This window comes from Oryctolagus cuniculus, chromosome 7 (genome assembly GCF_964237555.1).
Source record: "Oryctolagus cuniculus chromosome 7, mOryCun1.1, whole genome shotgun sequence".
Lineage (NCBI taxonomy): Eukaryota > Metazoa > Chordata > Mammalia > Lagomorpha > Leporidae > Oryctolagus > Oryctolagus cuniculus.
In genome coordinates this window covers 37,669,903-37,951,299 of record NC_091438.1, presented here as the reverse complement: position 1 = coordinate 37,951,299, position 281,397 = coordinate 37,669,903, and the positions used below count along the sequence as shown (strand labels likewise).

Here is a 281,397-nt window from a genome sequence, read left to right as displayed (position 1 = left end):
TGCCAGCACACAGCGCATTGGCTGCTCTCTCATTGTTAAACACCCTGAACTGGACAAATCCGGCAACAAATTCCTCTGAAAAAGAAGAGGTAAAGAAACAGTCAAATGTTCAAAGAAAGGGCTAGAAACAGTTTTGATCTGCTCATCAATTCTTTAAGCCCTAAGTCCAGCATGCCCTCCAACCCAGCACCACTGTCTGTGGCCAGTGACAGGTGCACTGAACCCTGAACTAGTCCTTGTGGGAACTTCCCTCTGTGTGGAAAGACAGAGCTAACCCTAGGACTTTACAAAAGGATGCTCTTCTGCTTAGGACATGGAGGAGAAAGGAAACTCAGCACGGAGATCAGCAACAAGACCTTACAAGGTCCAGCAAGGATCAGCCATGATCAGGTGTCACCACCTGCTTCTCTGCACACTTCTCCAATTGCCAGGTGTGGATCCTCCCATCATCACCTGCCCTCATCCACACAGAAAAGTATAACCAAAATGCCTTTGCCAATCTATGACTTGCAATTTTATTATACCAGAAGAAGTTTGTCTTATGATCACTAACAGCTATCCTTCATTACAAAAATTAATTTCTCTCACCACATTGCCAGTTTTTCTTTCCTGGGAATGGTATCCTGTGCCTTTCCTTAACTCTTACAAGAGGCAACTTCCTTCTTTTGATCTTTTCATATCCAGAGCGACTGAAGTTGGTGTGACTATACCCTATTCAAGCATATTATATCTCTTCTGCATTTATTTTCTCAGAAATAGGATTATTTTGTCAAACTGTATGAATATTTCTATGACAGGGTTATTACCGTATATAATTTACAAATCCCTTCTTCTCTGCTTTGATTCTTGACAACGAAAAAGAGGGGAGAGATACAAAAAATACAAACAGCATTTGAAAATGAAAAAGAATCTAATTTACAAGAGGCAAGTTAAGGAAGTGGATTTAAAAAAAAAAAAACCTAGGTTTACATCCTTTGAAAATTCTAACTACCTCATTGTCTCTTGATAAATAAATGACATGACTATGTCGAGTTCCTAGAGAACAGTCAGGCAAGTTGTAAGTGCTCAATGAATACCAAAAATAATGAACTGTCATTGGTAATTTCCTGTGAAGGCACCTAAAGGTTAATGATGGCACTCACTCTGACCCACAGGAGAGTAATAAGATGCAGTTTTCTCAGCATCACCAAAGTCATAGAGCACAGGAATCGCTGGGCCGTTGTCAGACATACACTTCCCCGAGCCGTACTTCACTGGGTATTCCTGCAAAGTGTAAAAGAGGAGTTGAGTGAGGAGAGTGGAGCAGCTGCCAATTGTGAAAAGTTAGGAAGTCCCTACAAGCCAATTCATTATTCAAAAACCACTTTCAATAACCCTGATTCCTTTCTCCCCAGAGCTATGTCTCTCCAATAGTCCCAAGCTCCTAGTCCCTGCCTCTCTCCCCAGCCTCCACAGTTCTCCGCCCTTGCTTGGCTCAGACTTCTGGGAGAGGCAGGACATGGGTTCACAGTGAACCACAAGTAGGAGAAACAGGCAAGCACAGGTGCTCAGAGGTTATGTGGGACCAACAGAGCTGACTTGCACCACCCCTAACACACGCTCCCTGTTCCCCAAAGTGCCCACATCCAGAGCCCTGTGTACCTGGTAGAGGCCAAACAGATTGTCTCCCAAGTTCTGGAAGAAGCCAGTGTTGGTGCGGTACCTCAGCAGGGAGCTGTTCCTCCAGTGCTGCAGGGGCGTCTTGTTGGGCACGTGCCAGATTTCCAGGTCCTGGGCCTGGATGTCGTAGTAGCCGGGGTTCTGGGGAGCAGCACATACTGAGACAACCAGCCCAGGAGGTCCCATCTGGCAGAAGACCCCCATGGGCAGCCTTGACTGAACCGGCGGCTTGGAGCTCAGGTGGGATATGGCCACCAGCCTCAGTCAACCACATGTTCAGCACACGATGACTCCCCACCACTACCCCAGTCCATCATGGTCTTGTAGAGGGGAAGATGTGGTCAAGACATCTAAGCACTTCTTATCCAACCCTCCTTTGGTGGGGAAATGTCCTCACCTTTCAACCCTCCTTCTTGCCTGCGTGTGGCCCTGCAAACTCAACTCCTCACCTTGCCCAAGTGGTGGGAAAGAGGCATGGTACCTACCTTGTAGTCATCACCTGTGGCTGCCTCCGCAGACCCGAAGGTGTTGTAATTGGCCCAGTTGCCATCCCCCTCTGGGTAGTCTGCTCTGTTGCCCTGCTGACTGGACCAGCGATCACCCAATGTGCACTTCCCAGCCATGTAGTTCTCGTGCACACTGGCCACCAGGGTCCAGCCACCACCATCTGTGGTCATGTCGCAGAAGGTCTGGTAGATGACCCCATACTTGGTGCGGAGAAAATACAGGCCATCTGTAGAGAGGACCAGACAGAGCATTGCAGTCTGTAAGCTCATGATGGGCTCAGCCCACACCCAGAAAAAAGTCCTGGGAACTGGCTCTCCCACTTTGCATCATTTACCAAGTGTGCCTAAGGCTGCTGCAAGATCCCCCAGGTTCAAGAGTTCATTTTCCTGTGCCTGGAGCAGAGCCTAGAATCATCAATCCTTAGCAATATTCCACAGAAGTTCAACATGGAACCATCATATGACTCAGCAATACCACGCCGAGTTGCACCCACAGCAGCTCACACAGATATCTGTACAGGTATCACATAGATATCTGTGCTGTTCATCACAGCATTAGTATAGGAACAGAATGTAGGAACAACCCAAACACAAATTAACAGACAAATGGATACACAAAGTATTCTCTCTGTGTGTATGTGTGTATGTGTGTGTCTGTGTGTGTGTGTGTATGCACAGAAAGTATAAAAAGCATTGAGTTACACATGGTAAACCACAGTCAAGCCTCTAGAACATGATGCTAAGTAAAATATCCAGGCATAAAGGGCTAAGGGCTAATGGTTCTCCTTCTCTGAGGTGATGAGAAGAGACAAATTCACAGTGAGCGAAAGTAGGGCAGCAGTGACCACAGCTGGAGGACAAGGAGAACATGGAGTTAGTGCTTAGTGGGCACTGAGTGTCTGCAACCACTCTGTGAAATGAAAATATTGTAGAGACCCAGCGTTTTGATGGCTGAACACCAGTGGGAAGGTGGTTACAGACAGTGAGTTAGCCACTAAAATTTTCTAAACTGGAAAATGTGATCCAACATGTTGTCTGTGTGTGTGTGTGTGTGTGTGTGTTGTGTGTAGAGTATTTTTCGGAAAGCAGTAGCTACATAAGTTTGAAAAAAAAGAATATACACATATATTTATTATACATATGATATATTTGTATATATATTTTGCTGCAGTTGTTCAAAAATTCTGAAGGAATCTACACTATCGAAGGGCAGATCTTGACCACGCTGCCTGATTTTGCCTAGATGTCTCAGCACTCACCACATGATTTAGGGCACCCTTGTTTGATTTCCTTGCAGCTTCTGGGCAGATTTGGAGAATACGAACAGGTCCATTCTGAGGGTTCTGTATAGGCCACAGCTACAGAACAAGCAGAGTTTGATTCTCATTCCTGCTTTGACACAAAACCCAGCGTCTTGTTGTCCCCAACTCCAAAATCCATTGTACCTGCAGTGCAGGGCACTGCTGCCCAGGTTCTATAGCCCTGTGATATCCAGATCAGCTCCATTCAACCAAGCTGACCCTGCACTCTGCAGGCTTCTTACACATCCCTTCCACACGACCCCAACTGTGACCTTCCTTGTGCTAAACTCTGGGCATTCCAACACACTCAACATCACCAAGAATTGCCTCCCCAGGGCACGAATGGATACTCAACAAAATTATATGGAGAAGAATAAATGATAAGAGCTAGACATGCCAGCAAACCAAAGTGTGTGATATGAGAGGGGATAGGCCGGAACGGAGGCAGGAGTCCTCAGGATGGGATGTATGAGACCCAGGAGGACTCTGAGTCCAGGCAACACCCAAGTGTGTTCTGAGGAAATATACAAGATTTTGTGCTCGCTTTGGCAGCACATATACTAAAATATACAAGATTTCTCTGTAGGATGAAAGAGAAGAGAATTAAATCAGGGGAAACACGATATCTAAGACCTTGTAAAAACAAAGCAAATCAGAATCCAGCCTACTGAAGAAATTAAGTAGTTTAACATGGCTGAATCTAGGGTGTGAGGTAAGGAAGAGGGAGACAGTGGCTAGGAGACTAATAGAAACACAGAATGAAGACCGTTGTATGTAACTCCATCTCTGTAAACTACTCTAAATGTCTGTAGGAATGGAAACAACCATGATCTGAGAGGGCAGGGGTGTTCAAGTGTAAGGGACACAAACCTCACCACTGTGTCCTAGGAGTTCTGCTTTGCATAATTAAACCTCAGTTTCCTAGAACCTCAAAAAATAAGCTACCAAACAGAGCTTTGTGATAATTAAGGAAGAAGATATCTAAAAACATTGTTTTTCTCTAAAAACATGAACAAGAAAAATACAGATCTTAAGATACCATCACTTTGAATTTTATAGGAAAACCATCAAGACAACATTTCTGAGCATAAAGCTGACTATGCCCTTCCCATGGAAACTCAAGGTTAAGACCACAGGATGAGGAATAGCACAGGACAGACTGTTTCACTGGAGCCTCCACAGGATCACACAGAGGCACAGAACCTGGCCCCAGCCAGTACTATGGGAAACACCCTCCCAGTTTGGCTCTTTACCCTTGGTGGCCAGATCAGCAATCAGCCCACGTGCCTGTCAATCTGTGAATCTCAAAAACACCCTCTCTAGCCTGGATCCAGCCTAGTTCTGCTGTTGAGCTCCAAAGCTGAGCTGGGAACCTGCCGCTCCCAGTGTGAGACCCACCTGCACTTCGCCATCCTGTGGCCACAAGGAGGAGCAGCAGGAAGCCCCGCTGGGTCATGGCAACCTAAAGAGAAGAAAGATGAAGGTCACAGCCTTGACATATTGGGTGTCTAAGTCCTTGCTCCAGTGGACACTGCTATAAAGACTCTAGGATCCCTTGCCTTTGGCTAAACTCACACATCCCTGGGACCAACACCATGGCCGCCTCCCTGAGTTGAAGATGGGGCTCCTGCACTCACAGAGCTTGTTTCTGTCCCAGTTGCACCTTCTCCAACACGGATCACACCGTCCTCCCCTCCAAGCCAGCACAACAGCTAAGTGGAGACAGGGAACAGTCTCTGTGGAGGCTCCTGGTGAAGGGTGAGAAGCTGAGCCCTTTATGGTGAAAGCCCCGTGGGGCCCCACACCCACGTGTCCACCTCACCTCACTGGGCTCAATGCCCAGTGGAGGGACAGCCCTAGTTTTCTCAAGGAGGGTCCTTAATGCCAAATTAATATGTTTAATTTCAAGTTCTGAAAAACAAATCCTAAAGGTCATATACAGGCATGCATAAAAAATTTCAGGAACTCATAGACCATCTCCTTATCCAAAAAGAAAACTCAAGTAGGTGAGTTAACCACCCAGAGTTGGTATTATTTTGTTTTTTTTGTTTGTTTGTTTGTTTGTGTGTTTCTTTCCTTCTGGTAAAAACTTTTTAAAATTAACGATGTACCATCTTCACAGATAAAGAAAATTTTAACACAAACCAGAAAATGGTCATTTCAGAATCAACAAAAACATTCAGGCTGATAAATGCACGGTTCCACAAAGACTCACTTCTTTCTTATTTTTTTCATTTTCCATTAACAGGTGAAACTTTACTACAAATGCATTAGGGAATAAAGCAGCACAAGTTCTCTGGGATGCTTCACCCCTCCTGTATCATTCCAGTTCTGATGTCATTCCTCAGTTCTCAAAAGTCCGTTCAGCTATAATAGAATTGGTCAGTGCCTCCTAAATAAAACCACATGCCTAACATAAGGTTACTACAGCCTCGGTGATACCAGTTTTCAGGAAAACATCACAAATCATTTTTAAGCCAATATTTTCTGGGTTTATAAGTTCAAAGTACTGCTTTAAATGCAATCCTCAAAAACACTGATTTAAAAAAGAGCACCAAGAAGAAAAGCTCAGTGGAGCATTTGTAGCTCTTTCATACTTTTCTCATTGATTTTTGAAATGCTTTGGATTTTTACATATTCAGCATCATTAGCATCTCATCCTCAGGGAAACATGAATCATGGACTAATTTGCAATGGACAGCATCTAAGAACTAGGGAAAATGAAAATCTGTGGTAGGGAGGTCACCCCTTCGACCACCATCGACCAGTGGTCACCCCTTCGACCAGTGACTGTGTCCATTGGCTGAATTGTCCTCCCAGTTCAGGTCTGCATCTGTGATGAAGCTTTCCTCTGAAACTGAGCAAGCCCATCAGCAGGTGGGTGCAACAAAAACTGCACACATCACCTCATGAAACAGGACATGAGGGAGCAGGCAGGCTGGGGTGTGTGTGACACTAGCGCTCCTGGATCGATGTCTTCAAGGCCCTTGGCTCCTAAGTTCTCTCTTCTCTGACTTAAGCCTGTGTCTGTGGCCAAGGCACAGAGGGGTGTGCCAGACATCAACTACAAGACACTGAGTGGGGGAGGTCGCTGCTTCTTCTGGGTCTATTCCTCTCTTTCTTTATTTACTTTATTAGTAGAGAACAGATCATCAGAAATTTCCAGTTTCCTTGTTCACAATTCAGAGGCCTACAAAAGCTGGAGCTGAGCCAGGCTGATGCAGGAGCCAGGAACTAAGGGTGGGTGATAAGGACACAACTGATTGCAGCATCACCTGTCCCTCCTGGGTACACATTACCCAGAACCTGGGATTGGGAGCTGAGCCAAAACCCTAAGACAGGCACTCCAAAGTAGGAGGCAGGCATTTCCCGGAAACATATTAACTACTAGCCAAACAACCACTCTTTTTGGATCTATTTTAGGAGGTGGCCTGCCTTCCCCAGAACCTCAGTCCATTTTTCCTCTTGTCAGGCTGCCCAGAGATAGGTCGCATGCTGAACTAGGTCAGGATGGCTGCCATAACAGAATGCCACACATGTGGCTGAAACATTGCAAATTGTCTGGGCCTCAGTTCTGGTGGCTGCAAGCCCAAGAGTGACATGTGGCCAGCTCTGCACTCTTCTCAGGCCTCCAGCCTCAGCTTGCAGGGGGCCACATTCTAGGCAGTAGTGTGGTCATTGTGCATTCTTCCCTGATTTTCATCTGTGTCTCTCTACTTTCTTCTCTTATAAAGTCACCAGTCATACTGTTTTAGAGCCCACCTAACAACCTCCTTTTCACACAGTCACGTCTTTAAAGACCCTCCTTAAAAAACTGTCACAGGGACTGGCCCTGTGGCTTAGCAGGTAAAGCAGCCATCTGCAGTGCCAGCATCCCATATGGGCAATGGTTTTAATCCCAGTCGCTCCTCTTCTGATCCAAGTCTCTGCTATGGCCTGGGAAAGCAGTGGAAGATGACCAAAGTTCTTGGACTCCTGCACCAACATGGGAGACCCAGAAGAAGATCCTGGCTCCTGGCTTCAGATCCACTCAGCTCCAGCCATTGTGGCTATTTGAGGAGTGAACCAGAGTATGGAAGACTGCCTCTGACTCTCTGTAACTCTGCCTGAAACATAAATAAATGAATCTTTAAAAAAAAAAAAAAAAGTCACATGCTGAGGGCTGGGTATTAGGACTTTAGCATAACAATTTTTGAATGAACATAATTAAGCACACATGATGCACTCACTCATGATGCATTCTCTGGCCAGGAGGATGACACAATCCCAAAGGCTTCAAACTCAGCATCTCAGCTGGGATTAATACTGAAGCATCTGATAGCAAGGCCCTTCCCTGGTCACATTCAGAGATAGGGACCAGTGCTGGAACAAGTTTCAGCTCCATTTGGGACTCTCACATCCTTTGATGCTATTTCCAGTGCTGCTTTATTAATTTACTTTTTTAATTGCTAATTCTAGTTGTTTATATAGAAGGATATATGTTGACTTTGCATTAAAAAAATTCCTTTTTTTTATATTGAACAATGACCAATGGATTTTTTGGAATTCTACATAACAATTACATTATCTGAAAAATAGTATCTGTTATCCTTTCTTATCAGTTGACACAACTTTTAGTTCTTTCTCATGCCTTAGGGCACTGTTGTTCCTATCTGTATCATGTTAAATACCAGAGAAGAAAGTGGGCATAAATCTTCTAATTACAAAAATAAAGAGTGCATTGCTGCACAGTTAGGTAGGAATTTGCTGTGAATTTTGTATAAATAAACTTTATCTGACTATGAAATTCAATTATTTACCTTACTTGAGAGACAGAAAGAGCTCCCATCTACTGCTTCAATCCTGAAACCAGGTCCGGTTACTTAAGGCATCATCACAATTTCCCAAGGCCTAAATTAGCAAAGGTCTAGAGTTGTGAGCTGGAATTAGATAACAAACCCAGGCACTGAAGGCTGGGCTATTCTTCCCTTCTCCACTGTCTTCTATCACTAGGCTAAATGCTCAACCCAGAAATTCCCTTCTTATCTTGGAGGCTTTTTCTTTAGTCAGGTGGGGACAGGATGATAGAAAGAGACAATTCCCCTCTATTTTTTCACTCTCCAAATGCCCACAATAGCCAGTACAGTGCCCAGACAAACATGGAGCTAGAAACTCATCTAAGTCTTCCATATGGGTAGCAGGAGCCAGTTAAAACTAACTGAGTCATTGCTGCTGCCTATAATGGCCTGCATTATCAGGAAACTGAAGTCAGTAGCCAAAGCAGAGTGTTTACATATCTCTCAATGCCATTATCAGGAAAAAGTTTATGAGACACTGTGTTTGCTAAGCTAATATTTTATATCTTACAGATGCATGAACAAGAGAAAACAGAATTGTATCCAGGACAAAGACTGCATTCAAATATAATTTAACTTCCCTAAAGAGTACACTTGACACTTTAATAGCCTGGATTTGGGGTATACCTTAATTCAATAGCATATCTAAGTTTGTATTTCATTTTAAGAAGTATATAAAACAGCAGGCATTTTATCGCTAACATCACAGAATCTGCAGAAAGGCTTACTCCAACATTAACAATGAAGTGCTACTCTGAAATGAGAACTTCCTACAATCCCCAACATGAGATATCAAACCCAGGATCCAGAACTAATTAGATATGTGACACTGGGCAAACCACTGCATCCCTCTCAACCTCAGGCTTCACATCTGTAAATTCGGGGTTATATGCTCCTCCTCACTGGAGTGTTAAGAGGGTAAAATGACAAGAGCAAATGAGAATGTGTGCAAACATATGAAAGGCATGATTATCAACAAGATGACCTCAGAGACCTTGACTTCTCTTTCCACCACTGTTGGCAGCTCCCTTCAGCTGGGATGCACAGCTCAGTCCAGAGAGGACAACATTTCACATAATAATTCAATAGCACTTCAGCCAGACCCAGTCTAGACTCACTTCTACTTCCAGAGATCCCTTCTTTGGGAAACATATGTAGTTTATAATTTGAGCTGCAATAAACATTAAGGTGCAGACAAGGAGCATGGAATTTCATAAGGTCTCCCTTGTGGGTGGCAGGGGCCTAGTTACATAAGCCAAAATCTGCTGATTTCCTAAGTGAAATGGCAGGGAGCTGGATTGGAAGCACTGCAGCCTGGATTCCAACTGGTCGCATAAAGATGCCCATGTCACAGGCCACAGCATAATACACTGGTGCCAGGATGCTGGCCAATAAACCTTGATTTGACTTTAAGATGAATTTATTATTCATTTTAAACAGAGTTACATAGAGAGAGGGAGACAAACACACACAGAGAGAGAGAGAGAGAGAGAGAGAGAGAAAGAAAGAAACTTTCCATCGAGTAGCCAATTTCACAAATGACCACAACAGCCACAGGTTGGCCAGGTCAAAGAAGCCAGGAACATAGGAACATGGAACTACTTCTGGGTGTCCCATGTACAAACCCCAAGTTCAGAGAAAGAAGAAATCTAAAAAAACCTATGGATACACAAATAACCACTGATCATACTCAGGATCATACTGCTGAGGGTGATCCTTCTCTGCTACTGACACTGCTGAAACCCCATCAGGCACTGCACACCAGATAAAAGTCATGGCCCCACCCCAGTGCTGACCCAGAAATTCCTGGCTTAGCCTGACCGAGCCCCAGCTATTGTGGCCATTTGGGGAGTGTACCTGTGGGTGCAAGATATCTCTTTCAAACTCTCTCTCTCTTGCTCTCTCTAACTCTTCCTTTCAAATAAATAAAAATATATTTATAAAGATTTATTTATTTATTGGAAAGTCAGAGTTACACAGAGGGAGAAGGAAGGCATAGAGAGAAAGTGAGCAAGACTTTCCATCCACTGGTTCACTCCCCATATGGCTGAAATGGCCAAAGCTGTGCCAATCTGAAGCCAGGGTCCAGGAGCCTCCTCCTGGTCTTCCATGCGGGTACAGGGGCCCAAGGATTTGGGCCATCTTCCACTGCTTTCCCAGACCATATCAAAGAGCTGTAACAGAAGTGGAGCAACCAGGACTAAAATCAGTGCCCATATGGGATGCTAGTGTTACCAGGCATGGCCTCACCCACTATGCCATAGCACCAGTCCCAAATAAAAATTTTGAAAAGTAATCAAGAATGTGAAATGCAATTGCTGCCCCCACTCCTGATGATCACCACACCTTTCCTGCTTGAGCAGGCAGTCATCCAACTCCCAATACAGGTAAAGTGCCACGTCACAGTGACCATTGGTGGTACAAAAGCTGACACTGTTTGTCCTATAGAAGCCTTGTGAAGGACAAAATAACAACTAAGAATTCTTGCCCTGGAGTTGGAGCCTGGGAGGTTTCCAAGGTGGCTGAATGGGAATCCTGTAACAGAAAGGAAATAGCCAGAAAACCAAACTGAGGAACAGTGTGCAAATAATAGACCTCCTAGACTCTTAGATGTAACCATATCATTAAAGACCAAAAAAAATCTGTTACTATTTTAGATTCAAAGGGCCAAAATATGTAGCAAATAAAGTAGCCATCTTTAATGCCTGCCAATTGGTAGCAGGTGCATCCACTAACAAGGCTGTCTCTCAGTCTTGTTCAGCTGGTTCTGGTTGACTGTCAGTTGCAGGCTTGATGTTTCTGGCTGGTACCCAAATAGGCTATCCGCATTCTCTGGAAAGAAAAAAAAAAGAAAGCATATCCTTGGCCCTTGGTTAGCATAAGCCTTTTTAAGGGCATTGGAAATCATGATCTGAATTTTGCATCCACTCTGACATTAACGGCAAACATGCGGGTAGGATGGGGTTTAACGGATGGGGTTGTCTAATTTTTCCCACAGATATTTGAGAGGTGGCTGACTAGACATTGCTGCGTTGCTGCTGTCATGTCATTTTCACTGTCGGAGCTCTCTCTCCCCAAGTCTTCAACTGTTACCTGTGAATTTGCCGGGTGAACAGAAAGTGAAAGGAGGAGCTGAGAAGCGGCATTATGCTCTGGGTGGTGTGTGCCTAACCTGGGGTCACTTCAACCAACGACAAGGACAAGGAAACAGGTGTAGGAGGGGATTCTGTGCTCACCCTCACAGAACCGAACAGCACACAAAACAGAGGGGCCTACTTGCCGAAATCAAGGGGGGACATTGCCAAGTCTGTCCACTGTCTCTCTCCTACCCACGTTGGGCACCAGATGTTGAGGTTGATTCATTCTGAGAGGAGTAGCATGGTGGGAATAAGAGGCGCAGAGTCATGACAAAGACACCAGGAGTGGGTGAAAGTGGGCCAGAGTCACGCAGCCCACAGACTCATTTATTTCAGTTTTTGCAGCAGCTTATATAGTCGTGGCAGCCAATCTGGTCAAGGAGCAGTTTATGCCCTAACCTGTTGCCAGGGAGGCTCCTTTGAAAGGTGGATGCAAAGCACATTAGCTCCTGCTCGGGCTCCTAGTACAGGCTTCAGAAGCATCTGAAATTCAGGCTCTGCTTCCTGCAGGAACAGCAGAGAAGCCAGCATCACCCTCTGACCACCGTGCTGCACACATTGGCATCCCCACACTCCTTGTTTCAGATTCCAGGGCCTTCAGTTTCTTTTCACGGGCAGGGAGGGTCTGGGACTGGGCAGGGGATGAGGGTGCGGCACTGTCTCCCTATCAGCTGGGTGGGACTCTGACCACTCCACCAGTGCCAGGTGTTGGTCGCCAGCAGCAATATGCCTGATCAGCGGAAGCAGGCCAGAGAGGGAGCGGTGGTAAACACAAGGTGTGCATCAGGCCAAGTACCTGTGAGGAAGTGGAACTTTTCCGAGTACTCCACGGTGCCCACTAAGTACTACATGTCTGCACTTTCTCCTGCCTGCCGTCTTGTCTGTAGGAGCAGGTGTCCAGGAACTGAACAAAGAGCTCCTAGAGCTCTGTGTCTGAAACCGTATGAAGGTTATGAATTTCCACAAATTTAAAATGACATTAAGACTTCAGATGCCCCAAATTAAAAGGCAGGAAATCACCACGGAAAGGAGAAGCAGGTGGGAAAGCCGGGCCTTACGGATGCCAGCGGGAAGCAAGTGTTTTTCAGGCTCATTTCAGATGTCTCCCTCATGAAAAGCACATACAAACTGGAGGAGCAAGGAATCAAGACACTGAGCGCACAGTCCAGGGAGCAGAATGCTGATCCCTGTAGGCCAGGGACATCTTTCCTTGTGGTGAAATGAGACGGCCCTGCCAAGATGGCCGCTGGCAAGCAAGCATCAGTTATTCAGGAATGGCTTCAGAACCCACCTTTCAAAGGAGCCTCCCTGGAGGGGATTGGGCATGTGCATTGGATTGCCCCCCTCCTTCTTCTTAGGCAGGAGAGGACGATTCATGATCAGCACCAGCTAAAACCCAAACCTTATCGGTCAACGTAGAGCCTGGGGGAGCCAGGCTGCAAGCATGGTACCCCTGGGAGGCTAAGGACCGCAAGGAACTCTGCAAGGCTGTTGCTGAGGACGGCCCCAATTCACCATGGGTGCTTACTCTCCTTCAGGACATAGCATATCACCCCTGCGTGCCTAAGGATTGGCTTGACTGTGCAAAGGCTACCCTCAGTGGCCCACAATTCATTAAATGGGTGGCATATTACAAGGAAGAATGCAGGGTTTGGCCCGAAGATAATAGGCAGGCACAACCGCCAATCTCTATTACCTACCCCATGCTTGCAGGAACCGGGGAAGGTTTCACTACTGGCATTCAGCAGGCTGCAGTGCCCGCCCCCTACCGGGACCAGGTTAGGCAAGTGGGATTGTCAGCCTGGCAAAAGTTGCACGAGGGGTCAACAGAGTCACTCCTGGCAGGAGTTAGACAAAAACTTGGCGAACCCCTCGTGGACTTTATCAATAGGGTGGAACAGAATGTTAAATGTAAGCTCCCTGCAGGAGACCTTAGGGAACAGTTATTAAAACAAAAAGGGGGAGTGGCTACCCCCCCATCTACAGTTACATAAGGCCTTGTTTATCATCAATATTTTAAATTTTTTGAAAGGATCAAGGGAATGAAGTTTTCAAAAACACTGGGGACATTTAACCCCTAAACCACAGATGCTCATTAGATGGAGAGACCCTCTCACCCGACTCTGGAAAGGGCCTGACCTGCTGATTCAGCTGGGAAGGGGATTTGGCTGTGTGTTCCCCATAAGAGAATTGACACCAATTTGGATACCTGCCAGAAATATCAGGCCTATGCCCGATACAAGTAACAACCCACCCAGGGAGCAGTACACCCCTGAGGGAGATCCCCTTGCCTTCCCTCTTCCAGAAACGGATGGAAATCCAGAGGCAGGTGATGATGCGGATGCTACTCTTCACTGTGATCCTGACAATAAGTGCCCAGCCCAGTGATGGGGGATTCGATGACCCAAACATGATCATCAAAACACTCCAGGAGGACCTGGAAAAAAGACGAAGAGAACTCCAAGAAAGCCCCTTTTGGACAGGCCTTAATGGACTCCTGCCCTACCTCCTCCCTCTTCTTGGACCACTGCTTGCCCTGCTTTAATCCTTGCTATTGGCCCCATGCATAACGAATAGGCTTATACAGTTTATACAACAGTGCATAGAGGCAATAAGGGTGAGACAGATTGAGGTTCACTACCAGAGGCTGGTAGCCACAGAGGAATATGATCCCCTGAACTGGGGAAGTACCCCCAGTGCTCTCCACATTGCCAATGATGGGTAAGACTCTGGAAGAACTTGAACAACCTAAGACAGGTGGTGGGGAAGGCTAAGCATGCTCCCATAATTACAAGTCATGTGACACCCCAAGACGGGTAAAGCACTCAGCATCCTGTACCAACCTAAGACAGGGCTCATGGCCAAGCTGACTGGGTTACAAATGACGGGTAAGGGCAAGGATGGCTGAGGGCAACCTAAGACAAGGACTGCGTGTTAAAACAAAAAGGGGGAGCTGTGGGGGAGGCTGAATCTGGAGAGGCCTAGAAGAACTTCCTAAGCCTGCCTTGAGTTTGAAGACCTGTCTTTAAGTTTCAAATCCCTGGCAGTAAACAACCCAGCTCCAGGGCACTTTTGCCTAACGATCATTGAGGTATTATAATAGGATTGGCTAAAACCCTTTTGCATCACATCACCCTACCCCTTGCTCACATCCACTCTGTACCGCAGCTATATAAACACCGCCCTTTTACAATAAAGTGAGATCCTGCTTCAACTAGACTCCCCACTGCATCTGATTGTCCCCTAGGTTCAGGGAGGCTGAGTGGCAGGTGGCGCACTTCCACTCCTCAGACAAGACAGGCTGCAGGCAGCTTGCCTAATTCTCTGGCAGTGAAAAGGAAGAGTCACCGCAGACATGCATGCCAACAGAAAATAAAAGAGTTGGTGGAGCCATCTTAATATCAGACAAAATAGACTTTAACACAAAAAGTGTTAAAAGAGACAAAGAAGGGCACTATGTAATGATTAAGGGATCAATTCAACAGGAAGATGTAACTATTATAAACGTATATGACCTAACTAGAGGGCACCTGGCTATAAAAAAAAGAAATACTAAGGGATTTAAAGTGAGACTTATTCTCCAGTACAATAGTAAGGTGGGACTTCAATACTTCACTTTCAGCACTGGACATATCAATCAGACAGAAAATCAACAAGGAAACAGCAGATTTAATGGACACTATAGACCAAATGGACCTAACAGATATCTACAGAACTTTTCATCCTACAGTTGCAGAATACACATTCTTCTCAGCAGTGCATGGAACTTTCTCTAAGATTGACCACATATTAAGCCATAAAGCTAGTACCAGCAAATTTTTAAAAAATGGAAATCATACCACGCATCATCTCAGACCACAGTGGAATGAAGCTGGAAATCAGCAACTCAAGAATCTCTAGAGCATATACAAACACATGGAGACTGAACAATATGCACCTAAATAAACAGTGGTTCATAGAAGAAATCAAAAGAGAAATCAAAAACTTTCTGGAAACAAATGAAGATGACAACACAACATATCAAAACTTATAGGAGAGCCGGCGCTGTGGCTCAATAGGCTAATCCTCCACCTTGCGGCGCCGGCACACCGGGTTCTAGTCCCGGTTGGGGCGCCGGATTCTGTCCCGGTTGCCCCTCTTCCAGGCCAGCTCTCTGCTATGGCCAGGGAGTGCAGTGGAGGATGGCCCAGGTGCTTGGGCCCTGCACCCCATGGGAGACCAGGAAAAGCACCTGGATCCTGGCTCCTGCCATCGGATCAGTGCGGTGCGCCGGCTGCAGCGGTGGCCATTGGAGGGTGAACCAACGGCAAAGGAAGACCTTTCTCTCTGTCTCTCTCTCTCACTGTCCACTCTGCCTGTCAAAAAAAAAAAAAACACTTATAGGATACAGCAAAAGCAGTGTTAAGAGGAAAGTTTATAGCAATAGGTGCTTACATCAAAAAATTGGAAAGGCACCAAATAAATGAGCTCTCCATACATCTCAAGGATATAGAAAAACAATAGCAAACCAAACCCAAAGCTAGTAGGAGAAATGAAATAATTAAAATTAGAGAAGAAATCAACAAAATTGAATCAAAAAAATACAAAAGATTAGCAAAATGAAGAGCTGGTTTTTTGAAAAAATAAACAACATTGACAAAACAAGGCCCAACTAACCAAAAAAAGGAGGGAAAAGATCCAAATCAATAAAATTAGAGATGAAAAAGGAAATGTAACAACGGACACCACAGAAACAAAAAGAGTCATCAGAAATTAGTACAAAGAGTTGCATGCCAACGTACTGGGAAACCTAGCAGATATGGATAGATTCCTGGACACATACAACCTAACTAAATTGAGCCATGAAGACATAGAAAACCTAAACAGACCCCTAACCAAGATGGAAATTTAATCTCCCAACAAAGAAAAGCCCAGGACCGGATGGATTCACTACTGAATTCTACCAGACATTTAAGGAAGAATGAACTCCAAATCTTACCAAGCTACTCAAAACAATGGAAAGAGAGGGAATGTTGCTGTGGATTCATTCTGAGAGGAGAAGCACGGTGGAGGCAAGAGGTGCAGAGTCACAATACAGACACCGGGAGTCGAGTGAAAGCAGGCCAGAGGTGAGCAGCTTGCAGACTCATTTATTTCAGTTGGAGAAGCAGCTTATATAGCCGAGGCAGCCAATCCAGTCAAGGGACGGTTAATACCATAACCAATCACTGCCTGTTGCCAGGCAGGCTCCTTTGCCAGGTGGGTTCTGAAGCTATTTCCTGAGTAACTGATGCTCGCTCACCATTGTCAACTAAGCATGGCCTTCTCATTCCATCACATTTCCCCTTTTTTGTTCATTTTTGAGCAACTGGAGGCATGATCATTGGCCATACCATTGTTGTCCCCATTTGCATGCAGTGTCTTCATGCAGCTGTGCCTGTCTTGGGTTGTTCCCCAGGGGATCTTACCTGTCATTGACTAACCAGCCCTCAAAACGGGAGACCACAGGAGTGCTTGCTCAGATGAGGGAAGGAATGAGGAACAATGGTAATCAGGAATGGCATGACCACACACAGGCTGCAGGCCATTCGAGTTGCTGACTGGAGCTAGTAGGGCATTAAGCAGTAGCAGATGTGGCTGTAGGCAGTTCCTCAGGCCAGGATGATAGGGCAGGTGCATCCTCTAACAAGGCACTCTCTCAGTCTTGTTCAGCTGGTTCTGGTTGACTGTCTGTTGCAGGCTTGATGTTTCTGGCTAGTACCAAAGTGGGCTGTCCTGCATTCTCTTGAAAGACACAGCACATCCTCAGCCCTTGGTTAGCAGAAGCCTTTTTATGGGCATTGGAATCCATGGCCTGAATTTTGCTTCCATCCTGACATTAACAGCAAACATGCAGGTGGGATGTGATCTAGTGGCTGCCCTGAGAACCTGGGGTGCCCAGGACTGCCACAAATGTGGGGATCCTCATTGGGTGTGGATAGGATAACCTCACATGGGTTATTGCCTTGAGGTCATCTAAGTTCATCCCACAGATATTGGGGGTGACTGACTAGACATTGCTGCATTGCCTGTTGTCATGTGAATTTCACTACTGGAGCTCTCTCTCCCCAAATCATCAACTGTTACCTGTGAAGCAGAGGCCTGGAGTATCTTTCCCATGTTTGAGTGCTTAACAGCGGCATGCCACCAACTAAAGCCAAAGGAATTACACCATAGCACTGCTGCCATAACAAAACAAATTCCTAAAACCTAAGTGGCTGAGGGAACTATGAAGGGACTTCCCTTTGTTAGATGAACAGACAGTGGTGTGTCAGATCGTAAGTATGTCCTGTGCTTAGAGAAGGACTTCCTTGATTCATTAGGTCAAGGCCGTATTCCCACACAGTGTCTCCAGAGCATCACCTCTCTCTTAAGTGAGGGAAGATGACTTGGATCTGAATTCTGGGATGATCAGTTCCTTATGCAAATTTGCCAGGCAAACAAAAGTAAAAGGAGGAGCTGAGAAGTGGCATTGTGCTTCTGGTGGTGTGTGCCTAACCTTGGGTCACTTTGACCGAGGATAAGGAAAGGAAAGGGTGTAGGAGGGGGTTCTGTGCTCACGCTCACAGAACTGTGCACAAAACACATAGGGGCCTACTTGCTTAAATCAAGGGGGACCTCGCCAAGTCCAACATGCTGTCTTTCAGCCACACTGGGTGACAGATTTTGAAGTTGATTTGTTCTGAGATGAGAAGCATGGTGAGGGCAAGAGGCACGAAATAATGACACAGACACCGGGAGTCAGGTGAAAGCAGGCTAGAGGCAAGCAGCTTGCAGACCCATTTATTTCACTTGGTGTAGCAGCTTATATAGCCAAGGAAGCCAATCTGGTCAAGGGGTAGTTTATGATGTAACCAATCATTGCCTGTTGCCAGGCAGGCTCCTTTGCCAGGTGGGTTCTGAAGCCATTTCCTGAGTAACTTACACTCACTCGCCAGTGCCATCTTGGCATGGCCGTTTCATTCCACCACAAGGGAATCCTCTCAATTTCTTTCTATGAACCCTGCATCACCTTAATTCCTAGACCTCAAAAAGATACAAAAGAGAGAGTTACAGATCAATTTCTCTGATGAACATAGATGCAAAAATCCTCAACAAAATTCTGCCCAATCGAACCCAACAACACATCATAAAGATCATCCACCCCAGACCAAGTGGGATTTATCCCTGGTATGCAGGCATGGTTCAATGTCCACAAATCAATCAATGTGCTACACCACATTACCAAACTGCTGAAGAAAAGCCATATGATTATCTCAATAGATGCAAGAAAGCATTAGACAAAATGTGATCAGAGTCGGTGAACTCAAAAGGTCTCCATAGCCTTGGCAACTCATGACAAGAGCCTCAGATGATTACTGACGTCATAAACAAGAGTGTCAATTTGTTAATTCAACAACAGGAGTCACTGTGCACTTACTCCTCATGTAGGATCTCTGTCCTAAATGTGTTGTACATTGTGATTTAATGCTATAATTAGTACTGTTCCTGTGTGGGTGCAAACTATTGAAATCTATACTGAATATATGCTAAATTGATCTTCTGTATATAAAGAGAATTGAAAATGAATCTTGATATGAATGTAAAGGGAGAAGAAGCAGGAGAGGGGAGGGTTGCAGGTGGAGAGAAGTTATTGGGGGGGGGGCTATTGTAATCCATAAGCTGCAGTTTGGAAATTTATATTCATTAAATAAAAGCTAAAAAAAAGAAAGCATTAGACAAAATACGACAGCCTTTCATGATGAAAACTCTAAGCAAATTGGGTATAGAAGGAACATTCCTCAACACAATCAAGGCAATTTATGAAAAACCCATAGCCAGTATCCTATTGAATGGGGATAATCATTGGAAGCATTCCCACTGAGATCCAGCACCAGATAGGAATACCCACTATCACCATTTTTATTCAATATAGTCCTGGAAGTTTTAGCCAGAGCCATTAGGCAAGAAAAGGAAGTCTAAGGGATACAAATTGGAAGGAAAAAAGTCAAACTATTCCTATTTGCAGACGACATGATCCCCTATATAGGGGATCCAAAGAACTCCACTAAGACACTTGCAACTCAGAAGAGTTTGGCAAAGTAGCAGGATATAAAAGCAATACACAAAAATCAATAGCCTTTGTATACACAGACAATGCCATACCTGAGAAAGAACTTCTAAGATTAATCCCACTCACAATAGCTACCAAAAAATCAAATACTTTGGAATAAATTTAACCAAGGATGTCAAAGAATTACAAAATATCAAAGAAAGAAATAGAAGAAGATACGAAAAATGGAAAAATCTTCCATGCTCATGGTTTGGAAGAATCAATAACATCAAAATGTCCATTCTTATAAAAGCAATTTACATATTCAATTAATACCAATCAATATACCAAAGTCATTCTCCTCAGATCTAGAAAAAATATTAAAATACATATGGAGGCACAGGAGACCTCAAATAGCTAAAGCAATCTGATACGACAAAAGCAAAGCTGGAGGCATCACAATACCAGATTTCGATCGTTTTCAGTGGCAAGATGGTGGATTAGGAAGGGAGCACACTGATAGTCCAGGGAGAGACAGTTTAATAAAAGTGGAGATACCGCAGGTTCAAGGAAGAGTAGGGGAAGAAACAGCAGAGGGAACTCTTCCAGAACTAGTGATTCACAGTGGACCTGCGTGGAGAGCGTGGGAGCCCACAGTTCAGGACACCAGCGGCAGACTCAACACACCAGCGCTGGAACGCGAGGTGAGCCGAACCTAAATAGCCCGAGACACCGGCAGGCAAGAAGAAAGAGGAGACTAGAGGGAACAAGGCCTGAAACCCCATGGGGAAAAGTTCACCAGGCTAACTAGAAGAGAGAGAGAGAAAAAAGAAGTGACTGATACGGACATGAGTTTCTCTCTGCTCACCTCTCAAAGGCGAGCAAGCAAAGACCAGGCGCCATCTTGGACATACGTCATAAGCAGGGCGACCTCAGGTCTGCACCAGCCCTGAGCATAGCAGAAAAACCTGACTCTGGGGGGGGGGTGAAATAACAGGAGATTAGGACCTAGTGAATGTGTGGTGCTACTGAACTGAGACTGTGAAAAAAGAGACGGTGGGGGAGAGAACTCACGGAATTCACGTGAGTACTCTCCAGAGACGCTACAATTCGGTAACATTGGCAACCCAGTGGGAGACTGCAGGAGAATTTGAGCCCACACTGAGGGCAGGACAGATTCCCTGTGTGGGCCTTGGGAAAGAGCTTCTGATCTCTGGCTCCTGTGGGTATATCATTCGCCTGCTAACTACCTCCAATTCCATTCAGCTGTGCGGAATTACTTCCCTTTTGAATCAAAGGAAGGAAGGAAGGAAGGAAGGAAGGAAGGAAGGAAGGAAGGAAAGAAAGAAAGAAAGAAAGAAAGAAAGAAAGAAAGAAAGAAAGAAAGAAAGAAAGAAAGAAAGAAAGAAAGAAAGAAAGAAAGAGAAATTTACCACACCTAACCTGGGAGTGTCACCTTTGGCACACCCTTAACCCTGAGGAACCAAACAGAGCTCTCAGGCCACACCCATCTCAAGCCTCTAAGGCTCCATCAAAAGCAGACAGTCCACTTAATCTGGAGTCATATATAACTAGAAAAAACACCACATTGAAGAAACCAAAGAATATCTACAATATGCCAAACAACAAACGCAAAAACAGAGGTAATAAGAACAAGGAAGACACTATGACGCCCCCAAATGAAAAAGACACCCAAATTCAAGATTATGAAGATGATGAGATAGAAGAAATGCAAGAAGCAGATCTCAAAAAATTGATAAGAACATTAAGAAGTTCTCAAAAACAAATTCTTGAACTACAGAAATCCTTAATGGGCAAGATAGAAAATCTTTCTCATGAAAATGAAATATTAAGGAGGAATCAAAATGAAATGAAACAACTAGTAGAACATGAAACTGCGATAGTGATGAGAAATCATAATGAAATGAAGAATTCAATAGATCAAATGACAAACACATTAGAGAGCCTTAAAAACAGAATGGGTGAAGCAGAAGAGAGAATATCTGACTAAGAAGACAGAGAACAGGAAAGGATACAGTCAGACCAAAGAAAAGAAGAGGAAATTAGAAATCTAAAAAATATTGTCAAGAATCTACAGGATACTATTCAAAAACCCAACATTCGGGTTCTAGGAGTTCCTGAATGCATGGAGAGGGAGAAGGGATTAGAATGCCTTTTTAGTGAGATAATAGAAGAAAATTTCCCAGGTTGGGAAAAGGACAGAGACATCCTAGTACAGGAAGCTCATAGAACCCCTAGTAAACATGACCAAAAGAGATCCTCACCAAGACACGTGGTAATCAAACTCACCACAGTGAAACAAACATAAAGAAAAGATCCTAAAATGTGCAAGAGAGAAACAGCAGATTACTCTCAGAGGATCTCCAATTAGACTCACAGCTGACTTCTAATCAGAAACCCTACAAGCTAGAAGGGAATGGCGAGACATACCCGAGGTGCTAAGAGAGAAAAACTGCCAGCTCAGAATATTATATCCTGGAAAGCTCTCATTTGTGAATGAAGGTGAAATAAAGACCTTTCAGAGCAAACAGAAATTGAAAGAATTTGTCACCACTCGTCCAGCCCTGCAAAAGATGCTTAAAGATGTGTTGCACACAGAAACACAGAAACACGGTCATCAATATGAAAGAAGGTAAAGGAAGGAACCCTCACAGCAAAAGATCACAGGGAATTCAAAGCATATATTAGAAAATATCTTTGGCAAATGGCAGGGCAAAGTTACTACTTATCAATAGTCACATTGAACGTTAATGGCCTGAACTGTCCAGTTAAAAGACACAGATTGGCTGATTGGGTTAAGGAACAAAACCCATCTATTTGCTGCTTACAAGAAACACATCTTTCCAACAAAGATGCATACAGACTGAAAGTGGGAGGCTGGAAAAAGATATACCATGCCAATAGAAATGAAAAAAGAGCGGGCGTAGCCATCTTAATATCGGACAACATAAACTTTAACACAAAAACTGTTAGGAGAGCCAAAGAGGGGCACTATATAATGATTAAGGGATCAATTCAACAGGAAGATATAACGATTATCAATGTATTTGCACCTACTTATAGGGCACCGGTTTATTTAAAAGATTTGTTAAGGGACTTTAAGGGAGACTTAGACCCCAATACAATAGTACTGGGGGACTTCAATACTCCACTCTCAGAAACAGACACATCAACAGGAAATAAGATCAACAAGGAGACAGTAGATTTAAATGAAACTATAGCCTAAATGGATCTAGCAGATATCTACAGAACTTTTCATCCTACACATAATGCATTTACATTCTTCTCAGCAGTACATAGAACCTTCTCTAGGATTGACCACATGCTGGGCCATAAAGCAAGTCTCAGCAAAGTCAAAAGAATTAGAATCATACCATGCAGCTTCTCAGACCATAATGGAATGAAGTTGGAAATTAGCAACTCAGGAATCCCTAGAGCATACACAAACACATGGAGATTGAACAAAATGTTCCTGAATGAACAATGGGTCATAGAAGAAATTAAAAGAGAAATCAAAAATTTTCTGGAAGTAAATGAGGATAACAGCACAACATACCAAAACTTATGGGATACAGCAAAAGCAGTGTTAAGAGGAAAGTTTATATCAATAGGTGCCTACATCAAGAAATTGGAAAGGCACCAAATAAATGAGCTTTCAACGCATCTCAAGGATGTAGAAAAACTGCAGCAAACCAGACCCAAATCTAGTAGGAGAAGAGAAATAATTATAATCAGAGAAGAAATCAACAGGATTGAATCCAAAAAAATATTACAAAAAATCAGCCAAACGAGGAGCTGGTTTGTTTAAAAAATAAACAAAATTGACACCCCATTGGCCCAACTAACTAAAAAAAGAAGAGAAAAGACCCAAATCAATATAATCAGAGATGAAAAAGGAAACGTAACAACAGACACCACAGAAATAAAAAGAATCATCAGAAATTACTACAAAGACTTGTATGCCAGCAAACAGAGAAACCTGTCAGAAATGGATATATTCAAGGACACATGTAACCTACCTAAATTGAACCAGGAAGACATCGAAAACCTAAATAGACCCATAACTGAGACAGAAATTGAAACAGTAATAAAGGCCCTCCCAACAAAGAAAAGCCCAGGACCAGATGGATTCACTGCTGAATTCTACCAGACATTTAAAGAAGAACTAACTCCAATTCTTCTCAAGCTATTCAGAATAATTGAAAAAGAGGGAATCCTCCCAAATTCATTTTATGAAGTCAGCATACCCTTAATCCCTAAGCCAGAAAAAAATGCAGCATTGAAAGAGAGTTACAGACCCATATACCTGATGAACATAGATGCAAAAATCCTCAATAAAATTCTGGCCAATATTATGCAACAACACATCAGAAAGATCATCCACCCAGACCAAGTGGGATTCATCACTGGCATGCAGGCATGGTTCAATGTTCACAAAACAATCAACGTGATACACCACATTAACAAACTCCAGAAGAAAAACCATATGATTATCTTAATAGATGCAGAGAAAGCATTTGTAAAATACAACACCCTTTCATGATGAAAACTCTAAGCAAACTGGGTATGGTAGGAACATTCCTCAATACAATCAAAGCAATTTATGAAAAACCCACGGCCAACATCCTATTGAATGGGGAAAAGTTGGAAGCATTTCCACTGAGATCGTGTAGCAGACAGGGATGCCCACTCTCACCACTGCTATTCAATATAGTTCTGGAAGTTTTAGCCAGAGCTATTAGGCAAGAAAAAGAAATTAAAGGGATTCAAATTGGGAAGGAAGAACTCAAACTATCCCACTTTGCAGATGATACAATTCTTTATTTACGGGATCCAAAGAACTCTACTAAGAGACTATTGGAACTCATAGAGGAGTTTGGCAAAGTGGCAGGATATAAAATCAATGTACAAAAATCAACAGCCTTTGTATACACAGGCAATGCCACAGCTGAGAAAGAACTGCTAAGATCAATCCCATTCAAAATAGCTACAAAAACAATCAAATACCTTGGAATAAATTTAACCAAGGATGTTAAGTATCTCTATGATGAAAATTGCAAAACCTTAAAGAAAGAAATAGAAGAGGATACCAAGAAATGGAAAAATCTTCCATGCTCATGGATTGGAAGAATCAACATCATCAAAATGTCCATTCTCCCAAAAGCAATTTATAGATCAAATGCGATACCAATCAAGATACTGAAGACTTTCTCAGATCTGGAAAAAATGATGCTGAAATTCATATGGAGAACAGGAGACCTCTAATAGCTAAAGCAATCCTGTACAACAAAAACAAAGCTGGAGTCATCACAATACCAGATTTCAGGATATACTACAGGGCAGTTGTTTTAAAACAGCATGGTACTTGTACAGAAACATATGGACAGACCAATGGAACAGAACTGAAACACCAAAAATCAATCCAAACATCTACAGCCAACTTATATTTGATCAAGGATCTAAAACCAATTCCTGAAGCAAGGACAGTCTATTCAATAAATGGTGCTGGGGAAATTGGATTTCTACGTGCAGAATCATGAAGCAAGACCCCTACCTTTTACCTTACACAAAAATTTACTCAACATGGATTAAAGACTTAAATCTACAACACCACACCATCAATTTTTAGAGAGCATTGGAGAAACCCTGCAAGATATAGGTACCGGCAAAGACTTCCTACAAAAGACCCTGGAGGTGCAGGCAGTCAAAGCCAAAATTAACTATTGGGATTGCATCAAAATGAGAAGTTTCTGTACTGCAAAAGAAACAATCAGGAGAGTGAAGAGGCAACCAACTGAATGGGAAAAAATATTTGTAAACTATGCAACAGATAAAGGGTTGATAACCAGAATCTACAAAGAAATCAAGAAACTCCACAACATCAAAATAAACAACCCACTTAACAGACGGGCCAAGGACCTCAATAGACATTTTTCAAAAAGGAAATCCAAAGGGCCAACAGACACATGAAAAAATGTTCAAGATCACTAGCAATCAGAGAATTGCAAATCAAAACTACAATGAGGTTTCACCTCACCCCGGTTAGAATGGCTCACATACAGAAATCTACCAACAATAGATGCTGAAGAGGATATGGGGAAAAAGGGACATGAACCCACTGTTGGTGGGAATGCAAACTGGTTAAGCCACTATCGAAGTCAGTCTGGAGATTCCTCAGAAACCTGAATATAATCCTACCATACAACCCAGCTATACCACTCCTTGGAATTTACCCAAAGGAAATTAAATTGGCAAACAAACTAGCTGTCTGAACATTAATGTTTATTGCAGCTCAATTCACAATAGCTAAGACATGGAACCAACCCAAATGCCCATCAACAGTAGACTGGATAAAGAAATTGTGGGACATGTACTCTATAGAATACTATACAGCAGTCAAAAACAACGAAACCCGGTCATTTGCAACAAGATGGAGGAATCTGGAAAATATTGTGCTGAGTGAATTAAGCCAGTCCCAAAGGGATAAATATCTTATGTTCTCCCTGATCGGTGACAACTAACTGAGCACCAAAGGGGAAACCTGTTGAAGTGAAATGGACACTATGAGAAACAGTGACTTGATCAGCTCTTGTCCTGACTATTGATGTACAATGTAATACTTTATCCATTTTAGTATTTTTTATTTGTTTTGTTCTAGTACTATTGGTTGAACTCTGTGATTAACACACAATTATTCTTAGGTGTTTAAATTTTAACTGAAAAGTGATCCCTGTTAAATATAAGAGTGGGAATAAGAGAGGGAGAAGATGTACAATTTGGGACATGCTCAATTGGACTTGCCCCAAATGGTGGAGTTAGAATCGTGCCAGGGGATCTCAATACAATCCCATAAAGGTGGCATGTACCAATGCCATCTCACTAGTCCAAGTGATCAATTTCTGTTCACAATTGATCACACTGATAGGTCTAAGAGTCGAAGGGATCACACAAACAAGACTAGTGTCTGCTAATACTAACTGATAGAATCAAAAAGGGAGAGAATGATCCATCATGGGAAGTGGGAAACACAGTAGACTCATAGAATGGCAGATGTCCTAAATAGCACTCTGGCCTCAGAATCAGCCCTTAAGGCATGTGGATCCAGCTGAAAAGCCCATGAGAGTATTTCAGGCATGGAAAGCCAAGACACCCTGGAAAAAAAAAAGTGACCTAAATGAAAGATCTCTGCAAGTGAGATCCAAGTGGATAGAATGGGGCCATCAAAGAAGGAGGTACCTTTCTCTGAAGGGAGGAGAGAACTTCCACTTTGACTATGACCCTGTCAGAATAAGAAAAGACTTCCATAGCCTTGGCAACTCATGACTAGAGCCTAGGGAGATTACTGATGCCAGAAACAAGAGTGTCAAATTGTTAAGTCAACAACAGGAGTCACTGTGTACTTACTCCTCTTGTGGGATCTCTGTCCTTAATGTGTTGTCCAATGTGAAGTAATGCTATAACTAGTACTGAAACAGTATTTTACACTTTGTGTTTCTGTGTGGGTGCAAACTGATGAAATCTTTACTTAATATATACTAAATCAATCTTCTGTATATAAAGACAATTGAAAAATGAATCTTGATGTGAATGGAATGGGAGAGGGAGCGGGAAATGGGAGGGGTGTGAGTGGGAGGGAAATTATGGGGGGGAAGCCATCATAATCCATTAATTGTACTTTAGAAATTTATATCTACCAAATAAAAAATAAAAAATACCGGATTTCAAGATATAACACAGGGCAGTTATAATCAAAACAGCCTGGTACTGGTACAAAAACAGATGGATAGACCAATAGAACAGAATATAAACACTAGAAATCAATCCAAACATCTACAACCAACTGATATTTGATTGAAGAGCTAAAACCAATTCCTGAAGCAAGGACAGTCTATTCAACAAATGGTGCTGGGGAAACTGGATTTCCACATGCAGAAGTATGAAGCAAGCCTCCTATGTTAAATTTTTCACAAAAATCCAATCAACATGAATTAAAGATCTAAACCTATGACCCGACACCATCAAATTATTAGAAAACATCGGAGAAACCATGCAAGATATAGGCAGAGGCAAAGACTTCTTGGAGAAGACCCCAGAGGCACAAGCAGTCAAAGCCAAAATTAACAATTGGGATTGCATCAAACTGAGAAGTTTATGTACCACAAAAAAAAAGCCAGGAAAGTGAAGAGGCAACTGACAGAATGGGAAAAATTATTTACAAACTATGCAGCTGATAAAGGATTAAAAACCAGATTATACAAAGAGATTAATAAACTCCACAACACCAAACAAACAACCCCCTTAAGAAAAGGGCCAAGGACTGAAACAGACATTTTTCAAAAGAGGAAATCCAAATGGTCAACAGACACAGGAAAAAATGTTCAGGATCACCAGCCATCAGGGAAATGCATATCAAAACCACAATGAGGTTTCACCTCACCCTGGTTAGAATGATATCATACAGAAATCAACAAACAACAAATGTTGGTGAGGATGTGTGGGAAAAGGTACACTAAAGCATTGTTGATAGGGATGCAAACTGGTAAAGACACTATGGAGGACAGTTTGAAGATACCTCAGAAATCTGAATATAGACCTGCCATATAATGCAGCCATCCCACTCCTTGTAATTTACCAAAAAGAAATTAAATCTGTAAATAAAAGAGCTATCTGCACTTCCATGTTTATTGCAGCTCAGTTCACAATAGCTAAAACATGGAATCAACCTAAATGCCAGACAACAGAATTCTGGATAAAGAAATTATGGGATATGCACTCTATGGTCTATTACACCATGGTTAAAAAATGAAATCCAGTCATTCGTAACAAAATGGAGCAATCTGGAAAACATAATGCTGAGTGAAATAAGCCAGCCCCAAGAGATAAATATCATACATTCTACCTGATTTGTGACAACTAACTGAGCACCTCAAAAAAAACCTGTAGAAGTGAAACTGACACTATGAGAAGCAATGACTTGATCAGCCCAACTTGTCCTGATTGTTGAGTAACAGCTTACTATTTAATTCTTTTTAGTATTTTCTTTTTCTACTTAATACCATTGATTGAACTCTTTACTTAACAAAGAATTATTCATGGGTGTTTAAATCCAATTGAAAATTGATCCTTGTGAAAAATAAGAGTGGGAATAAGAGTGGGAGGAGACGTACAGTTCAGCACACATTCCCACGAACTTACACTTAAGGGTAAAGATAAAAATTTCCATAGGACTCCAAATATTTTTAGTTGGTAGGTACTAATGCCATCTTACATGTTAAAGTGATCATATTAAGTGTATTACTGATAATATAGATATAATTAAGTGTCAAAGGGATCACATAAATAAGACCAAGTGTCTGCTGATAACATTAGATAGAATTAAAAAGGAGAGAATGATCCAACATGAGAAGCAGGCCACACAGCAGACTCATAGAATGGCAAATACCCCAAAAAGCACTCTGGCCTCAGAATCAGTCCGTAAGGCATTAAGATCTGCTGAAAAGCCCATGAGAGCATTTCAGGCATGGAAAACCAAGATAATGCGGCAAAAAATGATCTACAAGAAGGATCTTTGTGAGTGAGATCCCAGTGGAAAGAAGGAGCCATCAAAGAAGGAGGACATTTCTATGAAGGGAGGAAAGAACTTCCACTTTGTTTATGGCCTTGTCTAAATAAGGTCAGAGTTTGTGGACTCGGAAGTCTTCCATAGCCTTGGCAACTCATGACAAGAGCCTTGGGTGATCACTGACGTCATAAATAAGAGTGTCACTCGTTAAATCAACAACAGGAGTTACTGTGAAGTTGCTCCACATGTAGGACCTCCGTTCTTAATGAGTTGTACTATGAGAATTAACAGTAAAACTTGTCTTCAAACAGTACTTTATACTTTGTGTGTCTGTGTGGATGCAAACCATTGAAATTTTTACTTAGGATAGAGTTGATGTTCTGTATATAAAAAAAATTAAAAATGAATCTTAATGAAGAATGGGATGGAAGAGGAAGGAGGAGGTGGGACAATCTGGGGGTAGGAGAGCAGGTATGGAGTGAAGAACTGCTGTAATTCCAAAAGTTCTACTTATGAAATTTATATTTATTAAAGTTTTCTACTATAAAAATTTTCCATCATGAAATGATGTTGTATTTTATCAGATGCTTGCTCTGCATCAATTGAGAACATCATGTGGTTTTTTTTGTTCTTCTGTTTGTTAATGTGCCATATTACATTTATTGATTTGCAAATGTGGTACCAACCTTGCACACCAGGGATAAATCCTACTTGGTCCCAGTGAAATTCTGTCTGATGTATTGTTGGAATCAATTAGTTAGTATTTTATTGAGAATTTTTGGTCTAATTCATGAGGGAAATTGGCTATAGTATTTTTCTCTGTTGTATCTTTTTCTGACTTAGGAATTAAGGTGATGCTGGCTTCATGAAAGGAGTTTTGGAGGACTCCCTCCCTTTCAATTGCTTTATATAGCTTGAGAAGAATTGAAGTTAGTTATCTAAATGTTTCATAGAATTCAGCAGTGAAACCGTCTAGTCCTGGGCTTTTTTTTGTTGAGAGGGTCTTTATTCCTGATTCAATCTCTGTCTTGGTTTTTGGTCTATTTAGGTTTTCTGTGTCTTCATGGCTCAATTTTGGGAGGTTGTATGTGTCCAGGAATCTATCCATTACTTCTAGGTTTCCTGATTTGTTGGCATATAGCTCTTTGTAGTAATTCCTGTTGATCCTCTTTGTTTCTGTAATATCTGTTGTTACATTTCCTTTATCATCTCTGATTTTATTAATTTGGGTCTTCTCCCTTTATTTTTTTTTTTTTTGGTTTGTTGTGCCAGTGATATATCAATTTTGCTTTCTTTCAAAAACTCAGCTCTTCATTTTTTTATCTTTTGTATTTTATTTCCTTTTTTAAGATTTCATTTATTGATTTATTCAAGAAGCAGGTTACAGACAGTGAGAGGATGAGAGAGAGAGAGAGAGAGAGATCTTCCATCTTCTCATTCATTCCCAAAATGGCCACAATGGCCAGAACTGAGCCGATCTGAAGCCAGGAGCCAGGAGCTTCTTCCAGGTCTCCCATGTGAGTACAGGGGTGAATTATTTGGGCCATCTTCTACTGCTTTGCCAGGCAATAGCAGAGAGCTGGTTTGGAAGAGGAGCACCCGGGACTAGAACCAGTGCCCATATGAGATACTGGCACTGCAGGTGGAGGACCAACCCATGGCACCACAGCACCAGCCCTTTATTTAATTTCAATTTTGTTTATTTCTTCTCTAATTTTATTTATTTATTTTCTCCTACTAAATTTGGGTTTGGTTTGTTTTTCTAGGTCCTTGAGATGCACTGGTAGTTCATTTATTTGGTGCCTTTCCAATTTCTTAATGTAGGCACCAATTGCTATAAACTTCCCTTTTTTTTTTTTTTTTTTTTTTTTTTGACAGGCAGAGTGGACAGTGAGAGAGAGAGAGACAGAGAGAAAGAGCTTCCTTTGCCGTTGGTTCACCCTCCAATGGCTGCTGCGGCCGGCGCACCGCGCTGATCCGATGGCAGGAGCCAGGTACTTATCCTGGTCTCCCATGGGGTGCAGGGCCCAAGCACTTGGGCCATCCTCCACTGCACTCCCTGGCCACAGCAGAGAGCTGGCCTGGAAGAGGGGCAACCGGGACAGAATCCGGTGCCCCGACCGGGACTAGAACCCGGTGTGCCAGCGCCGCAAGGCGGAGGATTTGCCTAGTGAGCCGCGGCGCCGGCCAACTTCCCTCTTAAAACTGCTTCTGCTCTATCCCATAATTTTTAATAAGATTTATTTATTTATTTGAATGTCAAAGTTACACAGAGAGGAGAGGCAAAGGGGGGGTGTCTTCCATCTGATGGTTCACTCCCCATTGTCTACAATGGCCAGAGCTGTGCCAATCCAAAACCAGGAGCCAGGAGCTTCTTCTGGGTCTCCCACGTGGGTACAACAAGAACTTGGGCCATCTTCCACTGCTTTCCCAGGCCACAGCAGAGAGCTGGATTGAAAGTGGAGCAGCCAGATCTCAAACAAGCACCCATATGGGATGCTGGCTATTCAGGCCAGGACATTAACCTACTGTGTCACAGGACCGGCCCCTATCCCATAAGTTTTTATATGTTGTATTGTTGTTGTCATTTGTTTCCAAAAATTTTTTTGATTTCTATTTGGATTTCTCCTGTGATGCACTGTTCATTCAGTAGCATGTTCAGTCTCCATGTACACACAGGTTTTAAAGAGCATCTAGGTATCAGCTGTGTGAACTCATATTTGTGTATTTCCAAATTACTTCTTTTAAACAACTAGAATCAGTTCTAGCTATTTATGGAGTTTACAGGTAGTATGCTACTTATATTTTTGTATTTAAAACATTTTGTTTGACTCTTTGTCCAAGTACTATTTTTTTAATGTAAAGAAATATATATTTTGCAGCCAGATCTGGATCTTAGTGAGTAAAGCCGCTGCCTAGAGTGCCAGCATCCCATATAGGTGCCAGTTCAATCTAGCTCTCTCCCAGTATGCCTAGGAAAGCAGCAGAAGATAGTTCAAGAGCTTGGGCCCTTCACCTACGTGGAAGACCCAAATGAAACTCCTGGCTCCTAGCTTTGGCCTGGCCAAGCCCTGGCCATTGTGGCCATTTGGGGAGTGAACCAATGGGTGGAAGATCTCTCTCTCTCAAATCTCCTTCTGCAAATCTGTAACTCTAGCTTTGAAATAAATAAAGTAAATCTTTTAAAAAAACTAACATTCCACTTACTTGATTTGTGTATTTTACAATACTAGAAACATACACAAAAAAAATTAGGAGAAAGGCAGACAATTTTGCCAGTTTCCTTGATACACCCCAGCATCTAGAATTTAGTAACTGCTACACTCCCCATTAATGCTTGTCAAAAGAATAAACACATTAACAAATCAATAGGAAAAAATCATGAAGCAGGTGGTTCATGCTACATAGTGACATAAAGAATGAAAGCAAAGTGCATAATTTTATAACTAGTAGAGAGAAAAAAGCATGGAAACTGAAACACAATTGTGTTTATTTCCAGGGCTGCTAAAGAAATGCCACAAATTAGTGCCTTAGAAAGGAGAAATGTATTCTCTCACAGTCCTGGAGGTTAGCATTTAAAATTAAGGGGTCCACATGGCCAAGTTTTTTCCAATGACCTATGGGAGGCTCTGTTTTGCCTCTTCCTCGTTTGTGGTGGTTGACAGTACTCTTGGAATTTCTTGATTTGCGGCAACATAACTCATCTCTACTTCCATCTTCGTGTGGCCGTCTTCCTACTCTGTGTGTGTGTGTGTGTGTGCATCACTCCTCCTCTCCTTTTAGTGATACCAGTCACACTTGATTAGAGCCCTCCTTGAGTCTGTACACCCCTATCCAAATGAAAAACATCTGGAAAATCTCCATTACCAAATAATGACACATTACACGTTCTAGAATTAGAACTTCAACCAAACTTTTTAGTCAAAACAATTTAACCCACAACAGCAATCTTTGTCATAGCTGTTATGTCTATAATTTCCCATTAGCAGTGTCTAGCACCCTTGTAATCTGAATGCTAGTGACAGAGCCCCAATCCCCCAGTGTATTTGCTGAAACATGACACCAATATGGCAGCATTTGGGTGTAATTAGATCATAAGGGCAGTGCCCTTAAGAATTCGATTAGAGGTGGTCAGCACTGTGGCATAGTGTGTAAAGCAGTGCCTGTGGTGCCAGCATCCCATTGGGCACTGGTTTGAGTTCCAGCTGCTCCACTTCCTATCCAGCTCTCTGGTGTGGCCTGGGAAATCAGTGTAGGAGGGCCCAAGACCTTGGGCCCATGCATACGTGTGGGAGACCTGGAAGAAGCTCTTGGTTCCGGGCTTCGTATTGGCCCAGCTCCAGCTATTGTGGCCATTTGGAGAGTGAACCAGATGGAAGACCTCTCTCTCTCTCTCTCTCTCTCTCTCTCTCTCTGCATTTGAATGGGAATCGAGCCCTTGTAGAAGAGATTTCTCACACCTACGAGGGGGCAATGACAGTGGGAAGTCAGCCCTCTGTGTGGCTCAGACTCTCACCACACACTGAACTTGCCAGTGCCTGACTATTGCACATCTGGGCCTCTGGGACTGTGAAAAATAAATTCCTGTGGTTTATAAACCACCCAGTCTATGATATTTGGTTATAGGAGCCAGATTGAGACAATCATCCAATTACAAACAATGTAGCCTAGGTACAGAAAAGACTTATCCTGTGATTGATCACTCTGTATCAACAGGTACATGGTAAAGATTCTATTTGGAGTCACTGGCAAGGCACAATAGGGGAACCACACCATATACCACAAAGGTTTCTTAGGTTGTCCATCCTTCCTCTGCCAGGTATTCGCATCTGACAGCTCCTGGCTTGCTATTCAATGCTGGATGGAAAAAATGCACAAGGAAGGAACATCAAGAAACTACTGGGGCCAGCATTATGGTGCCACTGATTAATTGCCACTTACAATGCCAGCATCCCTTATCAGACTGTAGGTTAAGGGCCAGATCCTCTTCTAATCCAGTTTAGATTCAGCTCTCTGCTAATGCTCCTGAGAAAGCAGCACAAAATGTCACAAGTACCTGAGGCTCTGTGACCCAAGTGGAAGACAAGGAAAAAGTTGCTGACTCCTGGCTCTGAAATGGCCCAGCTTGGCTGTTGGTGCCATTTGAGAAGTGAATCAGTAACAGAAGACCTCTCTTCCTTTCTCTCTCTCCCCCATCTCTCTCTCTCTCTCTCTCTCTCTCTCTCTCTCTCTCTCTTCTCTCAGGGCCCATCCTCTTCACTTTCCCTTACAAATAAACCTTTTAAAATGGGAGACAGAGAGCCGGCGCCGTGGCTCAATAGGCTAATCCTCCACCTTGCGGCGCCGGCACACCGGGTTCTAGTCCCGGTCGGGGCGCCGGATTCTGTCCCGGTTGCCCCTCTTCCAGGCCAGCTCTCTGCTATGGCCAGGGAGTGCAGTGGAGGATGGCCCAGGTGCTTGGGCCCTGCACCCCATGGGAGACCAGGAAAAAGCACCTGGATCCTGGCTCCTGCCATCGGATCAGCGCGGTGCGCCGGCTGCAGCGGCGGCCATTGGAGGGTGAACCAACGGCAAGGGAAGACCTTTCTCTCTGTCTCTCTCTCTCTCACTGTCCACTCTGCCTATCAAAAAAAAAATAAAAAAATAAAATAAAAAATAAAAAAAAAATGGGAGACAGAAAAACCCAAGGAACCTAAACTTTTTGTTATACTCTGGATATTCCCTCCAACATCAAATCATATGTTATAAAATGGAAAGGATATACTTAAGATCAAGTCAAGGCTAGTTAAGGAGACAGAACTAAATCAAATGTCAGATTTCCACGTGATATGCATCTTCTTTTTTGCTTCTTTTTCTTTATTAACATCTATGACCCAATATTAAGTAACCTGTGATCAGTTAATAGAGAAAGAAAGTGTGATTGACACATGGATCTGACTATATTGACACTGGCTATAAGTAGAAACCCACTGTATCATAGCCCTACATAAGTTTAGCCTGAAATGTACCAATAGAGGAAAATTCTCCTTGAGAATAATTTCAACTGTTTGATCTGGCTGCTCACTTTTTAAGGAAGAAGACCATGACCCACAGTATAAATTTACACTCACTTTTACACAGTGGCTTGCAGATTTTCCGTTTAGTGAAGGGACTTGGATAAACCAAGAGTAAAGATTTTAAAAATCACAACCTTTTTGACTAGCAAATAAGATTCTTACATGCCATATCAGAGAACGCTAGATTCCCAGCTCTGGTTTCTGAATCTACCTTCCTGCTAATGAAGACGTGGAGTGCAATGGTCTTGACTCAAGTAAACCTGGTCCCTGCCACCAAGGTGAGAAACTCTGTGTAAGATCCTGATTCCTGGTCAGTGTTTTAAACTGCCTCATGGGTGCCCACATCCCATATGGAAGTGCCCGGGATCAAGTCCATCCCCTGCTTCCATCCCAGCATCCTGCTCATGTGTGCCAAGTGCAGGTCATGGCCCAAGTGTTTGGATCTTTGCCACCATTGTCAGAGACCATGGAGATCCTGGCTTCTGGCTTTGTTCTGGTCTGATCTGACTCTTTTTCGGTCTTGGGGGAGTGAACCAGCAAATGGAAGAAGTGTGTGTGTGTGTGTGTCCCTCTCACCCTGTGACATGTCTTTACTATAGATAAATAATAGATGTAGGGATAGAATGATAGATGGTTAGAGAGATAGGCTTCAGTCCTGGACTCCTGAGGCATTTGGGAGTTAGGCAGTCACCCAACGGATGTGAATTCTCATTTTCTTTTCTCTGTATTTGACCCTCTCAAATAAAATTTTCAAAATAGAGAGAAGGGCTGCCGCTGTGGTATAGCAGGTAAAGCCACAGACTGCAGTACCGGCATCCCGTATGGGTGCTGGTTCAAGTCCTGGCTGCTCCACTTCCAACCCAGTTCTCTGCTATGGCCTGGGAAAGCAGTAGCAGATGGCCCAATGGCAGCATGGCTCACTTGGTTAATCCTCAGCCTGCTGCGCCAGCATCCTATGTGGGCTCCAGGTTTTAGTTCCCACTGCCCCTCTTCCAGTCCAGCTCTCTGCTGTGGCCTGGGATGGCAGCAGTACCCTGCACCCGCATGGGAGACCAGGAATGAAGCACCTGGCTCCTGGCTTCGGATTGGCACAGCGCCGACCATGGCGGACATTTCGGGAGTGAACCAACGGAAGGAAGACCTTTCTCTCTGTCTCTCTCTCTCACACTGTCTATAACTGTCAAATAAAAAAAGAAGAAGAAGGCCCAAGCCCTTGGGCCTCTGGGCGCCTGCACCCACGTGGGAGACCTGGAAGAAGCTCCTGGCTCCTGGCTATGGATTGGCTCAGCTTCAGCTGTTGTGGCCATTTGGAGAGTGAACCAGCAGATGGAAGACCTCTCTCTCTCTCTCTCTCTCTCTCTCTCTCTGTGTGTGTGTGTGTGTGTGTGTCTTCTTCTCTCTCTGTGAAACTCTGACTTTCCAATTAGTAAATAAATCTTTTTAAAAATGAAGAGAAAAATGATCTCTTCTTTTCTGAGTGAATCACAATATTTTTTAAGTATTATCAAGTGACTGATAAATATTTTTTCCAAGGAACACTATTATTTAAGGGACACAACTTCATGCACTTCACAAGTAAAACTTTAGGAATATAGTGATTCTTCCCACCATGCCTGCCCTCCCACCCACACTTCCACCCCTCCTCTCCCTCTCTTTCCCATTCCCAGTCCCATTCTCCACTAAGATCCAGTTTCAATTTCCTTTATACACAGAAGAACAACTCTATACTAAGTAAAGAATTCAACAATTTGCACCAAAAAAGAAAAAAAAACTGTCTTCAACAGTTGAGACAAGGGCTGTTCAGTCATTTTCGGTCATTACATCTTGAATTTAATTTCATTCTTTTTGTTTTAAAGAAAATTAATTAACTTTAAAGAAATGCCCAAGACGACTCATGACAAGAGCCTAGGGTGATTACTGATGCCATAAACAAAAGTGTTAATTTGTTAAGTCAACCACAGGAGTCACTGTGCACTTGCTCTTCATGTAGGATCTCTGTCCTTAATGTGCTGTACAGTGTGATTTAATGTTATAACTAGTAGTCAAACAGTATTTTTCACTTTGTGTTTCTATCTGGGTGCAAACTGTTGAAATCTTTACTTAATATAGGCTAAACTGATCTTCTGTATATAAAGAGAATTGAAAATGAATCTTGATGTGAATGGAAAGGGGGATAGAGAGGGAAAGGGGAGGGTTGCGGGTGGGAGGGAAGTTATGGGGGGAAGCCATTGTAATCCATAAGCTGTACTTTGGAAATTTATATTCATTAAATAAAAATTTAAAAAAAAAGAAACGCCCAAGAACGATACATCTTTTGTGGGCACTTAGACATAATTATAATACAGCTCTTTGAATACAGAGAGGTCCTGCATTGGAAGTTAGTGCACAGCGACTCTTGTTGTTAACAATTAACATCTTACAGTTTGGGTCATGCTCAAGCTGACTTGCCCCAAACGGCAGAGTTAGAAACATGCCAGGGGATTCCAGTTCAATCCCATCAAGGAGGCATGTACCAATGCCATCTCACTAGTCCTAGTGATCAGTTTCAGTTCACAACTGATCATAATGATAGGCCTAAGAATCAAAGGGATCACATAAACAAGACTAGTGTCTGCTAGTACTAACTGATAGAATAAAAAAGGGAGAGAACGATCCAACATGGGAAGCGAGATACACAGCAGACTCATAGAATGGCAGATGTCCTGAACAGCACTCTGGCCTCAGAATCAGCCCTGAAGGCATGTGGATCTGGCTCTAGAGCCCATGAGAGTATTTTAGGCATGGAAAGCCAAGACACTCTGGCCAAAAAAAAAAATGACCTAAATGAAAGATCTCCGCGAGTGAGATCCCAGTGGAAAGAACAGGCCATCAAAGAAGGAGGTACCTTTCTCTGAAGGGAGGAGAGAACTTCCACTTTGACTATGACCTTGTCTAAACATCATAAGAGTCGGTGAACTCAAAAGGCTTCCATAGCCTTGGCAACTCATGACTGGAGCCTAGGGAGATTACTGAGGACATAAACAAGAGTGTCAATTTGTTAAGTCAACAACAGGAGTCACTGTGCACTTACTCCTCATGTAGGATCTCTGTCCTTAATGTGCTGTACATTGTGATTTAATGCTATAACTAGTACTTAAACAGTATATTTCACTTTGTGTTTCTATGTGGGTGCAAACTGTTTAAATCTTTACTTAATATATACTAAACTGATCTTCTGTATATAAGAGAAATGAAAATAAATCTCGATGTTAATGGAAGGGGAGAAGGAACGAGAAAGGGGAGGGTTGCGGGTGGGAGGGAAGTTATGGGGAGGAAGCCATTGTAATCCATAAGCTGTACTTTGGAAATTTATATTCATTAAATAAAAGTTAAAAATACTTAATATGACTGGTTTAATTCTGTAATTAATACACAGTTATTCTTAAGTGTTAAAAATTAACTGAAATGTGATCCCTGTTAAACATAAGAGTGGGAATAAGAGAGGGAAGAGATGTATAATTTGGGACAGGCTCAAGCTGACTTGCCCCAAATGGTAGAGTTAAAAACATACCAGGGGATTCCAATTCAATCCCATCAAGGTGGCATGTACCAATGCCATCTCACTAGTCCAAGTGATCAATTTCAGTTCACAATTGATCATAATGAAAGGACTAAGAGTCAAAGGGAGCACATAAACAAGTCTAGTATCTGCTAACACTAACCGATAGAATAAATAAAGGGGAGAGTGATCCAACATGGGAAGTGAGATACTCAGCAGACTCATAGAATGGCAGATGTCCTAAATAGCACTCTGGCCTCAGAATCAGCCCTAAAGGCATTCGGATCTGGCTGAAAAGCCCATGAGAGTATTTCAGGCATGGAAAGCCAAGACACTCTGGCAAAAGATCTCTGCGAGTGAGATCCCAGTGGAAAGAACAGGTCTTCAAAGAAGGAGGTACCTTTCTCTGAAGGGAGGAGAGAACCTCCACTTTGACTATGACCTTGTCTAAACAAGATAAGAATCGGAGAACTCAGAGGGCTTCCATAGCCTTGGAAACTCATGGCCGGAGCATAGGGAGACTACTGATGCCATAGACAGGAGTGTCAATTGGTAAAGTCAACAACAGGAGTCACTGTGCACTTACTCCTCATGTAGGATCTCTGTCCTTGATGTGCTGTGTATTGAGATTTAATACTATAACGAGTACTCAAACAATATATTTCACTTTGTGTTTCTATGGGGGTGCAAACTGTTGAAATCTTTACTTAATGCATACTAAACTGATCCTCTGGAAAAAAAAAAAAAGAAAGAAAGAAATTATCAACTCCCAATTTGACTCTCACTGGGGTTAAACATGACAATAGGTCTGATCTGATTTCATCATCATTTAAAAAAATCATCTATTATTTCTCACTTTATGTTTCTGTGTGAGAGCAAACTGTTGAAATCCTTACTTAATGTATACTAAGCTGATCTTCTGTATATTAAGATAATCGAAAATGAATCTTGATGTGAATGAAAGGGGAGAGGGAGTGGGAAAGGGGAGGGTAGTGGGTGGGAGGGACGGTATGTGGGGGAAGCCATTGTAATCCATAAATCGTACTTTGGAAATTTATATTCATCAAATAAAAGTTAAAAAAAAAAACAATCTTATATATGAAGTCAGTGATCACCTGAGGCTCCTGACATGAGCTGCCTAGGTATGGAAGCCTTTTGAATTCACAGAATTTTTTTCAGTATTTAGACAATGCCATAGCAAAGTGGAAGTTCTCTCCTCTCTTCCTTATTTGATAAAAAAAAAAAAAATCTTTAAAAGATTAGATCAGGGGCGGGTGCTGTGTCCCAGTGGGTTAACGCCCTGGCCTGAAGCGCTGGCATCCCATATGGGTGCCGGTTCGAATCCAAGCTGCTCCACTTCTGATCCAGCTCTTCTATGGCCTGGGAAAGCAGTAGAAGATGGCCCAAATATTTGGGCCCCTGCACCCACATGGTACACCTGGAAGAAGCTCCTAACTCCTGGCTTCTGATTGGTGCAGCTCCAACCATTGCAGCCAACTGGGGAGTGAACCATCAGATGGAAGACTTCTCTCTCTCTCTCTCTGCCTCTCCTCTCTGTGTAACTCAGACTTTCAAATAAAAATTAATAAATCTTAAAAAAAGATTAGATTGCTGGCCAAAAACATGGAAAACAATAGGAGTCGACATTTAGGAACAAGCACAAAATCTTCAGAGCATTATTCCAGGTAGTGTGCACCAGAGAGCATCTCCTATCAAGGAGGAACTCAATGACCAGAATGATAAGATGACCCATCTGATGGAAGTCAGCCACCATCTTTCCCTAGCAACTGCAGTGTTTTTTAGTACATTTATGTAAGATGCAGCCATGGCACCTGGGATGAGGATTGCACAGACAAAATAGCAAGTCCTTCTATTCACCAACACCAATCTGACCAGAGCCACTTGAAAGTTTCCCATCATCAATATCAGTGGTCAATACTGAACCTCAATGTAACATAACTTCTTGTTAGAAGACAGATTTCCTACTACCTAATATTAGGTTGGATTACACTAGACTATTTCTATAATAGAGGAATGACAGTCTTCACAAGGAAAGACATTTTTCTGGTTATAGACTGCCTCCCTGGCCATAATTCTTAGGCAGAACCAATATTCACACACTTAAAGAATACCTCTTCTATCACCGTGATATCTAAGACAACATCACCTAAAACTAGATGTCACATTTTATGGAATTTATCATCTCACCACAAGTCCTATTTCTGAGAAGAAATGACTGCATTGAATGATGAAATGAGCTGCTAACTTCCTCATCTGCACCCCTTCATGGTAAAGGCACTTTGCTACAAGACTCAAACTAAATAAGGAGCTAATGTATCTTTGTCTCCATTCCCTGCTCTGGTGTAGCCTGAATGCACATGTCTGGAGAGTGAGGAGGCAGAACTGAAAGACTCCTATCAATATTACACCAAAAATAAAAACTTAAGGAATGTTTATTTCCCATATCCACAACATTGACTTCAATAGTATGAATGACCCTGTGAGTGACAGGAGAGCTGATGGGATGACTTTGAGTCCTCTGGGGTGGAATCATGAATTCCATCAACTGGACTAAAGAAAATTGGACACTTATGGGCAAAAGGACTTGACCATGACTTGAGAACATCATTTTTCCTTCCAGGTCCATTCTCTATGTGACTCTGTTTCCCATGAGAGTGACCTTGAGGATCTCTCATGACCGACCACCAACCACAGGCCCCACCTCTTATCCCCCAACATTGATGATTAGGGTCAACATGTGAATTTGGGGGGACACATTCGCAGCACTGCAAGGGGAACAAAGGAATAGGAAGAAAAGCAGGAATGCAGTAGTAAAGTGAAATCAGATGTACACAAAGTAGCTGACCAAGTACCATCCAAATCAGGCTCAACCAAGAACAACCATTGACGTTAACTTGCCTCTCCCTGCAGGAGACACAGCATAACTCAAAGGAGCTCAGCCAAAACAGCAAACAGAGTGACAGTTACAGCATCAGGACCCCTCAAAGAGCACCAAACACCTCCTCCCATGACCTTGGCATAATCCCACAGACAGAGCTGCACACAGCTGATGTGTTTGCCTCCATCTAGAACTCTACATGGCAAAGCTCATAGAGATATTTTATGAACAGATTTTGTTTATGCTTGGTAATGCAAAATCAAAGCCATGCAATGGTGTGTAATTCTCAACATGTTGTTCAATTACTGATTGGATAAATAGTATTGTTAGTGGAACCTTGGAGGTAAAAAACCAATGGTGTGAGTCTGGTTTGACTTTCACTGAAGATGGAACTGTGGTAAGAGTCTGTAAATAGATTTAAATCACATGGAAGACAAGGGCCCTCAAGAAACAGGCACAGACATTAGATACTCTGTTCCAACCAACTCAAGAAATAAAAATGGTAAAATGATATTTTTCCGGGGGGGAGGGGGGGCATTTATAAGTCTTGGGTGTGATGCTGACTTTGGTTTTGCTGGAACTGAAAACACTGATCCCATTGTCTATGGTCATGAATGCTGAATTGCAGAATGCCAGGTGACCTTATATCCAATCATTGCATTCTCTAGAATTTAAACAATACTCTCTATGCATTTCCACACACTGCTGTTGACATCTCAGATCACATCATTCTTGGTTTTACACAGAAGATGTCCTGTGCAGTATATGATGCTTCTTGGAACTCGTGGCCTCTAGTCAGTGCATATCAATCACATTCCACCTCAGCCCCTACCCCACCCTTACACACCCACAGTGGTGATGATACCAACACATGGCCAAATGTTCCTGGGAGAATGGATAGTTGTCACATGACATATTGCATAGGATTCACTTACAGAAAATACATGGTTTATTGTTTGAAATTCAAACAAAAGTTGTCCAAACCTATATTTAATTGCTAAATTTGTTAATCCAATCTGAGAGACAATTTCACATCTATCTCTCACAACTCATGTCCCATTTGAGGACAAATGCTCTTGCCCCTGATGAGTAGTGGACAAAAATTGCAATGTTGAGGTTTAGAGAATGTAATTACTAGACTTTCATTTTGAGGAAAACAGTATAACACACCTGAGCTCTGCTCCCAAGTCAGTACTGCTCTGGTCAGCATTCCATTTGCACAGATGAGTTATTCACACCCCAGTGAAACATATGGATCCTATTTGATTAAGCAACTCAAATTGGGATTTCAGATGTCCCAACCACATCCAACCCTGGGAAGACTTTCCTGACAGCCAAAGTAGCAAAATAAATGCAGTGGTTGGTTGTACCCTCTGTTTCCTGGGTTTCTGCCAAATCTAATCAGTGTTCTCTTTAAGGTATTTTGTATTGAAGACTTTACTCAGTCACTAAGAATACATTAGGGAATCACTATACTCCTAAGTTGTACTTATGAAATGCATGAAGCTGGTATTCCTTAAATAAAAAGTTTCTTTGGGAAAAAGAAAATACATTAGGGAGAAATTAACTTGAAATACTTGCCCCTGTGCCTCATTCAGGACTTCCTAGAAAGAGGGGATACTTGTGTTCCAAGCACAGAATATTCGTGTTGGAACTCACTAGAACAACTACATGTTCTTTTATATATCTCCCAGGTTGTTAGCTGACTTATAGAAAGAATCAAAGACACCTAGAGCTACAAATTGATGTACTTTATTCTTCCCCCTCCTTATTACAATTCCAGTTCCTCTGTCTCTGACAGTCTGGGATTTGGAGATGGCTTCCTGGTCCCACACCACAGAGCTCTCATCTGTAGAACATCAGCACAGCTGCCTCGGTGATCTCCCGGCTGCTGCTATAACCCTGATGAGTTCCATATCCACTCCAGTCAAAGGCGGAGAAATCCCCACACTGCCTGGGATTGCCCTCCGGGAAGAATCCTCCTCCACCGATGCAGTGCTGGGAACACAAAGAAGGGACACAAGAAGAGCTGAGATTCACTGCTGACACCAGTGGGTAATTAATGGCCAAGTTCTCTGGAGTCCTTGGCCAGAAACTCTAAGACCTTGACCACTCCCTCCCCCAAAACCCTGTCCTCCAAAGGATTTAATGGTATTTATCTTTTTTCTTAATTTTTCTGTGCTTTTCTTTTTTGAAGAGACAGAAAATCTTTATTTATTAGAAAGAAAGAGTAACAGAAAGAGTTAGGGAGACAGAGAGACAGATCTTACACTGGCTGATTCAATCCCAAAATGACTATGAGTGAGGCTGGGTCATGCAAAATCAGAAGTGAGGAACTTCATCTTTGTCTCCACATGAGTGCAAGGACTCTAGTACTTGAACCACCATCTGCTGCCTCCCAACAGCATTTAAGGGGGAAGGGTACCTGGGCCAGCACTATGTGCAGTAAGTTAATCCTCTACCTGTAACGCCAGCATCCCATGTGGGCGCTGGTTCTAGTCCCAGCTGTTTTGCATCTGATCCAGCTCTGCTATGGCCAGGGAAAGCAGTAGAAGATGGCCCAAGTCCTTGGGCTCCTAAGCTCATGTGGGAGCCCCGGAAGAAACTCCAGACTCCTGGCTTCAGATTGGTTCAGCTGAGCCATTGCGGCCATTTGGGGAGTGAACCAGTGGATGGAAGACCTTTCTGGCTCTCCCTCTCATTGTCTGTAACTCTACCTCTCAAACAAATAAATAAAATTCTTAACAAAAAAGGAAGCAGTTTACAAAGCACAGTGGACAAGACTCAAACAAGGCACTCAAATATGGGATGCAGTTGTCCCAAGCAGCAGCTTAGCCCATTGCACCAAAACACAGGACATTCATTCAGGGCATTCATTCTCAGACCCACCAACTGAGCATTCATCTGCACATTTCCTAAGTACTTAAGGCTCAGTCTACACCTCAGTTTCCCTGTTATGCTGGCTCAACTTCTCATGACTTTAAAGCATCATCCAACAGCACTGAGTCCCAAATCTCTCATTCCTGCCCAGATATTGCTTACACTTGAGACTTCCATATACAACCAACTCAAAGGTGTGTCTACTCAGATATCTCACAGGTATCTGAATGCCACCTGAGAGAAAGGAAAAACTCTGTTCACTTCCCTTGAATTGTTCTGCAACCTGTCTTAGGTAACTGAAAACACACAGTTACCAAAACACCTGGTAATCAAAACATGTTCAGTCTATCACCTGTGCGTCTCTGGAGCTCATCCACCCTTATCAAGAACACACTGACTGGGTCAGCATTGTGGCATAGTGGGTAAAGCTGCCACCTACAATGCAGGCATACTCTATGGGCACTGATTGAGACCAGCTGCTCCACTTCTGATCTAGCTCCCTGCTAAGGCACCTGGGAAAGCAGCAGAAAATGATCCAAGTGCTTGGGTCCCTACACCCACATTAGAGACCTGATAGAATCTCCCTTCTGATACAGCCAGAACAAGCCCGAACAAGCCCTGGCCTTTGCAGCCATTTAGAGAGTGAATCAGCACACAGAAGATTCTCTACTCTCTCTCTCTCTCTCTCTCTCTCTCTCTCTCTCTCTAGTTCTCTCCATTCCTCCCTCCTTCCCTCTCTTTTTGTAACTCTGACTTTTAAAAAAGTAAATAAATCTTTAAAAAAAATTAAGGAGACATGACTCAGATACACCCTCTTCTACAATACGACTTGAACCTAATTCAAATTCCCCTTGCCACTAATTTATCTGCCCTTGAATCCACATCTTCCACACACACATTGGAATCATCTTAGTAAAACCAAAGCTGATCAGGGCAGTTCTCTTTAAAATTCCCCAATGATTTCATCTCCCAAAATATATACTCCCATGCTCTGGTTCCTGTAGGTATTTCCATCATCAGCCCCTTGCTCTATCTCATGCTACAAAATTACACAACACCTTGCTGCTCATTCAACACACCAGGATTTCTCACACACCAATGATTCTGAACATGTTATGCATACATATATCTTGGTGAACCCCATTAAAGTAAGTTCTGTTCATATGACACATTATAATAGTAAAGGATATGAGAATAAGACAATAGATACACACAGGCACACCAATATACAGTCACACAGAGACAAACACACCTATACACACACCCACATGGAAATGGTCTCCAGAAAAACTCACTAATTCAGTGTTACAGCCAGTAACTCTCATCCCAGCACACAGCGCGTTGGCTGCTCTCTCATTGTTAAATACCCTGAACTGGACAAATCCGGCAACAAATTCCTCTGAAAAAGAAGAGGTAAAGAAACAGTCAAATATTCAAACAAAGGGCTAGAAACAGTTTTGATCTGCTCATCAATACCTTAAGCCCAAATTCCAGCATACAGTCCAACCCAGCACCTCTGTCTGTGGCCAGTGACAGATGCACTGAACCCTGAACTAATCCTTGTGGGAACTTCCTTCCATGAGGAAAGACAGAGCTAACCCTAGGACTTTACAAAAGAATGCTCTTCTGCCTAGGACATAGGGGAGAAATGAAACTCAGTACGGAGATCATCAACAAGACCTTACAAGGTCCAGCAAGGATCAGCCATGGTCAGGTGTCACCACCTGCTTCTCTGCACACTTCAATTGCCAGGTGTGGATCCTCCCATCATCACCAGCACTTATCCACACAGAAAAGTATAACCTTTTGCCAATCTATGACTTAACACTTGCAATTTTATTATACCAGAAGGAGTTTGTCTTATGATCATTAACAGCTATCCTTCAGTACAGAAATTAATTTCTCTGCCACATTGACAGTTTTTCTTCCCTGGGAACAGTATCCCGTGCCTTGCCTTACCGCTTGCAAGCGGCAACTTCCTTCTTTTGTTCTTTTCATATCCAGAGTAACATAAGTTGGTGTGAGTATACCCTATTCAAGCATGTTATATAACTTCTGCATTTATTTTCTTAGAAATAGGATTATTTTACAAAGTGTATGAGTATTTCTGTGACAGTGTTATTGTCTGTATATAATTTACAAATTCCTTCTTCTCTACTTTGATTCTTGACAAACAAAAAGGGAAAGATACAAAAATATAAAACAGCATTTGGAAAAGAAAAAAGAAAGTAATTTACAGGTGGCAAGTTAAGGCAGTGGATTTAAAAAAAAGAAACCTAGGTTTAACTCCTCTGAAAATACGAACTCCATCATTGTCTCATGATAAATACATGACAAAAGACCTTGTCGAGATTCTAGAGAAGACTCAGGCCCGTTGTAAGTGCTCGGTGAATACCAGCAATAATGAACTCTCATTGGTAATTTCCTGTGAAGGCACCTAAAGGTTAATGATGGCACTCACTCCGACCCAGAGGTGAGTAATAAGATGCAGTTTTCTCAGCATCACCAAAGTCATAGAGCACAGGAATCGCTGGGCCGTTGTCAGTCCAACACTTCCCTGTGCCATATTTCACTGGGTATTTCTGCAAAGTGTAAAAGAGGAGTTGAGTGAGGAGAGTGGAGCAACTGCCAAATTGTGAAAAAGTAGGAGTCCCTACAAGCCAATTCATTATTCAGAAACCACTTTCAATAACCCTGATTCCTTTCTCCCCAGAGCTATGTCTCTCCAATAGTCCCAAGCTCCTAGTCCCTGCCTCTCTCCCCAGACTCCACAGTTCTCCGCCCTTCCTTTGCTCAGACTTCTGGGAGAGGCAGGACATGGGTTCACAGTGAACCACAAGTAGGAGAAACAGGCAAGCACAGGTGCTCAGAGGTTATGTGGGACCAACAGAGCTGACTTGCTCCACCCCTAACACACGCTCCCTGTTCCCCAAAGTGCCCACATCCAGAGCCCTGTGTACCTGGTAGAGGCCAAACAGATTGTGTCCCAGATGCTGGAAGAAGCCAGTGTTGGTGCGGTACCTCAGCAGGGAGCTGTTCCTCCAGTGCTGCAGGGGCGTCTTGTTGGGCACGTGCCAGATTTCCAGGTCCTGGGCCTGGATGTCGTAGTAGCCGGGGTTCTGGGGGGCAGCACATACTGAGACAACCAGCCCAGGAGGTCCCATCTGGCAGAAGACCCCCATGGGCAGCCCTGGTTGAGCTGGTGGCTCGGGGCTCAGATGGGACATGGCCAGCAGCCTCAGACAACCCCACGTTCAGCAAACAATGACTCCCCACCACTACCCCAGTCCGTCATGGTCTTTCTTGTTGGGGGAAGATGTGGTCAAGACATCTAAGCCTTCTTCTCCAACCCTACTCCATGTCCCTACCCGAGAGCCCTCCCTCCTGCCCACGTGTGGCCCTGCAAACTCAACGCCTCACCTTGCCCAAGTGGTGGGAAAGAGGCATGGTACCTACCTTGTAGTCATCATTTGTGGCTGCCTCCGCAGACCCAAAGGTGTTGTAATTGGCCCAGTTGCCTTCCCCCTCTGGGTAGTCTGCTCTGCTGCCCTGCTGACTGGACCAGCGATCACCCAATGTGCACTTCCCAGCCATGAGGTTCTCGTGCACACTGGCCACCAGGGTCCAGCCACCACCCCCTGAGGTCATGTCGCAGAAGGTCTGGTAGATGACCCCATTCTCAGTGCGGAGGAAATACAGGCCATCTGTAGAGGGGACCAGATATGCAAGCTCATGGTGGGGCTCAGTCCACACACAGTAAGGCCCTGGGCACCAGGAACACAGCGTAATGTCTCCCCCACCCTGCATCCTTTACCAAGTGTGCCCAGGGCTGCTGCAAGATCCCCCAGGTTCAAGAGTTCATTTTCCTGTGCCTGGGGCAGAGCCTAGAATCACCGAAATCTTTAGCAACATTCCTCAGAAGTTCAACATGGAACCATCATGACTCAGCAATTCCATCCCAAGTTGCACCCACAGCAACTCACACAGATATCTGTACAGGTATCACACAGATATCTGTGATGTTCATCACAGCATTAGTGCAAGAGGCAAAATGTAGGAATAACGTGAACACACATCAACAAATGGATGCACAAAGTATTCTCTCTCTCTCTCTCTCTCTCTCTGTGTGTGTGTGTGTGTGTGTGTGTGTAAACATATGAAAAGCATAAAAAGCATTGAGTTACCCAATGGTAAACCACAGACTAGCCTCATAACATGATGAAAGTAAAATATCCAGGCATAAAGGGCTAAGGGCTAATGGTTCTCCTTCGGAGAGGTGATGAGAAGAGGCAAATTCATAGTGAGGGAAAGTAGAGCAGCAGTGACCACAGCTGGAGGACAAGGAGAATATGGAGTTAGTGCTTAGTGGGCACTGAGTGTCTGCAACCACTCTGTGAAATTAAAATGTTGTAGAGATGCAGCCTGTGATAGCTGCACACCAGTGGGAAGGTGGTTAATGACAGTGAGTTAACCACTAAAATTATCTAAACTGGAAAATGTTACCCAGTATGTTATATATGGGTGTGTGTATTTGTGTGTATATACATATATATATATATTCCTATGTATATACTTATATATGTATTCAGAAAAGTAGTAGCTACATACATTTAAAGAAAAAGAATATTGATATATATTTATTATACAACTGATATATATGAATATATATTTTGCCACAAGTTTTTCAAAACTTCTAAAGGAAACTACACTCTCAGAGGACAGACCCTAACCACACTGCCTGGTTCTGCCTAGATGTCTCAGCACTCACCGCGTGATTTAGGGCACTCCTGTTTGATTTCCTTGCAGCTTCTGGGCAGATTTGGAGAATACGAACAGTTCCATTCCGAGGGATCTGTATAGGCCACAGCTACAGAACAAGAAGAGTTCGAATCTCATTCCTGCTTTGACAAAAAACCCAGTGTCCTTTTGTCCCAGATCCCAAAACCATTGTACCCCTACTGCAGTGCCCAGCTGCCCGCGATCCACAGCCCTGGGAGACCCAGATCAGCTCCATAAAGCTCTGCTGACCCTGCACTCAGCAGGCTGCATGCACAACCCCTCCACTTTACACCAACTGTGACCCTCCTTGCCCTAGACACTGGGCATTCCAACACACTCAACATCCCCACGAATTGCCTCCCCGGGGACGAATGGATACTCAACAAAATTATATGGAGAAGAATAAATGAAAAGAGATAGACACGCCAGCAAACCAAACCAAAGTGTGTGATATGAGAGGGGATAGGCCAGAATGGAGGCAGGAGTCGTCAGGATGGGATGTGTGAGGCCCAGGAGGATTCTGAGTCCAGGCGACCCCCAAGTGTGTTCTTAGGAAATATACAAGATTTCTCTGTAGGATGAAAGAGAAGTGAATTAAAGACAGGGCGAACACTACATCCAAGACTCTGTAAAAACAAAGGAAATCATAATCCTACCTACTGAAGAAATTAAGTAGCTTAACATGGCTGAACCTGAGGTGTGATGTAGGGAAGAGGGAGACAGTAGCCAGGAGACTAACAGAGGCACAGAATGAAGACCATTGTATTGTTCGGCGCCGCGGCTCACCAAGCTAATCCTCTGCCTTGAGGCGCCGGCACACCGGGTTCTAGTCCCAGTCGGGGCGCTGGATTCTGTCCCGGTTGCCCCTCTTCCAGGCCAGCTCTCTGCTGTGGCCCGGGAGTGCAGTGGAGGATGGCCCAAGAGCTTGGGCCCTGCACCCCATGGGAGACCAGGATAAGTACCTGGTGCCTGGCTTCGAATCAGCGCGGTGTGCTGGCCACGGCGGCCATTGGAGGGTGAAACAACAGCAAAGGAAGACCTTTCTCTCTGTCTCTCTCTCTCACTGTCCACTCTGCCTGTCAAAAAAAAAAGACTATTGTATGTAACTCCAGCTCTGTAAACTGCTCTAAACTTCCGGAGGATTGGAACAACCATGATCTGCAAGGGCAGGGGTGTTCAAGTGCAAGGGCCCCAACCCTCACCACTGCATCCTTGGATTTAACTTCACATAATGAAGCCTCATCATCCTCATTCCTCAAATAAGCTAAGAACTAAGTTTTCTGAAGATTAAGAAAGAAGATATCTGAAAACATTGTTTTTCATAAAAAAAAAAAACTGAAGAAAGAGAAATACAGATGTTCAGATGTCATCACTCTGAATTTTATAGGAAAACCATCAAGACAACATTTCTGAGCATAAAGATGACTATGCTCTTCCCATGGAAACTCAAGGTTAAGACCACAGGATGAGGAATAGCACAGGACAGACAGTTTCACTGGAGCCTCCACAGGATCACACAGAGGCATAGAACCTGGCCCCAGCCAGTGCCACGGGGAAACACCCTATCAGCTATGGCTCTGTACCCCTGGTGGCCAGAAATCAACAATCAGCTCACGTGCCTGTCGATCTGTGAATCTCAAAAATACCCTCTCTAGCCTGGATCCAGCCTAGTTCTGCTGTTGAGCTCCAAAGTTGAGCTGGGAAGATGCTGCTCCCAGTGTGAGACCCACCTGCACTTCGCCATCCTGTGGCCACAAGGAGGAGCAGCAGGAAGCCCCCCTGGGTCATGGCAACCTAAAGAAAAGGAAGATGAAGGTCACAGCCTTGACATATTGAGTCTCTAAGTCCTTGCTCCATTAGACACTGCTATAAAGACTCTAGGATCCCTTGCCTTTGGTTAAACTCACACATCCCTGGGACCCACATCACGGCCGCCTCCCTGAGTTGAAGATGGGGCTCTTGCACTCACAGAGCTTGTTTCTGTCCCAGTTGCACCTTCTCCAACACGGATCACACCGTCCTCCCCTCCAAGCCAGCACAACAGCTAAGTGGAGACAGGGAACAGTCTCTGTGGAGGCTCCTGGTGAAGGGTGAGAAGCTGAGCCCTTTATGGTGAAAGCCCCGTGGGGCCCCACACCCAGGTGTCCACCTCACCTCACTGGGCTCAATGCCCAGTGGAGGGACAGCCCTAGTTTTCTCAAGGAGGGTCCTTAAATCAATATTAATTTGTGTAATTTCAAGTTCTGAAAAAAAATTCCTAAGGTCATTTACAGGCATGCATCCAAAATTTGGGGAACTCATAGACCATCGCCTTCTCCAAAAGAAAACACAAGTAGGTGAGTAAACCACCCAGAGTTGGTATTATTCAGTGTGTGTGTGTGTGTGTGTGTGTGTGTGTATCTTTCCTTCTGGTAGAAACTTTTTAAAATTAACCATGTACCATCTTCACAGGAAAAGAAAATTTTAACACAAAGCAGAAAAGGGTCATTTCAGAATCAACATAAACATTCAGGCTGATAAATGCATGGTTACAGAGACTCGCCTCTGTTTTGTTTTGTTTTGTTTTTTCATTTTCCATCGACTGGTGAAACTTTGCTACAAATGCATTTGGGAATAAATCAGAACAAATTCTCTGCAATGCCTCACCCCTCCTGTATCATTCCTGTCCTGATGTCATTCTTTAGGACCTAAAAGTCATGTTCAGTTACAATAGAATTGGTCAGATCCTCCTCAATAAAACTATATACCTAACATAAGTTTACTGCAGCCTCGGTGATAAGCAGTCTTCAGGAAAAATCACAAATCATTTTTAAGTCAATATTTTCTGGGTTTATATGTTCAAAGTACTGCTTTAAACGAAATCCTCAAAAATGCTGAGTTAAAAAACAGCACCAAGAAGAAAAGCTCAGTAGAACATTTATAGCTCTTTCATACTTTTCTCATTGATTTTTGAAATGCTTTGGATTTTCAGCAACATTAGCATCTCATTCTCAGGGATACATGAATCATGGACTAATTTGCAATGGACAGCATCTAAGAATCTAGGGAAAATGAAAATCTGTAGTAGGGAGGTCACCCCTTCGACCACCATCGTCCGACAGTGACTGTGTCCATTGCCTGACTCGTCCTCCCGGTTCACATCTGCATCTGTGATGCAGCTTTCAGCTCTCAGGGGGGTGATGAGAACTCAGCTGATTCCAGCATCACCTGTCCCTCCTGGGTACACATAACCCAGAACCTGGACTTGAAGCTGAGCCAAAACTCTAAGACAGGCACTCCAAGGTGGGAGGAGGCATTTCTCAGTACCGGCTTAGCTACTAGCCAAACACCACTCCTTTTGGATCTGTCTTAGGAGGCAGCCTGCATTTCCCAGAACCCTAGTCCATTTTTCCCCTTGTCTGGCTGCCCAGAGAGGAATCACATGCTCACTAGGTCAGGATGGCTGCCATAACAGAATGCCACACTTGTGGCCAAAGCACTGCAAATTGTCTGGGCCTCAGTTCTGGTGGCTGCAAGCCCATGAGTGACATGTGGCCAGCTCTGCGCTCTTCTCAGGCCTCCAGCCTTAGCTTGCAGGGGGCCACATTCTAGGCGCTACTGTGGTCACTGTGCATTCTTCCCTGGTTTCCTCTGTGTGACTGTGTTTCCTCCTCTTATAAAGAAGCCAGTCATACTATCAGAGCCCACCTAACAACGTCTTCCTCACAAAGTCACATCTTTAAAGACCCTCCTTAAAAAACTGTCACAGGGGCCGGCCCTGTGGCATAGTGGGTAAAGCCAAGTCTGCATACCAGCATCCCATAAGGGCACTGGTTTTAGTCCCGGTTGCTCCACTTCTGATCCAGGTCTCTGCTATGGCCTGGGAAAGCAGTGGAAGATGCCCTAAGTCCTTGGGCTCCTGCATCCACATGGGAGACCCAGAAGAAGCTCCTGGCTCCTGGCTTCGGATCCACTCAGCTCCAGTCATTGTGGCCATTTGAGGAGTGAACCAGAATATGGAAGACCCCTGACTCTCTGTAACTCTACCTTAAACATAAATAAATAAATCTTATAGCCGGCGCCGTGGCTCAATAGGCTAATCCTCCACCTTGCGGCGCCGGCACACCGGGTTCTAGTCCCGGTTGGGGCGCCGGATTCTGTCCCGGTTGCCCCTCTTCCAGGCCAGCTCTCTGCTATGGCCAGGGAGTGCAGTGGAGGATGGCCCAGGTGCTTGGGCCCTGCACCCCATGGGAGACCAGGAAAAGCACCTGGCTCCTGGCTCCTGCCAGGATCAGCGCGGTGCGCCGGCTGCAGCGGCGGCCATTGGAGGGTGAACCAACGGCAAAGGAAGACCTTTCTCTCTCTGTCTCTCTCTCTCACTGTCCACTCTGCCTGTCAAAAAAAAAAAAAATAAATCTTAAAAAAAAATAAATAAAGTTGGGGCTGGTGCTGTGGGACAGTAGGTTAACGCCCTGGTCTATAGTGCCAGCATCCCATGCGGGCAGCAGTTGAGACCCAGCTGCTCTACTTCCAGTCCAGCACTCTGCTAAGGCCTGGAAAAGCAGTGGAGGATGGTCCAGGTCCTTGGGCCCCTGCTCCTGTGTGGGAGACCCAGAGGAGGCTCCTGGCTCCTAGCTTTGGATTGGCACAGCTCCAGCCATTGCGGACATCTGGGGAGTAAACCAACAGTTGGAAGATCTCTCTCTCTCTCTCTCTCTCTCTCCCTCCCTCCCTCTCCATCTCCCTCTCCTTCTCTCTTTGTATAACTCCTAATTTCAAGTAAAATAAATAAAATCTTTAAAAACAAAAAATCATATGCTGAGGCCTGGGTATTAGGACTTCAGCATAACAATTTTGGGTGGACACAACTCAGCCCACAGCACATGCTCGCTCGTGATGCAGTCTCTGGCAAGGGGAATGACATAATCCCAATGGCCTCAAACTCAGCATCTCAGCTGGGATTGATTCTGAAGCATCTGACATCAAGTTCCTTCCCTGGTCACATTACAGAGATAGGGATCAGGGTTTGAGCAACAGTTTCAGCTGCCATTTGGGACTCTCACATCCATTGAATGCCTGCCACCTGCTTCTGTCCAGCTGACCGTTAATATGCCTGGCAAGACACCAGAGGATAGCCAAGTACTAGGGCCCCTGATACCCATGGGGGAGATCCTCATGGGGTTGCTGTCCACTAGCATTGGCCTGACACAAGCTTTGTTATTGCTGCAATTTGGGGAGTGAAACAACTGAGCCAGTGCTGTTGCATAGTGGGGGAAGCCAGTACCTGCAGCACTGGCATTCCATACAGGCATTGATTCAAGTCCCGGCTCTCCACGTCCCATCCAGCTCCCTGCCAATTTGCCTGGGAAAGCAGCAGAAGATGGCCCGAGTCCCTGGGCCCCTGCATCCACGTAGGAGATCTGGATGAAGCTCCGGACTCCTGGGTCAGCCTGGTCATCCCTGGCTATTGTGGCCATCTGGGGAGTGAACCAGTGGATGGAAGATCTCAGTCTCTGTGCCTCTGCCTTGCCCCCTCTGTAACTCTGACTCTCAAATAAATAAAGAATCTTAAAAAAAAAAAAAAAACAGATGTAAGATCTCTGTCTCTTTCTCTTCCCCATTTCTGTCACTATGGAAAAATAAGCAAATATTTTAAAAGGAAATGATTCTCACCATTTCTAGCTAAATTTCATCTCCATTATTTTTTTCTCATTATTTTTTGTCATATGGGTTTTTTTTTTGTCCTGTGTACTGAGGTTTTTTGAAAGTTTATTTATTGGGTCCGGCACTGTGGCTTGGTGGGTTAAACCTCTGCCTGAGGCACCAGAATCTCACATGGGCACCAGTTCCTGTACCTGCTGCTCCTCTTCCTCTCCAGCTCTCAGCTATGGCCTCAGAAAGCAGAGGAAGATGGCCCAAGCGTTTGGGCACCTGCACCCATGTGGGAGATCAAGAAGGAACTCCTGTCTCCTGGTTTCAGATCAACCCTGCTGTTGTGTTTATTTGGAGAGTGAACCAGTGAATGCAAGACCTTCCTCTCTGTTTCTCCCTCTCTGTAATTCTACCTCTCAAATAAAAAAAAATTAAAAAGTCTTTATAAAACATTTATTTATTTATTTGAGAGGCACAATTAAAAGAGTGAGAGATAGAGAGGTCTTCCATCCTCTGGTTCACTCCCCAAATGGCTTTGGATAGAGTTGCTTCTAGTGGGTTTAAATGTCTCACAAGAGTCAACCCCTGTCAAAATAACTCAAAATGTAACTAAGTCAATAATTGTGTCCTGAGAGAGAACAGTGTGAAGAAAAATCCCTCCCCAACCACCTCCTCCAGGTGCCTTGGCTACACTTTCCTTGTTTTAAAACAGTAAGTAAATGAAGTTTTACTGTAAAAACTAACACACAAACAAAAAGGATATAAAATATTGACTGTTTAATGAATTACAGAAAGACAAACTCTATGTAATAAAACGTGTGACAATCCAGGAACACGGGGCATCCATTCTTATTCCACTGAAGAACTCTTGTTTATTCTTGGTGTTTTCCATGACATAAAATTTTTTTTGTCATTTAGATTTTACATACACACACACACACACACACACACACAATCCAGCAGACTTTATGTGAAATACATTGAACTGATGTCTCTTCAATACTGAATGTGAACTGTTTGCAAATAGTTTGGATTTTCATTGGATTCTTATAGTATCTCACATCTATTGTAGAGATTTTCCTTTATTACATTTTCTATTTTTTTTAATTTATTCATTTGAGATACAGAGAAAGACTGGCATATAGACAAACACTGACAGCCTGAATCCCCTGGTTCACTCTCCAATTGCCCCAAACATGTAAGACTGGGACAGGCTCAAGCTAGGAGCCTGGTACTCAAGCCAGTTCCCCAACCAGGGTGCCAGGATCCCAGTCACTAGAACCATCACTGCTGCCTCAAGGCAACACACTTTGATGCTATTGCCTATGCTACTTTTTTTTAACTTTTATTTAGTAGATATAAATTTCCAAAGTACACTTTATGGATTACAATGGCTTTTCCCCTCTATAACTTCCCTCCCACCCACAACCCTCCCATCTCCCGCCCCCTCTCCCATTCCATTCAAACCAAGACTCATTTTCTATTATCTTTATATACAGAAGATCAATTTAGTATATATTAAGTAAAGAGTTCATCAGTTTGTCCCTACCAGAACACAAAGTGCCAAATACTGTTTGAGCACTAGTCATATCATTAATTCACATTAAACTACACATTAAGAACAGAGATCCTACATGGGGAGCAAGTGCACAGTGACTCCTGTTGTTGACTTAACAAATTGACACTCTTGTTTAAGGCGTCAGCAATCTCCCCAGGCTCTAGTCATGAGTTGCCAAGGCCATGGAAGCCCCCTGAGCTCGCCAACTTTGATCCTATTTCGACAAGGCCATAGTCAAAGTGGAAGCTCTCTCTTCCCCTCAGAGAAAGGCACCTCCCTCCTTGATGGCCCGTTCTCTCCAGTAGGATCTCACTCGCAGAGATCTTACATCTAGGTCTTTTTTTTTTCCAGAGTGTCTTGGCCTTCCATGCCTAAAACACTCTCATGGGCTCCTCAGCCAGACCCAAATGCCCCAAGGGCTGATTCTGAGGCCAGAGTGCTGTCCAGGACAACTGCCATTCCATGAGTCTGCTGTGTATCCTGCTTCCCATGTTGGATCATTCTCTCCCTTTTTTATTCTATCAGTTAGCATTAGCAGACACCAGTCCTGCCTATGTGATCCCTTTGACTCTTAGACCTATAATTATGATCTATTGTGACCTGAAATTGATCACTTGGACTAGTGAGGTGGCATTGGTACATGCCACCTTGATGGGATTGTACTGGAATCCCCTGGCACATTCCCAACTCCACCACTTGGGGCAAGTCAGCTTGAGCATGTCCCAAATTGCACATTCCCTACCTCTCTTATTCCCACTCTTATATTTAAGAAAGATCACTTTTCAGTTAATTTAAACACCTAAAAATAATTTTGTGTTAATTACATAGCTCAACCAATGGTGTTAAGTAGAACAAACAAAAATACTAAAAGGGATATAGTATTAAATTGTACATCAACGGTGATGATAAGGGTTGATCAAGTCACTGTTTCTCATGGTGTCCATTTCACTTCAACAGGTTTCCTTTGTTGTGGTTGGTTAGTTGTCACCGATCAGGGAGAACATATGGTATTTGTCCCTTTGGGGACAAGATGAGATTCCAGATGTCCCAACCACATCCATCCCTGGGAAGACTGTCCTGACTGCCAAGGTAGCAGAATAAGAGAGGGAGGAGATATATAGGTTGGCACATGCTCACTCGGACTTACCTCCAATGGTGGAACTAGAAATGTGCCAGGGGATTTCAACCCAATCTTACCAAGGAGGCAGGTACCAATGCCAGCGCACTTGGTAAAGTGATAAGTATAAATACACAACCGATCAAAAAGATAGGGTATGTGTCAATGAGATTTCACAAATAAGGCCAGTGTAAGCAAATAATGAAGGATAGAATTAAAAGGGAGAGAATGATCCTGCGGGGGAAACAGGACACACAGCAGACTCATAGAATGGCAGCACTCCTGCCTCAGAATCAACCCTTGGGACATTCGGATCTGGCTAAAAGGTCCATGAGAGTCTCACAGGCATGGAAAGCCATGACACCATGGCAAAAAAAAAAAAAAAAAAACTAAATGAAAGATCCTGGTGAACAAGACCCCAGCAGAAGGAACAGGCCATCAAGGAGGGAGGCGCCTTTCTCCAAAGGGAGGAAGGAACCTCCACTGTGATACAGCCTTGACTAAACAAGTTCAGAGTTGGTGAACTAAAGGGGCTTCCATAGCCTAGACTAGCAAGAGTCTCAGGTGGTTGCTGACGTCATAAATAAGAGTGCCAATTGTTAAATCAACAACGGGAGTCACTGGGTACATGCTCCCCACATAGGATCTCTGTCCTTAATGTATTTTACTATGAAACTTAAAAACAACACTACTAGTCGAATAATACCCTATACCTTGTGTGGTTGTGTGAGTGCAGCCTGTTGAAATCCTTGCTTAGTGTATACTAAGTTGATCTTCAGTATATGAAGGTAATTGAAAATGAAAATCAGTGAAGGGCCGGATGGGAGAGGGAGTGGGGGAGGGGTGGGCCACGGGAGGGAGGGAGGTGGGGGGGGGGGAGCCACAACAACACAAAAGTTGCACTTTGTAAATTCACATTTATTAAATAAAAAAAACTATATAACAAACAAACAAAAAAAGAACTTAATACTTTACCCTTTTAGTATATTTTTATGTTCTACTTAAAACTATTGGTTGAACTCTGTAATTAATACACAATTACTCTTAGGTGTTTAATTAATGCTATAACTAGTGCTCAAATAGTATTTTACACTTTATGTTTCTGTGTGGGTGCAAACTGTGGAAATCTTCACTTAATAGATGCTAAATTGATCTTCTGTATATAAAGATAATTGAAAATTAATCTTGATGTGAGTGGAAGGGGAGAGGGCACGGGAGAGGGGAGCGTTGTGGGTGGGAGGGAAGTTATGGGGGGCGGAGCTATTGTAATCCATAAGCTGTACTTTGGAAATTTATGTTCATTAAATAAAATTTAAAAAAAAAAACAGAAAAAAAATGCAGTGGGTAATTATGCCCTCTGTTTCCTGTGTTTCTGCCAAATCTAATCAGTGTTCTTTTATAAGGTATTTTGTATTGAAGACTTTACTCAGTCACTAAGAATACATTAGGGAATCACTATATTCCTAAGTTGTACTTATGAAATGCATGAAGCTGGTATTCCTTAAATAAAAAGTTTCTTTGGGAAAAAGAAAATACATTAGGGAGAAATTAACTTGAAATACTTGCCCCTGTGCCTCATTCAGGACTTCCTAGAAAGAGGGGTTACTTGTGTTCCAAGCACAGAATATTCGTGTTGGAACTCACTAGAACAACTACGTGCTCTTTTATATATCTCCCAGGTTGTTAGCTGACTTATAGAAAGAATCAAAGACACGTAGAGCTGCAAATTGATGTACTTTATTCTTCCCCCTCCTTATTACAATTCCAGTTCCTCTGTCTCTGACAGTCTGGGATTTGGAGATGGCTTCCTGGTCCCACACCACAGAGCTCTCATCTGTAGAACATCAGCATAGTTGCCTCGGTGATCTCCCTGCTGCTGCTATAACCCTGATGAGTTCCATATCCACTCCAGTCAAAGGCGGAGAAATCCCCACACTGCCTGGGATTGCCCTCCGGGAAGAATCCTCCTCCACCAATGCAGTGCTGGGAACACAAAGAAGGGATACAAGAAGTCTGAGATTCACTGCTGACACCAGTGGGTGATTAATGGCCAAGTTCTCTGGAGTCCTTGGCCAGAAACTATGAGATTTTGACCACTCCCTCCCCCAAAACCCTGTCCTCCACAGGATTCAACAGTACTGACCTTCTTAATTCTTTTGTACTTTTCTTTTTTTTAAGAGACAAAATGTCTTTATTTATTAGGAAGAAAGAGTAACAGAGATAGATCTTACACTGGCAAATTCAATCCAAAAATGACTATAATAAGTGCAGCTGGGTTGTGCAGAAATCAGGAGGTAGGAACTCCACTTGACTGGCAGGGACTCAAGTACTTGAGCCAACATCTGCTGCCTCCCAACAGCATTTAAGGGAGCAGGGTACATGGTCCAGTGCTATGGCCCAGTAAGTTAATCCTCCACCTGTGGCACCAGCATCCCATGTGGGCGCTGGTTCTAGTACCAGCTGCTTCGCATCTGCTCCAGCTCTCTGCTATGGCCTGGGAAAGCAGAAAATGGCCCAAGTCCTTGAGCTCCTGCACTCATGTGGGAGACCTGGAAGAAGCTCCAGGCTCCTGGCTTCAGATTGGTTCAGCTGAGCCATTGTGGCCATTTGGGGAGTGAACCAGTGGATGGAAGACCTTTCTCTCTGTCTCTCCCTCTCACCGTCTGTAACTCTACCTTTCAAACAAATAAAATCCTTTAAAAAAATAAATCCTTTAAAAAAAAAAAAAAAGGAAACAGGATACCAAGCACAGTAGTCAAACTCAAACAAGGCACTCAAATATGGGATGCAGTTGTCCCAAGCAGCAGCTTAGCCCATTGCATCAAAACACTGGCCCTTCTATCTATCCTTCAAAGCATTTATTCTCAGACCCACCGAGCATTCATCTGCACATGTCCTAAACACTTAAGGCTCAGTATACACTTCAGTTTCCTGTTATGCTGGCTCAACGTCTCATAACTTTAAAGCATCATCCAACAGCACTAAGTCCCAAATCTCTCATTCCTGTCCAGATATTGCTTACACTTGAGACCTCCATATACAATCAACTCAAAGGTGTGTCTACTCAGATATCTCACAGGTATTTCATCTCCACTGAGAAAAAAAAAAGACTCTGTCCACTTACCTTGAAAAGTTCTGCACCCTATCTTTAGTAACTGAAAACACCAAAACAAACACCTAATGTCTTCATTTCCTTTGCCCACAAAATCACCTGATAATCAAAACATGTTCAGTCTATCATCTGTGTGTCTCTGGAATCCATCCATGCTCATCCAACCTTATCAAGAACACACTGACTGGGCCAACATTGTGGCATAGTAGGTAAAGCTGATGCCTACAATGCAGGCATCCTAAATGGGCACTGGTTGAGACAAGTTGCCCCACTTCTAATCCAGCTCCCTGCAATGCACCTGGGAAATGAGCAGAAAATGGTCCAAGTGCTTGGGTTCCTACACTGACGTGGGAAACCCAGAAAAATCTCCTAGCTCCTGGTTTCAGCCTGGCCAAACCCCGGCCTTTGCAGCCATTTGGGGAGTGAACCAGCAGATGGAAGACATCTCTCTCTCTCTCTCTCTCTTTCTCTCTCTCTCTTGCTCTCGCTCTCTTTCTCTCACTCTTAGCTCTCTCCCTCCCTCTCTCTTTCTCTTCCCTTCCTCCCTCCCTCCCTCTCTCTTTGTAACTCTAACTTTAAAAAGTGAATAAATTCTTTAAAAATTTATAAAAGACATGACTCGGATCCACCCTCTTCTACAATAATATTTGCACCTAATTCAAACTGTCCTTGCCACTAATTTTCTCCCCTTGAATCCACATCTTCTACACACATACACACACACTGGCATCATCTTAGTAACAACAAAGTTGATCAGGACAGTCCTCTTTAAAATTCTCCAATGATTTCCATCTTCCAAAATATATATTCCAAATCGTTAACATTAGACAAAGTCCCTCCATGTTCTGGTTCCTGTAAGTATTTCCATCATCAGCCCCTGGCTCTACCTCATGCTACAAAATTACACAACACCTTGCTGCTCACTCAACACAACAGGATTTCTCACACACCAATGATTCTGAACATGTTATTCATCCATACATCTTGGTGAACCCCATTAAAGTAAGTTCTGTTCATACGACAGAATTATGATAGTAAAGTATATGAGAGCAAGAGAGTAAAGATACACACAGGTATAACAAGATACATTCACAAAGAGACACCTATACACACATACAAACAATCCTATACACACACACATAGACCTATACACATGCACACACATACATCTATACAAGCACACATAAACATATGCACCTATACACACACCCACATGGAACTGGTCTCCAAGAAAACTCACGAATTCAGTGTTACAGCCACTAACTCTCATTCCAGCACACAGTGCATTGGCTGCTCCCTCATTCTTAAACACCCTGAACTGGACAAATCTGGCAACAAATTCAACTGAAAAAGAAAAGGAAAAGAAAGTGAAATATTAAAAAGAAGGGGCTAGAAACAGCTTGACCTGATAAGTGATTCCTTAAGGCCAGAGTCCAGCCTACAGTCCAACCCAGCACCTCTGTCTGTGGCCAGTGACAGGTGCAGCTGAATCCTGAACTAGCCCCTGTGGGAAATTCCCTCTGTGTAGAAAGACAGAACTAACCCTGGGACTTTACACAGGGATGCTCCTCTGTCTAGGACTTGGAGGAGAAATGAGACTCAACAGGGAGATCACCAAGAAGACCTTACAAGATCCAGCAAGGATCAGCCATGATCAGGTGTCACCACCTGCTTCTCTTCACACTTCTCCAATCGCCAGATATGGATCCTCATCATCATCACTCCCCTCATCCACACAGAAAAACATAACCCAAATGACTTTGCCCAACTGAGATTTAACACTTGCAATATTACTATGCTAAAATATTTGTTGTGGAGCCGGCATTTTGCCATAGCAAGTAAAACCACCACCTGCAGTGCTAGCATCACATATGGGTGCCAATTCAAGTCCCAGCTGCTCCACTCGGTTCTGCTATGGCCTAAGAAAGCAGTAGAAGACGGCCCAAGTCCTTGGGCCCCTGCACCCACACTAGGAGACCTGCAGTAAGCTCCAGGCTCCTGGCTTCGCATCAGCACAGCTCCAGCTATTGCAGCCATCTAGGGAGTAAACCAGCAGATGGAAGATCTTTCTCTCTCTGCCTCTCCTTCTCTCTGTGTGTAACTATGACTTTTAAACAAATAAATAAGTCTTTAAAAAAAAGTTTGTCTTATGATCATTAATAGCTTATTCTTCAGTACAGAAATTACTTTCTCTCATCACATTGCCAGTTTTTCTTTCCTGGGAACAGTATCTTGTGCCTTTCCTTAACTCTTACAAGAGGTAAATTCCCACTTTTGATCATATCAGGAGCAACTTAAGCAACTTACGTTAGTGAAGCTATACCCTAGTCAAGCATATTGGATCTCTTCTGTACTAATTTTCTCAGAAATGGGATTATCATGTCATCATTGTCTCATGATAAATAAATGACAGAAGACCATGTTGAGTTCCTAGAGAACAGTCAGGCATGTTGTAAGTGCTCAGTGAATACCAGCAATAATGAACTGTCAGTGATAATTTCCCGTGAAGGCACCAAAAGGTTAATGGTGGCACTCACTCCAACCCAGAGGTGAGTAATAAGATGCAGTTTTCTCAGCATCACCAAAGTCATAGAGCACAGGAATCGCTGGGCCGTTGTCAGTCCAACACTTCCCCGAGCTGTACTTCACTGGGTATTTCTGCAAAGTGTAAAAGAGGAGTTGAGTGAGGAGAGTGGAGCAGCTGCCAAACTGTGACAAGGTAGGTATTCCTACAAGCCAATTCATAATTCAGAAACCACTTTCAATAACTCTGATTCCTTTCTCCCCAGAGCTATGTCTCTCCAATAGTCCCAAGCTCCTAGTCCCTGCCTCTCTCCCCAGACTCCACAGTTCTCCGCCCTTCCTTTGCTCAGACTTCTGGGAGAGGCAGGACATGGATTCACAGTGAACCACAAGCAGGAGAAACAGGCAAGCACAGGTGCTCAGAGGTTATGTGGGACCAACAGAGCTGACTTGCACCACCCCTAACACATGCTCCCTGTTCACCAAAGTGCCCACATCCAGAGCCCTGTGTACCTGGTAGAGGCCAAACAGATTGTGTCCCAGATGCTGGAAGAAGCCAGTGTTGGTGCGGTACCTCAGCAGGGAGCTGTTCCTCCAGTGCTGCAGGGGCGTCTTGTTGGGCACGTGCCAGATTTCCAGGTCCTGGGCCTGGATGTCGTAGTAGCCGGGGTTCTGGGGAGCAGCACATACTGAGACAACCAGCCCAGGAGGTCCCATCTGGCAGAAGACCCCCATGGGCAGCCCTGGTTGAGCTGGTGGCTCGGGGCTCAGGTGGGACATGGACAGCAGCCTCAGACAACCCCACGTTCAGCAAACAATGACTCCCCACCACTACTCCAGTCGATCATGTAGACATCTAAGCCTTCTTCTCCAACCCTACTCCATGTCCCTACCCGAGAGCTCTCCCTCCTGCCTGCATGTGGCCCTGCAAACTCAACTCCTCACCTTGCCCAAGTGGTGGGAAAGAGGCATGGTACCTACCTTGTAGTCATCACTTGTGGCTGCCTCCACAGACCCAAAGGTGTTGTAATTGGCCCAGTTGCCTTCCCCCTCGGGGTAATCTGCTCCGCTGCCCTGCTGACTGGACCATCTATCACCCAACATGCACTCCCAAGCCATGAGGTCTCGTGCACACTGGCCACCAGAGTCCAGCCACCACCCCCTGAGGCCATATCGCAGAGGTCTAGTAGATGACCCCATTCTCAGTACAGAGGAAATACAGGCTGTAGAGAGGACCAGATATGCAAGCTCTTGGTGGGGCTCATCATAACCCAGAAAGGCCCTGGGAACCAGGAACACAGCGTAATGTCTCCCCGACCCTGCATCCTTTACCACACGTGCCTAAGGCTGCTGCAAGCACCCCAGGTTCAAGAGTTCTTGGCCCTGTGCCTAGGGCAGACCTACAATGTGCAAAAAGAATATTTATAAATATATTTATTATAGAACTTATATATTTATATGTATATTTTGCCACAAGTTTTTCAAAACTTCTAAAGGAAACTACACTCTCAGAGGACAGACCCTGACCACACTGCCTGGTTTTGCCTAGATGTCTCAGCACTCACCGCGTGATTTAGGGCACTCCTGTTTGATTTCCTTGCAGCTTCTGGGCAGATTTGGAGAATACGAACAGTTCCATTCCGAGGGATCTGTATAGGCCACAGCTACAGAACAAGAAGAGTTCGAATCTCATTCCTGCTTTGACAAAAAACCCAGTGTCCTTTTGTCCCAGATCCCAAAACCATTGTACCCCTACTGCAGTGCCCAGCTGCCCGCGATCCACAGCCCTGGGAGACCCAGATCAGCTCCATAAAGCTCTGCTGACCCTGCACTCAGCAGGCTGCATGCACAACCCCTCCACTTTACACCAACTGTGACCCTCCTTGCCCTAGACACTGGGCATTCCAACACACTCAACATCCCCACGAATTGCCTCCCCAGGGACGAATGGATACTCAACAAAATTATATGGAGAAGAATAAATGAAAAGAGCTAGACATGCCAGCAAACCAAAGTGTGTGATATGAGAGGGGATAGGCCAGAATGGAGGCAGGAGTCGTCAGGATGGGATGTGTGAGACCCAAGAGGATTCTGAGTCCAGGCGACCCCCAAGTGTGTTCTTAGGAAATATACAAGATTTCTCTGTAGGATGAAAGGGAAGTGAATTAAAGACAGGGGGAACACCATATCCAAGACCATGTAAAAAAAAGAAATCATAATTCAACCTACTCAAAAAATTAAATAGCTTAACATGGCTGAACCTGAGGTGTGATGTAGGGAAGAGGGAGACAGTGGCCAGGAGACTAACAGAGGCACAGAATGAAGACCATTGTATGTAACTCCAGCTCTGTAAACTGCTCTAAATGTCTGTAGGAATGGGAACAACTATGATCTGCAAGGGCAGGGGTGTTCAAGTGCAAGGGACCCAACCCTCACCACTGTATCCTTAGATTTAACTTCACATAATGAAGCCTCATCATCCTTGTTCCTCAAATAAGCTACCAAACAGAGCTTTGTGAAGATTAATGAAAAAGATATCTAAAAACATTTTTTCATGGAAAAAAAAAGGAAACAAGAAATAAAATACAGATGTTAAGATGACATCACTCTGATTTTTTAGGAAAATCATCAAGACAACATTTCTGAGCATAAAGCTGACTATGCCCTTCCCATGGAAACTCAAGGTCAAGACCACAGAATGAGGAATAGCACAGGACAGACAGTTTCACTGGAGCCTCCACAGGATCACACAGAGGCACAGAACCTGGCCCCAGCCAGTGCCACGGGAAACACCCTCCCAGCTATGGCTCTGTACCCCGAGTCTCCAGAAATGAGCAATCAGCCCACATACTTGTCGATCTGTGAATGCAGTCTGTTGAAATCTTTACTTAGTATATACTAAGTTGACCTTCTGTATATAAAGATAATTGAAAATGAATTTTGATGAAGAATGGGATGGGAGAGGGAGTGGGAGATGGGATGGTTGCAGATGGGAAGGAGGTTATGAGGGGGAAAGCCTCTATAATTCAAAAGTTGTACTTTGGAAATTTATATTTATTAAATAAAAGTTAAAAAAAAAAAAAAAGAAACACCCTCTCTAGCCTGGATCCAGCCTCGTTCTGCTGTTAAGCTCCAAAGCTGAGCTGGGAACCTGCTGCTCCCAGTGTGAGGACTCACCTGCACTTTGCCATCCTGTGGCCACAAGGAGGAGCAGCAGGAAGCCCCGCTGGGTCATGGCAACCTAAAGAGAAGGAAGATGAAGGTCACAGCCTTGACATATTGGGTCTGTAAGTCTGTGCTCCATTGGACACTCTTATAAAGACTCTAGGATCCCTTGCCTTTGGTTAAACTCACACATCCCTGGGACCAGCACCACGGCAGCCTCCCTGAGTTGAAGACGGGGCTCTTGTACTAACAGAGCTTGTTTCTGTCTGTGACAGCAAATTGTTTTTTCAGCTGTCTGCTGTGCACAGACTTAATTACTTTCAGTTTGATCTGCAAGAAATACGCATCAAGCCTTGTAATATTAAGAAACAAGCAGTTTATTTAAGTAGCAAATTTTAAGAAGTAGGAGAGAGAGAGAGAGAGAGAGAGAGAGAGAGAGAGAAAGAAAGAACAGGGAGGGAGGGGGAGTCCCTAAGAGTAGGGGACTCAACCCGGGAATTTACCACTAGGCAATCTTCACACAGCACTGGAAAAGGATCCATACTGAAACCCAAATATCATCAGTAATCATCACCAGCACATTCAACGTTCAGTTTGACTGCGTGTTCCCCCAGGATGAAACAGCAGCAGCAGAGGCTTGCTCTGGCTCCCTCTTAAAGCCCCCAAGACAAAGGTGGCTCATTGCCAAGATTTTAGGCAAGCAGTGCATCCTGTCTCGGATCTTGGCCAGAGAGCCAAGACGAATCATGCCCACCTGTTTATCAAAAACATTCCTTTATCCTCCCCAGGAACTGGCCAGGCTCCCAAGGAGCAGGAGAAGGTCATCCGGCAGACAAGTTACTTGTTTACCAGAGCCGAACCTAGATACAAGCCTCTCCATCCTAAAAATTTGTCCTTACACTGTCCCAGCTGCACCTTCTCCAGCATGGATCACACTGTCCTCCCCTCCAAGCCTGCACAGCAGCTAAGTGGAGACAGGGAGCTCTCTCTGCAGAGGTTCCTGGTGCGGAGTGAGAAGCTGAGCCCTTTATGGTGAAAGCCCAGTGGAGCCCCACACCCAGGTGTCCACCTCACCTCACCCAGTGGAGGGACAGTCCTAGTTGTCTAAAGGAGGGTCCTTTATGCAGTGTTAATTTGTGTAATTTCAACAATTTTAAAGGTTATATACAGGCACGCATCCAAAATCTCGGAAACTCATAGACCATCGCCTTCTCCAAAAGAAAACGCAAGTAGGTGAGTAAACCACACAAAGTCGGTATTATTTGTTTTTTTGTTTGTGTCTTTCCTTAAAATAAAAACTTTTTAAAATTGACCATGTACCCTCTTCACAGAAAAAGGAAATTTTAACATAAACCAGAAAAGGGTCAGTTCAGAATCAACATAAACATTCAGCTTGAATCAATGCACTGCTCCACAGACTTTTTATTTCCACAAACAGGTGAAACGGTACTACAAATGCATTTTCTAATAAATCAGCACAAATTCCCTGGGATGACTCACCCCTCCTGTATCGTTCCTGTCTTGATGTCATTCTTCAGTTCTCAAGAGCCCTGTTCAGCTATAATAGAATTGACCAGTTCCTCCTCAGTAATACCACATGCCTAATATAAGTTTACTATGACCTTGGTGATATGCAATCTTCAGAAAAACATCACCAATCATTTCTTTGAAGCCAATATTTTCTGGGTTTATACGTTCAAAGTACTGCTTTACACAAAACTCTCAGACATGTTGATTGAAAAAAAGCATGAAGAAGAAAAGCTCAGTAGAACATTTATAGTTCTGTCACTGGAGAAAAGACCATGGAAGCCATGGGGTTCTTGTCTTCATGCAAGAAAGAATTCAGGTGTGAGACAGAGAGCAAAGTGATAAGGTTTTATTGGGGATAAGGCATCTGTCAGAATGGAAGAGATAGGGAGAGAGGGCCCAGTAACTTGGACTGAAGGAGAGTGAGTTTCCATGGTTGAATGGGGAGAATACACTGGCAGGCCAGGTAGGGTGCTCAGCAGAGAGCTGAGCAGTCTTTGTTTGGACTCCCTAGGTTTCTAAGGGAGTCTGTTTACCCACCTCCCCCTCTCCTCCAGGAAAAAAGGATGGGGAGTCCTAGCAGAAGGATTTGTTGGGTAAAAATTAGCACATTCCTCCCAAGATTTGCTGGACAAGGCAGAGTAGAGGGGCTTCCCTTAGGGTGTCTGAGAAGGTTTCGTTTCCCCATGTTATCAGGTCAGGTAACCCATTTGGTCCTGAGGAGAGAATTTCCCTGGGAGCTTTCCTTGGAGGAAGGGCTGGGAACACCTGGAAGGTGATCAGGGTCTGAGCCAGACTTTGAAGTGCAAAATGCTGGACTTCAGGAGCTTCCACAGTAGGTGCTGGTCTTCAGGCCCTTCTCATACACCCATAGGCTAATTCCTGATTTCCTACCTAACACTTCTTATATACTTTTCTCATTGGTTTCTGAAATGCTTTGGATTTTTACATCTTCAGCATCATTAGCATCTCATCCTCAGAGACACATGAATCATAGACTAATTTGCAATTGACAGCATCTAAGAATCTAGGGAAAATGACAATCTTTGGTAGGGAGGTCACCCTCTTTGAACCATCATCATCTGACAGTGACTGTGTCCCATTGGCTGACTCGTCCTCCCAGTTCGGGTCTACATCTATGATGAAGCTTTCCACTGGGAATATGAGCAAGCCCATCATCAGGTGGGCACAATAAAAACTACAAACATCACCTCATGAAACAGGACATGAGGGAGCAGCCAGGCTTGGGCGTGTGTGACACAGGTACTCCTGGATCGACAACTTCAAGGCCCTTGGCTGTGGGCTCTTCCTGTCAGGATGGTGGGGCAATGGTGTTCTTTGCCAAAAAGCACCGGGGAAAGTTTCAGTTAACATGTCCATTCATTAGCAGTTAGGCACAAGCTTTTATAGAGCAGGCAAAAGGGAGTAGCAAGTTCAGGGTAGCAACACTAATTGTATAGGATAAAGCCAATAGTGGTGCCACTATGCTTCTCCAATCAGCTTGAAGGTCACGTAGCCCACGTAGCCTTCCAGGCGGTCTTATGGGTTTAGGCCACATCTGGGAGCTGTTTACCTAGCTAGCAGTTACAAGGCCCCTCAACAGGAAGGAGGAGTGGAAGAAATGTGTCTGGGCCACTGCCACCTGCCAGCAGTCAGGTCATATGTGGGTCTCAGTGTGCTGAGTCCACAACTAGGGTTTTTCCAGGGAGGCATGGTGTGCCACACCCTCTTGACTTCCTGCTTAGGCTAGGCAGGCAGTCTTCCAGCCAGGCACAGGATCACCCACACTTGGCTCCTAAGTTCTCTCTTCTCTGACTTAAGCCTGTGTCTGTGGCCAAGACACAGAGGGGTGTGCCAGACATCACCTACAAGACACAGAGAGGGGGGAGGTCGCTGCTTCTTCTGGGTCTATTCCTCTCTTTCTTTGTTTACTTTATTAGTAGAGAACAGATCATCAGAAATTTCCAGTTTGCTAGTTCACAATTCAGAGGCCTACAAAAGCTGGAGCTGAGCCAGGCTGATGCAGGAGCCAGGAACTAAGGGTGAGTGATAAGGACACAACTGATTGCAGCATCACCTGTCCCTCCTGGGTACACATTACCCAGAACCTGGGATTGGGAGCCGAGCCAAAACCCTAAGACAGGCACTCCAAAGTGGGAGGCATGAATTTCCCAGTAACATATTAACTACTAGCCAAACAACCACTCCTTTTGGATCTATTTTAGGAAGTGGCCCACCTTCCCCAGAACCTCAGAACCTCAGTCCATTTTTCCTCTTGGAAGGCTGCCCAGAGATGGGTCTCATGCTCACTGGGTCAGGATGGCTACCATAACAGAATACCACACCTGTGGCCAAAACACTGCAAATTGTCTTGGCCTCAGTTCTGGCAGCTGCAAGCCCAAGAGTGACACGTGGCCAGCTCTGTGCTCTTCACAGGCTCCAGCCTCAGCTTGAGGGGGCCACAACCTAGGAGCTGGTGTGGTCATTGTGGATTCTTCCCTGGTTTCCTATATGTGTCTGTATTTCCTCCTCTTATAAAGTCACCAGTCATACTGTGTTAGAGCCCACCTAACAACCTCCTTCTCACAAAGTCACATCTTTAAAGACCCTGCTTAAAAAACTGTCACAGGGGCCGGCATTGTGGCATAGCAGGTAAAGTTGTTGCTCAACTTCTGATCCAGCTCTCTGCTATGGCCTGGGAAAGCATTGAAAGATTGCCCAAGTGCTTGGGCCCCTGTACTCGCATGGGGACCCAGAAGAAACTCCTAATTCCTGGCTTTGGAACAGCTCAGATCTGGATGTTGTGGCCATTTGGGGAGTAACCAGAGTATGGAAGACTCTCTCTCCCTCTCTCTGCCTCTGACTCTCTGTAACTCTGCCATACAAGTAAATAAATAAATCTTTTTCTAAAAAAAAAAAGTCACAATCTGAGGGCTGGGTATTAGGACTTCAGCATAACAATTTTGGGTGGACACCACTCAGACCACAGCACATGCTCACTCGTGATGCAGTCTCTGGCCAGGGGGATGACACAATCCCAATGGCCTCAAACTCAGCATCTCAGCTAGGATTGATACTGAAGCATCTGACATCAAGGCCCTTCCCTGGCCACATTACAGAGATAGGGACCAGGGTTGGAGCAACAGTTTCAGCTGCCATTTGGGACTCTCACATCCATTGAATGCCTGCCACTCTGCTTCTGTCCAGCTGACCGTTAATATGCCTGGCAAGACACCAGAGGATAGCCAAGTACTAGGGTCCCTGATACCCATGGGGGAGATCCTCATGGGGTTGCTGTCCACTGGCATTGGCCTGACACAAGCAAGGTTATTGCTGCCATTTGGGGAGTGAAACAACTGACGGAGCCAGCGCTGTTGCATAGCGGGGGAAGCCAGTACCTGCAGCACCAGCATTTCATACAGGCACTGATTCAAGTCCCAGCTGCTCCACGTCCCATCCAGCTCCCTGCCAATTGCCTAGGAAAGCAGCAGAAGATGGCCCAAGTCCCTGGGCCCTACAACCACGTAGGCGATATTGGTGAAGCTCCAGGCTCCTGGCTTCAGCCTGGTTCAGCCCTGGCTTTTGTGGCCATTTGGGGAGTGAACCAGTGGACAGAAGATCTCAATCTCTCTCTGTGCCTCTGCCTCACCCTCTCTGCACTCTTTCAAAATAATAAAGAATCTTTAAAAAAAAAAGATATAAGATCTCTCTTTCTCTTCCCCATCTCTGTCACTATAAAAAAAGGCAAATATTTTTAAAAGTAAATGATTCTCATCATTCCTAACTAAATTCCGTCTCTAGTATATTTTTTCTAAAATACTTGTCATGTAGTTTTCTGTCCTGTGTGCTGAGTTTTTTTTTTTTTTTTAAGATTTATTTATTGGATCTGGTGCTGTGGCATAGTGGGCTAAGCCTCCTCCTGAGGAACCAGCATCCCATATGGGCACTGGTTCGTGTACCTGCTGCTCCTCTTCCAATCCACCTCTCTGCTATGGCCTGGGGAAGCAGAGGAAGATGGCCCAAGTGTTTGGACCCCTAAACTCATTTGAGAGACCCAGAAGAAGCTCCTGTCTCCTAGCTTCGGATCTGCTCAGCTCGAGGCATTGCAGTCATTTGGGGAGTGAACCAGAGGAAGAAGACCTTTCTCTCAGTCTCTCCTTCTCTGTAACTCTACCTCTCAAATAAATTTTGAAAAGTTTTTAAAACTTTTTAGAAAAAGATTTTTTATTCATTTGATATTTGAGAAGCACAGCTAAAAGAGGAAGAGATGGAAAAGTCTTCCATCCTCTGGTTCACTCCCCAAATGGCTTTGGATAGAGTTGCTTCTTGTGGGTTTAAATGTCTCACAAGAGTCAACCCCTGTCAAAATAACTCAAAATGTATCTGAGTCAAAAATTGTGCCCTGAGAGAGAACAGTGTGAAGAAAAATCTCTCCCCCACCACCTCCTCCAGGTGTCTTGGCTATACTTCCTTGTTTTAGAACAGTAAGTAAATGAAGTTTTACTGTAAAAACTAACACACAAACAGAAAAGGATATAAAATATTGACTGTTTAATGAGTTGCAGAAAGACAAACTCCATGTAATAAAATGTGTGACTACCCAGGAACACACGGCCTCCTTCCTTATTCTTCTGAAGAACTCTCGTTTATTCTTAGTGCTTTCCCCTACATAAATTTTTTTTTGTCATTTAGATTTTACACACACAGGCACACACACACACACACACACACACACCCTGCAGGCTTTATGTGAATTATATTGAATTAATGTCTTTATAATACTGAATGTTATCTCTATAATTTCTTTGAATTTTTTTTCATTTTGTTTTTAAAGATTTATTTATTTATTGAAAGTCAGAGTTACACAGAGAGAGGAGAGGTAGAGAGAGAGAGAGAGAGAGAGAGAGAGAGAGGTGTCTTCCATCTGATGGTTCACTCCCCAACTGGCCACAATGGCCGGAGCTGAGCCAATACTAAGCCAGGAGCCAGGATCTTCTTCCAGGTCTCCCATGTAGGTACAGGGGCCCAAGGACTTTGGCCATCTTCTACTGCTTTCCCAGGCCATAGCAGAGAGCTAGATCAGAAGTGGAGCAGCCAGGTCTCGAACCGGTGCCCATATGGGATGCCGGTGCTTCAGGCCAGGGCATTAACCCACTGCACCACAGCGCTGGCCCCATTTGTTTGAATTTTCATTCCACTTTCATAATATCTTACAACTTTCTGTAGAGATTTTTCTTGTATAAGTTTTTTTTTTAACTTATTCATTTGAGACATGGAGAGATGCTGGGATATGGACAAATTTTGAGAACTCCCAGTCCTTGGTTTACTCTCCAAATGTCCCAACCACCTAGGGCTGGGACAGGCTCAAGCTAGGAGCCTGGTACTCAAGCCAGGTTTACCACCTGGGTGCCAGGAACCCAGTCACTAGAGCCATCACCACTGCCTTAAGGCAACACACTTTGATGCTATTGCATGTGCTGTCTTTATGAATTTACTTCAATTGCTAATTCTAATTATTTATATGGAAAGATACATGTTGACTTCGTATCTGGCAAAAATGTTCCTTTCTTTTGTTCATAATGATCATTGTGGATTATATGGGATTCTACATAACAATTACATTATCTGAAAAATAGTACCTGTTAACTTTTCTTACCAATTGTCACAGCTTTTAGTTCTTTCTCATGTATTACTACACTGCTATTCCCACCTGTATCACGTTAAATAGCGGAGAAGAAAATGGGCATCAACCTCCCCATTACACTGCTACACAGTTAAGTAGGAAGTTGCTGTAAATTTTTGTAAATAACCTTTACCTGATTGAGAATCTCCATTATTTTAACTTACTTAAGAGATAGAGCTCTAATGCTACTTCAATCCTGAAACCAGGCCCAACAATATAGACAACAGGGACCCAACTACTTGCAGCATCATTACAGTCTCTCAGAGCGTATATTAGCAGGAGGTTAGAGTCATGAGTTTCAGCTAGGTAGCAAACTCAGGCACTGATGGGCGGAATGCTATGCCTTAACCAGAATCTTATATCACTAGCATAAATACTCAACCCAGAAATTCTTTCTTATCCTTGGACATTTTTTTGAGAGGCAGAAAGATAGAGACAGCTCCCCTTTGCTGATCCACTCCCTCAAATACCCACAACAGCCAGGACTGTGCCAGGCCAAAACTGGGAGTTGGAAACTCAATCTAAGACTCTCACATGGGCAGCAGGAGCTCAATTACTTGAGCCAGCATTGCTGCCTACGATGCTCTGTGCTGGCAGGAAACTGGAGTCAGTAGTCAAAGCAGGTACTATGGTACAGAACATGCATCTTTTTTTTTTTTTTAAGGGAAAGAGTTTATTCGGGGAAACCCAACAGACTGGAGGGAAGGGGCAAAGAAGGAAAAGAGAGAGGAGACTGTAAGAGAAACAGAGACAGAGACAGAGGTCAGGAGATGGAGAGGAAGAGAGAGAGAGACAGAGATCAGGAGATGGGGTGGGGGGAGTGTGAGAGAGAGAGCCATGTGTTCAGGAGCAGATCCTTTTAAAACTTCGCTGTGGGTGGGGGACGGGCAGGGAAGTAGGAGCAGTTAATCCCATTAGGATGAAGGTGGGACTAACACCAGTGGTTGGGCCATGTGGCTACCTGGCTTCCAGCAATGGTGGCAGGGGCTATGGCCTAGGATGGTGTCAGGGTGTAGATCGTTCCATAGATAAGACTGCACCATTTACTAACATTCTCCCCTTTTGTTTTTTATAAAGTAGGAGTTGTATGGGATTACATTAGTCCCAAAAGTTGAGGAGGGGTAGAGGGACAAGGTAGAGTACCTTGTTACATCCCTGTGACAAGGTACACTCTGCTGGCATGGGGCTATGTCTCAAGCTGCTGTCTCCTGGGTGGGGAGCCAAGTATATCCCTGTAGCAGCATTTGGTTGACCACCTGGTTGCTGAAGGCCTTGGTTTCTTCCATTATCACCTCCTGTAAACACTTAAGCAGACACAGTAGTATAAAAGGGTGAAAAATAGCAACCAATGATCATTAACCAGGTAATGAGAGGATTTCATGAGTAGAGAAAATGAGGTGGGGGGGGAGGGAGTCTCTGGACCCTTGTGAGGACTGTTTGATGGACGTGGTTTAAAGCTGATCCCAGGGGCCAGCGCCGTGGTGCAGTAGGTTGATCCTCCGCCTGCAGTGCCAGCATCCCATATGGGTGCCGGTTCTAATCCCAGCTGCTCCTCTTCCAATCCAGCTCTCTGCTGTGGCCTGGGAAATGAGTGGAAGATGGCCCAAGTCCTTGGGCCCCTGCACCCACATGGGAGACCGGGAAGAAGCACCTGGCTCTTGGCTTCGGATCAGTGCAGCTCTGGCCGATGTGGCCATTGGGGGAGTGAACCAACGGAGGGAGGCCCTTTCTCTCTGTTTCTCACTCTCACTGTCTGTAACTCTACCTCTCAAATAAATAAATAAAATCTTTAAAAAGAAAAAAAGCTGATCCAAACCAAGACCGGGAGAAAGGCCCCTCAATTTTTGCAAGTAGAGGGGTTTGTCCATGGAGAAAATCCTGAACAATAATACAACATTAAGTGGGGGAGAGGACCATCAATACATACAGCTTGGGAGTAGAGCCATTGAAGTTAGAGTAGAGGCTATGATTACAAAGGAATGAGGCCCCAAATGGGCTAGACATGGTCTAGAACAAAGGACAGAGTTATTACTAAAGGACCTAAGAAAGGTGCTATCTCAGCCAAATAGAAACAGACAGAAGGGGCCTGATAACAATCTGGTGGGCATTAAGACCTTGCCAGTTATGAGGCCCAGATCTATCTATCTCTTCACATGGGGTACATCCTAAAGGAGGTGTGACCCTCTTTGGGGAAGGGATTCTGTTGACTTCCATTATCTAGCTGGCTTGGGAGGAGAACTGGCCAGGTAAAGGCAGGTGGCAACTCTAATAGGAAATTTACAGTTCTGCCTGCAATGTTACTGACCCTACTTGGCCGTCCCCCCAGCAGCAGTGGTCACCTTGGAAGCTGGGCCAAGTGAAGAGCTTTTCAGCTTGGAGCCAGCAAGATCTGTGGCTCTGACCTGGGCATCCTTTGACTCCAGGGCAGTTCCATTTCCAGTGATCCAACTCTTGGCTGGCAGAGATGCCAGGGCTCTTCATAAGCTGACTTCTGCTGAACCCCTAGATTTTCACATCGAAAACCAATGCAGTGGACTGGCCTGTTGGGTCTCCTTGATGGCAGATCACTGTACAGAGTTGCCTTTAATAGGCCTGCCACCTATATTTACATTTCTTCTGATGCCTAGCTTTCTTTTCCTCCTGTTTTTTGTTAAAGAAGACCAAAGGATGCAAGTCAATGGGGTGCTCAAGTCTTATCTCTAATCTTTGGTGGCCTAAACCAGAAGTCTATAGTCACAGGCATGTCCTGCTAGTGGTTTTTTCTGATGTAGACAATGCCCATGAGGAAATCCATGTCCTCACTTTAAAACTTTCTCTCCCTTTGTTTGGTCTGAAAGGGAGGTTTTGCCTGTTTACTGTGCCAATGGTGAAGTACGTCTAGCTGTGAAATTATAATTTAAGCTTTCATTTTGGCTATACTATTACAGAAAATGTTAGCTACCCCTTTTATAAGATTTGAAGATTAAATGTTGCATCTTGGAGAGTCCTTCGGAATAGAATTAGTTTCCTACCTCAAAGAGGACAGAGAAATGAAAGAACAAGTTGGGCTTAGAATAGAAAAATGAGGGAGCAAGTGCCAGATTGCTTACTGACAATAGCAATATCAAATGAAAACTTAGCAAGTGATTTCAACCATTAGATAACAATTTAGGAAAACATTTACCAGGAGGTCCAATGCTTTCTATAAATTTTAAGAATACACGTATTTAGAAACATCTCTTAAATATCTAACATGGTGTAGCTTGTTTAACCAGCAAATTCAAGCACAAGAATATAAAACATTTTTAGTTTCTTTCTGCCAACAGATTTAAAACATCTGATAAAGAGATTCAGGTCACATGAATCAAAATATATCTTTGATTAATTTTAGCAGTTTAAATCGATGAGCAATCTTTTATCTATAGGCCAATTAAAATAAAACTCTTAATAAATTTTCCCATGTATACATACAATATGTATACCCATATAACATAACATACAAGATAGAACAATAAAGCAGTTTCAGTAATAGCTTTTTTAAAATTTTAACTCCTTTTTGTAAATTACCAATTGATTTGAATTACTTTCTGCTCTTAGTAATGTCATACCATACTTTCTCTCAGTTGGTACCTGTAATACATTATTGGCTTCATCTGTTTACAGAGCCATCCCAAAGTACTGAATACAATAGATGTGGCTGGAAAAAGTCTATCAGAACCTATACAAAACTGTGGATGACAAAAGACTTTAAATAGCCATATTTAAAATGATAAATTCATTAACCAACAAGAGGCATTTGCTTACTTCACAGTATTTTTAAAAGCACCTGTAGAATTTACAAATAATTTAACCCTTTTAGGCCTTTAGGGCTTTCTCATTAAGGTAACCATCATGTGTAGTAATACAAGATCATTAGACTTTTTAACTTTCAGTAAGTTCTGTCAGTAGCATTTTATATTATAAAAACTTAAAATTTAGCACCATTTCACATCTTCACAGTACTTCTAACATAATCCAAATAGCCTGATTAGTTGGTATCTCTACAAGATGAGAGACATATATCCTTTGATTTTTCCAGTTGGGCCCAAACTGGAAAAATCAAAGTCCAAATTTACTGGAAATTTCAGAGTCCAACTTGTTTGGAATTTTGATTTTTTTCGGTCAAGGATGCCAAGAAAGCTTAAAGTGTCTGGTTGAAATATGATCCCTTAACGTCATAACATAATAAGGACCAAATTTGATCATTGTTACAAGGTGATTATTCAAATGTTTTAGAATAAGCATATATTTAAATGACCCTAACTCTTAATAAAAAACTCAACTGTTTTTAAACAATCAGAATTTAACATAGACATCAAGAGAACATAATAAATTACTTTAACTTATTGCTTTAACAGAGAATCAGATTCTAATTCTATGTCATAGGGAAATAGATTAATAACTTTTGTATCCAAGATTTCTTTCTTTCATAACTTTCTGTGACTTCCACACACCCTCTTCAACTTACTTAAAACATTCCATCATTTCCATCCCAGTCTAGAATAAACTAGCCATCAGGATGAAGTCATTCTTTCAAACCATGTCCTTTCTTTATTCAAAAAAACTCATTCCTTTTTAACCTTCCTTACCAAGAACACTTTCCTTCTTAACCTTTCTTACCAAGCACACATTTCTATACTTGTGATGTTTTCCATTTGCCAATTTTCTTGATTTACATTTTGAAATAACCTGTTAAAAAATCTCCAAATTAAGACAACATTTTTAAATAAGGTAACACATCAAATTTCAGCCTGAGTTACTTTAGGCAGTGTTGAACTATTTTTATGGACAGTTATTTGTTAAACCAACCCAAATAGTTTTTCTATAGAATATAACATACTGAGAGTAGCAAAGTTTACATTTAGACACATTTATTTCATTTGCCTTTACCCAATTTAAATTAGCAGCTACATCTAAATGACTTAAGATGCTGATATTATGGGCTGGCACCGTGGCTTAATAGGCTAATCCTCCGCCTTGCGGTACTGGCACACCGGGTTTTAGTCCTGGTCGGGGTGCCGGATTCTGTCCCGGTTGCCCCTCTTCCAGGCCAGCTCTCTGCTGTAGCCAGGGAGTGCAGTGGAGGATGGCCCAAGTCCTTGGGCCCTACACCCCATGGGAGACCAGGAGAAGCACCTGGCTCCTGCCTTCGGATCAGCACGGTGTGCTGGCCGCAGCACACCAGCCGCGGCGGCCATTGGAGGGTGAACCAACGGCAAAGGAAGACCTTTCTCTCTGTTTCTCTCTCTCACTGTCCACTCTGCCTGTCAAAAAAAAAAAAAAAAGATGCTGATATTATATCTCTATCTAAATTCAATTAAAATTAAAATTTCATTCATCTAAAACAAGTACTAATTACCCATTGCTGTTTCATTGAGTACTGATTCCTCTGAAACCTGTTAAATTGCAAAATAAATTTAACAAGTTACAAAACACCAAGTACAAAAAGTGAAGGTCAAAAGACCTGATTTTCCTGTTTGCCTTGCTCATGATAAAGCAAAAGAGCCATCAGAGGGGTGGGATACCTAATTTGTCTCTCAATAAGCAGGAGCTCAAAAGGATGGGATTACCACTCCCTTGCTATTCTTATGGTAAAACTGGAACAAGAGAGGGAGGGGCAAAAGACCATTTGGAGGACAAGGGCTGGAGAGTGAAAGCATGGAGACAGCCATTCCCAAACTTGCAGAAATCACTGATAAAGACAGGGAGAGTAGACTTTGGACAAGGCCTGGCTCTAAGATAAAGTCAGAATTTCTGGGTGGGAGGGGGAGGTATAGTGAGCTGAGATAGTGAAAAGTTGGGGCCACAAACATGGAAGGCAGAGGTTTCAGCTCAGGCGTTTGACCTCTAGTGGAAACTTTGGAGGCCAATAGCACCTGGGCCAGAGAGTAGTGCACATAGAAGGTTTAGATCAAAGATAGAAAACTTGAACATGTGGGATCTCCTTCCATTTTCCCGAACACTCACAGAAGTGATAAAGATCTTGAATGATATCAGGGTCAAACCACTCTGACTTTGGGCCAATCCTTCAGGGCCAAATGTGCCACCATGGAGGGGCCACTTTGGTTGACTGTTAAGGTCATACATGGGCCATGCTCGATTACAGAGAAAGATGAGGCATCGATGTTTGAGGGCTAGAGCCAATTTGAGAGGGACTTAGGAGGCTACCAAGAGGAAAATTGGTTGGAACACGGTTAGAGAAATTTCCCATGGCAACTTGATAGATCAGATTGGTGGATGTCAAGCATCCTTGAAATCCCGGTCATCTGACTAATGAGAGGATATGGGAGCAGAGGGCAGGGTCATCACCCAAGCACCCACTAGAGCCCAGGGCTTAGCCTGTAGAAAGGAAACACCCACCATTGCCCAGACACAGCATCTGTAGAGACTAAAAGCCTTTAGGAATTGTGGTTGGCACCCAATGCTAGGACTTTCAGATGAGCAGATGAGAGTAAAACCACAACTCAAAGTAGAAGTCACCATGAGAATTTCCTATTCCGCGTCTTACCTCAGAATTTGGAAGATTGGTGTGTGGATGGAGGTCACGGAGCATTCAGTGGTGTGGAAGGAGTTCCGGGGATGTGTTCTTTGACTGGCAGAAACCCAGAACCCCAGAGCAGCTCAGGGATCCCCGAAGGGAGAGCAAAGTCACTGGGGGGCCTGGGTCCAAGTCACGGCACCAATGTAAGGCCACCACAAAACACACCAAACACCAGAGTAAGGGAAAGAGTTTATTGGGGGAAAGCCAACAGACTGAAGGGAAGGGGCAAAGAAGGAAAAGAAGGAGGAGAGCATAAGAGAAAGGGAGAGACAGAGACAGAAGTCAGGAGATGGAGAGGAAGAGAGAGAGAGCTGGAACATGCATCTTAACCACTAGGTGAAAGCCCATGCCTTATCCTGGTTTTGACTATAAGTGAATGTTCAAAATACCACAAACAGATGTCCTACTATAAATATATATATATAAACTTTTTTTCACATCTACCTAGATGATCATATTGTTTTATCCTTGTCTTTCTACAAAGCATTAAAAACAGTCTAGATCAACACTGGTACCCAGACTGCATTTTGGAGCCACTGATCCAATACAAACCTGCTCTGATATCTCAGGATATGCTCTAACATTCCTGTCCCAGTATCAATCCTCAATTCCCTCAGCATGACTGGTACTTACAGCTCTCCTCCCTCAGAAATGGAAGGATCACTTCCTCCTGGGTATTACCACACTGTTTGTGAACAAGATTATCTTCATGCCTAAATGATAATGTTCCTGTTGACATGTCTCTCATTGCAATTCTTAGAAAGAAGTTTATGAGACACAATGTTTGCTAAGCAAATACTTCCTATCTTTGTAGATTTCCACATCACCAGACACATGAATATGAGGAAATATTATTGTATACAGGACAAAGAAAATATGCAAATAAAAGTCATACTTCTTAATTATTGCACTTTTCTGTGTATAAGGTTATTTGAAAATGGATCATAGTGGAGAATGGGACTGGCAAGGGGAGAGGAAGAAGGAGTTGTGGAGTGTGGTTGGGAAGGCAGATATGGTGGGAAGAATCACTATATTCCTAAATTCGTACTTATGAAATGCATGAAGTTTGTATTCCTTAAATAAAAGGTTTCTTTGGGAAAAACAAATAAATGAATAGTTATGCTTCCTACAATAGTTTATTTTGCACTTTACTTTCCCAGATTTGGGGCACACCTTAATTCAGTGGCATACCATAGTTTGTATTTCATATTGAGAATAATAGTGCATTTTATCACTAGCATTATAGCTTCCATGAAAAATGCCAGTTCTGAAATTAGCAAAGAAATGCTACATTTGAATAGGAACTTCACACAATCATAAACATGTGAGATCAACATGTGCAATCCCCAACATCAGGGACATTGAGCAAACCACTTCATCCCTCTGAACTTCACATTTCACATCTGTAAATTGTATGTACCAAGCTCCACCTCACTAGAAAGTTGTAAGGGTAAAATGGCAACAGCAAACAAGGATTTATGCAAACATGTGCAAGGCAGGATGATCAACATGAAAACCTCAGAAACTTTGACTTCTCTTTCCAATACTGTCAGCAGCTTCCCTCAGCGGAGAAACCCAGCTCAGACAACACATAGGATCATGGTCCATATTTCTCATAAGGCCAACTGCTATGTACTGAGGGATACTAGCACACTGCATGGCATGAAAATTCGGGAGATAGTTGTTAAGGAAGGAAAGACTGTTGAAGCATCTACTATTGCAAGAATAGAATTTAAGTAGCTCTAAAACCAGAGTCCAGGGGGCTGGTGTTATGGTGTAGCAGGTAAAGACACCGCCTGGGACACCAGTGTCCCAAAAGAGCACCAGGTCATGTCCCAGCTGCTGTATCTCCAGTCCAGCTCCCTGCTAATGGCCTAAGAGAGCAGTCGAAGATGGCCCAAGTGCTTGGGCCCCGCCACCCACGTGGGAGACCCAGATGAAGCTCCTGGCTGTTAGCTTCAGCCTAGCCCGGCCCTGGCCATTATAGCCATCTGTAGAGTATACCAGCAGAAGGAAAAGGAAGATCTCTCTCTCTCTCTCTCTCTCTCTCTCTCTCTCTCTCTTCCTCTCTTTCTGAAACTGTGACTTTGAAATGAATAAATAAATATTTTTTAGTAAACAAAACCAGGGGCTGCTAGGGATATAGTGACTGAAATGCAACTGTTGATATTCTAGGAGATTCTGCAATGTTTCAGAGCTAAATTCCAGCGATCGGTATTTGTATGTTTTGAACTTCTCCTCTCTCTTTGGTATAGATATTCAAAGCAAGATACAAACCACGTTAAAGGTACACTTGGGATCAAGGACAGCTCCTTTGGAGAGCAAGCTTCTGACCACATCACTCCCTTTTCCAAACCCTCTCAGGGAACGTTCTTTCCTTTAAATACTCATGCACCAGCAGACCAGTGAGAGGGAGAATGTTTTCTATTGACAACTCATTGGCAGTTCACCCAGACCCAGTCTAGACTCTCGTCTACTTCCAGAGATCCCTTCTTTGGGAGATGTGGGTTAATTTGAAAAATCACGTGCTCTTGGTAAAGCCTGCAAAGCCTGTACCTTTCTCTTTTGTGGCCTTTGTTCCTGTTCTGGCCGCCCCACATCAGGACACCTTTCCTCTTTTGGAGAGATCTTTCCTACACCCCACATGATGGAAGACCTGGAGGGAGGCAGAGCCCGGCCTAGAGGAAGCTGAAGGGACCTGGTTCTCCCTCACATCCCCTCTAGCTGCCCGTAGTACAGAGAGATAGCCTGGATTTGGACAATCTGATGTTGCAGCCTGTATGCTGAACCATGAGCTGGAGAAGGCAGGTCAGAGAGTTCAGCCATTGCAACAGTAGAGGCAGCGTCAGCAGTCCATCAGCAACCTCAGAGTCTGATGGTCATGGTGGCCACAGCATCCTCCTGGCTAGGCGGGTCCTGTGGCCCATCCATGGTGACACCCCTGCTCCTCATCCTCCTGTGAGCTCCAGTCCCTTCACCAAGCCTAGGACCCCAACCTTCTCATTGGTTACAGAATACCTGGAGTTTGTTTAATAGATTCCTGTCTGCTTCAGTGGACTGTGAAGGAGGGTGGGTGCCTGCACACAGGCGCTAGAGAATGAGACACACAGAGGCAGTCAGGGAGAGATAGAAGATAGCTAAATGAGAGGGTAAAAAGTTAAGATCTCCCCATTGGACAATATTTCCAGTCAAAATTCTATGGAAAATTGGACCAAAAAAGTGAGTCTTCTGCCCAACCTGAACATCTTCATTACATAGTCATTTTCCAACATATAAACCCTGATTTTAGAGAAAGATTTTATTTTTTTGTTTTATTTTTTTCCTTCTTTTTTTTAAGATTCATTTTTATGTATTTGAAAGTGAGAGTTAGCAAGAGAGAGGTTATTTTCTATCCCCAGTCCACCCCCAAAATGGCCACAATGAAGCCAGGAACTTCATGTGGGTCTCCCACAAGGGTACAGGGGCCCAAGTGCTTGGGCCAACTTCTGCTGCTTTCCAAGGCAAATTAGCAGGGAGTTGAATTGAAAGTGGAGCAGCCGGGACTCAAACCAGGGCCCTTATGGGATGCTGGCGTTGCAGACAGCAGCTTAACCCATTATGCCATAGCGCCGGGCCTGAAAGAAGGAATCTAACAAACCTGTGGATGCCCAAAGAGCCACAGCTGGGCTTAAAATGACACAGCAAAGGGAGGTCTTCCTGTGCTGCTGACAGCTGCGGACACAGCGGCTGAGAAGAAAATCAACCAAGGATGTGTGATGCAAGTCACTACCCCATGCTTTGTTTCCTGAAGAACACACTTTTCCTGCTTGAGTCACGCCCGGTACACACCATCACTGGGCCCACATCACGGTGCCCAGTGGTGGCACAAAAGCTGACACTGTTTGCCCCCTAGATGAACTGGCAAGGACAAAATAGCAACTACATAGGATTCCCACCTTAAAAGTTTATGTTTATCGGCCGGTGCCTTGGCTCACTAGGCTAATCCTCCGCCTTGCGGCGCCGGAACACTGGGTTCTAGTCCTGGTTGGGGCGCCGGATTCTGTCCTGGTTGCCCCTCTTCCAGGCCAGCTCTCTGCTGTGGCCTGGAAGTGCAGTGGAGGATGGCCCAAGTCCTTGGGTCCTGCACCCCATGGGAAACCAGGATAAGCACCTTAATCCTGCCATCGGATCAGCGCAGCGCGCCAGCCGCGGCGGCCATTGGAGAGTGAACCAACGGCAAAGGAAGACCTTTCTGTCTCTCTCTCTCACTGTCCACTCTGCCTGTTAAAAAAAATTTTTTTTAATTTAAAAAATGAATAAAAGTTTATGTTTATCCTGTAACCTTAATGCAAAGCCCAGAAAATGCTAACTGAGAATCCTTCTGCCAAGCAACAGTCTTTCCAGACTCTTCAGCCTTGACAACAACACTGAAGACCCAAACACCTGATTTACTTTTCTAGATTAAAAGAGCTATAGGCATGTGACAAATGACTGAAAGTGTGATTCTTTATTGAATCAAAGAAAAGGCTATAAAGGGGCCGGCGCCGTGGCTCACTAGGCTAATCCTCTGTCTACAGTGCTGGCACACCAGGTTCTGCTCCTGGTTGGGGTGCCGGATTCTGTCCCGGTTGCTCCTCTTCTAGGTCAGCTCTCTGCTGTGGCCCAGGAAGGCAGTGGAGGATGGCCCAAGTGCTTGGGCCCTGCACCTGCATGGGAGACCAGGAGAAGCACCTGGCTCCTGGCTTCGGATTGGCATGGTGCGCTGGCCGCAGCACGCCGGCTGTAGCAGCCATTTGGGAGGTGAACCAACGGAAGGAAGACCTTTCTCTCTGTCTCTCTCTCTCTCTCTCTCACTAACTCTGTCAAAAAAAAAAAAGGCTATAAAGGATATCAGTGGGCTGACTCGTGGAATTTAACATGAGAAATGTATTGGAAAACAGTATTAATGTAAGGATTCCTGTGTAGTGTCTGTAGGGTACAGGAGATGCAGGTTGAAATAATTCACTGTGGGGCTGGCACTGTGGCGTAGTAGGTTAAGCCTCCACGTGCAGTGCTGGGATCCTATATGGGTTCCAGTTCATGTTCTGGCTGCTCCACTTCCTATCCAGATCTCTGCTTATGGCCTGGAAAAGCAGTGGAAGATGTCCCAAGAACTTGGTGCCCTGCACCTGTGTGGGAGACGTGGAAGAAGCTCCTGGCTTCAGATCAGCGCAACTCCAGCCATTGTGGTCAATTTGTGGAGTGAACCAGCTGATGGAAGACCTCTCCCTCTGTCTCTCCCTCTCTCTCTGACTCTACCTCTCAAATAAATAAATAAATAAATTTTTTAAATCCTCATTCCTTCAGAATTTAAAGAAAAAGAAATAATTCGAGGTAAAGTGTCACATCTGCAACTTATTCAATGAGCTAAAAATTGTGTGTGTGTGTGTGTGAGAGAGAGAGAGAGAGAGAAGGAGGGAGGAAGAGAGAGAAAAATCTGTGACAACACATCTAAGTGAAGGTACTCCTGGTCTGGTTTTTTTTTACAGGCAGAGTGGACAGTGAGAGAGAGAGAGACAGAGAGAAAGGTCTTTCTTTGCCATTGGTTCACCCTCCAATGGCCACCACGGCCAGCACGCTGCGGCCAGCGCACCGCGCTGATCCGATGGCAGGAGCCAGGAGCCAGGTGCTTTTCCTGGTCTCCCATGGGGTGCAGGGCCCAAGCTCTTGGGCCATCCTCCACTGCACTCCCTGGCCACAGCAGAGAGCTGGCCTGGAAGAGGGGCGCCGGGACAGAACCGGCGCCCCGACCAGGACTAGAACCCGGTGTGCCGGCGCCGCAAGGCGGAGGATTAGCCTGTTGAGCCACGGCGCCGGCCCCATCCTGGTCTGTTTTTTACACTTTGTTTCCTGTCCCTGATGTTAACAAACAAACCTAGGAGCTTAAAGGTAAATACAATGTCTTGCAGTTTTGCAGGGCAGAAATTCAAAATCAATCCAAAGGGCCTAAAGGGTATGTGCAGAGCTGTGCTTCTCCTTGGTACTCCAGGAAAGATGCTCCTTGCCTTTCCCAGTTTTTACTGGCTGCCCAGGTATGTTGGCTCAGGGTGTAATTCCATCTTAACTAATGACATCTACAAAAGCCCTATTTCCAAATAAGATCACGTGTATACAACCCTAGGATTAGAACTGCAACAAAGCTTCGGTGGTGCTGGGGATAAGGGGGTGTTATGGTGCAGCAGGTTGAGTCACTACTTGGGATGCCAACATCTCATATCAGAGGGACACAGCTTCCAACTAATATGCCAGGAAAGGCAGTGAAAGCCCAAGAACTTGAGCCCCTGCCACCCAAGTGGGAGACCAGGCAGAGTTCTCAGCCGGTTTCAGCCTTTCTCTCTCTCTTTCTCTCTCTCTCTCTCTCTCTCTCTCTCTCTTTTTCTCTGTCACTCTGCCTTCCATATAAGGGACCAACATTGTGGCAAAGTGGGTAAAGCCACTGCCTAAAACACTGGCATTCCATATGGATGCTGCTTTGTATCCCGGCTGCTCCACTTCTGATCCAGTTCCCTGCTAATGGCCTGGAAAAAGCAGAAGATGATGACCCAAGTACTTAGCCCCTACACCCACATGGGAAACCCACATGAAGATCCTGGCTCCTGGCTTCAGCCTAGTTCAGGTTCAGCCATTATGGCCATCTGGTGAGTGAACCAGCTGACGGAAGATCTCTCTTTCTCTTCCCCTCTGGTTCTCCCTCTCTCTCTCTGTAACTCAGGACTTTCAAATAAGTAAGCAAATAAATATTTAAATATATATATCCTCAACAAAATCCTAGCCAATCAAATCCAACAACACATCAGAAAGATCATTCACCCAAACCAAGTGGGATTTATTCCTGGTATGCAGGGATAGTTCAACATTCACAAATCAATCAATGTGATACATCACATTGACTAACTGAAGAACAAAAACCATATGATTATTTCAAGATGCAGAGAAAGCATTTGATAAAATACACCTTTCATGATGAAAACTCGAAGCAAATTGGATATGGAAGGATCCTTCCTTAACACAATCATGGCAATTTATGACAAATCCATGGCCAGTGTCCTATTGAATGGAGAAAAGTTGAAAGCATTCCCACTGAGATCTGGTACCAGACAAGGATGCCCACTTTCACCATTGCTATTCAATATAGTCCTGGAAGTTCTAGCCAGAGCCATTAGGCAAGAAAAAGAAATCAAAGATACACAAATTGGGAATTAGGAAGTCAAACTATCCCTATTTGCAGATGATATGATTTGACATACAGGGAATCCAAAAGACTCCACCAAGGGACTATTGGAACTCATAGAAGAGTTTGGAGCAGAGACTAGATCTCTTTAAAATTGAATCTTTCTATACAACTGAAAGTGTTTGGTAACCACTATTCCACTTTGAACTTCTATGAGTTTTAACTGAGATGTTTTCAGTTTGAGAAATGAAAATTTTTAGATGCTTCACTACATGGCATTTGCATATCAATTGAAATAATTGTACTTATCATTCTTGTGGACTTCATTCTTCAATTGTGCTGCTTCTATACTCTTCCGGTATTGACTCTGTGGACAAGAGGATAACAGTCATCTGCAGTGGTTCCATCCTTAGCATCACCAAAATGCTAACCTTAGTTCTCCTTTTTGGGATCTTACTTTATCTTTATATCCCAAGGGGCACAACTTTTATAGAAGTATGCCCAAGAATAAAAGTGAACTGCTTTTTGGCAAGTAATTACCTATGTTACTATGTTACTAACCTAAATATAACTATTACTCTGTGCTCAATGTATTCTGTGCTTCCATCTGTAGTTGTGTATTACCTCATTATATTTCTTACTCATATTTTGCTCTACTAATGGAAGTGAGATTTGAATGCAGTGGATGTAATTAATGGAAACCTGTGGACACCTTACTCATATCCAGATGATAGCCAGGCTTTCTGTCAAGCTGAGTGCCTCCCATGTAGCACTTTTGAATGTATTTGTAAAATACTTCCTTCCTCATTTAAATCAGACAGGTCCCAAAAATATCATCTGTGTTACCTGAATTAAACATTTATAGTTTATCTTTTGTTGAGCTCAAAAAATAATAATAAAATAAAATAAAAGAAGAGTTTGGTAAAATAGCAGGATATAAAAACAATACACAAAAATTCAACAGCCTTTGTATACACAGATAATGCCAAGGCTGAGACTGAGCTTCTAAGATCAATCTCACTCACAATAAAAATTGTAAAATTTATTACAATGAGAATTATAAAACATTACAAAAATACATAGACAATATTGAAAAATCTTCCATGCTCATGGATTGGAAGAATCAATATCATCAAAATGTCCATTCTCCCAAAAGCAATTTACATATTTAATGCAATACCAATCAAAATACCAAAGACATTCTTCTCAGATCTGGAAAAAATGATGCTGAAATTCATATGGAGACACAGGAGACCTCGAATAGCTAAAGCAATCTTATACAACAAAAACAGAGCCTGAGGCATCACAATACCAGATTTCAAGACATGCTACAGATCAGTTACAATCAAAACAGCCTGGTACTTGTACAAAAACAGATGAATAGGGCCGGCGCCGCAGCTCAACAGGCTAATCCTCCACCTAGCGGCACTGGCACACTGGGTTCTAGTCCCAGTCGGGGCGCCGGATTCTGTCCCGGTTGCCCCTCTTCCAGGCCAGCTCTCTGCTGTGGCCCAGGAAGGCAGTGGAGGATGGCCCAAGTGCTTGGGCCCTGCACCCCATGGGAGACCAGGAGAAGCACCTGGCTCCTGCCTTCGGATCAGCGCGGTGCACCGGCCGTAGCGCGCCGGCCGTGGTGGCCATTGGAGGGTGATCCAATGGCAAAGAAAGACCTTTCTCTCTGTCTCTCTCTCTCAATGTCCACTCTGCCTGGAAAAAAAAAAAAAAAAGATGGATAGACCAATGGAACAGAATAGAAACACCAGAAATCAATCCAAACATCTACAACCAACTTGTATTTGACCAAGGAACTAAAATCAATCTCTGAAGCAAGGACAGTCTCTTCAACAAATAGTGCTGGGAAAACTGGATTTCCACATGCAGAAGCATGAAGCAACACCCCTACCTTATATCTTATACTCAACATGGATTAAAAATCTAAATCTATAACCCAACACCATCAAATTATTAGAGGACTTTGGAGAAACCTGGAAGACATTTGCACAGGCAAAGACTTCTTGAGAAAGACCCCAGAGGCACAGGCAGTCAAAGCCAAAATTAACAAATGGGATTACATCAAATTGGGAAGTTTCTGTACAGAAAAAGAAGCACTCAGCAAAGTGAAGAGGCAACTGACAGAATGAGAGAAATTATTTGCAAACTATGCAACTGATAAAGGATTAATAATCAGAATATATAAAGAGATCAAGAAACTTCACCACATCAAAACAAACAACCCACTTAAGAGATGGGCAAAGGACTTAGACATTTTTCAAAAGAGGAAATCCAAATGGCCAACAGACACATAAAAAAATTGTTCAGGATAACTAGCTATCGGGAAAATGCAAATCAAAACCACAATAAGTTTCACCTCACCCCAGTTAGAATGGCTGTCATACAGAAAACAAAAAACAACAAATGGGGGGCCGGCACTGTGGTACAGCAGATTAACGCCCTGGCCTGAAACGCCAGCATCTCATGTGGCTGACGGTTTGAGACCTGGCTGCTCCACTTCTGATACAGCTCTCTGCTGTGGCCTGGGAAAGCAGTAGAAGATGGCCCACGTCCTTCATTCCCTGCATCCATGTGGGAGACCCAGAAGAAGCTCCTGGCTCCTGGCTTCAGATCAGCACAGCTCCGGCCATTGCGGCCAATTGGGGAGCGAACCATCGGATGGAAGAACTTTCTTTCTCACTCTCTCTGCCTCTCCTCTGTGTAATTCTGACTTTCAAATAAATAAATAAATCTTTTAAAAAAAAAGAGCAAAGGTTGGAGATATATTTGAGTCCCTGCGAATGCTGGCAAGGATATGGGGAACTAGGTACCCAAATCCACTGTTGGTAGGAATGTTAAACTGGTAAAACCACTAGGGAAGACAGTATGGAGATAACTCAGAAATCTGAATATAGACCTACCACATGACCCAGCCATCCCACTCCTGGGAATTTACCCACAGGAAATGAAATCAGTAAATAAAAGAGTTATCTGTACCCCCATGTTTATTGCAGCTCAATTCACAATAGCTAAGAGATGGAATCAACATAAATGCCCATCAACTGAAGACCAAATAAAGAAATGAGATATGAGATGTGTACATTATGGAATACCACACAGCAATTTAAAAAAATGAAATCTGGTCATTTGCAACACAGTGGATGAATCTAGAAAACATCATACTTAGTGAAATAATCCAGACCCATAGGGACAAATACTATGTTTTCCCTGATCTGTGAGAACTAATAGAGCACCTAAAACGAAATCTGTAGGAGCGAAATTGACACTTCAAGAAGGGATGACTTGAGTTGCCCTTGTCTTGACTGTTGAGGAACAGGTTTTTTGTCTCTTTGTTATTTTAATTTTTTTCTGCATACTATTTGTTGAACCCTTTACTTAACAGAATTATTCATATGTGTAAAGTCAATTGAGGACACATCTCTTTAAAAAATAAGAGTTGGAATAAGAGAGAGAGGAGAAAGTTTGTAACTGCAAAGCTGTATAGTTCTGCATAAATTTCTACATACTTACTTCTAAGGGTACACAATAAAACTTGCCATGGGACCCCAATCCACAACGCTTGGTGGTAAAAATGCCATCTTAAGTGTTAAAGTGATCATATTAAGTATTAAAGTGATACTAGAGATAAGATTAAGCATTAAAGGGATCATATAATTAGGGTCAAATGTCTGGTAATAATAATAGAATTAAAAAGAAGAGAATGTTCCAACATGGAAAGCAGTCCACACAGCAGACTCATAGAATGACAATTGCTTTAAGTAACACTCTGACCTCAAAATCATCACTTAAGGCTTCCTGGTCTGGCTTAAAAGCCCATGAGAGCATTTTAGGCAGGGAAAGCCAAGACTCTGTGGCAAAAAATGCTCTACATGAAGAATCTCTGTGAGTGAGATCCCAGCAGAAATAAGTGGCCATCAAAGAATGATGTACTTTTCTCTAAAGGGAGGAGAGAACTTCCACTTTGATTATGGCCTTGTCTAAATACTGATTCAGTTTGTGGATTCAAAAAGCTTCCGTAGCCTAGACAGATCATGTCAAGAGCCTTGAATGGTCACTCACATCATACATAAGAGTGTTAATTGTTAAACTAACAGCAGGGGTCACTGTGCACTAACTCCCTATGCAGGACCTCTGTCTTCAATGAGTTGTATTATGAGAATTAATTGCAAAAAAAAAAAGAAGTAGTGAAGCAGAAAGAAGAACTGACACTGTGCCCTGAATTCCTGACTCAGAATGTGTGGGTATAACAAACTGGTAGCTTTTTACCTTAGTGCTATGGATAATTTGCTTTTTATTAAAGGATAATCAGAATGATACCTTTGAATAATCAAGGAATAGTAACAAAAGACAAATATTTCTTATAAAGTGATTTAAATGACCTGAGATACATAGTACAATCAATTAGAAACTGTAAACTGTATAAAGTTGTAATAAGTAATAATAAAACCATGTCACATATAATCAAAAAAAAGAATTAATTGCAAAACTAGTTCTCAAACATTGTGTGTGTGTGTGTGTGTGTGTGTGTGTGAAAATTGTAGAAATATTTACTTAGTATAGAGTTGGTCTTCTGTGTACAGAGTTAATTGAAAATTTATCTTAATGGAGAATGGTACTGGGAAGGAGAGAGGGAGAAAGTGGAGGAGTGAGAGTGTGGGTAGAGGGCATGTATAGTGGGAAGAATAACTATATTCCTAAAACTGTACTTATGAAATAATAATTCCTTAAAAAATTAATTTAAAAAGTGGAGAGAGTGCAATCTCAGAGAAGAGTTTGGGAGAAAACTGCAGAGGGAAATCAAAGCAGGGGGCTGGCTCCATGGTGCAGTAGGTTAATCCTCTGCCTGCTTCACTGGCATCCTATACGGGTGACAGTTCTAGTTATGCCTGCTCCTCTTCTGATCCAGCTCTCTGCTGTGGCCTAGGAAAGCAGTAGAAGATGGTCCAAGTCCTTGGGCACCTGCATCCACATGGGAGACCAGGAAGAAGGTCCTGGCTCCTGGCTTCAGATCAGCACAGTTCCAGCCGTTGTGGCCATTTGGGGAGTGAACCAACAGATGGAAGACCTTTCTCTCTGTTTCTCACTCTCACTGTCTGTAACTCTACCTCTCAAATAAATAAATAAAATCTTTAAAAAAAAGAAAAATCAGCCGGCGCCGCGGCTCACTAGGCTAATCCTCCGCCTAGCGGCGCCGGCACACCGGGTTCTAGTCCCGGTCGGGGCGCCGGATTCTGTCCCGGTTGCCCCTCTTCCAGGCCAGCCCTCTGCTGTGGCCAGGGAGTGCAGTGGAGGATGGCCCAGGTGCTTGGGCCCTGCACCCCATGGGAGACCAGGAAAAGCACCTGGCTCCTGGCTCCTGCCATCGGATCAGCGCGGTGCGCCGGCCGCAGCGCGCCGGCCGCGGCGGCCATTGGAGGGTAAACCAACGGCAAAGGAAGACCTTTCTCTCTGTCTCTCTCTCTCACTGTCCACTCTGCCTGTCAAAAAAAAAAAAATCAAATCAAATCAAAGCAAATTAGAGAGACATTGTGTATCCACGTGGATGGTGTGGGTGTGCACAACTCAGAACCCCAGCAGCTAAGAGCCTCAGCCCCAGCTTTGGAGAGTGAGGTGAGATCAGACTGTCGCAGCCCAAGCCACTGGTGATAGAGCTGCAGGAAGAGGCTGGCAAGAGTCCAACTTGGAGCCCAGTAGGGGACAGCGTACCTGCCAACCTAGGGGGAACAAAAGAGGGTCACATTTCTCTCTCCCTGACAACCTGGCACCATCATCCTGTAACTAGCCAAGAGTGGGCAGGCACAATTTTGAACATACATAACAGCTGTGCCAGCTTGTGTCCATGCACACAGCAACCGAGAGATGCATGAATCTGGCCAGGAGAATTGACAGGGAGTTGGGCACTCATAACTGTGGAAGCCTTGTGTGCTGGAACAGACTGTGAAAACACTGTGGCTGCACAGGAGGGCACAGGAAAAGGCTGGGTCTCTGAGCAATCATTGTGGGCTGCTCCACATGCTCAGGGCTCCCTGATCCCCTGGTCATTGCTGAGGGATCCGTGCTCACACTGGGGACTGCACAGACCCTTTGTGTGGTTCTTGTGGCAGTGCAGATGAATATTGCACACACTGGGGCTAGCACCTGGGCATTGGTCTCCTTGGAGGAGAGGAGATGAGGGTGAGACTATGCCAACAGAGCCTATCAAACACTTCCCTCTGATAAAAAAAAAAAGAGAGAGAGATAGTGGAAAGAGACTTACCATGCCCAGCCTGGGTGCCATTTTGAACACTTCCCTCACCCTGGGGCACAGAACAGAGCTCCCTGGCCAAACCAGGAAGTGGTTCTGGGTACTCACTGAAAGAGCAGACACTCCAGTAAGCCACAGAGGCATAGTCCAAAGACAAAAGCCATCACAGGGTAAAAAAAAAAGTCTCTAGGGCCGGTGCCATGGCTCAACAGGCCAATCCTCCACCTAGCGGCGCCAGCACACCGGGTTCTAGTCCCGGTCAGGGCACCGGATTCTGTCCCAGTTGCCCCTCTTCCAGGCCAGCTCTCTGCTGTGGCCCTGGAGTACAGTGTAGGATGACCCAAGTGCTTGGGCCCTGCACCCCATGGGAGACCAGGAGAAGCACCTGGCTCCTGGCTTCAGATCAGCGTGATGCGCCAGCCGCAGTGCGCCAGCTGCAGCGGCCATTGGAGAGTGAACCAATGGCAAAAAGGAAGACCTTTCTCCCTGTCTCTCTCTCTCTCACTGTCCACTCTGCTGTCAAAAAAAAAGTCTCTATACAAATGCCTAAAAATAAATACAGAAATTTAAGAAACAAGAATAAGGAAGACAACATGACACCCCCAAAGGAACACAACAACACTTCAATAGTAGAATGTGAGGATGAAGATATTGATGAAATGCCATAAATGGAATTTAAAAGGTGATTGTAGGATTACTTAGAAGTAATTAGAAGCAAATTCTCAAATTAAAGAAATCTATACACAACATAAAAGAAAATTTTTTCCATGAAATAGAGATTTTAAAGAAATATCAAAATGAAATCTTAGAAATGAAGAATTCAATAGATTAAATAATAAATTCAGTGGAAAACCTTAAACAGACTCAGTGAGGCAGAAGAAAGAATATCAGGAATATCTAAGTAATAATACAAATCTCTAGAAATTTTAATGTCAGACCAAAAAAAAAGAAGAAGAGGAAATCAGAAAACTAAAACAGGGTGCTGGAGATTTATGGGATATTATAAAATGACCCAAATGGGTCTAAGGAGTTCCTGAAGTGATGGAAAAAGATAATGGATTAGAAGGCCTTTACAGAAAACTTCCCTAATTTGGAGAAAGAAAGAGATGTCCAAGTACAAGAAGCACATAGAACAACTAATATGCATGACCAGAAAAGATCTTCACCATGACACGTTATAGTCAAGCTCTCCACTACATAAAGAAAAGATTCTAAAATGTGCACAGAGAAATTCTAGATTACTTTCAGAGGATTTTCTATTAGACTCATGACTGACGTTTCATCAGAAACCCTACAGGCTAGGAGAGAATGGCAAGATATACTCCAAGTGTTAAGAGAAAAAACTATCAACCCAGAATATTGTACCCTGAAAAGCTCTTATTTATGAATGAAAGGGAAATAAAGGCCTTTCATAACAAACAGAAATTCAAAAAATTTGTCACCACTCATTCAGTCTTATAAAAAGATGCTTAAGAATGTGCAATACACAGAAACACAGAAACGCTCATCACTATAAAAGAAGGTGAAGGCAGAAAATTTTCCAGTGAAAGTACAAAGGAAATCCAAAGTAAACAATAGGAATATTTACGGGAAAATGGCAGGGCCTAGTCGTTACTTATCAATAGTCACCTTGAATGTAAATGGCCTCAACTCTCCAGTTAAAAGGCACAGACTTGGTGAATGGATTAAAAAACAAGACCCATCTTTTTGCTTCCCACAAAAAATATATCTCACCAACAAAGATACACGCAGACTGAAAGTGAAAGGATGGAAAAAGATAGTCCATGCTAACAGAAACAAAAAAAAGAGAGAGAGAGAGAGAGCTGGTTTAGCCATCTTAGTATCAGATAAAATAGACTTTGACACAAAAACTGGTAAAAGAAAGAAACACACTATGTAATGATTAAGGGATCAATTCAACAAGAAGATATGACTATAATGAATATATTTGTACCTAATTATAGGGCACCTGGGTATTGAGTGTTCAAAACATCCACAAAGACATGGTTTATCATGAATGGATATTGAATTGCATGTATTATCTTTTTACATCTATTAAGTTAACCAAACTGTTCTTACTTAGCACTGATTCCCAGACTGCATTTTGGAGTCCCTGATCCAGCAAAAACTTCCTCTGAGGTTTCAGGACTGCTGTAGCCTTCCTGTCCTAGTGTCAGTCCTCAATCCCAGTTACATAGTCTCCTCCTGCCTCACTGAAAGAAAGAGGTATTACATTGCCCCTTAGAAGTGTGACCTGGATGCAACAGCAGGATCATTTAACCAGTTACACCTCTCCCAGAGCATCTCTTCTGAAAAAAGTTGATGAGATATGGCTGGCGCCGTGGCTCAACAGGCTAATCCTCCACCTAGCGGCGCCAGCACACCAGGTTCTAGTCCTGGTTGGGGTGCCGGATTCTGTCCCGGTTGGCCCTCTTCCAGGCAAGCTCTCTGCTGTGGCCCGGGAGTGCGGTGGAGGATGGCCCAAGTGCTTGGGCCCTGCACCCCATGGGAGACCAGGATAAGTACCTGGCTCCTGCCTTCGGATCAGCGTGGTGCGCCAGCCGCAGCACTCCAGCTGTGGCAGCCATTGGAGGGTGAACCAACGGCAAAGGAAGACCTTTCCTCTCTGTCTCTCTCTCTCACTGTCCTCTCTGCCTGTCAAAAAAAAAAAAAAAGTTTATGAGATACTATATTTGTAAAGCCAATTCTTTCTTTTGTATATTTACATATACATATCTCTGGATCCATTAACAAACAGAAATGGAACTGTGTCCAAGGCCAAGAAAATATTCAAATAAAATTATTACTTCCTTTAATATCTTATTTGATCCCTAATATCTCTGATACTGGATGCATCTTCATTCAGTGGCACATCAGTTTGTATTTCATCCTGGGTGGTACACAAAATAATGGTGCATTATATCAGTAGTATTTATATTTGATGAAAAATGCCTGTTCTGATACTACTCTTGTTGCAAACTCAAAGACTTGAGCTCAAATCCAGAATCATGGACTAATTAGATATGTGACCCTGAGCAAACCACTTCTTCCATCTGGATCTAAAATTTTTTTTTTTTTTTGGACAGGCAGAGTGGACAGTGAGATAGAGAGACAGAGAAAAAGGTCTTCCTTTTGCCATTGGTTCACCCTCCAATGGCCGCTGGGGCCAGCGCACTGCACTGATCCGAAGGCAGGAGCCAGGTGCTTCTCCTGGTCTCCCATGGGGTGCAGGGCCCAAGCACTTGGGCCATCCTCCACTGCACTCCTTGGCCACAGCAGAGAGCTGGCCTGGAAGAGGGGCAACTGGGACAGAATCCGGCACTCCGACTGGGACTAGAACCCAGTGTGCCGGCACCACTAGGTGGAGGATTAGCCTATTGAGCTGTGGCGCTGACCCAGGATCTAAATTTTCTTACTGAAATATGAATACGAAGCTCCACCTCACAGGATTGCTGTGAGGCATGAAATAAGAAGACCAAAATGAAAAATGCATGTAAATATATGAAAAGTATGATTATTACGAAAGATGGGTTAAAAAAGAAGATGGTGGAATAGAGAGGGAGGGAGCACAGCGAAGCTCCACTAAGGGAAGGTTCAAAGAGGGATGAAAATTTGTAGTTTTTAAGCCCTTCCTCAAACTGGGGTGTTAGGGTGGACACGCGAGGAGGACGCAGACGCCTGAGACTCAGGACACCAGCAGGAGCGTGTACGCACCAGCGCTGGAAGCCGAGGTGAGACGGGGCACTCGCCCAGCACCGCGGCACAGCTGCCGCCGCCCCTCCCCCAACACATCCTGGGAGGGACACTGAGACATGCACGACTGAGTGGGGGAGGAAATAGAAAACGGAACAGAGTGAGTGGCGCCAGCGGAGAGAGTGCACGATTCAGGGACACTAACTGAGAGACTGAGTAAGCCAGTATCTCTTGGCGCCTCCCCAGAGCTCCAGCGGGCGGGAAGCAGCCATTTTGTTTGTTTACATTCAGGCTTAAAGGAGAACTATCTTTGCCTCCACACTAACCTTCGGAGGCGGAGCCCAAAGGTGGAGCTGAGGGTGCTCGAGGGAGGGCAGCCTGAAGCCCTGAGACCCGACTACTCAAGTTACTGCATAGCGCCTCCTGGTGGGGAAAAAGCACAGGATCCAGAGCTGCAGTGGGCAGAGAGCAGCCATCCTGTCTGTTTACCTGCGGGCTGTGTAGAGCAACCTGGTTACACAGGATATTGGTAGAGACTCACAGCAGCCTATAGTAGAGGGAAATCAACCCGAAAAATCACCCAGACGGAATGCCAAAAAACAAAACCAAAAACCAAAAAAACATAGAAGATAATATAAATTTGCCAATGGAGCAGGCTAAACCAACCATAACAGAGGCAGAAGAAGAAGAAGTTGAAAACATGCCAGAAAAAGAATTCAGAAAATTAATAATCAGAATACTTAGAAATAATGAGAAACAGTGTCAAGAGCTGAATGAAAAACAAGCCCAAGGATTAGAGATCTTAAAGAGAAGCCAGAATGAGATACTAGAACTGAAAAACTCAATTGACCATATAAAAAACACCGTGGAATCCCTCGGAAATCGAACAGATGAAATAGAAGACCGAATATCAGAATTCGAAGACAAACTTCCAGAAATAATACAGTCAGTTCAATCGCAGGAAGAAGAAATTAAAAAATTAAAAAACACGGTCGGAGACCTACAAGATTCAATCAAACGGTGTAATGTTCGAATAATAGGAGTCCCTGAGGGGGTGGAAAGAGAGAATGGATTAGACGGTGTCTTCAACGAAATAATATCAGAAAACTTTAAACAAAGGCAGCTGGATAACAACACACAAATACAACAGATAACCAGGACCCCAAACAGAGTAGACCAGAAGAGAAATTCACCACGACACATTGTGGCAACACTCAGTTCAGTGACACACAAAGAACAAATCCTAAAATGTGCCAGAGAAAAGCGACAAATCACATTCAGGGGTAAGTCAATCAGACTCACCCCAGGCTTCTCATCGCAAACACTACAGGCAAGGAGACAATGGCATGATATATTCCAAGTTTTAAAAGACAAACAATGCCAACCTAGAATACTATATCCTGCAAAGCTATCATTTGTGAATGAAGGGGAAATAAAGATCTTCCACGACAAACAGAAACTGAAAGAATTTGTATCCACGCGTCCAACCCTACAACACTTGCTCAAAGACGTGCTGCACACAGAAATACAAAAACAAGAACTTCACTGCAAAAAAAAGCGAATGTAGAGTAACCCACAAACAAAGTTCAAAATACATAAACAGCTCATTTCAGGAAACATGAAGGGAAAAAGACAGTACTTAACAGTAATCACATTGAATGTGAATGGTCTTAATTCCACGACAAAGAGGCACATACTAGCGGATTGGATAAAACAAGAGGATCCAACTATATGCTGCCTTCAGGAGACACACCTCATCAGCAAAGATGCACGCAGACTGAAAGTGAAAGGATGGAAAAAGATACTCCAAGCTAATGGAAATCAAAAAAGAGCTGGTGTGGCCATCCTAATATCAGACAAAATAGACTTTAACATAAAAACTATTAAAAGAGACAGAGAAGGGCACTATATAATGATTAAAGGATCTATCCAACAGGAAGACATTACTATTATAAATGTATACGCACCTAATTACAGGGCGCCTGACTACCTGAAAGAATTACTAAAGGATTTAAAGGGAGATATAGACTCAAATACAATAGTAACAGGGGACTTCAACACCCTACTCTCACCAATGGACAGATCAACCAGACAGAAATTCAACAAGGAAACAACTGAGCTAATTGACGCCATAGACCAAATAGACCTAATAGATATCTTCAGAACCCTCCACCCCACAGACACAGAGTTCACGTATTTCTCCCCAGTACATGGAACATTCTCTAGGATTGACCATATACTAGGCCATAAAGGGAGCCTCAACAAGTTCAAAAAAATTGAAACTATACCATGCAGCTTCTCAGACCATAGTGCAGTGAAACTTGAAATCAACAACCCAAGAATCTCTACACCATATGCAAATATATGGAGAATGGACAACATGATCCTAAATGAACAGTGGGTCATCGAAGAAATTAAAAGAGAAATCAAAAGATTTCTAGAAACAAATGAAAATGATAACACAACCTATCAAAACCTGTGGGACACAGCAAAAGCAGTGCTAAGAGGAAAGTTTATAGCAATTAGTGCCTACATCAAGAAGCTGGAAAGGAACCAAACAAATGAACTCTCCATGCACCTCAAGGAACTAGAAAAACAGCAGCAAATCAAGCCCAAATCCAAAAGGAGGAAAGAAATACTAAAGATCAGAGAAGAAATAAACAGAATTGAAACCAAAAAAAAACAATACAAAAGATCAACAAAACCAGGAGCTGGTTCTTTGAAAAAATAAACAAAATTGACACACCATTGGCCCAACTAACCAAAAAAAGGAGAGAGAAGACCCAAATCTGTAAAATCAAAGATAGTAATGGAAATGTAACAACTGACACAATAGAAATAAAAAGAATCATCAGAAACTACTACAAAGAAATGTATGCTAACAAATTGGGGAACCTGGAAGAAATGGATAGATTCCTGGACAAATGCAACCTTCCTAAACTGAGCCGTGAAGATATAGAAAATCTAAACAGACCCATAACCATGGAAGAAATTGAATCAGTAATAAACGCACTACCGAAAAAGAAGAGCCCAGGACTGGATGGCTTCACTGCCGAATTTTACCAGGCATTTAGAGAACAACTAACCCCAGTTCTTCTCAAATTATTCCAAACGATTGAAAGAGAGGGAATCCTCCCAAATTCCTTCTACAAAGCCAATATCACCTTAATTCCTAAGCCCGGAAAAGACACAGCAGAGAAAGAAAACTACAGACCTAACTCCCTGATGAACATAGATCCAAAAATACTCAATAAAATTCTGGCAAACCGAATCCAACTACACATCAGAAAGATCATTCACCCGGACCAAGTGGGATTTATCCCTGGTATGCAGGGATGGTTCAATATTCGAAAGTCAATCAACGTAATCCAGCACATTAACAAATTGAGAAACAAAAATCATATGGTTATCTCAATAGATGCAGAGAAAGCATTTGACAAAATACAACACCCCTTCATGATGAAAACCCTAAGCAAATTGGGGTTAGAAGGAACATTCCTCAACACAATTAAGGCAATCTATGATAAACCAAAGGCCAGCATCATATTGAATGGGGAAAAGTTGGAGGCATTTCCATTGAGAACTGGCACCAGACAGGGATGCCCACTCTCACCATTGCTATTCAATATAGTCCTAGAAGTCTTAGCCAGAGCCATCAGGCAAGAAAAAGAAATTAAAGGGATACAAATGGGAAAGGAGGAAGTCAAACTATTCCTGTTTGCAGATGACATGATACTGTATATAGAGGACCCAATAAACTCCTATAAGAGGCTACTGGAACTCATAGAAGAGTTTGGTAAAGTAGCAGGATACAAAGTCAACGCTCAGAAATCAACAGCCTTTGTATACACAGACAATGCCAGGGCCGAGGAAGAACTACTAAGATCAATCCCATTCACAATAGCCACAAAAACAATAAAGTACCTTGGAATAAATTTAACCAAGGAGGTCAAAGACCTCTATGATGAAAATTACAAAACACTAAAGAAAGAAATAGAAGATGACACAAAAAAATGGAAAAACCTGCCATGCTCATGGATTGGAAGAATCAATATCATCAAAATGTCCATTCTCCCAAAAGCAATTTACAGGTTCAATGCAATACCAATCAAAATACCAAAGTCATTCTTCAAAGACCTAGAAAAAACGATGCTGAAATTCATATGGAGAAACAGGAGACCCAGAATAGCTAAAGCAATCCTTTACAATAAAAACAAGGCCGGAGGCATCACAATTCCAGACTTCAAAGCATACTACAGGGCAGTTATAATCAAAACAGCCTGGTACTGGTACAAAAACAGATGGATAGACCAATGGAACAGAATAGAAACACCGGAGATCAATCCAAACATCTATAACCAACTCATATTTGACAAAGGACCTAAAACCAACCCCTGGAACAAGGACAGCCTCTTCAACAAATGGTGCTGGGAAAACTGGATGTCCACATGCCGCAGTATGAAGCAAGACCCCTACCTTACACCTTATACAAAAATCCACTCAACATGGATCAAAGAACTAGAGTTGCGCCACGACACCATGAAACTAATTGAGAGCATAGGGGAAACCCTTCAAGATATCGGAATAGGCGAAGAATTCCTGGAGAAGACCCCACAGGCACGGGTAATCAAAGATAAAATAAACAAATGGGATTACCTAAAATTGAAGAGTTTCTTAACAGCAAAGGAAACAGTCAGGAAAGCGAAGAGGCAACCAACAGAATGGGAGACGTTATTCGCAAACTACACAACAGATAAAGGATTAACAACTAGAATCTACACAATGATCAAAAAACACCACAGAATCAAAACAAACAACCCAATAAAAAAATGGGCTAAGGACCTTAACAGGCATTTTTCAAAAGAGGAAATCCAAATGGCCAACAGACACATGAAAAAATGCTCAGGATCCCTAGCCATCAGGGAAATGCAGATCAAAACCACAATGAGATACCACCTCACTCCGGTTAGATTGGCTTACATACAGAAATCAACCAACAACAGATGCTGGTGAGGATGTGGGGAAAAAGGGACACTAACCCACTGGTGGTGGGAATGCAAACTGGTAAAGCCACTATGGAAGACAGTCTGGAGAGTCCTCAGAAACCTGAACATAGCACTACCACAGGACCCAGCCATCCCACTCCTTGGAATATACCCAAATGGAACTAAAGGGGTGAAAAAAGCCATTTGCACCTCAATATTTGTTGCAGCTCAATTCACAATAGCTAAGACATGGAATCAACCTAAATGTCCATCAACGGATGACTGGATAAAGAAACTATGGGATATGTACTCTATGGAACACTATACAGCAGTAAAAAACAACGAAATCCGGGCATTCACAACAAAATGGAGGAAGCTGGAAAACATCATGCTGAGTGAAATAAGCCAGTCCAAAAGGGATAAATATCACATGTTCTCCCTGATTGATGGCAACTAAACGAGCACCTAAAATGATACCCATTGAAGTGAAATGGACACTATGAGAGACAATGACATGAGCAGCCCTTGTCTAGACTGTTGAGGAAAAACTTACTATTTTGTTCCTTTAGTATTTTTGTTGTTGTTGTTGTTGCTCGGTATGCTCTACACAAGACCACTGGTTGAACTCTGCAATCAATGCACAACCATTCTTAAGCGTTTAAAAATTAATAGGAAATTGATCTCTGTGGAACATGGGAGTGGGAATAAGAGAGGGAGGAGATATATAGGACGGCACATACTCAATCAGACCTACCTCCAATGGTGGAACTGGAAATGTGCCAGGGGATTTCAACTCAATCTTACCAAGGAGGCAGGTACCAATGCCAGCACACTTGGTAAAGAGACAAATATAAATACACAACTGATCCAAAAGATAGGGTAAGTGTCGAAGAGATTACACAAATAAGACCAGTGTAAGCAAATAATGAAAGATAGAATCAAAAGGGTTGAGAATGATCCTGTGGGGGAAGCAGGTCACACAGCAGACTCATAGAATGGCAAATGCCCAAAACAGCACTCCTGCCTCAGAATCAACCCTTGGGACATTCGGATCTGACTAAAAGGTCCATGAGAGTCTCGCAGGCATGGAAAGCCATGACACGGTGGCAAAAAAACAATCTAAATGAAGGATCCTGGTGAACAACACTCCAGCAGAAGGATCAGGCCATCAAGGAGAGAGGCGCCTTTCTCTGAAGGGAGGAAGGAACCTCCACTGTGATATGGCCTTGACTAAACAAATTCAGAGTTGGTGAACTCAAGGGGCTTCCATAGCCTAGACAGCTCATAGCAAGAGTCTCGGGTGATTGCTGACGTCATAAATAAGAGTGCCAATTGTTAAATCAACAACGGGAATCACTGGGTTCATGCTCCCCTAGCAGGATCTCTGTCCTTAATATGTTTATCTATGAAACTCAAAAACAACACTACTAGTCGAACAATACCCTATACCTGGTTCGGTTGTGTGAGTGCAACCTGTTGAAATCCCTGCTTAGAATATACTAAATTGATCTTCGGTATATGAAGGTAACCGAAAATGAAACGTGATGAAGGGGGGAGAGGGGAGAGGAAGTGGGTGAGGGGAAGGCCACGGGAGGGAGGGAGGTTGGGGGGAAGCCACAACAATGCAAAAGATGCATTTTATATTCTACTTAAAACTATTGGTTGAGCTCTGTAATTAATACACAATTACTCTTAGGTGTTTAATTAATGCTATAACTAGTACTCAAATAGTATTTTACACTTTATGTTTCTGTGTGGGAGCAAAATGTGGTAATCTTTACTTAACATATGCTAAATTGATCTTCTGTATATAAAGATAATTGAAAATTAATTGTGATGTGAAGGGGAAGGGGAGAGGGAGTGGGAGAGGGGAGCGTTGTGGATGGGAGGGAAGACACAGGGGGGGGAGGGGATTGTGGTCCATAAGCTGTACTTTGGAAATTTATGCTCATTAAATAAATTAAAAAAAAAAGAAAGATGGTATCAGAAACCTTGGTTTCTCTTTCCAACACTGCCATCTTCAGCCCACCTCAACTGGGAAACCCAAAACCCAGTCAGCAGATGGGTTCCTCCTTTCCCCCTCCAGCTAACAAGCTGCAGTCCAACCCCAAGTGAAAAGAAAGTTATCAGCAATGAGGAGCCCTCTGAGTATTGTGAGAATAAGTATCCTAATTTTATTCCAAATTGTTGCCCCCAGAGAGATAAGAATTCAAATCTGGTACACAAGTGAGAGCAGGATTTATTTAAAAGAGACGGAGAGAATACACATTCACCCAAGAGTCTGAGCCACCCCACACCAAGAGATACCTTTTGTGGGAGTGGCCTATGAGGGCAGAGTGGGGAGGTAGCCAGAAAAGGAGCCAGAAAGAAGATCCAGAAGCTACAAAGCAAACGTGTATCAATCCCTTTTATGAGGTGGGGGTGGTGCCTAACTGAATATATACATGGAGTGGAGCTTGGGTGCAGCTTATTGTAGATGAGGTTTTCTGGGAGTTTCATCTTAGCTCCATGTGGACCTGAACATCCACATGACCATCATGGTCTATCCTCCTTCCTGGTCCAGGATGAGATGCAGTGCATCATGGGAAAGTGGTGACAGGGGAGGGTTGGCAGAAACTGTGACTCCAGATTACTTCTGCCTAATCTTCCTACCTAGTTTCCCCCATCAAGGGGACCACCGGATCATTTCTTCCAGTAGCCAGTTATGCACAACCAGTGAGCCTTCCTCCAGCATTGGCTGACCTCGATAAGCTGTCAGAGGTATTTTCAACAGGAAGTCTGTTTAGGCTTGGTGATGTGGCAATAAAGCCATGCAGTTGCATGGAATTCTCAGCATCTGGTTCAGTGACCAGTAAATAACCAGCAAAGTCAGTGAGGCCTTGGGACCAAATACAAATAATGTGACTATAATCTGACTTTTGCTGAAAGATGGAACTCCAGGAACACTCTGGGAACAGACCTGGGTGGCAACTGGAGACCAAAGTACTCAAGGTGTGCCATAGACATTTGATCCTCTGTTCTCACCAAACACAAGAAAGAAAAGTGGAACACGATCTTGTAAAGAGGGCCTCTATCAACCTTGGTTGTGCTGGGCCTTTGATTTTGCTGGACCTGCAGTCCAGGGTTCAGTTGTTTGTGGACAAGAGGGCTGGCTTACAGGGTAGATACCAGATGACCTTTGACAGTGTCAATTGATTCCATTCTACAGAATTGAAACAATGCTCGCTATGCTTTCTCAGCACTCAGCTATTGACATTTCAGATCACATCATTCTCAGTCGTGGGGAGGGGATGCCCTGTGCAGTGTCAGGTGTTTCTCAGCTCTTCTGACCTCTCTTCACTGCTAGCCAATAACATTCCTGCCAGGACAAGACATACATACTACATTGGTGACAATGTCATCAGACAATGCCAAATGTTCCCTAAAGTAAGCAGAGTTACCAGAGAAAATATTGCATGAAACACATATATGCCAAAACCACAGTTCATTGTTTGTTTGCAACTCAGCTGGACGTTGGCCTTCTACAACTTTACTTCCTTACTCTGGGAACCCTACCTGAGAGACAAACTCACCTCTCCCTCTCACACTGCCTATCTCATTTGAGATCCAGTGCTCTTGTCCCTGGGGTGCAGTGGAGAAAATTGTACTGATGGGGCTTGGAGAACGTTATGATCAGATTTGTGTTTTGAGCAAAACAGTGTAACTTGCATCTGAGTTGTATTCCCAAGTCAGTGCAGCTGTGGTCAGCATCTGATTAGCACCGATGCAGCATTTACACCTGATTGAAACCCTCGCTCTCTTGCTGAGTAAGCAAATTAAGATGGGGCTCCAGATGAAGCCAACCACATCCACCCCCGGGGAGACTGCAGGCTGCTAAAACTGGAGGAATAAACGCAGAGGGTGCTTTGCCCTGTGCTTCCCATTTCCCCACTGAATCTAAGTATTTTCCTTTTCTTCCTTAAGATGTTTAAGAGTTTAATTAGCCAACAAGGATGTGTTAGGAAGAACTAAGATGAAATGTTTTCACCTGCTCCCAAATCTAATTCAGGGTCTCCTAGAAACAGGGCATGCTCCTGTTCTGGCATCACTGGGACTTGAAATTCCAAACCCAGGATGTCTGTGCTGGAATTCACCAGAACAGCGTGTGTTCTTTCACATATCTCTCAAGTTATTAGCCGACTTACACAAAGAACTCAAAGAAGCAGATAGCCACAAATTGATGTCATTTATTCTCTCCTTATTCCATTCCAGATCCCCTGTCTCTGACGGTCTGGGGTTTGGAGATGGCTTCCTGGTCCCACACCACAGAGCTCTCATCTGTAGAACAACAGCACAGCTGCCTCGGTGATCTCCCGGCTGCTGCTAGAACCCTGATGAGTTCCGTATCCACTCCAGTCAAAGGAGGAGAAATCCCCACACTGCTTGGGATTGCTCTCCGGGAAGAATCCTCCTCCACCGATGCAGTGCTGGGAACACAAAGAAGGGACACAGGGAGGGCTCGGATTGGCTGCTGACACCAGCGGGCTCTTAGTGGCCCACTCCCCCAGAATCGTCCACCACTCCCTCCCATGAAGCTCTTTTCTCCACTGGACTCCATGATGGGTTCCTGCCACCCACATGGGAGACTCAGATGGAGTTTCTGGTACCTGGCTTCAGCTCGATACAGCCCCAGCTATTGCAAGCATTTGTGGAGTGAGCCAGCAAATGAAAAATCAAGCTCACTTGCTTGCTCGCTCACTCTCTCTCTCTCTTTCTCTGACTCTTCCTCTTTCTTTGTTACTCTGCCTTTCAAATAAATAAATATTATGAAATATATTTACAAAGGAAATGAAATCAGCCTTTGAAAGAGTTATCTGTACCCCCATGTTTATTGCAGCTCAATTCACAATAGCTATAGATATGGAATCAACCCAGATGTCCATCAAGTGAAGACTGGGTAAAGAAATTATGGGATACATACACCATGGGATACTACACAGCAGCAAAAATAAAAATTAAATCCTGTCATTTACAACAAAATGGATGAAACTGGAAAACATTATACTTAGAGAAATAAGTCAATCCCAAAAAGACAAATACAATATGTTCTCCCTGATCTGTGGTAACTAATGGAGTATCTAAAAGGTAATCTATAGAAGTGAAACTGACACTTTGAGATGTGACTTTGAACAGCCCTTGTTTAGACTTGTGCAACATTTTTTTTTAAACTATTTGTTGAACTCTTTACTTAGTGTAGGGTTAATCCTATGTGTATAAAGTTCATTGAAATTAGATCATAGTAAAATATAGAATGGGAATAGGAGAGGGAGGAGGAAGAAGGGTGGGAGAGCAGGAAGAGCACAGAGTGGGAAGAATCACTATATTCCTAAATTTGCATTTATGAAATCCATGAAGTTTGTATGCCTTAAATTAAAAAAAATTTAAATATATTGATAAGGGCAAGTGCTGCTGCACAGTGGGTTAAAGCTACTACTTGTGGTGCCAGCATCCTATATCAGGGTGCTGACTTGAATTCTCATTACTCGGCTTCCTATCCAGCTTCCTGCTAATGCACCTGGGAATGCAAAATTAAATGACCCAAGTACCTGGGCCCCTGCCACACATGTGGGAGATCAGGACAGAGTTCCTGGCTCTTGGCTTCAGACTGGCCCAGACCTGGCTACTGTGGCCATTTGGGGAATGAACCAGTGGATAGAAGACATCTCTTTTTTAAAAAAGATTTATTCCTTTATTTGAAAGGCAGAGTTAGAGAGAGGCATTTGGTTCACTCGCCAAATGACGACAACAACCAGAGCCAGACTGATCCAAAACCAAGAGCCAGGAGCTTCTTATAGATCTCCACACGGGTGCAGGGGCCTAAGCACTTGAGCCATCTTCTGCTGCTTTCCCAGACCATAGCAGGGAGCTGGATCAGTGGTTTTACCCACTACAACATAGCACCAGCCCCAGACGATGTCTCTTTCTCTCTGTCTCTTCCTCTCTCCCTGTCACTCTACCTTCCAATAAATCATTCTTTTAAAAAAAATGCAGAGGGCCAACATTGTGGTACAGTGGGTTAATCCATTGCCTGTGACACCTTCATCGCATATGAATGCAGGTTTGAGTCCCAGCTGCTCCACTTCCAATCCAGCTCCCAGCTAATATGTCTGGGAAAGGAGTAAAAGATGATCCAAGTACCTAAACCAGTGCCACTCACATGGAAGATCTTGATGGAGTTCCTGGCTCCTGGCTCCTGGCTCCTGCCTCCTGGCTTTGGCCTTGCCCAGCCCCAGCCATTGTGGCCATTGTAGCTAGTTGGAGAGTGAACCAATGGATGGATGGTATCGCTCTCCTTCTCTCTATATAACTCTGCTTTTCAAATAAATAATCTTTAAATAAATACATGAGTAAATAAGATATATTGATAAGCAAGATTCTAACAAAATGAATTATGTTCCTGTGACATCATCAACAGTCAATAGAGTGAGAGCAAGTGAGCATCCACAGAGACACACACTGATGGAGCCACTCAAGCACAGACACACACACAAACTCACACAGGCATTCACAGATACACAGACACATGTCCGGGCATACACAGGCACATATATACATATAATCACATACACATACACATACACATATATACACACATAGACACACTCACACAGAGACACACACCCACAGGGCACTGAACTCCTAAAATACTCACATGCTCAGTGTTACAGCCAGTAACTCTTATCCCAGCACACAGTGCGTTGGCTGCTCTCTCATTGTTAAACACCCTGAACTGGACAAATCCGGCAACAAATTCCACTGAAAAAGAAGAAAGTAAAGTCAAGTATTCAAACAGAGGGCTGCAAATAGCTTCTCTCTGACCTGCCCGGGGAGACTCTAAGCCCAGAGCCCAGGCTATAGCCATACCCCATGCCATTGGGGGTGTAGCCCACTGCCTCTATTTGTTGCCCGTGGCTTGTGCATCCCTAGCCTGAATTTGTCCTGGTGAGAACTTCTGTCTATCTGGGAGGAGACAGATAACACCAGGGTTTACAAAAGGATGTTCCTCTGCCTAGGACTTGGAAGAGAAATTAGACTCAACAGAAAGACCACTAAGAAAACCTCCAAAGATCTGGGAGGAGCAGCAGTGAGCAGATGTGGCCCCTGCTGCTCTTCCCATGGCTCTATTTGCCAGGTGTGGGTTCTCCCAATCATTGCCTGCCCCCCCTCCACACAGAAAATGCCAACAGTAATGGCTTTGACTTTGCCATATAAGACTTACTCCTGCCATTTTATTATACTGAAAAATATCTGTTTAAGATAATTAACAGGGGCTGGCACTGTGGCATAGTGGGCTAAGACTGCCTGCAGCACTGACATCCCATATGGCCACCAATTCATGTCCTGGCTGCTCCTCTTCTGATCCAGCTCTCTGCTGTGGCCTGGGAAAGCAGTAGAAGGCGGCCCAAGTCCTTGGACCCCTGCAGCCGTGCAGGAGACCTGGAAGAAGCTCCTGACTCCTGGCTTCAGATCAGCCCAGCTCCAGCTGTTGCAGCTGTTTGGGGAGTTAACCAGAAAATAGAAGACCTCTCTCTCCCTCGGTCTGTAACTCTACCTCTCAAATAAATAAATAAATTCTTTTTTTAAAAAAGATGATTAATAGTTATCCTTCACAACAAAAATGAATCTTTCCCACCACTTTGCTAGCTGTTCTTCCTGAGAACATGAGCCTGACTGAGCCTTTCCTTAACTATTGTAAGAAGTCAGGGTAAGTGGGTGAGAAACCTGGGCTTGTGTCCTCTAAAATGGAAATAACAGGAATCCTGAATTCATCATTTTCTCATGATGAGTAAAGGACTCAGGTTATGTCAAGAGCCCTGTCAAGAAAACAGACTGGCATGCTGTAAATGCTTAGTAAATACCAGCGATTATGAATAGTTGTTAGCAATTTCCCCAAAGGTATGCAGGAGGCCAATGATGGGACTCACACTGGCTGTCAGGTGAGTAATAAGATGCAGTTTTCTGGGCATTGCCAAAGTCATAGAGCACAGGAATCGCCGGGCCGTTGTTAGTCCAACACTTCCCTGATCCGTATTTCACTGGGTATTTCTGCAGGGGCCGGGAAGAGAGGTTATGTGAGGAGACTAGACAGGCTGGCAAACCATGGAGACAGAAATTCCTTTTAGTTTGCTCATTATGCAGACACCAGTCTCAGTAACAGTGATTCCTTTCTCCCCAGTGGTCCCAAGTCCCTTGTCCCTCTCCATCTGCCTTTGCCTGGCTCAGACCTTCTGGGAGAGAGGCAGGACATGGGTTCACAGTGAACTAGAAGTAAGAGAAACAACCAAGCACAGGTTCTCAGGAGTGATGTCAGAACCACAGAGCAGATCTGCTCCACCCCAAACATGTGAATCTCTATTCACCAAAGAAAGTACCCACAACTGGACCCAGCATTGTGGCACAGTGGATTAAACCACCATCTGAGAGGCCAGCATCTCATATGAGTACCAGTTCAAGTCCTGGTTTCTCCACTCCCAGTCCAGCTCCCTGATCCCTTTTAATGTGCCTGGGAAAGCAGTCAAAGATGACCCAAGTACTTGGGTTCTGCCACCCACATGGGAGACCCAGATGGAGTTCCAAGTTCTTGGTTTCGGTCTGCCCCAACCCTGGCTGTTGTGGTCATGCTGCTCTTCCCATGTCTCTATTTGCCAGGTGTGGGTTCTCCCGATCATCGCCTGCCCTCCTAACACAGTCAATGCAAACAGTGAACCAGGAAAAGTGCCCACATCCAGTAGCCCTGTGTACCTGGTAGAGGCCAAACAGATTGTGTCCCAAGTTCTGGAAGAAGCCAGTGTTGGTGCGGTACCTCAGCAGGGACCTCTTCCTCCAGTGCTGCAGGGGCGTCTTGTTGGGCACGTGCCAGATTTCCAGGTCCTGGGCCTGGATGTCGTAGTAGCCGGGGTTCTGGGGGGCAGCACATACTGAGACAACCAGCCCAGGAGGTCCCATCTGGCAGAAGACCCCCATGGGCAGCCCTGGTTGAGCTGGTGGCTCGGGGCTCAGGTGGGACATGGACAGCAGCCTCAGACAACCCCACGTTCAGCAAACAATGACTCCCCACCACTACTCCAGTCCATCATGGTCTTTCTTGTAGGGGGAAGATGTGGTCAAGACATCTAAGCCTTCTTCTCCAACCCTACTCCATGTCCCTACCCGAGAACCCTCCCTCCTGCCTGCATGTGGCCCTGCAAACTCAACTCCTCACCTTGCCCAAGGTGGGAAAGAGGCATGGTACCAACCTTGTAGTCATCACTTGTGGCTGCCTCCGCAGACCCAAATGTGTTGTAATTGGCCCAGTTGCCGTCCCCCTCGGGGTAGTCTGCTCTGTTGCCCTGCTGACTGGACCAGCGATCACCCGACGTGCACTTTCCAGCCATGTAGTTCTCGTGCACACTGGCCACCAGGGTCCAGCCACCACCCCCTGAGGTCATGTCACAGAAGGTCTGGTAGATGACCCCATTCTCAGTGCGGAGGAAATACAGGCCATCTGTAGAGAGTACCAGACAGAACTTTCTGTCTGCAAGCTCATGGTACAGCTCAGCCCCATTCCCAGAACAGCCCTGGGAAGTCCACAGTGTACTCTGAAGACTCCCACACAAAATCACTTGTTAGAAGATAATTCTCTCTTGATGTGAATGGAAGGGGAGAGGGAGTGGGAAAGGAGAGGTTTGCGGGTGGGAGGGACAGTATGGGGGGGGGGGAAGCCATTGTAATCCATAAGCCGTACTTTGGAAATTTATATTCATTAAATAAAAGTTAAAAAAAAAAAAAAAGAAGATAATTCTCGGGCTGGCGCTGTGGAGTAGTAGTTTAAGTTTCTGCCTGCGGTGCGGGCATCCCATATTGGGCGCCTGTTCAAGTCCTAGATATTCCAGTTTCAATCCAGCTCTCTGTTAACAGCCTGGTAAAACAGTGAAAGATGGCCCAAATTCTTGGGCTCCTGCACCCACGTGGGAGACCCAGAAAAAGCTCCTGGCTCCTGGCTTCAGATCAGACCGGCTCTGGCCATTGTGGCCATTTGGGGAGTGAACCAGTAGATGGAAGAACTGTCTCTCTCTCTCTCTTTCTCTCTCTCTCTCTCTGTCTTTTCCTCTCTCTGTCTATAATTGTGCCTCTCAAGTAAATAAATAAATCGTCGGAAAAATATGAGACAATTCTCTGTGGGTGACACGGCTGTGCACACCTATAAGCAGAGGTACTGTCTGTCTTCATTCCACACGATCTTCAGTGTGTAGAAAGCAAGTAGTCTTGAGAGAGAGAGAGAGTCTCTCCTTCTGCACAGTGCTCTTTTTGGCCAGGAGAGGCCAGATATGAGCAGCCACAACGGCATCTACACCAGAAGATGGCCTCTGTGCGTCTCAGAAGTGATTGGTCCCTGCCCACCAAATAAGATTTTTTTTTAAGATTTATTTATTTGAAAGTCAGAGTTACACAGAGAGAGGAGAGGCAGAGAGAGAGAGAGGTGTTCTGTCTGATGGTTCACTCCCCAGATGGCCACAACAGCCAGAGCTGCGCCAATCCAAAGCCAGGAGCCAGGAACTTCTTCCGAGTCTCCCACGTGGACGCAGGGGCCCAAGGACTTGGGCCCTCTTTTACTGCTTTCCCAGGCCAACCATATACGATTTAGTTCTCTAAGCTCAGAGTTCCTCTCCTGTCCATAACCCTACAGAAGGCTAGCCCCGCTGTGGCACCCTGGTGACCTTTCCCATTTCCACATGAGCTACGCAACTATCAGAAGCCTCAGCAGAAAGCCTGTGATTCTCCTGAAGCAAGGAAACACGGCAAACTTGGGAGGAGCTGTTCCAAGGTCATTTCTCACCTCCTCCCCACCCCCACCACCATCTTTCACAGACACTCTCCCAAGGCTGTCATCATGACGTTTCTCATCACCTCCCAGGTTCTGATGAGGAATGAGATTTCTTGCCTTGCCCAACCCCCACCCCTTAGGGGACTGCTTAGCTGCAGCCTAGGCTAGCTCCTCATCCACAGAGCACCCTACTACCCATGCTGCCTGATCAGCTGGACTCTTCCATTCCTGCTCCGTCCGGTGGAACAAGGAATAGGAGATCATGCTGATCTTCATGTTTCTGTCCATGTGAGTAGTAAACTAATGCTAAAACAGACTTGTTGTTTCTTAACACGCGTTTTTGTCAACCTGCTTGACAAACCCACTGCATGTGTTGGCATCATCGGGCCAGCACAAGAAAATGCTGGTACTCTCGCTCCTGCTGCTACTGCTGCTGAAGTCTCTGGCTCAAGAGTCCCACATTTTCTACCAGCATCATGAGACAGTGGCAGGCTAAGCCACAAGCTTACAAGTAGGGGGAAATCATAGACTCTCCACAGTTCTCGCCGCCAGCATGAGCGTCACCAGGATCACTGCATTCTCCCTGTGTTCAGAAGATGGTGTGACTGGAGCAAGATGCAAAACCTCAAAATTCCCCCTGGAGAGCTCCTTGGGCAGAGCTGGAGCCAGACAGAACATTCCCCCTGGTTTCCAGCTGTTACCAGGCTTCCAGGAGACAATGCTAGACTGGTTCATTACTTACCATCTGCTCTCTGGCAACTTTGTTTGATTTCCTTGCAGCTTCTAGGCAGGGAAGAAAAGGAAGATGCACAGAGTTTGTCCTGCCAGAACATCTCAAGAGAATGGTTCACAGCTGGAGGATGTGAGAATAATTCTCATTAATGTCTGGCACCATGGAAGTTAGCTTTCCTGGCCATTAGTTCTCAGTCCCTGCCCACTGCGTTAGTTCATCACCATGTTCTGAAGTCCCAAGAGGTCAAGGGTTCTCTTCACTAATACCATCTAATCTCACAACTAATACAAGCTGAACACACAGAAACTACCCCTCAACTAATTTCAATTATATCCCAGCAATGGGAGCTTCCTAAACACTGGGCATTCAAAGACGCTGTGATGCACTCTTTCGAGAGATCACATGGGGAAGAGTCATAGAGAGGAACACAGCCGAGAATGGATAGAGAGTCCCACCTATAGGGGCAGGGATGTGAACCTGATGGGGAAGGAACCAGAGGTAATTTAGAGCAGGTTGATTGTGATCGTATGAATAGGAGTTGGACATGAGACAGGAGGGAGAGAGAACACTCCGGGGGGGGGGGGGGGTGGTTGTGAGGAGAAAGCATGCAAGATGAGCTGAAGAGACAATGGAGTACAGTCCAGTCTGCTGAATCCCACAGGTCGGTCACTTACTACAGCTGGAACACAGCTGATATGGGGAAGAGTAAAAGCTAAAGGCAAGAAATGACCAGAAGGCAGCAGATGAAGAGCCTAGTATATTAGTCTAAAAGGCTGCAAATCATCCTGGAAGCCTGGCAGAGTGAGGGGGAGTGGGGTGGGAAGAGGAGTGCATTTTGAAAGAAAGACCCCCAAGTTAAAGTCTACGGTCATACCACCCTGAACGTGCTTGATCTCATCTGATCTTGGAAGCTAAGTAGGGTTGAGCTGGGTTAGTACTTGGATGGGAGAACTCAGGTTAAAACCCCAGACAAGGGCCAGTGCTGTGGCGTAGCAGGTAAAGCCACCGCCTGCAGTGCCAGCATCCCATATGGGTGCCAGTTCAAGACCCGGCTGCTTGAGGGTGGCTCAAGTCCTTGGGCCCCTGCACCTCTGTGGGAGACCTGGAGGAAGCTCCTGGCTCCTGGCTTCAGATCAGCACAGCTCTGGCCCTTGCAGCCAATTGGGGAGTGAAGCAGTGGATAGAAGACCTCTCTCTCCCCCCCTCTCTCTAAATCTCCTCTCTCTGTGTAACTGTGACTTTCAAGTAAAATAAATAAATCTTTAAAAAGAAAAATGCCAGACCAGCTCTGATTGCAGAGGTTTCTGGGGTAGACCCTTAATATCACTGATCCTCCTTTTCTTCAGCTTTAAGACGTCATTCCTAAGTTCTTACTCATGGAGATCAAGTGAGATGACTGCAAATGTGCTTGTTAATTGATGAATTGAAATAAATAACAGAACCCAGGAAGAATGGAAAACACCACTGGATGCCCATTATGAGAAGTGGAATAGTAAGAATGCTGAGTAGAGAAAGACTGGATGTGGTGGACACTGACCGCCCAGCTCCCACTTCAGACCCTGGGAGAGGATGCAGTCCTCACTCACCCTGGAGCCCCCTTGCAGCCTCAAAGGCACAGGAACAGGGCCTCAGAACCTGCCATAGCTACTGTCCAAACTGCTCCCAGACCCCAGGACAGGACAGAAATCGGCACTGAGTCTACTCTGCAAGTTGGCCTCCAACTGTGGGTTCTGGTCATCTCCACGACTTCCCTTCTTGCCCTGGACTTCAGAACTCAGCCCAGCTCTGTGTCCCCCACTGCCCTCTATACCCCAGAGTGATTTACCTGCACTGCATTCTTTGGTGGCCACAGAGAGGAACAGCAGGAGGCAGAGTCTGGTCATTGTTCTCTAAGGGGAAACAAGATGCACAAGGTCATTGCCTGGGCCATCCCTTGTCTTCCTCCATTCTTACTCCCTGACCTTTCAGAGTCAGGAACCCTCCAAAGGTAAGGGATGGGCTTCTGAGCATTCTGGAACCTCCTGGAATAGCCCTCACCCCTACCCAGCCCTACAAATATCCCAGGGGTATGACCCTTTTTCCTGAACTCTGAATCCCTGGGACTGAGACTGAGACCTGGGCTGGCGTCATTGTTCCACATACACACAGGTCTTATCTCAAATTCAAAAACACCTTCTCACCAGCACAGACAGCTCCCTCCTTCCTTCCTTACAGGTGCCAGAAGCCGTTAGTTCCCTGCTGGGTGGAGACTCAGAGCTCCCTCCACAGAAGGTCCTGATGTGGAGTGAAGGGCTGAGCCTTTTATGGGAAAAGCCAAACCAGTAAGGCCCGCCCAGCCCAGCCCTCCCCTCCCTCTGAGCCCCTCCCTTTGAGGGTACCTGAGCCTGGGCCCTGGGAATGAGGCGGGCCTTGGCACTGCTGGAGGGAACAGGGTGCTGGGCTCTTGTTCACCCATGTGAGGAGGGGCACCTGCTTCATCAGCGCACACCTCACAGTGTCATCAGACTGAGGATCCATCAGACCCTGCAGAACCTCCCTGCCTCCTACCCATCCCATCCCGATCAGATGCTCCTGCACCCTGTACACCTCTCTGTCAACAAATCACCTTCCAGTCTCTCCTCACACCCCTCTGTGAGCCCTTCTCTGACACCTCCACCCCAGCCAAGGTGATGGCTTCGTCCTTTGTCCTATGGCTGTACACTGCCCGAACACTAATGGTCACATATGTCACACTATAATTTCATTGTTTTAGCTTTTTTTCAGAAATAATTTAAAATTTACAAATTGCTGCAAAAATAAAATAGTGCCAAAACACACATATACCCTTTATCTATTTATTGTTGTAAATATTTTAAGCCATTTACTTTATTATTGATGCTCTCTATATACTTGTATACACGCACAAATTTTCATACTCACACTTTCTGAACTCTTTGAGGGGAAGTTACAGGTACCATGGCCTCTGCCCCTAAATAGGTATGTGTTTTCTAACATTGAGCATAGTCTCACATATAACCATGTACAACTATCAACTTCATGTCATTAACTGTTTTTAAATAACAGATACTTCCCTAGGGTATACAAGCTTGGGGGTCATGCTGAGTTGGCATCAATGGCACTGAAATTTCTCTGGTTTCCAGCTCCTTCCATTGTAAAAAGATTTCCAAGGGTCAGTGCTCTGGAATCGCAGGCAAAGTCATTGCCTGCAATGCTGACATCCCATATGGGTGCAGTGCTGGCTGCTGCACTTCCTGTCCAGCTCTCTGCTATGGCCTGGGAAAGTCGTGGAAGATGGCCCAAGTGCTTGGGCCCCTGCACCCATGTGGGAGACCCGGAAGAAGCTCCTGGCTCCTGGTTTCAGATCAGCCCAGCTCCAGCCATTTAGCCACTTGGGAAGTGAAACAGCAGAGGGAAGACCTCTCTCTCTCTCTCTCTCTCTCTCTCTGCCTCTCAAATAAATAAATCTTTAAAAAATAAAAATAAAAGATTTCCAATCTCCTTGAGGTCTATAAGCCCCAGGGGAAGTACTGTGTGTGTGGCAACCAAGACTTTTCCATTTCACACCTACTCCCAGCACCCCTGATTCCTCTCAACACTGCCACCGCTGCAGCCTTGCTCGCCCCTTTGATTTGGCATTCCTGATGGCTCCTATGCTGAGCCTGGTGTCTGGAGCAAGTTGCTGATGTTCAGGGCACTGTTTGCCCTTTCTCCCAGGCCTCCAGGGCACCTCGCTGGCAGAGGACCCATCCACCTTGTTCAGTGATGAAGATGGGAAACACCTCACTGCCCTTCCGCTGGGCACCTAAGCCAGATTTTTCTCTGGGTGTGTCAGTGACCGCCATAAACCTTCTCTCTTGGTGCTCCCTGCAGCTCGCTCGCTCGCTCTCTCCCTCACTCAGACCCAGGGGATGAGGCTAGAGGAAAAGTCTGAAGGACAACAGGCTATATTTGATTGACTTTTGTTTTGGGAGGATTATATAGGTTCCTTATCAAAAAACTTCTGAATCCCCTTATTCAACAATGACTATGTGTGTGGCCATCCACCATATCTCCAGGGTTGCACAAAATACCTGGTACAACTAAGGTCCTCAGTAGGCATTTGGGGAACAAAAGCAATTGACCCCAGGGGTTACAAAAAGGCATACTGCTACCCGCAGGCTCAATAAATTTCTCAGAACATTAATGTCCAATGCAAAATTTAGAAGTTTTCTTATCTATGCTACCATTCCAACCATCAGATACCCAATGAAAGTCCTAACACACACAACAGCCTGGTGTTTATTGCTGCTTTGGGAGAACAAAGGAAGACATGTGATGTCCTATTTGGCCAAGCCAGAGAAAACCGCGGGCAGCCACCATCAGACAGATAGGAACACAGACAGATGTTGAAAGCCAAGGAACCAGCTGGAAAGCAGATTCACATGGGAGAGAGGTTTCCCTGGGACTGCTCAGTCGACGGGGAAAGTGCAGGTCGATGCTCCTTAGGACCAGCACTCCTGTCCTACAGGCAATTCAAGGAACATGTGGCTCCAAGAGAGTGGATGAAAGAGACCTGGTGCTAACATTACATATTTCCAGATGTCTCTTATCCACTTGGTGTATTTATTTGCAATGCCTGAAATGTTTAAATCTCAATTTTTAATCTCTGGAGTTAATCTTCATGCATGATGGCAGTGAAGTTCTAAATTGACTTTTCAATCTGCAAATTTGTTTTTCCAAAATTATTTCTGAATTTCCTTCAGTCACAATTAATGCCTGCACTAGGAACTACATGCATTCTTTTTTGTTTAATTATTTTATTTATTTGAAAGACACAGTTACAGAGAGAGGTAGAACCAGAAGGAGGTCTTCTGTTCCACCGGTTCAATCCCCAGATGACTGCAACGGCCAAAGCTGAGCTGATCTGAAACCAGGAGCCAGGAGCTTCTTTCAGGTCTCCCACATGGGTGCAGGAGCCCAAGGAGCCCATGGAGCTGGCATTGTAGCATAGCAGGTTAAGCAGCTGCCTATGATCACTGCCTTTGATGCCAGTATCCTATATAGGTGCTGGTTCCAGTTCCCACTGCTCCACTTCCCATCCAGCTCCCTGTTAATGGACCTGGAAGAAGTGGAGGATGGCCCAAGTAGTTGGACCCCTTCTGCCCATGTAGGAGACCCTGATGAAGCTCCTAGTGCCTAGCTTTGGTCTGGCCCAGCCATGACCATTGTGGCCATGTGGGGAGTGAACCAGCCGATGGAAAGTCTCTCTCTTTCTGTCTCTTCTTCTCTCTGTAATTCTGCCTTCCAAATAAATAAATATTATAAATAATAATAAAATATAATATTATTTAAAAACAAGACTTTAATGTTTATTTATTTATTTGTGTGTTTGAAAGGCAGAGACAGGGGCCAGCGTTGTGGCATAGCAGGTAAAGCCGCAGCCTGCAGAACTGATATCCAATATGGGCGCTGGTTCAAGTCCCTGCTAATGAAAAAGCAGTGAAAGATGGCCCAAGTGCTTGGGCCCCTGCACCAGCATGGGAGACCCAGAAGAAGCTCCTGGCTCCTGGCTTCAGACCCACCCAGCTCTGGCTGTTGCAGTCATTTGGTGAATGAACCAGCAGACAGAAGGCCTCTCTCTCCCTCTCTTTTTCTGTCTCTCCCCCTCTCTCTCTGTAACTCTGCCTTTCAAACTGATAAATAAATCTTAAAAAAAAAAAAAAAAAAAGGCAGTGACAGATAGAGGGAAGGATTTAGAGAGAATCCATACAACTGGTTTACTCCCCAAATAGCTACAACACCTGGGGTTGGAATAGACTGAAGGAGCCAGAAACTCCATTTGGGTCTCCCACATGGAGTCAAGAACCCAACTAATTGAGCCATCATCTGGTGCCTCACGGGACACATTAGCAGGAAGTGACTCAGAAGCAGAGGCAGGACTCAATCCCAGGTATTCTGATTTGAGCTGCAGGCATCCCAAATTGTAGCTTAATCAACTGTACCTCGATGCCCACCCCATTAACAAGATTTCTAATCACCAAATATTCAGTTACATAATTTTTTTTTTTTTGCATGGCAATCCAAATTTATTGAACTACTGATGCTAAGTTATACAAAATTGCACCACTTTAATTAAGGCTTTTAGTTTACATTTGGCCACCTCAAAGTAGTTGTAACATTAGGTTGGTCAATTTAAATACTGTGGCTCCCTGTTGGATAGACACACAATCTTTACACCCAAACGTTAATGCATACAAAGCAACAAGGCATTGTTAAATAAAACAGCAATAATTACTGCAAATTAGGCCTTGTGACCAATTACACATGATTAAAATTACTTCCCACATTCACATCCACAGTACTCGTCCACCATTTAACATCTCAACCAAAACGTTACACATGTGAAACAATCACTAACAGGCAAAAGTACTAAACCTGTATATTTGGTATTGCAAATACACTTATGCATGAGCAAGCAAGGGATTCACAGTGAGAATCTACAGCTGCAGAAGCCTGAAAATGATTTACAAAAACTGTTAAATCATTAAAAAACTGTTTGAAAATATACACTTCTTGTTGTAGACCCCCACTGTACACACAACTATAAACATTGTTCCCTATGTAAACAAAAAAGGAAACATATAATAAGGAGATTTGAAAAGTCTGGACATTTCCTTCCCAACAGATATTAAAGGCAACGTCTTTAATCTAAGACATTATACTGAAAGGACTATCATATTTTAAAGACAAGATCACTGTCTCCACAGGTTTTTTAAAAATTAAAAAAACTATATAGCTGTGTTAATCAAAGCGCTTATTTTGTACAATACAATGATAATGACCTTGAATTTCTTAAAAAAAATTACAATAAGCTACAAGTATCAAAGAAGCGAAGTTATCTGGAGTAGTCTATATAGGAGCTCTTTGGACTTTCTTTTATTATGCTAAAATAGTGGTGCTTTTAGGATTTACATTATTGTACTCTCCAATACAAAGTATGGGGCGTGTTAAAGTATACAGTACACCATTTTCATACATGTACAACATTGGTGGATGAAGAATGTCTCTTAGAAGTAATACTGGATGTAGCCTCTGGTTTTACCAGCTGCATACTCTAGGGCTATTATATAAGTAAAAATCTCTCTTGTGATACTGGAAAGTGATTAGAATGTGCAAACTGATAGAGTAGCTTTCATCCGCCTTTTAAAGGGTACCACCACAGGAAAGTCCATTTAAGATGTTGGTAGGTTTTAACAAAGTTGGAATGCTGGCACTGTTGAATTGGGCAACAGTTCTTCAGACCTGGCTCAGAGCTACAGCACATTTAGTATATTAAAGCAGCTGACATGATGACTTTTTGCGGGCCTTCCCAGGCACTGGGGTTTTTCTGTTAATTTGCCGCACTAGGTCATAAAAGATCTCATTAACATTTATTTTTGATTTTGCAGAAGATTCTAAGAATGCACAGTTGTTCCATTGTCTTGCTAGATTTTGACCTTGTTCCTTTCCTACAACTCTTTCATCTTCCAAGTCACACTTATTACCAACCAGAATCATTGGAACATCATCAGTGTCTTTAACTCGAAGAATCTGTTCTCTCAGATCTTGTAAATCATTAAATGTGGACTGTGCTGTGATGGAATAAACTAATGCAAATCCTTGTCCATTTTTCATGTACAAATCCCTCATTGCTGTAAATTGTTCCGTTCCTGCAGTATCCAAGATTTCAAGCATACATTGCTGTGCATCTACTTCAACTTGCTTTCTGTAAGAATCTTCTATCGTAGGATCATATTTTTCAACAAAAATTCCTTGAACAAACTGTACAGTCAGAGCAGACTTTCCAACACCTCCTGAACCAAGAACGACTAGTTTATATTCACGCATGATGCAACCTTTCTAAAATTTAGTACCCTCTCACGCTGTCACCGGGTCCTCGCAGCCGGCGTCGCCCTGCGCTCCCTCCGGGTCACTGCTCCAGGCGCCACGGCGGTACTGCCGCTGCTGCCAGTTACATAATTTTTTTAAAAATTATCTACTTCTTGTTGGACACTTAAGCTATTTTCAAATTTCCATAACAATAAACACTGCAAGCATCCTAATACATATGTCTTTATTTATATCTATAATTATTTCCTAGAGGTGAAATTTCTGAACACTTCTGAAATAGTGTGAACACTTCTGAAGTTATCTATATTGTCCTCCTGATAACTTGTGCCAATTTTTATTAGTAGTGAAGACATGAGTCCATTTCTTTCCCCTTTTTTAAGATTTTATTTATTTATTTATTTGACAGGTAAGGTCTTCCATCTGCCGTTTCACTCCTCAAATGTCCCCAGTGGTCAGAGCTGAGCTGATCCAAAGCCAGGAACCAGGAGCTTCTTCTGGGTTTCCCACATGGGTGCAGCCAGGACATGCCCATATGGGATGCCAGTACTACAGGCAGAGGCTTAGTCTACTACACCACAGTGCCAAACCCCAATTTGATTTTTTTAAATAAACTTATAATCTTCATTTCCTTCATGATTAATGAAGTTGACATTGATGATGGGGGTGTGGATTTTGATCTGAGTTGCATTAAATCTGGAAAATAATTAAGGAATAATAGTCATTTTCAAATGTTTAACCTAACAAGAAATTTGGTTTGTCTATTTCTCCAATTGCTATATAAAATTTTTCTTTGTATACTTTAGATCTGATTATGTGTTTATGTGTCTAATTTTCTCATTAGATAAATCATCTTGAACAGTGGCAACACTTCTCTTCCAAGAAGCCCTATAGGATGGAGCCTGCTCCTTTGAGGTTCTTCAGTTTCCTCGTGGGTCAGATAGAGGTAGCAACTCAAACCCATAGTTCCTCGTCCCAGATAGCACCGGACGAGTTTGACTTCAAAAATGCGAAGATCCTCAAAAGAAATAGGTTGGATATTCTATATTTAGACTAATTTATTTCCAGCAGAATCAAAGGCAACCCTCATAATCAAACATGGTATTGCATTTCTTTGGAATTGTGGCCTTAACCAACCTCGTCCAATTACCATCAGGTCAAATGGAGATAATTCATGGCCATTCCCTTTGTATATTCTAAAACACTGAGAAAACATTAGGTCATATTCAATTACTTTATAATTGCTGAGCTCACCATCTGCTCCCTAATGGCTGCTCTCCAGGTAGTGTGGTATCACAGGGAAGTCAACATAAGCCTTCCTAAATGTGCCTTTTGTGTCAAATGGTCTGTGGGCCTAAACAAAGGGAGCAGGGCTGGCATTGTGGCATAACGGATTAAGCTGCCATCTGCAATGCCAGCATCCCATATGGGCACTGGTTCAAGTCCTGGCTGCTCCACTTCCAAGCCAGCTCCCTGTTAATGCACCTGAGAGAGAAGCAGAAGATGGCCCAAGTACATGGGCCCCTAAACCCATATGGGAGACCTGGATGAAGCTCCCAGCTCCTGGCTTCAGCCTGGCCTGAGTGAACCAGCAGATGGAAGATATATCTCTCTTTCTCTCCCTCTCTCTCTGTAACTCTGCCTTTCAAATACATAAAAGAAATCTTAAAAATATAAATAAATAAAATAGATGAAAGGAAAAAGGTAAAATAGCAACAGAGTCTGAGGGAAGCCACTGTTGGCCCAAGATCCATCCTGTTCCCAGGAATCACCAATTGGTCCCTAAAGTGCATGAAGTCAATGCCTCACATCACTGTAAATTATCATGGTGATACCAGTTCAAATTTCTAGATATTTATATAACATTTAAACAAAAATTTTAACAGGACCCAAAATTCCACAGAGTTGTACTGAAATACAAAATATTCTTAAAAATTAAAGTGATAATAACTGCATGATAAATAACTCAAAGTGATTAAAGCACGCAAATAATTTTTTTTTTTTTTTTGGACAGGCAGAGTGGACAGTGAGAGAGAGAGACAGAGAGAGGGGTCTTCCTTTTGCCGTTGGTTCACCCTCCAATGGCCGCTGCGGCCGGCGCACCGCACTGATCCGATGGCAGGAGCCAGGTACTTATCCTGGTCTCCCATGGGGTGCAGGGCCCAAGCACTTGGGCCATCCTCCACTGCACTCCCTGGCCACAGCAGAGAGCTGGCCTGGAAGAGAGGCAACCGGGACAGAATCCGGTGCCCCGACCGAGACTAGAACCCCGTGTGCCGGCACCGCAAGGCAGAGGATTAGCCTAGTGAGCCGCGGCGCCGGCCAATAAATTTTAATTAAATGTATTCATTAGTATGTTCTAATATCACCCTAGTACTATTTACTTGTTTACCTGTGACAAAAACTGGGAAATCGTGCTAAGTTACAAAATGTGCCTGAAAGATGTAGAAAAAAGAACCCAATCCATTTCCCTTAGAATAGAATCCCAGGAGATTTCATTCTGCCTCTAATGTTTGATTTGACTAGAAACAGAAGCCTTGAGAAAAATATTCATACCCCCCTCTAGCTAATTGTATGAAATCAGATTGGCCATTGGGGCCACCGCCATGACTCATTTGGTTAATCCTTCACTTGTGGCGCCAGCATCCCACATGGGCACCAGGTTCTAGTCCTGGTTGCTCCTCTTCCTCTACTGTGGCCCAGGAAGGCAGTGGAGGATGGCCCAAGTGCTTGGGCCCCTGCACTCGCATGGGAGACCAGGAGAAACACTTGGCTCCTGGCTTCGGATCAGCATAGCTCCACCCATAGCGGCCATTTGGGGGGTGAACCAATGAAAGAAAGACCTTTCTCTCTGTCTCTGTCTCTCTCTCTTTCTCTCTCTCTCACCATCTAACTCTAGCTGTCAGATAAAAAGAAAGAAAGAAAGAAAGAAAGAAAGAAAGAAAGAAAGAAAGAAAGAAAGAAAGAAAGGAAGGAAGGAAGGAAGGAAGGAAGGAAGGAAGGAAGGAAGGAAGGAAGGAAGGAAGGAAGGAAGGAAGGAAGGAAGGAAGGAAGGAAGGAAGGAAGGAGGGAAGGAAAGAAAGAAAGAAAGAAAGAAAGAAAGAAAGAAAGAAAGAAAGAAAGAAAGAAAGAAAGAAAGAAAGAAAGAAAGAAAGAAAGAAAGAAAGAAAGAAATAGAGAGAGAGAAAATCAGACTGGTCACCTTACTTCTCTAGGTATCACTATTCTCACCTGTAAAGGAGGCCCTGATCCAGCAGCAGGGGCTGGAATGACAGCTGAAGCGCCCAGATTCCTAGGCTAACAAGCAAAGGAAGACAGATACAGGAGGGTCCTCTCAGCAAACACCCAGGGGAAAATAAAGAACAGGAATAAGGATTCAGAAGCAAGAAGTGGAAGGAGACAGTACAGCAGCCCAGCTGGGAGAGCAAACCCTTACCATTCCCTTGGGGAAGCTCCATTTCCTCAATTGGGGAGTGAGGCGATTATCACCTCTCACGGGCATTATCATGAGAATCAAAAGGGATGGTTTATGTGTAACACTTTGTAAACTGCAAAACACTGCACAAGCACTAGATAACATGAACTTCTTTGGAACTGTGGTGCCTACCATCTGCTCCCTAGTGCCTAGTCCCCGGATAAGGTGGCATCAAAGGGAATTCGAACTTGCCTGAATGAGCCTGTTGTGTCAATCGGTCCTCAGATTCTGGAGGAAGGAAAGGGAGGGCACAGGTGAGAAGCTGGAGCCAGGGCCTGGGATCTCCTTTGCAGTTCAGAAAAGTCCCTGCCTCCAGAAACCACTTATTGAACTCTGCGTTTGGTAATTAACGTCAGACCCTCACCAAACTGAGGCTGAAATAAAATATTTCAGTAAATCATTTTTACAGAGATTGATTGATTGCTCTAAAAAGCGGGGTGGCAGAGAACACAAGATCTTATATCCACTGGTTCATTTCCCAAATGCCCACAAAGCCAGGGATGGAAGCCAAGAACTCCATTGGGGTCTCGCATGGGGGTGACAGGAAGCCACGCACTTGAGCCATCATCTGCTGCCTCCCAGGTCCATCAGCAGAAAGCTGGATCAGAAGTGCTGAACAGCCAGGACTCAAACCAGGCACCCGAAAATGAGATGCAGGCATTCCAAGTGCACCACAACACTGACAGCAATAACAACTACTTTATGTAAAATTTGGCTTCAAAATCATTTGCAAGGGCAGGCATTTGGACTAGTAGTTAAGATGCCAGTTGGTGTGCCCATGAGCTATATCAGACTATCTGGGTTCAATTCCCACTTCCAGCCCCTGGCTCCTGCTAATGATGACCCTGAGAGACAAAGGTGATAGCTGTAATATTTAGGTTCTTGCCACCCACATAGGAGATCTGGATTGAGTTCCTGGCTCCCACCTTTGACCTCGGCCTAGCACAGTCATTGTGGGAGTTTGGGAGTGAGCCAGTAAAGGATAGGAGTTATTTATCTGTTTCTTTCTCTTTGTCTCTCAAAAAAATTTTTTAAATAAATTACAATGTATGATTATGACCATGTATGTTTTTGACACCCCAACATTTTATTTCTTCTTAGGTAAAAACCTTGCAATCCTAATCAATATTCTGATTTATACAGACCACTCAGGTAATTCAGAACAAGAAAATAGGACCCATCCATTATCCTTGGACCAAGAATCCCCCTGAAACATCTAATTGGTGCCACTCCATGAAGTGGTGGGTACAGTAGGGAAAGAACCAGTTCTATACATGCACTGTTTTGCTGGGACAAGGTAGACCTCTCTGAATCCGAGAGTTTTACCTGCTAAACAGATAATGAGGTTTGCTTTGTACAAGTTTTGTGTGTTTATGAAATTGCAACTCTCCACAACCAGGCGCACTTTGAATAGCAAACATCCCATTTGCAATTGTCCAGAAGGGCTCATTGGTGTAACTGATAAGCACTTTGGTGCACATGTGAAATCTATTTCACATTTATTCTCGTCAAAAGATCCTTAAAATATTTCACTGGAGAACCAGCACAATCAGTGATTCCTACAATCAGAGAGACTTAGAAGGCCCAGAACTTTAGAATAAAAAGCCAGAATGAGGGCACCACACAGCCTCGCCTACTGGGTAAGGAGCAGAGAAACTCAAAATCCTGAATGAAGGCTGAACAAATGCTCAGTGCAGACAAAGACTCGGTCGCCAGGGCCTGAAGCCAGGGGTCGTCACTTCAGCCTGCCAGGCAGGAGTGCCACCTCTGGAGCCAGAACCTCAGGCTCTCACCCCTTGCCGCCTGAGTGACCTTGGGTAAATTTTTTACAGAATATGTGTTATTGTTATTTATTTGAAAGACAGAGACCTCCCATCCACTGGTTCATTCTCCAAATGCCTTCAACAACAGAGCTAGGCCAGGCCAAAGCTAGGAGCCAGAAACTCCATCTGGGTCTCCCACGTGGGTAGCAGGTGCACATGTACTCAAGCCTTGCTGCCTCCCAGGGTGCACCTTAACAGGAAGCTGGAATGGAGAGCAGGACCAAGACTTGAACCAGGCACTCTGATATGGGCTGTGGGTGACCAAGTGGCATTTTAACCCCTGCATCAGACACCCAAACATTGGGTAATTTAATTATTCTCTTTGTACTCCAAGTGTAAAAAAAGATAATGAAATTATTTACCTTATAGAAAAATCTGTGTAAACATGTCACATTCTCAGACTCACAAGGCTGTATATAGTCAAACAAGTGATTAATTTTTTCTGTAACATAAAAAGACTTAATGATGAACATTTTTTTAATTAAAAATATTTCCTGTGGCTGTAGTTATGTGAGAGTTGCATAATCAGTTATAGTGCTTTTGGTGGAATTTTTATTATTTATCATTTTAGGAGACTGCTATCAGCTGGTTTCAATCTACAATATTATGTTTTCCATTGTACTTTCATCTCAAGAATAAGACTGGTTTAACGGACATAATGTCAGATACAAATATACAAGAATCAAACTGTCATTTAAAAAGAAAACCAAATAGCATTTCCCAATTTTTCGCCTTTAAGAAAAAAGTTCCCAATAAAAAAATTTAAAAGTTTTTAAAAATTACTGACCTTATAGAATGCTGTGAGCACCGGATATGAAGAACAAACACACAAAGCAGTAAAAACAGTGCCGGGCACAGAACAAGTGCTGACCCTCGTCATTCCCAGTCAATTTAGTTACCAAGCACACATCAAAGTTCTAATAAAATTTACATGCAGGAATATGTCCTAGGTAGCCAATTCAAAGATTCCTTTTCTGTAGGAAGATTTGGTAGAAAATGAGAATTCTGGGGCTGGCGCTATGGTGTAGCAGGTAAAGTCACTGCCAGCATCCCATATGGGTGCCAGTTTGAGTCCCGGCTGCTCCACTTCTGATCCAGCTCTCTGCTATAGCCTGGGAAAGCAGTAGAAGATGGCCCAAGTCCTTGTGCCCCTGTACCCTCATGGAAAACCCAGAAGAAGTTTCTGGCTCCTGGCTTTGCTGGCTCCTGGCTTTGGATCTGCCCAGCTCCAAGGTTGCAGCCATCTGGGGAGTGAACCAGCAGATGAAAGACCTCTCTCTCTCTCTCTCTCCTTTCAAATAAATAAATAAATATTTTTCAAAAAATGTCACTAGATTCTTGACCGACAGTTGCCAGGTCATCTGGGGACAAGGAAGACACTTTCCCAAAATAAACCTTAATCCCATTGAAGTTTATCAGAAGCTCATTTAAACATGTTATAAGGAATGCTGACTTTTTCCCAAAAGGAAGTTGTGAATTATGTCGCACAAAAAGGTTCTATTCCAGAACAGGTTTGCAGCAGTTTTAGTCTTACTCAGCACAGAATAGACTGCCAAGGGCCAGAGCAACAGGTGGCATCCCACTGCCATCATATGGAGAGTGGTCACCAGCACCCACTGCCCGTCCCATCTGTAATTCTCTTTCCTTTTATTGAGTGACAGGGAGGGCTTCCCTCTCCTGGTTCACTCTTCAAATGCTCATGACAGCCTGGGACGGGCTGAGTAGAAGCCAGGAGCCAGGAACTCAATCCAGGTCTATCACATGGTGTCAAGAACCCAATTCCTTGCACCACCACCATTGCCTCCCAGGGTCTGCACTGACAGGAAGCTGGAGGAAGGAGCTGGGAATCGAATCCAGGTACTTCCATGTGGAATGAGGGCATCTTTACTACGAGGCTAAACACCTCTCACTCCTGTAATTCACTTTAATATACTTCAGCTTAGACAGCGTGAGGTATGTCAGCTTCAGTCTACATTCTAGGGATGGTTGGTCAATGCTGGAAATGCCCTAATCCAGGATGGTGGGTCAGTATTTGAAAGACCCTACCCCGGGGTCTACACTCTGGATGTGCACAAGGGCATCGCCACAAGTTTCAATTGGCCTTCTCTACATCAGCTCAGGAGGAGTTTTTAGTTGGCATATGACACAACACATGCAATGCTTTCTTCAGTGAAGTGAGTGGAGTTCCAACGGGGGGAAGGGCTAGGTGCTGTACAGGCCTTGTCCCAGGTATGACGATCTGATAAACGGAAGGCCCAGTGCTTGATGGTACGCCCTCAGTAGGGAACTCTGAATTCCGCCACTTAAAGGAGGGCTCTGGGGGCTGGCGCTGTGGCTCAGAGGGTTAAAGCCCTGGCAGAGACCCAGCTGCTCCACTTCTGAACCAGCTCTCTGCCAGTGTGCCTAGGAGGGCAGCAGAAGATGGTTCCTGCATCCATGCGGGAGACCCAAAGGAAATTCCTGGCTTCTGGCATTAGCCTCTCTCTCTCTCTCTCTTTCTCTCTCATTCTGTAACTCTGCCTTCCAAATAAATAAATAAAGGAGGGCTCTGATTCTGATCCAGCCAAAAGTAAAGCTTAGTCCTGCAATAGAATGCTGTCACCTTCAAGGCTTCGGATGGAGGACCTGAATGCAGAATATTCCCACTTTACTGAACTTCAAAAGACACGCTGCATGATTGGTTTGCAGCTGCTCACTAATAAATATGCAAGCTAGGTTTCAAAGATGTGCTTGCTTTTTTTTTTTTTTTTTTTTTTTTTTTTTTTGTGACAGAGTGGACAGTGAGAGAGAGAGACAGAGAGAGGGGTCTTCCTTTTGCCGTTGGTTCACCCTCCAATGGCCGCCGCGGCCGGCGCACCGCGCTGATCCGATGGCAGGAGCCAGGTACTTATCCTGGTCTCCCATGGGGTGCAGGGCCCAAGCACTTGGGCCATCCTCCACTGCACTCCCTGGCCACAGCAGAGAGCTGGCCTGGAAGAGGGGCAACCGGGACAGAATCCGGCGCCCCGACCGGGACTAGAACCTGGTGTGCCAGTGCCGCAAGGTAGAGGATTAGCCTAGTGAGCCACGGCGCCGGCCAGATGTGCTTTCATTGTAATGCAGTTGACCCTCTAGATCTGCGGGTTCCACATCTATGGGTTGAACAATCTTAGAACTAAACTATTCACATGTACAAATTGAACCATAGCTTCTGAGAGGAGAGGCATGTCACACCAAGGTCAGTGGGGAAAACTTAGGCTAGAGTCTTTATTGTGGCTTCTACAGGAAGGAACAGGAGTGCAGCATAAGCAGACTTAGGATAGCTGGTTTGAATACTTTCAGTTGGGTACAGGGTGTAGGGGCTGTCTCTAGTGATCTGATAACTGGTCATAGGTGATGAAGGCAGGTGGATAGTGGCCCAGAGTTTCAGCCTAATAGAGGAGGTGGCAGGGCACTGGACTGATTGGTTTGTATATGAAAGGCATGAGCGCAGACAAGTTACTTGCTCTCGGTAAGAATTGGCTAACCCAGGGACAGCCAGTCTGTCTACGATCAGCAAAGCCCTAAGATGTCAAGATATCAGAAAAGAAAAGGAAAGGTTAATGATGCCACAGACTTGGTTAGGTAAACCCTAAATATACTTCTACCACCAGATTTATTAAACTCCATTGCGATAATTGCTTTTGCTGGTCTTTCACCTGTTTGATTTAATTCTGGTAGAGAGGGGTCTGTTCATCCCTGTACTCTCAGCTCACAGTACAACGCCGGGCCCAGAGTTTCCAAACTCATGTAGCATACCACCCTGCTAAGGCTAAACAGTTTACAAGATTCCCAGGAGATGCTGATAATTATAAATACTTTATAGTGGAACAAAACCCAAAGCTCTGGGGGCCGGCACTGTGACACAGCGGGTTAAGCCCACTTCTCATGTCGGAGGCCTGAATCACGTCCAAGCTGCTCCAATTCCTGCTAATGTGCTTTAGAAGCAGCAGATGAGGACTTAAGCACCTGAGTCCCCACCACCCATGTGGAGGTCCAGATGGAGCTCCTGTCTCCTGGCTTCAGCCTGGCCCAGTCTTGACTGTTGCAGCCATCTGGGGAGTGAACCAGCAGATAGAAGATTATCTCTTTCTCCCCACTCCCTTCTCTCTGTCTCACCACCTTTCAGACAAGTAATTTAAAAAAAAAAAACTGTTTTCACAACCATTTACATTTTTACTTCAGTTAAAATTATGTTTGAACCCCCATTTGTATCCTCCCTCTATACACGTCCTAGAGCTGGTTCTTATTACCTTGGCAAAAGACTAGGCATAGCCACCACCAGCAGTGAGTGGTGCCACACCAGGGATCACCTCCCCCAGAAGCATCAAAGATTACCCTTCTATGTATGTTCCGTGAAGCGAAGGTTTGGCAGCACTAGTCTATCAGACTTCAGGAAAGGACCATAAATTAAACAAGATCGCATGGGTAAATTGATGAATGAGATCAAAGCACTTGCTTTGTCTCTTAGTAACTGTAAATCATCAGCCTCCCCAAGCCTTGATTTTCAAGCTACAGAGAACAATGCTTACTTGGAAGATTAATAAGGAATGCTATAAATGAAATTTCAGCTATAAAGTATTACACAAATGCAACTATCACCACCTTTGGCACGAACAGGCACACTACCATCTCCCTAACTAATCATTCTTCCTCCAACCCCGCCCTCTGCCACTTATCCTACTCTCATCAGCAAATTATTCTTCAAACACCTTTTTGTTTTTCCAGATCCCTCCCTGAATTAAAAGCGTTTGGCAGCTTCCCTTTGCCTACTCAGCCACAAGAACCTATAATCACCTGGCTGCAACTTCCCTCTGTTCTCTCTGACAGCTCTGGGGACAGTCCAAGGCCTACTTGGCAGGCACACCAGCCACTAGGGATATAAGGTTCCAGGGCCAAGTTATATTAAGGAAAAGTTTACATGGGGAAGTCAGAAGCAACAGCATAAAGGGGCAAGTTTCACTGATGAGGCAGGAACCCAGAAGTCAGAGCTGCAGAAGCAGATCAGTGTCCAGTTTAAGGACAAGGTGAGCATAGAAGCTATGTGTTTTAGCCACAGGATGGGCTTCAAAACTCCACTGGCTTAACACAACAAAGGTTTGCTTCTTGCAAAGTCTGCTGCAGGTGACCCTAGAGGGTAACTTCTCTTTAGAGAAGCTGAACAGGGAGTGATACATTCTACAGATCATGCACCTTCTTAGCCTCAGCAGAGAAGTGAAATACGTCATTTTTCCATTCTCCATTGTCCAAATGATGCTGCCTCATTGCACGAAGTCTGGTAAATCTGTGTACAGTAGACAGAATCCAAAGATGTTCCCCACACCTCTTCCCTCCTTATCTACACCTGCCGCCATTCTCAGTAAGAAGTGGAACCTGTTTCCCCTTCCCTAAAGCTGGGTTTGGCACTATGATTTCCTCTGACCAGCAGAGTGTAGTGGAAATGATGTAGGTGCCACCTAGCCCTAAATAAGTGGTACTCTTGGGCCCAGCATTGTGGCATAGCAAGTAAACCCACAGCCTGTGATGCCAGCATCCCATATAGGCACTGGTTCGTGTTCCTGTTGCTCCACTTCTGATCCAGCTCCCTGCTAATAGCCTGGGAAAATAGTGGAAGATGGCCCAACTGTTTGGGCCCCTGCCATCCACTTGGGAGACATGGATAAAGCTCCTTGCTCCTGACTTCAGCCTGGCCTAGTGCTGGCTATTGTGGCCATCTGGCGAGTGAACCAGAGGATGGAAGATCTCTCCCTTCCCTCTCTCTCTGCCTCTGCCTCTCTGTAACTCTGCATTTCAAATAAATACATAAATCTTTTTAAAATAAATAAATCGGCCAGCACCATGGCTCACTTGGCTAATCCTCCGCCTGCAGCGCTGGCACCCCAGGTTCTAGTCCCGGTTGGTGCGCTGGGTACTAGTCCCGGTTGCTCCTCTTCCAGTCCAGCTCTCTGCTGTGTCCCAGAAGAGCCCAAGTGCTTGGGTCCCTGCACCCGCATGGGAGACCAGGAGGAGGCACCTGGCTCCTGGCTTCGGATCGGCTCAGCGCCGACTGTGGTGGCCATTAGAGGAGTGAACCAACAGAAGGAAGACCTTTCTCTCTGTCTCTCTCTCATTTGTTTAATTAAAAATAAAATAAAATAAATCTTTTTTAAAATAAATAAATAAATCTTTTAAAAAATACCTTAAAAGCAGAAAAGAAGTGGTACTCCCGGGTAGCCATATTGCAAGTTCTTCCCTCCATCAGTGAAAGAATTCAGAGGTAAAGGCGTGAAATTGTACAGCCAAAACAAAAGTACACACCAAAGAATCAAGCCATGTATGAACAAATCGCCAAAAATGCAAATAGTCCCCAAAGAAAATCCCTCACTGCGGGGAAACTTCCAACAGTGAGAAAGCCCCAACAAAGAAAAAGCCCCATCGACAAGGTTAGGGCTTCCCTTTAAACCCTCCAGAGGGGATGCTGGTGATGTCTGGGGTGGAGCTCAGTTGAATATTCAGAAGGGAGCAGGGTAAGGAGAAACAACATCCACTTCCTGCCCTCTTCGGGAAATATCGCGAGTGTCATGGAGTCCACCTGATGGCATGGTCTGTGCCCACATTGACCTGAAGATCATCAGAGTGGACACATCTAGAAGCCATATTTGCAGCACTGTGGAACCTGTAGTTTCTGCTACCCGAAAAGCGGTAGGGGTTTGTTGGTGCTTGGGGTTGGCTTACACAGTGCACAGAAAGGGAGGCTTGGGTAGTGCACAGATAGGGAGGGGAGTTTTGATGACCCACGGAAGGGGAGCAGTCGCGTGGGCAGGGCAGGCTGTCCTGTGGCTATCAGCCATGACTGTGGAAATGTGAATCACTGGAGCTGTTGATCACTGCCCCCGTACATCAGTGAGGAGCTGGCAACAGCAGTTTGACTGAAGCTGCAACAGTACCTTCTGCCTTGCTGTCTTGGAACCCAGCTTCCGCGCTATAAGGAAATGCACGCTATTCTGCAGAGAGAGGGGCCTGTGTGACACAGTGCTGGGAGCTGAGAGAGGGAGGCAGGTGGAAGAGATCTACGGAGCCTCACTGTGGGCAGCTGACTGCAGGCGCATCATTGGCCTGACCACAGCTAACAATATTTGTTGCTCAGTTAACACAGAATCCAGAGAAATAACCTTGGCAACTAAGCATGGATACATACAACTAAATGGAGGAGCCATGAACACGAAATATCCAGAGTGGATAATTCTATAGTGAAAGAAACATTAATGGTTGCCTAAGGCTGAAGTGGGGAGAAGAAATGGGATTTGACAGCTAATGAGTATGGCATCTCTGTTTAGAATAAGAAATATTCTAAAATTGATTGTGCGATGATTATATAACTCAGAATATACTACAAAACATTTTGTTGTTAGTCTCCCTTCATCTGTGGTCACACTCCTCATGGTCTCAGTTACCACGGTCCAAAAATATTACATGGAGAACTGCAGAAATGAAGGAACAAATCCTAAGTTGTAAACGGCATGTCGCTCTGAGTAGAGTGATGAGATCTGTGCTGTCCATTCCTGCCTGCCCGGGAAGTGAACCAGGCACAGAGTATCCACTGTGGGACACTGCTTGCCATGTTACTCACTTAGTGGTCGTCTTGGTTATCAGATCAACTGCAATATCACAGTGCTGGTCTTAACCAGCTCTTGTTTTACTAAAAAGGCCCTAAAGCACAAAAATAGAGATGGTGGCGATTGGGATACACTCAAGACAAACACTTCCTTTCGAGTGAGAAGCGGAAAGTACAATGATTTATATTGAGAGAGAGAAACCAAAGTCACAAAGCCTTTATGGTAATGTAGTGTTGGGGCTGACACTGCAGTGTAGCAGGTAAAGCCACCACCTGCAGTGCCAGCATCCCATATGGGCACTGGTTCAAGTTCTGGCTGCTCCACTTCCAATCTAGCTCTCTGCTGTGGCCTGGGAAAGCAGTAGAAAATGGCCCAAGTCCTTGGGCCCCTGCACCCATGTGGGAGAACCGGATCTGCTCCTGGCTTCAGATCAGCCCAGCTCCAGCAGTTGCGGCCAACTGGGGAGTGAACCAGCAGATGGAAGACCTCTCTCTCTCTCTCTCTCTCTCTCTCTCTCTCTCTGCCTCTCCTCTCTGTGTAACTCTGACTTTCAAATAAATAAGTAAATCTTTAAAAAATTCTTTAAAAATGGTAATGTAGTATTATAATTATGCTATTTTATTATTAAGTGTCACTGTCAATCTCTTACTGTGCCTAATTTTTTGAAAGATTGATTGACAGATTGATTTAAAAGGCATAGTTATAGACAGAAAGGGGACAGAGATAAAGAGATATCTTCCATCCACTGGTTCAACCCCTCTCCCCAAATAGTTGCAAATGCCTGGAACTCCATCTGAGTCTCCCACATGGGTGGCAGAGGCGCAAGCACTTGAACCATTCTCCACTGCTTTCTCGGGCATATTAGCAGGGAGATGGATTGGAAGTGGAGCAGCTGGGACTGGAACCAGAGCCCACAGGAGATGCCAGTATTGCTGGCAGGAGTTTAACTTGCTGTGCCACAACACTGGCGCCCTAATTTATGAATTGAACTTTATTATTGGAAAATGTTGTAACTATACATGGTTTTAAGTATCCACTAGGTGTCTTGGAAGTTTTGCCCCTACGATGGGGGCCAGGAGGGCTGCTATTCTGTGTGTTAATAAACTTCCATTTATTTTTCTCTTGCTCTTCTGTCTTTAGTTACAGGGACCCCACGGAGCACTGTGCAGGTGCTGTGGTTTGACACAGGTGCATGTGTTGAGAGCTTGGTCCCCGGCATGGTGGTGCTGGGGTGTGGCCTGACACACGGTGGGACCTTTCAGAGTGAGACCTATTGGGAGGTCCTTAGGTCACTGGTGGAGCTGCCCTTTGAAGGGATCAAGGTCCCTCTCAGGAGAGCAAGTTTTGAGAGCAAGCCCCGCCCCTGAGTCAGTCTCTGGCTTCGGCTTTGGCAGTGTGATCTCTGTCTCACACCTGCTCCCACTGTGATACTGCTAGGCCCTCAATAGCGGCCAAACCAATAAGGCCACCGATCTCAGACTTCCAGCTTCCAAAACTGTGAGCTCAATAAACCTCTTGTCTTTGTAGAGTTAGCCTGCTGCTATTTCATCCCAGCAACAGAAAACTAACGCTAAAGGGGACAGAGAAAATTCTTTGTCTTCTCTAAACTCAAATGTTTATGAAGTCAGCTTTTCTATCTGCCAGTTCCCTCATTAATGAGTTAAATAAACCTGTGCTCACCTCACAGATGTATGGGAGTTGTGTCTTTAACCTTTTTAAAATTGACAGAGCCCACCAGAATGGTCCCACATAGTCTGGTCATTTCTGTTAATATCATAATTACAATATAATACATTCTTCAAATGAAATAGGTTTTAAATATTTATTATTTATTTGAAAGGCAGAGAAAGAGACGGGGTGGAGGGTTTTTCCATTTGCTGGTTTACTACCCAAATGGCTGCAACAGCCACGTCTAGGCCAGGTCAAAGCCAGGAGCCAAGAATTCCATCTGGGTCTTCCACATGGGCAGCAGGGGCTCAGGTACTTGGCCATCAACTACTGTCTTCCCAGGCACATTAGCAGGCAGATGGATAAGAAACAGAGCAGGGGCTGGCACTACGGCATAGCAGGTAAAAGCCTCTGCCTGCAGTGCCAGCATCCCATATGGGAGCTGGTTCAAGTCCTGGCTGCTCCACTTCCAATCCAGCTCCCTGCAATGGCCTGGGGGAAGCAGTGGAAGATGGCCCAAATCCTTGGGCCCCTGCACCCACATGGAAGACCTGGAAGAAGCTCCTGGCTCGTGGCTTGGGATCGTTACAGCTCTGACCGTTGAGGCCATTTAGGGAGTGAACCAGCAGATGGAAGATTTCTCTCTCTCTCTCTCTCTCTCTCTCTCTCTCTCTGCCTCTCCTTCTCTCTCTGTGTAACTCTGACTTCCAAATAAATAAATGTCTTTAAGAAAGAAAGAAAGAGAGAGAGGGAGGGAGGGAGGGAGGGAGGGAGGGAGAAACAGAGCAACCTGGACTCTAACCAGCACTCGGATAAGGGATGCTGGCATTGCAAGCAGTAGCTTAACCCACTGCTCCATAATGCTGGCTCTTTAAATTAACTTTCTACAAACATAATTTATAGGGGCGGATCCAGCTTCCTTCTAATGTGTCTGGGAAGGCAGCATATGATGACCCAAGTACTTGAGTTCCTGCCACCCACATAGGAGATCCAGGTGGAGTTCCTGGCTCCTGGCTTCAGGCTGGTCCAGCCCCAATGATTGTGATTATATGGGGAGTGAATCACCAGACAGAAGATATCTCTCTCTCTCTCTCTCTTTCTGCCTCTGTCTCTGTCTCTCTCTCTCTCTGCCCCAACCCTGTCATTCTGCCTTTCAAATAAATGAATAGATCTTTTCAAAAATAATAAATAAAACATAATTTCACATTGTTCTTTTTATCCCCTATCCACTTTGGCCTATATATTTTTTCACATAGATGTAATCATAAAATGGATATGATTATGCATTCTCCTTTTTCTTAATAGGTATATGCCCAAAATTTATAAGCATTTTTCATGTTTCTACATGTTCATCATAATTACTGTTTTAATAGCTATATAATATTCCATTGGCCTACATGCTGTAACGCAACAATTTGTTTATTGTTGAGAATTTGGTTTCTTTCCAGTGTTTTACTCTTATAACTTGTGCTACAAAGAACATCTTTCACCTGTATATGTATCTGACCCTTGGCTTCTGTTTAATTTTCTCCTTAGGGCTTATTCCCATGTGAGGGACTACTGAAGTTCAGGGTGTGAACAATTTTATGACCATTAAAATATGCTGCTGTAATGTGCTCCAAAAATGATTGTGGTAGTTAGTACCACCACCAGCAATCCGTCCATCTACCAGTTTTGCAAAAGCTTCCTGCCTCAGTGATAGTTTTTATGTTTGGGTTTGATTTTGAATTTTTGCTATAAATTAACAAATGGACTTGCCATTTAAATATTGCTTATAATTTCCTCCTTTGGCTTTTGTCAAAAGAAAAGCAGGCACTCTGGAGCGCCCAACATAAGAACAACTCCCAACAGAGAGCTGCCACGTCGCCCTCAACTGCGCCGAGACCAAGCTAGTGAAATACGCTGCAGGGGCTGGCGTTGTGGCGACTGGCCGAGCCACAAGCTTGTGGATTAAACCCGCTCCGACGACCGGCCTAAACACCGCTAGGGGTCTCCGTTTGCCTCACCCAGAGTACTGTGGCGCTTGGCCAGACGCCAACGTGTTGGTGTTCATTCAGTTTTCGCTGGGGCTCCGGGATTGTGCAACAGGCTTAACCCAGCAGAGGCAAATTAGGGGAGCTCGTCTCCAGCCAGAGGCCTGCGCGAGGTCCGTGAGCTGGGCCCCAGCCGGGGCAGAAAAACGCACTTTGAATGCACTTGCCGCAGCCTCCACTGTGGTCGTGTCTTCTGGGAAAGAAGTCTCCCCCGGGCTCCCAAGAACACACACACATGCAGACAAAGCGGGTAGTCTCAAGATAGTGTAGAAAAGAACTTCTATTCCCATGCATTTTCTACATCCTTCCAGGTCATCAGACGATAGCTTTTCCTCCTTTGAATAACTTCGTAAAAAATTTATTTATTTAAAAGCCAGAGTTACAGAGAGAAAGAGGGAGAGATAGAGAGAAAGAGGTCTTCCATCTGCTGATTCACTCTCTAGATGACTACAGCAACCAGAGCCAGGCTGATCCAAAGCCAGGAGCCAGGAGCTTCTTCCAGAGTCCCCAGGTGGGAGGCAGGGGCCCAAATACTAGGGCCATCTTCTACTGCTTTCCCAGGCATATCAGCAGAGAGCTGGATCGGAAGTGGAGCAGCAGGGACTTGAACCAGTGCCCGTATGGGATGCTGGTGTTTCAGATGCTGCAGATGGAGGCTTCACCAACTATACAACAATGCCAGTCCAAAGTAATTTCTTTATTTATTTTAAGATTTATTTATTTACTTAAGAGACAGAATTACAGACAGAGAAAGGAAGAGACAGAGAGAAAGGTCTTCCATCCACTGGTTCACTCCCCAAAAGGCCACAATGCCAGAGCTGGGTCAATCTGAAGCCAGGAAGCAGGAGCTTCTTCCAGGTCTCCCATGCAAGTGCAGGGGCCCAAGCACTTGGGCTATCTTCTACTGCTTTCCCAGGCCATCAGCAGGGAGCTGGATCGAAAGTGGAGCAGCCGGGACTCAAACCGGCGCCAATATGGGATGCAGGATCCACAGGCAGATGCTTAACCTACTATGCCACAGTGCAGAGCAACAGAATGTGTGTATGAGAGAGAGAAACAGAGATAGAGATTCTCCATCTGCTGATTCACACTCCAAATGCCCCCAACAGCAGGGGTTGGGCCAGGCTGAAGCCAGGAGCCAAGAACTCCAACTGGGTTAGCAGAGGCCCAAGTACCTGAGCCATTATCCACTGCCTCACAGGTGCATCAGCAGGAAGCTGTACCCTAAGTGGAGATTCGGGGACCCAATACGGGATGCAGGTGTCCCAAGCCGGGGCTCAACCAGCTATGCCACAATGCTAGCCCTGGAGTAAGTTTAACTTGCAAGTGGCTGATGACACCTAAATTTTTCTACTAATGTAAATCCCATCACTTCCTACTATGCTTCCACTGAAAAACCAAGTCTTGCCTCCATTGGAAACAGTTCATTTCACTATCAGTTTACCCTCCATATAATTTTTTTTTTGACAGGCAGAGTGGACAGTGAGAGAGAGAAAGAGAGAAAGGTCTTCCTTTGCCATTGGTTCACCCTCCAATGGCCGCCGCGGCTGGCACACTGCAGCCGGCGCACCGCGCTGTTCCGAAGGCAGAAGCCAGGTGCTTCTCCTGGTCTCCCATGGGGTACAGGGCCCAAGCACTTGGGCCATCCTCCACTGCACTCCCTGGCCACAGCAGAGAGCTGGCCTGGAAGAGGGGCAACCGGGACAGAATCCGGCGCCCCGACCGGGACTAGAACCCAGTGTGCCGGCGCCGCAAGGTAGAGGATTAGCCTATTGAGCCGCAGCGCCGGCCACCCTCCATATAAATTAATGTTTCTTTCTATTCTCATTCAAACTGACTATAACATTTACTTAGTTCTCTCAGGAGTAAGATAAAGTCTTTGACTACGGTCATTTTTATGTAAGTTTCATCATTTTAGTTTTTTCTCAAAATTGTCTTTTTTTTAAAGAATGCCTCTTTTGGTGGTGGGAGGAGTGTTTTGTGGGTTTTTGTTTGATTTGTTTTGCTTTATTCTGTTTGAAATCCAGAGAGACGGACAAAGAACGACCTTCCATGCATTGGTTCACTCCTCAAATGCCCTCAACAACCAGGGCTGGCGGGAACTCAGTCTGGGTCTCCCTCCTGGGTGGCAGACACCCAACTGATGGATGTGTCAGTTAGCTGTTCTGATCACCCCACAGTGTGCTCATGTATCAAAACATTATACATCAAAAATATATACAATTAGTATCAACGGCAGATAAAAAAACATTTGAAAGGGTAAAATCATGACTCCCATACAAATATAAGATGAATGCAATCTGTGTTAATAATTAATTAGCTCATTAACTATAGAGCAAAAGTTTAATTTCTGGAAGCACCTTACTTTCCAGAGAAAAGCAAGTGTATCTCTACCTGGCAAAATTCATTCATGTTTCTATAAACCTGGGTCAACTGCATCCTTAGCAGGCTTCCAGGAGCTAATTTCTCTACAGTTGCAAAATAGAGACAAAGACGGACACAGATCCCCTAGAAAATCGGGAAATCCTCTAGACTAAGAAAATCCTAGTCCTCCAATTAAAGGGTGCTGTATTTGTCTATTTCAAAATTTTGAAAGAATCCTCACAATTCCTTCTTCACTAACAGCAGGAATTTGGGTAGCAAAAAAGTCACACATTATTTATTGTTTCCCACGGAGCCTCCTTCCCTCAATCCCAGTGGCCAGCAAGCTGTGAAAATTCTTCCCAAGGCATGTAAAAGCAACTCTCGCTGTTGTGAGTCATGGATTGGGCACACGAGTCATCATCGCTGTCCACCCCACCACTCACCTCTTTGAAGGCTCGGCTCACCTGCTGAGCTGAGCCAGCACCGCCCTGAAGGGCCAGGTGTAAGGAGAAGAGTGCCGGCTGGTGCTTCCTCACATGGGGCACCAAATGTAAGCAAAGGGGCACAGAACAGAGGAAACAAAACACAAACTGGCAGCCAGACCATAGAAGATGGCCCAAGTCTTTGGGCCCCTGCACCTACATGGGAGACCGGGAAGAAGCTACTGGCTCCTGGCTTCAGATAGGCGCAGCTCCGGCCATTGTGGCCATCTTGGGAGTGAACAGCAGATGGAAGACTTCTCTCTCTGCCTCTCCCCCTCTCAGAAGAGGAGCAGCCAGGGATGGAACCGATTGATCCTAGGATGTGACTGTGACTTTCAAGTAAAATAAATTTTAAAAAAAAAGAAGAAAGAAAAGAAAGGAGAGGAGAGGAGAGGAGAGGAGAGGAGAGGAGAGGAGAGGAGAGGAGAGGAGAGGAGAGGAGAGGAGAGGAAAAGAAAGAAAGAAAGAAGGAAAGAAAGAAAGAAAGAAAGAAAGAAAGAAAGAAAGAAAGAAAGAAAGAAAGAAAGAAAGAAAGAAAGAAAGAAAGAAAGAAAGAGTAACAAGAACCTAAAATGGCTGAGGCGTATGTCCTTGTTCCATCACCAGGAAGCAGACTCTCTCCTTGATCAAACTCCAGGATGGCTTCTAGCAACTTATGCTTACACTCCTAGGATGACCCCCACCCCCTTCAAACGCCTGCCTGAATCAGTGCTGCCAGGAATATTTACTGTTTTCTCCAGCCAATACGTAGTAATGAACATAGACTCCTAAGCCCCTCTTACAATTACTTTAGAAAGTTTACAAGTGGGGCCAACGCTATGGCATAACGGGTACAGTCACCACCTGCAATGCCAGCATTCCATATGGGTTCGATCCCTGGCTGCTCCTCTTCCAATCCCGCTCTCTGCTATGGCCTGGGAAAGCAGTGGAAGATAGCCCAAGTACTTGGGACCCTGCACCAACGTGGGAGAACTAGAAGAAGCTCCTGCTTCCTGGCTCCAGATCCACCCAGCTCTGGCCATTGTGGCCATTTGGGGAATGAACCAGCCGATGGAAGACATCTTCTCTCTGTCTCTAGCTTTGCTTCTCTGTGACTTGGCCTTCCAAATAAATACATCTTTAAAAAAAAAAAAGTTTGCAATTAAAAATCCTTTATTTGCCTCTGAGATGTAGATCTTCTACCATCCAGAGCTGCCACTCAGAGCTGGGGGCGGGGAAAGCCACCTTTGACATCCACACGCTTCCGGAAATAACTCTCACTCTAGCCTCAACTCTTACTCTAACCCCTGAACCACTGCCTCGGGGCATCAGAGTAAGAGATGTTTATTTCTCATCTACGGAAGCACCAATTCACAAACCTAGATGGCCCGGTCACGTGGGCCGGCCTGCCTACCACACCTCCTACCTTTCCCTTAGTCTTCTAAGTGTCACGGCTCAATCATGACCAACCCCCATTTCTTCGTTGGCGTTTTTAACGTGCAAAGCTCTAACACGACTCCAAAAGTCGGAAACTAGACAAAATGATACATCCTCCCGCTGCCCCGCCTGCCGCAATGCCTTCACGCATCCCGCATCCCGGCTGGTCGCGTAAGCACCTGGCGGCCCAGCAGCGATCCGCGCTGGCACTGCACCTGGGCCGGCTAGGGCTTCGGCAGCACCTTCGGCCTGAAGAAGCCCCGCCTGGTGCTCACAGCCTCGGGCCTCGGGCGCCTGGGGCAGGGGAGGGTACCTTGCCCGGGCGGGATGCCACACCAATCGGATGCCCCTTACCGGGCTGCCGGGGCTGCTGTCCACCCTAGCCTTCAGAACTGTAGACACACCAGCCGCTTCAGGCCCTGGGCTCTACAAACTCAAAAGGGAAGCATCCTCATCCCCTCATCACTGCCTGATGCTCGGTCAGCCATCCCCTGGGCCGCCGGCATTCCGCCCCCGGTAAGCTTTGGCCGGCATGGGGTGCACTGCCCGCCCCTTTCCTTTGCACTCTGGGGGACGGTGGGATCTGAGCACACTGGGGAGAGCACAGGGAGGCTGGGTGCTCTTTGGGGTTGCGCGGTGGGGGCGGGGTGCAGAAGAGGTGTGTACAGAGTGGAGAATAATAAATCTTATCGACAAAAAAACTGTAAAAATAGTACATTCAGAGAAATAGGAATCATTGTGTATCTCTTTCACCCAACACCTTCCTACTTCTTGTAAATAATTATTTCATCGCTTATTTATTTATGTATTCTTTCTGATTTTTGTCTTTTTTAAATTTTTTTCAACTTTTATTTAATGAATATAAATTTCCAAAGTACAGCTTATGGATTACAATGGCTTCCCCCTCCCCATAACTTCCCTCCCACCCACAACTCTACCCTCTCCCGCTCCCTGTCTTTTTTTTTTTTCTAAAAACAAATTAGCCTCTTTTTTTCCCATTTAACAAAGTATCCTAGAAAATCCTTGTTTGTAGAAATCTTCCTCATTATTTTTGCTGTTGCATAGTCTGTGGATTTGCTTTATTGAACCAATGTCTCATATTTGAACACTTTTAATTTCTAACCTGGTATAGTAATAATACTGCAGTCAAATACTTTGTGGCTTTGTGGTTTTACACTGTTAGAGGTATATCTTCAAGGAGAACTTCAAGACGTGGGCGGGGGGGGGGGGGGGTGCTAGGTCAAATACTGAATGCCTGCGTAGTTTTGTTAAAATATTGCCAAACTGCCTCCTCTCGGCGTTACACCTTTTTTATTCCCACAAATAATTTATGAGCGTGTTGGTCTCCACCACAGCCAGCCCTGCCAAGAGACCGCATGGGCAAGCTGTTGAATTTTTACCAATCGATAACTATTTTTAACCACTCTCTCCAGCAAATCAAGTCCATGAGCTAGTCACTGATAGGAAGAAATGCCCATGCCACGTGCGTCTAGCTCCACCTGGTGGTAGCATGTCTAGTTGCAAGAAAGGTTCCTTCACTTCATTGTTCCTCGCACTTCTAATTACCTAAAAAATGTCCCGTCCCTTCTTCCATAATGATCAAAGCTTGCATCCTAAACCCTTCCCTTGGGGCTGCAGCACATGCCACACTCCCAGCATCCTTAATTAGGTGAGGACTAAAGCAATCCCTACCCACACCATCTACTATCAATGGTGAGGCAGGGAGGCCTGCATTGACAAGCTTTTTCATCCTAAGAAACTCCAGCAAATAACTAGACAGCCCTACAAAGTCGGCATCACTAGAGGAAAATGGCTCATTGAACAAGAGTAGCTTCACAACCCTGCCTTCACTGTTTTCTGCTAGTTCTAAAATACTTTGCAACAAATCATCCCCAATGACGCACCCTCTGCGTCTCCCCACAACATTGAAAGATAAATGAATTCCCAAAAGCTCATAAATATCCTGCCTTCTCCCTCCTCTTCTCCAAAATGCTACTAAGACTTTGCGAAGGCATTTCTCTCCCTTACGACAGAAAACAGCAAACTCAGCCTCACTAATGAGTTAGTTCCGTGGTATTTTGGGGAAATGAGAATTCAACACAGGGCAGAGGGCAGAGGACACTTGTCAGTAAGTTCCACACAGGGAAAGGTAAGTGTACCGGCCTTTGTGGTGCTGCTGTGGGTAACCAGGTAGCTACCAGGCCTGCACCCAGACAGTGGGCATCATCTTTCACCAATTCCACTTCACAGTATCACCTACAAATGACTTTAAAATATCAGAGGACAACCTATAGTCCACCAGGAACATGACCCCATTCTTTTAAAGATTTATTTATTTATTTACTTGAAAGGCAGAGTTACAGAGAGACAGAGGCAGAGAGAGAGAGAGGTCTTCCATCCGCTGGTTCACTCCCCAATTGGCCACAATGGCCAGAGCTAAGCTGATCCAAAGCTAGGAGCCAGGAGCTTCTTCCTTGTCTCCCAAGTGGGTACAGGGACCCAAGGACTTGGACCATCTTCCACTGCCTCCCCAGGCCATAGCAGAGAGCTGGATCAGGAGTGGAGCAGCCAGGATTCGAACCCACACCCATATGGGATGCCGGCACTGCACGTAGTGGCTTTACCCGCTACACCACAGTGCCACCGATAGGTTCTCAGCAGCTGCTGCTATCTCTACCCAGCCTCTTCTCCTTCATCCTGCTCAGTCTGATTTTGTTTGTTTGCTTGTTTCTGGAGGGCGGGGGATGGCAGGGAATTCACAATTATTGAAAAATCAACATGATCCCTCAAAGAACAAAAATGACAACTACTTAAACATCTTAATTGACGTCATTTTCTATCCTAGAACCTGGCAACACTTTATTCCATAACAGGGCATTAATGTTCCAATAGGCTGAGCAGAGACGTTGGTTTTATAGACAGAGACAGGCTGAAGAAGGCAGAAACAAAACAGCAAAAAGCAGGTGGGTCACTTCCAGATTGTTCTACTTGTATGGCCAGAAGGGGACAGAAGAGTAGGAAGATAACTGACCAGTTAACATGCATCTTTTTCAGGTACTTCCTCGGTGTAAGGCTTAACCCCATTATCATGCCAATTGAACCGGCCTCTTTGGGAAATTTGGCGGTTGTCTCTCTAATTCTGATTTCTCAAAGGCTCGGATGAACTGTTCCATTTCAGTTTGGTCATCTGAAATCAGCTCTAGCGACTCTGTTTTGATTTTAACTTGGTTTGTTGGGGCCCAGTGCGGAAGCTTAGTCCAAAATTATGGCCTCCAGTAACTTTTTTTTTTTAAAGATTTCTTTGTTTATTTGAAAGTCAGAGTTACAGAGAGACAGAGGTTTTCCATCCGCTGGTTCACTCCACAATTGGCCACAACGGCCAGAGATGCACCAATCCGAAGCCAGGAGCCAGGAGCTTCTTCCAGGTCTCCCATGTGGATGCAGGGGCCCAAGGACTTGGGCCATCTTCTGCTGCTTTCCCAGGCATAGCAGAGAGCTGGATTGGAAGTGGAGCAGCCACGACTCGACCCGGCACCCATATGAGATGTCGGCACTGCAGGTGGTAGCTTTACCCTCTACACACACCACCGGCCTCCAGTAACTTTTATTTATTAGATACAACCTGGAATTTGAGTTCCAAATAAATTTCACTCTGAATATTCCATCTTTACATTCTCCCAACAGGCCTGATAAGAGCTTCCACATCACTCTCTTCTGCAGCCTGCTCCACTGACTCCAAGACCCACACACCAACAGCACAGAGTTTGTGGTGCCAACATTTAAAAATTCAGGACCGGGGATCCTCTGTCTCCCATCTCCCTCCTGCTGTCATTTGGAGTGCATGTAACAGGAGGTGACAGTGACAGTCGGCAGCCAGCATAGAGGCTCCTCGGCTTTCGCAACTTCTCAGTCTGCATTTGGGACTTGATACTTCTTCATTCATCTTTTACTGATTGGCGAAATGCACCAGGCACTGGGCATATACAATGAACACAAGCTCCCTGCCCTTAAGGAAGTTGTTGACAGCCGTTAAGGAGCTATAAATAACAATTGATGGATTACTGGAAGCTCCAGCGTTGTTATCGGCACCGGATGTATTCTAAGAATCAACTAGAAACAGAAACTGGATTTAAATGTTATTCTAAAATGACTGGACAGCATGGGTCTCCCTACCAACCTCTCCCAACACTTCTCACTGCTTTCCCATCCACGCCTTTCCTGGCCAGCCACCCCTGATGTTTTAGCACTTGTTCTTTTCTGGTTGCTCCTGAGGGATGCCACAGACTGAAGCCAAAGGAATCTTAAACATTTGCATTGGAAAGCAAAGTGGGGCCAGTGCTGTGTAGCAGGTAAAGACATTGCCTGCAACCCAGCATCTTACATGAGTACTAGTTCGAGTCCCAGCTGCTCCACTTCCAATCCAGCTCCCTGCTAATGTGCCTGAGAAAGCAGTAGAAGATGGCCCAAGTCCTTGGGTCCCTGCACCCAAGTGGGAGACCAGGAAGAAGCTCCTGGCTTCTGGCTGTGGATCGGCCCAGCTCCACCTGTTGTGGCCAACTGGAGAGGAACCAGCAGATGGAAGACTTCTCTCTCTCTCTCTCCTTCTCTAACTCTGCCTTTCAAATAAGTAAAATAAATTCAAAAAAATAAAAAGAAAGAAAAATGATAAAACAAAGGGGCTTAGCTAATTTTGTTAATTTACTTTCAATTATGACTAAACCTCAGATGTCAGCCCATTGTTTTGGGTCAGACTGGGCTCCAAAAACAGTTTTTGGCATTTTTTTAGTGATTAAAAAAAGTTGGGGCTGGCGCTGTGGCACAGTGGGTTAACGCCCTGGCCTGAAGTGCCAGCATCCCATATGGATGCCAGTTTGAGACCCGGCTGCTCCACTTCCTGTCCAGCTCTCTGCTATGGCCTGGGAAAGCAGTAGAAGATGGCCTAAGTCCTTGGGCCCCTGCACCCATGTGGGAGACCGGTAAGAAGCTCTTGGCTCCTGGCTTCGGATCGGCACAGCTCTGGCTGTTGTGGCCATCTTGGGAGTGAACCATTGGATGGAAGACCTCTCTTTCTGCCTCTGCCTCTGCCTCTGCCTCTGCGTTTAACTCTGACTTTCAAATAAATAAATAAATCTTTAAAAAAATAAAAGTCAAGCAGTATTGAGACTCAGTCACTTATTGTCTACGGATGCTTTCCCAATACAACCACAGAGCTGTATGGCCATAGAGGCCACATGGCCTGCAGTCCTCACAGAGGCCTAGCATCTCCTGTTCAGAATCAAACGTGGACAGCTCTTCCATACAGCACTGCAAAGTGACTTACAGACCCTGCCTCCTCCACATCTCAAAACTTCATACAACACATGTTACCACTGTTTTTGAAATTTTCATTTTACTGGACAGGCAGAGAGAAACAGAGATCTTTCATCCACTGGTTCACTCTCCAAATGCCCCCATCAGCCAAGGCTGGGATAGGCCAAAACCAGAAGCCGGGAGCCCAGTCCACATCTTGCACATGGATGGCCGAGACCCAGCACTTGAGCCATCACCTGCTATCTCCCGAGGTACACATTGGCAGGAAACTGAGGAGCCAGCACTCAAATAAGGCACTCCAAGGCAGGATGCAGGCATTCCCAGCAGTGTCTTTTTTTTTTTTTTTTTTTAAGATTTATTTATTTGTTTGAAAAGCAGAGTTACAGAGGGCAGGAGGCAGAGAGAGAAAGAGAGGTCTTCCATCCACTGGTTCACTCCCCCAGATGGCTGCAACGGCTGGAGCTGCATCCATCTAAAGCCAGGAGCTTCTTCCCAGTCTCCCACATGGGTGCAGGGGCCCAAGGACTTGGGCCATCTTCTACTGCTTTCCCAGGAGCCATAGCAGAGAGCTGGACCAGAAGTGGGGCAGCCGAGACTAGAACCGTCACCCATAAGGGATGCCAGCACTGCTGGCAGTGGTTTACCACAATGCTGGCCCCATCAGTGGCTTAACACAGGCCTGTCCTCTTACTACCATTTTTTTTGAAGAGAAAGCTAAGGCTGAGAAAAAAAACTCTGCCAAGGTCACAGGAATGTCTAGACTCAAGCAAGATTTGCTTGACACCAAAATGGGCGTTCCTCCCACTGCACCACACCACACCCGTTCCTCAAGCCTCTAGAAACACCAGGTTCTGAACTCTAATTGGTCCCTATTGGTCCTAATTTTTTCCCGTGGGGCTAGCTAACCAGTAACCTTCAGACATCTAGACTACATTTTATCTCCTATTCATTAATTCCTCCGACACGTCTAGACGGCATAGTCAATCCCTTCACTACCCAACTCACTGCTCTACAGAGCTTGCTGCTGGGGTGCAGTGTGCCCAGCAGTGTCTCCATAGCTGTAGATTCTACATCGCTGCTGTTGGATGCAGGAGTTGACTTTTTGAACTCCAAGGCAGAATCTCAGACCTGGTAGTGCTTGAATTTCACTTGACAGGGTGGAGTTTACCGTCCATGCCTTTGAGACCTTTTTGATTTCTTCCTCATTCCGCAAGCCCATGAAGTTGTTCCTGGTTAACTCCTTGCCGCCCACAACTGCAGTATCCTGCCGGGCTTCTCTTCTGGCCTCCCGCAAAAACACAAGTTTGTACTTTCCTCCAGAAGGTGGCGCTCGTGAGTCTTTTTTTTTTTTTTTTTTTTTTTACTTCATTAGGTATTTCTTTTTATTTGTATGAAGGCAATAATATATATTATATATAGTCATACATAGTTTTTTTTTTTTTTTGACAGGCAGAGTGGACAGTGAGAGAGAGAGACAGAGAGAAAGGTCTTCCTTTGCCGTTGGTTCACCCTCCAATGGCCGCCGCGGCCGGCACACCGCGCTGATCCGATGGCAGGAGCCAGGTACTTCTCCTGGTCTCCCATGGGGTGCAGGGCCCAAGCACTTGGGCCATCCTCCACTGCACTGCCTGGTCACAGCAGAGAGCTGGCCTGGAAGAGGGGCAACCGGGACAGAATCCGGCGCCCCGACCGGGACTAGAACCCAGTGTGCCGGCGCCGCAAGGCGGAGGATTAGCCTAGTGAGCTGCGGCGCCGGCAATCATATATAGTTTTAAGAGCATAATGATACTTCAGAACATAATACTTCCCGCCCTCCCTCTCCCCTCCTTCCTTGAGTCCTGTTTTGTCAAGATCTTTACACTCCTACCTATGGATCCTGTTAGCACGGCAGACTCAAGTGACATGAGTTCACAGGAAACCCCAGATGAACACCATTATTTTTAAAATCCTCACTCTTTAACACCTATGTGCACACCAGCCACAGAAAAGATTTACTCATTTCCAGTTCCTCTTCCTTCTGCATTTCTTCCCAATTCAAGGTCACTGAGTGAGGTAGGTTACCCAACCTCCCCAATCCCAGCTGTCTTAATCCGAGACCCACCACTTGCCATACTCATGGGAATCTGGACAAGTTCCTTAGCATTTCTGTGCCTCTTTTCCCAATCCGTGAAACAGGGATAGTAATAGTAGCTAGTAAGTAAGTTAAAAGACATTAATTAATAATAGTGGGCATTGTGGTATAGTAGGTTAGGCTGCCACTGGGGACATCTGTGTTTTATATCAGAGGGCCTGGGACCCATGTCCTGCCTCCACTTCTGATCCAGTTTCCTGCTCATGTGCCTGAGGCAGCAGATGAGGCCCAGATACTGGTGTCCCTGACACCTGTGGGAGACCTGAATGGAGTCCCCAGCTCCTGGCTTCAGCCTAACCCAGTCCCAGCTCTTGCAGGCATGTGGGAAGTGACCCAGCAGATGGAAAATGTGTGTATGTGTCTCCCTTTGTGTCACTCTGCCTTTCAAATAAATCTTAGGGGAAAAAAGTTCAATTTCATATCAGATTTGGCCAGAACCAAAAAGAAAGGGGTGAAAAACTAGAAAAGCTAAAGAATTAAAAAGGGGCAGATGTTGGGGGCCAACACTAGGGTAAGCCATCACTTGCGGCAATGGCATCTCATAAGGGCACCAGTTTTTGTCCTGGTTGCTCCTCTTCCAATCCAGCCCTCTGCTGTGGTCTGTGAAAGCACTGGAAGATGGCCCAAGTGCTTGGACCCCTGCACCCACGTGGGAGACCTGGAAGAAGCTTCAGGCTCCTGGCTTCAGACCAGCCAAGCTCTGGCTGCTGTGGTCACTGGAAGAGTGAACCAGCGGATGGAAGGCCTCTCCCTGTCTGTAATGTAACTCTTTAATTTTGTACCCTTTGACCAACACTGCTGTCCCTTTAAAAAAAAAAAAATTTTATTTGAAAGGCAAGAGTGGTGTTGAACGTGTTAATTTGTGGCAATCATTACACAATGAATATGTATAAAAAGTCACTGGATTTCACATCTTGAAGGAAAAAAAAGGACATCCTTAAAATCCCATCTGATCTTGTTGGGTTCAGATCCTGTTGAAACACGAATATCCATGAGCCTGTCCCATTCTTATCCCTCAAGTCTCCCTTTAACGTAGGGAATGGCAATTTGGGGATCATTCCCATTCTAGCACAGACTGATGGAAAAGCTAAATTAAAAAGTAACTATCGGGGCCAGCACTGTGGTGTAGGTTAAGCTGTAGTCTTGGTGCCAGCATCCCCTATGGGTGCCTGTTTGGGTCCTGGCTGTTCCACTTCCATCCAGCTCCCTGCTAATGTGCTTGGGAAAGCAGTGGAAGATGGCCCAAGAACTTGGGTCCCTGCACCCCTATGGGAGACCTGGAAAAAGCTCCTGGCTCCTGGCTTTGGCCTGGCCTAGCCCCAGCAGTTGAGCCATTCGGGGAGTGAACCAGCAGATGGACGGTCTCTCTCCCTCCCTCTTAAAAAAAAAAAAAAAAAGTAACTATCAGAAGCATGCGAGGAAGCATATCTCTAATCTCTTAATAATATGATTACCAGGAAAAGTTTGGACATCCAAGTCTCTCTGGGAGTCCCAGTTCTCTTTATACAGAACTTCAGGATTTAAACGAACTCAATGTGAAAAATAAACATTTATTAAAAAAGTAGTTTTGACATTCTAAAATGAAGCAGACAGGGTGTTTTCCAACTCAAAAGGGCTCTCGTAAGATGGAGAGGTAAATTCCAAGGCTGGCCGTAACTGACTCATACTCTTGACAAGTGGCTCTGAGAGAGGAACCATAGCTTACCAGAGCCATGAATCACCTGCTCCTCCCCACCCCATCTTCCAACCACAATACGCAACTGAAGCATACTTTAAAAATCTCATCCTTACTGAACCATACCACGATCTCTACTTAGTGAATTGGATCTTATTTCCTCTGGAAATATTTTTTGTTACTGGGACACACATGACCCTTAACCCTCTTTTTTTTTTTTTTTTTTTTTTTTTTAAATCCATAATAGAAAACTCAACTTTGAGTTAGGGATTTTCAGATATGGGGCTAGAACATGACAAAGTGGCATTCACGTGCCACAGAAAGAAATAAAAGATAGTCAACAGGACCCTTTCTTTGCTCTCTTGCTACATAATAAATAGATTGAGGGATTGTAGAAGATGGGGAAACAGAAATTTAGGGGCAGAGAAGGTTCTAGATGGGAAGAAGAAAGCAATGATGGCCAGGCTTGCCTTGCTTAGGAGGCTTCAGTCTCTCCTGAACCCCATCCCAGTAGACAAAGCATCAGTTACTACTTCACACTAAAGTTCTCCAAAGGATCTGAGGAACTCCCTGCCTCGGCCCCAAAGCAGCTCTGCCGGCAGCCCTAGAGAAGTCCATTAATGCACCTGGCTGGGCGGGAAGAGGGAGGGGGCACCCTCTCCTCTCACCTGGCTGAGCAGGCCGAGCAGAAGGCCTGGTCACAGAGGGTTCTGGAACGCGTGCTCCAGGAAGCAGCTCTGCCTTGAGATAGGAAACAGGAAGCGAGGCAGGACAGGGTCCTGGGAACCAGCCCCCGGCTGCAGGGAAGGCATTTTCCTGTTTGAACAAAGGAGCTCAGGGACCCTCAAAGATCTCCTTTCTCCAGCTTCCCACAAAAAGAACCTTCGACAAGTCAACTTTTTATTTCCAACATCCAGCTAAGACAAACGCACAGAAACGCAATCTCACCAAAGAGCTAAGATACCTCCCAACATCCATCCAATTTCAGCATTTGGCTAAGACCACACACACACACACACACACACACACGCACACACGGGCTCAGCTGCCACACACGGCCCCACAGACACACACAGTCTCAGAGGGCTCTGTCCAGTTGTTCCAGCCAAGGGAAGGGTGACGGTCTGGGCTACCAGCTCCAGCTTTTCTTCAGAGCTGTGGTTTTAAATCTTTTCCACTCCGTGTCCCCTGAAGGTTTACTGTGCTTCGGCTTTCCTACGGACACAGCGCCAGTCTGCTTTTGTTCAGACGGAGGACAGGACCCCGTGGCACTTCCGGTGAGGAGACAGAACAGTGGGCTCCAGAGATGGAGGAGATTTAACGTCATCACCAAACAACGGTTCCAGCCGCTCCAGTCTCCGACCCCCACTCCAGAATGGCTGGCACTGGCTCTCCATGGGGAGGGAAACCGATTCAGAAGCCACTGCGGCCCAGCTGGGTAGCGATGGCGGGTTTCAGGAAGCCCCACCCCTCTGGCTGTCTACGTAGAAGGGAGTTAATAGGCACAGCCGGGATTCCTGTCTGACCCCTCATAGGCTGAGGAATACGAATTTTCTACAATCCCAGGCCACTCGGCAGCAGCAGGATTGAGAGAGAGTGTGTACAGGGAGAAGGGGCACATAGCTGACATCATTAAAAAACACATCCTAACTGAGATGCTAGTAGAGGGCCTGTGAAAACTACAGACACCAGGGGCTAGAGTCTAGTAGCACCGGAGTAAGGCAAGCACAGGACCAGGCGGGAGCCAGACCAGGGTCACACCAGGAATGACGAGGTCTGTTTGAATTCGCCCTGGGGAGAGAAAACATCCAGTCAACTCTCTCTAGTTTTCTTTAGCCTACAATCCCCCAAACACAGGCACACACAGGCTGGGAACCCCCTCACTCCCTGGGAGTGTGTGGGGGTGTGCGTGTGTGTGCAGAGGTCCCCTTCCCCAGGGCAGTGTACTCACGTCACTTCTAGCAGTGGGCTGGCTGTAGATCACCTTCTTGCTGGAGGTCCTGCAGATGAAGATGGAAGATGGAGACACTCAGGTCCCCAGGTGCAGAGCCACCCCCTCCCCTCCAACTTCAGAGGGCAGAACCAAGAACTTTACAGAAGTGCTCAGCAGAGAGGTGTGCACAGAGGGAGACAGGACAAGGCCAGGGTCACAGCAAGCAGGGGTAGAAATCCCAAGGTCTTCCCCCGAGGCTGGCTGTCTCCTTCTCCAGCCCATCCCCCTGGGCCCATGCTGCAAACCACATGCATCCACGTTTTCACCTCCGACAATCCCAGGACAACATGTCACTCACCCTTTCTTTGTTCCTAGAAGAGAAAAAAAAAAAAATGGGATCTTGAGTGTCAGCAGGGTACAAGACAGCATGGCACACACAATGAGGGGACTAGCACGGGGCATCTGATACATGCTAGATCAGGTGACCCATGCTCCTGGGGAGGGGGGGAGACACCCATATCCAGGGACAAAGTGTCAGGGTCAGGGCTCGGAGAGCACCCATGAACCCATGCCTGGGATGGAGACAACACAAAGGAGAGCCAAACTCACTGTCAAAGTAGCCTCGGCTATAGGCAAACCAGATGCCTGCGATCAAGACTCCAAGGAGAATCAGCGTGACCAGGACAGCAGCCACAATGCCCCCTACATTCAGCTCCACTGTGAGACACAACACGAGGTCAGGTGCCTGGGTGCTTACCTGTGGTACCAATAACATAGCCACTCAAGGACTGAATGCAAGCACCAACCACACTCTCACTCACCAGCTTCCATGCGCACAGCATTTGACATCACCGGTGTCCCGAATCCATTCTGTGCCTGACAGCTGTATTCTCCAGTATCAAAGGCTGACAAGGGATCAAAGACCTAGAAACAAATTGGCTTTCTGCTTGAAAAAGCCAAGAACCTCTCCCAAGTATCCCCTGATCCTGACTCCAAGTCCACTTTGTTGCTTGTTCAGGGGTTCTGCAACTGTGCCTCTCATACATCTTCCACCCCCACCCCATCCATACCAGCTCCCCTGACTTTTGGTTCAGAGTATAGGAAGAGTTGATGAAGGCACGGTTGTTCTTGGGATCTGTAGGCATCAGCATCCCATCCTTGAACCAGGTGTATTCAGAGGGCGGGGAACCATCTTGTTCTGAGCAGGTCAGTACCACCCGGTTCCCAATGGTGGCGGAGGAGGGAATGTTGACTGTAGGCTTGGATGGAGGCACTGGGAGGGAGAGAAGGAAAGAGGTGCTGAACACAATGGAGGGGTTGGGGGTGTTGCCCGAGTCCAAGTAGCTGCCTAGGATGACACCCCGATCCAAACCCTGTGGCCGCCCTCCCTTGGCAGGCCCCTAATCTGCATCCAGCCAAGGGCTCATCTCCTCTTCGTCATCAACGAGTTCCAGAGCTCAGCAGGGTCTGACGCGGGCTTAGGGAAACAGTCGAAAACACTGTGCACATACCAAGCACAGTGAGCTGGATGGTGACCTCCCCATAGTTGTTGCCGTCGTCCTCAGAGACCATGCATGTGTACGTCCCAGTGTCTTTCCGAGTCACGGAACGGAAGGTGATGCCGCTCGGTGAGAAGGTGACTCGATCCTCATAGGAAGCTGCCAGGAGCAAGGAAGCAAAGGCAGAGCAGAGTGAACAGAGAACAGGAGAACCAAGGAAGGTGGGACCCAAGGTGTACGTAGGTCCTCTTCTTCCTCCAGGAGGCAGAAGGGGAAGGCCAGGGAGACCCAGGCATGGATCAATGATTCCCCAACCTTGGCAATGAGGAAGGAAGCGGGACAACTCACCTGTGATCTTGCTGTTATAGCAGACAAGGCTGGTGGTTGTACCTTGGACAAACTTCCACTCCACACGGGGATTGGAGAAGCCAGAGTAAGTGCAGGGCAACTTTGCCGCTGCAGAGGGTCGAAAGGAGAAGACGGAGAATGATCCCAACCCCTGGCCCTGGAACCCGCTCACCTCACACCCACCCTGCCCCTGCTCCACAGCCCCTCCCAACTCACGATTATTCTCTGCAACTCTGACTTCAGGTTCCGAAGTGTAGACTGTCCCCTTGCCCAGCGCCAGTGAACCTGAGAAGGAAAGAGGTGGGCCCCATCAGCACACAGAACAGGGCTTCTCAGCCGAGATCCTCAGGGGAAAGGAGTCAAGAGATTCGAGCTGAGGCTGGTGCTGTGGAGCAGCAGGTAAAGCCGCCACCTGTAGCGCCGGCATCCATATGGGCGCCGGTTCAAGACCCAGCTGCTCCACTTCCAATCCAGCTCTCTGCTATGGCCTGGAAAAGCAGTAGAAGATGGGCCCCGTGCTGGGACCCCTGCACTTGTCAAAGCAATCCTGGGAGGAAGCTGCGATGCTGCAGGCAAGGCAAGGAGGGTGGGCAAAGGAGGAGCAGAAGGAATGAGGATGATACTCAGCATTTGGGGCCCGCTGGGTGCTTCCCAGAGGGTTTTCACATGTCAGCAGGACAAGTATTATTATCCCAATTTTACACAAGGAACTGAAACTAATAGCAGTTTAAAAAAAAAAAAAAAGGTCGGCACCGCGGCTCAGTAGGCTAATCCTCCACCTTGCGGCGCCGGCACACCGGGTTCTAGTCCCGGTCGGGGCGCCGGATTCTGTCCCGGTTGCCCCTCTTCCAGGCCAGCTCTCTGCTGTGGCCCGGGAGTGCAGTGGACGATGGCCCAAGTGCTTGGGCCCTGCACCCCATGGGAGACCGGGAGAAGCACCTGGCTCCTGGCTTCAGATCAGCACAGTGCGCCGGCCGCAAGTGCACTGGCCGCGGCGGCCATTGGAGGGTGAACCAACGGCAAAAAGGAAGACCTTTCTCTCTGTCTCTCTCTCTCACTGTCCACTCTGCCTGTCAAAAAAAAAAAAAAAAAAAGTGCTAGTCCGAGGTGGAGCCAGGACTGGAAGTGGGCTCCAGCAGCTCGTGAGAACCTCCCACCTGCCAAACAGAGAAAGAAGAGAAAAGGTGCTGGGCGGCGTCGTGGCATAGCAGGCAAATCCCACATGGGCGCTGGCTCAGGTCCCACCTTTCCCACTGCCTTCCAGCTCTCTGCTGTGGCCTGGGAAAGCAGCAAAAGATGGCCCAAGTGCTTGGGCCCCTGCACCCATGTGGGAGACCTGGAAGAAGCTTCTGGCTTTTGGCTTTGGCCTGGTCCAGCACTGGCCATTGCAGCCATCTGGGACGTGAAACAGCAGGCAGAAGCTCTCTCTTTCTTTCCCTCTCTCTCTACAACTCTTCCAAAGTAAATAAATAAACCTTTAAAAGAAACGGTGCTGTGGTGTGGGAGTGGAGAGAGGAAGTGAGGAGCCAGGAGGCTAATAAAATAAGAAGGGGGATGGGCATGGGGTCCACAAGAGGGGGAGGTCCCCACATATGTAACACAATAAGAACCAATGACATGGGGCTAGCACTGTGATGCAATGAGTAAACCCAGCGCCTACAGTGCCGGCATCCCATATGGGCACCGGTTTGAGTCCCGGCTGCTACACTCCCTATCCAGCTTTCTGCTATGGCCTGGGAAAGCAGTAGATGATCCAAGTGCTTGGGCCCCTACACCAGCATGGAAGACCCGGAAGAAGAGGGCTGATAGCGGAGGGCCTTCTTTTGGCAGTATTTCCAGCAGCTGGGGCAGTAGGGCCTTCATTCTTGGAGGGATCTGGTTTGAAGAGCTCCTGTGCCTGTGCATGTCACAGGAGGCAAATCGTAGAATTTAAGCTTCTTTAAAAAGGAGCTGGTGCTGTAGCTTAGTAGGTTAAACCTCCACCTGTGGCGCCAGCATCCCACATGGGCACCGGTTCATGTCTCGGCTATTCTACTTCCAATCCAGCTCTCTGCTATGGCCTGGGAAAGCAGCAGAAGATGGCCCAAGTCCTTGGGCCCCTGCACCCACGTGGGAGACCCAGTGGAAGCTCCTGGCTCCTGGCTTTGGGTCAGCCCAACTCCAGCCATTGTGGCCATTTGGGGAATGAACCAGTGGTTGAAAGACCCCTCTCTCCCTCTCTCTCTCTACCTGTGCCTCTCTGTAACTCTTTCAAATAAATAAATAAATCTTAAACAAAAAAAAAAAAAAAAAATGAACCAATGGCAGAAGATTCTGGAACCACACAATGTGGCCACAAAACTGCACTTACACAATTACCCTCGTTCATGTTTTCACAACTCAAATCTAAGAAGTATGCTTTCATTTGCAGCTGTAAGTCAGAGTCCTGGCTTCCTAGAGCAGTGCATAAAGACCGGTGCAATGCCCACATCTGCGTGCATCAAGCACATTTTCTCGTTATTCACTAACCACGGCCTCCTGACCTGAGACCCCCTTCTGCATCTGAAGGTGAAGGTCTGAACCAGATGCTCCGTAAAGTTTTGGGTTCTTCTTCCCTCTCCGTTGGCATTACATCTAGACAACGCTTCAAAATACCTTTACTTCAGGGGCCAGCGTTGTGGCACAGCGGTTTAAGCTGCTCAGCCCCCATTGAGCATCAGTTCAAGTCCCAGTTGCTCCACTTCCAATCCAGCTCCCAACTAATACGCCTGGGAAGGCAGCAGAAAATGATCCAAGGACACACAGGAAACCCAGATGGAGTTACAGGCTCCTGGCTTCAGCCTGGCCCAGCCCCAGGCAGTGTGGCCATTCAGGGAGTAACCTGTCTGCAACTCTGCCTTTTAAATAAATAAAGTAAATCTTCAAAAATAAATAAATACGTTTATTTCCATCTGACATGACAACACTGTGAATTTGTGCTGATAACTATTACTTCTCCCATTTCACAAACAAGGAAACTAAATGTCTCAAAGGTTCAGTGGTTGCCATGAGAGTATTTCAGGCATGGAAAGCCAAGACATTCTGGCATTAAAAAAAAAAAAAAAAAGGACCTAAATGAAAGATCTCTGTGAGTGAGATCCCAGTGGAAAGAACAGGTCTTCAAACAAGGAGGTACCTTTCTCTGAAGGGAGGAGAGAACTTCCACTTTGACTATGACCTTGTCTAAATAAGAGTCGGAGAACTCAAAAGGCTTCCATAGCCTTGGAAACTCATGACTGGAGCATAGGGAGATTACTGATGCCATAAACAAGAGCGTCAATTTGTTAAGTCAACAACAGGAGTCACTGTGCACTTACTCCTCATGTAGGATCTCTGTCCTTAATGTGCTGTACATTGAGATTTAATGCTATAACTAGTACTCAAACAGTATTTTTCACTTTGTGTTTCTATGTGGGTGCAAACTGTTGAAAGCTTTACTTAATGTATACTAAACTGATCTTCTGTATATATAGAAAATTGAAAATTAATCTTGATAAGAATGGAAGGGGAGAGAGCGCGGGAAAGGGGAGGGTAGCGGGTGGGAGGGAAGTCATTGGGGGAGGGGGAAGCCAATGTAATCCATAAGCTGTACTTTGGAAATCTATATTCATTAAATAAAAGTTAAAATAAAAAAAAAAAAAGGCTCAGTGGTTGGCCCGAGGTTTCAGAGCAAGGAAATGACAGAGCTGAAGTGCCAGAGGCTTCCTCCTGCATCCCTTGTGTTCTATACCCTTCTCTTGTCTGGTAAATACAGCTGTTCCTCAGAACTGCCGTCGGTTTAATGGAGACAAACTATGTAACAAAATGGCATACTTTTTAAAAAAGATCTATTTATTTATTCAAGGGTGAGGAGAGATCTTTGTCCCCTGCTGGTTCACTCCCCAAACGGCTGCAATGATTCAGACTGAGCAAAGCCAAAGCCAGCTTCATCCGGGTCTCCCACGTGGGTGCAGGGGCCTATGCACTTGGGTCATCCTACGCTGCTTTCCCAGGAGCATTAGCAGGGAGCTGGATTTGAAGTGGAGCAGCTGGGTTTTGAACCCGTGATCACATGGGATGCCACTGCTGCACACAGAGGCCCTCAACTGGCCCTCAACACCAGCCCCAAATATTGCATTTAAACCAAATGGCCTCTACTGAACAGAAAGCTCTTCCTGAGGATGTGGAAGTCTCTTACCGGGCTCTCATCAAGAGTGTTGGCAACAATGGGGCGGGCATTCGGCACAGCAGCTTAGGTCCCTGCTTGCCATGCCCACATATGCCGTAGTGCCTCGTTCAGGTCCTAGAAGTCTGTTTCAGATCCAGCTTCTGCTGAATGAACACCCTGGAAGGCAGCAGAAGACGGCTCAAGAATCTGGATCCCTGTCACCTACGTGGGAGACCAAGCTGGAGCTCCTGCCCCAACCCCGGCAGTTGCAGGCATTTGGGTAGTGAACCAACAAACAGATCTATTTCTATTTCTCTCTCTCTCTTTCTCTCCCTCTGTCTGTATCTTTCTGCCTTTCAAATAAAGTCAAATCAAACTTAAAAAATAAAAAGATCATGAAACATCTTGATTTTCAGCCAAGTCAGCCTTCTCTGTTTTAAGGATGGGAATTTTGGTTTTTAAAGATTCTCTTTTTTTTTTTTTAAGATTTATTTTTATTTATTTGAAAGAGATACAGAGAGAGGCAGAGACAGAGAGAGAGGTCTTCCATCCGCTGGTTCACTCTCCAGATGGCTGCAATGTTTGGAGCTGTGCTGATCTGGAGCCAGGAGCCAGGAGCTTCCTCTGGGTCTCCCACGTGGGTTCAGGAGCCCAAGCACTTGGGCCATCTTCTACTGCTTTCCCAGGCCATAGCAGAGAGCTGGATCAGAAGAGGAGCAGCCGGGACTAGAACTGGCACCCATATGGGATTTTGGCACTTCAGGCCAGGGTGTTAACCCGCTGTGCCACAGAGCTGGCCCCAAGATTCTCTTTTTAAAATGTATTTATTTATTTATTTATTTGAAAGCCAGAGTTACAGAGGTAGAGGTAGAGGTAGAGAGAGAGAATCATCCATCTGCTGGTTCACTCCCCAAATGGCCGCAATGGTCAGAGCTGCGCCAATCCAAAGCCAGGAGCCAGGAGCTTCTCCCGGGTCTCCCACACGGGTACAGAGGCCCAAGGACTTGGGCCATCTTCTACTGCTTTCCCAGGCTACAGCAGAGAACTGGATTGGAAGTGGAGCAGCCGGGATTCGAACCAGTGGCCATATGGGATGCCAGCACTGCCGGCAGGGGTTTAATCTACTAAGCTACAGCATCAGCTCCTTTTTAAAGATTCTTAAATTCTACGATTTGCCTCCTGTCACACGCACAGGCACAGGAGCTCTTCAAACCAGATCCCTCCAAGAACGAAGGCCCTATTGATCCACCTGCTAGGGATGCTGCCAAAAGAGGGCACTCAGCTATCAGCCCTCCTTGAAGACAGCTGGAAACAGCCTTGCCCAAGCACAGGCGTCTTCCCAGGGCAGGAGCAGCCCGCAGCCACTGCTTGACCAGTGACGGGAGGGGAGATGTAAAGCCAGCTCTGCCACCACACTGCCCTACCTGGGACAACATGGAAAAGCCACTCCTGCTCCCAGACTCCCTGTTAGGTGGACTGAGGTCTCCTTACACCCAATCCTCTTTCTTTCCCCTCCTTGCCACAGAAGTCCCAAGAACACTCCCTAATAAATGTCTTGTATGATAATGGACACCTTAGAGTCAACCTCCCAGGAACTCAACCCGTGACACCACCCAAATAAACAGCAGCATCTAATTAAACTAAAAACCAGCCTTTGAAATAAAGACACACATACACACACACACCACAATGCATGGATTTGATTCCTCCATTGCTTCTGTTTTAGATCATCTCAGATAATCAGATCTAAAACATGTTCAGGGATTATACCACATTCAAGGACACACACATACATACTGGAAAACAGGCATATTCCTCTTCTCATTAATCCTGACTGCCATTACCTAGCCTGGGCTTCTCATCTTTACTTTTAAAATGCAGGAGCAGGGGGCCGGCGCTGTGGCGCAATGGGTAAAGCTGCCGCCTGCAGTGCCGCCATCCCATATGGGTGCTGGTTCGAGTCCCAGCTGTTCCACTTCCCATCCAGCTCTCTGCTATGGCCTGGGAGAGCAGCAGAGGATGGCTCAAGCCCTTGGGCCCCCGCACCCATGTGGGAAACCTAGAAGAAGCTCATGGCTCCTGGCTTCGGATCAGCACAGCTCCGGCTGTTGTGGCCAACTGGGGAGTGAACCAGTGGATCGAAGACCTCTCTGCCTCTCCTCTCTCTGTGTAACTCTGACTTTCAAATAAATAAGTAAATCTTAAAAAAAAAAAAAAATGCAGGGGCATGGGGGCCGGCACTGTGGCACAGCGGGTTAAAGTCCCAGCCTGCAGCATCAGCATCCCATATGGGCACTGGTTCAAGTCCCAGCTGCTCCACTTCTGCTATGGCCTGGGAAAGCAGTAGAAAATAGCCCAAGTCCTTGGGCCCCAGCACCCACATGGGAGACCCTGGTGAAGCTCCTGGCTCCTGGCTCCAGCCATTGCAGCCATTTGGGGAGTGAGTGAGCAGATGGGAATCTCCCTGTCTCTACCTCTCGCTCTAACTCTTTCAAATAAATAAAATAAATCTTCCCAAAAAAGGCAGAATTCATCAGAATGTCCCCCACCTCTCCCTGATGCAGAACTCCCTATGTCTGTGGTGACCTGCTTATGCCAAGACTACTTCCTTCCGACCAAACCAGGAATCAAGTCCCAGCTGACCACCACACCCTTCCTATTCACCACAGGACAGCTCAGCCATCAGGATCCACATCCCCCTTCTCATTCCTGAACCTGCAATGCCTCTGGAACCAGACTCCCTGCACTCAAATCCCAGCTCTGCTACTTACCGGCAGAGCAAGCTGCTTAGCCACTTTCTTTTTTTTTTAAGATTTATTTATTTATTTATGACAGGCAGAGTGGACAGTGAGAAAGAGAGACAGAGAGAAAGGTCTTCCTTTTGCCGTTGGTTCACCTTCCAATGGCCACCGCGGCCGGCGCACTGCGGCTGGCACATTACGCTGATCTGAAGGCAGGAGCCAGGTGCTTCTCCTGGTCTCCCATGTGGGTGCAGGGCCCAAGCACTTGGGCCATCCTCTACTGCACTCCCTGGCCACAGCAGAGAGCTGGCCTGGAAGAGGGGCAACCGGGACAGAATCCGGCGCCCCGACCGGGACTAGAACCCAGTGTGCCGGCGCCGCAAGGCAGAGGATTAGCCTATTGAGCCACGGCGCCGGCCTTGCTTAGCCACTTTCAACCTCAGTTTGCCCATCTGTAAAATGGGACTAATAACAGTTTCTACATCAAAGGGCTGTAGTGAGCGCTGAACAAGCTAGCACAACAGGAAGCACCAAACAACCATTGTCTTATTATCATTCTCTGTCCATAGGCCTTTCAATATATCTTTCTCTTTTTAAAGATTCATTTAAAAGTCAGAGTTATGAAGAGAGAGAGAGAGAGAGAGATTGAGATCTTTCATCTACTGGCTCACTTCCCAAATGACTTCAACATCCAGGGCTAGGCCAGGCCAAAGTCAGGAACCAGGAACTCCACCTGGGTTTCCCACATGGGTGCAGAGGCCCAAGCACTTCCACTGCTTTCCTAGGTGCACAGCAGGGAGCCGGATCTGAAATGGAGCAGCCAGGACTGGAAACCATTGCTCATATTGGGATGCCAGTGTCACAGGCCACGGCTTAACCCACTGCACCACAACGCAGGCCCCCCTACACCTCTTTCTGACTTCAACGTTTTCTTCAACAAGACAAAAAAATCTAAATAGTGCCTGAGAAGGGCTTACACTCCAGCCCACCAAGCCTCCTCTGCTTTGGAAAAGCTGACTCTTCTCTAGAACCTTCAGGGATGGACCAGCGGAGCTAAGGGCTTTCTCTCACCAGACCCCATCTACGTCAGGACAGCCAGTCTCCCTGCACGTTCTCCTCGCCCCTTTCACATGCCCCTGCCTCCTCACAGCTTCGTCTTGGCATATTATACACATAATATGAAGAAAACTAAATCCTCCCCATTGTGAAGTTTAATTTCGTCTATGCTCAGAATAAGAAAAGGCGCAGATAAGGTAAAGGCAACAATGGGTTTTGGGCCCACGGACAGAAATATCCCTCCTCCATCCCAACCACCAGATGAAGAGTTAACACTTACTGAGCACTTGGACGCTGTTGTGAGCATACAGGTGCCATCATTTAATCCCAACAAGCGCCTTCAGCGGTGGTTTTCTTTCTCTCTCTCTCTCTTTTTTTTTTTTTTTTTTTTTACAGGAAGAGTTAGTGAGAGAGACAGAGAGAAAGGTCTTCCTTTTTCCATTGGTTCACCCCCCAAATGGCCGCTACAGCCGGCACACTGTGCGCTGATCCGAAGGCAGGAGCCAGGTGCTTCCTCCTGGTCTCCCACGCAGGTGCAGGGCCCAAGCACTTGGGCCATCCTCCACTGCTTCCCAGGCCACAGCAGAGAGCTGGACTAGAAGAGGAGCAACCAGGACAGAATCCGGCACCCCGACCAGGACTAGATCCCGGGGTGCTGGCGCTGCAGGCGGAGGATTAGCCTAGTGAGCCGCAGTGCCAGCCTTCTCTCCTTTTTAAAGGGCTTCTTTATTTTGCAAGGCAGAATGAGAGAGCTATCTTTTACCTGTTAGTTCACTCCCCAAATGGTAGCAACAGCCAGGGCTGCTGGGCCAGGCCAAAGCCAGGAGCCAGGAATTCCATCCAGGTCTCCCATGCAGGTGGAAGGAACTCAAGTACTTGAATCTGCTGCCTCCCAAGAACATTAGCAGAGAGCTGGGCTGGATATGGAGGAGCTGGCATTGAACCAGCACTCCAAGACGGGATATGTGCATCACAAGTGAAGGCTTAGCCCACTACGCCACAATGCCTGCCCCACTCCTATTTTCTCCATGAGAAACAGAGACCCAGAGCAGTTAAGAAACTTGCCCCAGGCCAAACTACGACTGGTGCTGCAGATTCAGACCACTGCAGTGCAACTGAAGTTAGGACTGCTTTCAAAAGTGCATGGGAGAATAGAATGAAAAGATAAGTTTACTTTGAGGTTTTAAAATATGAAATCCATACATACAAAGAGTCTTCAAGAATTTCATGCATACTATTAAAAAATGCATAAACTTCAAATTTTTTTACATGAAAATAAACTTATCTTGCTCATTCCATTTCTCCCATGAACTGCTTGAGGCACTTTCATACTATACAGCCTCCCTAAAAACACAAACCCGACACTTTCTGCAAGTTTTTGATGATTCCACACTGCCTTTATGATAAAATCCACATTTTTCAGCAAGGTAAGAAAGTTCTAAGACTATCTGAAGCTGCAAGAAGCTGATCATCTTCATTGTCCACTCTACTATGGCAGTGTACCTTCTAGCAAAACAAAACTACAACTCCCAGCAACATCAGGGCTGTTCCACAAGCTGCCCTCACTCACCCTTTGTGTGCTGTGCGGAACGCCCTCTCCCCTCTTTCTTTGGCTGGCAGGTGTTCATCCATGTTATTTTCCAGGAAGTGACCTAAGCACTCCCAGTCCTCGCCACAGCCAGGATAAGGCCTCTCCCAGGCTTCCATTATCCTGCAAAACAGGATTTCTCCCACCCGCCACAGCCAGTGCAAATACAAGCCTTCCCTAAGGAAGTAAACCCCCAGGGAGCAAGCGCCACGGTTGTTTGTTATTCTGAGTACTCAACACTCAGCATAATGCCTGGTACAGCCAACATTCAACAAATGTTTGCAGAATATAGAGCAGTAGTAAATTAGGTCAGAGCAGGCTGTGACATCCACCTGTTAAGGTTCATCTACAAAAACAAGTCCAATTATTTTTTAAAATGTTTTATTCGTTTTTTATTTCTTGTATCTTTTTAATTTTAACTAAATTGTCCCATGTGTTTCACTTATTTATTTATTTTTTAAGATTTATTTTACTAATTGAAAGAGTTACAGAGAGAGATACAGACAGAGAGAGAGGTCTTCCATCTGCTGGTTCACTCCCTAGATGGCCGCAACGGCCGGAGCTGTGCCTATCCAAAGCCAAGAGCTTCTTCCGGGTCTCCCACACGGGTGCAGGGGTCCAAGGACTTGGACCACCTGACACTGCTTTTTCAGGCCATAGCAGAGAGCTGGATTGGAAGAGGAGCAGCCGGGACTCAAACTGGTGCCCATATGGGATGCCGACATTGCAGGCGGTAGCTTTACCTGCTGCGCCACAGCACCGGCTCCTCACTTATTTATTTTTAAAAGATTATTTATTTGAAAGGAAAAGTAGGTGAGAGAGAGAGACACAGGGGGCCGGCAATGTGGGGCAGTGGGTTAAAGCCCCAGCCTGAAGTGCTGGCATCCTGTATGGGCACCAGTTCCTGTCACAGCTACTCCACTGATGGTATGCCTGGGAAAGCAGCGGAGGATGGCCCAAGTCCTTAGGCCCCTGCACCCACATGGGAGACCTGGAAGAAACTCCTGGCTCCTGGCTTTGGATCATCTCACCTCTGGCTGTTGCAGCAATTGGAAGAGTGAACCAGAGATGGAAAACATCTCTCTCTCACCCTCTACCTCTCTCTGTAACTCTTCCTTTCAAATAAATAAAATAAACCTTAAAAAAAAAAAAAAAAAAGAAAGAAAGAGAGAGAGAGAGACATATAGACACACAGAGAGACCTTTCATCCATGGGTTCACTCTCCAAATGGCCATGAAGGCCAGGGCTGTTCCAGGCCGAAGCCAGGAGCCTGGAGTTGCATCCAGGTCTCCCACATAGGGGGCAGGGCCATCCTTGTCTGTTTTCCCAGGCACATTAGTAGGGAGATGGATGGAAAGCAGAGTAGCCAGGACTCCACCTAGCACTGCAATATGGGATGGAGACATTCCGAGCTGCAGCTTATCGGGCTGTGCCACAATGCCCACCCCAAGCCTAACTGTTAAAGTGGCCAACAGATTATGCCAAATGAAGAAAAAGCAAACTTGTTTCAAAGCCCAAACATTTAAATATTATTTATTTACTTTTATTTTATTTGAAAGTCTGAGATGCAGAGAGATCTTCCACCCACTGGTCTACTCATGTAATGTCCACAACAGGCAGAGCTGGGCCAGAGCAAAGTTGGGGGCCCAGGTCTTTCACATGGTGGCAGAGACCCAAGACACACCATCCGCTGCCTCCCAGGATGTGCACTGGCAGGAAGCTGGACTGGAAACAGGGTAGCCAGGACCCAAGCGAGGATCTCAGGTGGTGACTTAAGCTACTGCGCCCAACATTCAGTCCAGAAATTTTAATATTGGCATAGCTTTATTTTAAAGTTTACTTATCCAAAAGGCAGACACACACACACATTCTCTCACTCTCTCTCTCTCTCTCTCTCTCACACACACACACACATACACACACACACACACACACACAGAGAGAGAGAGAGAATCTGCCAATCTTCCATCTGCTAATTCACTCCTCAAATGCCCACAAAAGCCATGTAGAGAACTGGATGGAGTTCCTGGCTCCTGGTTTCAAATGGCTGTTGGTGGACACTTGGAGCAAGAACTAGTAGATGATCTCTCTCTCTCTCTCTCTCTGTCTCTCTCTCTCTCTCATTCTGCCTTTCAAATAAATAAATCTTTGACAGAAGAAAATGGAATACGAAATGCATTTGGTAGATAAAGAAATCAGTAACATACTTAGTTTCTTTATAGGCCAACTCTCTACTCCAAAATTCATCCTAGCAAAAAAGAAATCGCCTTGCGAAAAAGAAATCGCTTTGAAACAGAAGTCTCTGCCTATGGGCACTTCCCACTTGACAGCTTGCAAAAGGGCCTGGTTCCTGTACTTGTGCTGCAGCATGTGCGTAGATGTTTGCATGCACACTAATCGAGGCTGGTTTCTCCCATCCAAGTTGTGTACATAAGACACAACTAAGGCCCTCCCAGGCAAGTGGGTGCAGCCAAAAGAGGAAGAAATGCCAGGGCCTTCTAATGCAAGGAAGGGGAGGAAAGATGTAACTCCATCTAAAACACCCTCATCATCTTAGTGACCACAATAGCAACTCAGAAACTCCAAGTCAGCTGAACAGCACCCTGGCAGTCTCCATGACGGCTTAAGGTTGCTATGGACTCAGTTGCTTCCCCCAAATTTGCGCTGCAGCCCTAGCCTCAGTACCTCACAGCATGACTGTACGTGGAGACAGAGCCATCAAAGGGGTAATTAAATTAAAATGAAGCCACTAGGGCGTGACCTGATCCAAGCTGACTGGTGTCCTAGTAAGAACAGGTTAGAGACAGCAGGGCTGTGCACACACAGTAGGTGGACCAGGCGAAGAGACTTCAAGTCCCCAAGAGAGACCTCAGAGGAAACCAACCCTATCAATGCCTTGATCTTGGAACTCCAGCTTCCAAAACAGTGAGAAAATAAATTGCTGTTGTTTGGGCCACTTCCTCTACAGTATTTGCCTGGCAGTCCTAATAGACTAATATTATGGTCCCAGCAGGCATCAGCCCCAGACATTCTGTTGTAATCTCCACTAACTGCAACCTTGAGTTAAGAAGGCACAATGACATGTCTACACAATGAAAGAACGAGCATCAAGGCATGTGTTGTGGTGCAGGGAGTTAAGCCCCCACTTGGTAAGCTGACATCCCACAACAGAGTGTCGGTGGAGTCCAGGCTACTCTGCCTCCAATCCACTCTCCTGTCATGTATCTGGGAAGGCAGTGGATGATGACACAAGTACTTTGGTCCCTGCCACCCACATGGGAGACCTGGACGGAGTTCTGAGCTCCTGGCTTCAGCCTGATCCAAGCCCGGCTGTTGTGGACTTTTGGGGAGTGAACCAATGAATGGAAGGTCTCTGTTACTCTGCCTTTCAAATAAACAAATAATTCTTTTTAGAAAACAAAAAATAAGTCCTTGAAGACCTTAACAAGGATTATCTTATTTTTTAAAAAGATTTATTTATTTATTTGGAAGTCAGAGTTACACAGAGAAAGAAGGAAAGCAGAAAGAGAGAGGTTTTCCATCCATTGGTTCACTCCCTAAATGGCCACAACAGCCAGGCCAAAGCCAGGAGCGGGGAGCCAGGAGCTTCATGTGGGTCTCCCACGTGGATGCCAAGGCTCAAGAACTTGGGCCATCGTCCACTATTTTCCCAGGCACATTAGCAGGGAGCTAGACTGGAAAAGGATCAACTGGGACTAGAACTGGCCCCCATATGGGATGCCAACTCTGTAGGAAGTGGTTTAACGCGCTGTTCCCCAGCGCTGGCCCCTATGATCTTACTTTTACAAATAAAAATAACATGAGCATATGCATTTTAAGAAATCTCTGTGGGATCAGCGCTGTGGCGCAGTAGGTAAAGCCACCACCTACAGTGCTAACATTCCATAGGGGCACTGGTTTAAGTCCTGGCTGCTCCACTTCTGAACCAGTTCTCTGCTATGGCCTGGGAAAACAGTGAAAGATGGCCTAAGTGCTTGGACCCCTGCATCCGCATGGGAGACCCAGAAGATGCTCCTGGTTCCTGGCTTCGGATCAGTGCAGTTCCAGCCGTTGAGGCCATCCAGGAAAGGAACCAGTTGATGAAAGACCTCTCTCTGCCTCTGCCTTTCATATAAGTAAGTAAATCTTAAGAATAGAGGAGAGGAGAGGGAAGGGGAAAGGGAAGGGAGGGAAGGAGAGGAGAGGGGAGGGGAGAGAAGGGCAGGGGAGAGGAAAGGAAAGGAAATCTCTATGAATAGCCTCCAAACACTTCACAGTGCATTTTATCTGAGATGGAAACACAGATAGCTCTTCCTTTCTGGGTTCTACCTTACTATAATAAGCAAGTACATATTAAGTATTGTAATTTAGAGAAAAATGGAGTGGGAAAGAGAAATTCTTACAAAAGAAAAAAAATCAGTTCACAAAAACAAAAGAAAAGTAAAATAAAGCCAGAAAGGAGTAGCAAACACAATAGTCAAAAGAGAAAGCCAGAGAGGGGAGCCTGCGTTATGGAACAGAGGGTTAAACCACCTCCTGTGATGGCAGCATCCCGTATCAGAGCGCTGGTTCAAGTCCCAGCTGCTCTGTGGCTAATCCACAACACACCTGGGCAACACACCTGGGAAAGCAGCAAAGGATGGACCAAGTACTTGGGCCACACCACCCATATGGGAGACTCCGTTGGAATTCTAGGTTCCTAGCTTCAGCCTGGCTCAGACTTGGCTGTTGTGGCCTTTGGGGAATGAATCAGTGGATGGAAGATCCTTTTTCTCTCTGTCACTCTGCTTTTCAAATAAAAAAAAAATCTTTTGACAATATTTTAATCTCTAGGCACAGGCACTGTAGCACAGAAGGTTAAAGCCTTTAGTTGAGACTCCTGCATCCCATACAGGAAGGAGTTCCTGTGTCTCAGTCTCTGCTCCACTTCTGGTTCAGCTTTCTGCTAATTAGTGTGCACTCTGGGAGCCAGCAGATGATGGCTCAAGGACTCGGTCCCGTCACCTGCATGGGAGACTGGATGGAGTTCCTGCCTCCTGGCTTCAGCTTGCCTCAGCCCCATCTGTTGTGAACATCTGAGGAATAAACCAGCAGGTGGAAGATCTGTTTCTACCTTTGTCACTCTGCCTCTCAAATAAATAAATAAACTCTTTAAAAAAAATTAACCTCTCCCCAATTTCTAGGAAGATAGCCTAAGAAAACAATCAAAGTTAAGTTTAAGGATTTGCAAACAAGAACAAGTTAAGCCGGTGCCGTGGCTCAATAGGCTAATCCTCCACCTTGCGGCGCCGGCACACCGGGTTCTAGTCCCGGTTGGGGCGCCGGATTCTGTCCCGGTTGCCCCTCTTCCAGGCCAGCTCTCTGCTATGGCCAGGGAGTGCAGTGGAGGATGGCCCAGGTGCTTGGGCCCTGCACCCCATGGGAGACCAGGAAAAAGCACCTGGATCCTGGCTCCTGCCATCGGATCAGCGCGGTGCGCCGGCTGCAGCGGCGGCCATTGGAGGGTGAACCAACGGCAAAAGGAAGACCTTTCTCTCTCTGTCTCTCTCTCTCACTGTCCACTCTGCCTGTCAAAAATAAAAAAAAAAAAAAAAAAAAATACACCTTTAAAAAAAAAAAAAAAAAAACAAGTTAACACTATTTAGTACTAGTACAACAAAGGAAAACAATTTTAAAATGCCTAACAAAAGATGAATGGTTAAATAAATTATGATATAGACATACAGCAGAATGCTAAGGAATAGTTCTTGCTTAAAGCCCATTTTATTTAAAATAAATATATACAATCATATTAATTCATAGACTTAAGACAAAAGAACAAAATACCAGTAATAAGTATTTACCTCTAGATAAGATATTGCATGATTTTGTTTTCTCTATATTTTCCCATTCTTCTATACTGTGTAGATACTACTTTTTAAACAAAAAATTTAACTTGTTAGAAAACTACTTTTTTCCCTTCTATGTGCCCAAAATATCTTGAATGCTGAGGCCAGCTCCTGGCACTGTACTCTCTATCCTGTGTAGTCAGCCTGTGTCCGCAGCTCCTTGGGAAGGGAGGAGTCAGCCCCACTGGTATCCTCTCCAGTCCCTTGCACCACGTCCTGCCCAACGAGCACACACGGAAGCACTGGCAAGAAAGGGAAGGCAGAGGCCTCCAGACACTGCACAGAACTCACCAACAACCAGCCCCTGCCCACGAAGGGGCCAGCCCACAACAGAAACTCTACTTCCTACCACTACCTATAAAGAAATCCTTTCTTCTCTCTATAGATCCTGTTAATTGTGTGAATTTTCCTTAAGTTGCTTTTAGTGCCATGAGTTTGCTTGAATTCATTTTTTAAAAAAAAGGAGGAAGGAAGGAAGGAAGGAAGGAAGGAAGGAAGGAAGGAAGGAAGGAAGGAAGGAAGGAAGGAAGGAAGGGAAGGAAGGAAGGAAGGAAGGAAAAGGAGGGAAGCCTGCCAGGCAGCCAGTCTCTCCTCTGGTGGTCTCTAAGAATTCATCCAAGTCCCCTCTGGTCATAGGACCCTCCTGCTTCAGGGGAGCAAGAGCCTCCCACAGCCACCAGCCAGAGTTGCCCACGGTTTACCTAACACCAACACCACTGGCTCCTTTCAGACCTTCTGGACAGCAGGTGTTATTCATTAACACTAAGGGTTGCTGGATTAACAAACGAACGAACATTGGGACACAATTAGAACTCAGACCTCCAGATTCCGGGCCCCAGCCACCCCCATTTGTCCTTTCCTCCGCACCACTCATCCTGTGCAGTCTGAACCAGCTCCTCTAAGGCTCCGCTTGCCCAGTAAAGAGCAGGAGGCACTCCTGGGCCAGGGAAGAGGCATTGCTGGCCTGCCCTTTCTGGAGGTGGGGATGGAACCGGTAAGGAATGTGGGGGCAAGAGGAAGGCGGAAGGCTCTGCCAGCCCCACAACAGGCTGGGCTGTGTCTAAACAGCCATCCTGGGCTGCACTTTGAGTGAGTCAATGAGCTGGCTCAGCCCTCCGAGGCCTGCGGAAAGTGTTAATGGTGGTACAGGGCAAAAGGCTTTCACTCCAATCACTCCCTCCTGCCCTCTCTCTCATCAGAATTTCCTGTTCTGCTCGCTCAGCTCCTCCCCTCCCTCGCTCATCTCCCTACTGCCTGCCCAGGACTCACTCCCTGGCACCAAGCTTCCGGCCAGCCAGCTGTTTCCTCTGCCCCACCCCCACACTGTCAAACAAACGACACAGGCTGGACTTTAGACAGAAACTCTGCTTATCAGGCAGTCGCAGGCAGATGAACTCCAGGTTTTCAATGCCTGGAAAACCCCAATACGTGTCTACTCATACTGGCTCCCACAGCCCTTCACAATACTGTGAGTGGTTCTCCAGCTCTTTCCTGAACCTCTGAAAAGGAAGCAGGTTGGAGTTAAAGAGATCCCCAGGGTCTCTCCCCAAAGCCAACAGACATGAAAAACAAGTCCCGTTATTTCCCAATCTATCACATGTAATGTGTGTAGCTTTTAAATCTATCTTTGGGTGGGAGATGGGGTGGGGCCAGCCATTTCTGTTATCCAGAGAACAAGGACCCCTTGAATTCAGCTGAGTCTATGTGTGTGTGGGCAGGGTGGATCCTAACAGCCAAGTCCACCGTACCAACAATGCCAGTATGAGAAGATTTCCAGGATACATTAAATGAACTAATCAAGATGCAATAGGATGTATAGAGTATGCCTCTTTTTATACAAGAAAAGGGAGAAATAAACAAGTATGTTTTTATTTTTAGTAGTATCTGTACAACACAATACTAGAAGGATACCTAAGACACCAGGGGGGAGGATGTGGGATGAAATAGAACAGATAGAGTAACACCGAACACCCCTGTCATCACGATTCTCAAACCATGTCAACTAACCTTTTTTTCTTAACAGAAGCAAAAAAAAAACCAAGACCAAAGGGCTTCATGTTGAATTCAACCAAACTTCAAAAGTTTTATTTATTTATCTGAAAGGCAGTGAGACAGAGACCTTCCATCTGCTGGTTCTCTCCTCAAATGCCTGCAACAGAGCCAAAGCCAGGAGCACTGACACCAACCCAAGTTTCCCACATGAATGGCCGGGACCCCAAGTACTTGGGCCATCATCTGCTGATGCGGGTTGCAGGCAAAGCAAATGGTAGCTTAAGCACTATACTAAATGCCCACCCTGCCAATGCCCACCCTATTCTAAAGGACTAATGTTTTAAAATCAGCACATCCCTATCCCAAACCAGAACAAGGCTAGAGACTCCAGACAAAACCTGCGAAGGACCTGAAAGAGAAGACATGGTCAAAGTGAAAGTGTTCTGGAGCCAGGAGGGAAAGAGTAAGGCCCTGGAATTCCTACCTCCAGAGTTTCAGGTTTGGGGGAGGGGACAATTCCTTACTGGGAGTTGGGGTGGGGGGGGAGTGGTAAGAGTGACTCATCCACCTACAGTTTCGTGTTAAATGTCCCTGAATAACAAAGCCAGAAGGGCCTGAGCCAGAACCTGCAGTAGGGAAAACAACAGGACCCAGAAACTGCTCTGGCTCCCCTCCAGGAACACCCCACTCTCATAAGGCGCAGGGGAGCCACAGCCAGCTGCACCCCAACCCACATTTCCCCACTCCCCACCCCCATGGCTACACCCAAAGCCGACTTACCCAACACTTCCTCTGCCTGGGAGACACCTGAACTTTTCCAAGTACAGTTATCCGGGGAAAGGGAAACTGGCAGTGTGGACTCCGGATCACCAGCTCCACTGTCCCCGAGCCCAGCTCTCCCGGTGTCCAGCCTGTGCACCCCTGCCTGTCACTTGGCTTGTCTGTCCTAGCTTGCCCCTTCTTCTTCCTCCCTGATGGCAGCACCCACAATGAGGAGCACCCCTGGAGGGAAGGGGGAGGACATACGGGCAACCTGTATATGCGTCAGACATCCCAGACAGATTAACCAGCTCTGTGACTCCAGCCATTGGGGTCTCCCTGTTTCCCTGGACCTACTCTCCTGGGGGCAGCATCCTTTTGTCCTCACAAAATCTGAAAGGGTAAGAGCCGCCCAGCAAGAAGCCCAGCGTGTAAAGGTCATGCAGCTATCACGCCTGTTGATCTTCATGACCAGGGTAGGAATGTATCATTACTCCTGCTTTACAGATGAAGAGACTAAGCGACTAGTCTAGCAGACAGAGTCACAAACAAGGCAGAGAGGAAGCCACGCTGGAGTCCAGGGAGGGTGGCCTGGCTTCCACTTCCTTCCACTTCTGCACTCCCCCACCCCACTATGTCCTAATTTAAAAATGACAAGACCCATGGTCGGCTCACTTGGCTAATCCTGCGGCGCCAGCACCCCAGGGTTCTAGTCCCGGTTGGGGCGCCGGGTTCTAGTCCCGTTTGGGGCATCGGGTTCTAGTCCCGGTTGCTCCTCTTCCAGTCCAGCTCTCTGCTGTGGCCCAGGAGTGCAGTGGAGGATGGCCCAAGTGCTTGGGCCCTGCACCCGCATGGGAGACCAGGAGGAAGCACCTGGCTCCTGGCTTCGGATCAGCACAGAGCACCGATTTGGGGAGTGAACCAATGGAAGGGAGATCTTTCTCTCTGTCTGTCTCTCTCTAACTCTGCCTGTCAAAAAAAAAAAAAACAAAAAACAAAAAAAGTTCCAACCAACCCAGCCTGTCCAAAGTTTTATCAGCTTTGTCAGTCTCTCCTCTTAGTCAAGACAGGCCGGGAGGGACTGCCCTTCAACAATAAAAAAATAAAAGACAAGCCCCGTTCCTCCATCCCCTGGACATGCTATCTCTCAGGACCCAGCATTGCACCAGGCAAGGACAACATCATTCAGGGTGCCTCTGAACCACAGAGGCTAGGTTCCCTGAAGATTCCTCCAAAGCTCAAGTGTTGCTAGCACCATCCTTTCAGCGCCAGTACGCGCTTAGTGCGGGATTACCATAAATAATATAGGAAACAGGGGTAAAGGAAGGATGGGGTGGGGGAGGAAGCAGCTCCAGGAAGTTTTTAAGTCTGACAAATAATGTCACTGACCAAAACTGTTAGAAATCAAGTCACCGACTCAGAAGAAACTTCTGGGTTTGGTGGGGGAAATGCTGGTTGGCAAAGTCTTTAGCGCTTTGAATCAAAAAATGACCACAGATTCACTAGCCGTGCTGATACAGTAAGGGGCGGACAATGTGACACAGTGGGTTAGGATGCCATCTGCAGTGTTGGCATCCCATATGAGCCTGGTTCAAGTCCTGGATGGAGTTCCAGGCTCCTGGCTTTGGCGTGACACAGACCAAGCTGTTGAGATCATTTGGGGAGTGAACCAGTGAGCAGAAGATCGATCTCTCTCTCTCTCTCTGAAGTCAGACTTTCAAATAAATAAAAAATAAATCTTAAAAAAAAAGATACAGGCAGAAGCAAAACAGGTGAGGTGTAGAAAAAAAAGGGGGGGGGCCTTTTTAAAAAGGCAAATGGAAGAGTAAAATGATAGGGAGCAGGAAAAGTAGGAAGAACCTAGTGGGAGAGAAAACGTCAGAAGAAGTAGACTCTGCCCGTGCTGGAGAGGCTGGATGCAGAGTGGAGCAGTGTGTCCCGAGCGTGCTTCCACTCCCAGGTTCTACCTCCAACCCTCACTCTAATCAGGCTGGGAAAGTCATTTCCCGCTTGGGACTTGTTTCCTTATCTGTACCACAGGGAAGGAATTAGACTTGCCAGTAGTCCAGTCAATGTGTTTACGTTTTTGTGATAAGGGATAAAGGAGTGATCAACGCATCTCAGACCAAACAATCTTTCTCTGCCTTCGACGAGAGCAAAATGGATTGCTTTCTAATTACTGACTGTAATCCTCCATTTCTTTTACATTTCCTAAAACATGAAGCTGGAGAGGAAACAGCAGCACACAGAACACATCCTGACACAAGCACACCCACGGGTGCAACTAAGAATCAGACGGGTGCTGACACCAGTAAGCTAAGGCACAAACCAACAGACTGCACACTCAGCTCCCCGCAAACACACCTAGACAGAAACAGGCCCCAGCAAGCGAATCTCATTGTTCCTCAGGAAAGGGAGTTTCCAAAAGAAACAAAACCTCTGATAGGCGACCAGGGGGAGGGCAGCGTCGGGGCTCTGAATCCAGCCAACCAAGGGCCACAGCCTGCCCCTGGGAATCGCCACCCAGTCAACATTTCACAACTCCCCGGTGGCTAGTCCAGAAAGGGACGTTGAGTGCTGTGTCCTGAGAAACTACAGATTTCAATTTAATTTCCAATTCAGAATCGGCACCCACATACTGTTCCCCCCGAGCAACCGCAGTAACCAGAGACCCCCCTCAGCAAAAGCCAAGGAAAGGGACTTCCACCCTGGCCCACTCCGTGGCTTTTCCCGCGAGGACCCCTCCGGAGCCCAGGGAGCCAGGGGTGAGCGGCTCGCGCCTCCCTCGGGGGACTGATGGAGGTCGGGTGCGCGCGGGAGCGAACGGGGACGGCCCGGCGGCCGTGTGCGGGGAGGGTCCCGGCGCCCGCCGGCCCCGCCAGCAGCGAGGATGCGGGAGTAGGCGAGCGGCTCTCCCCACGTCCTCGGGCTGCGTGCAGAAGCGGCACCTCCCCCGCCCCACAGCTCACCGGTGGGGGAAGGGAGCCAGCGGCGCACCGGGCGGAGGGGGACCAAGCGGGGTGGAGGAGAGGAAGCGAAAGGAGAGGCCGCCAGGTTCCTGAGCTCCTCCCCCTCCCCCGGGCAAGGGGCGTGGGAAGCGTCCTCCTCCAACCTCTGACCCGACCCACCGATTCCTGCCGAAACTCCGGGAACTTACACAGCACCGCCGAGGTGAAGAGAAGCAACTGTTTCCGCCAGGCTCCTGCCTTTGTCCCCATCGCGAATAGATCCCGCAGACCACAGCCGCCGGAGCCGCCGGGAACACACGCAACTTCGCCAACAGCAGCGCGGGGACTAAACTCCAGCCGCCAGGTTGAGCCCCGCCCAGCCCTGCCCTCTATACCCGATTGGCCAGCGCCCCGCCCCTGCACATTCTGATTGGCGGAGAGAGCCGCCGCTCCGATGAGTGACTCACCTTAGCCAGGTGCAAACCCAGCCCATTACTCACCCCAGAGTCGGATTGGCGCCTTGCGTGTCCGAGCCGCCTCTGATTGGCCCCAGGAGGTTGCCTCGGATTCCTCACCTTCGGCAGGTGAGAGCCCCCTGATTGGGCTGTGGTCCTGAAGTAGGGACTTTCTGACTGGCTGGGTTCTGAGTTGGAGAGGGAGGACAGCACTGTACCTCTAGGGAGAAGCGTGCGGCCGTGCGGCTCTCGGGGACTGGGTTGGTTTGTTTAAATGTAAATTGCTTGCCGCTCCATAAACCTTGGTTCCATCCTATGGCCTGTGAGCAACACTCACTTGTACGGGAGGGTGCGGGGAGGAGACCGGGCTAGGAGTTACTCTGTCCACCCCACCCAGCACCCACGGACTTTGAACGCTGAGCTGCGGGAGGAGGAAAGGGACAAGGCAGGGGAAGCAGCGCTCGGCTCCGAAGTGGGAAAAGCAGAATTAAAGAAGAACTTTAAACAGAGGTAAACAAAACACACCCGGATGATAGGAAGTGAGCCACGCATGGTCTGTCCATATCTCTGGGTGGCCGATGTCCTACGTTTCAAATTTATCTTCTCGCTGTGACTAATACTTGGGTGCTAAGCCTCCCTTTTTCTATAGAGGGTTGATACCCAAGCTCCCTGCTACATCACTTTTAATTGAAGTCCATGCTCAACGCCTTTATTATTATCTGTAGTTTCCGTTTTACAATGATTTAATTCCAACTGTGCAATATATCTTCAGGGTGGCTGTGGGAAAATTCCATGAAAAAAATTCTCATTGCAAGTAAAAAGTCCCTATTTTCATTCAAAAGAATGGTGTCTTTGCCTTTTTGCCTCTTTCACCTTTTTAAAAAATTTTAATTATTTTCATTTTTTATTCAAAAGTCAGGGAGACAAAGAGACAGATGGAGAGTGCTGGTTCCCCACCCAAATGCCTACACCAGCCAGGTCTGAGCCAGGCCAAAGCCAGGAGCCCTGATCTCAATCTGGGTCTCCCACTTGGTGGCAGGGACCTAAGTGTCTGAGCCATCACCTGCTGTGTCCCAGGGGGGCATTAGCTGGACGCTGGATCAGAACTACTTCCTCTGGGATATGAGTGTGCCAAGTGCCAACTTAACCTTTACTCACATTCCTTTGTTCACATGTCTTATGATGAAAGTTCACTTCCAGTTCCACCCAACTAAAAGCAGTGTTTGTCAAGCATCTACTGGGTGCTGTAGGGAAATGCAAATAAATATAAATGACAATTCCTGACTTCAAAGGGTTGACGATCTATTTCCAAGGCTAATACAGGAAATAAGACAATAAGTAACCCAAAGAGAAACATCCTATCACTACATTGAAACAAGTATCTCAGTGCCTGCCAAGGAGGAAGTTCTGTTCTTTACCCTCAAGGAAATTTAAAGTCCTGCATAGAGAGACATATATACAAAGTAAATAGTAAAGAGAGAAGAGATTGGAGAAGGAATCACTGCCGACTGTGATTGTCAGAGAAAACTTTAAGGTGGGGCAACTTGTGGTTTAAAAGAACTCAAAGGCTGATCATAGTCTTTAGATAAGAAGAGGTAATCTTAGAGATCATGTAAGCCAAGCTCTCACCCCATGTAGGAAAGATTCATGCAACCACTGACAGTTTATACATACTCTGTGTAAACTCCTAAAATTCTTGAAGCAGACCATTCTGCTTTATGTCCAACTGTTTATTTATTTATCTATTTATTTGAGAGGTAGAGTTGCAGAAAGAGGCAGAGGCAGAGAGAGAGAGAGAGAAGTCTTCCATCTACTGGTTCACTTCCCCAGATAGCCTCAACAGCCGGAGCTGAGCCAATGGGAAATCAGGAGCCAGGAGCTTCTTCCAGGCCTCCCACATGGGTGCAGGGGCCCAAGCACTTGGGCCATCTTCTACTGCTTTCACAGGCCACAACAGAGAGCTAGATCAGAAGTTGAGCTGCCCAGACTGGAACTGGCACATATGGGATGCCAGCACTGGAGGTGGCGGCTGTACCTGTTACGCCACAGTGCTGGCCCCTATATCCAAATCTTAATTGTTAAAACATCCTCTCAACCAATTAGACCCTGCCTCTAAGAACTTCCAACCATTCCTCTCTGAAGTTAACACAAAATGTCTAAGAATTCTTGGCCATTGAGAGCAATTTCTTCCATTTTTTGTTTTTGTTTAGATTTATTTATTAATTTATTTAAAGGCAGAACAAGAGGAAAAGGGGGATAAAGAGACAGAGATATTCCACCTGCTGGTTCGCTCCACAAATGTCCTTAACAGCCAGGTCTGGTTCAAGTTGAAGCCAGGAGCCAGTAATTCCAACCAGGTCTTCCATGCGGGTGGCAGGGGCTGAGGCACTTAGACCATCTTCTGCTGCCTTCCCAGATGCAGTAGCAGGAAGCTGGATCAGAAGCCAAGAAGTCAGCTCTAAAAACAGGCACTCCGATTTGGGGTGCCAGAGTGGCAAGTAGCAGCTTAACCCACTGTGCCACAATGCCAGCCTCACTGTCTTCAATTATTTATATACTTAAAGGCAGGAAGAGAAAGAAACAGACAGATTGCTCATCTGCTCGTTCATTTTGCAAAAGCACACAATAGCTAGAGTTGAGCTAAGCTGCAGCCAGAAGCCAGGAACACAATCCAGGTCTCCCGTGTGGGTGGCAGAGACCCAGCTACTTGAGCCATCACCTGCTGCCTCCCAGGGTCTGCATTAGCAGGAAATTGGACTGGGAGTAGAGCTAGGACTTGAACCGAGGCACTCTGACGTGCAATGTGGACATCCCAAGCTCCGCCAAATGCCTGTCCCTATTTTGAGACACTTACGAGCCTCATAAACCTTTCTTTCTCTGAGCCAAATATTTTTATATCCTTTCAGTTGTCTTCATGAGACACAGGTGCATAACCCTCCCAGAAGGACTCTCCCTCCTCTGGACAACCCCTTGTTTTGTTACTATACCAAGAATGGAACCAGGCACTGGAGAAGACATCTCCCCAGGAGATAGATAGTTCTCAAGTCAGACGCAATTCCCTAACCTCTATCTTTCTGTCATTGGCCGGTTCACATCTCTCTGAAACTTTTTGCATCCAGAAGGTACTTGTGATGACAGTTATATCACTTACCTTATAGCAAAGTAAAGATTAAATTATATGTAATAATGTAAAAGCAAAGTACAGCGCCTACCACATTTTAAGCATTGAAATGAAAGCTATCTTCATCATTTTTACTTACTGTCTAAACATGCATTTCCAGGGGCTGGCACTGTGGTGCAGCGGGTTAAGCCAAAGCCTGCAGTGCCAGCATCCCACATGGGCAGCAATCTGAGTCCCAGCTGCTCCGCTTCCTATCCAGCTCCCTGTTAATGAGCCTGGGAAAGCAGTGGAGGATGGCCTGAGTACTTCGCCCCAGTCACCCATGTAGAAGACCTGGAAGATGCTCCTGGCTTTGGCCTGGCCTAGTTGCAGTCAATGCAGCCATTTGGGGAGTGAACCAGCTAATGGAAGATCTCTGTCTCTCCTCTCTCTGTAACTCTGCCTCTCAAATAGGTGGATATATCTTTAAAATAAAATAAAAATGCATTCCTAAATATAGTAGCCATATTACACTATTGAATTTGTTATATCCAATTTGCAACAAACAAAAACACATAGCTTTTTATTTTTACTTGAACTGCAATTAAACCATTCTCCCATATGCCATGCTTGTGCACTTTTTTTTTTTTAAGATTTATTTATATATTTGAAAGGCAGTTACGGGGGGGAGGGGGAGAGGGAGAGTCAGAGAGAGTCTTCCATCTGCTGGTTCACTCTCCAAATGGCCACAATGACCAGAGCCAAGCCAATCTGAAGCAAGGAGCCAGGAGCTTCTTCTGGGTCTCCCATGTGGGTGCAAGGACCCAAGAACTTGGGCCATCTTGCACTGCTTTCCAAAGGCACATTAGCAGGGAGCTGGATCAGAAGTGAAGCACTCTGGACTTCAACCAGCACCTATATTGGAATGCCAGCACTGCAGGCAGCTGCCAGCACATGCGCCAGCCCCATGTAGTTGTTTTTTAACCAAAGTACATTTTTTTAAGATTTATTTATGTCTTTGAAAGAGTTACACAGAGAGAAGGAGAGGCAGAGAGAGAGAGGTCTTCCATCCCCTGGTTTACTCTCCAGACAGCCGTTGCAAGACCTAGGAGCCAGGAGCCTGTTCCAGATTTCCCACACAGGTGCAGGGGGGCAAGGACTTGGGCCATCTTCTACTGCTTTCCCAGGCCATAGCAGAGAGCTGGATCAGAAGTGGAGCGGCCAGGACTCGAACTGGCGCCCATATGGGATGCCAGCACTGCAGGAAGTGGCTTTACCAGCTATGCCACAGTGCCGGCCCCATCAGTTGGGTTTGATCATAGCCAGAGTTTGCCTAAGCAAGTGAAAAAGGGAACAACAAGGATGCTAAATAGGTTTGCAAGGGAATGACTTTTTTCTAAGTCTCTGTTTTCTTTACAGAGCTTCTTTTGCTAACCTGAGCAATTGTAAGTATACATCCATGTTACCTTACTTTTCTTTTTGCACAAAAGGTAGCATAGTACAATCTTCTCACCTAACAGTATATCTTAGAGACCTTTTATGAGTACACCAAGAGCTTCCTCATTCATAACATCCTTTTGTATACTTATAATGTTTATTTAGTCAGAATCTATGAACACTTGAGTTACTTCCAGTCTGTGGCTAAATAACATCATAATGAATAAACACATGCATAAATCATTAAATCGTGTAACATATGCACAGACCATTCTACATAGATGCAGCGCACCTGTCGGGTAAATCTCCAAAATTGTGAAGACTGAGTCGAGTGTATATTCAGGTATTATTTTTTTAAAGATTTATTTATTTATTTATTTATTTATAAGTCAGAGTTACACAGAGAAAGACAAGCAGAGAGAGAAGTCTTCCATTCACTGTTTCACTTCCCAATTGGCTGCAATGGCTGGAGCTGCACTGATCCAAAGCCAGGAGCCAGGAGTTTCTTCCAGGTCTCCCACATGGGTTCAGGGGCCCAAGGACTTGGGCAATCTTCTACCACTTTCCCAGGCCACAGCAGAGAGCTGGATCAGAAGTGGAGCAGCCGGGTCTTGAACCGGCATCCCTACGGGATGCTGGTACTGCAGGCGGCAACTTTAACCTGCTACACCACAGCACTGGCCCCAAGGTACTATTTTTATTAACGTTGATAATTGTCTTCCATAGGGATTGCATCAATTGATATTTGCATAATTTCTTAGCATGCCTGTTTTCCTGCAGTCTTGCCAAACTTTTATCGAATGTTTGAATTGTTGCCAATATGATAAAGGTAAATTGATACTTTTAATTTGCATCTCTTATGAGTCTGCTGAGCCTCTCCATGGTGTAAGAACCTTCATATCCTCTGAACTGTCTCTTCATATGCTTTGCTCATTTTAAAATATTTACATGGTTATTTGAAAGGCAGAGTGACACAGAGAGGCAGTAAAAGAGGGATCTTCCACCCACTGGTTCACAACTCAGATGGTCACAACAGCCTGATCTGGGTCAGTCTGAAGCCAGGATCCAGGAGTTTCTTCTGGGTCTCCAAAGTGGGTTCAGGGACCAAGCCCTTTGGCCATCTTCTGCTGCTTTCCTAGGCACATTGGCAAGGAGTTGGATATCAAGTGGAGCAGCCAGGACTTGAACTGGTGCCCATGTGGGATGCTGGCACTGCAGGCCATAGCTTAACTAGCTGTGCCTGTTAGCCCTCTCCCCCTTTTTTAATTGAGATACTTATATTTTTCTTATTCATTTATTTGTGCTCTTTATATATTCAAGGAACTATCCCTTCATGTAGGATCAAAGTTAAATTTTCTCCCACATTTACTGCTTGCTTTTCGACTTTCGTGTGTGTGTGTGTGTGTGTGTGTGTGAGAGATGCAGAAGGTTTTCGCTTGTTTATTTTGTACTCATCCTTTTCTTTTATGGCTTCTAAATTTGAACTCATAATTAGAAGTTTTTAATGCTTTAAGGTAATGAAAACATTCTTCTTTGTAGTTTTCATTTTCACTTTAAATCTTTGATCCATCTAAAATTTATCTTTGTAAACATATAGGGTAAGGAGCCCATTTCTCCCTCCACTTACATTGTATCATTCATTACTAATAACTTATGATATTTTTAATAGTTTGTTGGACTTGCTCCCCTCACTGATGCCCCTTTTCAAACTTTTTGGGCCGTGCTTGTTTCTCATTAAGCTGACATACTTTTGAAGCTGAGTCTTCCTATCCAAGAACCATTTAAACCTTTTCATTTGTGCAAGTCTCCTGTTAAGGTCTTTTCAGTGCACTGTTAACATCTTCTTCATATAGGTATAGAACTTTCTTGATAAGTACATTCCTAGTTTTACAAAGGAATGATGATAATGAACCATACCTAGAATCTAAATTGGATTAGGAGGAAAATAAAGACATGAAGAAAATAATAAATTGTGGAAATTTGAAAATGTTGGGGCTGGTGCCGTGGCTCACTTGGTTGATCCTCTGCCTGCAGCGCCAGCATCCATATGGGCACCAGGTTCTAGTCCCAGTTGCTCCTCTTCCAGTCCAGCTCTCTGCTGTGGCCCGGGAGTGCAGTGGAGGATGGCCCAAGTGCTTGGGCCCTGCACCCCATGGGAGACCAGGGAGAAGCACCTGGCTCCTGGCTTCAGATCGGCACAGCACGCCGGCTGTGGCGGCCGTTTGTGGGGTGAACCAACGAAAGGAAGACCTTTCTCTCTGTCTCTCTCACTGTCTAACTCTGCCTGTCTAATAATAATAATTAAAAAAAGAAAATGTCAATTAATTGGAGGACTTGATATGTTGAGGAATATGACAGGAATGGAAATGCCAGTAGAATGAGTCAGCTGGAAGGATTTCTCGCTGGGAAATATCATCAGGTCTTATTTCTGAGGACTTCCCATTCTCTTGCTTCATGTTCTCTTTAGAGTCTCTGGCCATGAACTGTTTTCCTTGAACTTTAAAAATCTGCAGAGCCAGCGCTATGACGTAGCAGGTAAGGCCACCACCTGCAGTGCTAGCATCCTATGTGGGCGCCGGTTCAAGTCACAGCTGCTCCACTTCCCATCCAGCTCTCTGCCATGGCCTGGGAAAGCAGTAGAAGATGGCCCAAGTGCTTGTACCCCCTGCAGCCACGTGGGAAACCAGGAAGAAGCTCCTGGCTCCTGGCTTCAACTCAGCCCAGCTCCAGCCATCGTGGCCATTTGGTGAGTGAACCAGTGAACAGAAGACCTCTCTCTGCCTCTGCCTCTGCCTCTCTGTAACTCTGCCTTTCAAATAAATTAATACATCTTTTTAAAAAAATCTGCTTTCCTAGCAGCGGAAGATGGACCAAGTCCCTGGATCTCTGCACCCACATGGGAGACCCGGAAGAAGGTTCTGACTCCTGGTATTGGCTGACACAGCCCTGACCATTGCATCCATTTGGGGGATGAACCAGTGGATGGAAGATCTCTCCCTCTCTCTCGGTAACTCTACCTTTTGAATCAAATAAATAAATCTTTTTTTTTTTTTAATCTGCTTTCCCATAGTCTACTTCTTGTGTCTGTGTTTGGTCTTAGTTAATATGAATTCTAAAAGGTATGGCCTACTATTCCCCATGGAAACACAAGTGAATATGAAGCTGGTATAACCGGTATATAGCTGTATACCTATATATAGCTGTATATATATAGCTGGTATAACTGTACTAGTAGCAGCAAAATAGATTTTTTTTTTTTTTGACAGGCAGAGTGGACAGTGAGAGAGAGAGAGACAGAGAGAAAGGTCTTCCTTTGCCGTTGGTTCACCCTCCAATGGCCGCCGCTGCAGCCGGCGCACCGCGCTGATCCGATGGCAGGAGCCAGGATCCAGGTGCTTTTCCTGGTCTCCCATGGGGTGCAGGGCCCAAGCACCTGGGCCATCCTCCACTGCACTCCCTGGCCATAGCAGAGAGCTGGCCTGGAAGAGGGGCAACCGGGACAGAATCCGGCACCCCGACCGGGACTAGAACCCGGTGTGCCGGCGCCGCAAGGTGGAGGATTAGCCTATTGAGCCACGGCGCCGGCCGCAGCAAAATAGATTTTAAGATAAGAAGCATTATTAAAGAGGGACATAGAGGTAGGCATTTGACACAACAGTTAAGCCACACTTGGGATGCCTGCATCACACATCAGAGTGCCTAACTTCAAGTCCCGCCTCCGCTTTCCATTCCAGCTTCCTGCTAATACTAATTCTGGGAGGCTCAAGTAGTAAGGTCCCTGCCACCCATGCAGAAGACCCAGATTGAGTTCCTGGATCCTGGCTTCATGTTGACCCAGCCCTGGCTGTTGTGGGCACTTAGCGAATGAACCAGCAGATGAAAGATGTCTCTTCCTCAACATATACAAAAAATGGCCATAAAGAAAGTCTTCACATATTTTAAATCATTCAGATCATTACAGTGTCTGTTTAAATGAGTATGTTCACTTTGTAGAAATTTATCAAGCTAAAAACTTATGACATCTGACTTTATTAAATATACTTTTTATTACTACATATTTTTCACTGCCAGTCACAAGTTTCCTTCCATCAAATTTCTTTTTTTTTTTTTTAAAGATTTACTTATTTATTTGAAAGTCAGAGTTACACGGAAAGAAGGAGAGGCAGAGAGAGAGAGAGAGAGAGAGAGAAAGAGAGGTCTTCCATCCGCTGGTTTACTTCCCAACTGGCCACAGTGGCCAGAGATGTGCAAATCTGAAGCCAGGAGCCAGGAACTTCTTCCAGATCTCCCAAATGGGTGTAGGGGCCCAAGGCCTTGGCCATCTTTTACTGCTTTCCCAGGCCATAGCAGAGAGCTGGATCAGAAGTGAAGCAACCGGGACTCAAACTGGCGCCCATACGGGATGCCACAGTGCCAGACCTCCATCAAATTTGAATATCTGTGCTGTCTCTAGTATTTACTTTCTTGTACTTATATTTATACTCCTAGGTAAGAGCCTGAATCCAGACATTCTATATAACAGATACTAATAGAAATTAATCTCTCACAACAACTCAAGATAAATCTTATAACTCTCTTGCATTAAAATTAACTTGCAGTGGAATGCAACTCAGAACTCTCATAACCTTTGTGCTCTCTACAATAACATGCTACCATTCATGAGTGTTATTTCCAACTTTCTCATATTTTTCCCCTGGGGATTACTAAACACCTCAATAAATAGTCAACATCTACCAAGTACCTCCTTAACAAGTGGTTCTGGGTTCAACATGGGCCATACAACCATAAAAAACAGCCCCACCTCTTAACACACTCCATCTGAAGAAGAAGCAAGTGTTAATGCAGAGTGCATTACACAGAACAATTGTGTAAGTACAGTATGCACAGCACAGCTGTGCACTTTACCCACAGTTCTGTGCCTTGCGTCTTTCATGGAATTCAGTTACATAATTTTTATCTGGTATTTTTCTCCTTCTCCTTGAGTTTGAAAGCCCTCTTGATGAGAACAGCAAATCTCTGCCAAATACATTCTTCTAATTCTTGTGAAATTCGGAATGGTACAAAGGACTGGAAGCTTCCCAAACAGGGAAAACGGTGGGTAAAGGCCAGGGTCAGACAGGAACCCAGCCTGCTGGGAGCGGGCATGGGAGGGTACGTTTGGAACACCAAGGTGAGGCCAGATCTAGATGGAGATTGGTCAGAGGGGCAGTCTGAGCCAGGAGCCTGGTCACTAGGCAACAAGGACCTACTGTAAATTATCTACTCTTACTGATAAGATTAAAATGGTAGTTTAAGATTGGGCAGGCAGTGATGCCTTGGAAAGGCTGAAACTAGAAGATTCTGAAGGTCAGAAGACTAGCGAGGCTTGACAATTACCTACTGAGAACTCACATTCCAAGCACTGGAGGACAAAAACAAAAACAAAACAAAAGCCAGTTCCAGCCTTTGCAGCGCTGTCCATCAGCTGAGAGACAAATGAACAACAAAAATGTAGCATAACAGATATGATGACACCAGTATGTGGTAAACACTAACCAGGAACAGAGGAGTATGAAAGGGGCGTCTAACTCAGCACGAAAAGGCAGGCAGAGAGTAGCAAGGAAAGTGGATACAGCTGGGAAGCCCTAGGATTTGAGCCTCACCTGCTGAAAGTCAGCTATGAGGAAAAAGGAACTTTCAAAAGCAAGGTAATGGGTTGGAACAGCCTGTCAGGGTTATGAACCAAACAAGTTAATGAGGGAGAAAGAGGAATGTGCTTAACAATGGTCAAACCAGAGGGCATGGTCATGTCGTGGGCCAGGTCAGTGTACTTCCAGGATTTTCTCTAATCATCTGCATCAGCTGTAAAGCTAAATGTATGGAAGGGGTGGCAGGCCAGCAAGGGGGCCAGGAAACTAATTTATGGTGAAAGAAGACAGAAAGTGGTTGCCTGGAAAGGGAGTAGCAGTGCAAACTGACTGCAAAGGAGCAGAGAAATCCTGGGGATTTCAATGTTCCAGAACTCCTCTAGACTAGGAGTTACAAGCGGGCATACTTAAAACTCAGTGGGGGGCGGGGGAACAGCACTGTGGTGTAGCTGATAAAGCTGCCGCCTGCAGTGCCGGTGTCCCTTATGGGCACTGCTTCAAGTCCTGGCTGCTCCACTTCTGATCCAGCTCTCTACTATCGCCTAGGAAAGCAGTGGAGGATGGTCCAAGACCTTGGGCCCCTGCACCCGCATGGGAGACCTGGAGGAAGATCCTGGCTTCTGGCTTCAGATCTGGCCGTTGCGGCCAGCTGGGGAGTGAACCAGTGGATGGAAGACCTCTGTCTTTCTCTTTGCCTCTCCTTCTCTCTCTGTGTAACTCTGACTTCCAAATAAATAAATCTTAAAAAATAGTATCAAAAAAAAGTGATCTCTCTTTTCCCTTTCTGCCTTTCCAATAAAACAAAATAGACATTTTTTTAGATTTATTTTATTTATTTGAAAGACAGAGTTACAGAGAGAGGTAGAGACAGAGAGAGGTCTTCCATCCTCTGGGTTCATTCCCCAAATGGCCACAATGGCCGAAGCTGCGCCAATCTGGAGCCAGGAGCCAGGAGCTTCTTCCCACTCTCCCATGTGGGTACAGGGGCCCAAGGACTTGGGCCATCTTCTACTGCTTTCTCAGGCCACAGCAGAGAGCCAGATCAGAAGAGGAGCAGCCAGGACTAGAACTGGCACCTATATAGGACTCCAGCGCTTCAGGTCAGGGCTTTAACTCACTGTGCCACAGCGCCGGCCCCAAAATAAATATTTTAAATAAAATATTTAAAAGGTCATAAAGGGTAGGCATGAAACTATGCACCATGCTAGAGAGAAGTTATATACCTGCTGTATAATGCTGAGTTTTATTTCAATAAGTATATTTCATTTTTTAAAAAAATATTTATTTATTTGAAAGGCAGAGTTACAGGGGCAGGAGCAGAGGCGGGGGACGAGGAGGTCTTCCATCCACTGGTTCACTCCCCAAATGATTGCAATGGCTGGAGCTGGGCTGATCTGAAGCCAGGAGCCAAGAGCTTCTTCTGGGTCTCCCACACAGGTGCAGAGCCCCAAGGACTTGGGCTTTCCCAGGCCATAGCAGAGAGCTGGATTGGAAGTGGAGAAGCCAGGGCTCGAACCGGTGCCCATATGCGATACCAGCACTTGCAGGCGGCAGTTTTACTCGCTATGCCACAGTGCCGGCCCCTATTTTATTATTGTCAAACAACTATTATTTGTTAAACCCACCAAGGGATCAGAGACCAGTATTGAGAAAAGCAGGAAGGTGTTCAGGTGGCCCAGGAAGGACTGCTCACACCGTGATCTCTACGGGGTACTTGGGAGGGATGAAGGGTACTCTCCACTCCCTCATCCAATGACATTTCATTTCCTCAACTCAGCGACGCCGTGAAGGAAAGTGAGATTGGGACTGAGGAACTGAAGGTCTTGCAGGGGTGGAGGACGTCTGGCCTGCGGGCTGCATAAGGTCCCACAAAATCATCTGGTCTGATCCCGCTGAGGCAACCACAAGCAGAACTTGGAATTCAGTATTTAAAGTCAACAAATCTATAACAGACTATTTGAAAAAGTAATTTATCTGAAAGGCAGAGTTGCAGGGCAGGGAACGAGACTGATATTCTATCGGCTGGTTCACTCACATAAATGGCCACAACGGCTGCGACTGGGCCAGGTCCTCCAGCCAGGCCTCCCACATGGGAGCAGGGGCCCAAGTATCTGGGCCATCTTCAGCTGCCCTCCCAGGCACATCAGCAGGGAGCTGGGTCAGAAGCAGAGCAACTTAGACCAGAACTGGTACTCACAGGGGATGCTGGCATTGCAGGCAGCAGCTTAATCTACTGAGCCACAACACTGGCCCTTCTAGCAGGCTAATCTTTAAGTTGATAATTTTGTACGGTCCAAAAATGATGTTATAAATATCCAAATGGCCCTTATAAAAAAAGATTCCCTACCCCTGGGCTCTAGAGCAATGGTAGGCAAACTTTTTCTGTACAAAGTCAATTAATAACAATTTTAGGGGGCCAGTGTTGTGGCTCAGCAGGTTAAGCTGCTGCTGCTTGCAACACTGGCTCCTGGCACCCCATGGGAGACCCAGCTGGAGTTCCAGGCTCCTGACTTTGGTCTGACCCAGCCTGGGTCATTGCAGCCATTTGCAGAGTGAACCAGTGGGTGGAAGACCAATCTCTCTCCCTGTCTGCCTTTCAAATAAATCTTTTCTTTTTTAAAAAGGCTTTAAATATAGTCTGTTGCAATTATTCTGCCATCTTTGTACAAAAGCAGCCAGGCAACACATAAACAGATGGCTGCGGTGGTGTGGCCCATCAGGGCCACAGTTTGCTGCTATTTGGTCCAGAGCAGTGGCATTGGCTCCTGATTGCACATTAGAATCAGCTGCAGGCCAGCATCCCATATGGGCACTGAGTCCCAGCTGTTCCGCTTCTGCTCTGGCTCCTGGCTAATGCACCTGGGAAAGCATCAGAGGATGGCCCGAGTGCTTGGGCCCCTGCACCTACATGGGAGATCGAGAAGAAGCTCCTGGTTTCAGATCAGCCCACCTCCAGCTGTTGTGGCTAATTGGGGAGTTAAATAGATGGAAGATTCTCTCTCTCTCTCTCTCTCTCTCTCTCTCTCTCTCTGCCTTTCAAATAAATTTAAAAATCTTTAAAAAAAAAATCACCTGATGACCCCAAAGCTCCACCCCCTAGGTTATCAATCTGGAATAAAGCCCAAGTTTTTTGTTTTGTGCTTTTGTTCGTTTTTTTTGGGTCAAGATACTAGATGATACTGATGTGCATCCTGGGCAGAAAACAATTCTAGAACTGTAGTCGCTCTCAGGGAACTTCTAGAATTTGGGGGGTGGTGGTGAGGGGTAGGCGAGGGCTGGAAGGATAAATGATTCAGGACTTCACTGATCAAGGTCCAAAGAACTAGATGACCACCGTTAGAACCGTCTCGGGTCCACCTGACAAATTCAGTGCTCCAATGCTTTCAGAAAATGTTCTTTATTGCAGGCTTGCATGTGCTGCCCAACTCAGCGGGTCAGTCCCTTCACCAGCCCTGGCTAGAGCAGCCACCTCCAACCTAACCCTGTTGCTCCAACCATTCTCTATAGGCCCCAGCGTAGTTTCGTGCCCTGTGGAGACAAGGAGGGGGTGAAGGGCAGCCCCAGCAGGCGGTCCCCAGGGCCTTCCCCACAGCAAGGCAGGCCTGTCCCATACCCTGTGTATCCAAGCTTCCGGGCCAGCTGCGCGGCCTGGGAGCCCCGCCGGCCCATCTGACAGAAGAAAACGAGGTTCTCCTCCTCCAGCGTGGGCTTCTGAGCGGAGTACCTGGCCTGGAAAGCAGCCGGCTCCATCTGCAGGGCGCTTTCCAGCTCGGACACTGGCAGGGGTGGAGAGGACACAATGCCGAGCCCGCAGTCTGGGGGCTTCGGAAGCAGGGCCTGGAGTCCCAGTGGCGGAACGAATCTCCAGGGGGCCCCAAAACAACCTACAGCGTTCCCATACCACCCTGCCCCGCCCCATCTAAGGGACTAGCCGCAGCCCAGCGCTTAGCTTAGCTCGGGTCAGCCAAACAGCCTTTGACCGGAGCCGCTTCCCCGCGGGAGGGGGGGGGGGGCGGGCAGAAAGAGGCTGGCCCACCCCCCTCCTCACTGCCTACTATCCCCTCAAACTGGATGGGCCAGTTCGGCTGCCAGGACCCGCCTCCAACCAGCCCTTCGCTAGGGAGGCTGAGGGCTGTCTTAAAGGAACGCAGGACCCCGATTGCTGCGCCTACCCCTCGGTGAGCCCTTCCCGGCTGTCCTAGTCTGACACGGGGACCTCCCTTCTCCATCTTGTACCCGGGATGTTGAGCGCCCCCGGGATCGTCCCCGCTGCTGCTTCCTCCCGAGATCGCACATCGAAGAGCCGGGCGCGACCAGCGGCTAGGAGTGATCGGAGTTCGGGGAGCGAGACCGTGGGTGCTGAGGAAGGGAGCACGAGCGCCTTCAGGGAAGAGGGTTCCCAAGGCACAGCAGCCGCGGCGCCCCCTCCCCTGGCTGCGGGCCAATCCATTGAGGCGAGCGGGGCGGGGGGGCACCTCAGCCCCGCTGCCCCACTTCCACCCACGGGGCCTCCACGCGCGCCCGCAGCCACTTATCAGGGCGAGGTCCCAGGTCTACCCTGCAGGTACCTCCAGCCATGGTGCGCGCCGCGATTGCAAATCCCAGGAATAAGGCCAAGGCACTCCCCCTCGGTGCCGGTAACATCTCTCCCTCCCTCCAGGAGCCAACCGGAACCGGAAGCGGAGGGAGAGCCTCCCGCTCCGCCCCCGCAGCACCTGTTAGTGGTGCCTACCACCAGTCCACCGGATATCCTAGCGAGTCCCCAGCGTGGGCAGGAAACGACTCATTAGTCTGGCAGCGGTAGAGGCACTAGGTGATGAGCATAAAAGCAGCATCCCACCCTAAACCCGGCCCAGCCCTTCGTGGTCCAAAAGCCAGGAATGCCCTCCCTTCCGCCCTGGGGCCCACAAAAGGAGGAGAAAAAGACAACTGTGGCTCTGAACAATTTTATCTTTAAAAAAAAAAAAAAAAAGGGAAAAAAAAAAAGAAAAGGAAAAAAACCACCCCACGAAGGGGAAGGCCCTAAGTGGGCCTTGCCTGCTGTCCTCCCTGGCTCCAGAGACTTCTGCATAGGCCGTACTGCTTGCTGGCTAGCCTCCTCTGTGGGACAGCAGCCACTGCTGAGCATCCTAACCCCACTTCTTACTTGAGCCTGTTCCTCAGAGCCCCCGGGTACAAAGCTGAACCTCAGCTCCAGGCAAGGGACCAATGGAAGCGCCCGAGCCCCGTGGCAAACCAGAGCTCGCGGTCAGCAGGTCCTCTGCTGGGCACTCTAGGCAAGCGCAGGGCAGGCCCTCCTCCCCCCGGCTCCATGTGTCCAGTCTCCGGCGTGGGGACAGCACATGCATTGTGCAAGAGGAGCACAAGGGCCCGGGGAGCTGGATGGCGAGGGGGTGGGCAAGGCGGTCAGGGCAGGTCCACACTGTGTGTTTCCCACCACTGCGGTCTGCCATGGCGCAGGGCCTCAGTTCAGAGACACGGCTTCTGAACTCCCCCCAGGCCCAGGCCGGGAAGCGGGCAGTGAAGGAAAGGGGCGTGGGATTGGCCTGTTGCTCCTGGGCTAGCTGCAGTTCCCGGGCCCAAAGCCCCCACATCCCCATGGTTAGTTGCTGTCGTTCTTGATGACGACTTCCAATCCGTGGTGCCGCAGCTGAGCCCGCAGCAGCAGGTTCTTGTTTTTAAGATCTTCCACCTGACACAGGAAACAGGTAGTAAGGGGAACGGATTAAACAAAGGGAACACTGCCAGCCCCCCCCCACCCCGAACCCATTCAGAGGGTCCCCTGGTGAGGCCCTCTCCACGGATGATGCCACAAAGAATCTGAAACCAGCTCTGCGGCTGCGAGGGGGACCGGGGGGCGTCGGACCTGCTGTCGAAGCACATCGTTGTCCAGCTGCAGCTGGTCGAGCCCCTGCAGCTCCTCAGACAACCGGTGGTTACTCTGCCGAAGCTCCTGGATGTAATCACAAGCTTTGGACAGGATTCCACCTTTACTCTGCAAGACAAAGCCGACCAAATGAGGTCTAGCCTTGAAGACATCTGGCCTGTCCAAAAGCATGCTCACGCTTCGGACCTCACTGTCCCCTAAGGATGGCACCGTGACACCTCCCAGAGGCACAGGACCCTCGGAGAGAGGGAAGGGAAGACCACTGCCACGCTGTGTCCCTCTCTCCACCATTTCTGGAAACGATACCAGGAGACAGAATTCAGGCGGCCTGCCCACCACCAGGGCCTTGCCATGACCTGGCCAGACTTGGTGCTCTCCATGGAGCAGTCTGGGATGATCTTAGACAGCTGCACAATCCAATTGTTGATCTTGTCTCGGCGGCGGCGCTCCACTGCGGGGCAAAGTGACTCCGTGAAAACTCACCACAGCCTAGGGTGAAAACTACCTAACCTCCCCTCCCCCAGCCCCGCCCGCCAGATGTCCCTGCTGCCCCCACTCCCACACAACCGCTCCCTGCTTCACACTCAGATCCAGCTCACCTTCGTTGTGCTGAGCCCTGCGTTTCTCATCCCGAGTCGTCCGGGGGGCCTCTGACTTCCTGACAACAGAACCCAGGGTGGCCGGAGTAAGGACGAGGACTAAGATGAGGGGCTGGCACTGTGGTGCAGCGGGTGAAGCTGCCGCTGGCAACTTTGGCATATCTTATCAGAGTGCTGGTTTGATGCCAGGCTACTCTGGCTTCCAATCCAGCTTCATGCTAATGTGCTTGGGCAAACACCCCAAGATGTTGTGGGCCACTACCACCCATATGGGAGACCAAGATGGAGTTCCTGGCTCCTGTCTGACCCAGACCTGGCTATTGTGGCTATTTGGGGAATAAACCAGAAAATGGAAGATATCTATTCTTTCTCTCCCTCTCTCGCTCTGCCTTTCAAATAAATAAGTGAATCTTAAAAAAATTTTTTTAAATAAAACTAAGATTAGAGTTTGGGGTAAGGCATTAAACAAGATTCAGCAAGTGTCAAGATGGCTTATGGGGAGGGTGTTGTGGTACAGCAGGTTAAGCTGCCTCTTGGGACACTCACATCCCTTGTCAGGGTACAGGTTCAAGTCCCAGCTACTCTGCTTCTGATCCAGCGTCCTGCTAATGCACCTGGCATCAGAAGGCAACAAATCATGACCCAAGTACTTGGGTGAAGACCCAGATGGAGTTCCAGGCTCCTGGCTTTGGCCTGGCTCAGCCCTGGCTGATGCAGGAATTTGGGGAGTGATGGAAAGTTGATCTCTCTCTCTCCCTCTCTGTGTCACTCTGCTCCCTCTCACTCTTCCTTTCAATACATAAATAAATCTTTCCAAAAAAAAAAAAAAAACCACCACTCCTGGTGATTGAGAAGAAATGGGATCACTCACGGGGAATACGGGTGGGTCCTAGGGGCGATGGAGCGCTGGCTTCCCCCCTGCAACACTTCCTGTGGTGACATCATCACAAAGAACTGACCTGTGAAGACGCAGGATAAACTGTGTCCGGACAAACCTGGCCACATGACCATGCCCTGAGGCCACGACCCTGGGATCCTCCTCTGAAAAGAACAGGCTTCCTCCTGCTAGGAGGGGGGCCAACTCACTGCCTTGCCCGGGGCTAAGGAATCAGGAAGGGTCAAGAGTGAAGGCCCACTGCCCACCAGCCATGTCCCATGGCCTCTCCTAGCCCCTCCAGCCAGCATCCTCACGCGATATCTCACCAGTGCCAGGAGGGGTTGCCTGCCCCAGTAGTGCCTCTGAGCCCTGGGTAGTAACAACAGCAGCTGTACTCCCCGATGTGGTACCTCCTGCCCCATCTCCCACTGCAGTGCTGGGGAAGTAAGTATAGTGCGTCTCAGCAGCTGTCCCCTCTGTGTCAACCGTATCATCACTGGTGAAAGCACCCTGGATCACGGCCTGGAGAGGAGAGCAAGAGGACAGAGTCCAGTTCCCTTCTTCCTCTCACTGCCCGGAGATCTGGTCACCAGCCCAGCCCAGACTGCAGTACCTGGGTCATGGACTGAGTGGCAGGGTAGCCACTGATGGCGCCGGTACCCTCAGTCTGGCCGTCCAGTTGCCCTTCAGACACCTGGATCACCCTGTACATCACCTAAAAGCGAGAGGAAGAGGGCGGGAGAAGAGAGAGGAGTAAATGCTGGGACTCCCAGGGCACTTCGCAAACTTCTCCATGGGGAAGGCCCCAAAATAACACCCTCGACACAGTCAGCCGCTCTCCCTTCCCTCCCTGTCCCAGGGCTTTAGCATACCCCTGGCTCACACCAGGCTCTACCCCAACTCTCATATCAGCCCTCCCACCATAAGAGTCCGTATTTCCCCCTCATCCTCCAAGCCACATCTTCCCAACACATGTTCCAAACCTCCCTCAACCCCAATCCCAAGTAACACCTGCAGCCACCTGGCTCCTCCCCTTACCTGGCCCCCATTCTCAGTTCGGAAGACGTACTTGACGTTGGGGTCAGGGAAGGTGGCAGCTGACTGGATGCTGGCGATAGCCACACTGGTTGGGTCCTCCCCAGTAGCTACTGCACCTGAAGTAGGAGAGCAAAGGAAAGGTCCCTGAGTTAACTGCCTTTCTCCTTCTGTTCCACTTGCACGACACGTGGAAGGAGGAAGGGCGCTCGGGAGGTGGCCCAGTGGAGGGACAGGTGCCATCATGGCTCTCAGTTCCATTTTTAACACTCACCTTCCTGAATCTGCACTGTCCCCTCTTCCGTTTCAGCTGTTTTCTGCTGCCTGTTTGTGGTGAAAGAGCAAAAGAAAGAATAAGGGAAGAAGGGAGTGAGAAGCTACTGGCCCAGTGGCAAAGAACTCCCAAATCCACTGGCATCCATAACAGATGCTGGGTTACGTGAGAATAACAACTAGTACTTACTATGCATGTAGGCTTCAAGCTAAGCATTTAACATGTCCTGTCTTAGTGAACACTAACAGCACTATAAGGCAGGTGGCACTACCTCCATTCTACAAATGGGAAACCAGATCACACAGCTGGTAGGGGACGGAACTGGACCTGACTCCAGGTCTGTCTGCCCGCACAGCCAGTGCTCTCAGCGTCTGACGCTCTCCCAGGCCAACCATCTCTCACCCCAGACCCTACCTCTGCTTTACTCACCCCTTCATCTCTCTGTGAGGGGGCACATCCGAGGAACTGGTCCTTTTTTTGGAGTCTTCGTATCTCCTGATTCACAGGCCTGAATACTAAGTCCTGGTAGAAATCACGGAGTTTGCAGTGAGTGTTGGACTGAACAGCCTCCCTAGACTTGGGATCAAGGCTCCGTGAACACACAGCCAGGAAAAGAACCCAGTCACCTGCACCTGCAAAGGACAACCAGCTTCCCCCATTCCAATGCTGAGGGCCGGTCTGTTGGAAAACGCAACCCTACAAATCGAGCTCCTCACCCCTTCATTATCACCCTGACTCTTGGTGGAGAAGGGGTCATTATACCGGAAGGCTGAGAAACAACACATTTCTCAAAGGATTATTATTAAAGCTATCATGATCTCCCACAACAGCAGCTTCAAGGAAATTAGGGAGGGCCATGTTGAGACCAGCATTACCAAAACACAAGGCCATGGACAGTCATGCTTCTTCCAGGTTCTCAGCTTCCAGCTGCCTCAATCCAGGGAGGGGACACAGGAACCCACCACCACTGGAAAACGGATGCTAACCACAAAGACCTGGCCCTTGGGCTCCACTCTACTGAAAGGGCTCTTATCTGGGCGCAGGGGGTGCCCAGATTGGTATCATCCCTTAGAGAACCTAACATCCAAGTGCACTAGCTTCAAGCCTTCTTTATTATTATTCATTAAGCCTTCCTGTAGAACAACACAGTTGCTAAAACGTTGCCATGACAACTCCAAATCAACTGAGCCTCACTAAGGAGGGAAAGAAAAAAAAAAAAAAAAGCCCAGGCTTAGGCTTCCGAAGAAGAGACAATGGAGGAGGAACCCATCTAGGAGGTGCCTGCCTTAGGACCCTGACATGCAGCCAGACGACAGAAAAAAACAAAGGGCTAAGCGGGCAGATGCCGAAAAGAAACAGCCGGTACAAAGCAGTAAAATAATCCCAACACGAAAGGGGCAAGATTTCTGTAAATTCTGCATCCGTGAGTTTCTCCTGGCCTTTTCTATCCCAGGAAATATCCTCAGCGGAGAAGCCCTGGAGAGCCCGTGGCCAAGGAAAATGGCAACAACAACAACAACAAAAAGGAACTGAAAGCGAAACTGTCCGAAGGAAGTAATGTTGCAAGGAGATCCCAGCCCCGCAGGAGAAGTAGCCCTGGTGTTTTGGGACCACCCAGGTCTCCATCCTCCAACCTGAGTGGGAAAAGTGCCCCTCCGAGGCTCGTCGCGCCGACTGCAGGAGGAAGCAATGAAAGAGAAGGCAGGGAGTAGGAGGCGCCTCTATCGCCCACAGCTGTCAGCCAAGGGCGGTCTCCGAGGACACCCCGCAGCGGGGTCGCGCTACTTCTTCAACCCCGCGCTGGACATCCGGAAGCATTTCCTGAGCCTTCGGGAGATGGGAGACACGGGAACCGGGATAGGATGTTGCGCTGTGCACGCTCAGGCAAACGAGGGCCCAGCGAGACCCCTGGCCGAGTCTGGACACAAAGCGGGGTGGGGGTGGGGGATGCAGCCTGGAAAGAAACCAGGCCTGAGAACAAGGCGTCTCCCCGAAGGCCCACCGAGCAGCAGGCGCTCACCGAGCTGAGCGCCCGCCAGGCGCGCGCCCCGGAGCCCGCGCCGTGACCCGGCCAGCCCAGCCGCGTTCGCCCCGCGCCGCGGCTGCTTCGCAGAGCAGGCAGGGAAGGGGCGCCGGGAGCTCGGGGGCCCGCAGCCGCAGCCCCGCGGCCGGACAGCGCAGGAGGGCGGGGAGCGGGTTTGGCCCACAAAGCGGGATAGCAAATAAAAGAACCAGGCACGGTCCCCTCCCCCAAAACAAAGGCTTCCTCCCCCAAGAGTTTCCCATCCTGAAAAACGGAAACTAAATCAAAGCGGCCCCGCCTTGCCGACCCATCCAGTCTCCACACTGCCGTGTGGCCCTGCACTCACCGGCCCAGGCCGTCTCAGCCGCCGATTTCCCCCCGACCGTGTTCTCCCTCTCCCGACCCGAGTCTCTCCATAGACAGCTGCTCATGCGCACTGCCGGCCCTGGGCCATGTTGGTGAGGGGCGGAAGTGTCTCTCTCGACCCGCCCCGCCCACTTACAGCCCCTGAGCCGCTCCACTTCCGCTCGCTCCATCTTGCTGAGGGCTGGAGGGATGGGAGCGTGGGGACACGCTCGGAGGGGTACTGCTGGCGAATGTCGCTCGAGGCCTGGCCACTTAGGGCGGGAGCGGGAGAAGGGCGGCTAGCGTGTGCTGCCATCTCTGTGCTTGGCAGAGCTTTTTTGATTCCGGGAAAAGGGAATGGGGCGGCAGGCGGGGATCAAGGAGGGCCGCCAGACGGAGGCGCCATCTTTAACAAGGGCTATTTGGGAGGCCATCTTGGATAAGGGCAATTTTTTTAAGGGTTTCCTACAGGAGATGGAGACATCTCAGGGCATAAATAGATAGATCTGAGCATACCTCCTTTCTGTTAGCGTCGCTAGTCACTCACCCGAGGCTTACATTTTGCGAGAGGATTGATTCCCATTCTTCCTAATAGGTTTGGAGTAGGATGGTATAATGGGAAAAATTAAGAAACCAGGCCATTTAAACCTGGTTCTCAAATCCATCTCTTCTACTTATTACCGCTGGGATCTTACAAGCATTTTTACTTAATTGAGCCTTAGTTTCCTCATCCGTAAGATGGAGCCACCTATGTGTACCTACCTTACAGAATTGCTAAGTGGAATTAATACACAAGACTACCCAGCCCGGTTCCTGGCACATAATGAACATTATGTAAATACAAGTTTCTCTTCCCCATTTCCTGACCACCGCTGACCCCAGCTCTAGTTTTTAGCCTAGTCTCCATGACAACTGAGAAACAGCCCTGAACAAAGTAGGGGAAAAAAAAGTTTGGCCAAATATATGAAAATGTGATACCTATCACCCAAGGTTTTAGTCAGAATAATGAGACTCCACACTGTTTATGTGTAAAAATACAACTTTTATTCTGCAATACCAACCCCTTCTAGAGTGAGACCTGTGCCCTCCACCTGTCTGGAGAAGCAGTCCCAAGAACCTGAGTGAGGCCATCCCCATTTTCTGAAACAGGAGGGCATTATTCCAAAGGAAAAAGGAACGGCCAGAGAGATGTGCACAAGACCTTTCCCCTGTAATATACGGAGAGGCAGATGGAGGGGAAGGGAGGGGTCCAGGCCATCTTTCAAACACTGAGGACTTCAAAGAACTTCCTGGACATACTGCTAATATGGAGCTAAGAGGATCGGGAAGTATCCAAGGATGTAGGGATGGACAACTAGTGTGTGTGTGTGTGTGTGTGTGTGTGAGAAAGGGGGGGGCGGAGGGAGAAGCTCTGAGCTGACCCAGTCCTCACCTCTGTCTTGGGCTTCTATAAAGAAGCCTCCGAGGAGAGCAGGAACTTGTCTGGAATTCCCCCTCCATTCTTCGCTTTGAGAAACTTCTTAAATTTTCTGCCTAACGTTATGTTCCCCTTGGCCAATGACGCTACTCCCTGGGAACAGGATCTTGGTGACTTTTTTGGAAAATCTCCTGAGAGATAAGTAAGTGCTCTAAGTCTGAGACGAGCTCAGGTATACCAGCTGAGAAAGTGCCTCCCACAGTCAGAAACAGAAGCTGGAGGACCAAAGTTCCATAGAGTGGGGCACTACAGCTGCTCAGGCTACAGAAGAGACAGCTAGCCAGGGACCCCAAAGATTCCAGACAATTTCCTGGTCCCTTTGGCCCAATGTTCTGGTCCTAATCACAGTCTCTCACCTTTCTCGTGGTTAGCCTGTGTTTCAAATGCATATGACCGGCGCTGGGGGCACATAAGGAGATCGGGGGGCTGGGGATCTTTGAGGGGCAGACTAAGCCGACTCCGGGATCCAGGCCCTTCTGTGCCTTCAGGTGGGTGTTCCAAGCAGCTAAGGGGCCGAGAAGGATGGGCAGGGATCGTGCTACAGAGGGAGGTTCTGGGAATGAGGCTGTAGTCCCCACCCCCAGTACATGTCTGGGTCCGCCGGACTGCCTGAGCCTCAGTCCTCTGGCGGTCCCGGGCCATGGCCACAGCAGCGTCGAAGGAAAGACTGCCCCCATTCCTCCAAGAGGATCGGGACGCTCGGGACCCCCAAGCCCTTTCCCCAGGAGTCCCATCAAGGCGGCCAGGCCTTGGGCATGGGTTTGCAGGGGCTACATGGATCTTGCTGCACATTGCACTGGGCATCTTGGCAAACTGTGGCTTGGGGGGCACCACGGGCACAGAGTGGACCTGTTGGACCTGAAGCAGGGTGGAAGCCAGGCGCATGCCCACACCGCCTGCTGAACCAAGGGAGCAGGCGCACAGAGCATCACCCTCAGAGCTGGGCTGACCATCAGGCTCCAGCTCCTCTGGCTGGGGTGGCTGGGGGGCTACCTGTTCCGTATCAGAAGACTGAGCATTGCCCTCTTTGGCAGCATCAGCCTGCAAGAACTTCATGCCCGACCCCCCAGAGAGGGCCCCCTCTTCTACACGGTCCCCTCCCGCGCTCTGAGCTCCCTCAGCCACTCCACGCCCACTCTCCCGTTCCTTGCTAAGCTCCCTTTCTCCTCCTTTGGCTGCTGTTGCTGAATTTCTGCCATCTTCGCCATCTCCTTGGTCTTCTCTTGTCTCATGGTTTCCATTCCCCTTCTGTCCTTTGACCTCATCCTCTGTGCCTCCATTGACCTCTTGTTTGTGTACAACTTCCCAGTTCTCCTCAGCAGCCAGGTGTTCCTGGGCCCCGTTCTCTGGATACCTTCCAGTGTCTACCTGAGCCGCCTCTCCTCCCTCAGCCTCTTCTCTCTCAACCTCTTTGTCCTGCTCCTTGTCTATATCCTGTTCTCCTGGTTCCTCTGTACTCTTAGTCTCCTCCACGCTTTCAGCCTCCTGATGTCCTTTGGCCTCTGCCTCTTCCCCACTCCCTTCTTCCAGCCTGACCATCCCCTCTCGGCTTTCCGCAGCCTCCTTTCCTTCCTCACCGGCCTTTCCAACTTCCGTCCCAGCCCCTGGACTCCCTTCAGCCTCTTTCCTGATGTCCCATTTGCTTCCAGGCTCAGCTTCCTTGTCTTCCTCAACTTCCAAAGGTGCCTGCTCTTCCTCAGTCAGTCCTGGAGTCTGTCTTCCACACCCTGCTGCCTCGTCCTGCAGGTTCTCTGTGCTCTCCCAGGAGCGGGGATTAGGCCCCAACAGGGGACTTAGATCATCATAGGCACTCAAGAAAACTTCCTCCCCATTTTCTTCCTCTACTTCAGGCCCAGGGCCCACAGAGTCCAAGGAACAGCAGCTGGGAGCCAGAACATACTGCGCTTCATCCAGAGACAGGTCATCCAAGGGTGGCTCCACAGAGAACTCTTCCACCTGTAGGCAAAGCATGGAGGCTCAGGACCACATGGCCTTGTCTACTCTCTGGACTCCTTACCACCCCCAAACCCAGCACAGCTGTTCCTTACCTGAGGCCCAACTCCCAGGAGCTCCTCCAGGTAGCCCATCCCGGAGTCGTCCTCCCCAGGGGAGAAGGCAGCTCCTGCTGCTCCTGCCTTGGCCACCTCCCCATCTTCCACCCCCACCCACTCGGGCTCTGAGCTGCTTGAGTCCTCTAGGAAGGAGAAGGAATCCTGCACCTCCTGGGACAGGGAGTCCTCCAGAACAGGAGCCTCGTCCACTGGGACTGAGTCAGCCAGGGGACCTGGGACCGGACGTGACTCCAACTTCTTATCTGTCAAGAGAGAAATAGACCCAGGAACACAGAGGTCAAGGCCAGCCCTGACCCTTTCTTCCTAGCACTCCCAGAATAGATACTGCACATGGCTGATGCCATCAGAGCATTATCCCTGACTGCTGGCTTATAGTTACTGTTATTGAACCCCTTCCAGAAGCCAAGCCCTGCGCCATACATTATACAATGTATTTACTTAATACAGAATGCAATTACTTACTATTTACAATGTGATTATTTAACGTGCAAAACAAACTAGGGCATTATCCTCATTTTACATAGGAGGAAACTGCAGCTCAGAGATATTAAGCAATTTGCCCAAGATCACACAGCCAATAGGGGCCACTAGGCAAAAAAAAAAAAAAAAAAAAAAAAACCTTAAGATTTATTTGAAAGGCAAAGTTACAGAGAGAGGAAGAGATAGACAGATCTTGCATCAGCTAGTTCATTCTCCCAAATGGTCACGTGGGCAGCAGCTGGGCCTGTCTGAAGCCAGGAGCCAGGAGCTTCTTCCAGGATTCTACTGCATTCCCAGGTGCATTAGCAGGGAGCTGGACTGGAAGTGCAGCAGCCAGGACTTGAACTGGTGCCCATATGAGATGTCAGCACTTTAGGGGGCGGTTTACCTTGCTACACCACAACACTGGCCCCACTAGGGAAAATCTGTACTCACATCTACTCAACTGTACAGCCCATGCACTTTCCTGTGCTGCCTCAGGACTTCTCATCAGGGATACTTTGGCAACTGGGGTCAGAGCAGGATCTGATCCCAGCCCTGCCACTCCCTACCTAAATCAATAGCAAATCACTTACTCTTAAGTCTCAGCTTTCCACCATAGTAACATGAGGATAACAACATTTCTGGATCATAAGATTGTGAGAAAATAAAACTGTTGCCTGCAAAGTGCTTGACAGAGCTCTTGGCACATAATAAATTTTCAATAAATGCTAGCATTTAGGGGCCAGCTTTGTGGCATAGTGGATAAAGTTGTCTCCTGCAGTGCTGGTATCCCATATGGGCACCGGTTCGAGTCCTGGCTGCTCCACTTCCAATCCTGTTCCCCTGCTAATGTCCTGCAAAAGCAGTGGAAGATGGCCAAAGTTCTTGGGCTGCTGACATCCACGTGGGAGACCTAGAAGAAGCTCCTGGCTCCTGGCTTCAGCCTGGCAGTTGTGGCCATCTGGGAAATGAACCAGCAGAGAGAAGATCCATCTCTCTCTGTCTCTCCCTCTCTATAACTCTTTCAGATAAATAAATAAATAAATCTTTTAAAAAAAAAAAATGATAGCATTTAGTGCTAATGTGACAATTATTATTTTCATCATCTATCACATATTCCCACACTTGTACTTAGCAAGCCCTGCTGCATGAGGGGAATTCAAGAAATTGGTGGGAAATGTGCACTTTCTATCTTTCTATTTTTTAAAGATTTATTTATTTACTTGAAAGGCAAAGTTACAGAGAGGCAGAGGCAGAGAGAGAAAGATAGAGAGGTCTTCCTACTTCTGGTTCATTCCCCAGATGGCCACAAAGGCCGGAACTGTGCCAATCTGAAGCCAGGAGCCAGGAACTTCTTCCAGGTCTCCCAGGCAGGTGCAGGGACCCATGGACTTGGGCCAGCTTCCACTGCTTTCCCAGGCCATAGCAGAGAGCTGGATCAGAAGTAGAGCAGCCGGATTTGAACCAATGCCCATGTGGGATGCCAGCGCGGCAGACCAGCGCTTTAACCCACTGCACCACAGTGCAGGCCCTGCATTATCTTTCTTTCCTTTTTTTTTTTTTTTTTTTTTTTTGACAGCAGAGTGGACAGTGAGAGAGAGAGAGACAGAGAGAAAGGTCTTCCTTTGCCGTTGGTTCACCCTCCAATGGCCGCCGTGGCCGGCGCACTGCGGCCGGCGCACCGCACTGAACCGATGGCAGGAGCCAGGTACTTACCCTGGTCTCCCATGGGGTGCAGGGCCCAAGCACTTGGGCCATCCTCCACTGCACTCCACAGCAGAGAGCTGGCCTGGAAGAGGGGCAATCGGGACAGAATCCGGCGCCCCGACCGGGACTAGAACCCGGTGTGCCAGCGCCGCAAGGTGGAGGATTAGCCTAGTGAGCCACAGCGCCGGCCATGCATTGTCTTTCAATTCCATTCTCCACGAGCTTTCTGAAGTTCCCTTGTACGAGTTTGATGCAAACCACACTCTTGGGTACATCAGTGATCTGAAGACTTGTTAATAGCCCTTCTCCATGGTTTTCACATAACTAGAGAATGTTACTAAATCTACTCCAACCCTGTATCCAGGAAGGCAGCTTAAGGTAACCACCCCAGAGCATAAGGCCCGAGGCCTTTGCCTTTCCAACAGTACATCTTCCAGCTTCACAGCTTGAGCCTGGAGCTCTAGTACCCTTGCCCAGTCCTTGGGCATCCCTGGGTCCTCACCTGGGGGCCCAGGGCCAGGGCCTGGGCCAGAGGCAGGGTTTGGCCGAGGTTGCAGGGCCGGACACTCAAGGCCACGGGTGAGCCTGGTCAAGGAGACGTTGGAGATGATGTTGGGGGGCACACTGAGAATAGAGGTGATGTGCAGCGGGAGGTTGACATTGTAGGGGTCTGAGATGTGAACACCAGCACAACGTTCGGCACGGCTACCGCCCACAGCCCGGATGGCTGACCGCCCAGCTCGCGGTGTGCCTGGCTCAGAGTTGGTGCCACCCGGTGCCTCTGCTTCTGTCTCCTGGTCACCCTCTGCTATCTCCATGGAATCATTCTCCAGGTTTTCAGGTAGCAGTGAGCTTGGCTGGGAACTGCTGGATCCCACCAGCCCCTCTGGCTCTGTGGAGGAGAAAGAGGGCTAAGTAGGCAATAGCCTTAACTCCAGGGGCCTATACACATCAGCAAAGCCCTGAAGAACACTTTCTGCTCTCTCAGGCCTGAGTGGCAGCCCCAGCTTCCTTCAAACGCTGCTACAAACACACCACCTGACCAACAGGTCACCCTACCTGTGCATCCCTATGGAGCCCACTTCCTCCCTGCAGATGCGGTCACTGGCTGCCCCTATCATGCACTCACACACCTCTTGTGGTGTCTCTCCAGGTACAAACATTTAACAAACACATTCACAGACTACACGATGCACTCACCACGCCCTGCTTAGCATCTGGCACTATGGCTGCTGTATGATAGGCACTCATTAAATATTTTTGAAATTATTGAACACAGTTGGCCACGCAACTGGTCACACAGTACACACACGTACACGCACAAGAACACACACCTATACTCACCATCGCTGGTCCCAGCTGCAGCACTCAGTGAGTCCATGCTCTTGGCTGGCCTCAGGGTCCCCTTACTGGACTTGTCCTCTGCAAGACAGGGATGTGTAGTGGAGCCAGGGCACTGCACCCCCTCAGCAAAGCTCCCCCATTTCCCTAGACTTACCCCTGTCCTCAGCACCCCGTGGAAATTTACGCTTTGTCTCATGGCCCGAGCGACCAAGATTAAAGATAGACCTCCACTTTCTGACCTTCAAAGACCCTTTCCTCCTGCAGGGGATAGAGAAATAATTGGAGCCTGGAGGCTGGTGGTCAGTGCAGGCAAGGAGAGTATGGGGAGGGGCCTTACTTGTGCTCCGCAATCTCAATGATAGTGTGGTAGGGCCGCATCTGTGGGGGTCCATCCCCAGCCTGCAGGATGCTAGGCAGGTGGTAGGGCAGGGACCTGGGCATGAGGTCCTCAGGGTTACTCGACACTCGGGCACCTGGAAGTGATCTCCAGCCACTGTTCACCTCGTCACCTGGGGAAAGAAAAGGAATTGGCCAGCCAAGAACAGAGCCAAAAGGAGAACTTTGGACGCCCAGCCCTTCTTTTTCCCTCACCAACAACCTGGTTAGGGTTACCCTCCAATGGCCCTGGAGACAGGCCCTCCATTTCCAGCTCCTCAAGATGGTGTTCTTATGGGGAAAGAGGGCCAGAAGATGCTAGGACACTGGCCTGGTGGGCTGGGGCAGGTGTGTATCATCACTAGCCTTGGGAGCCAGGGCAGTGATTTAGAGATCAAACTATGCACTAGGCCGACACCAGAAGTCACCTCTCAAGTCCTGACTGCACCACTGTCTCTCTGGGGTTCCCTCTGTAAGACTGACTTTTCTCATCCGTGAAACAGAACCTGAACTAGTTGATCTTGGAGGACCTCTGTAGTTCCGGCACGCCTCCCCAGCCAGAGAGCAGCGATGTAGTGCGCAGGAAGGGCACTGACCAGAGAGGGAGGCACCCCCAAAGAGCTGGTCCACGTGGGTGAGGATGAACTCCACGACGATGGACTGCACACGCACCTCCATGAAGGCTGCAGTCCCGTTGAAGCCTGAGGCCTCTATGTCTTTGGACCTGTGGAGAGGTGGAGGGATTCTTCCCTCAGTCCCATCACTTCTCCATCAGACTCTCCTCCCAAATCTCTTATACTTTCTCACTTGCATGCTTAACCCCATCTCCACCTCTTAAACCATTGATGCATGATCCAAGTGTCAAATGCCACCTCCTCTCGGAAGCCTTCTTGGACACCCTCCTCAGGATTACTCCGTCTTCATTGGCATAGGAGGATGTTTGTTTATAGTAATGAGTTACAGGACTTCTCATAGTCTGCCTTGTACCACAGTGAGTGAGACACAGGCCTAGACCTCCAACTAACTGCAAGATGTTTGCTCAACAAACAGATGGCAAAGACTTATGTCCCAGTCTCTGTGCTCAGTAACATGGTACAGGAAAAGAAAAAGGTCCTGAAAAGGGCCTCAAGTGGGTGGGCCCCAGTCCTCTCCATGTAAGCCTGAGCCTGCCTTTCTCAATGAGCTTTGTAAGACCCCCCCATGCCATGGCCAGCGCTGTGGCTCACTAGGCTAATCCTCCACCTGTGGCACCAGTACCCCGGTTTCTAGGCCTGGTCGGGGTGCCAGATTCTGTCCTGGTTGCCGCTCTTCCAGTCCAGCTCTCTGCTGTGGCCTGGGAGTGCAGTGGAGGATGGCCCAGGTCCTTGGGCCCTGCACCCGCGTGGGAGACCAGGAGGAAGCACCTGAGTCCTGGCTTTGGATTGGCACAGTGCGCCAACCACAAGTGCGCCGCTACGGCCACTTGAGGGGTGAACCAACGAAATCACTGTCTAACTCTGCCTGTCAAAAAAAAAAAAAAAAAAAAAGACCCCATGCCCTTCTCCAGGGTACCCACTCAGCCACACTCCATCCTGGGACCAGCCTTCCAAAGGCCAGTCTTGCCCAGGGTCCCTGCAGGCTGCTCACCTCAGCAGGTTGGGGGCCCACACGATGGCCAAGTTGCGGGCGTGCATGTTGGTCTGGGCGCTGAACGAGGCCATGTGCACCAAGTGCCGCATGAGGAACTCCAGCGTCCTGCAGAAAGGGGGGAGGAGGCGGTGCTCACACAGGGGACACTCCAGGTGAGTGGCGGGCTGGGACAAGTCCAGGCTCTTGGTGGAGTGAGACTTGGCCGTGCGGGGCAGCCAGGACCCTCAGGTACAGGAAGTACAGCCCCACACACCTGTAGTTTGGGATGGGCAGTTCTCGCAGCACCTCTAGGATCTTGACCAAGCGCTCGGGCTCCAGTTGCACCGCCACCGCCTCCTGATAGGGGAGTAAGGTCCGAGAAGCTGGGGTCAGCAGTCCAGCCAGGACTCTGCTTACACCTCAGCGCTCCAAACCACTCTCAGAAACAACCTGGGCTGCATCCCACACTGCCTGTGCCCAGGCTCTTCCGAGGCACACTGACATGGTGGGAAGAAGTTGGGGCTCGCAGAAAACAGCAGCCGAATCTTGGTTATGCCACCTAGCTGCTTCAGTGGTCTTGGGCAACTCCCTGCCTTAGCATCCCCACTGGTAAGGCTCTGGCACTGGATGCATCAGTGGTCCCACGCTGGGGGTGCCCCAGGGACTGAAGTGTTGTTTCAAAGGGTTCAGGAAGGGATCTATGTGGTGGCACAGTGGGTTAAGCCACCACTTGCTATGCCAGCATCCCAATATGGGATGGCGGTTCAAGACCCAGCAGCTCTGCTTCTGATCCAACTTCCTGCTAATGCTCCTGGGAAGTAAACAAATGATGGTCCAAGTCCTTGGGCTCCTGCCTCCCATGTGGGAGACAAGGATGGAGTTCCTGGCTCCTGGCTGTGGCCTGGCCCAACCCTGGATGTTGCAACCATTTGGAGAGTGAAGCAGTGAATTGAAGCTTTCTCTTTCTCTCTCTCTCTCTCTCTCTCTCTCTCTCTCTCTCTGTGTGTGTATGTGTGTGTGTGTGTGTGTATCTTTCAAATAAATAAACATTTAAAAATATTTTTTAAAAAGTATTGCTCTGGGCCAGCACTGTGATGTGGTAGGTTAAGCCTCCACCTGCAGTGCTGGCTTCCTATATGGGTGCAGGTTTGAGTCCCAGAAGCTCCTCTTCCAATCTGGCTCTCTGCTATGGCCTGGGAAAGCAGTACAGGATGACCCAAATGCTAGGGTTCCTGCACCCATGTGGAAGACCTGGAGGAAGCTCCAGGCTGCTGGCTTCAGATCGGCACAGCTCCTGCCATTGTAACCATTTGGTGAGAGAACTAGCAGATGGAAGACCTCTCTCTCTGTCTCTTCCTCCCTCTGTCTATAACTCTACCTCTTAAATAAGTAAATAAATATATTTTTAAAAAGTATTACTCAATTCATGATAGCATCGTTGGCAGTTGTTTTCTTATTCAAAAGATGTTCTACATCCAATTACAGTTCATGGAAGCGCATCCTTTAAAAAGTTTAGACTTCTAACAGGTGTTCTCATTCTACTAAGCATAGACAAGCTCTAGTGTAGGTGCTTTCTCAGCACCTTCCCAGCCCTGATCACCTGACCCCCCCACCCCCTCACCCCCCCACCCCCGGGCCTGACAACTGCCCTGGGCATAGTCTGCAGGCCTTAGGACACAGTTAAGGCAGAGTGATGAGAAGGGGGACAGGGGAGGGCAAGGGTAGCAGGAACTAGGAGATTTGGAGAGGAGGGGTCTTTTCTCCCAGGAATGCTATACTGTGGTCTCTGTCACTCAGAGTCACCAGGACTCCACTCAGCATGTGACAGCCTGGAATGTCAAAACAGGAGTTGCCACCCCGAGCCCTATCTTCCTGCCTCTCAACTCACAGCAAACTTGTCATAGAGCCGATAGGTGAGCAGGGGATCTGGAAGCTCTCTGAAATAGGCCTTGCACAGGGAGGAGACGCAGTGAATATCCTGGAGGTAAACATCCCGCCGCAGGTCTGGCTTCCGCTCGGTCTCAAACTCCTGCCTGGGGAGAGGCAGAGTGGTCAGAGGGGGTCAGGATCGGGGAGGTGGGGCCGGGGGATGGAGGAGAGAGCTCCAGGGCTCCAGGCAGGGTCGTAGGTCACCGTGTGGGGCTCCGGGCAGGACAATGCCGGGGTGTGTGTGCGTGTGTGTGTGTGTATGTATAAAGTACATATAAAGTATATATATATAAAGTAGCAAGCTTATGGCATTGTTTGTATTTAGATGTGGATATGGGGATAGACACGTGCACAGTAAGTGGACCTGTGCCTGAACAGGGATCTGTCAGGGATATAGCTGTAGGTACAGGAATCAGTAGAAGCAGGGAATGGACCTGACGTGTGCTTCTGGGAATGTGTGAAATGTTTGGGTAAAACTCTTAGAATGAAAGCTGAGTATAAAGCATTGTGACTTTGGATTAGGTAATAGTTTCTTAGATATGACATTAAAAGCACAGCAGTCAAAGGAAAAGCAGACATCAAAATTAAAAATTTTTTGTGTGTCAAAGGCACCATGAAGGAGCCGGCACTGTGGCATAGTAGGTAAAGCTGCCGCCTACAGTGCCAGCAGCCCATATGGGCGCTGGTTCGAGCCCCAGCTACTCCACTTCCAATACAGCTCTCTGCTATGGCCTGAGAAAGCAGTAGAGGATGGCCCAAGCCCTTGGGCCCCTGCACCTGTGTGGGAGACCCAGAAGAAGCTCCTGAATCCTGGCTCCAGATCGGCGCAGCTCCGGCCATTGTGGCCAATTAGGGAGTGAACCATAGGATAGAAGACCTCTCTCTCTATCTCTCTCTCTCTCTCTCTCTGCCTCTCCTCTCTCTGTGTAACTCTGACTTTCAAATAAATAAATAAATCTTTAAAAAAAAAAAAAAAGGCACTATGAAGAAGGGGGAGGAGGGCTGTGCTGTGGCATAGCAACTTAAGCTGCTGCCTGTGGTGCTGGCATCCCATACGGGAGCCGGTTCAATTCCTAGTTGCTCCACTTCTGATCCAGTTCCCTCCTAATACACCTGGGAAAGCAGCAGAAGATGGCTCAAGTCCTTGGGCCCCCAAACCCAGGTGGAAGACCAAGATGAATCTTCTGGCTCCTGGCTTCAGCCTGGCATAGTCTGATGCAGCCATTTGGGGAATACAACAGCAAATAGAAGATCTCTCTCTCTCTCTCTCTCTCTCTCTCTCTGTGTGTGTGTGTGTGTGTGTGTCTGTAACTTTGCCTTCAAATAAATAAATAAATGTGTCAGGTTACAGAGAGGGAGGCAGAGAGAGAGAGAAAGAAAGTCATCCATCTCCTGCTGGTTCACTACCCAAATGGCCGCAATGGCCGAAACTGGGCCAATCTGAAGCCAGGATCCAGGAGACTCCTCCAGGTCTCCCATATGCGTGCAGGAGCCCAAGGACTTGGGCCATCCTCCACTGACCTTCCAGGCCACAGCAGAGTGCTAGATTGGAAGTGGAGCAGCTAGGACTCAAATCAGCGTCCACATGGGATACAGGCACTGCAGACGGTGGCTTCACTCGCTACACCACTGGGCTGGCCCCTCTTTCCTTTCCTTTTATTTTCTTTTCGTTTCTTTTTTTAAAGATTTATTTTATTTGAAAGTCAGAGTTACACAGAGAGAGGAGAGGCAGAGAGAGAGAGAGAGAGAGAGAGAGAGGTCTTCCATCCGATGGTTCACTCCCCAACTGGTCGCAATGGCCAGAGCTGTGCCAATCCGAAGCCAGGAGCCAGGAGCTTCTTCTGGGTCTCCCACGTGGGTGCAGGGGTCAAAGGACCTGGACCATCTTCTACTGCTTTCCCAGGCCATAACAGAGAGCTAGATGGGAAGTAGAGAAGCTGGGTCTCGAACCGGTGCCCATATGGCATTCTGGCACTTCAGGCCAGGGCGTTAACCCACTGCACCACAGTGCCAGCCCTTTCTTTTATTTTTTTTAAAGGACTACTGAGAGTGAGATGAATGTAGAACTAGGCGAGTTGGTTTTTTTTTTTTTTTAAGATTTATTTTATTTATTTGAAAGCAGAGTTACAGAGAGATAGAGAGAGAAAGACAGAGCGAGGTCCTCCATCTACTGGTCCACTCCCCAAATGGCCACAATGGCCAGGGCTGGGCCAGGCCAAAGCCTGAACCAGGAGCTTCCCCCAGGCCTCCCACGTGGGTACAGGGGCCCAAGGACCTGGGCCATCCTCTGCTGCCCTCCCAGGCACACCAGCAGGGAGCTGGACTGGAAGCAGAGCAGCCCCAATAAATAAATCTTAAAAGCAAACAAATGAAAAGGAAAGTGAAAGAGAGTTGGTGTTGATGGCATAGCTGGCAAAACCTCTGCCTGAGACACTGGCATCCCATATGGGCACCATTTCTAGTCCTGGCTGCTCCTCTTCCAATCCAGCTTCCTGCTATTGGCCTGGGAAAAATAGTGGAAGATGGCTCAAGTGTTCTGGCACCGCACCCACATGGGAGACCTGGATGAAGCATCTGGGTTCAGCTTGGCCCCAACCTGACCAACCCTGGCTGTTATGGCCATCTGGGGAGTGAACTAGCAATGGAAAACTTTTGTCTGTCTGTCTCTGTCTCTGTCTCTCTCTTTCTCACTTTTTTTTTTTTTTTTTTTTTTTTTTTTACAGGCAGAGTGGACAGTGAGAGAGAGAGAGACAGAGAAAAAGGTCTTCCTCTGCCGTTGGTTCACCCTCCAATGGCCGCTGCGGCCAGCGCACTGAGCTGATCCAAAGCCAGGAGCCAGGTGCTTCCTCCTGGTCTCCCATGGGGTGCAGGGCCCAAGCACTTGGGACATCCTCCACTGCACTCCTGGGCCACAGCAGAGAGCTGGACAGGAAGAGGAGCAACCGGGACAGAATCCGGCACCCCGACCAGGACTAAAACCCAGTGTGCCGGCGCCGCAGGCAGAGGATTAGCCTATTGAGCCCTGACGCCCTCTGACTTTCAAATAAATAAATAAATCCTCAAAAAGAAAGAAAGGAAAAGAAAAAAAGAAGGAAAGAAAGAGAAAGGGCCGGAGCTGCGGCACAGCAGGTTAAGTCGTTGCCTGCAGCGCCGGCATCCCATGTGGTTTAATTCTTTCTGCTCTGCTTCCAATCCAGCTCCCTGCTAATGTACTTGGGAAAGCAGTGGAAGATGGCGATGGCCCAAGTACTTGGGCCCCTGTGCCCATGTGGGAGATCCAAATGAAGCTCCTGGATCCTGGTTTTGGCCTGGCACAGCCCTAGCCATTGCCACCATTTGGAGAGCGAACCAGCAGAGGGAAGAAACCTCTCTCTCTCTGTCTCTCTCTTTCTCTCTGTAACTCTGCCTTTCAAACAAATAAATAAATCTTTAAAAAAGAAAGGAAGAAAAAAGAAATAAAGAAAGGGTGAAGACAAGGGCTGGCATTGTGACAGAACAGGTGAAGCAGCTGCTTGCAACACCAGCATGGTGGAGTACCAATTCAAGTTCCAGCTACAATGATTCTGATCCAGCTCCCTGCTAATGAGCCTGGGAAAGCAGCAGAAGATATCCCAAGTACTTGGGACCCTATCATCCATGTGGGAGACCCAGATGGAGTTCTGAGCTTCTGGATTTAGCCTGGCTTAGCTCCGGCTATTGCAGCCATTTGGGGAGTGGGCCAGCAGAAGGAAGGTTTCTCTCTCTCTCTCTCCCTCCCTACCTCCCTCCCTCTCTCACTGTCACTCTGCCTTTCAAGTAAATAAATAAATCTTTTTTAAAAATGAGTAAAGGATTTGAATAAATATTTCTCCAAAGAATATAAGCAGATAGCCAATAATCACATGAAAAAATGTTCAACATTAGTTATTAGGGAAATGCAAATATAAATCACAATGAAATATCAGTTTACAGGGGCTGGTACTGTGGCATAGTACATTAAGCCTCTGTCTACAGTGCCAGCATCCCGCATAGGCAATTGTTTTTGTCCCAGCTGCTCTACTACTGATCCAGCTCCCTGCTGATGGCCTGAGAAAGCAGTGGAACATGGTCCCAGTGCTTGGATCCCTGCACCCACTTGGGAAATCTGGAAGAAGTTCCTGGCTCCTGGCTTCAGATTGGCTCAGCTCTGGCCATTGCAGCCATCTAGGGAGTGAACCAGTAGATGGAAGACCTCTCTCTATATCTCTCCCTCACTGTGTCTGTGACTTTGCTTCTCATTTTAAAAAGTATATATTTTTAGAAAGCTTTTATTTAATAAATATAAATTTAATAGGTACCGCTTTTGGAAAAAAATATATTTTTTGAAAAAAGAAATATCAGTTCACAGTCATCAGAATGTCTATAATGATAAAGGTGCAGAGTAACAAGTGTTGATGAGGATGTGGAGAAACTAGAAGTGGAGAACTACAAACATTGCTGGTAGGATGTAAAATGATACAGCTGCTATGGAAAACAGTTTGGCAATTAGAAAGTTCAACGGTTACCATATGACCCAGCAAGTCTACTCTAAGGAATATACTCAAAAGAACTGAAGCTATATGTTCACACAAAAGTTGGTACATGAATGTTGATGGCAGTATTATTCACAATAGCCCAAGTATGGAAACAATCCAAATAGCCATCACCTGATGAATGGATAAACAAAACATGACAAAGCTCTGCAGTGGAATATTAATTCAGCCATAGGAAGGAACAAAGTCTGGGACATGCTACAACATGAACAAACTGTGAAAACATTCAAGGTGAAAAGGGGCAGTAACACAAAGTCATGCATTTTATGGTTCTGTTTATATGAAATATCCTGGACAGGCAAATTCACAGACAGAAAGTGGATCAGCAGTTTCTGGGCGTTGGGGGAGAGGAAGTATGGAGTGACTATTAATGGACAGGGGGCTCCTTTTTTGGGATGATGAAATGTTCTGGAATTAGATAGTGATGATAATTGTACAACCTTATGAATCTATTAAAAATCACTTAGTTGTACATTTTTAAACGGTGAATTTCGTGGTATATTAATTGTATCTAAATATTTTTTTAAATGATGCATACAGGTGCAGGTGGAGGGTGTGTGTGTGATGGGGGAGTAGAGCCCATGGTCTCTTCCTTTCTCAAGGAGGCTTTAGAGCTCCTCTCAAGACAGTCCCAGGCATCTACCCTTGCTCCTTCCAGTTCCCCTCATCCCCCTCTGCTCTCCCCAGCACCTCTCCCCATGATCCTCTGCACCCCGTTCTACTGGCCACAGAGCCCTCTTGCTTTGTCTGACTCACCGGAGCTTCTGGATGTTGGAGGAGACCCCCGAGAGACGGTAGATGCCATCTACCACTCCATACTCCTCCACAAACTCTGCACAGCTCCTCAGCACCTGGGGCACTGGGGACACAGGACAGAGGAAGAGAAGTCAGGTCTGGGAGGTCAGACTGTAGAGGATCTGAGAAGCAGAAGCATCAGGGAATGGGGAGCTGGGCAAAGCTCACTGCATACACACTCGTCAGAAAGATGCTTGCAGGTCACCAACTCCAACCTGCCAATTCCTCTACAATTCCTCCATCCTTTGGGTCCTGGAGCCTTGGCAAAAACTCTTCCAGTGGGAGAGGGGGGTTGGGAATAATTGTCTCTCCAGACGAGTTGCTCATTGCTTTGTTAGAAAGGTTTGTCTTCAGCGACAGGCATTTGGCCTACAGTTAAGATGCCCCCATCCCATGTCCAAGTGCGTGGGTCTAAGTTCTAGCTCTGCTCTGCTCCCGGCTCCAGTTTCCTGCTAATGTGCACTCTAGGAGGCAACAGGTAGTTGGGTCCCTGCCACCTACATGGGAGACCTGGATGGAGTTTCCAGCTCCCAGCTTTGGCCTGGCCCAGACCCAACCGTTGCAGGTACTTAGGGAGTGAAGTAGGGATGAGAACTCTCTCCCTCTCTCTATCTCTATCTCTCTTCCTCTCTCTCTCTTTCTGCATTTTGAATAAAAATTGAAAAAAACTTATTCCTTTGCTTTAAAAAAACCCTATAAAATGAAGGAAATAATTTTTAAAAATTCATCACTCACTATCATTCAGTCTTTCAACTGTTCTCTTATGGCCTGGTTTCCATTTGCTCTCCTGCACACCATAGCCAATAGCTGGGTGAGAAAAGGGAGGCATCTAGGGTGCAAAATTTAAGGAAGTGTTCACTCTCGGAGCCGTGCAAGTGCCAACAGTGCACTCCTTAAGAATGAGGCACCTGGGGCACTTGCACGCCTTGAAAGTTGGTGCTTCCTAAATTGTGCACACTATTCCCTTCTCTTGCCTCACTCTAGCCCCAGTCTCAACGTTCACTGTCCATCCCTTAGGACCTGTTCTTGCTTGCCAGAATCTGCCTGACCTCCATTGCCAGCATTGGATGCAGAAAGGGGCAGGTCCTCCTGGTTTGAGTTTCTGCTCTGTTCTTGCATACTTAATGCTATACCAACTCATTCAGTCACCACCTTATTTTGGTGACTCATAAATAGTCTGCCATCACCTAAATCCCCAGGTCCTTATCACATGAACAGTGACCAAAATAGGTCTTCTCCATCCTGTCCTTCTTGGCGGATTTTAGACTCTCAGAGAAGACTGTTAAACAGGGCACTCAAGAGCCTTCAGGAGTCGGTGCCATAGAGGAAATGGGCCCAGGAGATGGAAGGAGAGAGGAGTGTCAGAGGCGGGGCAGTAGGGGAAACAGAGATGAGGGAGACAAGATAAGAGAGTCATGGTTGGGCTGATGGAGGCAAAGGACTGGGCTGGGATCAGTGGTGAGAACCCGAAGCTCAGGGACCTGGAGAACCGGAATCTGGAGCAAGATAGCAGCAAAGAAATGAAGATTAGGGAAAGGAAGAAGTTGGTGCATGGAGGGTTGGAGAAGGAAGAGACTTGTTAGGGGGGCAAAGACCTGGGATAGAGGCCTGAGAGAGGGCAAGGTTGTGAGGATGGGGGAACCAAGAAGATTAGGGGGATAAGTTAACATGGAGTAGATCTCTCTGGCTTGGGCTTTCATTTTCTTGCTAGAAAGCCATCATCTGCCCTTCACTGTCTCTTCCTCCCCACTTCTCTGTAATAGGAGATGGGGGTGGGGAGAGGACACCACCGCTGCTCCAGGGTCCAAGATCACTCAACCTTGGACCCAGGTGAGGTTCTAATGGGGACAAGGGGGGTCCTGTGCCACTCTGGGGATCCCCAAGGTCTATCCCTCTGGGGAGCACACACCTCACCCACTGGGAAGGCAGGCAGAGGCCAGGAGGGCTGCCAGAACAGGGTCTGGGCCAGCTGTGGCTTGGACCTTTCAAGTTAGGATTAGTGGTGGGCCACAAGAAGCTCATCACCGTAATTAAACCTTGGGGTCCTTGGCCGAGGGTGATCCCGCCCAGGAGCAGTCCGCTGTAAAAGAGCAAAGCCTACACTGACAGCTGGGCTGTGTCCACTCTGCCCAGGGAGAAGAGGAAGGCGCAGAGCCTGCTTCGGGCCGTTGAGTACTCCGCCTTGGGGCCCAGGGCTTTCCCTCAACTGAAGCTGGCAGAGATGGGGGCCTTCTGGCGGGGCAGGGGAGGAGAAAAGGGGAAGGAGGTGTCTGGGGACGCAGGGGCAGGGCTAAGAGCAGGAAATGAGCTGGGAACCACCATCACCCTCCCTCTACTGCAGCACCACAGCGCAGAGCAGAGGAGGGGACAAAGAGGAAATGACAGATTGGGGTAGGGTGCGGCAGTGCTCTTGTCTGGGAGGAGCTCCAAGGGCCAAAAAACAAGGCAAGCTGGGCAGCCAGCACGCCTGGATTCAATTTCAAACCCAACCGAGAGACAGTTTTGAGTGACTGCCCCACGCCAGACCCAGCGGCCATGAGCCCCGTGTCCTTGGTCCTGCTGGCTTCCAAGCCCCCTCCAAGGCAACTCAGCGAGGAAGCTTGGCCAGCACACAGCAGTTCCCTTACCGCGCTGCCTTTGCACCCCCAACCACCCAGCTTCCAAGCAGGCCTCAGGCCGTCTCCTTCACTTGGCCAGGGTCCGAATTTCAGCAGCTTGTCCCCTTGCCCTCCCCAGTGAAGTTCTCCCTCCTTGGCACTGGGATAAGAGGAGACTCAGAGAGGCAGTGGGGAGGAGGCTGTCCCACCGCACACGCCACCGGGGCCCAGCGAGACTGCAGAGGGGTCTGTCCCTGGGTGCTCTCCTCCAGCTGGGAAGCCCCTTTCTCCCTGGAGCCCCGGAGCCCTGGAGCCAGGATCCCAGAGACTTTCTCCTGCCTCCTTCATTCAGACACAAGGACCACCCATTGCCCCTTCAACCACTCCTCTCATCACCTCTCCTGTCCCTAGTGGCCACCTCCTCACCTCTCCTTTGTCCGCTCCTCCTTGGAGTTCCAATTTCTCCATCCTCTCTCTTCACCGCTCCCTTGGTCAGCCACCCCAGCCTCAGAGAGTTACCCAAGGGAGACACCCTGCCTTCTTCGCTGAGCCACGTTTCCGGTCTCGCCAGCTCAGAGGTCTCTGGGGCGGTGACCCCAGGCCATCGCCCCTTCCCCAGAAGCACCCAGAAGCTGCTTCCGCCCCTCAGACCAGATCCGCCTGGAGAAGCTCCGTGCCTCCCCACCCACCCAGCAGCAGCTCTGAGTTGGCCTCCTTACCCTCCTGGCTTGAGTGCTGCAGGTGCTCCTGCAAATCACACCCAAACACTCGCTCCTTCGAACTGCCCTTCTTCTTTCCTTTCTGCCGAGACTTCATGGCAGGAGCCCCAGGGCTCTGGCCCAGCCACGTCTGTCCCCCAAGACCTTTGCCCTATCAGTCCCCCATGAGCTCTCAGCCAGCCACTGGGCTTGGCCCAGCCCCAGGGGGGCAGGGCTCCCAACTTGGGGGTGGAGGGTGGCCTGGGCAACAAGGCAGCGGCTCCTGCCTCTGGGGCCCCAGCCACGCGGAAGTGGCTGGGGAAGGGGAAGCTGCCAGGACCCTGGCAAGAAGCTGTGTCTCGTGGCCCAGCCTGGCACTCGCCCTTCTTGCCCCACTCTGCTCTGCGGGAGCAGGAAGCTGTGCAGCGCCTCAAACCCGCTTCCTGTTAGAGCATCTTTGCAACCACAGGGCCATGGGTGGGCGGGTGCGGGGGGGGGGGGTAGCTGACATTCACATCCTCACTCATGGCTGCGTCTTCCCTCATTGGTCAAGGGGAGATGATGTCAGAGCCCTGGGGTGGGGTGATGGCGTCCAGGGTTTGGGCAGGTGACTGACACCCTTAGAGACCAGAATTCTTGGGTCGGAGGTGGAGGCCCATGGAAGCAGGGGGCACAGGGCTGTGCTGTGCACCCCAAGAGGAGGGCTCCGGGCTCTTCCTCTCGGGGGCCTGCCACGTGACTCCGCTGTGCCTCAGTTTCCACACGAGGGGAAATGAAGGGCGTAGATGAGACGCGCTTTCGGTCCTGCTGGCTCTAACGGTCTGTGGAACTCACTGAACTTGGGTTTCAGTTTCTGTATCTGTTCTGTAGAAAGAGCCCACACAGCTGTTGCTGGGAGTCTTCACGCATTGGCCACCTGAGAGAGCTTCCTGGCTCCACTTCCTACCTGGGAACTCGGAGACGCTGGAGGTCTCATGGAGGCCGGTGCTGTCCCTTTTCCTCCTGGCGACAGGTGACAGGCATCCTAACTCCTCCCCTGCTTGGGACCACAGGGAGGACAAGACTGACACGGAAAGCATAGGAGTCAGGGCTCACATGGTTGAAGGGACCAAACAGGAGCCAGACAGAGCAGGTTTTATCTGTTTATTTAAAAACAGAATATCATTTTATGTACAAATATGCACATATTTACACAAAATGTACACACAAGGGCCCCAGATCTCCGTGTCCCACGCTCGAAGTCCTGGGCTGCCTGGGGACCCAGGGAAGGATGCGAGCCTCTCCCTCGGTCCAGAAACCCCATGGATTTCAGGCCAAGCAGGGCCTGAAACACTGGCTGAGTGTCTTTGGGTGGCCTGGGTAAAAACAAGCCTCCTAGAGCCCCAGCCCCCCACCCCAGAGAACCTGCAGGAAGAGGGCAGAATCAGTGACCTAGAAACCACCCCCTCCCCGGGGGGGGGGGGAACAACCTCACCTCCAGCACCTGGGTCACCTGGCCTGAACGCCCCACCCCCTTGGTCTGCAGTCACTACCCTCTCCCTCCTACACACAGCGAACCAGGAGCCCTTGTCACCACGTCCCAGCAACTCCCCCAAGGGACCACAAACAACTGTGGATGCGACTAAAACAGGAGAGGAGGCCAGAGCTCCAAGCCCAGGGGGCTGCTCCTCCCTTAGCCAAACACCACAGGGCTCACACTCCTAATTGCAGACCCCACCCGCTCTCAGGCACAGGAATTAACCCCCTGGGGTGGGGCCCCAGTGAGGGCAGCTCTGCTGAATTCCCTTGGAGGCTGGCCTCACTTGAAGCGACCCTAGTAACAAATGTGGAGATACAGCAAGGGTTTTCAAGAGTCGTCTCTCGTGTTAGGGGATTGGGAGCGGCTCCCCTGGGAAGATCTATTTACAGAAAGCGCTACATGCAGCAGTTGCACAGGCCACCAGAGGGCAGAGGGCTTCTTCTGGAACAGTCCGAACCTCTAGCAGACCCCTGGGCAGCTGCTTCACACTTGCCCCAGGGCTCCCCAAGTAGCGGGAGCCCAGCTCCCCGAGTGGGGCCGGCCAGACTCCAGCCCCAGCCACGCCCACACACCTGGGTCTGGCCCACCCTTCACCGCTCACCTCCAACCTCTGCATCATTAATACTGCTCTGGGGTCTGCGGAAAATGCCTGCATTGACAGGCAGAGGTCACACGGCCACGTGATGTTCAAGCCACACTGAGACGCGAGCCCCAGGAGTCTCCCGCACCGTGTGGTCCACACGCGGCCGCTCACCTGGCGCTGATGAGCGCGCACACACACACGTACACGGTGACCTACACACACACACACACACACACACACATACTCTGAACAGAAAGGTTGGAGGGAAAGGTGGAACAGTCAGTGGGGTGGGAAGCGTCTTCCCCAAGATATGGGGGCACTCCAGGAGGCCCCCTCCCTCAAAATGAGCCGAAAACCCCCATGTCAGCAGAAAGAGCCAGGTCGGGGGCAGGAGGCAGGCCTGGGTCAGACCAGGTGTCCCCGCCCGTTGATGTAGATGCCATTGCCCGTGGGCTTGGCCCGCAGGGTCCCGTTCTCCTGAACAAAGTGGTTCATGGCCTGTTTGATGCCTTCATCCTGATCGTCCTCCTCCTCAGCCCGCCCAGAGCCTGGAGACAGCAGCTCCGTCTGTGTTTCAATCTCCCTCACCGTGGTCAGCGTCGAGTAGCTTCGGCCCTCTGGCTCTTCACTCTGGCAATCAAGGAAGGGCAGAGGGCCCGTCAGGAAGCCAGCCAGGCAGGAGCAGCCAGACGGGTTAGGGCAGGGGTGTGTGGTTGGGTCGTGATGGGGTCAGAGGTCAGGCACAAGCAAGGGCTGTGGTTGTCTCAGAGGCACAGGGGCCAGGCACGGGGAAGGGGAGACGGGAGGGCAAAGGCACAGCAGAGCTGGGGGCTGGGCCGTGGCCACCGGGGTGGAGGCAACAGGGAGAGGTAAGGGGGCTGGTGACGCACCACATCTGGGGCCAGGAGAGGGGCCCGAGGAGAGTAGTGGGGACACCGGTGGGGCCGGGGGCCTCACCATCACAGAGCAGCTACTGTTGTCCTTGAGACTATCAGGGTGACCCTCGGCTCTCAGCCCTACACTCTCCTCCGGCTGCAGGGGGAGGAGTCAGAACGGAGCTCAGCCTCCGCCCTTCCACCTCTTCTCCTGGGTCCTCCTGACTGCCTGTCCCCCAGCCCCACAGGTCTGTTCTCTCTTCACACAGACCTGCTCATTCCCCCACCACTGCCCCAGCTCCAATGCTAGCTTCCCAGTGCAACCCCGAGACCCTGGCAAGCCCAGAAGTAGCTACACCCTCCCACCTCCACCTGAGCCCAGCACCAGCTGGGAGTCAATGGCCAGACCTGGTGGAGGGCTCTGTTCCTGGCTCTGCAGAGGGGCAGGGCACAAGCAACCCCATCCCCCCAGTATGGCCATGCCCGTTGCGCTCATCCACTCTTGGCACATACCTGGCTCCTGGGGTCCGAGTGATGGGAATGCAACCTCCGGATGGAGTTCTCCCTGGTCAAGGTCAGCTCCTCCTCACTAGGAAAGACACTTGCTTGTCAGGGGTCAGGGAGCAGCAGCTGCCCAGGGTGAGCCCGGCCTGGCCCAGGCTACGCTGACAGGGGGCGCTGTGGTCAAAGGGCATGAGTGTGGCGTGTGCGTGAGTGCGTGTACTTGGTAACACTTGGGCATTCAGATCTGGTCCTTAGGGCGTACGGTCCCCCTACCCAGCTGTGGTACAGACCCCAGGCCCCTTCTCTCCTCCCCAAAGACCCTGTTCACCTGTGGTCTGTAAGCTCCCCAGTTGTCGGGCCACCCTGCCCCTTGTCTCCTGGCTGGCAGAGGTCTCCCTCCTGCCGGCCTCCTCTTTGTTCCTGGCTTAGCACAACCCGCCCAGGAGCGGCAAGTACTCACTACTTCTGGGTCATCTGCTGGGCTTTGCGCCGATGATACCGGGACATGAGCACCACCACCAACACCAGCAGGCAGAACAGGAGCGCGGCAATCACACCCACCACCACCACCGAGGCCGACACAAGGTCCACTTTCTGCCCCGGGGCTTCCTCAGGGTCTGCTGGAGACAGGCAGCTGTCTAGGTGCACTCCCAGACCCCCTGACCCACCCCAGAACCCACAGCCCCCCAAACAACGTCCTAACAAAACACACCCACCCCACCCCTGAGCAGGATCCTCTGCAAAACACACAACACAGCCCCCTCCACTTCCTTCCCACATCCTCCTTTCCACCTTGCTGCCCGTCACCCCCACCAAGCCCTCTTCCCCGAGGCCTGGCTGCCACCTCCAAGGCTTACCAAGAACTTCTACAGTGACCTGGGACTCCCTGGAGGACAGCTCATTGCTGACATGACAGACGTAGATGCCGCTGTGTTCAGCGGTCAGCGCAGGGAAGCCCAGGGTGTCCCCTTCCACTCGCACCCCACTGGGCAGAGCCCCGTCCAGCCTGGAAGACAGGGAAGCTGAAGGGTGCCCGCTGGGACAGGCTGAGGCTGCCACCACCCAACGTGCCCAGGCAGCTCTCTACCCCCCACCCCCATGACGTCACCCAGAGCCGCCGGCTGTTCCCACGGTGCCCCTCCCTCCCCAGGCAGGTCTAGGCAGAGGCCCCTTCTCCCTGCCGCCCAGCCTGACCCGGGCACCCCCCACACACACTCGGGGAGAACGCACACGCGTGCCATCCCACATGCTCCCACAGGCATCACGTCATCCGGCACTGGGGACCAGCGCTGCGTGTTATAAAGTCCACCCAACAGGACACTCCACTCCTAGCTGACTCATAGGCGACTGGGAAAACCTGGCTCGTGCTCCAACACCTGTGGTGTTGAACGGCAGAGCACATGAACGCAGCCCCAGGCACAAGGCCACATGCATCGCTCACATGCTCACATGTGAGAACACGTCTGGCACAGCACACATGTGCACCTGACCTCCCCCGGATTCTCTGGACCTCTCAGACTCTGGAAAAAAGCCAAAGACTTCTTGAAGGATCTGGCAGAGGTGGTGGGTGGGTGTCTCTAGGGAGCTGGCAACACTGTGATGGATACAGGAGTGCTGGCTTAACAGCAGTTAGTCAGCTGTATCTTTTTGTCTTTTGCACTCACATATAGACAAAATATTAATACTTAAAATACTGTAGGGGCCGGCATTGTGGCGTAGCAGGTAAAGCCACCTTCTGCAGTGCCAGCATCCCATATGGACACCAGTTAGAGTCCTGGCTGCTCCACTTCCAATCCAGCTCTCTGCTGTGGCCTGGGAAAGCAGTAGAAGATGGCTCAAGTCCTTGGGCTTGCATGGGAGACCCAGGGAAAGCTCCTGGTTCCTGGGTTTGGATGGGCTCAGCTCCGGCCGTTGCGGCCATCTGGGGAGTGAACCATCGGATGGAAGACCTCTCTCTCTCTACCTCTGCCTCTCTGTGACTCTACCTTTTAAATAAATCTTTAAAAAAAAAGACTGTGTTATGGTTCACAACGTGAACATTGGAAGAGTCAGGTTTATTTGTGGGTGGATTCCCTACCAGTGACCACGTGGCTCAGAGTCCCTGAGACAAGCCAATCATATTTGGTGACCATGCACATTCTTGCACTGGTCTGAACATGTGTGACAATTTATCTGATGTTCAGAATATATTAGCCCAGCTCAGAACGGGACATCCTGGTCCTGAGCAGAAAGGACCCTAGCTGCAAGCTAGGCCCTGGGGCGGGCCAGGCTCTTACCTCGTCCAGTTGTACGAGGGAGGAGGCTGCCCTTCGCTCAGGCACTTGAGCGTGGCTCCTTCTCTGCCAATGTGCCACAGCTTTTGGTCTTCCAGGCCCCTCACGGAGGCCTCGGCAAGGACTGGAACAGGAGGTGGGAGGAGAAAGAATGGAAAGGATACCCGCGATTGCGTGGTTCCTCTAAGAGCCCCCACGCTGCCTGCATCGGCCTCCCGCTGCCCTGAACACTCCTACTCACCCGATCCCAAACCCAGCTCAGCCCCCACCTCATCACAGCATCAGGCCACACGGGTCCCCTGCCATAAGCGCCAAGAGTCTCAGTCCGTCTACTGTGCAGGCAGGGAGCCCGTGGGTCCCCCAACATGGTGATGAGTCACACTCTTCCTGCACCACCTGTGGTGCCTAGCTTAGTGCTAGCTGCAGAACAGGCGCTTCAGAACCGCCGCCTGATTCCCGGAAGGCTTAATGATTCTCCCAGTTCATTCATTTCCTTAAGGGCTATTGGTTGAAGACCTGCTTTGTGCCAAAGGCTGGGTTAGTCTCAGCTGAAATCAGTCTGCTCTCCCCAGGGGCTTATGTCTATCACTGGGAAAACTGTATCTCCTGTTCACCAAGCGCCCTTGGCACATGCACCAAGCGCTGCGAGAGACGCTGTGCGTTCGTGGTTTCTAATTCTCATCAAAACCCTGTAAAGTTGGTATAATTACACTCATTTTGCTGATGAAGCCTAACAAGACTAAATAACAGCTGGCAAATTGTAGAAGGCGGGCTCGTTCCAAGTCTATCCGTCTCCAAACTCTAAACTATGTATTTCACAAAGTGCTTCCAATTCTGTGTTTGTAGTTGATTCTCTCAACAACAGGTGAAGCTGGGCATGCTCTTTTGGAAAGACAGGGACACTGGCTAGGGGGAGGCCCAAGTGATTTGCTGGGGTCATCCCAGGTTGCTGTCCAGGGACAAGCGTTCTCTCACACAGTATGATCTCCAGGATCCAAGCTGGCCAGCTTTGGGCGGGCTCAGGGCCTCGCGGAGTGTCTATCCCCAGCTCTCTCGGAACCCACGGTGCCTCCCCTCCCAAGCAGCCAAGTACTCACAGGCCACTTGGAGGGTGTGGGTGATCCTCTGGTCCTGCAGCAGGCCAGGGTGGGACACCACGCAGGTCAGCGGCTGCCCATTCATGCTGCGACTAGGCACCAGGTGGAACTCCGAGGTGACAGCAGCAGAGCGAGAGTGCGCAAAAGACCGGCTGGATGCGGTGCCTTTGACCTCCGTGTCCCAGGTCACGCTGGGGGCTGGGCTGCCCTCGGCTGTGCAGGAGGCCGCCAGTGTCAGGCCCTGGCCCTCTTCCAGAGGAGGACCAGGATTCAGGGAGGGCAGGGGAGGCACTGGGGAGAAGCAACGGTGTGAGTCAGGAGGCCCCGCCTCATCCCATCCCAGTCCCCTAGAAGTGCAAGCTTCCAGGCTCCCACTTCTATTCCTATTCCACCATCAAAGACGCAAGATGAGGGGCGGGATTTCAGGTGATTCAGGTGACTTTGTGCGTCTTTCTCCATTATTTGAATTTTTTTTTTTACAATGAGCATGGGTCATTTTTAAAACAAAACTAATGAAGTAATTAAAAAAACTAAGCAGCTATCATCTATGATAGTAATGACGATAATAGCCACCATGTAGTAAGCACTTACTATGTGCCAACTGCGAATGCCAAGCACTTTATAAACGTTATCTCGGTTGAGTCTGTCAACAAACCCGTGCGGTAGGTATTATTATCCCTCCATTGCAGGTGGGACACTGAAGTTCAGGCAGATTAAAGGAGCTGTGTCAGGTCATCAGCTCCCAGGTGACAAAGTCTCGATTCACACTCCAGTTTTTCTGCTCCAAGGCTGGTGTGACTGCCAGCCAGGTGGATGAAGGGAAACTGGAAAGGCCTTGGACTTGGAAACACCAGCAGCCCGAGCCCAGAATGGAAAAGACATAAGCTGACCACAGGCCCAGGGCTGACCACAAGCGCCCACAAGTGCCAAGTGGTGGTTTGAAAGGGGACTGGGATCTGAGACCACATTCACTGCCCAGGCCACGTGTGCACACCACATTTGAAAACCATGCAGCCCACCATGGCCTCCGAGGCTTTGAAGCAGTGTCTGGGCTGCAGGAAGCAGTGGTTTAGCTCGTGGAAGAGGAGGGCCAAGACAAGGGTCTTCAGCTCTGGAAAGCAGTGATGCAGAAGACAGAGCGAGCCCTGACCATATTTCTCCAGGGAGCAAAAGTAACAGGTCATCGGAAGGAAGGACTTGCTATATCACAGAATCGTCCTCAGCTTTTGGGGGTTACCGGGAGAGGACATCTAGATTGGGTGGGCCGGTGGGACCCCCACCCCTCCAGGACTGCCTCTTTCATTCCTGTTCTGCCTCTGCCCCATCCATCTCAGCAGTTGCCATCTCTGCTCGCCCTGCCTCCCGCTTCTCCCCCTCCACGACCCCAGGCGTGGGTCTTGGTAGCTCTGCACACACACAGCAGCTCCGGCCCCCACTCACCCAGCACTCGGAGCCGCAGCCGGCCCTGGAAGCTGCCGGCCGGGAAGGTGCTGACCCGGCACTCGTATTCGCCCTCGTCGGCCTGCACAGCATTGCGCAAGAGCACGGAGCCATCCAGGGGGTCCCGCGGCGGCGGTGGTTGTTCCACACGGCCCTCGTAAGCCGAGCTCACGTGGAGCCCATATTTGGAGTGGAGGAGCGCCAGCTCCTGGGGGCCCTCGTTCGCGTCCACCCGAGCCCATGCCACCTGTGCCACCTGCTCGCCCGGATCCCCTCGGTAGAAGCAGGGCAACTTTGCATCCTGGCCCAGCACCACCGTTACCAAGTCCGAAGTCTCCAACTCACTTGCGGGGCATCGGCCTGCAGGGGGCAGACAAAGGCAGCCAGGGTTAGGGGCGCTGCCGGAACAGTGGGAGCACACGCCTTAATGACCGTGACCGCCGAAAAGGCCACCGGAACTCCTAGAGTGTTTTATGCTTGCAAAGCGCGTTCAGTTCATTACCTCATTAGATCCACAAAACATTCCCAAGAGGTAGGCGTTATTATCACATTTAACAGATGAGGAAACTGAGACCCAGAGAGAGAGAGGAAGTGGGTTGCCTAAGGCCACACAGACGATTTATGGAAGACTCACACCCTCTCGCACGCACGAGGGTTGTATCCTGAGCAATTGCAATGTGGAAGGTTGTAACAGGCCCAGAGCCCCAGCCCCTGCCCTCAGGGAGCTCACAGTCCTCAGGGAAATGAAATTGAAGTGCCCGGAAACAGGGACAACCCTGAGCAAACTTTCACAGGAGGCTCAGCCTACCACAGGGATAGCAGCAGGTGCTTTCAAGAAGAGTGGCCAGGAGCCACAGCAAACGTCCTGAACCGACACTGTCTGGGATGGGGCACGGAGGGTGGGAAAGGTCCATCCCGGGAGGACTTCAGAAGATTCTTTTCATGGCTTCAGGGTGAGAGACATGGATTCCCAGAGAGAAGAAGGTATTCCATGTGGGAGGAATGGCATGAACCAAGGCTCGGAAACAGGAATGAGCAAGTAACCGAAGACAAAAAGGGCCCAGGTCAGAGGCCCAGAGAGACGAGATAGAATCAGAGGCCCAGGGACCAGGGAAGAAGAAGGGCTGGTGTTTGGTGCATGGACGAGGAGCGCATGTAGCCCTCAGGAACTTGGAATCAAAGCTATGCATCATAGAACCTCATCTGCAGGTAACGGACGCTGAGTTCTGGTTGCAAGAGCCACATACGGAGACAGGCACGGCAGCGGCTGGGTTAGTGCTCAGTGCTGTGTTGCAGGCCAGTTTTGGGATGGGGCAGTCACTGCGGGCCGAGTCATAGGGGAGGGCCTCATGCATGAGCTGGCTGGGATTATGAGGGGTAGAGACTGAAAAGGCATTCCAAGGAAGGGATCAAAGTGAGCAAACACTGCAGAGGTCGGGAGGCTGGTTGGCTCAGGAAGCAGAGAGGACAGGACCCAGCCTATGGCCAGCTGTGTGTGTGTGTGTGTGTGTGTGTGTGTGTTGAGCAGGAGTGAAAATATGGCTGGGGTAGGGTGGAGCCAAATGGCCCAGGCCATTCCATGCCAGGCAAATGAATTCAGATTTGGTCAAGAGGAAATGGGGGAGGCACTGAAGGTTCCTTAGCCGGGGAGTGGCAGAGGCAAGGCGTGATGTGCAGCAAGTAGGGAGCCTGAAGACAGGGTCACGCACCAGGAAGCTGCAGGGGCAGCCCTGGTGTGGCAGCGCTGGGCTGGACAGCAGGAGGCGGATCCTGGGGGAACCTTGACAGGAATTCGGTGAGACCAGAAAGAGAGATGAGGGTGAGGAAAGGCTCAGAGATAACTCCTGGATTTCTCCGATGAGTCACAGGTGAGGGAGGCAGGGCCCCGGGAAGCTCACGGTTGGGAAGAACTGTATGTCTGGAGTTGTGGCACAGAGCGTGAGAGAACAGCGCCGAGGCATGCTCTGGGATGGCGAGCACTCGGGGCCTGGAAGGTGCCCTCCAGCCTGCGGCCAGCGTGCCACACACCCCTGTTATTCCTCACCTTTGCACACACCATCCCCCCCAGCCTGGAACGCCCTGCTCCCGGTGTCTGGGAGCTCCTACTCATCATTGTCTGGAAAACTCCTACTCATCCTGCTTGGGCACTTCCTCCTCGAGGCTCCTCACCCCACCCCCTCCTCGGGCAGCCTGGGGTGCCCTTTCTCGCCATACTCCCCTAAAAAACCTGGCTTTGGCTCCCATCATAACGCTTTACCCCACTGGTGGCATTTGCTTACTGTCCTGTCTACCGCGAACTAGACTGAGTGCCATAAAGGGGTCTCACATCACACGTGGAAACATAGTTTGTGATTTAACACTCCGTGATCTGTGCTCTCCCTTCTTGGTACATAATGGTGCTTAATTCATGTTTGTTGACTGACTGACAGAAAAATGAGCAGCAGCAGAAGGAAAGGGCAGAACAAGGAAGAATGAGCAGTCCACAGTTGGGCTGGGCAGGGAGGGCGTTGACATGGCAACCTTGGGGTGGAGGAAGGATAGGCTGGCTGGCTGAGTTCACTGTCAAAGCAAGCAGCTCCGGACGACAGATGGAGAAAGAAGGAAGGGAGGGAGGAATCAAAGCCCCACCAGAGCATCCCAGGAGGGTCCAGTGAGGCCAAGGAAGGGATCCTGGGGCATTGTTGGCAGGAACAGAGGGAGGGAAGGGGAGAGGATGCTGCTGGAAGCTGGGAGGGCCTGAACCTGACGGGACAGACCTGCAGGGCCAGATACCAGGGCCCTGACCTGCCTGAGCTAATGTTGGTCCCACCCTGCCCAAGCCTGGGAGTCCAGCTAACCACCTACCCCTCCCAGGCACCTCCTCCCAGCAGGGAGCAGGGCTGCAAAGAAAGGCTGGAGCTCCCCACATCCTCTGCTTGGAGCACTGGTGTCTCTGCAGGTGACAGGGACCCCAAGCCGTGCTCCAGTGAGACATTCAAACCCTTCTAAAGACTCTCTGGGACAACATCAGATGCCACGTTACCCATCCCCATTCCTATCCCTGTCAACCACCTGCCTCCTCACCACCACAAATCACTCATATTTCTCACACACACACACACACACACACACACACACAATCTTGTGCTGGGTGCAGTGGTGCAGTAGGCTAAGCTGCGATATCAGAGTGCCTGGAATTGGGTCTCGGCTCCTCTGCCTCACATACAGCCTCTTGCGAATGCACGGGGGAGACAACAGATGATGGCCCAAGTATGTGAGTTCCTGTTACCGCTATAGGAGTTCCAGGTTCCTGGTGTCTGATTTGTCCAACACTAGCCCTTGCAGGTAGTTGGGGAGTGAACCAGTGGATAGAAGGACTCTGTGTGGCTCTGCCTTTCAAATAAATAAATCTTTCGAAAAACAAACAAAACACCTTCATAGGGCACAGCAGGAATGTGAGGTACCCAGCACATAACTGAGACCCAATTTACCATGTCCCCCTGCTTGGGAGTCCAAGAACCCAACTCCCAAGGGTCAAGGTCAAGCTTTGCAGAATGAAGAACCCAGTAAAACTGGATCTCTCCCCCCCCCCCCGCCCCAAATCCACAGTGCAGTAGGAGCATCTCAGCCTGGGCAACACCTCCTACACACACACACACACACACACACATACACACACACCCTGTCCCTGAGCTGTAAGAGAAGAGAAAAGAGAGCTTGGGCCTGGAACCCCTGTCCTGGGCTAGATGGACCCAGAAGCCCAGGCTCCCAAGCCAGGGCAGGCCAGGACTGCCTCCTCCTCCTCTCCCCCACCCAGTGCCTGCCTGGCGTCAGCATGGTGATGTCACCAGCCTGAAGGAGACACACCATCTGCCTGCTGAGGTCACCCCGCGGGCATGTGGTGGCCAGGCCGGGCCAAGCCCATAGACCCTTCTGCTGCAAATTGCTGGCTGAGGCTGGTGGACTCTGGCTAGCCTTGCACTCCTCCCTCTGACCTACCCCACCCCTCCTCCCAGGAGCACCAGGACGGACGCTGGTCAGGAGCCTTGGTGACTCAGAGGCTGCCACACAGCAGCGGGCCTAGCCACAGCCGCCACCACCTTGCGCAAGGGAAAGAACAGGCCCAACTGGCCAGACAGGATCCTTGCCTTTGGCCTCCCCCACCCCTGGCCAGGCCCCCACGGGCCTCTTGGGGCCCTGCCCTTTGTGTACCCCACCCGCTCCCTCCCAGACAGGCCCTCCGTTCCGGGCTTGGGCTGGTTGGCTACTCCCCTACCCTGTTCCTGGGTCTCAGCTTCCCTTTCTGCATAAGGCCTGGTCTCTGGTCTCAGAAAGGGAACTGAGGCTGGCACCTGCAGATAGCTGATCTTTACGAGGGACCTTCCTCGTCTGCCAGCACCCAGAGGGAAGGGTATGCATAGGAGTCCCAGAAGGGGACCCATCAGGATGGGATGGTCTGCATTATGGGTCCCTTTGGGCGAGGGTGTGGCCAGTCTTTCTAGTTCCTGTGCATGTGAGGTTAACTTCATATATATATATATATATATATATATATATATATATATGTTCATGACGTACCTTCAGGGAAGTGCGTGGTGTGTGTCTGTGTCTACGTGCGAACATTCTTGCACGCATCATTACATGGGTGTCTCACACCCTCCGTGAGCACGGTGTGCGTTCCGGTGCTGCGGAACTCTGCACACATAGTAAATATTTTCAAGTCGGTTTATCTTGGCTTCTGCTTGTCTGCCTGTCACAGCTGCCCTTGGTCCCTGGTGTGCGCGGCTGAGTCTTTGCCCTTGCACCCTGTCTGGAGATTCGCCCAGCATCCCTCCTCGGCTTACCCGAGACTTGAGGGCACATTGTCTCAGGCTCAAGGCAGAGGTACTTCGAGGTGAGGTCACCATACCTCTGGGTGATGGGAAATTACCATCTAGCCTCCCCAGCAGCACAGAACCAGAGCTCCTTCTGCCTTGGCTCCTCAGAGACTCCCACCCGCGCACCCTCCTCTAGCCACTCCCCTAGGCCCCCCAGCACCTCTGGCCCCCCAAGGAGGCCTCTCCCTGGGAATCTGTCAGGGCTCTGCTGCTGCCACCACCAGAAAAACCAGCTCCAGCTCCAGGCCTGGGGTAAGGGTTGTCTGGTGCGGGTTTGGTGGGAAAAGGAGGGGGGCTGCCTGGGGCTAGGGGGAGGGGGCCAAGCTGTCTAGGGTCTCATTCTCCTTTGTTAACTCTTACCTCCCCAGACCCCACAGCAGCAGCCTCCACTCAAGAGAGCTGTGGGGAGGCCCTGCCAGCCAGGGCAGGAGACATGGACAGCTCAGAAAGCCCTCCTGGTCCACCCTTCCCCCATAACCTTGGCCTTGGAGTGCTAAAGAACTTTGAAAACCAGAATATTCTCCCTCCCCCTCTGTCTGCCTCCCTCACTTACCCCCCATTGTCCTAAGCCCCCCAGATTAGCGAGAGCTTCCCAGCCCGGGCAAAGCGCCCACCTGCAGATTAGTGTCTGGGGAGGGGGGCCATGCCACGGATCACAAAGAGAGACAGGAACAATGGGGGAGGACGGGCCTTGAGGCAGCCCCGGCTCTGGCCCAGACACAGCTCCCAGCACAGATAAGTCCCCTAAACCCCCCCGGAGCCAGAGTCTGAGCCTGGCTGAGTCACCACAACAGCCACACTGTGGGTGGGAGACCCAGAATCCAGCTTCTCTCAAACTCCTGAGCTCCTCTCCCCACCAACGAGGTCCCCTCCCCTACTGTAGCCAGCTCTGCCCCGCCCCAGATCACAGCTTCGACCCTAGCTCCCAGGACACATCAGCCTTGGAGGCGGGAGACGGCCTGAAACCTATGGGAAAATCTGAGGCCAGCAGCTCCCTGCTCCAGTGAAAGCTCCATCCCACCTGCCCTCTCCACAGCCTCCCTCCAGGAGACACGGGGGACGCGCCCCTGCTTCTGAACGTCACCCCTCATCTTAGATTCCGTTCCGGGATCCAGACCCTAGGCCCCTCTACTCCCCTCCCTCCTGACTCAGTTTCCCGTATCATCTCCACTGGTTTTCCCCACCTAGGCTTTGGTCAATGCAAGGGCAAGTTTGAGAGGCCAGAAAGCGTAGGTCTTCTCCTTCTCCCCTTACTGGGCTTGCGCCTCTAGAAGTGTGCACCCACTCCCTTTGCCTGGGGGATGCAGGCTCCTGAGGCTGTGGTCCCAAAGCGGGCACATGCACTGGAAGCTCCTCCCCGCCAGCTCTGTGACCAGGGACTCTGGGACCAAGGTCACTAAGGCCATGGGGCTTCCCTGGGATTCTCCTAGTCCTTGCCACCTTGGGCGGGAAGGTAGCCTCCCCTTCTGGCTTCCCTGGGTTTGGGTAGCTCCTGCAGGAAAGGGCCTGCCTCTCTCTCTGTCAATAGGAGTAGAAAAGCAGAGATGGGGCCCCTCCCTTTCTAGGAAACCAACCCCAGGCAGAAAGCTGATCCAGGCCCCCCAAAGACAGACCCCAGACTTTAGAGAAGCACTCACAGATCTGCAGTACCCAGGATTGCACTGGAGTTGGGGTGGGGGGGCGGTTATCTCATAGATTTGGGTCCAAAAGCCCCAGGGCAGCAGATGGGGGAGGGAGGAGGGTGAGACCTCACCCGGAAACTCATCCCATTAAGGAGAGACAAAGAGCTGTGGTGTCGCAGGCGCCTCCCAAGCTGGGCTCCTCTCCCTGTCAAGGGTGGGGCAGGGCCCTGGGGCTCACAGCTCTAATGGGCCTAGGAGCTGGGAGTGGGGGGGGGGGGTACAAGTCTGGAGAAGGGCCAGGAAGGCCGGATCCTGCAGAAAGGTCCCCTTTGCTCTCTCAGTCAGAGTGACCACCTCTTCCTACACCTCAGCACCCCACTTCAGCCGGGGGCTGCACACACGGTCAGGACTGCAGAGCTGGAAGGCTCCTGGAGCCCCTCCCATCCTAGTTCTTGGTCTACCAAAGAACCATGGTCTACTGAAGACCTTGGTCTTGCCCAAGATTGTCACCTAGCAAATAAATAGCAGAAATGAGATCAGAGCTCAAGACTCCTGACTTCCAAGTCCAAGGATTTTTCAAACATGAAACACACCAGGTTCCTGGGGGGCCATTAAGGAGACGCCTACACAAAATAGAATAGCGGGTGCAGTGGAGTTGGGACCATGTCATCCTCAGGCTAGGAACTGGGGTCTGCCCCCAGCCCTTAGAGCAGCCTTGAGTGGATGGTAGCAGCAGCAACAGCAGAGTGACTCTCAGGAGGTAGCAGCTTCCTGGGGAACTCCTGGAACCAGTCTTCCTTCTCCATGTACCCCACAGCACCCCTCAGTCAGGCACTGAGTGAGCTCAACGGTCCCTTCCCACCCAGAAGGGGGTCTCCTTAGAACGGTTCTCTTGGAACAGTTTTGTGGCATGAAAAAGGAAGGTGGGCACCCTGTCTGATTCACCACCGCCTCCCCTGAAGCTGGCAGCCTGGCTCTACCCGGTATGCCCTCAGCTGTAGTATTCTTTAATGACGCAGGAGCCACGAGGCCAAGACGCTAACCCCTGTTATGCTTCTAACACCGAGTAATCTTGCAGATCTCACTTGCCTATCTATTTCTCTCCATTTTCCCATCCATAAAATAAGGGAGTCGGAGCAGTGATCTCTTTGATCCCTGCCAACTTCTGAGAGAGCATGGCTGCTTTCCTTAGGTGTGGGTAGATCCTACAGCAAAGCGACTGCTGGGGTCCCTGGTCCCAGCCACCAGGCCTCACACTCTTGATCTAAGCAAGTTAAGAAAAGCTGTCTGGAACATGGGATTGGGTGGATGGGGGGGTGGTGGTAGTGGAAGGGGTTGCAGCTCAATATCCTATGATTAGCGGCTGGGCCAGTGACTCTTCCATGAGAGGATCAGAATGAGGGCAGCCCCTACCCCCACCAACGCGCATGTCTAGGACTTGCTCTCTTCCTGTGAGAGCTGGGGTGGGGGTGGGGGGCTTCACAGCGGGAGGCCTGCTGGACAGCTGAGCCTCTCTCTTGCTGCTGCTCCTGGTGCTGAGAGTCAGCTGTCCTATCCATTCAGGGCCTCATCCATCCCAGGAGAAAGAGCTCTTGGTTACACCTTACCCTGGTATCGGTCTATATACAGCCCACTGGGGTCTCAGTGTACAGACACACACACACACACTTCCTCACTCTGAAGGTTATAAATTCCTACAATTTGTTTCTGCTATATATGCATTAGACCGGCAGGAGGTGGGGAGCAGCACAGGCATCTAGTTGAGAAAATGAGGGACAGCAGTTGAACAATAGAGGACCACACCCTACCTAAAAAGTTCCCTACCCTAGACCCCCAGCTATGTAAGTGACCCCCATATTAGCACCCTGGCACCTAACAGGGTTCCCAGGGAAAGGGAGGGGCCAGAGTAAGAGGAATCCCAGCCTCCCTAGAGTCCCCAAACAGGTGCCCCCCGAACCTGATGTGCCGCAGCATCAGGGAGAGAAAAGAAGGGGAGAGAAATACCCCAGCCGCTCCCTGAGCTCCAGGCTTCCTGCACCCTGATGACTGCTGAGACCAGCTCAGCCCTGAGTCAGCCCCAAGTCCACACAGCAGCTCTGGCCCAGGCGGTAGGCCAAGGGGCCTCCTGGAAACCCTGCACTGAGCAGGGTCCTCACTGGTTCCACCTCCCTGCCCACCTGCACCAGGGTCACTGTATTCATTCCCGGAGAGGCAGCCTGGGCCTAGGCAAGGCTTTGGCAGAGGGAGTCGGGGACTACCTGACAGAGTGACCTGGCCTGGGGCTAAGAGAGGGTTTGAAGGGGAAGAGCTACACTGTTTTTTCCGGGTGCAGAGCTGGTAGCTGCTGGGGTGGGAGAAGGATTAGTTCTCTGTCCAGAGTATAAGAAAAAGAGAATGTGTGTGTGCGTGCGTGCGTGTGTTTGTGTGTGCGTGTCTGTCCCAGGTTGGGCTCAGAAGCAAGGGTCCTGATGACTCAGGCAAGTCCTACCTGTAAATGATGCCAGGAGCAGCAGCAGCAGCCAGGCCTCAGGCCCCCACATCTCGGCTCCCAGGGACAGGGGCATTGGTTGAAAGGCAGACCTGCCCAGCGTTTCTGAAGCTCCGCCGAGTTCTCCCTGGGAGCCGGCTCTAGCGCTGGATAAGGCACTGACCCAGAAGACAGGAAGCTGCAGAGTCCCAAGGCACTGAGGCACCTGCCTCTCCCACCTGGGTCTCCACTAGGGGACCCAGCCCCGTTCTACCCACCCAGCCGTAGCTGCCCCCCGAAAAAGCCGTAATCGGGGAGCTCCGAGCTCCCCCAGAGCTGCTTCCCACGCCGTGGCCAACAACGACGGCAGAAACCTGGGAACCTGCTCAGCAGGTCAGAACAGGTGCGTCTCCGGGGGCCGGGCCTGGCACGGAGACTCAGCAGCCACCGCCCCCACGGCCTGGGCTGGCTAATGGGCGCCAAGGAGGGAGGGAGGAGGGAAGGACCTAATGTGGGTTGTGGGATCCCATCCTCGGCTTCAGGCTTCACCCATGCATGTGTGGAAGGGGCTCTGAAGGGGGAGGCGAGGGCATAGAGATGGGGGGAGATGTTGGGTGTCTCAGAGAGGGAGGCATTGGGCCAGGCCAGGATAAACAGGGCAAGGCCCTTGTGGGTGGGAAGGAACCCAAGCATCCCACACTCCAGCCAGGCTTGCTGCCTCCTGGGGGTCTTGACAAATTCCCCAGTCTCCTGGAGGGGCTCAGATTTGGAGCTCTAGGATCAGAGATGGCCAGGACTGAGATCCCAGCGGTACTAACCCATATACTTCCTCCTTTAGATGAGAGAACTGAAGCCGAGAAAAGGAAAGGGACACACAGCTTAGAGCCACAGCTTGCTCAGATGGCGCTGTCCCTGAGGTAGGCAGCTGGGTCAGAGACCTCTGAGAAAGAGTTTAAGTGACGCCCCTCCCACCCCAATCCGGCCCCAGTCCTATATAAGAGAGGCCAACTGACTGACGAATGCCCACCACTCCATCAGCTGCACCTGCCCTGCCAGAATCCTGCACCCCTTTTCTAGCTGACCTCAAATGCCACGGCTCCCAGGAAGCCTTCTCCGCTCCTCCCACCCAGAATTAATCTTCCTTTCTCTTCCATTCTTCCTCAGTCTTTGCAAGTCCCTTTATTATAGCATATGCACTCGTAATTTGTGCACATCTTATCTCCTTAATTAAATTGTAAGCTTCAATTCGAGAAACATTGATTGAGACCTGCTGTGTGCCAGGGATTCAGTAAATCTGTTCAAGTGAGGGGCAAGATGAGATTCATGGTCTGTGAACTCTCTGCAAGTTGCTTTATAATCTTTTCAGTCACACATGCTGGGACAGTCCAGAGCACCCCACTGGAATGTGACACATTTTCATTAAAGTCAAGAATTTCTGAATAAACCAGTGTTGGCATGGCAAGGTGGTGAGGTAGGGTCCGTAAAGCAGAGATCTTAACCTGGGTTGCAACCTGGACTTTAACTCTGTCTCTGGACCGTGACCCCAGATCTGGCTCTAGGTCCCAACTCCCAACAGTGACATGGTAGAGGCTCTATTTTTTTTGGGGGGTGCTATTTTCAGTAGGTCAGGGAGTCTCAAGAGCCAAGCAGGACACCACGAGTCCCCTGTTTCTCTCCACCTCCACCTTGGCAAACCCCTTCCCCTCTTCAGGGCTCAGGTCCCCACCTCTGCCAGGGGAACTGCCCCACCCCGATGCTGCTTTGAGATCCACTCTGGTAGGGGCGGAGTAGGGCCGGGGGAATGGGAGGGAGAAGCATCCTGTGTTATAATTATAATTATCGCACCTTGGATCCTATCACCTGCTTTCAGAGGAGCTCCTCTCCTTCCCACGGATTCACCCCTCCGGGTACAGGAAACCACAGGAGAAACTGAGGCACAGGGGTGGGAAAGCCGTTCAGTCGGTCTTCTTCCGCCTTTCCATTCACAACAGACCCCTCCCAGCAAAGCGCTGGAGGAGACCCTCAGCCCTGCCAATTGGAGCCCTGGCAAGCCCGGTGTAGAGGCAGACACTCCCACAGGTGGTGTTGCAGCAACGGCCATGCCCGTTTTCAAGGGTGTGTTTAGGTCCTGGTAAGCACCAGAGGTGGCTCTGAAGTGCGGGCCTGAGAGAGAGCTGCCAGGTCAGGTAGCCACCCCATACTGAGGTGGAGAGCTCTCTCCTCTCACAAACACCTATGTCCAAATCCTGTCCCCTCGTTCCCTCCATCCTGTTTATCTCCCAAGCGCCCTGCTTTTGGGGCAATACGCTCCCATCTTTATGCTTTTCCTACCCTCTTCTGGGTTGAAGCCTGGAGAAGGCACATTCTGTGGCTGGGGAGGCAAGAAAATGTTGGTTGGGACAGATTTTCAAGACCACTGCCTGTGTCTCGGGTTCAGCTCTTTCTTACAGTCAATGCCCATTCCCCTCATGCCTCACTACCTTCCCTCCTCCCACCTACATTCTGGGCCCTAAGAATAGAAGCCATTCAAGCCACGGTGGCATCTGTGGCATGAGTGTTTGTCTGAGTGGCATCACTGGGTGCACGCCTGCTTGCAGGCGTTCATTCAACATTTAGCGAGTACCTCCATCATGTGCCCCACCCGTGTCTCTATAGGTGCACATGCCCTGCACACACACAGGGCTGCCTGCGTGCATAACTGTGGATGTTCATTATTGCAAGTGCCCAAGCATCCGCTTATACCCATCTGTCCCCATGACAGGCTGCACACCTCAGCCAAACCGGTCGGAGTGGGTTGTGCTGAAATTTTTGTTTGTGTCAATGGGGCTTGGCGATGAGTCAGGGAGGGGTAAGGATGGGCGGAGTGGTGTGGGGGAGAAGAAGAGTGAGAGTGAGGGTCAGACTGAGTGAGCGGGGGAGGGAGTGGGTACAGTGGGAAGGGCTGGGAGGTGGGGTGTTAGGAAGGTGAGTTAGGGGCAGGAGGCCGTGAGAGCTCCTTGGTGAGTGACATTCTGTTCGCCTGACCTGTAGTAAGATTCCCAGGTCAAAAAAGAGCCAGAGGTTTGGGGGAGACCCTTGGGCTTTGGGAGAAAGGAGAACGAATGATAAATCAGAACTATGACCCATTTTCATACAGCTCTGTCTGCGTGGTAGGTTCACTGCCTTGGTTTCTGTCGTTTGTGCAGATGGGTTTCAGGGATCTGAGATGGGACTGGATCCAATCACCCAGGACGATGTAGCAGTGCTTCCAAGTCACTGCTCCTGCTCCTCCCTAGACTGCTCCCCACCCATGGCGGAGTGGAGAGACCCCCCTCTGCAACACAGAGGCTCCAGCTGCTTTCCTCCAAGCTGCTGCTTCACTGTACCCAGTAGCAGATCGGTGGCATCTTGTTTGCCAGGAGATTCCATCCAGACATAGCCGTGTGCAGTGTCGCTCTTGTCTGCCTATCCTGCCGGCCCACTGGTTCCCCAATACCTTTCCCTATCCTTTTAGGGCAACTCTTTTTTCTGGTTGCCTAACAGCGCTAGGAGCTCAGAGGAGGGATCTGCGTGTTCCTCTAGGGCCTTAAACCAGGGACGGAGGGAGCCACGCAGGGAAGGAGGTGGCTGCGCACACGGCACGGTTGGGTCCTACTTCTCGGTGGGCTGAATTGTGTGCTCTCACCCCATGAACTGCTCTACCACAAAATCGAGGACCAGAGCGTGGGATAAGAGACAAAGGCCTTCATTTTTGGCCCTGTGTCTCTGGGTGGGCTGGCACAAAAGTGCCAGAAGAAAGCTCTTGGAATAGGTCCTAACTGGTACAGGATGCATCCTAGCTGGTCCTAGCTGGTCCAGAAGCCCTCGTGGAAATCAGAGTCCTCCAAGTGGTGACCATAGCAGCGGAGGACACAGCAGCAGGTGGTAAGAGACAAACCTAGGGGGGCAACCTGGTGAGAGAACAGATTCTACCGAGGACCCCGGGCGTACTCCTCTCCATTTTCTCCATCCCCATGCTCAGCCACAGAAAAGAGCGAGGCTCCTCCCAGGCAGCCTACTTGTTGGGCAACATGGAAGCAGCCCCCAGGGGCCAGCCCAGCCTGCAGAGTCTGCACTACCAGAGGCACCTTCAGGTGACATCAGTCCTCAGGAACTTTTCACACTGTGGTCTCCACGCACCTGGCTTGGATGCTGAGGGTGTGGTTCTCCTGCAAACCAAAAACTGCCACTTAACTGACCTGAGCTCCTGCCACCACACGACTCAGCTCCTGCAGCGAAAGCCTTCTGAGGCTCCACCATCAAACCCTAGCCTTGGACCTGGCAATGGGGTACTAGGATGGTTGCAGAGCTCACAATACAGGGCTGTGGGGGAAGAAAGAGACCATGAGACACAGGGGCTCTGAGAAGCCTGGAAGAGATGGGAGCTTAGGAGGTGGGGCAAGTGCTAAAAGGATGCTGAGGGAAGAGAGGAAGGAACTGGAAGACAGCAGAGAGGGGCAGAAGCTGAGGGGACACAAGCGGGTAGCGAGAACTGGAGGGAATGAAGTAGGAAATTGGGGTTCTACTTTGAGAGCAAATGTTCTTTTGAGGTTTACTAGCATAATCTTCCTTCTCTGTGTCCCAGGAGTATCCATCTCTCCATCTTGTAAGCCCTAAGTTCCTCTTTTCTCTCCCTACTAAGACCCCAAAGTCACTCCAGTCCTGCAGCTCCACTCTGCTACCATCATTAGTGCTCAGGGCTCGGCAGGCAGGCGTGCAGCTGCCTTGGCTGGAGGTCAGGATGTGGTGCAGTTCTAGAGGCGCCCTAGTCCCTGTGCCCCAGGCTCTCACTGCCTGGCCATGGAAAGCCAAGGCCTGATCTCCCACTTCCCGGGGTCCCCCAGGCCCTGCCGCAGCTCCCATGGCATCTGGAGATTTGGACCCTGTCCCGCACCGGTTAGTTTTTGGTCCCAGAGACAGTGAAGTTGGCTGTCTGTGATCTGAGGATGGAAGCAGCAAGCCCCAGTCTCTGGGAGAAGCAGGAGGTGGAAGCCAAGTAGAGCATGCCCCTGACTCCCTTCTGAGCATCTGGGACCACACCTCCTAAGATACGGAAGTGGCGTAAGAGAAAGGCTATGGACCTGAATGCATGGCAAGAGCGCCTTGCCAGTGATAATTAGCAAGGTTGGAAGCACTGGTCCATGAGTTGTAAGGCGAGAGGAATGAGACTGGACTCTAACCTCCCCTTACTTCTCTTCCCAGGTCCAGGTCTCTATATAGTAAGTTTCTGTGGGGAAACTCTACTCCCCGAGGAGGTCTCATATATTGAAGCTCACTCAGATCCTCATCAATATTCTAGATCATATGACTATGCCAAGGGACCCCAAACTGATGCTATAGTTCTAGTATGTGGCCAAAAGGAAGAAGACCGGCCACAAAGCTCCTTGCGCTCATTCTGTTCAGCAGAGAAACAAGGGCAGCAACCCAGTGAGAGCAACCTAAAAGTCAAGAGGGTGAGAGACAGGTCTGCAGACACAGTGAGCAGATGGAAATGTGGAGACAGAAAGATACATTAGGGGAAAAAGAAGCTGTGTAGACACGTAGACACACACACACACACACACACACACAGTCACCAAAAGGGGAAAAATTCGGAGACGAAGTAGCTGAGACAATCTGAAACAGACAGACAGACCAAGAGAGAAATTTCTGGATGTCTACTTGCCAACTGCCAGGATCACTTAGACATTTTTCTCTTCTGCCCTCAGTTCTCACCACTCAACAATGACCCAGTGACACTTTCTCACTCAACACTGCCAAGTCTCAACAATGCAATTTCCTCTCCACTCTTATTCCACCCCTATCACTGTCTACCTTGCCTGACCCCACTCCCCTCCACCTTAAGGCCGCTTACAACTCCACTTTTCTCTCAGACTTCGAGCTCACAGTCAAGGGAGCTCTCAAGAGCTGGGCTCTTGCTTTTTTCCCCTGGTCTTTCCTCTTTCATGTTTGGCCATGTCCATGTTCTGGCTGAGATAAAGCAGTCAAAATTGGGGCCAGGATGGCAGGGGGCCAGGAAGTCAAGAGGCCAGAATGAGCTGTGGGAGAAATGCAGAATGGTCAGAGGACCATAGAGGAAGAGCCAGAAAGAGGGCCTGAAAGATGGGACAGCCTGGGAGACAAAGCCAGGAGGAACTGTGGGAGTTCTGAAAATGTGACCAAGACCCCTGTATATGCTGAACAGTGCTGTGCACCAGGAGAAAACAAAGGTAAGGGAGGGAGAACACAGAGTTAAGAGTCTCATGGGGGCCGGCGCTGTGACATAGCGGGTAAAGCCTATAGTGTCAGCATCCCATATGGGCACTGGTTCAAGTCCCAGCTGCTCCACTTCCGATCCAGCTTTCTGCTATGGCTTGGGAAATCAGTGGAAGATGGCCCTACACCTGTGTGGGAGACTCTGAAGAAGCTCCTGGCTTTGGATCGGCACAGCTCCAGCTGTTGGAGCCAACTGGGGAGTGAACCAGCGGATGGAAGACCTCTCTCTCTCTGTAACTCTTCCTCTCCTTCTCTCTTTGTGTAACTCTTGACTTTCAAATAAATAAATAAATCTTTGTATTTACTTATTTAATTTTTTTATAAATAGTCTCGTGAAGATCCGAGGCACAGACAAGGATTTCAGGCTGAGACAGCCATCAAAGGTTGGGAAGCTGGGCTCCAGAGATCCTTGCTTGCTACCAATGGCCAGCTGAGATGCACTCACAGGGTCATGTCAGGATTATGAGACTTCCCAGTGGCTCTGCCCTTGCCCCCACTCCTGGGCACAGGCCCTTCCTGGATATTATTAGCAAGTGCAAGTTGGTGCAGTGGACCAGAAGCTCTGCCTGCCCTTCTCCACGTCTCTCACACCTTTCTCTCAGATCTATCCTTTGCTTTATCTCAATAACCCTTCCATGTGTGTTCCATCGATAGGGTCGTTAAAGAAGACTTCAGATGCCACCTGAAGTCTCTCGAAGGGCATAAAGGATGTGTCTGTCACACAAGTGCAGATTGGCTGGTTTTCTTTCTTCCTCTCAGTCTCGCTTTTCTGCTTCTAAAATATGGGCTTGGTTCAAACTAACCAAGGGAGGTCGGAGGCCTGGCAGCTCCTCTCCCTGGTCTAGGGTTGGCGTAGCAATGGACAGATGCCTGTAGGTGCTGAGCAGGATTGGAGGAGGTACAGCCAAGGAGTATGTGAGGCTCAGGCTTCATGACCAAATGAGATGGCTACCACTAAGGACTCAGAGTCAGAGTGGAAGCTGGGAAAGGCCGGAGAGGCCCTTGGGCTGGGGAGTTCCCATTTCTATCCAGGAGAGGCAGAAAATGAGAATCTGGCAGAACAGCCAAAGATGGGTATATAGGCCAATAAAGGTTAGGCAAAATGACCCCAATGTGCATGCACGCGCACACACACACACGCACACACACACCCTGGACAGTTTGTTGCCTAATCCTAGGAGTGTGAAAGATCTGAATCCAGCTGCTAGATTAGCCAGTGAGAAGCCTTGTGGAGAAAACTGGCTTTCAGATTTCATCCCAGGACATTGGAAGGTGGTGATTTTTTGATTTTTACCATGATCTTGGAAAACTGGGGATCCTCCTGCCTGTCAGACGCAGGGGAAGCTACATACTTTCAAAACGATGCTTTCAAAATGTTGCTTTTCATGCACAGACGTGAAACAGCTTCTGGTAACTGTACCTCCGGCCTGTACCCTCCCCACACTGTTTTCTTTGAAGACCAAGAGCTGGGATCAGACGGGGAACACCCTATCAGATCCCTGAATTACATGCCCAGTCTCACTACACACCTGGCTACTTTTTATGGCCTCAATTCTTGCATGATGCAGAGTAAGTTGATGGGTAGAAACCAAAAGCCAAAGCAGCAGTCCTCATTCCCACTTACAGCCCAGCCCTGGGAGGATGCAGATCTAATTTCTGCTCCATCCTAGCTATGTTAGGAGTAGAAATCTGTGCAGTTCCTTCTGCAGCTGAAACCCCTCAGCTTGGATCTGGGCCTCTTCACTCTTCACTGGCCCTGGAAGGGCAGAGTTAAAGTTCAAGGACCTGGCTTGAAGAAAAGGAAGATACGAGGGAGGGGCGAGAGTCTGTTTTTCTCACTCCTCCCCCATTTTACCCCCACCCAGCGTCTAAGGCTGGGCAGTTTCTGCCCGGATCTTATCAGGATCTCCCTGCCCTTAATCCTCAGTTCGACGCCCCAGTGCCTCAGTGTCCTTGTGTTGTGTGAACCTGAAGAGGCAAGACAAAATGAAGAATTACTCTTCCTGGGATTCGGCGGGAAAGTCCTACCGGGCTCAAGCATGCCCCCCGCGGGGACACTCCGACAGAGTACCCCGACAGGCTGGGTCCTACTACCCTCTAGTGGCCAGAGCTGACAGGACGCTCCCAAGCCATCAAACAGGAGGGGGAAGGTTGGTCAAGACACCTAAGCGATTTTACCAACAGTGTATTTTACAAACGAGAAAGCTGAGGAGGCCTAGAGAGAAGCAAACAGTAACCTGAGAGTCCACACACACAGTTCGGACTAGAACTTCAGTTACCAGTGCTCTGTCCACGTTCACTTCCTCACCCTCTGACTTCTGTTTCCTTTTCCCAGTTCATCCCTGGGAAGGTTAGAAATCCCAAAGCCAAAAGAACACCACCCCGCCCCCTCCCCGCCCGTGGAGCCACGTCCCCATCCTCAGGGTCATAATCTCACGTCTGGACAGGTGGATAGAGGGCTCTTCCGAGGAATTGGCAGCCCCTTGCCTTTCTGGGGTAAACGGTATTTCAGTCCTGTCGCCTCGGTGACGCCACTGTAAGATTCCGGGTAGCTACCCAGGTTCCCTGTCTCCATGGTAACCTGTGCTTTGCGACCTGCAGTTTGCAGCCGTCGCGCAGCAGCCCGCAGTGGTTGCTGGGCAACGGCGGAGCACCGGCGGCTGCAGGTTGGGACTGGGACACCGGCTGGTGTCTGGCTGGGAGGGGAGCCCTGGGAAGGCGAGGGGCCTGCCCCACCCTTGGAGAGACACACTCTGTGAGCTGCAGACCTTGCTGCCCTCCCCAGGCCCATGGCAGTGGCGGGGCCCCCACCTCAGGAGGGGAGCTCAGGTTGGGCCTGGCGGCCGGTGGCGCAGGATCCACTTCTAGCTCGAGGTTTCCATTCATGCACAGAACTGAGGGGACGGTTCTATCTGGTGGGGGGTCTCCTATCAGGAGTAGCCAGACAGCCCAGTAGCGATACGGTAGTCTTCGACCCAGCTGGGGGCCAAGTTGTGCGACTGGGAGCCCGGGGCAGCCCCTCACGCAGTCACCATGACGCAGCACCTGTGGGCGGGCGCTGGCTCTGCGTGGTGGGCGGCTGGGATGGGTCGCGCCGCCTGTCCACAGTGGCCGCCCTGGACACAGAGCGCGGAGTGTGGGAGTCGTGGACAGCGACCCCTGGCAACTGTCCCCCTGCCGGCCTCAGCAGTCATACCTGCACTCGCCTATCGGACCTAGAGCTGCGGGTGGCTGGCCGAGAGGGCGGTATCCGCACTCAGCGACGCTATGGAAGCATCTACACGTTAAAGCTGGACCCGGGGACCCACACCTATTGGTATGGCATCCCGAGCCCCAAAATCTTCCACCCTCCTTTTAGCTACACTCTGGGAAAACAAAACATGAATAAATCTCTCAGGGATCAGCACTCCTCCCACTCTGCCCCCCGGAATCTACCAGGTCTATGCTGAAGTTTCTTTTCTTTTTCCTTTTTTTTTTTTTTTTTTTTTTGACAGGCAGAGCTAGACAGTGAGAGAGACAGAGAGAAAGGTCTTTCTTTTCCATTGGTTCACCCCCAAAATGGCCGCCACAGCCGGCACGCTGCGGCCAGTGTACTGTGCCAATCCAAAGCCAAGATCCAGGTGCCTCCCCCTGGTCTCCCATGCAGGCTTAGGGCCCAAGCACTTGGGCCACAGCAGAGAGCTGGACTGGAAGAGGAGCAACCGGGACAGAATCCAGCGCCCCCAACCGGGACTAGAACCCAGATTAGCCTAGTGAGCTGCAGTGCCGGCCTACGCTGAAGTTTCTTTACAACAGGCGTTACTCTTCCTCTCATCAGGCTGACCCCACTACCCCGTGCCTTTCAGTACTTCCAAGAAGTACAGCACTTACATTTTCCAGAGTTCTCTTAGGATCTTAGGCCTGGATCTCTGCATATCCGCAGCTACAAGGAAGAAGACTGCCACACAGTCTCCCGCTCTGGCCACTGTGCAGCCCTGCTCCAAACCCCCGGGCCCCACCCACGCCATCAGCTACTGCTCTTTGGGGGCTGCAATTCAGCTGAACCAGAAGTAGCTGGGCACTGGAGTCACGGGAAGATTAAGGTATCACGGACTCACATCTTGCCTAGGGTGGAAGGGGGCTAAAGCTGGGACGCCCGGACCGCTTCAGACAGTCCCTTCTTTCTCCCCCAAGGAAGAACCGCCAGCCGCCCCGCATCTGACAGAACAGCTTGCAAGGCTCGTGAGCAGTGTGCGGGGGTCCCGGCAAGGGCCCCAGGGGCTGCGGCATCACTCATGTTCTGTGGTGGGGCCCTTTGCTGTGCTGTTTGGTGGAGAAACTCTGACCAGAGCTAGAGACACCATCTGCAACGACCTCTACATCTATGATACCCGTGAGACCTCAACTAACTGTTGAAGGAGGGAAAAGATGGAAAGATAGGAAGAACCTAAGACTACAAGAAAGAGGACGGGGTGGTGGGGGTAGGGAGGAGGAGAATTAGTTGACAGGTGTTAAAGGAGTGCTCAGAACATTAACCCTTTGAAGACACCAACAAATTAAGTGAGGAGAAAATTAAGCTCTGGTTGAGCTAAGAGCTCTGTGGGCAATAAAGTGCTGCTGTTGTAATAACCACCCTCTGCCCCTACCCAACAGGCCAGTCTCCTCCTCTGTGGTTCCATTTCTCCTGTGCAGACCGTGGGCTGAAACGTATGGGCCATCGCACTTGCCTCTGGAACGATCAGCTTTACCTGGTTGGGGGTTTCGGTGAGGATGGCAGGACAGCTACTGGACAGATTTGCATCCTGGATCTCTTTATCTAAGTGGTGCCAAGACACACCACAAAGCCTGTTTTACTGCAAACCAATAAAGTATTATCACCTCATCCCAAATGCTTATTAAATTTCAATCTGGGGGCAAACACTTGCCTCTAAATATTTTTGGGGGGAAGGGTAGAAATAGATACATCTTTATTTCCGAGGGAAAGGATAAAATATGGGACCTACTCTAATATTAAGGGCCATTAAAATTAAAATTAACCCAATGGAAATAAAAATCCACAAATCATGCTGTCCCAGACCTTACACAATTTACACCCTTAACTGGGAGAAAGTTTCAGGCTACAGCTAAGCATTATGACCAAACCATTTAATTAACAAAAAATATTACAATAGCAGAGAAAATAATAATAATAACAACAATAAAGAGAATTAGAAGAAGCAGGAGTCAGGGTAGAAAAAAAATGCAAAGGCCTTGGTCCCTAGGAGACCAACACTCCAGCTGAGCTGGCCTTAGCCCCAGCACCTTCTGAGTTTTCCTTGGCTGCTGGCTTCTCATCTTCCCCCATGAGACGAATGTTGTGTTTTTCCCGGAACTCATTTAGTTCTTTTCCCTTTGCCTGAAGCTGCTGTGTCAGTGTCTCAATGATCTTCTGTATCTAGAGGGCAAAGCAACAGGAATTATGCAAGGACTTCAGGATTCCCTTACCCCACCTGGAATAGACGATGGTTGAGGGAAATGAAGATGACATGTCTAACCTTACCTTAAACAAGTATTAGTAGTGCAGCCCAGACTAATAGAAGTTATCCTTTCTCAAATACAGTGGCTTAGAAACTTTAATGTATAGACGACTCACCTGAGGGCATTCCCAAAGTTCTGATTCAGAGGGTCCAGGACAAGATCCAAGAAACTATTTTAAACTAATCCTTCAGGGGAGCTGGCATCCGGCCCAGTGTCTGACACTGGCGCACCTAGGGTCGATTCAGCTCCTGACCCCACCTTCCTATGAATGCAGACCTGGGAGGCAGCAGTGATGGTTTAAGCAGCTGGGTTCCTGCCACCCAAGTGGGAAACCTGGATTGAATTCCTGGCCCTTGGCTTCAGTTCAACACCTCAGCTGTTGTGGGCATTTGGGGAATGGACCAGTGGAAGGGAGTTCTGTCTCATGAACAAATACTAACTGATGAATAAATTAGTCCTTTACGTGATTTTGATTCAGGTATCCAGGGACTACGTGAGAACTGCTCTAACCTCTTTCACCCAACTCAGCCAAGTAATAAACAGCCCATGAAAGGGACACAAAGCCAGCAACTCCTCTAAGAGTTTACCTAGCATAGCATAAAGAACATAGGCTTAAAAGCTATTTATGCTGTATTTTTTTAAAGATTTATTTATTTATTTGAAAGGCAGAGTGACAGGGAGTGAGCAAGCCAGAGGGAAAGAGATTGAGATTTTCCAGACATTGGTTCACTCCCCAAATGGCCACAATGATCGGGGCTAATCCGGGCCAAAGCCAGGAGCCTAGAACTTTACTCAGGTCTCCCACATGGGTAGCAGGAGTCCAAGTACCTGGGCCACCTTGTGCTGCTTTCCCAGGTGCATTAGCAGAGAGCTGGATGGGAAACAGCTTCAGGGACTCAAACCAGTGCTCTAGTAGGGGATGCCAGCATTACAGGTAGCAGTTTAGCTCACTGCGCCAAAGCTCTGGCCTAAATTTATGCTGTTTTCAACAGAAATTTTATACAGTCTTTCCTCTACTATATTTCCTAACTCCCTGGCCTTCCCATCTTCCTTACCCCTTTACTGCCCAAACCTTCTCCTCCCAGATTCTTGTTTACCTGCTCCTTATTGTTTTCCAAGGCAGGCAGCACCTCTTTGACAGTCCGCTCCACCAGCACTCCTCCAACCATGCGGTAGCACTTGCGAGTTTCATCTACTTCCTTCAGTGTATCGATCACTAGGCTGGGGTAGGAGGACAAGAGGAGACCAAAACTCTCAGTCCCACCCTACTGCAGCCCTCCCTTCACAAAAGGGCCCAACCAACCGCTTCTCCCTGCCTTTCTCACCTGTGCTCATTCAACTCCATCTCCAGCTCAGCTGCTTTGGATGCCAGGCCCCTCTGTTCCTGCCGAAGGCGGTTAAAGCCGGCAATTACCTAAGGTGAGAGAGAGAGAGAGGAGATAGAAGAGAGTATAGTGGAAATGCTGGAGGATCAGGACAGGACATAGGATGGCAAATTTTACAATGGTGGTAGTGGACACATACTTTGGATAAAGAGTAGAACTCAAGCTTGCGGGCCCGGCGCTGTGGTGCAGCGGGTTAACGCCCTTGCCTGAAGCGCTAGCATCCTATATGGGCGCCGGTTCTAGTCCCGGCTGCTCCACTTCCAATCCAGCTCTCTGCTATGGCCTGGGAAAGCAGTAGAAGATTGCCCAAGTCCTTGGGCCCCTGCACCCGCGTGGGAGACCTGGAAGAAGCTCCTGGCTCCTGGCTTTGGATCGGTGCAGCTCTGTCTCTACCTCTCTCTGTAACTCTTTCAAATAAATAAATAAATAGAACTCAAGCTTGCAATTTCTAACTTAAGTCCATCTGGAATTCCATTCACCAAACACTGATTGAGTGCCTACTGTGGAGATATTTGCTAGGCACTGGGGCATTTAACAGAGTAGATTTGGCCTCTGACTTCTTGTGGCTTATAGTTTTAAAGGAGTAGCATAGGGACAGGAGCAGCGAACTACTGGAGTACCTCCAGGGGAGCCTAGACTTGCACAGGTAACAGGACTCGCAGGCAGGGCACTGCAGTTAGTAACTACTGTTTGAGCCTGCCTAGTGTCCTTACCCCATTCATTGGGGAACTGCCCCTTATTAACTCCATGGGGCAACTAATCACAGGACCCTTGTTCTTAGGGCATGACTTATTTTATGCTAGATCTCTACAAGAATTCAAATGTTGGGTAAGGACAAATAGGTACAGAAGGCAGTTGGAGCTAAGATATGTGTTGGTTCTTTTCTTTTTTTAAAGATTTATTTATTTATTTGAAAGTCAGAGTTACACAGAGAGAGGAGGAGAGGCAGAGAGAGAGAGAGAAATCTTCCATTTGCTGGTTCACTCAACAAATGGCCGCAAAGGCTGGAGCTGGGCCGATCCAAAGCCAAGAGCTAGGAGCTTCCTCTGGGTCTCCCAAGCGGGTGCAGGGACCCAAGGAGTTGGGCCATCTTCTTCTGCTTTCCCAGGCCACAGCAGAGGGCTGGATTGGAAGTGGAGCAGCTGGGACTCAAACCAGTGCCCATGTGGGATGCCAGCACTGCAGGCAGCAGCTTTACCCACTACACCACAGTGTCAGCTCCAGTACTGGTTCTTTACAGATGTCTTTCCATTCCTATTCCTAGGCTCCTAAAGCTACCCCAGTTCTTGAACTTCATTCAATCTAGTTATTTAGTCTTTGTTTTCATTATGTCCAATTCTGTGAACTACCTGCTTCAAAACAAATTGTATTACAAGTCTGTTTCTGAAGCCTATACCACTAACACATGTCTTCACTTATGCCTGAAGGACAAAGAACTGGTGGCAGGGACTGGTGCTGTGGTGCAGCAGGTTCAAGACCTGGCTGCTCCACTCTGATCCAGCTCCCTACTAAGGTGCCTCAGAAAGCAGTGGAAGATGGCCCAAGTACATGGGTCTCTGCACCCACGTGGAGACCTGGAAAAAGCTCCTGGCTGCTGGCTTTGGACTGGCCCAGCCCTGGCCATTGTAGCTGTTTGGGGGGTGAACCAGCTGATGGAAGATCTCTCTCTCTCCCTGTCTCTGTAACTCTGCCTTTCAAATAAATAAGTTTTTTTAAAGTTTTATTTATTTATTTATTTATTTATTTATTTTGACAGGCAGAGTGGACAGTGAGAGAGAGAGACAGAGAGAAAGGTCTTCCTTTTTGCCGTTGGTTCACCCTCCAATGGCCACCACGGCCGGCGCGCTGCGGCCAGCGTACCACGCTGATCCGATAGCAGGAGCCAGGTGCTTATCCTGGTCTCCCATGGGGTGCAGGGCCCAAGCACTTGGGCCATCCTCCACTGCCTTCCCGGGCCACAGCAGAGAGCTGGCCTGGAAGAGGGGCAACTGGGAAAGAATCTGGCGCCCCGACCGGGACTAGAACCTGGTGTGCCGGCGCCGCAAGGCAGAGGATTAGCCTATTGAGCCACGGCGCCAGCCTCAAATAAATAAATCTTAAAACAAACTGGTGGCAGAAGGAAGAGAGAAGGGCTAAACAGGCACAAGAAATAACATGTAAAGTCCCGGAGAAGTCATTACTACCTGTACATGCTCCTACTTCCCCAGAAGCTGAGCCGAGAACAAAGGCTGAGTGTGAAAACCTGTCTAGGTCCTAATACCACTACCACCATCACTTCCCACATGGGGTTCTGATGAGTTCTGAAATAAAAATATCAGAGGAAAGTAGCAGATGTCATGAGGAAACAAAATTTGGTGGGGGACGTTGTTGTGGCACAGCAGGTTAAGTTGCTGCTGAGAATACCAACATCCCATATAGGAGTGTCCATTTGAATCCCGGCTTCTCCATTTCTGATCCAGCTCCCTAGCCTGTGAAAGCAGTGCAAGATGAACTAAGTACTTGGGCCCCTGTCATCCATGGGAGGCCCGGACAGAGTTCCTGGCTCCTGGCTTCAGCCTAGCCCAGCCTCTGGCCAGGGTGACCATTTGAGGAGTAAAGCAACAAATGGAAGATCTCTTCCTTTCCCTCTATCACTCTGCCTTTCAAATAAATCAATCTTAAAAATCAAAAAAACATGGCCGGCGCCGCGGCTCACTAGGCTAATCCTCTGCCTAGCGGCGCCGGCACACCAGGTTCTAGTCCCGGTTGGGGCGCCGGATTCTGTCCCGGTTGCCCCTCTTCCAGGCCAGCCCTCTGCTGTGGCCAGGGAGTGCAGTGGGGGATGGCCCAGGTGCTTGGGCCCTGCACCCCATGGGAGACCAGGAAAAGCACCTGGCTCCTGGCTCCTGCCATCGGATCAGCGCAGTGCGCCGGCCGCAGCACGCCGGCCGCGGTGGCCATTGGAGGGTGAACCAACGGCAAAGGAAGACCTTTCTCTCTCTGTCTCTCTCTCTCGCTGTCCACTCTGCCTGTCAAAAAAAAAAAAAAAAATCAAAAAAACATGAAGCTCAGAGACAACAGGCCAGATTTCAAGTTCTGCACTGACCTCTTATTGGCCCCTTGGCTTTAGACAGGCATTTAACCCTACAGCTCTCAACCTTGGTTACATGTTAGAATCTGGAGATTATTCAGAAAACTTGAATAGTGGAGCCTTAGAAAAACTACACAATCAGTGGGAATAGGGTACAGGCCTTGGTATCTCCAACATACTTCGTACACTCAGAATTGACAACCACTGGGTTATCCTCTTTGAGTGTTAGTTTTCTCACCTGTAAAATGTGGATAATGATCCCACCTTCAAACAGTTTTTATATCATGTGAATCAAAAGTATGAAATGGTTATGTGACCAATAATGTACATTAATTTCTCTCATGGCCTTCTCTCCAAATCCGGAAGCGTCCCCTAAGGCTGCTTTGGTCATCTGAGCCATAGACCTGTTCATTCAAACCACTGCCAAATCTCACTCTAATGCACATCATCTCCAGTCTCATTGCCAGAAACTTTGCCGTGGTATTGATGAACCACATCAGCTTTCTAGGGGCCTTTATCTCTAGCTTTCTCTCTGCAAGGGTAAATATTCAGTTAATTTAATCCAAGTGGCTGACCTGGATGTACCACCCCCTACATCCCTTCTACTGGCCAATAAACCAAGAACTGTTCATCCTGGCAATTTGATCCCTTCTCCCATCCATCGTCCCTTCATCAGAATGCACTGATCCATTCCTTTCACCAGGTTTGGACAGTGCAAGTTCATCTTGCACTGCTTTGGAAATCTGATTCATCCACAAGGAATTTTTTCTTCACCTTCATTGTCTACAGCAAAACCACTAAATTCATAGTTACCTTTTTCTCCACTATCAATATTCCAGGTAAAAATAATTTCATCTAAGAAATCCACCTTTTGGTTCTATATTGTTAAACACATTAGTGAAATCAGCCTAAGTTATTGCCTTGAGCCTAAACTTATTGTTCTTAGTAAGAATGTACTTTTTGAGAATGGCTCTGAGGTGTAGCAGGTAAAGCTGCCGTCTGCAGTGCCGGCATCCCATGTGGGTGCCAGTTTGAGACCTGGCTGCGCCACTTCAGATGCAGTTCTCTGCTATGGCCTGGGAAAGCAGCCGCAGATGGCCCAAGTGCTTGGGCCCTTGTACCTGCATGGGAGACCCAGAAGAAGTTCCTGGTTCCTGGCTTCATATCAGACAAGCTCTGGCCGTTGCAGCCATCTGGGGAGTGAACCAGTAGATGAAGATCTCTTTCTGCCTCTGCCTCTACATCTCTGTAACTGCCTCTCAAATAAATCCATAAATCTTAAAAAGAGAGAGAATCTACTTTTCAACTACCATTTTTTTTTAAGATTTTTATTTATTTATTTGACAGGTAGAGTTACAGTGAGAGGGAAAGAGAGAGAAAGGTCTTCCTTCCATTGGTTCACTCCCCAAATGGCCGCCATGGCCGGCACTACGCCGATCTGGAGCCAGGAGCCAGGTGCTTCTTCCTGGCTTTCCATGCAGGTACAGGGGCCCAAGCACTTGGGCCATCCTCCACTGCCCTCCCAGGCCACAGCAGAGAGCTGGCCTGGAAGAGGGGCAACTGGGACTAGAACCCAGGCGCCCATATGGGATGCCGGTGCCACAGGTGGAGGATTAACCAAGTGAGCCATGTTGCCAGCCCCTCAACTACCAATTTAAGGTTTTTTTTAAAATATGTTTATTTTTAATTGAAAGGCAGAACTATAGAGAGAGGAGAGATCCTCTATTCTCTGGTTCACTACCCAAATGGCTGCAATGGCTGGACCTGGGCTGATCCAAAGCCAGGAACCAGGAACTTTTTTTTTTTTTTTTTAAGATTTATTTATTTGAAAGACAGAGTTACAGAGGGAGGTTCACTGGTTCACTTCCCAGATGGCTGCAACGGCCAGAGCTGAGCCAATCGGAGCCAGGAGCTTTTTGCGGGTCTCCCACACAAGTGCAGGGGCCCAAGGACTTAAGCCACCTTCTACTGCTTTCCCAGGCCATAGCAGAGAGCTGGATTGGAAGAGGAGCAGCCAGAACAAGAACTGGTTGCCCATATGGGATGCCAGCACTTCAGGCCAAGAATTTAACCTGCTGCTGCCACAGCGCTGGCCCCATGAACCAGGAACTTCTTATGGGTCTCCCACATGGGTGCAGGGGTCCAAGTACTTGCACCATCTTCCACTGCTTTCCACGCCATACATAAGCAGAGAGCTGAATTGGAAGAGGAGCAGCCAGGACACAAACTGGCGCCCTTATGGGATGCTGGAGCTGCAGGCAGAGGCTTAACCTACAAGGCCACAGTGATGGTCCTTTTTTTTTTTTTTTCTGACAGGCAGAGTTAGACAGTGAGAGAGAGACAGAGAGAAAGTTCTTCCTCCCGTTGGTTCACCCCTCAAATGGCCACTATGGCTGGCACGCCCCAATCTGAAGCCAGGAGCCAGGTGCTTCTCCTGGTCTCCCATGTGGGTGCAGGGCCCAAGCACCTGGGCCATCCTCCACCGCACTCCCAGGCCACAACACAGAGCTGCACTGGAAGAGGAGCAACCGGGACAGAACCAGCACCCCGACCAGGACTAGAACCCTGGGTGCCGGCGTTGTAGGCAGAGGATTAGCCTAGTGAGCTGCGGCGCCAGTTCACATTTGTTCTTTCAACTCACTCCCCACACCATGGACAAGTGATCTAAAATGTCAATCTAACAATATTACTCCTATGCCCCAAACCTTCAACAGTTCCTGATGCTCATAGGATAAAACCCAAACTCCTCAATATGGTATAAAAAACAAAAAAACAAAAAAAAAAACCTCTATTATAGAGACCTGATCTCCAAGCAGTCCTTCCCTCCATATCTTAATTCCACACTCTCACTATCTTAAGTCACTAGTAGTTTCCCTGTTTGCCTAATAACTTGCTGTAAGGCATTTACTTAGAAGCTTCACCTTACTTGGTATACTTTCCCAAGCTTCTTTCATTCCATTTTTCTACCTAACTCTGCTTCTTTCTTTTCCTTTATATTTCTTTTATTTACTAGAAAGGCAGAGAGAAAGAGAGCTTCCATCCACTGGTTTACTGTCCAAGTGCCTGAAACAGCCAGGGCTGGGCTAGGCTAAATCTAAGAACTAGAGACTCCATCCAAGTCTCCTGAATGGGTGGCAAGAGCTAGGAAGTCCATCCAGGTCTCCTGATGGGAGTGTGTGGCAGGGACTTAGGTACTGGAACCATCGCCTGTTGTCTCTCAGGCAAAAAGCTGGAATGGAAAGCATAGCTGGGACTCAAACTCAGGCACTATAATGGAGTCCCAACTGCTGTGCCAAACACCTACCCCCTCCAATTATTTCTTAAGATTTCAACTTAGAGTCTCCTAAGAAGCAGTTTTGGCCATCCTCCCACTTCTGCATATTAACGCCTTCTATGTGGTCACATATACATACATATCATTTAAATTTTTTTTGTTGAAAAATTTCCATTTACTTATTTTTACTTATTTTTTTAAAGTTTCCATTTAACATTGTTATTTTGCACTCTCCAGCCTTTCTATTCTTGTTATCTTCTTTGAAAATGCTAAATTTGCAAATGTAAATTTATTTTATAAAATTTTTAAAATTTTATAAAATTTTAATTTAGTTTTATTTATTTAATTTATTTGAAAGGCAGAGAGACGGGAGAGGTATTCAATCTGCTGGTTCACTCCGCAAATGCCTGCAACAACCAGGGATGGGCCAGGCCTAAGCCAGAAGCCTGTGTCTCCCACTTGGGTAGCCATTACCTGTTGCCTCCCAGGGCACAGCTGGAATTGGGAGTGAAGTAGAGACCTGAACCCAAGAACTCTGATACGGGTTATGGTACCTGATGTGGCACCATAACCACTGCATCAAATGCCCACTCATAACCTACTTTTAAAGATTTAGCTATCCATTTGAAAGGTAGAGCTAGAGAAAGAGTTATCATCCATCTGCTGACTCAATCTCCAAATGGCCACAATGGCCCAGCTGAGCCAGAGGATGCCTGGAGCCAAGAATTCCATCCAGGTCTCCCAAATGATGCAAGGGTCCAAGTACTTGGACTGCCCTCCTGGGTGCATTAGCAGGAAGCTGGATGGGTAGCAGAGTAGCCAGAATTTGAATCCATACTCCAATATAGCTTAAGGTGCTGCACCACAACACTGGCCCCTTAACTTATGTTTAAATACTTTTCTTTTATAATCCTACAATAATCTGCTTTCCATAGCTTGATGCAGTACTAAGATCAAAGAAGTTGATAATTTTTAAAAGAAATTTTAGGGCGGTGCTGTGGCACAGCGGGTAAAGTTGCCACCTGCAGTGCTGGCATCTCATATGGGCAACGGTTCTACTCCTGGCTGCTCCACTTCCGATCCAGCTCTCTGCTATGGCCTGGGAAAGCAGTAGAAGATGGCCCAAGTCCTTGGTCCCCTGCACCTTCGTGGGAGACCTGGAAGAAGCTCCTGGCTTTGGATCGGCCCAGCTCCAGTTGTTCCAGCCAGTTGGGGAGTGAATGAGCAGATGGAAGATCTCTCTCTCTGCCTCCTCTTCTCTCTGTGTGCAACTTTGACTTTCAAATAATCTTAAAAAAAAAGTTTTAAAAGACTATAGAGTTAATATACCATAGGGCAGGGTTTCTCAACATTGGCACTATAGACATTTTATTTTTTAAAAAATTGTTTAAAGATTCATTTCTTTATTTGAAGGGCACAGTTACAGAGAGAGGAGGGACAGGAAGAGACAGATGTTTTCCATCTGCTGGTTCATTCCCCAAACGGCCACAATGGCTGGAGCTAAACTGATCTGAAGTCAGGAGCCAGGAGCTTCTTCAGGGTCTTCTATGTGGTTGTGAGATTCTAAGAACATGGGCCGTCTTCTGCTGCTTTCCCAGGCATACTAGCAGGGAGCTGGATCCAAAGTGGAACAGCTGGGACTCAAAACAGCACTCATATGAGATGCTAGCATCCCAGGTGATAGCTTTACCTGATATGCCACAGTGCCAACTCCACTACTGACATTTTAAATCAGAAAATTCTTTGTTTGGGGGGCTATTTTGCAACCTGTAGGCTGTTAAGCAATATCCCTGGACTCCACTCACTAAAAGCCAGTAAAAATACCTCCTTTGGACAACATAAAATGTTTCCAGGCATCAATGTATTCTCGAGAAAAATTATACCAGAGTGAGAACCACTGCATGGGCTAACAATGAGAACTAAACTGGCCGGCGCTGTGGCTCAATAGGCTAATCCTCCACCTAGCAGCGCCAGCACACCAGGTTCTAGTCCCAGTCAGGGTCCCGGATTCTTTCCCAGTTGCCCCTCTTCCAGGCCAGCTCTCTGCTGTGGCCCGGGAAGGCAGTGGAGGATGGCCCAAGTGCTTGGGCCCTGCACCCCATGGGAGACCAGGAGAAGCACCTGGCTCCTGCCATCAGATCAGCGCGCCGCAGCGCGCCAGCCATGGCACCCATTGGAGGGTGAACCAACGGAAAAAGGAAGACCTTTCTCTTTGTCTCTCTCACTATTCACTCTGCCTGTCAAAAAAAAAAACAAAAAACAAAAAAAAAACAAAACTAAACCTAGGTAACTTGTCAACTGCCTAATACAAAGTAGGCCTTCTACTTCCTTTTGGTTTCTTCTCTGGTTCTCCCTCCTCTCTCAAACTTTCTTCTTTCTCCTTTATGAAAGTTCTTCTTTTTCCACTCACTCCTACAATTGAGACAGGAAGAAGTTCCTGGCTTTGGATCAGCGCAACTCTGGCCATTGCGACCATCTGGGGAGTGAACCAGTGGATGGAAGACCTCTCTCTCTCTGCCTCTCCTCTCTCCGTGTAACTCTTTCAAATAAATAAATCTCTAAAAAAAAAAAAAAAAAAGGAATAAATGGCTTCAAAACTTGACCATGACCAAGCTACCTCTCTGAATCTGTTTCTTTACCAACAAAATAGAGATAACACTTGCCTCAAACAACGTGAGGATTAATAAAATAATTGTATCATGGGCTGGTGGTGTGGCATAGTGCGTTAAACGAGTATTTGTGATGCCAGTATCCCGTATCAGAATGCTGCTAATGTGCCTGGACAGCCAACAGAAGATGGCCCAAATACCTGCTCTCCTACCACTCACATGGGAGACACAGATGGAGTTCCTGGTTTCAGCCTGGCCCAGACTTTCAAAAGCTAGTAGCTGTTATAACAGATCATCTCCACCTGAATGTTCATTCAAAGCTGAACTGATCATATTTTGATCATATTTATTTCTTTGAAATTCAGAGTTACAGAGAGACAGATCTTCCATCCGCTGGTCTATTCCCAAATGGCTGCAACGGCCAGGGGTGGGTCAGGCTGAAGCCAGAGGCCAGGAGCTTCATCTAAGTCTACCACATACATAAATGTCAGGGGCCCTAGCATTAGGCCATCCTTTGCTGCCTTCCCAGGCACATTAGCAGGAAGCTGGATCAGAAGTGGAACAGCCAAGACACAAACCAGTAGCCACATGAGATGCCAGTGTCACAGGCAGCAGCTTAACCTACCATGCCACAACGTTGGCTCCTAATCTAATTTATCTAATTTTAAATTATTTATCTCGCCTCCCCTACTCCTGTTAATGATATGATTTCAGCCCTCTAGTTAGGAAACACCTTTATTTCATCAACTGCCAAGGTTATAGTACCTACCTCAGCAATTCTCTTAGTCTTACTGACATCACCTTAGTTCAGGCCTTCACTATCCTCTTCTTGTTTGAATCACTCCAAGCTTTTTTTTCTTTGCAAGTCTTCTGATGATCTCATTTCTGGACTTTCTCCAAATCCATACCACACTTTGATTTCTTTTTTTAAAAAAATTTTATTTATTTACTTGAAAGGCAGAGTTACAGAGAGCAGAGGGAGAGAGAGAAAGAGGTTTCCATCACTGGTTCACTCCCCAGATGGCCGCAATGGCTGGAGCTGCACCAGTCTGAAGCCAGGAGCCAGTAGTGTCTTCCGGGTCTCCCACATGGGTGCAGGGACCCAAGGACTTGGGCCATCTTCTACTGCTTTCCCAGGCCACAGCAAAGAGTTGGACAGGAAGTGGAGCAGCCAGGTCTCAAACCAGTGCCGATATGGGATGTTAGCACTATAGGAGGCAGCTTTAATCCACTATGCCACAGTGCTGGGCCCCATGTTTTGATTTCATCTAATACTTGAATGGCTTAAAAAAATGTTCAAGGGCCGGCACTACAGCTCACTTGGCTAATCCTCTGCCTGCGGCGCCGGCACCCAGGGTTCTAGTCCCGGTTGGGGCGCCGGATGCTGTCCCGGTTGCTCCTCTTCCAGTCCAGCTCTCTGCTGCGGCCCGGGAAGGCAGTGGAGGATGGCCCAAGTACTTGGGCCCTGCACCCACATGGGAGACCAGGAGGAAGCACCTGGCTCCTGGCTTCAGATCGGCGCAGTGCGCCAGCCGCAGCAGCCATTTGGGGGGGGGGGGGCGTGAACCAACGGAAGGAAGACCTTTCTCTCTGTCTCTCTCTCTCTCTTACTGTCTAACTCTGCCTGTCAAATAAAAAAAGAAAAAAGAAAAAAAAAGAAACAGTATTTGAGACTAGGTAATTCAAAACGAGGTTTATGTGGCTCACAGTTTTAGAGACTGGGAAGTCCAAGCGCATGACACTAGCACATGCTCAGTTTCTGGTAAGAGCCTCATGGTAGAATGACCATTCTGTGCACGGGGAAGAGGTAAAACGGGCAGGGTGGGCGCAGGCATCCAGACTAGCAATTGTGACACTGGTTAGGATGCCACATTCCATACTGGAATGTCCGGGTTCAATACCCACCTCTGGCTCCTGACTCCAGTTTTCTGGGACCCTGGGATGCAACAATGATGGCTTGAGTAGTTAGGTTTCTGCCACCCACGAGGGAAACCTGGATGGAGTTCCTGGCTCCTGGCTTTGATCAGCCCAGTCCTCATCATTGAGGGCATCTGGGGAGGGAACCAGGGAACAGGAGTTCTCTCTGTGTCTACCTGTGTCTCTCAAATAAAAATAAATAAATAAAACAACAAGAACACAGGTGGCCTAGCTATATAATTCACTCTCAAGGTAACTAACCCAGACCTACAAGACCAAGAACTCACTAAGAAGAAAGACATTCATTCATCTTAATGATCTACTCATCTCTTAAAGGTTCTACCATCTTTGAAAGTGTTGAACACTGTTAAAAACTGCTAATCAAATTTCAACATGTTTTGGTGGAGAAGGAACCACAGCCAAACCATAACACCTCGCTTTCTGTCCATATACATACACACAAAAACATAATAGAGGGAGGTAAAAAAAAAAAATCTCTCAAAGGATAGATTCAAAAACACTAAGAGCAGTTACCTCTATATAGTAAGATTATGGAGAATTTATTTGCTAGTTTGTATTTTTTTCTTGTGTTTTCTACATTTATTACAATTAAAAGTATTATTATAAAGTTATTTAATATAATTATCACTAACAGTTTAGCAAATACTGTTCTGTGATTCCTTCACTGTTTACATTAAAAGTCTCAGGGCAGGCCGGCGCCGCGGCTCACTAGGCTAATCCTCCGCCTAGCGGCGCCGGCACACCGGGTTCTAGTCCCGGTCGGGGCGCCGGATTCTGTCCCGGTTGCCCCTCTTCCAGGCCAGCCCTCTGCTGTGGCCAGGGAGTGCAGTGGAGGATGGCCCAGGTGCTTGGGCCCTGCACCCCATGGGAGACCAGGAAAAGCACCTGGCTCCTGGCTCCTGCCATCGGATCAGCGCGGTGCACCGGCCGCAGCGCGCCAGCCGCGGCGGCCATTAGAGGGTGAACCAACGGCAAAGGAAGACCTTTCTCTCTGTCTCTCTCTCTCTCACTGTCCACTCTGCCTGTCAAAAAATAAAAATAAAAAAATAAATAAATAAATAAATAAAATAAAAAATAAAAAAAAGTCTCAGGGCAGGTGTTTAGCCTAGTGGTTAAGACATGGGCCAGGGGCCAGTGCTGTGGCACAGTGGGTTAATGCCCTGGCCTGAAGCACCAGCATCCCATATGGGCGCCGTTTTGAGACCCAGCTGCTCCACTTCTGATCCAGCTCTCTGCTATGGCCTGGGAAAACAGAAGATGGCCCAAGTCCTTGGGGCCCTGCACCCACATGAGAGAACTGGAAGAAGCTCCTGGCTTCAGATCAGCTCAGCTCCAGCCTTTGTGGCCATCTGGGGAGTGAACCAATGGATGGAAGACCTCTCTCTCTCTGTCTCTACCTCTCTCTGTAACTCTTTCAAATAAAAAAAAAATGCCAGGGGAAGAGGGGTGGGGTGCAGCACTGTGGTATAGTAGGTTAAGCCACTGCCTGCAATGCTGGCATCCCATATGCCCGAGAAAGCAGTAGAAGATGGCCCAAGTGCTTTGGCCCCAGCACTTATATGGGAGACTTGAGTAAAGTTCCTGGCTCCTGACTTCGGTCTGGCCTGGCCCCCAGCGACTTGGGGAGTAAACCAACAGATGGAAGACATTTCTCTTCCTATGTGTATGTGTCTCCAACTCTTTGTAACTGTGCCTTTCAAATAAATAAATAAATCTTTTTTTCTTTTTTAAAGATGTATTTATTTGAAAGCAGAGAGAGAGGTCTTCTATCCACTGGTTAATTCTCCAGATGGCCACGACAGCAGGAGCTGGGCAGATCCGAAGCCAGGAGTCAAGAGCTTCTTCCAGGTCACCCACGCAGGTTCAGCCTGGGCCATCTTCTTCTACTTTCCCAGGCCACAGCAGAGAACTGAATCGCAAGCGGAGCAGCGGGGACTCAAATCGGCGCCCATATGGGATGCTGTAGGCGGTGGCTTTACCCACCGGACCTGTCTGCCTTCTTACACCCTCTGTAGTACCATTATCCAACACAGCAGAAACCTGAGAAACAGCCTATATTCTTCTTTTATACCTTTTTCTTCACATTCAAAGTCTTGGAATTCACCTCAAACTTTAAGTCCCTCTGCATCCCAAACATACAAGGCAGTTTCATGTCTTAGTGCTTTTGAACACATTATTCTCCACACCCTGAAAATCTTGCACTTCCATCTTTGCTTGACTAACTTCTCTCATTCCTTGGAGCTGAGCTAAAGAATTTTCTCCTAAGAGAATAAAAAAACAAAAGCTGTGAGGCAAGTGTTTGGCACAGAGGTTAAGACACTGCTTAAGTACTGGCTCCTAACACGCACTGTGGGAGGCAGCAGGTAATGGTCCCTGCTGCTCATGTGGGAGACCCAAGTTCAGGGCTCCTGCTTCAGCCTGGCCCAGACCCAGCTGTTATGACATATGGAGAGTGAACCAGTGGATGGGAGATCCTTCTTTCAAATTAAAAAGTAAGTAAAAAAAATAATAACCACAACAAACCGAAAAAAGCTGGGCTAGGCATTCAGCCTAGCAGTTAATATGCCACTTGGAATGCCTGCATCTCCCATCACAGTGCCTGGGTTCTAGTCCAGGCTCAGCTCCAGTGTCCAGCTTCCTGCTAAAGAGCATCCTAGGAAGGGCCAGCACCGTGGCTCACTTGGTTAATCCTTCACCCGCAGCGCCGGCATCCCATATGGGCACCAGGTTCTAGTCCCAGCTGCTCCTCTTCCAGTCCAGCTCTCTGCTGTGGCCCAGGAAGGCACTGGAGGATGGCCCAAGTGCTTGGGTTCCTGCACCTGCGTGGGAGACCAGGAGGAAGCACCTAACTCCTGGCTTTGGATCAGTGTAGCTCCTGCCGTACCAGCCATTTGAGGGGTGAACCAACAGAAAGAAGACCTTTCTCTCTGTCTTTCTCTCTCACTGTCTAACTCTATCTGTCAAATTAAAAAAAAAAAAAAAGAGCATCCTGGGAAGCAGTAGATGAGGGCTCAAGTGGCTGAGTCCCTGCCACCCACATGGCAGTCCTGTACTGAGTTCCTGATTCCTACCTTCAGCCCCAGTGCCAGCTAGGCCTGCTGTGAGCATTTTGGTAGTGAAACAGCAAATGGGAGCTCTGTCTCTGTGCCTCAGAATAAACATAAAATTCGAAGAGCTAACCAGAAATTATTAAACATACTGCATTCTAGTCACTGTGCAAAAATACTTTATATGCATTGCCTTACCTAATACTCTCAATACAGTGATCAGCTAGTTACTACTATGTTTTTTACAGACTGAGAAGGCTGAGTAACTCAAAGGAGGTCATACATAAATAGTAAACCCAGATCTGTCTGACTCCAGTGTTTAAGAATGCTCTTGAACCAACGGCAAAGGAAGACCTTTCTCTCTGTCTCTCTCTCTCACTGTCCACTCTGCCTGTCAAAAAAAAAAAAAAAAAAAAAAAAAATGCTCTTAGCCACCACCCCACCCCTAAATCCCATACCCTCTGGATTAGTTTAGGGGTCTCTTCCCTGGGCCATCAAAAAAAAAAAAAAAAAAAAAAAAAAAAAGGAGAGTACATTATAAACCTTTGCCTTTTCTCAAATGAGTGTCAATCACTTGAAGGCAAGCTCTATTTATCTGTTTCCCTGTACCCAGAAAATGCCTAGCACAGGGCAGACCCTGAAAACATATCAGGTTTCTTCTCCCTTCCCCCCTTCTCCTCTTAAGTCTGAAACCAATTTTTCCACCTGCCTGCAAACCCCATGCCACTGTACATCTCTTAGGATACATCTTCTGCCTCACAGTAGCATTTTGTATGTCCTATTTACCTCACCAAACCCCGCTCTTTGATGGCAAGGGACAATTTTTAAATCCTTATGTAGAAACTGCTGCGGGCATTAACTGTGGAAAACTCATAAACGAACCTAGAATGAAAATAGCTTTTAACTGCTGTAATTTCTGTGTAGCTTTCTTCCCACTCTGATTAGCCCCATTATTAGCAAGCCACTGTTCCCTAGTTTCAAAAGGCTTTCTGATCAATTTATCAAACGCTTCCGATGTTAGGCACGGGGCGGGGAGCAAATTCAGATCAGAGAAGGGTTTCTGTTCTCCAGAGAAATTCAATCTGGTAATGACTCCCGAATCAAAACAGTGTAGAACACTCGGACGGTTCGAGTATGTGAGTCACGTGGCTCTGCAGGGTGACGGCGATCATCAACGCAGTTTCAGGGTCACGTAACGGTCTACACAAGCAGCCCGCTTACTCATTCCGTGGGATTCTAGACCAGCTGCCATGCCCAGCCCTATCCCGCTTGGGGCTCCCGAGGAGGGGTGCGCAAAGCGACGTCTCATCTCCCCTCAGACCTGTGTGTATCTTCCCACACCCTGCCTCTCTGGGCTTTCCCTCCCCCAACCCCACCCTCAGGCTCACCCAACACCCCCGAGGGGCGTGGCCCTCACCTACCCACCCGCCTACAGTCTTCCCCGGGGGCTCCGCCAGATTCTCCAAGGACCCTCCCCTCTCTAGGTGGCCTCGCAAATGTGGGGCTGCAGTACAGGCCTGCACTAGCCACAGCCACCGCCACCCCTTTTTGAGACGTATCGGCTCCAGACACAGCCGGGGACCCCCCTTCGCGCTCTTAGCTCCTCACCTGCTCGGCCGACACCACCCCCTTCCCAGCGCCGCTCCCGCTGCTCTTGCCGGCGCGACCGCTGTTCTCCGCCATCTTCGCCGCCTGCTGGGTTTCCGGCCTGAGCGGCTCAGTCCCGCCCCGCCTTGCGTCACATCCGGGCTGGGAGTTACCGCCCCCTCGCCGCGGCGCCGCTGACTCCAGGCAGCTCTACGGATCCGACCCTGCGAATGGTTTTGGCTGTATCTTCATGTAGGACCTACTCCCTAAGTCGCCGGCCGCGGTGAATCCCACCTAGGGTGCTTTTACCTATGCAACAGAGATGCTGCCCCTGGGAGAGGCGGGAAAGATGGGCTAACTCGAGCGGGGAGGGGGCGCGGGTTGAGATCTGGGTTCCTTGTGCCCTCTCCCCACTTCGGGGTGGTGGGCTACGAGGGAGGGTATGCTTCTCTTAAGAGATGCCGCTGTGGGGAGGGAAATATGCTTTGAATTACTAAAGCTGTGCAAGTGCGCAGCCAAGAAGAGAGGCTTAGAAAAACCAAGGAAGTTTCCCCGAGATGACTTCTGAACTGAGGAAACGCTTGGCAGACCAAAGGGCTTCAGCTTAATGTGAGATCTCTGGGAGCTGAGCCAGTCAGGCACGGAGCCAGCCCCTTCCCCCACCCTCCACCTTTGAGCTTCCCCCGTCGCCCATAGAACTTGCAGTGGAGAGTGTTTTAAGGACTGGGGTGTTAGTTTTTAATGGAAGGGCCCTGTTTGAGCTTCACAGTGTGAAGGTGAAGACAGAATCCTAGAAATGTCTTCTCTGAGGGCAGGGTTAGGTGTCCTGATTTCTCATCTTCCTCAGGCTGGGCTTCATCAGCAGGCCTCCTCACCAGCTCCTGTCCTTTCTGTGCCCTGGACTCCGGACACCTCGACCCTCAGTACTTTGTGCTCTGCCCAGGTAACATATTTTGTTGTGTCCTTGGTGCCTGCCATATAGTAGATGCTCAGTGTTTGTTAAATGGATGGTGGGACTCAGGTATCAACCATCCAAAGAACACTGGATCTGTGAACCCTGGATCACCGTGGACTGTAAGAGCAGAGTCAAAACGAAGTCCAGCCTTCCCTGCCTGCTCATTTGAGCCGCTTATTAAACTTGGGTTTCCCCATGCTAGGAAATCTGACAATCCTGCCTGTGGCATTCACAGGTCCAGAGCCATGGCTAACTCCTCTTCCTCCTGGGAACTGCCCCTGGTGGCTGTGTGCCAGGTAACATCAACACCAGACAAGCAACAGAACTTTAAAACGTGTGCTGAGCTGGTTCGAGAGGCTGCCAGACTGGGTGCTTGCCTTGCTTTCCTGCCTGAGGCATTTGACTTCGTTGCACGGGACCCTGCAGAGACGCTACGCCTATCTGAGCCACTGGGTGGGGACCTTTTGGGAGCATATACCCAGCTTGCCAGGTATCAGGGAAAGGGGGAGGAGGGAGAGGTAGAATCTTTTTTGGGCCAGTGTCTCTGGTTTGGCAGCTGTGACAGTAGAGCCTTGAAAAGAGTTCAGTGTCCCCTCCTCCCAGGGAATGTGGACTCTGGCTGTCCTTGGGTGGTTTCCATGAGCGTGGCCAAGACTGGGAGCAGACTCAGAAAATCTACAATTGTCATGTGCTTCTCGACAGCAAGGGTGAGACTTCGTAATCCTTTAGCCTGCCTCTTCCCAGGTTCTTCTTCCTCAACTTAGATTCTTCACAATTCTGTCTTCTCAACTGTATCTCCTTGGTACATTTTAGGGGTATTTGTCCTTCTCTTCCTAGCCTATAAACTCTCCTCCTTGAGAAAGGAGCAAAGCTGAGCACTAGCAGCAAGTATTCCTTTTCCCTCTCACTCTAGGATCAGTAGTGGCCACTTACAGGAAGACGCATCTGTGTGATGTAGAGATTCCAGGGCAGGGACCTATGCGTGAAAGCAACTCTACCTTGCCTGGGCCCAGTCTTGAGTCACCTGTCAGCACACCAGCAGGCAAGGTGGGAGCGGTGAGGGTGAGGGAGGAAAAAGAGGGAGGGGAATCAGGAGTACAGAAAGCTCTAAGGAGTGTGATAACGGGTAAAACTGGATGCTGTGATCAATGGGAAAGGGGGCTTAGGCAAGCTGTTTTTCATTCCAGATTGGTCTGGCTATCTGCTATGACATGAGATTCCCTGAACTCTCTCTGGCATTGGCTCAAGCCGGAGCAGAAATACTTACCTACCCTTCAGCTTTTGGATCTGTTACAGGTCCAGCCCACTGGGAGGTAAGAGAACACCTCTTCCAAACATAAAGGCTTTCTCTTAACCTCATTCTACCCTCTTAGCCCCACCAGTTCAGATTTTCTTCCCCTTCTTGCCTAATGGGAAAATTCATTCTCCCAAACTGTCATCTCTCCTATGTTGTAGATAACAAAGTAACATTCCTAGGGAATACCAGCATGGTCACAATAGGTAGATTAGCCTGAAATGCCCATCTGCTATTATTTCTCCATCCACTATCGTATATACTTAAGTGAAAACACATTTTCTCATCCCCAGGTGTTGCTGCGGGCCCGTGCCATTGAAACCCAGTGCTACGTAGTGGCAGCAGCACAGTGTGGACGCCACCATGAGAAGAGAGCAAGTTATGGCCACAGCATGGTTGTAGATCCCTGGGGAACAGTGGTGGCCCGCTGCTCAGAGGGGCCAGGCCTCTGCCTTGCCCGAATTGACCTGAACTATCTGCGACAGTTACGCCAACACCTGCCTGTATTCCAGCACCGCAGGCCTGACCTCTATGGCAATCTGGGTCACCCACTGTCTTAAGACTTTTGACTTCTGTGAGTTGAGACCCCCTCCCCCATTGTGAGCTGGTGCAGCTGTGACTTGTAGGCAGGACCCAGGCGCAGCTCCCCTCACTTGGAGAAACTTCACTCTCTATGGAACATAGGCTCGGGTTCTTGGGAAAGAAAACTTTCTTCTGAGCTCAGATTCCAGTTTCAGAAAGATGGAATTTTATATATAGTCACTGTTTATTTCATGAAAACTGAAGTTATGCTGAGGGCTGAGCAGCACTGGCATTGAAAAAAAATATATAATCATCACAAAGTCTGTGTCTGGACATCTCCTTTGGGAGCTGGAAAGGGAGGTGGTATAGTACCAGCTGGACTAGTCTCCAATTCTAGGCCTCCTGGCTCATTCAACATGCCTCCCTACCTAAATAAAAGTGCAACACTCAGTGCATGTCCCGGCCCTATTCTCCCAAGTATGGGAGTGGGAGTAGGGGTACAGGAAGGCAAAGGAAAAAGAAGTTGATAACTGAATTTTTTCACTTTCACCTATGATGCCCTTTGCCCAAGCCAGAAGAAAGCAAAGGGGAAAAGGGCTACAGGGTACATTATTTATTTTCACTTGAACATGAAAGGGAAGTGTCACACTCCCCCTTCCCCTTTTTAGGGGGAGTGTATTTTAATCAACAACCTCTTCTCCATCTATTCTGTGGGTGTGTGTGTGGGAGGGCATGCAAACACACCCTCCCCCCCACACACACACATCACAGTGGGAGGGGTGACTAGTTTTATCTATTACCGCCTTGAAGGTTTGACAAAGTGGGAAAAAGGAAGAAGCCACACCAGGCAGAAGTTTCAAGCCATGGAATGGAGGAAAGAAGGCAGAGAGGAGCAGCACCAGAGGCCAGGAGACAGTGGAAAGGGCCACAGCTTGTTTTTTTAAAAATTCTGTAATTTGGAAGAGGGAGGTGATTAATTTCCAAAATACACTTCAGAGTCCCACCTTCCACATAGCTCTCTTACAGCCCTTTGGTTTTTCAGACAAAATTTAAGAGCCCTCATAAAGCCAGAAGTATTGATAACCCCTCAGTGCACCCAAAAGCAGTGTTCACTTCAGTCCCTCACAAAGACTATGTTCTATAGACTTTGCTTCTCCTTATACACTTGTCATTCGGCTCAGTGGTAAGGTGGCTGTAGAGACACATGTTAGAGGGTAAGTGGAAATGGGAAACAAATGGGAAGCCCAGGCACATGGGTGCAGGGAGGGTGGGGAACACCACTTCCACTTTCCTTTGTCTTTTCCTTTAAAAAAAAAAAAAAAAAAAAGGCAGGGGTGCGATTGGTTGGAAGGGTAGAGAACAAACCCCAGAACAGTATGTAAGCTGCAGAGGTGGGTGGTGGGAGCAGCGCCCACCAGGGTGAGAAGTGGGAAGACTGTCAGGGCAGTGCCTGCAGCATCAAGTTCCTCAGGAGTTTCTGTCGGCCCAGCTCATAGTCCTCCTCATCCACATTCACCAGCAGCTTGATGGCTTCATGGCCCACAGCTTGCTTGAGGGAGTCTGTGATAAAGACACCTTTAAGTGCCTCTAGTAACGAGCCATTGATATAGTCGCGCCAGAATGCGTCGAGGTAGGTGAGCTCAGAGAACTTGATGTCACAGATGATGGAGCCCAGGTCCCGGGACTTGAGGATGGTGTTCGCCTGGTTAAAGCGCTCAAACTGGCGCTCAAGTGGGTCCTGCTTGTTAGAGAAGACGTTGCCCTGTAGAGCAGTCTCGTGCTGGCAGTATTCAGCCCGAACCCGCAGTCTGATGTCTAGGAGACAAGATACAGAGCAGAGGAGGTTACAATCGAAGTTTGAAAAGCAAAAAAGAGTAGCAAAGTTGGAAACCACCTGACAGTCTCTCTTACACTGGACTAGTTCTTTTTTTAATTTATCTATTTGAAAGGGAGAGTGACAAAGAGTGAAGGAGAGAGGAGATCTTCCATCCACTGGTTCATTCTCCAAATGCCGGCAACAGCTGAACTGGACCAGGCTGGCGCCAGGAACTACAGCTGGTAGTCATCTACTACTTCTCAGGCACATTATAGCAGGAAGCTGGATCAGAAGCAGAGCAGCTGGGACTCAAAATGTGCTCCAAGATGAAGCAGGTGTCCCAAGCAGCAGCTTAAACCACTGTGCCACCCCAGGACTAATTTTTTCCAGAGGACTCTGTGCCTCTGAAATTGTTGCCTGATTGCAGGAGGTTCCCTGCAGTGGAATATGCTCAAGTCAGCATTATTCCTATCACAAGCAGCACCTTGCTCATAGGAGATAATTTTCCTAATTAACAGGCATAGAAGTTAATTTTAAATCTCTATCTAGACTTGGTTTGCCTTACAATAAGGATGGCATAATGGCACCCTTTTGATCAAATGTTCAACTAAAAAGAGTTTAAATGTATCCTTCCCTAAGATAAAGAGTTCTTCCATGAGAGAATTAACCATTCAACTTCACTTTGCTATAGTAGTCAAAGTGAGGTTTGCACTGAATATTATAAATTGCCCAGTATCCAAGCACTTCTTTATATTTCCCCACAAGTCTTATTCCATCTCTGGAACCTTTAAAATTTTCTTACCACACGTCTGCTTTTCCTTGGGATCTGGTGTCACTGACTTCCGACGTTTCCGCTGGCTCCCAAGTGTGGCTCTCCCTCGAGCTGGCCGCTTGCTACACATCTGAGGACCGGAAGTGGGGCAGCACACCACAGGATAGTGGGGAGGCACTGGCCAGAAGGTAAAAGGGAAGAAAACACAGTCGGGCAAACGCAGAAATCCAAAACACTTCTCTTGGATTGAGGAAGGAGACATTTAGACTTATCACTAAAAACAGTGTCAACAACGTGACCTGAGAGGAGGATACAAAGTTAGAGCCAACACAGAGCCTACGTGAAGTATTAACTCTTCACCTCGTGATTCACGGGACGGGTGGAGGATAGCATCCCTCCATTAGGCCGGCAAAACCAGCAATGTGACGGTAGAGTCCTCCTATTTGATTAGGGAAGTTTGAGGGAGTTTCTATCTTCTCACCTGTTTTAGGGGGCTGGGGAGGCCTCGGTTCTGGGTCACTGAGGGCTCTGGGGGTCACGTAGCGAATTGATGTCTCTTCCAGATACTTGTCTACAAGATCAGGGCACACTGTAGAGGAAGGAGGAGTCATTCAGAAAAGAGACACCCTTCTCTTCTCCCAGTCCAAACCTCACTCTTGTGAGTGAGGACCGAATCGGAAGACAACAGCCAGGACTAGAACCAGCGCCCATATGGGACGCCAGTGCTTCAGGCCAGGGCGTTAACCCGCTGTGCCACAGCGCCGGCCCCGTGAGTGAGGATCTTGTAACTTCACTCTTCCAGGCGCTTGCCAGGCTCAACGCCTCTTCCCCTTTGGATTACTACGCTGCTCACTCCTGGCCTCCCACACCGCTTCCCTGATTCCAGTGGTCCCAGCCCCCGGGGCACCCTCACCAGCCCGTCTCCTCTTGAGGGTGACGTAGGGCAGCAGGTCATGGCGAGTGATGATGCGCAGCAGCTGCAGCACCTGACGAAAGTTACTCTCATCACAGCGGCCCTGGCGTTCCAGTGCCAATAAGAAATCACGTCCATTTCGGATGAGTCCACGCTCGTGGTCATCAATGACATCCACGAAGAGGAAGGAAAGCACACGCACGTCTCTGTGTGTCAGGTGGGTACCCACGATGTCAAACATGCGGTGCAGGCTATACAGCCCGTGCTCCTGCTCACCATGCTCTTCTGGCCACACCTGGCTTGCTCTCCGCTTTAGGCCCGCCATGCTGGGGGCTCAGGTACGCAATGCTTTCCAGAATCCCTGCGCAGCAGCTGTAATCCCCACTGAACTGTAAGGACAAGGAAACAATCTATGAGCCACATGACAGAAATGAGTCTCACCCATTCCTGTATTCCCAGTGCCTAGCACAATGCCTGACACAGTACAGTAACGCTACACATGTCTTTTCATTATTATTATCATTATTGTTATTTGGAGAGGCAGAGAGAGCATCCCCATTTGCTAGTTCAATCCTCAAATGTTTGCAACAGCTGGGACTGGACCAAGCCAAAGCCAGGGCTAGGAACTCAGTCAAGGTCTCTCATATGGGTGGCAGGAACCCAGGTCTCCCACATGGATGCAGGTGCCCAAGCACCTGGGCCATCTTCTGCTGCTTTCCAAGGCTCATTAGTAGGGAGATGGATTGGAAGTAGAGCAGGGGCCAGCGCTGTGGCACAGTGGGTTAACGCCCTGGCCTGAAGCGCCAGCATCCCATGTGGGCGCCGGTTCTAGTCCTGGCTGCTCCTCTTCCGATCCAGCTCTCTGGAATGGCCTGGGAAAGCAGTACAACATGGTCCAAGTTCTTGGGTCTCTGCACCCGCATGGCAGACTGGAAGAAGCTCCTAACTCCTGGCTTCAGATCAGCCTAGCTCCAGCCGTTGCAGGAGTTGAACCAACAGAAGGAAGACCTCTCTCTAACTCTGACTTTCAAATAATAATAATAAATAAATATTTTTTAAAAATTCACTCTCAACTGTAATATGGAAGCTGCTTCAGATGAACCTTGGGACTGACAATAGGGAAACTAAGTATCTTTAGAGTTAGAACTAGTTTAAATTCTGAGTGTATCATTAACAAGCTGTGTATCAATGACCTTAAGCAAGGCACTTAACTTCAAAGTCTCAGTGCCCTCATCTATAAAACAGAGATGAAAGAAGTCACTTCTCAGAGTTAAGACTCTAGTGAGAAATAACATGCCAAATCATTTTGTAAACGTTGAGATTTCAAAGATAGAAGCATCCTTGACCTCTGTGACCCAGACTCATCTCTCCACAAACCAAGGCTCGTTTTTCTTACAATCCAAACAAGCCCAACAGCCTAACTGCTAGGATTAACCAACAGTATGCACCAAAACTGATGAATTAAAAATCAACATTACATTCCTACATTGAGCATTCTTATAATTCTATGGCATTTGCACGCCCTTGATCTTCACACCAACTGGATATCCCAACTTCTAACCTTTCCTCAGGGATATCATTTACTAATCCCCTGTCAATGTCCAATCACAGTCCTACATTCTTTATATAATTCAGCATAAATTCACAAAGTTCTTCCACCATTCAACAACTTTTACCTCCATAATAGGCACTCATAATTCCTGCCCTGGAACATAATACTATTTTACCCTCTGACCACAACCTCCAATCACTTACCAATTATAAATCCCTGTTGATGCTATTTTAAAATATTTACTAAGGGGCCAGCGCCATGGAGCAGTAGGCTAAGCCTCCACCTGCGGCACCGGCATCCCATGAGGGTGCCAGTTTGTGCCCCAGCTACTCCTCTTCCAATCCAGCTCCTTGCTAATGGTCTGGGAAAGCTGTGAAAGATGACCCAAATATGTGGGACCCTGCACCCATGAGAGACCCAGAAAGAAGCTCCTGGCTTTGGATCGGCCCAGCTCTAGCCATTGCAGTCATTTGGGGAGTGAATCAGTGAATAGAAGACCTTTCTTACTGTCTCTCCCTTTGTCTGTAACTCTGCCTCTCAAATAAATAAATAAAATCCTATTTACTTATTTTTTTTGCAAGGCAGAGAGATCGCCTATGTTTACAACAGCTGGGGATGGGTCAGGCCTAAGCCAGAAGCCTGGAACTCAATCCAGGTTTCCCATTTGGGTGGTAGGAATCCAAGTACTTGAGCCATCATTCCCTGCCTCCCAGAGTGCATATCAGCAGGAAGCTGGAATCAGGAGCAGAGCCAGGACTCAAATCCTATCATTCCAATGAGATGCAGGCATCTCATGCAGTGTCTATATTATAAACACTAGGCCAAATGGCTGCCCCTAACACCAATCTTGACTCACCTAAATCTAGTACCTACATCTAGTTGAGTTAGTGGTTTAAAATGCACAGCTGGGGGCTGGTGTTGTAGAGCAGCAGGTTAAGCTGCTGCCCATGATGCTGGCATCCCATCAGAGGTGGTTCAAATCTTGGCTGCTCTGCTTCTAATGCAACCCTCTGCTAATGCACCTGGGAAAGCAGTGGAGGATGGCTCCAGTCCTTAAATCCCTGCCACCCATATGGGAGACCTGAATGGAGTTCCAAGCTCCTGATTTGGCCTAGTTCAGCCTTGGTTGTTGTGGCCATTTGGGGAGGGAGCCAGTGAATGGAGCACCCTTTCCTCTCTCTCCAATTCTGTCATTCTGCCTTTCAAATACAATTTTAAAAAATCTTTTTTGGGGCCAGTGCTGTGGTGTAGCGGGTGAAGCCACCACCTGCAGTGCCAGCATCCCATATGGGCACTGGTTCAAGTCTCGGCTGCTCCACTTCCCATCCAGCTCCCTGCTATGGCCTGGGAAAGCAGTGGAAGATGGCCCAATTCCTTGGGCCACTGCATCCACCTGGGAGACCTGGAAGAAACTCTTGGCTTCAGATCAACACAGCTCTGGCCATTGCAGCCAACTGCGGAGTGAACCAATGGATGGCAGACCCTCACCCTCTCCCTCTCCCCTCTCTCCTCTCTGTGTAACTCTTTTAAATCTTTTAAAAAAAAACTTTTTCATTTTAAATAAAAAAGCACAACTCATCACTTTCCTATCTAAAACCTGTCTAAAGGGACCAGTGTTGTGGCACAGCATGTTAAGCCTCTGCCTTTAATGCTGGTATCCCATATGTGCCCCAGTTTGAGACTCTAGTGCTTTATTTCCAATCCATCTCCCTGCTAATGTGCCTGGGAAAGCAGCAGGAAATGGCCCAAGTACTTGGGCTCCTGCAACCACATGGGAGACCCAGGGGAAACTCCAGACTCCTGGCTTTGTTCTGGCCTAGCTCTGGCTGCTGTGACCATTTGGGAAGATACCCCTCTGTAACTCTGCCTTTAAAACATAAACCTTTTTTTCCCTAAGGACTTGGGCCATTCTCCACTGCTTTCTCAGGCACATTAGCAGCAGCCAGGACTCAAACCAGCACCCATATGGAATGCCATGTAACTTACTATGCCACAGTACCAGTCCCTAAAAAATAAATCTTTAAAAAAAAAAAATGACCTATATCCTAACCTATAAGAACATCCAAATCCTTAACAGCACACAAAGTCTTCCAAGATCAGGCCTATCTTTCTAACCTTCTCTCCCACCACATCCTGCTTGCCTTTTTTTTTTTTTTTTTTTTTTGACAGGCAGAGTGGATAGTGAGAGAGAGAGAGAGAAAGGTCTTCCTTTGCTGTTGGTTCACCTTCCAATGGCCGCCGCGGCCAGCGCACCGCGCTGATCCGATGGCAGGAGCCAGGTGCTTTTCCTGGTCTCCCATGGGGTGCAGGGCCCAAGTACTTGGGCCATCCTCCACTGCACTCCCTGGCCACAGCAGAGAGCTGGCCTGGAAGAGGAGCAACTGGGACAGAATCCAGCGCCCCGACCGGGACTAGAACCCGGTGTGCCGGCGACGCAAGGCGGAGGATTAGCCTGGTGAGCCACGGTGCCGGCCACATCCTGCTTTTTATTTTCTAACATTATCCATTTTATCATCTACATGATCATTTTATTTATAATTCACATACATCATGCAATTCATTCTTCTACACCCTTCTTCTGGCTAGTCCCTCTACCTGAGTGCCCCTCTCCCCTTTCTATTCCATACCCCCATCACCACCCCTTTTCAGATGGCTAACTCCTACTCACCCTTTAAGAGTCAGCTCAGATGCCATCTTCAAAATGCACTCTCTACACCCCCATGCTGGGATAGGTTGTGCTCTTCTGGAACACTGTGCATATTTCCTTCATACCACTTACCCCCATGTACTAAAATTATTTGTGTATTTATTATCCCATTAGCTCCCACACAACTCATGAGGACGAAATCACATTCATATTTATATCCCTAGTGTCTAGAAATGGACACAGCCTGGCATACTATAGGATCAACTTGTTGTTTAACTGAACCTAATCTCCAAAAGATCACCACAAGCAATCCCAAATAAGAAAAAAACCCATGAAATCTATGAAAGGACTCCATTAAAAAACACATAACATATATTCTGGCTAGCCATAGCGTCCTCTGCACTGTGCATAATAAGCTCTCACACCCCATTACCCTATTCACAATAAGGGTACTCTACCCATTTTATATACTAAGAAACTGAGGCTAAGCTAAGAAAGAGAATAAAATAAGCTATTTCAGAAGAGCCAAGCTGATGGAGACTTAGAAAAGCTGAAGAACAAGTAGGACCTGGTCCTTTGTTCCTCAACAAACCCAAGACGGATGTACAGACTTACCCTCTCAAGAAAAGGGGAGGAATCACTTAACCCCAATCACAAGTTCTAACAGGTGGCAAGGAAATATAATCCATAAGGTTTTGAGAGCCTATGCCCTGTCCAAAGCATGGGAAACAGCTGAGAAAACAGCTATTCACTATAGCCTGGCTTTGTCATTTCCTCTCCTGTTTCACCTGCTGCTGTCACGAGGTACACATGAAGGTGCTGAAGGAAATTAGCTGCTTGCTCACAGCAGACAACATGAGAAATGCTGAGCCCCCTAGGGCCCCTGCAACTGCTTCCCTATCCCACCTGTTCCCTTAGCCAGCTGTTGACTATGAGGATCCCAGAGAAAACAGATGGGCAGGCTTTACATCGAACCAATCAGAAAAACAGGCTACTCAAGAGCTCCCTAATTCAGAGTCCTTAAACATCAGGAAACGAAAAAATATTGTCCCCATACACCTTGTCACTGGAAAATGAGGCAAATATGGAGAAGGCCCTAATTATGCACCAATAAATGCAATTCTATCACAGGCCTCAGTCCCCTGGGGGTTAATTCCCTACATTTGAGAGAGAGGGACAAAAATGATAGCTACCTTTAAGTACTAGATCCTAGGCTGGATCATCCTAGGGACTAGGAATTATTAGAGCTTCTAGGTCAGTTGTTCTCAATCAAGAGCCAATTTGTCCCCCAGGGAGCATGTGGCAATGTTTGAAGACATTTCTCATATCATGCTTGGGGGAGGGGGTTTGCTACCAGCATGTAATAAGGTCATAGATGGGATGCTGCTAAACATTATATAATGCACAGAACAGTTCCCCCATAACACAGAATTATCTGAACCAAAATGTCAATAATGCAAGGGACAGGAAACTATTCTACGCAAAGTGTGATGAAGGGTCAAAAGAATGCACATCATTTTCCACTAGATCTGAGAAGGAAGCTATCTGGTCCCTCCAACCCCAACCCATTAACTAATACTCCAGATGAATAGAAAGACCAGTCAGACACAGGCTCACTCATTTAACTCTTAAGTCCAGCTAGCACTAAAGAGTTTCACCCCACTCCAACCCTGACTCCACTACCACCTGCTGTTGCCATTCAGGTAAACAGTGGATGAGAAGGCTGCATTCTCCTCTGCCCCAAGCATGCATGCCCCTAGCATGCGATCTGGAGTCCTGGGAGGATAAGAGAAACACCACCCTCTGCAAGACATAAAGGATCCTGCTCTCAAACCCCAAGGCCATCTTTAAAGTCCTGAAACTACACCAGCAGCAAACCCTTCCTTGCTAGGTGGCTAAGCAGGCTGACACCGCTTATTCATTGAAGCAAAACACTGAAGTCTAGGTTTCCAAGGCTATGTCCTTGGGAGAAATGTCAGGAGGCAGGCATGCAGCCTTATAGGCAGCCCTCCCACTTAATTACCATCTAGTATGGTGAGTTCACTCATTCAGCAACCCAAATGGGGGTTCCAGGAGTCTATCTAACTTTAGCATGAAAATAAGGTAACCAACTTCCTCTTAAACCAAAATATATATTCAGCATCCTATAGCAATGAGGCAAAGGAGCTTAACTTAAAATATACAGACCTTGGGGCAGGCACTGTGGCGCAGCAAATTAAACCAATGCTTGGGACGCCCACACCCCATATTGGAGTCCCTGGTTTGAGTTCCAGCTACTGTTTCCCATGCATCTTCATGCTAACATGCTTAGGAGGCAGATGAGGGCTCAAGTACATCTACATGGGAGATCTTGATGGCGCTCCTGGCTTCAGCCCCCAACTGTTACAGGCATTTGGAGAGTGAACCAGCAGAAATACAAGATCTCCTCCCTCCCCCAACACACACACACACACACACACACACACACCACTCTTTCAAATAAATAAATCTTTGAAAAGGTATATGTACACAGATCCCGTAAGAGCCTATAAGAAAGTATCCAAGAGGTGAGGAGAATATACCCTTCTAAACACAAAATTAGAACTCAAGTCTCAGTATTTGAAACACTGCCAGATATGAAGAGACAAACATTCCAGCAAACAAGGCTGATCTGGCTCTACATCAGTCCCCCAAATTTCCCAAGAATAATTCTTGATTCTGATGAACTGCTGTACTTTCTGGAGTTCCAGTTTTTTGATTTTCCCCCTCCTTTGGGAGGTCAAAGTCATTCAAGCACCAAATAACAGTACATATGAATCTACAGGATTCCCTCCCAATTGGTCATTCTCCACTGGGTTTCCACTTACAAGCAGTCTAGTTTCGTCTCAACCTCGGATAACATCTGTACTTTCTAGGCTACGTGGCTCTCTCCAAAACCCTTAGAGGAAAGCCATGTGGAAGAAACAATGATGACTTCTTGAAATGAAAACTAGATTTTTCTTAGCATGAGTGATACCTGTATATCCATGGGAGACCCACAGATATCTCTCAGAAGTCCTTAAAGGAAAGTCACACAGAAAAACTTAATGACAACAAAAAAAGTGAAGTCTTGGGGTACACACTGTGGCACAGCAGATTAAGTTACCACTGGGGATGGCTGCATCCCATATCAGAGCGCCAGTTCCAGTCCCTGCTACACCGCTTCCAATCCAGTTTCCTGCTAATGCATCTGGTGCACTTGTGAGACAACAGATGATGGCCAAGTGTTTGGGTCCCTGTCACCCATGTAGGAGGCTCCAATTGAGGTCCTGCCTTTTTGGCTTTGGCCTGGCCTAGCCCTTGCTGTTGCAGGCACTTGGGGAGTGACCCAGTGAACGAAAAGATCTCTGCCTCCCTCCCTCTCCCACTCCCCTTTCAAATAAAAATCTGTAAAGAGTTATGTCTTATAGTGAAAACTACATGGAAAGTCTTAAAGATAGCTAAGCGTACATGAAAAACTTCCTTTCTCATTAATAAAAAAAAAAAACAATTTTCTTGCTGGTGGGACAAGAGAAATGTAACTAGATATCTGAAGTCAGAATTACATAGTATGTTTTCAACAAGAAGATTGCAGGACTCTAAACAAGTGGAAAAGAGTAAGGTAGAAGAAAAGACTTCCCAAGGAAGAAAGGTACCTTAGCAACCCTCCAAGGGCAACATTTAGCTGACAATGTATTAGAATACACAGTTGACAGTAACAAACCAAAGCTGATGTCTTGTTCCAAAGCACCTAGTTTCCCCTTCTTTTCCCTCCTATCATCTCCAGTTACCTAAAGAGGTAGTGATTCCAACAGACCTTACTCATTCAGTTGCATGAGTAAAAAACTCATTTTCCCTGGCATCTACCCCATTACTGGGCTCAACCCCAATATATTTCTCATGTCATTTCCATTTGCTTCCATTGTTTGAAAACAATAAAAAGTTCCAGACTTACCTCTTCAAGAAACTTAATTTCCCAGGTCTCTTCCTAGCACAAGTTTCAAAGCCAGCAGCAAAACAAAAACAAAAGCAAGTAAGGGGGAGAAGAGAGTCAATTTTCAAGCTTTATTTTGAAACCTCAAAGGCCCAGAGAGTTGGTCAATCTCAGTTGCAAAAATACAGTCAAACATAAAGCTATTTTGGTTGAAATGATCCATTCCAAGCTAGAGAACTCAACTACAACAAAATTCCCACACTTCCCTAACTCTCCACTAATCAACTCACAGAATAATACCATCTTCACAAATTTCCAGTCTTACTGGCTCATGGCAAGAAGCGTCCCAAGTCCAAAATTACCGAGAAAACCAATGACCTTCTGATACTTTCTCATGTCCCTCAATTCCTATTCCACCTGTTTTGTTACAATATTAATGTTGACTTTCATCTTTAGAGAAAACTGGAAGGAATATGGTTACAGCCAAAGTAGGCATTTTCTTCCCATCACTTATCAGACCAGAACTATCTTCCAAATTGTATCTTCAACCTTTCCTTAACTAGCATGCAATGAAGACAAAATATCTGCTAAGGAAGCATCCACTCACACGGCCACATTTCACCAGAGAATCTTTTTTTTTTTAATTTATTTTTCTGTACATGCATTTTGCCCCCTCATCCTAGCACTGAAACCGCAAAAGAAGGGTCTGGAAACTAAAGTACTCATTTAATTAGCCTGGCCTGCCTAAATGCAAGCCTGTCTTTTCTGTTGCCCTCTCGGGATTTTCAGAGCCTCCACCTTGGCAGACAGCGCTTGGTCCTAACCATGTCTGTTGCCCCATTCTTGGATTGCTAATTGCTGAAAACTAGCAAAGTCCTTTACTCCTCCACACTCTGACACAAGCTTCCCCATTTTCCCTTCTTTTCCTAACTAGGAAAAACAAGACAGCAGTTAGCTGGGGGAGCCTTTTGGTAAGCAAACCTAGTTGAAGCCTCATTCAACCCCAATCCTCCAAACCCACATGACCAGTCCCTTCTGCCCTTCCCACCCTATGAAAGCTAAGGGCCTGGCCATCACAATTCGCTCCAACTGATGCTGCTTAACTCTGCTCTCCCTTTCCACAGTGGAAGGGGAAGGGGAAACCCCGAACCTCTATCACCCGTGCAGCTCCACGGTCCTCTCTCCCACCCCATTCCCCTTCCTCCCAAACTTTCCTCCCAGTCTCTCACTTTCTCCATTACCTCGCCACACCGACACTCTCCATTCCCCCAAACCTCCCTCTTCTCTTCCACCCAAATTCTCCCCCTAGGCCCTTCCCCCTCCCACCTCCAATTTAACACTTTCAAAACCTATCCCCATAAATGTCTGAAGTCCAAGTCTCACCTTCCCCGCCTCCCCACAACAGCCTTCCCAAGGGTCCAGCCCTGCCTGCAACCTCACGCCACAAGCCCCCTGTCCCTTGCCACCCTCGGCCTCTCCCCCCACCCGGCTCCTACCCCGTCGATCCGGCCGGATGGCAGCCCCACTCCCCCTCCTCGGCCTCCCTAATCCCCCCAGCCGGGCCCAGTCTCGGCCCTTGTTTACGCCCCTCCCCGTGCCCCTACTCCGCCGCCTCGACCCCTGCCCTCTCCCACAGTTGCCATCTCCCCTGCACGCCCCCCTCGGCTGCTCCCCTCCCCCACCTCGCAGCGTCCCGTCACCTCCCTCTCTGGAGGTTCTCAGGCTGGACGTCGCCACCGCCTCCCCCTCCACTTTCCTTCCCCAAGCCCTTTGCGGCCCCGCCCGGCCCCGCCCCGTCCCGCTCGACTCCCCCTCCCCACTCCGGCCGCCCCGCCGCCTCACTCTCGGCTCAGGCTCGGCGCCGCCATGTTGGATCCATCCGCGCCGCTCTCCCGGGCCTGTCTCACGGCGCCGCATCCGGGCTCCAGCCGCCGCCGCTGCCGCCGCCGCCGCCGCCACCACCGCGGGCGTGGGGGAGGGGACAGCGGGCGGGGGTGGTTGCATCCTGAACAGCGCCTCCCGGAACCAGGCCGGTTAGCGGCGGCTTCGAGACCATAGTGAGGCATGAGCCGGGGCAGCCATACTAGGTGAGGGCAGCCTGGCAGCGGCATTAAGCGAGGAGCGGATAGCTTCACTTTGAGAGAAGAGCATAGAGACTGGCAGCCATCTTGCTTTGGGGCAAACTGGCAACGCAGGTTTTATTCCTGACGGCGGCCTCGGGGCGGTAGTAGGGGCTGGGAGAAGATAGCATTCTTGGCGTGTGGGAACACTGGTGGCGCCAGAGTTGGCTGGTGGCAACTTAGAGACCCTTTGAAAGACTGGGCCGAGCAGCCATGACGCGTGAGGGCGGAATAGCACGGGGGTCGGATTGCCTCGCAAACGTGGGTGAAGGATCAGGAGCTGCATTTGACCTTTGCTCCGAGCTTCCAGGTCACCCGGACGTCCCGTAAACCCGGATCCGGAGCAGAGAGTGCTGCTCGGATCCTGTCGTGGACTTCATTCTTTCGGCATTTACCTTTTGAGCTCCGCTTCCTGTAGGAAGTGTCGCCTGAGCTGAGTCGTGGAGGACTGTTGGGAATTGGGGCGGGCGGAAGCGGGTGGCGGCGCAGGTACGTTCCGGAGCTGCCAACAGCCTGGTGTGGTCAAAGAAAGGTAATAGATGAGGCCTGTGAGAGAGGGAGGGACCGTGTTACGAAAGGCCCTGTAAATTAATTGGTTTTACCCTTCAGGGCAATGAAGAGGCTTTGAAGGGTTTTCGCACAGGTGTGAACAATTATATTTACATTTTTTTTAGGAAGATTACTGGTTGTAGAATGAGGGCTGTGTTGCAAGGAACAAAGAGGGAAGATAAAACAACTGCGAAACTGTCATCTGGGCTAGAGATGGTGCTCTGTCGTGCAGAAGGGGGAGTGACAATGGGGACAGTCGGTTGCATTAGGGAGTATGAGTGTCCTGACTTGGGCCACTGAGGAATAATGATGCCGATTTCTTTCTTTTCTTTCTTTCTTTTTTTCTTTTTTCTTTTTTTTTTTTTTTTTTTTGAGGGGGGTGGGAATGAGTTTTAAGCACCTGTAAAATATGCATTAGACAGTTGGGTATTAGTTAATCTGAATTGAGAACCCAAACGGTTTCAGGTGTTCATATAGATGGGTGTTGAAGCCATGGAAATGGGTATAATGGTGGACAGTGAATACTTGCATTTGAGTAATGGGATGAGGGAAGGAAGGAAGGAAACTG

At 47.5% G+C, this 281,397-nt stretch overlaps 14 protein-coding genes and 1 long non-coding RNA gene across 55 annotated transcripts in view; 3 read left to right on the top strand and 12 right to left on the bottom strand.

Moving 5' to 3' along the window:
- LOC100341697 (intelectin-1) overlaps positions 1-5,256 on the bottom strand; it is a 6,112-nt gene extending 856 nt beyond the window's left edge. The window contains exons 1-7 of the mRNA XM_017345543.3: positions 5,104-5,256; positions 4,865-4,928; positions 3,425-3,523; positions 2,145-2,392; positions 1,642-1,800; positions 1,143-1,263; positions 1-75 (exon numbers count right to left, since the gene is read on the bottom strand). The exon at positions 1-75 is cut by the window's left edge and continues 29 nt beyond it. Of these exons, the coding sequence (XP_017201032.2) occupies positions 1-75; positions 1,143-1,263; positions 1,642-1,800; positions 2,145-2,392; positions 3,425-3,523; positions 4,865-4,922 (760 nt within the window). The 5' untranslated portion in view covers positions 4,923-4,928; positions 5,104-5,256. The remainder of the gene's footprint in view (positions 76-1,142; positions 1,264-1,641; positions 1,801-2,144; positions 2,393-3,424; positions 3,524-4,864; positions 4,929-5,103) is intronic.
- A 38,044-nt stretch (positions 5,257-43,300) lies between these two features.
- On the bottom strand, positions 43,301-51,349 carry LOC100341439 (intelectin-1). Of its 2 annotated transcripts, XM_070076874.1 has the most exons (8): positions 51,193-51,349; positions 50,954-51,017; positions 49,213-49,311; positions 47,901-48,148; positions 47,405-47,563; positions 46,906-47,026; positions 45,740-45,843; positions 43,301-43,562 (listed from the first exon to the last, which is right to left on the bottom strand). In XM_070076874.1, exons 2-8 carry the CDS (start codon positions 51,009-51,011, stop codon positions 43,410-43,412), a joined length of 942 nt encoding a protein of 313 aa, XP_069932975.1. In that variant the 5' UTR covers positions 51,012-51,017; positions 51,193-51,349; the 3' UTR covers positions 43,301-43,409. The 2 variants fall into 2 exon arrangements, with proteins under 2 accessions (XP_069932975.1, XP_069932974.1); XM_070076873.1 differs by lacking the exons at positions 50,954-51,017; positions 51,193-51,349 and adding an exon at positions 50,186-50,393.
- A 7,901-nt stretch (positions 51,350-59,250) lies between these two features.
- LOC138843267 (intelectin-1-like) lies at positions 59,251-67,418 on the bottom strand. 11 transcript variants are annotated; one of them, XM_070077468.1, is made up of 9 exons: positions 67,229-67,418; positions 66,503-66,659; positions 66,342-66,405; positions 64,730-64,828; positions 64,146-64,564; positions 63,678-63,836; positions 63,179-63,350; positions 61,882-61,985; positions 59,251-59,512 (listed from the first exon to the last, which is right to left on the bottom strand). In XM_070077468.1, the coding sequence occupies exons 5-9, from the start codon at positions 64,362-64,364 to the stop codon at positions 59,360-59,362; spliced, it is 807 nt and encodes a 268-aa protein (XP_069933569.1). In that variant the 5' UTR covers positions 64,365-64,564; positions 64,730-64,828; positions 66,342-66,405; positions 66,503-66,659; positions 67,229-67,418; the 3' UTR covers positions 59,251-59,359. The 11 variants fall into 11 exon arrangements, with proteins under 11 accessions (XP_069933569.1, XP_069933568.1, XP_069933570.1 ...); XM_070077467.1 differs by lacking the exon at positions 67,229-67,418 and adding an exon at positions 66,833-67,066; XM_070077469.1 differs by lacking the exon at positions 67,229-67,418 and adding an exon at positions 66,833-67,066 and having other exon boundaries at positions 66,519-66,659.
- Positions 67,419-106,437: 39,019 nt separating this feature from the next.
- LOC100340925 (intelectin-2) lies at positions 106,438-115,682 on the bottom strand. Its single transcript, XM_070077465.1, has 7 exons — positions 115,623-115,682; positions 113,807-113,917; positions 111,497-111,744; positions 111,003-111,161; positions 110,186-110,306; positions 108,913-109,016; positions 106,438-106,687 (listed from the first exon to the last, which is right to left on the bottom strand). Exons 1-7 carry the CDS (start codon positions 115,678-115,680, stop codon positions 106,535-106,537), a joined length of 954 nt encoding a protein of 317 aa, XP_069933566.1. The 5' UTR covers positions 115,681-115,682; the 3' UTR covers positions 106,438-106,534.
- A 4,151-nt stretch (positions 115,683-119,833) lies between these two features.
- LOC100348218 (ras-related protein Rap-1b) lies at positions 119,834-121,780 on the bottom strand. Its single transcript, XM_070077464.1, has one exon. The coding sequence runs from the start codon at positions 121,661-121,663 to the stop codon at positions 121,109-121,111; it is 555 nt and encodes a 184-aa protein (XP_069933565.1). The 5' UTR covers positions 121,664-121,780; the 3' UTR covers positions 119,834-121,108.
- Positions 121,781-152,540: 30,760 nt separating this feature from the next.
- F11R (F11 receptor) lies at positions 152,541-177,860 on the bottom strand. 2 transcript variants are annotated; one of them, XM_070077463.1, is made up of 10 exons: positions 176,780-177,860; positions 155,650-155,718; positions 155,434-155,541; positions 155,098-155,244; positions 154,657-154,859; positions 154,408-154,510; positions 154,196-154,303; positions 153,945-153,957; positions 153,605-153,653; positions 152,541-153,444 (listed from the first exon to the last, which is right to left on the bottom strand). In XM_070077463.1, exons 1-10 carry the CDS (start codon positions 176,838-176,840, stop codon positions 153,409-153,411), a joined length of 897 nt encoding a protein of 298 aa, XP_069933564.1. In that variant the 5' UTR covers positions 176,841-177,860; the 3' UTR covers positions 152,541-153,408. The 2 variants fall into 2 exon arrangements, with proteins under 2 accessions (XP_069933564.1, XP_069933563.1); XM_070077462.1 differs by lacking the exon at positions 153,945-153,957.
- Positions 177,861-182,132: 4,272 nt separating this feature from the next.
- Positions 182,133-184,623, top strand: LOC108177656 (uncharacterized). Its single transcript, XR_011390339.1, has 4 exons — positions 182,133-182,250; positions 184,030-184,097; positions 184,174-184,308; positions 184,419-184,623. It is a non-coding gene; the product is annotated as an uncharacterized lncRNA (long non-coding RNA).
- A 5,947-nt stretch (positions 184,624-190,570) lies between these two features.
- Positions 190,571-192,055, bottom strand: TSTD1 (thiosulfate sulfurtransferase like domain containing 1). 3 transcript variants are annotated; one of them, XM_051858463.2, is made up of 4 exons: positions 191,922-192,055; positions 191,362-191,548; positions 190,803-190,965; positions 190,571-190,717 (listed from the first exon to the last, which is right to left on the bottom strand). In XM_051858463.2, the coding sequence occupies exons 2-4, from the start codon at positions 191,483-191,485 to the stop codon at positions 190,666-190,668; spliced, it is 339 nt and encodes a 112-aa protein (XP_051714423.1). In that variant the 5' UTR covers positions 191,486-191,548; positions 191,922-192,055; the 3' UTR covers positions 190,571-190,665. The 3 variants fall into 3 exon arrangements, with proteins under 3 accessions (XP_051714423.1, XP_051714422.1, XP_008262427.1); XM_051858462.2 differs by lacking the exon at positions 191,922-192,055 and adding an exon at positions 191,758-191,892; XM_008264205.4 differs by lacking the exon at positions 191,922-192,055 and adding an exon at positions 191,758-191,882 and having other exon boundaries at positions 191,426-191,548.
- A 64-nt stretch (positions 192,056-192,119) lies between these two features.
- USF1 (upstream transcription factor 1) lies at positions 192,120-198,376 on the bottom strand. 7 transcript variants are annotated; one of them, XM_070076662.1, is made up of 12 exons: positions 198,231-198,352; positions 197,496-197,688; positions 196,291-196,383; positions 195,862-195,911; positions 195,591-195,706; positions 195,166-195,267; positions 194,879-195,074; positions 194,547-194,634; positions 193,676-193,734; positions 193,433-193,527; positions 193,056-193,184; positions 192,120-192,881 (listed from the first exon to the last, which is right to left on the bottom strand). In XM_070076662.1, the coding sequence occupies exons 3-12, from the start codon at positions 196,296-196,298 to the stop codon at positions 192,792-192,794; spliced, it is 933 nt and encodes a 310-aa protein (XP_069932763.1). In that variant the 5' UTR covers positions 196,299-196,383; positions 197,496-197,688; positions 198,231-198,352; the 3' UTR covers positions 192,120-192,791.
- Positions 198,377-199,250: 874 nt separating this feature from the next.
- ARHGAP30 (Rho GTPase activating protein 30) lies at positions 199,251-219,022 on the bottom strand. Of its 6 annotated transcripts, none has more exons than XM_070077442.1 (12): positions 218,790-219,022; positions 214,510-214,612; positions 209,163-209,307; positions 207,549-207,631; positions 207,293-207,400; positions 206,263-206,390; positions 205,629-205,800; positions 205,446-205,549; positions 205,292-205,369; positions 204,450-204,839; positions 201,926-202,020; positions 199,251-201,662 (listed from the first exon to the last, which is right to left on the bottom strand). In XM_070077442.1, the coding sequence occupies exons 1-12, from the start codon at positions 218,920-218,922 to the stop codon at positions 200,049-200,051; spliced, it is 3,153 nt and encodes a 1,050-aa protein (XP_069933543.1). In that variant the 5' UTR covers positions 218,923-219,022; the 3' UTR covers positions 199,251-200,048. The 6 variants fall into 6 exon arrangements, with proteins under 6 accessions (XP_069933543.1, XP_069933542.1, XP_002715301.2 ...); XM_070077441.1 differs by having other exon boundaries at positions 201,755-202,020; positions 218,790-219,021; XM_002715255.5 differs by lacking the exon at positions 218,790-219,022 and adding an exon at positions 217,865-218,296 and having other exon boundaries at positions 201,755-202,020.
- On the bottom strand, positions 218,973-235,463 carry NECTIN4 (nectin cell adhesion molecule 4). 5 transcript variants are annotated; one of them, XM_070077446.1, is made up of 10 exons: positions 235,358-235,463; positions 235,101-235,258; positions 226,135-226,494; positions 224,695-224,985; positions 223,601-223,721; positions 222,182-222,330; positions 221,785-221,944; positions 221,334-221,409; positions 220,903-220,977; positions 218,973-220,575 (listed from the first exon to the last, which is right to left on the bottom strand). In XM_070077446.1, the coding sequence occupies exons 2-10, from the start codon at positions 235,174-235,176 to the stop codon at positions 220,351-220,353; spliced, it is 1,533 nt and encodes a 510-aa protein (XP_069933547.1). In that variant the 5' UTR covers positions 235,177-235,258; positions 235,358-235,463; the 3' UTR covers positions 218,973-220,350. The 5 variants fall into 5 exon arrangements, with proteins under 5 accessions (XP_069933547.1, XP_008262423.1, XP_002715263.1 ...); XM_008264201.4 differs by lacking the exon at positions 235,358-235,463 and having other exon boundaries at positions 235,101-235,324; XM_002715216.5 differs by lacking the exon at positions 235,358-235,463 and having other exon boundaries at positions 220,215-220,575; positions 221,785-221,941; positions 235,101-235,324.
- Positions 235,464-243,999: 8,536 nt separating this feature from the next.
- KLHDC9 (kelch domain containing 9) lies at positions 244,000-246,237 on the top strand. Its single transcript, XM_002715213.5, has 4 exons — positions 244,000-244,668; positions 245,275-245,434; positions 245,526-245,724; positions 245,985-246,237. Exons 1-4 carry the CDS (start codon positions 244,142-244,144, stop codon positions 246,149-246,151), a joined length of 1,053 nt encoding a protein of 350 aa, XP_002715259.2. The 5' UTR covers positions 244,000-244,141; the 3' UTR covers positions 246,152-246,237.
- A 224-nt stretch (positions 246,238-246,461) lies between these two features.
- PFDN2 (prefoldin subunit 2) lies at positions 246,462-263,933 on the bottom strand. Its single transcript, XM_002715209.5, has 4 exons — positions 263,780-263,933; positions 248,174-248,262; positions 247,946-248,069; positions 246,462-246,765 (listed from the first exon to the last, which is right to left on the bottom strand). The coding sequence occupies exons 1-4, from the start codon at positions 263,852-263,854 to the stop codon at positions 246,589-246,591; spliced, it is 465 nt and encodes a 154-aa protein (XP_002715255.1). The 5' UTR covers positions 263,855-263,933; the 3' UTR covers positions 246,462-246,588.
- Positions 263,875-266,849, top strand: NIT1 (nitrilase 1). 4 transcript variants are annotated; one of them, XM_070077453.1, is made up of 7 exons: positions 263,875-264,010; positions 264,606-264,701; positions 264,949-265,009; positions 265,317-265,420; positions 265,627-265,760; positions 265,901-266,026; positions 266,301-266,849. In XM_070077453.1, the coding sequence occupies exons 1-7, from the start codon at positions 263,989-263,991 to the stop codon at positions 266,565-266,567; spliced, it is 810 nt and encodes a 269-aa protein (XP_069933554.1). In that variant the 5' UTR covers positions 263,875-263,988; the 3' UTR covers positions 266,568-266,849. The 4 variants fall into 4 exon arrangements, with proteins under 4 accessions (XP_069933554.1, XP_008262420.1, XP_002715253.1 ...); XM_008264198.4 differs by having other exon boundaries at positions 263,881-264,010; positions 264,949-265,203; XM_002715207.5 differs by having other exon boundaries at positions 263,892-264,041; positions 264,949-265,203.
- DEDD (death effector domain containing) lies at positions 266,755-280,696 on the bottom strand. 9 transcript variants are annotated; one of them, XM_070077455.1, is made up of 7 exons: positions 280,003-280,141; positions 278,182-278,214; positions 274,251-274,333; positions 270,031-270,419; positions 269,599-269,706; positions 269,148-269,294; positions 266,755-268,344 (listed from the first exon to the last, which is right to left on the bottom strand). In XM_070077455.1, the coding sequence occupies exons 4-7, from the start codon at positions 270,353-270,355 to the stop codon at positions 267,968-267,970; spliced, it is 957 nt and encodes a 318-aa protein (XP_069933556.1). In that variant the 5' UTR covers positions 270,356-270,419; positions 274,251-274,333; positions 278,182-278,214; positions 280,003-280,141; the 3' UTR covers positions 266,755-267,967. The 9 variants fall into 9 exon arrangements, with proteins under 9 accessions (XP_069933556.1, XP_069933557.1, XP_017201229.1 ...); XM_070077456.1 differs by lacking the exon at positions 280,003-280,141 and adding an exon at positions 279,843-279,924; XM_017345740.3 differs by lacking the exon at positions 274,251-274,333 and having other exon boundaries at positions 280,003-280,269.
- Positions 280,697-281,397: the final 701 nt, after the last annotated feature.

Bases quoted from the DNA above. Each gene is read 5' to 3' on its own strand.
- NECTIN4 (XM_070077446.1), bottom strand. From the start codon at position 235,176: ATGCCCCTGTCCCTGGGAGCCGAGATGTGGGGGCCTGAGGCCTGGCTG. The intron at 226,495-235,100 runs GTAGGACTTGCC...TGCCCCCTGCAG, and splicing joins GCTCCTGGCATCATTTACAG to GCCGATGCCCCGCAAGTGAG. The intron at 222,331-223,600 runs GTAAGAGCCTGG...CCTGTCTTCCAG, and splicing joins CCCTCGTACAACTGGACGAG to GCTGGACGGGGCTCTGCCCA.
- TSTD1 (XM_008264205.4), bottom strand. From the start codon at position 191,833: ATGTTACCGGCACCGAGGGGGAGTGCCTTGGCCTTATTCCTGGGATTT. The intron at 191,549-191,757 runs GTACCTGCAGGG...TCCCTTCCTCAG, and splicing joins GGCGCGCACCATGGCTGGAG to CACCCACGGTCTCGCTCCCC. The intron at 190,966-191,425 runs GTACAAGATGGA...CACCCCTGCCAG, and splicing joins GGGGGCGCTCAACATCCCGG to TGTCCGAGCTGGAAAGCGCC.
- LOC100348218 (XM_070077464.1), bottom strand. From the start codon at position 121,663: ATGCGTGAATATAAACTAGTCGTTCTTGGTTCAGGAGGTGTTGGAAAG.
- F11R (XM_070077463.1), bottom strand. From the start codon at position 176,840: ATGGGGACAAAGGCAGGAGCCTGGCGGAAACAGTTGCTTCTCTTCACC. The intron at 155,542-155,649 runs GTGAGTTGGGAG...GACCCTCTGCAG, and splicing joins CAGAGTTGCAGAGAATAATC to CGGCAAAGTTGCCCTGCACT. The intron at 153,445-153,604 runs GTGAGTACACTG...TTCTCTCCCCAG, and splicing joins AGCCCACTGCTAGAAGTGAC to GGCGAATTCAAACAGACCTC.
- LOC100341439 (XM_070076873.1), bottom strand. From the start codon at position 50,378: ATGGTTGTTCCAATCCTCCGGAAGTTTAGAGCAGTTTACAGAGCTGGA. The intron at 49,312-50,185 runs GTACTTATCCTG...CTTGTTCTGTAG, and splicing joins GATTCGAAGCCAGGCACCAG to CTGTGGCCTATACAGATCCC. The intron at 47,027-47,404 runs GTACACAGGGCT...TACACTTTGCAG, and splicing joins ATCTGTTTGGCCTCTACCAG to AAATACCCAGTGAAATATGG.
- LOC138843267 (XM_070077468.1), bottom strand. From the start codon at position 64,364: ATGGGGTCATCTACTAGACCTCTGCGATATGGCCTCAGGGGGTGGTGG. The intron at 61,986-63,178 runs GTGAGTGCCACC...TTTCTTTTTCAG, and splicing joins TTACTCACCTCTGGGTTGGA to TTGAATTTGTTGCCAGATTT. The intron at 59,513-61,881 runs GTGAGTTTTCTT...TTGTGTTCCCAG, and splicing joins GTGGCTGTAACACTGAATTC to CACTGCATTGGTGGAGGAGG.
- PFDN2 (XM_002715209.5), bottom strand. From the start codon at position 263,854: ATGGCGGAGAACAGCGGTCGCGCCGGCAAGAGCAGCGGGAGCGGCGCT. The intron at 248,070-248,173 runs GTGAGAAAGGCA...CTCCTACCCCAG, and splicing joins ATGGAGTTGAATGAGCACAG to CCTAGTGATCGATACACTGA. The intron at 246,766-247,945 runs GTAAACAAGAAT...TTTGCCCTCTAG, and splicing joins TGGAAAACAATAAGGAGCAG to ATACAGAAGATCATTGAGAC.
- LOC100340925 (XM_070077465.1), bottom strand. From the start codon at position 115,680: ATGACCAGACTCTGCCTCCTGCTGTTCCTCTCTGTGGCCACCAAAGAA. The intron at 109,017-110,185 runs GTGAGTCCCATC...CTTCTTTTTCAG, and splicing joins TTACTCACCTGACAGCCAGT to TGGAATTTGTTGCCGGATTT. The intron at 106,688-108,912 runs GTGAGTATTTTA...TTGTGTTCCCAG, and splicing joins CTGGCTGTAACACTGAGCAT to CACTGCATCGGTGGAGGAGG.
- USF1 (XM_008263975.4), bottom strand. The intron at 195,268-195,590 runs GTAAGGGGAGGA...TCTCGCTTTTAG, and splicing joins GAACTGAGAATGGGGGCCAG to GTGATGTACAGGGTGATCCA. The intron at 195,075-195,165 runs GTACTGCAGTCT...TCTCCTCTCCAG, and splicing joins CCACTCAGTCCATGACCCAG to GCCGTGATCCAGGGTGCTTT.
- DEDD (XM_070077457.1), bottom strand. From the start codon at position 270,355: ATGGCGGGCCTAAAGCGGAGAGCAAGCCAGGTGTGGCCAGAAGAGCAT. The intron at 269,295-269,598 runs GTGAGAAGATAG...CCTTCTGGCCAG, and splicing joins TCCCCAGCCCCCTAAAACAG to TGCCTCCCCACTATCCTGTG. The intron at 268,345-269,147 runs GTAAGAAAATTT...CTTGTCTCCTAG, and splicing joins CAAGGAAAAGCAGACGTGTG to ACATCAGACTGCGGGTTCGG.
- NIT1 (XM_002715207.5), top strand. From the start codon at position 263,989: ATGGTTTTGGCTGTATCTTCATGTAGGACCTACTCCCTAAGTCGCCGG. The intron at 264,042-264,605 runs GTGAATCCCACC...CATCTTCCTCAG, and splicing joins TCCCTAAGTCGCCGGCCGCG to GCTGGGCTTCATCAGCAGGC. The intron at 265,204-265,316 runs GTATCAGGGAAA...CCCTCCTCCCAG, and splicing joins GCATATACCCAGCTTGCCAG to GGAATGTGGACTCTGGCTGT.
- ARHGAP30 (XM_070077441.1), bottom strand. From the start codon at position 218,922: ATGCTTTCCGTGTCAGTCTTGTCCTCCCTGTGGTCCCAAGCAGGGGAG. The intron at 209,308-214,509 runs GTGAGTCAGACA...GCCTCTCCCCAG, and splicing joins TCCAACATCCAGAAGCTCCG to GCAGGAGTTTGAGACCGAGC. The intron at 205,801-206,262 runs GTCAGTGCCCTT...TTCTTTCCCCAG, and splicing joins TGGGGGTGCCTCCCTCTCTG to GTGACGAGGTGAACAGTGGC.
- KLHDC9 (XM_002715213.5), top strand. From the start codon at position 244,142: ATGGCAGTGGCGGGGCCCCCACCTCAGGAGGGGAGCTCAGGTTGGGCC. The intron at 244,669-245,274 runs GTATGGCATCCC...GCATATCCGCAG, and splicing joins CCGGGGACCCACACCTATTG to CTACAAGGAAGAAGACTGCC. The intron at 245,725-245,984 runs GTGAGACCTCAA...CCTACCCAACAG, and splicing joins CCTCTACATCTATGATACCC to GCCAGTCTCCTCCTCTGTGG.